Raw genomic sequence first — 221084 nt, 5'->3', positions numbered from 1 at the left:
TCAAGATTCTTCTTTTAAATGTGCTGACACATTATTTAATTCCATACAATTTATATACTACATTTTGAGTGTGTCCAAATACATGATCACAAATCTGGATTATCTGCAATTACAGAAGTTATTTTTCATATTTTTTTTTTACATCTCATCAAAGATGAAGAAGAATATGGAAGTCTGGGCATTTACGGGGCTGGCGACCGTCATAGTTTAAGTGATCACTTTATACACGTTAAACATTCACCTTTTTTTTTAAATTACCTACCTAACGTCCAAGTGGCTCTGAAATCTAGCTACGGCTTATGCAACACCGCTTATCATGACCCTACTCAGGCTTGAACCTTTTAAGTTTCATAGCCTATGCCTACTCGTGAGTGGATTTACTCTTTATGTTTTAAGTTACTATTGTATAATTTCATGTAATTCATGAGTGAAAATTCTGGCAAAAACACTCGCTATCTCGCTAGAGGCATACATTTCATTGATTCTAAGTTAGCAGTGAAGTTACTTAGGTGAACATTTTTAATTTTGATTGACAATAAATAATACTCAAATAACTTTTTTTACAGTTTCTCATACTAATTTTTCCATAGGTTACTCTGAGATTCACCCTGTTTTAATTCTTTTTTTACCTGTCCCATAATTGACTTCCACACATCACTGCTAACACTAGCACTCCACAGTTGTGGAGGTCCTCACCAAAACGTTACATATCCATTATAAATGATTTTTAGTAATCAGGAATACTAGCTTGTGAAATTGTTACGTTTTGGTGCAATTTAATGATTTCACATTGACTTTACAACATTTTGATTGTGTCCAAATACTTGCTCAAAAAGTCTAGATTAACTCAGATTACAGGAGTTATTTTCATATTATTTTTTGAGATCTCATCAAAGATGAAGAAGAATTTGTAAGTCTGGGCATTTACGGGGCTGACGACCGTCATAGGCAAGAATAATGTTTCAAAATTGGTTCATATAAATAGAACTTCCAATAATTTGAGTGGTTGTCAATAATGGGTAGAATTGGTGAATGTTACACGTGTGTAACGTGATCACTTAAACCGGCCTATGACGGTCGTCAGCCCCGTAAATGCCCAGACTTCCATATTCTTCTTCATCTTTGATGAGATGTCAAAAAAATGATTTCATATTGGTTTAACACAGGATTGGTCACGTTTTGTTGCAACTTTAATTAAGATTTCGATAGAATACAGTAGACAGAACAGATTTGCATTCAAAGGTTTTTGTGCTATATTGACAGTATCACTTATTTGTGAGAACCTCCACAGTTAGCTGTCAGTTCTAGGGACACACTTTTCCTCGCAGGCACCTTCCTTGCAATAGTTTGAGGATCTGTGCGGATCAGTACGTCAGATATTTCCAGCGTGGGATGTCGCGGCTCTATTAAGGGTGGTAGAGGAATCTATTACTCATTCTTTTATTCTTATACTCGTACTCGTATGAAGGATAAATGAAGCGTGTATTCATGGCTTTTATATTTGTGCTCTTATATATATTTATATATATTTATATATATATATATATATATATATATATATATATATATATATATATATATATATATATATATATATATATATATATATATATATATATATATATATATATATATATATATAAATATATATATATATATATATATATATATATATATATATATATATATATATATATATATATATATATATATATATATATATATATATATAATATACATGTATCCAAGCACAAGAGCAGACTCTTTTATGTAGAGGCACAGCGAATTGAAATATAAAAGTTCTCCATATGTATAAATGACTCAAATGTATTATGTTATAAATAAAAATGTAAATATATTAAATGAATAAAAAAAAAACAAAATAAAAAAAAAATAAAATAAAATAATATATATATATATATAAATATATATATATATATATATATATATATATATATATATATATATATATATATATATATATATATATATATATATATATATATATATATATATATATATATATATATATATATATATATATATATATATATATTTATGGAGATGTATGAATGTGGATTGGTGCATATTGGTTGCATAGACAGATATCGCTCACTCCTTTCAACAACGTCATAAATCAAAAAACTGATTTTCTGGAGATCGTTTTAAAAGTTTAAAAATAATATAAAATATATTAAAAATAAATATCAAGCCACTTATTGAACTTTTTACTGTGCAACAGATCTTTTTAGGTAAAACCTGAAGGTTTTTTCTCCATTTGAAAAATATTTAGTAAATTTAAAAAAAAATATTTAACTATACCTTTTCTTTAAAATGCAAAAACAACACTTTCTGCCCTGTAGCGGGTAAATATTAAGTTTAAAATATGCCGCTTTTGCTGGGATATAGTACATTTTCCGGGCATTCTAAAAACATGCACAACTGATAATTTACGATTTTTGATTTATGACGTTCTTGAAAGGAGTGAGCGATACAAGTGCGTCCCGGCGTTTTATTTTTTCAGCCTGCCCCTGCGGGGAAGTGACGTGATGGCTGGTTGGCTAGTTTTCTGTTGAAAACTTCATAAGAGAATAAAGAAATTACGAAATTCGATATCCTTTACTGTAAGTGCTCAGACCAGCAAAGACGTGCTTAATTTCTTGGCTCGCGAATTAACGCAGTAGTTTATTTCTTGTGTTGACACAAAAAATAAACTACTGCGGATTTAATTTGTATAGGCTCTAATTTCTTATTTTATTATGATTTATTATTATTATGAATTAATAAAAAAAACCAACTAACTAACTAACCATCACGCCAGTTCAGTTCGTTTCGAAAATTCCATGTAGATAGCGTTTTATACGCCTGAAAACTAGGCGTGATTTTTTTATATACATATTTTTTTTTGTTTATATTTGTCGATAACGGTCAGTTGATAAAATAAACCAAATATCTCAAAATTTACAAAAATGTAGTTAGAGCACTTTACGTAGGGCACGTCTATATTACTCAGTCCATTACAGCAGCGTTCCGCAAAATTTTTCTATACAAGGTACACCTAGCAAATTAAGAAATTTCAGAGGTGCATATTTACCATATTAACTAACCAACTAACTAACTAACCATCACGCCGCTTCCCCGCAGGGGTAGGCAGAGAGAATAGAGCGCCACACCACTCTGTCCTTGCAAACATTCTTCGCCTCTTCCGCGTTCGTGCATCTCCTCATACATACCCGCCGATCGTTACGACTCCCAACCTGACCACTTTCAAGTATTTGGCATACCTGATCGTGCCATGTTTTTCTCGGTCTTCCTCTGCTTCTTTTCCCGCTAACATTTGCCTCATAAATTTGTTTTACCGTTCTTTCCTCAGTCATTCGTTCTACATGTCCAAACCATCTCAACACACCCTTCTTAATGTTTTCGATAGTGAATTTATAAACGCGTTTAATTTTTTGAAGAACGTCTCTACTAGGGAGAACCCATGACGTTCATTTACGTTATAAAGAAAATATTATTTTAAGATTATAAATATGTACCTATAATAATAATAATAAAACCATTATCCGCACCCCAATGGTGCATAGGGCACTGCTTTATATAAACGCAGTGTTATCTTGATCGTTTACACGTGAAGGAAAGGTGATCAGCCCTCCGCTTCAGGTACCAGTCCAGGGTAATATTGAATAAATATTACAGTGAAAAAAATCACAAATATTCATTTGACCCCCCCTGGGAATCGAACCCGGGACCTCCGGAACGGTAGCCAAGCGTGCTGACCATTACACTACGGAGGCGAACATATGTACCTATACCAATAATAATTTGTTTTGCAGACAATAAATATATATATATATATATATATATATATATATATATATATATATATATATATATATATATATATATATATATATATATATATATATATATATATATATATATATATTTATATATGTGTGTGTTTTTCACAGACCACGCCCAAGTATTTGCAATACTTGATGATGCCAAGTTTTCCTCGTTCTTCTTCTGCTCACGTTTTCAACTAATATTGCATGAATTGCTGTTAAGTACAACAGATGTATACAATGGATGGAAATGTATTAAGACGGTATTTATGATATATACGTAAAAGAAATTAATATAAATATACATAAATTTATGTAAACATTCACTTATTTTTTGAAGCCGGAATTTGTGTAAAACGTCCGGCTTCAAGAAGCGACGGCGGCAGACGTGCCCAGTTCGGGTTTTCACAGCAACGCAATTTATCTCCTCTCCCTAGTGACCCATCCAGTCAATTTTATTCAATCTCTTCCCGAGAGCTCCCGTAGCGCAGTGGATAGGTCGCCAGACTGCCATTTCGTATAGAAATAAACCTAATTATAACCCACATTTAAACTGATACACTTTTTGAAAAAAATATATATTTATAATGTCTACAACATTTTGAGTGTGTCCAAATACTTGTTCACAAATCTGGATTATCTTCATTTATAAGAGTCATTTTTCATATTATTTTTTGACTTCTCAACAAAGATGCTAAGTGATCACTTTACACACGTGTAACATTCACCAATTCTACCCACGATTGACAACCACACTACTCAATCCTTGGAAGTCACCAATAGATGTCTCTAGTGAAAATTCTAGTGATTTAAGTACAATATTTCGAAATTGAAACATGTATGTATTATATATAGAATTTCCAAGGATTTGAGTAGTGTGGTTGTCAATCATGGGTAGAATTGGTGTATGTTACACGTGTGTACACTTTACACACTTTTTTCAGTTAAACCAGCCAATGACGGTCGTAAGCCCCGTAAATGCCTAGACTTCGGTATTCTTCTTCATCTTTGTCAAGGTGTAAAAAAATTAATGTAATATAAATAAGATACAATTATTATAAATCTACAAAGTAGACAAAATGTGTCATTAATATAGTTCTTGTGTAGGCTTCTAGTAGTCAAAATGTGTCATTAATATAGCTCTTGTGAAGGCTTCTAGTAGACAAAATTTGTCATTAATAGAGCTCTTGTTTAGGCTTCTAGTAGACAAAATGTGTTTAAAATATAGCTTTTGTGTTGGTTTCTAGTAGACAATATGTGTCATTAATAAAGCTCTTGTGTAGGCTTCTAGTAGACAAAATGTGTCATTAATATTACCCTTGTGTAGGGTTCTAGTCTATGCCTTCTAGTATTCAAAAAGTGTCATTAATGTAGCCCTTGTGTAGGCTTCTAGACTTTTAGTTAAAATAAAAGTAATATATTATAAATGTGTGAATATTTTCCATTTTTTTCGCGATGAAAAGTGGAGTTGGATCATTTTCTATCTAGGTCCGGTACCCGGCCACATTCAACAGTCCTCTTTAGAGTGTTTCTTCGTGTACATCTCCCCACCCTACTGCACCTTCTCCCCCCACTCTATCGCTCCTTTCATCACCAAGCCCCCCCCCCTCGACCCGAACTAATGTACTAAGCCGAGAAGGCGTATCTGATATGCGATCATTTATCCAACACCCATTGAAACTGAACACTGTTTAAATGTTAAATTTGAAATTGAAACACTTGTATAAGACCAGTTTTGAGTTTATTAATGTAAACACGACTAGTTTTGAGAACTACACGTGTTCTCATCAACAGGTGAAAGTACAAACTATATAACTTTCCTTACATATAAAATTGAAACACTTTTATAGGACCACTTTTGAGTTCAAGAATGTAAACATGACTAGTTTCCTGAACTACACACGTTCTTATCAACAGGTGAAAATACACACTTTACAAGGTTAAACCTTTAATATGACCAATTTTAAGTTTATTGTAAACACACTAGATTCGAGAAATATACATAATGTCGTCTACAAGTGAAAATACAAGTTTTAACCTTTAATATAAGATATAAGACCACTTTTGAGTTTATTAATGTAAACACGACTAGTTTCGAGAACTACACATGTTCTCATCGACAACTTTACAATGTTGAAACCTTAAATATACTAATAAAATATTTGTATAGGACCACTTTTAAGTTTATTAATGTAAACATGACTTGTTTTGAGAACTACACATGTTCTCATCAACAGGATTTATTAGAATAAACATTGAAAATGTTAAGTAACAATAGCTATGAAGAAGCACGCTGTCCACCAGGAACGATGTTTAGTATTTGTGTATTACTGTTACGTTCAACAGATGGCCCTGCCATTACGGTGAAGGGAAAGAGAAAAACCTTATATTTTATACGCTTTAAAAAAATGCAACGTATGCAACGTTCTGTCGAAAATTCAAAGCAATTGACTCATAATGAGATTTTGAATAAACTGAAATTTACATTTTACACAAAATTTACAGTGTGTCCAAATACTCGTTTACAAATCTGGATTTTATCAACTTTGTGTTATTTTTTAATTTTTGACATCTCAACATAGATGGAGAAGCATATAGAAGTCTGGGCATTTACAGGGCTTATGACCTGTCATACACTGGTTGAGTGATCACCTTACAGACGTGCAACATTCACCATTCTACCCATGATTGACAACCATACTACTCAAATTCTTGGAACTCCTATATATACTGTTCAAATTCGAAACAAAGTGCTTGAATCACTAGAGACATCTATGGTGAGATGAAAGTAGCTTTAAAATGGGTCTGTTTTAAATTCTTACCACATGTGGTGTAACCACACTACCAAAAAATTAGAAACTTACATATATAATGGACTAGTTAATAGACTTCTTCCTCTATGTTAAGAGGACGATGAACGGGAAATTCAAGATATTGGATATATTAAATAATAAATTATTTTTTTTTCTCTCGTATCTCTCTCTGGTCTGAGTTATACAACTACTTGTTGAACTTTGCGATTTCCACGAGTGTTTCAGAGTGGTGTTGGAGAGTCTGTGCGCGAGTGTGCGTTTTGTGGACTCTCACGAGAAAAGGGCTCTGAAATTTATTTTTTCTCGTAACCCTTATCCGCACACAACGAACGGTGCATAGGGTACTGCAAGAAGGGTGACCTTTATGTATGTATATATATATATATATATATATATATATATATATATATATATATATATATATATATATATATATATATATATATATATATATATATATATATATATATATATATATATATATATATATATATATATATATATATATATATATATATATATATATATATATATATATATATATATATATATATATATATATATATATATATATATATATATATATATATATATATATATATATATATATATATATATATATATATATATATATATATATATATTTATACAAGGTTGAAAACACAGTAATAAAATATTTGTATAGGACCACTTTTAAGTTTATTAATGTAAACATGACTAGTTTTGAGAACTACACATGTTCTCATCAACAAGTGAAAATATATAAACTATACGAGATGCAATCGAAAACATTAAAAATCCTAAATGACAACAGCTACCAAGAAGCTGCTGTCCGCCAAGACCAATGTTAAGTATTCGTGACAAAAAGAATACGAGTCCTCAGTATTTTTTTGTATTATTACATATTATATAATAATTTTTAAAAAAAAAATTTAAAACAAGTGTTAAGTCCCTCTCCAAGCACAAGAGCTCTGTCTCTTTTTTGGAGTGGATTGCGTTTTTCATTTTAAAATTTAAGATGTTAGAATGGTTGGTCCTGTGTATAGGAATGTGAAACAATCTATGCCGACGCTGTCTTAGGTAACTATCGGGAACATACAGACCGATGCTCCGGATAATTTCAGGATTATCCATCATACCACGCAAACAATGGATAGAAATGCCTCATCAAATACACATTCCTTCTAGTCTCTAGGCTTTTGTAGCCGAGCATACCCTGGAGGAACTGGGTCGGGTAGAGCCGAGGTTAATAGCCGTACTCTCTCATGTACAGATTTTGAAAGCTGTCCCACTGCATGCCCAGACCTGATACAGAAGCATCTAGGCTTCCTGACAGATCTGCTCTTGCTAAGCAATTTTTTTTTAACTAAGTTGCGAAATTGATTGAAAATGTGAAACAATATAAAATTGTATCCCGATTTTACTGTGAATTTACATTTAAAAGCTTTCAATATACCTGTCACTGCCAATCTAAATAAATACAAGATTGTACGTCCATCACCAAATTTTCTAGAAGTACCCCGGTGTAGGCAGTGAAAGGGATTAGTATTTAGTTCAATTAGTCAGCTAGATCCGATTCCGACTCGACGTAGGCCGGTACACAGACGCCCACAACCCCGACCAGCACAGCAGACAGACACGGTGCAAAGACGTTTACAGAAAATGGTCATGTAGAGATACCTCAAACACTTCATTTGAGATCCATTAGTCCGATTGAAGACGGACCTTTTCTGGTGGACTGCTTGTGTAAAGTTGCGCGCGCAGCCAGTCGGAGGAGTGCCTCAGTGTGCGTGAAAGAGCGTTGGAATAATTGGGTGATGCGAATAAAATAAAAGTACGAAATGTCCCAAGAATGCTGCCAGGCGCTCGATATTCTCCAACGTCTTCTTCTTCTGCCGTGTTCAACTATCTGACGCACGGCAGAGGTAGGCAGAGAGGATAGACAAACAGGGCTTCAAGGACATACAGAAATGTTTCAAGCGTTTAAAGACGTCATGTGGAGGTCCTCACCAAAAAGGTTACAATTCGATTAAGAAAATTTTCAAGCGTTTAAAGACGTCATGTGGAGGTCCTCACCAAAAGGTTACAATTCCATTAAGAATTTTTTCAAGCGTTTAAAGACGTCATGTGGAGGTCCTCACCAAAAGGTTACAATTCCATTAAGAAATTTTTCAAGCGTTTAAAGACGTTATGTGGAGGTCCTCACCAAAAGGTTACAATTCCATTAAGAAATTTTTCAAGCGTTTAAAGACGTCATGTGGAGGTCCTCACCAAAAGGTTACAATTCCATTATAAAAGGAACCTTTTTCTAACGTTAAATACTATTACATTGTATTATATTTGTTAACTTTAAAAACGTTCTCTTGAAAAATCAACTTTTTTCATTTATGACGTTCTTGAAAGGAGTAGGCGATATGTGTTGGCAAAAAGTATGATTTGACGTTAGCTATAAACTCCTTCATCTCAAAACTACTGTTTTTAACATGCGACTATTTGCCTTTGCACTTTACTTGTGAACTATCATACTGGAAAACTGCGCATTAAATATTAAATACAGAAAATAAATATTAAAAAAATATGTATATGTATATATATATATTTTTTAATAATTATTTTTCCGACCTGGCAACGTTTTCCTATTTCCACTTTCTCGAAGCACAAAGGAAAATGAGGGGGGAGGGGTTATTTGATGGTTCCCATGGCAACCATCTCCCTTCCTGTACATACTCAAATAAGTATATTAAAGGTTAAACTCTACATACAACTTCTACACCGTAGTAAAGTCAATCCAATGAAAGACATACATGTATATGTATATATATATATATATATATATATATATATATATATATATATATATATATATATATATATATATATATATATATATATATATATATATATATATATATATATATATATAATAAAACCCCCATCCGCACCCCAATGGTGCATAGGGCACTGCGTCAGGGCGCGTCAGTGTTATCTTAATCTTTTTACACATGAAGGAAAGGTGATCATCCCTCCGCTTCAGGTACCAGTCCAGGGTAATATATTTTTATTTATAGCATAATACATTTGAAACATTTGTACATGTGAAAAACTGTATATATAAAAAAATGTATATATATATATATATATATATATATATATATATATATATATATATATATATATATATATATATATATATATATATATATAAATATTCCTATTCTAACCCTTATCCGCACCCAATGGTGCATAGGTCACTGCATCAGGGCATAGTGTTATCTTAATCGTTTTACACATGAAGGAAAGGTGATCAGCCCTCCGCTTCAGGTACCAGTCTAGGGTAATATTAAAAAGTGTAAAATCACTAATATTTATTCTCACCCCTCCTGGGAATCGAACCTGAGACCTCCAGCACGGTAGCTAAACACGCTGACCATTACACCACGGAGGCGGACAATAAAATTCTAAATTCTAAAATGATACGTACATTAGTGATACTTGTTTAATAATGCGTACATAATGCGTACTTGTTTAATAATGCGTGATTTGTATTGTTTAGAAAATGCGTACATTAGTGACACTTATTATCTTAAAAAGCATAAACTAGTGATTTGTATTGTTTAGAAAATGCGTACATTAGTGACACTTATTATCTTAAAAAGCATAAACTAGTGATTTGTATTGTTTAGAAAATGCGTACATTAGTGACACTTATTATCTTAAAAAGCATAAACTAGTGATTTGTTTTGTTTAGAAAATGCGTACATTAGTGACACTTATTATCTTAAATAACCTAAACTAGTGATTTTTATTGTTTAGAAAATGCGCACATTAGTGACACTTATTATCTTAAATAGCATAACCTAGTGATTTGTATTGTTTAGAAAATGCGCACATTAGTGACACTTATTATCTTAAATAACCTAAACTAGTGATTTTTATTGTTTAGAAAATGCGCACATTAGTGACACTTATTATCTTAAATAGCATAACCTAGTGATTTGTATTGTTTAGAAAATGCGCACATTAGTGACACTTATTATCTTAAATAACCTAAACTAGTGATTTTTATTGTTTAGAAAATGCGCACATTAGTGACACTTATTATCTTAAATAGCATAACCTAGTGATTTGTATTGTTTAGAAAATGCGCACATTAGTGACACTTATTATCTTAAATAGCATAACCTAGTGATTTGTATTGTTTAGAAAATGGGTACATTAGTGACACTAATGTACGCATTTTAAGAGCTAAAATATATATTTTTACTTATTATTTTTACTTTTTTATACAAATATTATTTACGAGAATGACTAAGAAAATATATGTGGCGAATGTGAGAGGGAAAACAGAACGAGGACGACCGAAAAAGACTTGGCACGATCAGATCAATCAGAACCTAAAATCTGGCGGTGTCAAAAGTCTGCGCAATCGGAGGGCATGTATGACTTAGATGTATGGATGTGAAGGAGGCGAGGAGTGTATGTCAGGACAGAAGAGTGTGGCGTTCCATCCTCTCTGCCTACCCCTGCGGGGAAACGGCGTGATGGTAGTAGTAGTAGTAGTAGTAATATTATTTAAAAGTATATATATAGGATAAAAAAATATATATATTTATATATTTATGTGGTTTTTTAAAACATTTGCATTTTTCATAATTCATTTCTATCTTTGCTATATATTTAACTATGTGGAAATTTCATATCTAGCGTAGAAAAAAATGGAACATACGAAAGTAGGGAGAACATTACTATGCGAATATAGCATACGCTATTATTTTCTAGTGGCTAAAGCATCAGAACGCCGTACGTTACAATTTTAGTGAATGTAATTTTTATGGAATATTTTATTTCTTGACTAACAGATTATTCGTCCGCCTCCGTGGTGTAATGGTCAGCGTGTTTAGCTACCGTGCTGGAGGTGCCGGGTTCGATTCCCAGGGGCGGGGGGTGAAAATAAATATTAGTGATTTTACACTGTAATATTTATTTAATATTACCCTGGACTGGTTCCTGAAGCGCAAGAGTGATCACCTTGCCTTCATGTAAGTAATGATCAGGATAACACTGCGTCAAATCGATGCGGTGCCCTATGCACCATTGGGTGCGGATAAGGTTATAAGTAACAGATTATATGTACTTGTACGTTATTTTTTTTGAGGTGTACAAATTTAAATTTCCCGCAATAAATTGATGGCGGCACCCGCAGTGTGGCATGTTGCGCCATCTTGTTGAAACCGCAGCTCTGTCACATCAATGCCATTCAACTTATTTGTACATAAGTCAGTAATCATGGTTTTGTAGCGCTCTCCATTGGCCGTAACATTCTGGCCGGCATCGTCTTTAAAAAAATATGGGCCAATAATTCCACCTGCCCATAAAACACACCAAACAGTGACTTTTAATGGTTGTAAGGGCGTCTCGACAAAGGCTCCCGGGTTTTCTCCACTCCGAATTCGGCAATTCCGCGTATTGACATAACCACTTAACCAAAAATATGCCTCACAGATGGACTAAATTCTGCGTTGAAAAAGAGGATCAAGCTGAATATTGTTTTCGGCCCATTCACCGAACCTACGACGCGCATAACGGCCATTCAGTCTATTCATGGTGATATTGCAATATTATTTTCGACATCTCGACATACATAAAGAAGAATATAAATGTCTGAACATTGTCCGCCTCCGTAGTGTAATGGTCAGCACGCTCGGCTACCGCACTGGAGGTCCCGGGTTCGATTTCTAGAGGAGGGTCAAATAAATAAAAGTGATTTTTTCACTCCTATATTTATTCAATATTCCCTGGACTGGTATCTGAAGTGGAGGGCTGATCACCTTTCTTTCATGTTAATGATCGAGATAACACTGCGTTTATATGATGCAGTGCCCTATGCACCATTGGGGTGCGGACAAGGGTTTGAATGAACAAATATATATATATGTAATAAAATACCTATCTATATATTTTATTAAGTACCTACATATAGTACAAATCTACCACCAGATGTCGCATGCGTCGCACTGAATAAACAAGAGACATCAGATAGAAAAAATATAATATTGTGAACTGTCAGAATCAGATTAATTAAGAATAAACTTTTATTGTCGTTTCTTTAATTACAAAGCAACACATTGTTTATTTTATTATGATACACCCACTAATTTACAAAGAAGAATATTACCACGTTATATATATAAATATATACACAAATAATAATTTAATTTTTCTTCAGAAAAGTGCGCTTATACCGTTCTATCATTTCCCTAACCGTCGCGAAAAACCTGCGCGCATGCTCAAAACTAGACCGACCCCCTTCGAGACAGCACACCCCACTCCGGACGTGAATTCCTCGGCCCTAATCGAAAGGGTCCGATCCGGCGCTGGTTTCCCTCTCCGCAGCTCCCCGTCCGTCCCTGCCTTTCGCCGAGCGGTCGGCAGCATCCCGGGGCCGGACCAGCAAGGACTCAGGAGCCAGGAGATCCGAGTCAGTTCGGAAGAGCGCCTCTCCGCGCTCGCCCAGTAGCGCTTCGTCCACTTCCGGGCGCAGAATTGCCGAGAGAATCGCCACACAGAAGGTGAGTGGTGATTTATACTATTAACTGGACTCATATCTTTTGATTTCCAAAAAAAACGTTTAAAAAACACAATTTTTCGCTGTTTTATGGTTAAATTACGGTCAGGTAACGCAAATCGAGAATTCGACTCTATTTTTAAGGCAACTGTTAAGGTAACATTAGTAAAAACACTAGAAACAAACTTTGTTCTCCAAGAATTGAATACTAACTGTAATTTCCTTCGTTTCCAAAATAATTCGTTTAAAAATCATAATTTTTCGCTGTTTTATCGTTAAATTACGGTCAGGTAACGCAAATCGAGAATTTGACTCTATTTTTAAGGGAACTGTTAAGGTAACATTAGTAAAAATACGAGAAACAAACTTTATTTTCCATGAATTGTATACTTACTGTCATTTCATTCTATTTCCAAAATAATTCGTTTAAAAATCTTTTTTTTTCGCTGTTTTATCGTCAAATTACGCTCAAGTAACGCAAATCAAGAATTTGACTATATTTTTAAGGCAACTTTTAAGGTAACATCAGTAAAAATATGAGAAACAAACTTTATTTCTCCAAGAATTGCATACTAACTGTCATTTCCTGCGATTTAGTAAATAAATCGTTTAAAAATCACAATTTTTCGCTGTTGTATCGTTAAATTACGGTCAGGTAACGCAAATCGAGAATTTGACTATATTTTAAAGGCAACTCTTAAGGTAACATCAGTAAAAATACGAGAAACAAACTTTATTTCTCCAAGAATTGAATATTAACTATAATTTCCTTCGATTTCCAAAATAATTCGTTTAAAAACACAATTTTACCTAGTTGTATCGTTAAATTAGTCAGGTAACACAAATCGAGAAATTTACTCAGTCGTTAAGGTTACATCACTAAAAAACTAGAAACAAACTTTATATTTTCAATATTAAATTATGAGTATTTTTTAAGAATTTAAATATAATATTTGTTCTTCTTCTTCTTCTAATCCTTATCCGCATCTAATGGTGCATAGGGCACTGCATCGTATAGAAACAGTGCTATCTTGATCGTTAAATACACGAAGGAAAGGTGATCAGCCTTCCGCTTCAGGCACCAGTCCAGGGTCATATAAAATTAAATAAATATAAGACTGAAAAATCACCAATATTTATTATGACCCTCTTGGGAATCGAACGCGGGACCTCCAGTATGGTAGCCTAGCGCGCTTACCACTACACTGTGGAGGTGGACAATAATAATAGGTAATATTTAATTTTTAATAAATAACGCAAATCATAAATAAAGATCAAATAACGCAAATCGAGAATAAGACTCATTATTTTTGTTATCAAAAATACAAAACGCAACCTTAATTTTCGCAATGTTTAATTTTAAGTATTTTTAAGATAAGCTTAGAGCTTAAGTTTAAGCGGAGGGCTGATCACCTTTCCTTCATGTGTTTACGATCAAGATAAGACTGTGTGTATATAATGCAGTGCCCTATGCACCATCTGGGTGCGGCTAAGGGTTTGAATTGAATAATTTTTAAGAAAGTATTTTTTTATAAAGAATACTAGAAATATATGCGTTTACTGAATTAAATACCAAATTTACTTCATATTTCATTTAAAACATCATATTTTGTCTTGTATATAGAGCAATTTATATTCGTATATATCGCTCACTCCTTTCAACAACGTCATATATCAAAAATCGACAATTTTGGCGACATGTGTTGGCAAAAAGCATCATTTTAAGTCAACTATAGAAACTAGTTAAACTACTAACTTAAAACTACTGTTTTTAACTTGCGGCTTTTTGCCTTTGCACATTAGTAGTAAGGTAAGCTGGTACTACTTAGTAAGGTAAGGTAGGAACTGGTTGCGTTTTTATACGTCACGCGTGTAAGTTAGGATAGGCACTGCTTTTCTGCCTATATGGAAGCCACGCCCCTGCATACACCTAATATAAACACATAAGACATTAAAACACATTAAAATTTAAGAGTTTCTTCCATAAAATTATATATGACCGCCATATTTCGAAATAGGTAGACCATTTTTATACCTTGGCTCCATTATCTCGGAAGATTTTTATTATTATTTTTACTATCACCTCTTTATAGTATCGGTAAAATTCTCATTCCCCTTCTTCTGGTCCTCTCTCTTCCCCCAGTGATGCGCAGGGCACTGCATTTTATCTATATCAGAAATCCAAACTAATGGGTAAACTGAAATACATACGAATCGGCTTATGAATGGGTAAACTGGGTAGAAATACATACTAATCGGCTTATAAATGACTAAAATGGGTAAAGATGCATACTAATCGGCTTATAACTGGCTAAAATTGGTAAGAATGCTTACTAATTGGCGTATAACTAGCTAAAATGGGTAAAGATAGATACTAATCGGCTTATAACTGGCTAAAATTGGTAAGGATGCTTACTAATTGGCGTATAACTAGCTAAAATGGGTTAAGATAGATACTTATCGGCTTATAACTGGCTAAAATTGGTAAGGATGCTTACTAATTGGCGTATAACTAGCTAAAATTGGTAAAGATACATACTATTCAACTAATAAAACTGGCTATAATGGGTAGAGATAATTACAAAAAAGAAGAAGAAGAATACTTATGGTCATTTACAGGGATTACGACTTGTAATTGGCTGGTACTAGCTAATACGCTACGTAGTATTTATTCACCATTCTATCCGTGATTGACAGACACACTACTCGTTTATATACATATATAAAATACCCCGGACTGGTGCCTGAAGCGCAGACTGACTTGATGCAGTGCCCTGTGCACTATTCATTGTAGATAACGGGCAGAAGAAAAAGAATCATCTAAAATTGTCCAATGTTTTGTCCGCCACCGTAGTGTAATGGTCAGCACGCGTGGCTACCGTTCTGGAGGTCCTGGGTTCGATTCCCAAGGGGGGTAAAATAAATATAAGTGATTTTTTCACTGTCATATTTATTCAATATTACCCTGGACTAGTACCTGAAGCAGAGGGCTGATCACCTTTCCTTCATGTGTAAACGATCAAGATAACACTGCGTTTATATGAAGCAGTGCCCTATGCACCATTGGGGTACGGATAAGGGTTTTATTATTTATTATTATTATAATCTAAAATAAACGAATAAACGATAGATGATTCGTATAAAGAGACAATATGTAAAATTTGATCCTTTGACTCAAAGGGAAAGGATATGCTTCAAACTTTTAAGGACTAGTTCCTGTACTGTGGAGAGAATTTCTAGGGGGACGTTATATATACACAGCTACCTATTTGAACACAGATCTTACGTTTTGTAGGGTGAACTAGAGAACTGTTGGAATACCACAGTGACTGGCTGTGCCGAGATATATATATATCGTAGTCGTACAGGAGAAAGTGACCAACTGACAAATCATAAAATTTTCAGGCGGGCCATTTAAGTCACTTTTGCTTGGCAACAAAATAAACATCAATGCAGTTATTCATTTTTACCAAGTCAATATATTATACTTAACAGTTTAAAATACTTTGGGATGTTTTCAGGGCAATATTAAGCTAGTAAGATATCAAATAGTCAATGATAACGTTTTTGTAAAAAATGCACTTGGTCACTTTCTCCTGTATGAATACGATATATCACTCACTTTCAAGAACGTCATAAATCAAAAATCGTAAATTTTCAGTTGTGCATGTTTTCGGAATGCCAAGAAAATGTACTATATCCCAGCAAAAGTGGCAGATTTTTAACTTAATATTTACCCGCTACAGGGCAGAAAGTGTTGTTTTTGCATTTTTAAGAAAAGGTATTGTTTAATTATTTTTTTAAATATACTTAATATTTTTCAAATGTAGAAAAAACCTTCAGGTTTTACCTAAAAAGATCTGTTGCACAGTAAAAAGTTCAGTAAGTAGCTTGATATTTATTTTTAATACATTGTATTATATTTTTAAACTTTTAAAACGATCTCCTGAAAAATCAAGTTTTTTGATTTATGACGTTCTTGAAAGGAGTGAGCGATATGTGTGTATTTTATATATATATATATATATATATATATATATATATATATATATATATATATATATATATATATATATATAATATATATATATATAAATATATATATATATAAATATATATATATATATATATATATATATATATATATATATATATATATATATATATATATATATATATATATATATATATATATATATATATATATATATATATATATATATATATATATATATATATATATATATATATATATATATATATATATATATATATATATATATATATATATATATATATATATATATATATATATATATATATATATATATATATATATATATATATATATATATATATATATATATATATATATATATATATATATATATATATATATATATATATATATATATATATATATATATATATATATATATATATATATATGTAAAACAAGATATACACATGATTTTCTTTGTGTCGAATTTCTGTCGAAAAACCAATTATTATTTTTATGGCCTCTCAGGAAACCTTCAAAGGATCCTTCATTCACGGCTTTTATCTCGTTTCACGTCCACATATGTTGAGAATCACTCCATCTGCAACATATTAAATTGAATAATGAAAAAAATATAAAAATATATTTTCAAAATATTTCAAAAGTTTTATTTATTTTTATCTTCTTTTTTTTTATATTATTTTTGCATTTCACAATATAATATATCGCTCACTCCTTTTAACAACGTCATATGAGTATATCAAATAACTTGATTTTTCAGGAGATCGTTTTCAAAGTTTAAAAATATAATAGAATGTATTAAAAGTAAATATCAAGCCACTTATTGAACTTTTTACTGTGCAACAGATCTTTTTAGGTAAAACCTGAAGGTTTTTTTCTCCATTTGAAAAATATTTAATATATTTAAAAAAAATAATTAAGCAATACATTTTCTTCAAAATGCAAAAACAACACTTTCTGCCCTGTAGCGGGTAAATATTAAGTTAAAAATATGCCGCTTTTGCTGGGATATAGTACATTTTATTGGCATTCCGAAAACATGCACAACTGACGAATTTACGATTTTTGATATGTGACGTTGTTGAAAGGAGTGAACGATATATACGAGTATAAATTGCTCTATATACGAGATAAAATATGGTGTTTTATATTAAATATATGGTAAATTTGGTATTTAATTCAGTAAACGCATATATTTCTAGTATTGTGACGTTCTTGAAAGGAGTGAGCGATATGTTAACAAGTATTTGGACACACTCAAAATTTAAAGTCCACTCCGTAATAGGGACCTTTTACTAACGTTAATACTACAATCAGATATAGGATTTGATTCCCTCGGGAAATCGAGTCCTGAAGCAAAGCTCCTTTGATCCTGGATTAAAAAGAAATCTTTAAACGTAAGGAATTGATTATTTTATGTATTATATATAATAAATTTTCTATGGAGGTATATAGTATCTTCCTGCCTTCTTTATTCAGAGATCTCAATGGCGTTTCATTGCAGTGCCTTTTGCACCATTTAGGTGCGGACATGATACTAAAGATTTTATATATATATATATATATATATATATATATATATATATATATATATATATATATATATATATATATATATATATATATATATATATATATATATATAAATATATATATATATATATATATATATATATACAGTATCTACTCAATGAATTAGGGCCACGCAGAATTTTGCGCAATTTCTCAATTCAAACAGGAATAACTCAGAGAAAACCTTGAATAAAACAACATTGAATTTTATCTACACATGAACACTTTATTACGCTTCAATTATGCATATATTTTCATATAAATATAGTTAGTATTTAGTATTTCCACCTTTGGCAGAAATAACTGCCTCAATTCTTTTTGGCATACTTAAAATGCACTGTTTTATCATGTTTTTTATTTCTTCGTCTTCTGACCAAATTTTTTGAATATTTTTTTTAGACAGTCTACTGTCGGATTTGGAAATGAGTATACCTTATTTTTTAACATGCTCCATACGTTTTCTATAGGATTAAGGTCCGGAGAATTTCGAGGCCAGGGGAGCAAAGGCAGATTTTTGTTAGACAAAAATTTTATTATTGATTTAGCCCGGTGGCAAGGTGCCCCATCCTGCATGAAGGTGTATGGACCTTCTGTTGGGTCGAGTGTATGGTAGAAGGGCAATAAAATTCGTTCGAGGACCTGCTTATAGGAATTTTGGTTCATTGTTCCTTCCACGAAAAACAACGGCCCAGGTAAATTGTTAATAATACATGACCATATCATTGTTGCAGGGGGGTGTTTGATAACTTTTACCACACAGGCCTCATTGTAACGTTCCATTGGTGTTCTCCTGACGAATCGACGGCTCTCTGTCACGGCTTCTAACCGGCACTCATCACTAAAGATGACCTGATAAATAATGAAAATTTAAGTTTAATTCAAATATATAAGTTTATTTACTAAAATGATATGTTGAAAATTCAATTTAAATAAATACCTTTTTCCAATCATCTACCGAGTAATTTCGATGTAGCCTGGCCCATTTTAATCGATCCGCTTTCATTCGTGGTGTCAATTTTGGTACTTTTACGGGGCGCCTGCATTTCAGATTTACTTCGTAAAGACGTCGCCTCAGTGTTGATACCGATATATTTATACCCTCTTCTTCCAATTTTATTTTTAATGTTTTTGCTGATGCACTACGGTTTTCTAAGGCACTTTGAACGATTTTTCGATCAGTCCTCGGTGTTTTTTTTCTAATCCTACGACAGTTCTTTCGCCGATTGCTGGTGGCGGGTGACTGATTTTTTATTGATTTTGAAATTCTGTCCACTGTTTGACGAGAAACGTTTTCTTTTTTTGAAATTTCTCTATTAGATAGTATTCCTAATTTCAGTAGCACTATAACACTAGACTTTTTTTCCCTAGAAATGTCTTTGCTTTTTCCCATTTTGTCCTTTTCAAAAAAAACACTTGTGTTTACAAAAAAAAATTAAACTTTATGAACTAAAATTAAAAATTAAGTTTTTTTCACAAGACACGATAACTATATAATCTCTCTCAATAACCAGAACTCAAGAAACTTCACTAATAAATGAGATAGGACTATTTTTTGAACTTTCAACTATCTGTCTACCTGTGCTAATTAGGGACCTTTGTCAGAAAAAGGGTTTGAAATTTTGTAAAGGCTTAAATAATCCAGGTATATTTTACATATTATTGAAGGTAATATACATGATATTAGATGTCAATAGAAAACTTAAAGTATTTGTGTAAAATAAATATAATAATCCAAAAGATTTCAGAGTATTCAAAAAAATAATGGGTGGCCCTAATTCATTGAGTAGATACTGTATATATATATATATATATATATATATATATATATATATATAAATATATATATATATATATATATATATATATATATATATATATATATATATATATATATATATATATATATATATATATATATATATATATATATATATATATATATATATATATATATATATATATATCGCTCACTCCTTTCAAGAACGTCATAAATCAAAAAAATTGATTTTTCAGGAAAACGTTTTTAAAGTTTAAAAATATAATACAATGTATTAAAAATAAATATCAAGCCACTAATTGAACTTTTTACTGTGCAACAGATCTTTTTAGGTAAAACCTGAAGGTTATTTCTCCATTTGAAAAATATTTAGTATGTTTAAAAAAATAATTAATCAATACCTTTTCTTCAAAATGCAAAAACAACACTTTCTGCCCTGTAGCGGGTAAATATTAAGTTTAAAAAATGCCGCTTTTGCTGGGATAGAGTACATTTTCTGGGCATTCCAAAAACATGCACAATTCAAAATTGATTTTTGATATATGACGTTGTTGAAAGGAGTGAGCGATTTGTGGATTATCTTCAATTATAGGTCTTTTTTTTGACATCTCAACATAGATGAAGAAGAATATAGAAGTCTGGGCATTTACGGGGCTTACGACTTACACTTGCACTTTCTACACGTGTAACATTTACCAATTCCACCCATGATTGACAACCACACTACTCAAATTCTTGGAAGTTGTATAATATGTATGAACCAAATTTGAAACATTGTTCTTGAATCACTAGAACTTCACTAGAGACATCTATTTGTGAGATAAAAAGAAGTTTTTTTTGAGCAGAAACTCTTATATTAGTATGTGAGGTCCGAATCCTGGATTATAATCACACACATGAGAAACGCCAGAAAATACCATTTTCATTTTTATTATTTTAGCTTATAATTTGACCAGATAATTTATTTAAAACATTTTGAGTGTGTCCAAATACTTGTTCACAAATCTGGATTGTCTTCGATTAGGAGTTATTTATTAAGTATTAGAAGTCTAAAATAAATTTAAAAATAACCACTGATTGGAGATAATACAGATGTGTGAACAAGTATTTGGACACGCTCAAAATGTTGTGGGTTTTAATTCTGTTTCTACAATAGCTATAAGACGCAGATAAAATTGCCTCTAATTTATTACATAGTTCTAATATAATCTAATATATCACGAGTAACTTGCTCCGCGCGTGTTTCAGTATTGTAATGTGTTGACGGTAATGCCAACTCGCGTGTTTCAGTATTGTAATGTGTTGACGGTAATGTGTTGACGGTAATGTCAACTCGCGTGTTTCAGTATTATAATGTGTTGAAAGTAATGCCAACTCGCGTGTTTCAGTATTGTAATGTATTGACAGTAATGCCAATTCACGTGTTTCAGTATTGTAGTGTTGACGGTAATGCCAACTCGCTTGTTTCGTTCCAGGCATGGCAGTTGGAGAGCGGCTGCAGGCATGGCGAGAGAGCCGCAAGCTCGTCCTCGCTATAGTGGCCATCGCTCTTCTATTGGACAATATGCTGCTCACCACTGTCGGTAAGTGTCACTCTATCTATTGGTAATTACCGCTTTACTTTTTGTCAAAACTGTCGGTAAGTGTTTCTATCCTCTAATTCGTCGGTAATAACCGCTGTAGTGTTCGTCATAACTGTCGGAAGTGTCACTCTATCCTTCATTCATCGGTAATTACCGCTTTATTTTTGTCAAAACACTTAGTACGTGTCAATCTATCCTTCAATCGATCGGTGATCTCCGATTTAATTTTTGCCACAGCTGTTTAGTAAGTGTCACTCTCTCAATCTCTCAATCCATAGGTAATTACTGCTTTAATATTTTTGCCTCAGCTGTCGGTTAGTGTCATTCTATCCTTCTATCCATCGGTAATTACCGCTTTAATTTTTGTCTCGACTTTCGATAAGTGCACTCTGTCCTTCAATACATCTGTAATTAACGCATTAATTTTTGTCACAGCTGTCGGTAAGTGTCGCTCTATCCTTTAATTCATCGATAATTACCGCTCTAGTATTCATCACAACTGTCGGTAAGTGTTTCTCTATCCTTCAATCCATCGGTAATTACCGTTTTAAGTTTTGTCATAGCTGTCGGTGAGTGTCACTCTAACCTTCATTCCAAGGGTAATAACCGCTTTAATTTTTACTACACATTCCCTGTAACCCGTGGCTGCGGCTCAGTCTGGTTAAATGGAAAAGAAAGATAACAGAAAGCACTCATTTCAATATAAAGTGAAAATATTTAAAATCTTTTAAACAACAACGCTCCCCAAATAATTTTACTTACTAGGAGACGCCTGAAAATATCTTTTTACTTTTTATTGAACTTCTTCTTCTTCTTCTTATTCTGCTAGATGTAGGCCAAGTGGCCTGTTTTTAAGCGGAATCAGCCTTCTGCGACGTCGATCCATCTTTTTGGTGGTCTGCCCGGGAGTCGTCTACCTTGGGGTTGGCCGTACAGTCGGTGTTATTAAACTTATACGCATACATTTTTTATTTACTTCCACTTTGGAGTTATGCATTTACGATAAATCAATATGTTTTATTGACATCTCAACATAGATGAAGAAGACTATAGTCTGGGTTACAAATTGCTGTTCAAAACATAATTTGGATAATAATTCACTAGAGCAGGTAGTATCTTCGTTGTAAAGTACCAACTTCTAATTGATCGCGGTCTAAGAGGTTTCGCTTCAATAAATTGTGATCAAAATTAATTTATATTACATTGCGAATTTCGTATCTCAGCTAATATGAACTAAACGCGGTTCCCCTTAGGCTTTGCATTTAATTTCTAATTAAAATTCATCATTTATGTTAACAGTATTTAAAAAGTGCCCAAATTTATGTTCAGTATTTTAAGGGTGCCCAAATTTTTGTTCTTAATATTTTAAGTGTGCCCAAAATTTTCAGTAAAATATTTTAATATTCCCAAATTTACATTCTTAATATTTTGAATGTGACCAATTTTTCACTAAATATTTTAATTTGCTCAAATTTATGCTGCTTAAAATATTTTTGTATGACCAAATTTTTTCTCTCAGTATTTTAAGTGTGCCCAAAATTTTCATTCAAATTTTTTAATTTGCCCAAATTCGCATTCCCAATAAGTGTGTCCAAAACTTACTTTAAAATATTTAAATATGCCCAAATTTATACCTCTAATATTTTAACTATTCTAAAATTTTTCTTTGAAGTATTTTTTTAAGTGTCATTTTTTCCTCACAAAATTCTGAGTGTATCCAAAATTATGTTCAGTATTTTAAGTGTGCCCAAATTTATGTTAAGTATTTTAAGTGTGCCCAAATACATGTTCAGTATTTTGTGTGTGCCCAAACTTATGTTCAAAATAATATGAGTGTCCCCAAATTTATGTATTATGTAATTTTTTTAGTTGTGATAGTTTGCGAATGTGGAGTGAATGAGTGAAGAAGGAACGGTAAAACAAATTTACGAGGTGAATGTGGTTGGTAAAAGAAGCAGAAGAAGACCGAGGAAAATTTGGCACGTTCAAGTATTTCATAACACTTAGGCGTGGTAAGGTCAGAAGTCGGAATAATCAGCGGGTATGTATGAAAGGCCTCCGCCTCCGTAGTGTAAAGGTCAGCATGCTCGGCTACCATTCTGGAGGTCCCGGGTTCGATTCCCAGGGGGGTTTAATAAATATAAGTGATTTTTTCACTCTAATAATTATTCAATATTACACTGGACTGGTACCTGAAGTGGAGGGCTGATCACCTTTCCTTCATGTGTAAACGATCGAGATAACACTGCGTTTATATGAAGCAGTGCCCTATGCACCATTGGGGTGCGGTAAGGGTTTTATTATTATTATTATGTATGAAAGGATGCATGGAATGCAAAAGAGGCGAAATATGTTTGCAAAGTCAGATTGGTGTGGCGTTCTATTCTCTGTATCTACTCCTTCGGAGAAGCAGCGTGATGGATAATTAGTTAGTTGGTTTCTGTAAAATATATTATTATAAAACACCCTGTAGATGGAGCGTCGCTAGGTGAGAAGCCTCCGTTAATTTCCAACAGATGGCGCCGGTGTCGCAGGCATATATAATTGAATACTCGCCCTTAATGGCTTTTTGATAGGACTCCAAGTGACGAAGTTATCAAGGCCTTTAAATTGATGGGAAAATTAAACCCTATAACGCTTTACACACTAAAGGTGTGGACTAACGTGTAATTGGTAGTTTTTCGATAACCTGGTAGGGATAATATTCGATATTCGTCTAATAATAGGCTAAAATTGGTAGATACACATAATAACCACTTGATTTTTGGCTAAAATGGGTAGATATAAATACTAATCGGTTGATTACTGGCTAAAATGGGTAAAGATACATACTTATCCGTTGATTACTGGCTAAAATGGGTATATACACATATTAATCGGTTAATAACTGGCGGAAATGGGTAGATACACATACTAATTGGCTAATAACTGGTTTAAATGGGTAGATACACATACTAATCGTTGATTACTGGCTAAAATGGGTAGATACACATACTAATCGGCCAATAACTGGTTAAAATGGGTAGAAACACATACTAATCGGTTGATTACTGGCTAAAATGGGTAGAAACACATACTAATCGGTTGATTACTGGCTAAAATGGGTAGAAACACATACTAATCGGTTGATTACTGGCTAAAATGGGTAGAAACACATATTAATCGGTTGATTACTGGCTAAAATGGGTAGAAACACATACTAATCGGTTGATTACTGGCTAAAATGGGTAGATACACATACTCATCGGTTAATAACTGACGAAAATAAGTAGATACATATATAATTCGGCTAATAACTGGTTAAAATGAGTAGAGATACATACTAATCGGTTAATAACAGGTTAAAATGGGTAGAAGTACACATTTATCGTATAATAACAATAAAAAGGTATAAATACATACAGTCTGTTCACAGTTATTTTACCTATAGTTTTTATTGTATTTATTTTTTAAAATTATTTATACTGCTAAATATTTTTTTAAATGTTCACAGTTAATTTACCTCTAGTTTTTTTTTATTATTATTTATACTGCCAAATAAATAAATATAAATAAAAAGATAAAAAAAAAAACTAGAAGTAAAATAACTGTGAACAGACTGTACCCATGGGTTAGTAACAGGCTAAAAAAAGCGATACTTACTACTCATCTAATATGTATATATATATATATATATATATATATATATATATATATATATATATATATATATATATATATATATATGTATACCGTATAATTGATACGGTTTTCTAATTGATATACCATGTCGGGGTGACCAGCCTAGCAGCGAGCAGATAAGGGTCGACGCGCGGGTTGTGCGGCTGACAGCCCCTTCCGCTTCCCTCATCCCTCCACGTGACGTCACGGGCGGGCATTGTTCCTGTCCGCCGAGGCGGGAATATCGCGAGAGAGATCGCATAACCCTCCAGGCACTTATATACCAGGGCCATAGAAAAAAATGATAGGCCAAAAAAAAACTATGGTGACCCGTTACTAAGTCATAGCATATTTATATATTATATATATTTATATATATATATATATATATATATATATATATATATATATATATATATATATATATATATATATATATATATATATATATATATATATATATATATATATATATATATATATATATATATATATATATATATATATATATATATATATATATATATATATATATATATATATATATATATATATATATATATATATATATATATATATATATATATATATATATATATATATATATATATATATATATACTCTACTCTCATCCTTCCAAAACCATCCCAAGCCGCCTTCCTTAGTTTGCTGGATAGTGCTCATCTCAGCCTTGCACCCTTTCCTTATATCACCATTGGTACATCTGCCATACATGGTCTTGCCGCACTGAGAGATGGCATCCCGACTGCATCCAGTCTACTCTCATCCTTCCCAAACCATCCCGAGCCGCCTTCCTTAGTTTGCTGGATAGTGCTCATCTCAGCCTTGCACCATTTCCTTATATCACCATTGGTACATCTGCCATACATGGTCTTGCCGCACTGAGAGATGGCATCCCGACTGCATCCAGTCTACTCTCATCCTTCCCAAACCATCCCGAGCCGCCTTCCTTAGTTTGCTGGCTAGTGCTCATCTCAGCCTTGCACCCTTTCCTTATATCACCATTGGTACATCTACCATACATGGTCTTGCCGCACTAAGAGATGGCATCCCGACTGCATCCAGTCTACTCTCATCCTTCCCAAACCATCCCGAGCCGCCTTCCTTAGTTTGCTGGATAGTGCTCATCTCAGCCTTGCACCCTTTCCTTATATCACCATTGGAACATCTACCATACATGGTCTTGCCGCAATGAGAGATGACATCCCAACTGCATCCCCATGAGAACCATTTAATGAGCTTTTTTTTCTTCTTCTTCTAGTGCCAATCATCCCCGAGTTCCTGTACGACATCCGGCACCCGGACGCGCCCCTGTCCGGGCCCGCGTCGCCCGCGCGGCGCCCGGAGCCCACTCCGTGCCCGTGCGCGCCCCCCGGCTACAACGCCTCCGCGGGGGCCCTCGGGCCCCCGAGCAACGAGACCGCAGGTATTGTTTACCACTTCACTACCATTTGTGTTATACAAATACGAAGGTGGACCATAAACATCAACAAATAGAGTCGCCAATAATTTAGCAATGTTACCAATATTAAAATAATTCATCGTTTCTGTGACGTCATTCATTACCAACTTACGAAAACAGCGTATTTACGAAGGCGAATTTTCCGAAAGAAAATGATGAATGAAAATATTGATTATATCGGGTGTTATAAACACTTCACGAGTCTAATACAATCCTTTATAGGTTGAGTATGTTAAATTAGATATTCCTCCCGTCTGACAATGGTCCACTGTCTGAAATGCTGTATTTTTTTTCAGTGAACGCGACAGCGCTGGAAGAGACCCGTCACAAAGAGCTCGTCGGGGAGACTGTGGAGGTTGGAGTGATGTTCGCCTCTAAGGCATTCGTGCAGCTCCTAGCCAATCCGATCGTAGGACCGCTGACCCACAAGTAAAGTGTACCAATTCCATTTTTTTGGCGTGTCCAAATCCCTTACAAATGTGGCTATCACCACTTGAGAGCTGTTTGTATAGAAAACTTAACATAGATGATATCAAAGACATACAGGAGAAAGTGACCAAGTGCATTTCTTACAAAAACGTGATCATTGACTATTTGATATCTTACTAGCTTAATATTGCCCTGAAAAACATCCCAAAGGATTTTAAACTTGGAAGTATAATATATTGACTTGGTAAAAATGACTAACTGCATTGGTGTTATGTTGCCAAGCAAAAGTGACTTAAATGGCCCTCCTGAACATTTTACACTTTGTTAGTTAGTCATTTTCTCTTGTACGACTACGATATATAACTAAACTAACTTACTAACCATCACACCGCTTCCCGCAGGGGTAGGCAGAGAGAATAGAACGCCACGCCACTCTGTCTTTGCAAACATTCTTCGCCTCTTCTGTGCGGTTGTCAATCATGGGTAGAATTGGTGAATGTTACACGTGTGTAAAGTGATCACTTTGACCAGCCTATGACGGTTGTATTACGGATATCAGAATTTCTGCTCAGTAAAAAGCTTCTTTTCGTCTCACCAATAGATGTCTCTAGTGAAGTTCTAGTGATTCAAGAACAAGGTTTCTTATTTGGTTCATATACATAGAACTTCCAAGAATTTGAGTAGTGTGGTTGTCAATAATGGGTAGAATTGGTGAATGTTACACGCGTGTAAAGTGATCACTTTAACCAGCCTATGACGGTTGTAAGCCCCGTAAATGCCCAGACTTCCATATTCTTCTTCATCTCTGTTGAGATTGTAAAAAAATATATGTGTTTATATCATCTAAAAGATGGCACGATCGGGTAAGCCAAATACTTGGATGTGGTCAGGTTAGGAGTCCGTATAATTGTCGGGTATGTATGAGGAGATAGATGCATGAACGTGGAAGAGGCGAAGACTGTTTGCAAAACAGATTGATGCGGCTTTCTATCTTCTCTGCCTATCCCTGCGGGTAACGGCGTGATGGTTAGTTACCCTTGATTCTGCAGTCAACTATTGTCTCCTGTCTCTAAGCTAAAATTATCTGAAAAATGCTGTTTTTTTATTTTTTTATTTTTTATTTTTTTTATTTTTCAGAATCGGTTACAGCATCCCTATGTTTACCGGCTTCATCATCATGTTCCTCTCGACTTTGAGTAAGTTTATAAATACGTATATTCAAGTTTTGTGCGGGAAGGGTATTTCTACCCCCACACCCGACTGGCGCCATCTGCGGGACGGGTAGAGCTACCTTTTACGCCGACTGCACTTTGACCCTTCCCTTACGGTGCTGAAAACTTCCGCGTGAACCGGTGATATGTATTTTATACACCATATGAAAATGTGGTTTAAAAACGGGAAAAATGTGAATATTCCTAAATGTCGCTTTTATTGACCGTAGTTGAAGTCAAAATGTAAAAATTTTATAATGTTAGCTCTGGTAAGTATCTGAAAACGAGAAAAAAAATACATCGCAAGTAGCCGCAATAATTAACGTAGCGACACGACCGCCGCGTACGACAGCGACGACCGAGACAAACATATATACATATATTAAGTAATGATGCTATATAACTATTATTGTTAGTATAAAACCATAGAGAAATATATATATATATATATATATATATATATATATATATATATATATATATATATATATATATATATATATATATATCCGTTTTTGTTTTGTTCGCCTCCGTAGTGTAATGGTCAGCACGCTCGGCTACCGTTCTGGAGGTCCCGGGTTCGATTCCCAAGGGGGGTAAAATAAATATAAGTGATTTTTTCACTGTCATATTTATTCAATATAACCCTGGACTGGTACCTGAAGCGGAGGGCTGATCACCTTTCCTCCATGTGTAAACGATCAAGATAACACTGCGTTTAAATGACGCAGTGCCCTATGCACCATTGGGGTGCGGATAAGGGTTTAATAATAAATAATAATAATATGTTTGGAAATAAAAAAAATACATGGATGATACAGAAAGATAACATGATTCGAATGATCCAGGTGACGTGTATTAATTTTTTCTTTTCTTTTACAGTTTTCGCCTTCGGACGATCCTACAGCGTTCTCTTTATAGCTAGAGCCCTCCAAGGCATCGGCTCCTCATGTTCCTCGGTGTCTGGAATGGGCATGCTGGCCGAACGCTATCCTGACGACAAGGTAGGACTTGACTGGTCACCAATCAGGAAGCAGGCTGGTGACCAATCAAGACCAATCATTTATTTTTATTTTTTTATTTATACGGTACTATTTTACCATTTACATCATGGGTGGCCAACATTTTCACTAGCCGGGCCAGATTTTAGAAATGAGATTTCTTATCGGGCCGCAAGACAAAATTTATTTTATTACTCAAAGCAAACAATATATATATTTAAATATATATACTTAAATATATATATATATATATATATATATATATATATATATATATATATATATATATATATATATATATATATATATATATATATATATATATATATATATATATATATAAAACGTGGTAATATTTTTCTTTGTAAATTGGGTGTAAATAATATGTAAAGTGGGTGTATAATAATAAAATAAACAATGTGTTGCTTTGTAATTAAAGTTTATATTCAAAGTTTATTCTTAATTTATCATTATAATATTTTTCTATCTATCTATCTGATTCTGACAGTTCAGAATATTATATATTTTCTATCGGAAGTCCTTTGTTTTATTCAGTGCGACGCATGCGACATCTGGTGGTAGAACTGTTTTATGTAGGTAATATATGTAAGTACTTAATAAAATGTATAGGTAGGTACCTAGGTATATATATATATATATATATATATATATATATATATATATATATATATATATATATATATATATATATATATATAAAAAAAATATATATATATATATATATATATATATATATATATATATATATATATATATATATATATATATATATATATATATATATATGTATATATATATTTTTTTTGACATCTCATCAAAGATGAAGGAGAATATGGAAGTCTGGGTATTTACGGGGCTGACGACCGTCATAGGCTGGTTTAAGTGATCACTTTACACACGTGTAACATTCACCAATTCTACTTTGTGAACAAGTATTTGGACACACTCAAAATGTTGTTAATAAATTGTCTGGTCAAATTATAAGCTTAAATAATAAAAATGAAAATGGTATTTTCTGGCGTTTCTCATGTGTGTGATTATAATCCAGGATTCGGACCTCACATACTAATATAAGAGTTTCTGCTTAGTAAAAAGCTTCTTTACATCTCACCAATAGATGTCTCTAGTGAAGTTCTAGCGATTCAAGAACAAGGTTTCTAAATTGGTTCATATATATAGAGCTTCCAAGAATTTGAATAGTGTGGTTATCAATTATGGGTAGAATTGGTGAATGTTACACGTGTGTAAAGTGATAACATAAACCAGCCTATGACGGTTGTCAGCCCCGTAAATGCCCAGACTTCCATATTCTTCTTCATCTTTGATGAGATGTCAAAAAATGACGATTAGTTGGTTGGTTATAAGAAGAAGATAGCATGATGATAGTAGGTTGTATGTATACCTGAAAAGATAGTGTGTACGTCATCATGGTTGGTCCCAGGGTTTTTTTCAGTGAGATTCTTGAAGTCCATCTCACATAACGTATGTATGTCTGAAGTGATCCACGATTGATCTCCTGACCTGAGTGATTCTGACCTTCTGTTGTGTGTTGGCAGGAACGCGGTAACGCCATGGGCCTGGCTCTGGGGGGGCTCGCTCTGGGGGTGCTGATCGGACCTCTGACCTGAGTGATTCTGACCTTCTGTTGTGTGTTGTCAGGAACGCGGTAACGCCATGGGCCTGGCTCTGGGGGGGCTCGCTCTGGGGGTGCTGATCGGACCCCCGTTCGGAGGGGTCATGTATGAGTTCGTCGGGAAATCCGCCCCCTTCCTGATCCTCTCCGCGCTCGCTTTGGGGGATGGCCGTAAGTACAATGCTATAATTACAAATATGAAAAAGATAAATATTTAAAACATGCTGAAATGATCTAATACCTTCTTCTTTTTCCTTCTTATATAGATCCTCAGATCAAAAGGCTAGCCTTTGCTTTTGTATATTTATGATCGAGATAACGCTACGAGTATGTCTATGAACTTACACTATTTCTATGAAACTATGAATTTTTTATTAATTTCATGTATTTGTTTGATTTCAAAATTTTGTTCTAGTATTTTGACTTCATGATTAGTTCTAGTTTCTTTATTGACTTCAAGTTTTGATTCCAGTTGTTTGTTGATTTTAGATTTTTGTTTCACTTTTTTGGTTGATTTCATTTTTTCTTGCAGTTTTTGGTTGACTTCATCTCTTTCTTCCAGTTTTTGGTTGATTTTATATTTTTCTTCCAGTTTTTGGTTGACTTCATCTCTGTCTTCCAATTTTTGGTTGACTTCATATTTTTCTTGCAGTTTTTGGTTGACATCATATTATTCTTGCAGTTTTTGGTAGACATCATATTATTCTTGCAGTTTTTGGTTGACTTCATATTTTTCATCCAGTTTTTGGTTGATTTCATGTTTTAGTTCAAGTTTTTTGATTGACTTGATGTTTTTGTTACAAAAAATTATTGATTTCATGTTTTGTTCGAATTTTTTGATGGACTACATGTTTTTGTTCCAGTTTGGTTGATTTCATTTGCTTGTTCCAGTTTTTCGGTTGACTTAATCTTTTTGTTCAATTTTTTTTATTGTATCATGTTTTGTTTCAATTTATGTTTGACTACATGTTTTTGTTCCATGTTTTGTTACATGTTTGACTCCATGTTTTTGCTCCAATTTATGTTGGACTTCATTTTTTTGTTCCAATTTATGTTTGACTTCATGTTTTTGTTCCAATTTATGTTTGACTTGATGTTTTTGTTCCAGTTCTTCAACTTCTGATGCTGCAGCCGGCTGTGGTCCGCCAGGAGTCGGATCCTCCGTCCCTCAAGGCACTGATCATGGACCCTTACATCATCATAGCCGCCGGTAAGCCCATTATTTTCCTCCAGTTCCAACATCGTCACGGTTTTGCAGAAATTCAATTATTTGTATGTTTTAACGTACAAATAAAATCTTTCACTTTTTAAAGTGAAAGAGTATTTGCTAAATAAAAAAGCTTCTTTTCATCTCACCGATAGATGTCTCTAGTGAAATTTTAGTGATTCAAACACTGTGCTTCGTATTTGACATTATATATCTAGAACTTCAAAAAAAATAAGTACTGTGGTTCAATCATCAATATTAAATTATAAGCTAAAATAATAAAAATAAAAGGATATTTTCCTGCGTTTCTCATGTATGTGATTAAAATCCAGGATTCGGACCTCACATACATACAAATGTATGAGTTTCTGCTCAATATAAAAGCTTCTTCGTCTCACCAATAGATGTCACTAATGAAAATTCTAGTGATTCTTGTACAATGTTTCAAAATTGGATCATACATATAGAGCTTCCATGAATTTGCGTGGTATGGTTATCAATCATGGGTAGAACTGGTGAATATTAAACGTGTGTAAAGTGATCATTTAAACCAGCCTATGACGGTCGTAAGCCCCGTAAATGCCCAGACTTCCATATTCATGTTGAGATGTCAAAAAATAATATCACTTATCATCATACATCATTCATCACGGGTAGAATGGACCCAAAGAGCGCTTGTGCACTATACGGAATTTTACCGTCCGGCAGTCCGGTTTTGTAAAACAAAAGCGACTACGACAGTTTAGCGTGATGGGATTTACGCGCAACGTGTTCACGCACCGATCAAGAGCACCGAGCCGAAGAAAGACGGCCAAAAGCACAAGCCAATCCAAGTCAATCATCCGTTTTATCATGCTAACCGGACTGCCGGAAGGTAAAATTCCATGTAGTGCATGGGTGGCCAACATTTTTTGTAGAAGGGCTAGATTTTTGAAATGAGATATCCTACCGGGCTGTAAAATACAAAAAAACATTATGTTATTCAAAGCAAACAAGATATATATAATGATTAAAGAAAACACTTCGTTTTTTACCACTTGAGTTAAAAAACTTTAGTTTAAACTCAAGTGGTAAAAAAACGAAGTGTTTTCTTTAATCATTGTAACATGTCTTACCACAAAGTTCATGCCGAAACAATAAATAAATATATATATATATATATATATATATATATATATATATATATATATATATATATATATATATATATATATATATATATATATATATATATATATATATATATATATATATATATATATATATATATATATATATATATATATATATATATATATATATATATATATATATATATATATATATATATTTTTTAATATCATATAAACATATCTATTAGGTACTTACCAAACTTATTTGCATGTTTAGCCTCGTAATGCCAATTAATGTTTTACTTTTTGAAGATCGAAACAGAATCTAAACATGACATCTAAACAGATCGAAACAAAATCAGAAACATGTTGGCTTTGTTTTAAATTCCACGAAAAAATAGTTTACTGTCCATCTGTCTTAAAACCTTGTCAGGTTAGTGAAATACTCTCTTATATATGGGATATGATACGAACTACGCACGACGGAAATATTCTTTTGTTGGTTTTGTGTACATTAAAGGAAAAAATGTGTGATTTGCTCCGCGGGCCGCAAGTAGACACGCTGGTTGGCCACCCTTGGTGTAGTGCACAAGCGCTGAAACTGAGCACTGTAGTCTCATTGTTCCTGTAACTCATTCTTCTAGGGGCCATCACGTTCGCCAACATGGGAATAGCCATGCTGGAGCCCTCTCTACCCATCTGGATGATGGACACCATGGGTGCTGGTCGCTGGAAGCAAGGAGTCACCTTCCTACCCGCCAGCATCAGCTATCTGATAGGTAACGACCTTTTTGCACTGGAATACTATAAGATTTCAGGCCACGTGTTGCCGTGGCACAGTCTGGCCAAGAGGAAAAGGTTGTGGGTTCATGTAGTTCTTTAAATTTTATTTATTTATTATTAGTAATACGAGCTCTAAGTGAGGAGATTCCGATATGTCTAAAAAAAAATGTGTACGAATCCTGCATACTGCCAGTCCTTTCAACAACGTCATATATCAAAAAACTTAATTTTTCAGAAGATCGTTTTTAAAGTTTAAAAATATAATAAAATGTATTAAAAATAAATATCAAGCAACTTATTGAACTTTTTACTGTGCAACAGATCTTTTCAGGTAAAACCTGAATGTTTTTTTCTCCATTTGAAAAATATTTAGTATGTTTAAAAAAATAATTAAACAAAATCTCTTCTCTTCTCTTCCGAGGGAATCAAATCCTATATCATATTTTACTGTAGTATTAACGTTAGTAAAAGGTCCCTATTGTAGAGTGGACTTTAAATTTTGAGTGTGTCCAAATACTTATCAACATATCGCTCACTCCTTTCAACAAAGTCATACATCGAAAAACTGTATTTTTCAGGATATCGTTTTTAAAGATTAAAAATATAATAAAATGTATTAAAAATAAATATCAAGCAACTTATTGAACTTTTTACTGTGCAACAGATCTTTTTAGATAAGGCATTTTCTCCATTGGAAAAATATTTAGTATATTTGAAAAAATAATTAAACAACACCTTTTCTTCAAAATGCAAAAACAACACTTTCTGCCCTGTAGCGGGTAAATATTAAGTTAAAAATGTGACGCTTTTGCTGGGATATAGTACATTTTCTGGGCATTCCTAAAACATGCATAAGTGAAAATTGACGTTTTTTTATAAATGACGTTGTTAAAAGGAGTCAGCGATATGCACTGGAGACTATGGCTCAGACAAAGAGAAATGCAGAGAAGCTCAAGCGATCCATAGAAAGATCCATGCTTGGTTTTAGCCTGAGGGATAAAATAAAAAATGATGAAAAAGATACCAGGAAAAAAACCAAAGTAAAGGATATCATTTAGCAAAACACAAATGGCAAATGGCAGGACATGTTACAAGACAGGACCCGACATGATGGACCCCAAGAATTGTACGATGGAGACCTTGGGAGAACAAAATAGGTGTCGGAAGACCCCAAAAGAGATGGTCGGAAGACAAAGCCGCTGTGGAGGGTAGAAACTAGCTGCATTTATAAAAAAAATAGTTTTTTTAAAATATTTTATTTATTTATTTTTGTACATCAATTCTTTTTTTAGTTTGTTCAAAATAATACATATTTTTTAAATAAAAATAATAATAAAAATATAATAAATAAAACCCTTATCCGCACGCCAATGGTGCATAGGGCACTGCGTCATATAAACGCAGTGTTATCTTGATCGCTTACACATGAAGGAAAGGTGATCAGCCCTCCGCTTCAGGCACCAGTCCATGGTAATATTGAATAAGTATTACAGTGAAAAAATCACTTATATTTATTTTACCCCCCTTGGGAATCGAACCCGGGACCTCCAGAACGGTAGCCGAGCGTGCTGACCATTACACTACGGAGGCGGACCTTGTTTTTTTTGTTAATCAATATCAATTTTCATATACTTTTTTTTCACATGAAAAATAGTATTTTTCTGTATTTTTTAATGTTATAAAAAAATCTTCTTCTTCTTCTTCTTCTTCTTCTTTAGCTGGAACCGTGTCCTGTTATTCTCATGCCCGCTTCTGGGAAGTGGATGAACGGCTGTCTTTCCATCGTTTTCATCAATTTTTGTATTTTTAAATCCATTTCTTGACCCGGAGCGTCCATAAGTCAAGGTTCCAATACACAAATATTATTTGTTGACAGGGACAAACCTGTTCGGGCCACTGGGCCACAAGATGGGTCGTTGGCTGGCGGCCTGTCTGGGGCTGGTCATCATAGGAGTCTGTCTCATCATGGTACGTAACATTGGATCTTTGTCAGACGGGAGGAATATCTAATTTAACATACTCTACCTATAAATAATAATAAAATAATAAAACCCTTATCCGCACCCCAATGGTGCATAGGGCACTGCGTCATATAAACGCAGTGTTATCTTGATCGTTTACACATGAAGGAAAGGTGATTAGCCCTCCGCTTCAGGTACCAGCCCATGGTGATATTGAATAAATATTACAGTGAAAAAATCACTCGTATTCATTTTACTCCCCCTGGGAATCGAACCCGGATCCTCCAGAACGGTAGCCGAGCGTGCTGACCATTACACTACGGAGGCGGACAGAAAAACTCTACCTATAAAGGATTAATATCTAATTTAACATACTCAACCTATAGAGGATTGTATTAGACTCGTGAAGTGTTTATAACAGACGATATAATCAATATTTTCTTTTGCAAAATACGCCTTCAAAAAAAAACTTATTTTCGTAAGTTGGCATTGAATGACGTCACAAAAACGATAGTTATTTTAATATTGGTAACATTGCTAAATTATTGGCGGCTTAATTTGTTGATGTCTATGGTCCCCCCTCCCCTCATATAAGTATAACACAAATGGTAGTGTAGTGGTAAACAAACAATCCATACTACTTCTATTACAGCTCTATAAACCACAGACAATAAAACATATGACGTCATAAAAAGTTCGATGACGGAAATTTGATGACGTATGCGAACGCACGTTTTTCGTTTTATTAAAATATGTAAAGTTTAAACCTTCATATCTCCCTTAGTTCCCTACAGATGTCAATAAGAATGCTACCGATAGTCTTGTGATTTTTCATTTTAATTTATTTGCATGACAAAAGCCTATTCAATCATGTTTTTAATTGATAAAGAAAATATGTACCCACTCTAATGCCCTTGTTCTATGTATGTTCTATAGAATGCTTTGTGTAAGCTTAGGTTAGGGTGTGTCGAGAAAAATTAGCTCAGGATTCCGTGATGCATTGTGGGTGAAAAAATGGTTGAGAAACTTTTGTATAAAATGTCCAAAATTATTTTTAAAGCTGCCGATTTGATTTGTTAGTGTCCAATTTGATTTTTTAGTGTCCAATTTGTTTTTTAGGTCTAATTTTAGATGTTAGTGTCCTATTTGATTTGTTAGTGTCCAATTTAATTTCTGAAGTGTCCAATTTTTATGTGTTAATGTCCAAATTGATTTGTTTGTGTCCAATTTGATTTTTTAATGTCCAATTTGATTTATCATTGCCCAATTTGATTTATCTATGTCCAATTTGTTTTGAAAATGTCCAATCGGATTTGAAAGTGTCCAATTTGATCTTCCTGTGTCCAATTTGTTTTTATTTTTATTTTTTTTTAATTTTAATTTGATTTGTAGGGCGTCCAATTTGGTTGTAAAACGTCCAATTTGAATCGAAAAACCTGTAATATTAATTTTTAAAAAAAATCAGATTCAACAATTTTTATTTACTTATTTCAAACCATATCACATACATAAGTCATATAAATAAAACATTCGCGATGAGTAATTTTCATTTTTCATGTCGCAGATACCCATGGCTACTTCCATAAACCACCTGATCGTCCCGAACGCCGGGCTGGGATTCGCAATCGGGATGGTCGACTCGTCTATGATGCCGGAACTGGGATACCTAGTCGACATACGTCACAGCGCTGTCTATGGGTCCGTGTATGCCATAGGTGACATCGCCTTCTGCCTCGGATTTGCTGTTGGTAAGCCAAATGTCTTCATTAATCATCCGAAAATTCCACGGGGTCCCAAAATACCCCATATTTGTGTGGAAATCGTAGTACGCAGCTCGTAATTTGCAGCCAGGTGAGTCACAGATTCGGCGTCCTTTCCAGCGCGCCGCCGAGCGCCGACTGACGGCAGGCATCCGATAAGCGAGAGGTGATCAAACGAAAGACGACTAGTCTAGTTGTCTCGTTCTCTCTTATTGTGGTAATACCAAATATAGAGGAATATCTAATTTAACATACTCTACCTGTAAATAATAATAAAATAATAAAACCCTTATCCACACCCCAATGGTGCATAGGGTACTGCATTATACAAACACAGTATTATCTTGATCGTTAACACACAAAGGAAAGGTGATCAGCCCTCCACTTCAGGTACCAGTCCAGGGTAATATTGAATAAATATTACAGTGAAAAAACCACTTATTTGACCCCCCTGGGAATCGAACCCGGGACCTCCAGAACGGTAGCCGAGCGCGCTGACCATTACACTACGGAGGCGGACAGTCGTGAGTTGGTTAGTCATATTAAATGTGTGTTTTTATATCTACTAGGTCCTGCGATGTCCGGCACCCTTGTCAACACGATCGGCTTCGAGTGGATGCTGTTTGGGATAGCGATTCTCAACTTTTTGTACGCCCCTCTGCTGTTCCTTCTGAGGGCCCCTCCCACGAAGGAGGAAAAAAAGGTAAGATGCCCGCAAGCATTTTTTCTACTTCATAGAAAAGTTTCCCAAATTTGATTGCCAGTCACATTAGAATGGTCCATTCTACCCATAGATTCATGACCTACTGGTGAACATTCGCCATTCTACCCATAGATTCATGATCTACTGGTCAACATTCGCCATTCTACCCATAGATTCATGATCTACTGGTCAACATTCGCCATTCTACTCATAGATCTCATGACCTACTGGTCAACATTCGCCATTCTTCCCATAGATTTCATGACCTACTGGTCAACATTCACCATCTTATCCATAGATTAAATGACCTACTGGTAAACATTCGCCATTCTACCCATAGATCTCATGACCTACTGGGCAACATTCACCATTCTACCCATAGATCTCAAGACCTACTGGTCAACATTCGCCATCCTATCCATAGATTAAATGAGCTACTGGCCAACATTTGCCATTCTACCCATAGATTTCATAACCCACTGGGCAACATTCACCATTCTACCCATAGATCTCAAGACCTACTGGTCAACATTCGCCATTCTACCCATAGATCTCATGACCTACTGATCAACGTTCGCCATTCTACCCATAGATTTCATAACTTACTGGTCAACATTTGCCATTTTACCCATGACTGTCGTTCAAATTTGGGATCCTTTCATTCATCTTACAATATTAGCATCTTATATGGGGCATAAGCTGTAGCTAGTTTTTAGTCACTTTAGTAGAAGGTTAGGTAATTCAAAAATATTGCAAAAAGTAAATGTGTGTATTTACTAATAATGTTTTTAAAAATTTTGCACCCTTAAAAATAGGGGGTGCCAATAGTTTTCTCTCATCATAAATAATTAATTTTTAATAAATTTTTTCAATGTTTTTCTTGCAGTCGCTCATCATTGGTGACAAGTCATCCGTCCGTTATGTGAGCTACCAGAACGACGAAGAAGAATAGCCTAAACCACCTGCCATATTGATCTACTAAACGCGTCAACGTAACCACCAGTGTGTCAACTATCAGGGCTCGAACCGGTGCGGATCAAACCGGTGCGAACCGGATCGAACAGGTTCGAACCGGATCGAACCGGTGCGAACCTGAGCGAACCGGAACGATATTTTAAACAGCTCCGGTTCGTTGATTTTCCGCTTCGAGCCCTGACTACAACGGAACAAAAACCAACTTTTTAATTTACAATTTGAAATAATATTATTTGAAGCTCTTGAAGGTAGACTTGATGTGGGCTATGAATTTTACGTGTGATTTTCGTTTGAAACTGTTAGTACCGAACACATCACTCAATAAGTCGGTAGGATGACTTGCTCATTTCGCTCACTCCTTTCAACAACGTCATATATCAAAAATCGTACATTTTTCAGTTGTGCATGTTTTCAGAATGCCCAGAAAATGCACTATATCCCAGCAAAAGCGGCATATTTTTAACTTAACATTTACCCGCTACAGGGCAGAAAGTGGTGTTTTTGCATTTTGAAGAAAAGGTATATTTGAATTATTTTTTTAAACATACTTTATATTTTTCAAATGGAGAAAAAACATTCAGCTTTTACCTAAAAAGACTTGTTGCACAGTAAAAAGTTCAATAAGTGGCTTGATATTTATTTTTAATACATTTTATTATATTTTTAAACTTTAAAAACGATCTCTGAAAAATCAAGTTTTTAGATATATGACGTTGTTGAAAGGAGTGAGCGACATATTTATTCCATATTTACCAAATCGATTTCCAATATTACCAAAAAAAATATACTAAAATTACAAAATTTTCTATGTCATTTTTGGATTTCGATCGAATAATAATATTTCGCCTTTAAAAAGTCGTATATAATCTTCTTCTTGGCCTTGTGGCCTGTTTTTAAGAGGGATTAGCCTCTTGCGATGTGGATTACCAGCTATCAATCCATCTCTTTGATGGTCTACCTTGGAGCTGGCCGTGCAGTGTAATGTGGGGAGTCTGGATGGTTCCATTCTCCCCACACACGCATACCATTGTCTCCTTCGTTGCCTTCCCCACCTAACGATATCTTCCATCTCGCATATTTCCCTGATCCTGGCGTTTCTTATTCTATCTCGAAGACTCTTGCCAGATGTGCTCCTTAGAGTCCTCATTTCTGACACGTTTTAGCCCTTAAAAGGGCGTCTATATATATGTGTTAAAAAAAAACAATTAGCTTATAATATATGATATTACACAGTCCAAATTCCAAACCATAAATTGACACACGTTGAACGAATCAATATGGCATAATTTCAGAAAAGGGTGGGAGATTAAAAGTACTTTTTCTCGATTTTTGATTGGTGATCGAGAATAAAAAGTGTTATTTTCAACCAATCAGATATATTTACGGTTCTAAATGCTACGCTTCATTTTTTACAGTTAAAACCCCCAATTTTTATTTGAAAATAATCTAAATCATGGTCCTTTTTAAGGTGTTCTTGTATCAAAAGAATGGTCCTTTAAATATCTCATTTAAAGAATTGTCCTTTTAAGGTCCTTTTTCAATATAATCGTCCTTTTAAGGCCTCTTTTTTAAAAGAATGATCTTTTAAATGCTGTCGTATTTTTTACCACTTTTTAAAAATAGATAATTATCTTTTATATAGCCTCCTTTTTTTAATGAAAGGTATTTTTAAGACCTCTTATTTTAAATTAATTAAATGCCTTCTTATCAATCAATGGTATTTTTAAGGTCTTTTGTTTTAAATGAATAGTCTTTTTAAGGCCTTCTTTTTAATGAATTGTATTTTGAAGTCCTTTTATTTAAAATAAAAAATAATTTTAATGCATTTTTTAAATGAATGGTATTTTTAAAACCTTTCATTTTAAATGAGTAGTCCTTTTTATGACCTTCTTATCTTTGAAGAATGATTTACCATAATTGACCCCTGCTGCGTTAAAAACTCGGAATTTTTAATATTCAATGCAAATTTAAATTTGAACCATTTTTTACATTTAAAGTGTACCTTAAAAGGGACGTTATATTTTAATTCTGTAAACAAATCCTATAATTTTGTTAAAATTTTGCTTAAGTGATTGAATCTCGTGCCAAGCAAAAGTGAATTAATTTTAATGTTGAAAATGTTTCTTAAGAGCTATTTTAGAATTTTTTCGAGTTTGCCATATTTATATATACTAAATATTTTATTGTATATATATATTTATACAATATAATATGTTTGAGGCTTAATCATAGTATTTGAGCTTTTATAAATTGTATGAATGGTACCAATATTAATAACTTAAAAATGTATGGAAAAAATAATATCGGTGTATGGACAGAAATAATCCATCGAAAATAAAATAAACTACATCATACATTTACTATATCATGGTAACAGGTTTTTTTAAGTACCGAATTTTCCCAAAGAGGTGAAATTTTAACGGGATTTGTGAATACTCTTATTATCTTTCAAAATATATAACTTATTTCAATATTTTGATCATTTAAGGGCCTTTTAGGACCACTTTAATAAAAATAATAATCGTTAAGTCCATTAACATAAAAATAATGGTCTTATAAATCAAACCATGAATATAAAAAATTACATTTTTAGACCATTTCGAACATATGGTTGTACAAAAAGACCGTCAGCATAAAATGGTCGTTTTAAGTCCATTAACGTAAAAATAATGGTCTTTAAAGTAAGATGGTCAACCAAAATGGTCATTCAAAGTCCGTTAACATAAAATAAATGGTCTTAAAAATTAGACCGTTAATATAAAATGGTCATTCAAAGTCCATCAACATAAAAATAAACGGTTTTTAAAATAAAACCGTCAACATTGAAATACTGGTATTTTTAAAAGAAGGATAAAATAAGTAAAATAAAATGGTTTAAAATAAAATATCATTATTTTAAACCATTTTATATTCCTTCATAAATCATCCTTTTTCTAAAAATATTATTATTTTAATTTAAACGATTTTATTTTTAAGACCGTTTATTTTTATTTTACTGGACTTTAAATGACTATTTTATGCTGAAGGTCATATTTCTGCAAGTACCATATATATACGGTACTTGCAAAACTTACGAAACATTGTGAACTCTCGTGAACCATGCAAGTTACTGCGAATTGTTTCGAATTTAAAATAAAGTTTATAGTAAATGCTTCAAATATTATTATACATACAGTAAAACAACGCATAATAATAATAATAAAAATAGAAATAAGATATTTAAAAAAAAATATTTGACAACTTACATAAAGATATATTGCCCTATGGGAGTTGAAATAATATTTTTATATTAATGTAGTATATTATAGTATTCAATAAAAATAATTATATATTTATATATATATATATATATATATATATATATATATATATATATATATATATATATATATATATATATATATATATATATATATATATATGTATATATATATATATATATATATATATATATATATAATATATATATATATATATATATATTTAAAAAAAAATATTTGACAACTTACATAAAGATATATTGCCCTATGGGAGTTGAAATAATATTTTTATATTAATGTAGTATATTATAGTATTCAATAAAAATAATTATATATTTATATATATATATATATATATATATATATATATATATATATATATATATATATATATATATATATATATATATATATATATATATATATATATATATATATATATATATATATATATATATATATATATATATATTATATATATATATATATATATATATATATATACATATATATATATATATATATATATATATATACATATATTTATTTATATATATATATATATATATATATATATATATATATATATATATATATATATATATATATATATATATATATATATATATATATATATATATATATATATATATATATATATATATATATATATATATATATATATATATATATATATATATAAAATATATATATATATATATATATATATATATATATATATATATATATATATATATATATATATATATATCCACATCAAAAATGTTTAAAAATCATTTCAAATATATTAAAAAACTAAAAGATTTTATTGATTTTTAACTGAAAATTTTTAAATAAAATAACGTGTATTTCAAATGATTTTCAATACTATTTTTATCTTTTATATACTAGTACATCAATATCTAAAATTCAAACGAGCTTCGTTCACAGATTTTTGTAAGCACCTTTTAAAAAATATTTGACCAATAACATATAGACTTTTTAGAATATTTTTAGATATAATTTTACGCCAATACGTGTTTGGAAAGATAATAATTTTTAATATAAAATCATGTGAAGACGTCAAACAATAACTATTTTAAAATTAAACGAATAAATTCCGACAATATTGCCACGTTTTGTGGACTTTTCTACGATAATAATTGTACTGTTTTAAAATTAATGTCACTGTATAAAATATATTCACAAAAACACACAACTAGATATTAAAATTTGCACCGCACAATGCAATTTGTAATAATAAACGCGATAAGCAGGTGGCGCTAGCGAGATTTAAATGTCACGTGAAGCGGCCGTAAACTGCTGACTACAGCGTGCTAAGAGTATAAAACGCGGTCCTTTTTCCGTCCGCGCGTCAGTTGAGACCCGACCGCCACGGGAGACGGACTATGTCTAGGAACATTTTTTGGTTATTTTTTCAATTAGACTGATTATTTTTTCTTACAAACATATTGTAACAGTCTTATGCTTGTTTTTTAATGTAATATTTTCAATTATTTTTGTATTTAAATACCAAATTTTGTATGAAAACTCAATTTAAGTTAATTATGTCATATGTTGTAAATGAGTTATTTTTTGGTCGTATGGCTGCGATCGAAAAATTGCTCTAAATAATTATTTAAAGAAAAATTTAAGATATCTTTGGAGTTGGCAACTTTTCACTGTAAGCCGACGATGTTTTCTTCATATCCTGATATATTTCATACTGTATTTTTTTTTAAGTAGGCAGAGTGAACTGTGGTTGAATTCATGTATTGTTACATTGAAGATATTCATAATCAAATACATTTAAAAATGAATAACATTTGTCCGCCTCCGGAGTGTAATGGTCAGCACACTTGGCTACCGTTCTGGAGGTCCCGGGTTCGATTCCCAAGGGGGGTAAAATAAAAATAAGTGATTTTTTCACTGTCATATTTATTCAATATTACCCTGGACTGGTACCTGAAGCGGAGGGCTGATCACCCTTCCTTCATGTGTAAACGATCAAGATAACACTGCGTTTATATGACACAGTGCCCTATGCACCATTGGGGTGCGGATAAGGGTTTTATTATTATTATTATTAACATTAAATACGAAACTATCAAAAAATTCCGGCGAGGTAAATTTTCTACCAAGATTTCGAAAAAAATGTGTCTTTTCAAAGTAATCATTCTAAAACATCGTAGAAAGTAAAGGTCATACAATTTCACCTAGCGAATTCAGCCGCAATACATTTTGCATCAAAATTTGTATTTGAAATGAATTTTGAACAGCGTCCAAATTTGGACATTTTTAAAAATAATTTACTTTAAAAATTGACTAGACAAACTTCAAAATTCAAATACAACTAAAATACTCAAATATTCTCTGCATTTCGGTCATATGGCCTCTGCGACTATTTGAGCCGAAGATCAATAAAACGTAAATATTTGTGCTCTTGCCTTGTCGGGGGTGTAGTGCCTCGTACCCAATGGTGCATAGGGCACTGCATTGGCCGGATGCAGCGTTATATTTGTTGGCAATTTTATTTCAAAATAAGGTATTTAAAAAATGCCAGTTTAAGTCATGAAATATCACGTTAGACTCGTGAATTTTTGCGTTTTTTGGGAGGTTTTCGGTTATACGTTAAATACGTATAATCGGGACTCATTTGCTTGTCGATCGCGGTAAATTGAGAGCGGTGTATACGAAAAAACGCAAGGATTCACGATGGAATTAATTTTATATGTAAGAATACAAAATTATCGTAAAAGTTTTGTCTATATGTCATTAGTGTAGCAGCATTCTTCATGAGCGTATTTCCACAATGTATAGTACTTTTGTAAGCAGAAGGATATATGGTAGATGTTCCAATGGTCTTTGTAGGCTTTTGTAGGCAAGACCATGTATGGTAGATGTTCCAATGGTGATATATGGAAAGGGTGTAAGGCTGAGATGAGCACTATCCAGCAAACTAAGGAAGGCCGCTTGGGATGGTTTGGGAAGGATGAGAGTAGACTGGATGCAGTCGGGATGCCATCTCTCAGTGCGGCAAGACCATGTATGGTAGATGTTCCAATGGTGATATAAGGAAGGGTGCAAGGCTGAGATGAGCACTATCCAGCAAACTAAGGAAGGCGGCTTGGGATGGTTTGGGAAGGATGAGAGTAGACTGGATGCAGTCGGGATGCCATTTTTCAGTGCGGCAAGACCATGTATGGTAGATGTTCCAATGGTGATATAAGGAAAGGGTGCAAGGCTGAGATGAGCACTATCCAGCAAACTAAGGAAGGCGGCTTGGGATGGTTTGGGAAGGATGAGAGTAGACTGGATGCAGTCGGGATGCCATCTCTCAGTGCGGCAAGACCATGTATGGTAGATGTTCCAATGGTGATATAAGGAAAGGGTGCAAGGCTGAGATGAGCACTATCCAGCAAACTAAGGAAAGCGGGTCGGGATGGTTTGGGAAGCATGAGAGTAGACTGGATGCAGTCGGGATGCCATTTTTCAGTGCGGCAAGACCATGTATGGTAGATGTTCCAATGGTGATATAAGGAAAGGGTGCAAGGCTGAGATGAGCACTATCCAGCAAACTAAGGAAGGCGGCTTGGGATGGTTTGGGAAGGATGAGAGTAGACTGGATGCAGTCGGGATGCCATCTCTCAGTGCGGCAAGACCATGTATGGTAGATGTTCCAATGATGATATAAGGAAAGGGTGCAAGGCTGAGATGAGCACTATCCAGCAAACTAAGGAAGGCGGCTTGGGATGGTTTGGGAAGGATGAGAGTAGACTGGATGCCGTCGGGATGCCATCTCTCAGTGCGGCAAGACCATGTATGGTAGATGTTTCAATGGTGATATAAGGAAAGGGTGCAAGGCTGAGATGAGCACTATCCAGCAAACTAAGGAAGGCGGCTTGGGATGGTTTGGGAAGGATGAGAGTAGACTGGATTCAGTCGGAATGCCATCTCTCAGTGCGGCAAGACCATGTATGGTAGATGTTCCAACGGTGATATAAGGAAAGGGTGCAAGACTGAGATGAGCACTATCCAGCAAACTAAGGAAGGCGGCTTGGGATGGTTTGGGCATGCCCAAACCAATGAGTGAGGAGAGAACGGTTAAACAAATGTCGCTAGAAGAGAAAAACTTGGCACGATCAAGTACTTAAATAGTTGCATAGGTCAGGAGTCAGAATAATCGGAGGGTATGTATGAGGAAAGTGTGCATATGGAAAAGGTGACTCATGATTGCAAAGACATGGGCGTTCTATCCTCTCTGCCTACTCCTGCGGGGTAGGGGTATATGATGGGACAAGAGGACTAGCATAGCTTATTGAAACTGCTGACAAAATCATACAGAATGAAGTTTCGTACTTAGTTATAGAAAATCGCCAGTGAAGAATGCCACTACAAGGAAAAAATACAACTCTCCTTACTGTTTATGCTTTACAATACAACTCTCTATATTGTATAATACAACTCTCTACACTGTTTATACTAAATAATACAACTCTCCAAACTATTTATACTAACCAATGCAACTCTCTATATTATATAATACAACTCTCTAAACAGTTTATACTAAATAATACAAATCTCTATATTATATAATGCAACTCTCGTTACTATTTATACTAAACAATACAACTCTCTATACTATTTTTTCTAAACACTACAACTCTCTATACCAGGGATTTGGGGTGATCGATTTAAGAAGGGATTGAAATACTCTATACTATGCTATCAACTCTCTTTAGTATAAAATACAATTGCATTCTATAGTATAAAGAATTGATTTGCATAGCATAGAGAGTTGTATTATATATTATAGAGAGTTATATATGTTTTATCCTGTACAAAACAACTCTCCATACTATGTAAAACAACTCTCTACACTTTATAATAAACTCCCTATGCTATCAATACAACTCTCTTTATAATATAATAAAATTGGATTATATAGAGTTGTTTTGTATAGCATAGAGTTGTATTTTATGAAATAGAGAGTTGTATATGCTTTATCCTTTACAAAAAACTCTCTATACTATTTTAAAATACAACGAAATTTCTGAAATGTCGTATAGACTTTACTTTATCGAAATTTTAAAGCATTGAGAAATTTCTAGAATTTAGAATTTATACATAATCGACCAATACCATGCAAGGCAGTAGGATTAAAAATGTATATTTTACAAATAATCTACACATTTTAGTTTTTAATATTAAATATATATCAATATATAATCTTAAAATATATTAAAATATAAATAATATGTATTTACCAACAAAAATATATCTACATACTATATAAAATAGAATGATTTCATATATTAAAATAGGCTAATATTTCTACATTTAAGTAAAAGAGTATTGATATTTCAGCAACCAATTTTTAATTATGATAAAAATTATATTTAAGTATGTAAAATGCCATCACACGTTTCGTTCCTGCCTGGATTTTAATTTTTTTATTATTTAAAACCAAAAGCATGGAATAACTAACTTTAAAGTCACTTTAAACATGAAAAGGCCCCTTTTTATTAGAGGTTATGTTAAATGTCAAAATGTAAACTTGCTACAATAAATTGTGAAATTACATTTACCAACGCCATTGAATAATTAACTTTAAAAGTCACTTTGAACATGAAAAGGCCCTTATTTGACTAGAGGTTACGTCAAATTTCAAAATGTAAACTTGCTGCAATAAATTGTGAAATTACATTTACCAACGCCATTGAATAATTAACTTTAAAAGTCACTTTGAACATGAAAAGGCCCTTATTTGACTAGAGGTTACGTTAAATTTCAAAATGTAAACTTGCTGCAATAAATTGTGAAATAACATTTACCAACGCCATTGAATAATTAACTTTAAAAGTCACTTTAAACATGAAAAGGCCCCTTTTTATTAGAGGTTATGTTAAATGTCAAAATGTAAACTTGCTACAATAAATTGTGAAATTACATTTACCAAAACCATGACAAACTAACTTTAAAAGTCATTTTAAATATGAAAAGGCCCTTATTTTATTAGAGGTTATGTTAAATGTCAAAATTTATGGTTATAACTTGCTACAATGAATTGTGAAATTACATTGTAACCCTTTGATGCAGATGAATCCAGCTCGTTGGACCTAAAAAATGGAATAAATATATTTTAAAGTCACTTTAAACATGAAAAGGCCCTTATTTTATTAGAGGTTATGTTAAATGTCAAAATGTATGGTTATAACTTGCTACAATGAATTGTGAAATTACATTTACCCAAACCATGGAACAACTAACTTTTAAAGTCACTTTAAACCTGAAAAGGCCCTTATTTTCTAAGAACTAGAGAACATGATGATTTTATTTGGAATAGAGTCGTTTACAAGGGCTGAAGACCGGCCAATGAAAATATGCGTGTGTATGTTTTGAAGACCTCGATTTTAGGATCGATTCTCGAGAATTTTTTCTCGAATTTGAGAGCTTATGAGACACTTATGATCTCATTTTTGAGAACTATGATAATATTTTTGATGCGATTTTTTTTATCATAATTAAATTTGTTTGTGTTACTTTATAGTATTAATAATAATTCTTGTCCGCCTCCGTAGTGTAATGGTCAGCACGCTCGGCTACCGTTCCGGAGGTCCCGGGTTCGATTCCCAAGGGGGGTAAAAATAAATATAAGTAATTTTTTCACAGTAATATTTATTCAATATTACCATGGACTGGTACCTGAAGCGGAGGGCTGATCACCTTTCCTTCATGTGTAAAACGATCATGATAACACTGCGTTTATAAGACACAGTGCCCTATGCACCATTGGGGTGCGGATAGGGGTTTTATTATTATTAATAATAATAATTTTACATTACAAAGAGAATTGCTAAACAAATCAGTAATACATAACTTCTGGCCCCCTGTATATATAAAAAAAATGTATATATCATTTAAGATAAAAGTGTTTTAAGAATATGTTTAGAATGTGTATTTAATCAAATGTTTCTCTTGCGTCTCGCTCGCACTCGCGCTGTTTTATACGCGAAAGAATGAGACAAAAAATATATTAAGAGCATCAGCTGCCATCTGTGGACGAGTAGCCAAACTAAATGCTTCTCGTTATGAAATACATATTGTAATATAGTAATAAGTAAATATTATTGTATGGAATACGAATTAACAGTATTTAAATGAATATTTAGTTTCACCCTAGTTAAGTAGACTATATTCGTAGATGCACAGTAACTAAACATTCGTCAGGCGGACTACGCAATAAAAAACGTGAAAATTATCAAATTTATTTAAAAAAAAACTGGTTACATGGCACTTAAGTATGGTTTATTACGAATAAGAGACATTTAACAATATATCACTTTTCCGCAAACAAAGCCTGGCGGGTGCGGTGTGCAGGGAAGTAAGTGCACTTGACTTTTTCCCAGAAGGGCGTCGTCGCGTGGACGAATGTTTAGTTATCTAGGGTTAAGATTGAATTATTGAGTTTTCTTTGATTTTTTTTTGTTGGAAGATTTTTTTGGTCCATGGCTCCAAATGTGTGACTCGCTATCATGCCATCTTCCATATGAGTTTAGATCTCTGTTGTAGTAGCCATCCTGTTTATAGCTGAAGGGCCATTAGCTCTAAGCTTAAAAACTATCACTAGCTCCAGAGGGCGCTAACAAATAATCACTAGCTCCAAAGCCTCTCTTTTAAAACTATAACTAGCTCTAAAGGGGCTCTAACAAACCATCACTAGATCCAGAGGGGCGCTAACAGATCATCACTAACTCCAAAGCCTCTCTTTTAAACTATAACTAGCTCTAAAGGGGCTCTAACAAACCATCATTAGATTCAGAGGGGCGCTAACAGATCATCACTAACTCCAAAGCCTCTCTTTTAAGCTATAACTAGCTCTAAAGGGGCTCTAACAAACCATCATTAGATTCAGAGGGGCGCTAACAGATCATCACTAACTCCAAAGCCTCTCTTTTAAACTATAACTAGCTTTAAAGGGGCATCTTCAAACCATAACTATCGCTAGAAGGGCACAACAAATCATCACTGCTCCAAAGCCTCTCTTTTAAACTACAACTAGCACTAAAGGGGCTCTAACAAACCATCATTAGATTCAGAGGGGCGCTAACAGATCATCACTAACTCCAAAGCCTCTCTTTTAAAACTATAACTAGCTCTAAAGGGGCTCTAACAAACCATCACGAGATCCAAAGGGGCGCTAATAAATCATCACTAGCTCCAAAGCCTCTCTTTTAAACTATAACTAGCTTTAAAGGGGCAACTTCAAACCATTACTATCGCTTAAGGGGCACGAAAAATCATCACTAGCTCCAAAGCATCTCTTTTAAACTATAACTAGCTCTAAAGGGGCACTTTCAAACCATTACTATCGCTAGAGGGGCACTAATAAATCATCACTAGCTCCAAAGCCTCTCTTTTAAACTACAACTAGCACTAAAGGGGCTCTAACAAACCATCACTAGATCCAGAGGGGCGCTAACAGATCATCACTAGCTCCAAAGCCTCTCTTTTAAACTTTAACTAGCTTTAAAGGGGCACTTTTAACCATCACTAGCTTCAGAGGGGCGCTAATAAACCATTACTAGCTCCAAGGGGGCGATGGACCAAAAAAGTACTAACCCAACACATTTTTCTTTCATCATTTTTCTACTTTATATATGATTTATAAATATTAATAACCGTATTCTAATTGAATTGAAATATTATGACGTTATGGTCGATAAGTGTTTGAGTTCAAACTATATGTATTTAAAAAATATATGGTATGTAAAAAAAATCAAGCTGGATTGGGATCTCAATGTTCATAGTTGTATTATTATATTAAATTATATTCAAATTGTCATATATATCTTGCTATGCTTACGTAAAAAAATATTGTCAGCTTGCTACTATATATATATATATATATATATATATATATATATATATATATATATATATATATATATATATATATATGCAAGGTTGAAAATAATGACGTATTTAAAATTATTGGCATTAACATATCGTAGACATGCAGGAGAAAGTGACCAACTAACGAAACGTAAAATGTTCCGGGGGGCCATTTATGTCACATTTGCTTGCCATTTTTGCCAAGTCTACACCTAGTTATTTGGCTAACGCCTCTGACGTCACGAAAAGTCTAACCTGACAAGGTATTTCTCCCTCGGGGCATTATTTATCTCGGTCATCCTGACAAGCTAGCTCCGCGGGAATACCGCATCCGATGTACGATTGTTTTCTCCACATTTCATCATGCCTAACTGTAAAAATTTTCCATTTTTTTTTCTCCATACTTGTCAATATATTATACCTGTTAAGTTTAAAATCCTTTGGGATTTTTTCAGGGCAATATTAAGCTAGTAAGATATCAAATAGTCAATGATTACGTTCTTGTAAAAAAAATGCACTTGGTCACTTTCTCTTGTATGACTACGATATAAATGTTCCTTGTTTCTGCTTCTTAATGTCTAGTCATTAATTGTCTATGATACTTTGTAGTAGAATGTCTATGGCTTCGTGAGAGGAATTATCGCAAATGGCTGATCGACAATTGATAGATGTTTCGTTCAAATTTCAATAATGCTTTGAAAAATAAGAATATTCGTAACAGAACGAAATCGGTTGCGATCAATCAAATTTCTGGCAAATTTCAGCCTTTTAAATTTCAGGCGAAATATTTCCTGTGTTTTTGCAGTCTCACGTATATTAAAGTGGATAACAGAAAATAATGATTGTGTCGAATTGTGGTCCCGTGGTTAGTGTCGCCGACTCTAAAGTTTGAGTTTCTCTAGATACTGGTCACGTATCACCTTGCCTTCGTGTAGTAACGATCAAGATAACACTGCGTCAATACGATACAGTCATACGGTGCATCATTGGGAGTGAAAAATGATTAAAAACTAAGCAGGAAAGAAATATTAGTGATTGTCCTGAAGAAGAGACTGTGAATTTCAGTATTCATATACCAGTATAAATTTTGCTAACTTGAATGAAACTAAATTAATTGTTGATAATATTGCGATATTCCACTAATACATTGCTCATTTGCTGCAACGACACGTGACATAATCAGCATCATTCGGAAGAGACGTTTCCGTAATAGGAAATACGTCATCCGCCCTCGTAGCGCAGTGCCTAGCGCGTTTGGCTACCGTGCTGGAGGTGCCGCGGTCAATTCCCAGAGGGGTCGAATTGATACTGTCACTTTAGCGTTTCGTACTCAAAACGCAATAAAGGTAACGATAATGTTACTATTGCGTTTCGTAAAACGCAAAAGTGGTATATATATACACTGTGGTGTTTCGATACTCCCATTTTTGGGCTTTTTACATAAAAACCCAAATTTGGTAATGATAACGTCATATCTGCGTTTTGCACCTAAATCAAAATATAAGTAATATTAATGTTACTTTTGCATTCAGTAAAACGCCAAAGCGGTATTGAAATGTAACTTTCGTGTTTTGCACTTAAAACGCAAATATGGTATTAATGCCGTCATTTTTGTGTTTGGACAGTTTTACTTAAAAACGCTAAAGCGATAAAGATAATGTTACATTCGGGTTTCGTACTTTGAACTTAAAAGTGATATTGATAATGTAATATCCGTGTTTCGTAATTAAAACGCAAAAGGGTCAATGGTTATGTCACTTTTGCGTTTTGTACTAAAAAACGCAAAAATGGTATAGATAATGTCACTTTTGCGTTTTGTACTAAGACGCAAAATTGGTAATGATAATGTCACTTTTGCGATTCGTTCTTAAAACGCCATTTTGTATCATAGTTACGTCTTCGTTGCAACAGATAAGCGATGTTATATATCATGTAATTTTGTAAGATTTATTTGAAATGTTTTAATATTCTGCGTTTTAATCACAGAGGGCGCAACTGTCATCCTTATACCAACAGTATGAAAAAGGCGCTTTTAAGCGTTTCCCGCAAACAATGTGCTAAATGACTTGTCTTTATTTAAGTAAAATTAACATCTCAATCAAGTTACACATTGCTTCGATGAAAAAATTTAAAATGTCAAGTGACAGACGCCGTCAAGAAGCATGCTGTCCGCCATGAGTGATATTTAGTATTGAAACACGTGTATTAATGCTACGTAGTGTCAAATTTCAACCAGTGAATAACGTTAGGAGAACCAAGTAACCTTGACGCGCACACACACACACATATATATATATATATATATATATATATATATATATATATATATATATATATATATATATATATATATATATATATATATATATATATATATATATATATTCGGTCCTCTATACCAGGGCTGTCCAAACAAGGTAGCCGAACCAAACCAAAGAACTAAATAAAATGGATGGTCACAGAAACAAATACAACTGTCTGACAAATCGCTCACTCCTTTCAAGAACGTCATAAATCAAAATTAGCCAATTTTCAGAATACCCAGAAAATGTACTATATTCCAGCAAAAGAAGCATATTTTTAACTTAATGTTTACTCGCTACAGGGCAGAAAGTGTTGTTTTTGCATTTTGAAGAAAAGGGATTGTTTAATTATTTTTCTTAAATAAACTAAATATTTTTCAAATGGAGAAAAAACCTTCAGGTTTTACGTAAAAAGATCTGTTGCACAGTAAAAAGTTCAATAAAAGGCTTGATATTTATTTTTAATATATGGTATTATATTTTTAAACTTTAAAAACGTTCTACTGAAAAATCAAGTTTTTTGATTTATGACGTTCTTGAAAGGAGTGAGCGAAATGTCAAAACGCAAAGGAATGCACAGTTTGGAAATTCCCCTAGCAATAATAAAAGAAAACTTAATGCCATATATAGAAATATTTCATTCTTTATTAGGCATGCTTCTTCTTTTGCTTAGTGAAAATATACAAAACATGTGTTGGACCAATAGCCACTTATGGGATTGAGGCAAGAGCAGATACTTCCAGAACAAAATCTCGACTTGGTACCTCCGAGATGAAGACTCTCCGATCCATAACCGGAAACACATTGCGAGACCGAGTAAGGAATACCGACATCCGGAGCATGTGTAAGACGGAGGATATCGTGAGGTGGGGACGACAACGAAGGCGATACTGGAATGAACATATAAACAGAATGTCAGAAGACAGACTTCCACGTATCGCTCTTCAAGGTAACCCTGAAGGACGCAGACCACCAGGCAGACCTCCGAAAAGATGGAAAGACAGCTGGGAGTCGACATCCCAAGAGCTACATGCGGCACAAACAGATCCCTAGGATCTACAAAAAGAAGAAGAAGAGCTTAGTGTTGACCTTGTGGCCTGTTTTTAAGAGGGATTAGTCTCCTGCGATGTGGGTTCCCAGCTGTCAATCCATCTCTTTGGTGGTCTACCTTGAGTTGGCCGTGCAGTGCAATGTGGGGGAGTCTGGATGGTTCCATTCTCCTCGCACGCGCATACCATTGTCTCCTTCGTTGCTTTCCCCACCTAACGACATCTTCCATCTCGCATATTTCCCTGATCCTGGCGTTCCCTATTCCATCTCGTGGACTCTTGCCAGATATGCTCCATAGAGTCTTCATTTTCTTACACTCTGAGCGAGTTTTTTGTGCCAACAGTGTCCGCTCTACTTTAGATCCCATGCGTCATGATGGGTCGCACACAAATTTTGCAAATTTTAAAGACAAAATAAATTTTGCAAAAAGAAAATTATCATATTTGGACAGCCCTGGTCTAATCAACATGTCGGGGTCACCTACTTTGCAATCAACAGACAAGGGCCGACGTGTGAGTCGTGAAATTATGTTATATGTATTAAAAAATGGCTAAGCATTTCTTTTTAAATTAAATATTGAAAAACAATACACAAATTTTGTGTGTGTTATTCGTGTATCAAATTGTTTTTCATTTCACACAAATTGAGCTCATATATCACCAATAACAATTTGTACCAAGAAAGCAATTGTTTACCTGAATGTACAACAAACTGTCCTAAGTCACAAACAAGGCGTTTTGAGGTGTGTTGAATGTATCAACTTGTTCTAGTTACACATGAATTACAATGAAATTTCACCAAGAACATTCAATATCTACCAAGAAGTCGATGTAACTTTGTGTAAAATGAAAAACAATGCAATACCTAAGTATTACTTGTTTATTATGTTAAGAAAATGTGTTGAATGTTCTAGTTTTACATAAAATGGAATGAAATTTCACCAAGAATATTCATTGTCTACCAAGATTTGTGTGAAATTGACTAACAAAGCGAAAATTCACTTTTTTTGTTTATTATATTAAAAAGGTATGTTGAACGTTTCAACTTGTTCTAGTTTTACATAAAATGGAATGAAATTTCACCAAGAATATTCATTGTCTACCAAGATTTGTGTGAAATTGAATAACAAAGCGATAATTCACTTTTATTTGTTTATTATATTATGTAAGTGTGTTGAATGTATCAACTTGTTCTAATTTCACACAAAATATAAGGAAATTTCACGAAGAATATTCATTGTCTACCAAGATTTGTGTGAAATTGAATAACAAAGCGATAATTCACTTTTATTTGTTTATTATATGAAAAAGGTATGTTGAACGTATCAACTTGTTCTAATTTTACATAAAATGAAATGAAATTTCACCAAGAATATACATTGTCTACCAAGATTTGTGTGAAATTGAATAACAAAGCGATAATTCACTTTTATTTGTTTATTATATTATGTAAGTGTGTTGAATGTATCAACTTGTTCTAATTTCACACAAATTATAAGGAAAATTCACCAAGAATATTCATTGTCTACCAAGATTTGTGTGAAATTGAATAACAAAGCGATACTTCACTTTTATTTGTTTATTATATTAAGTAAGTGTGTTGAATGTCTCAACTTGTTCTAATTTCACACAAATTATAAGGAAATTTCACCAAGAATATTCATTGTCTACCAAGATTTGTGTGAAATTGAATAACAAAGCAATAATTCACTTTTATTTGTTTATTATATTATGTAAGTGTGTTGAATGTATCAACTTGTTCTAATTTCACACAAATTATAAGGAAAATTCACCAAGAATATTCATTGTCTACCAAGATTTGTCTGAAATTGAATAACAAAGCGATAATTCACTTTTATTTGTTTATTATATTATGTAAGTGTGTTGAATGTATCAACTTGTTCTAATTTCACACAAATTATAAGGAAATTTCACCAAGAATATTCATTGTCTACCAAGATTTGTGTGAAATTGAATAACAAAGCGATACTTTGCTCTTATTTGTTTATTATATTTTTAAAAAAGTATGTTGAATGTATTAACTTGTTCTAATTTCACACAAAATATAATGAAATTTCACCAAGAACATTCATTTGTAATTGTATATCAACTAATATTGAAAATACTGTATTATCGGGACAGGTTTACTGATAATAGCTGCTGGGAGGATGTAAAACTAGTGTCACGGCCTGTGTTTAATATAGAAAGCTGTGGATGGCATGATTCTACTGTAATATGATGAATTATTATAAAGAATAGTAATAATATATGGTGTGTAATATACTAACATGTCTTGTATTTGAAAAAAAAAACTATATTTATTGATGTTATTTTGAAATGGTGCAAATAAACATATATGTAGGTATATGAAAAATGGCTTTTATTACACTAATCTAATACTTTCTTTTATTGCACTAATCTTAAAATGCTTTTTATTGCACTAATCTCAAACTATCATTTATTGCACTAATCTAAAATGCTTTTTATTATGTATGTTTATCTAAAAATGCCTTTTATTACACTAACTTAAAACTGTCTTTTATATTTGTACACTAACCTACAACTGTTTTTCATTGCACTAGTCTAAAAATGCCTTTTATTACACTTATCCAAAAATTTGTCCGCCTCCGTAGTGTAATGGTCAGCACGCTCGGCTACCGTTCTGGAGGTCCCGGGTTCGATTCCCAGGGGGGGGTCAAATAAATACAAGTGATTTTTTCACACTAATATTTATTCAATATTACCCTGGACTGGTACCTGAAGCGGAAGGCTGATCACCTTTCCTTCGTGTGTTGACGATCAAGATAACACTGTGTTTATAATGCAGTGCCCTATGCACCATTGGGGTGCGGAAAAGGGTTTGAATGAAAAAATGAAAATCTTAAAATGCTTTTTATTGCACTAATCTCATACTATCATTTATTAAACTAATCTAAAAATGCTTTTTATTATGTATGTTTATCTAAAAATGCCTTTTATTACACTAACTTAAAACTGTCTTTTATATTTGTACACTAACCTACAACTGTTTTTCATTGCACTAGTCTAAAAATGCCTTTTATTACACTTATCCAAAAATTTGTCCGCCTCCGTAGTGTAATGGTCAGCACGCTCGGCTACCGTTCTGGAGGTCCCGGGTTCGATTCCCAGGGGGGGGGTCAAATAAATAGAAGTGATTTTTTCACACTAATATTTATTCAATATTACCCTGGACTGGTACCTGAAGCGGAAGGCTGATCACCTTTCCTTCGTGTGTTGACGATCAAGATAACACTGTGTTTATAATGCAGTGCCCTATGCACCATTGGGGTGCGGAAAAGGGTTTGAATGAAAAAATGAAAATCTTAAAATGCTTTTTATTGCACTAATCTCATACTATCATTTATTGCACTAATCTAAAAATGCTTTTTATTATGTATGTTTATCTAAAAATGCCTTTTATTACACTAATTTACAACTGTCTTTTATATTATGTACACTAACCTACAACTGTTTTTCATTGCACTAATCTAAAAATGCCTTTTATTGCACTTATCCGAAAATACCTTTTATCACACTAATTTAAAACTGTATTTTATTACACTAATCTTAAAATGCCTTTTGTTACACGAATCTAAAACTAGTTTTTATTATACTAATCTAAATGCCTTTTATAACACTAATATAAAACTGGTTTTTATTATACTAATCTAAATGCCTTTTATAACACTAATATAAAACTTGTTTTTATTATACTAATCTAAATGCCTTTTTTATAATACTAATATAAAACTGGTTTTTTATTATACTAATCTAAATACCTTTTCTTACACTAATCTAAAAATGCCTTTTTATTACACTAATCAAAAATGTATTTTATGACACATTAGTGTCACTAGTAGATCACTAAGCCTTTTATTACATTAGTGTATACGTTTTATTACACTAATCTAAAACTGCCTTTTATTACACTAATCTAAATATGCCTTTTATTACACTAAATATGTCAAATACAAGGTATGATCATGTCAGGAGTAGGAATAATCGACAGTTATGTATATAGGAGAGGCAAAGAATGTTTACAAAGACAGAGCAGTATGGCGTTCTATTCTCTGCGCCTACATACACACTCTACATACCATTCACTCTGTTCCCTGCATACTGTCCCTCCCATCCCTAGGGAACACACTTACCAGATACAGGAAACCATCTACCTGTTCCAGAATTTCTCCATTTTCTACGGGAATGTAGATAAGTGGCAATGGCTAGGCCACTCGGGGTTGCATACATAAATTTTAGAGAAAAAAAACATTTCTAACGAAACTATTTTTATTATGTAAAATAATACGGCTTATATAAAACACAATTTATAAAAGTCTCAACAGAGAAGAAGCATATTTTTATACAAAGGCAACGTGGAAGCTTATGATCTTGCATTGGCTGGCTTAGTAATTGGATAATGGAGGTGGACAGATGCGAAAAAAATCCTGACATTCGGCCGCCTCATCATCCACGATTCATGACTCATGACACAGTACATAGACAATTAATCTTCTGATAAAGAGCTATTGATAATTGTATAATAGAGGTGGATAGATGGCAAATACATTGTGTTATTCAGCCACATCATCATCCATGATTCGTGACTCATGACATGGTACATAGACAATTAACCTTTTGATAAAGAGCTATTTATATTAGATGATAGAAGTGGGTAGATGCAAAATACATCCTGTCATTCGGCCACCTCATCCATGATTTATGACTCATATCGCTCACCATTATCAGACAGCCATATTGTCGACATATTTCAACAGTTGTATATATGCAGTGTCGTAAGAATCGCATCCGTAAATTGACAGATGGCGCTGCCATCCTTTGAGAACTTTGTTGAGTAAATAGCATTGTAGGTCCTATGACAATATAATATACTAAAAAATGGAGTAATATTTTTTTTATAATTATTTGAAATCCATCTTTCCGTTTCTAATCAGCTCTACCAAAGTTCTTGTCGGCCTTCCGGACATTCCTGAAAAATACAAAAATATATTTATAATATATGTACACTAACTAACCATCATGCTGCTTCTCCGCAGGGGTAAGCAGAGAGAATAGAATGCCACACCACTCTTCAACGTCTTCACAGACATTCTACGCCACTTCCACATTTGTGCATCTCCTCATACATACTCGACGATTATTTCCACTCCTGTCCTGACCATACATTCACGCCAGGTTTTCCTCTGCTTCTATTACCAACTACATTCGCCTCGTAAATTTGTTACATCGTTCTTTCCTCACTAATTGGTTCCACACGCCCAAACCATCCCAAACCGCCTTCCTTAGTTTGCTGGATAGTGCTCATCTCAGCCTTGCACCCTTTCCTTATATCACCATTGGAACATCTACCATACATGGTCTTGCCGCACTGAGAGATGGCATCCCGACTGCATCCAGTCTACTCTCATCCTTCCCAAACCATCCCAAGCCGCCTTCCTTAGTTTGCTGGATAGTGCTCATCTCAGCCTTGCACCCTTTCCTTATATCACCATTGGAACATCTACCATACACGGTCTTGCCGCACTGAGAGATGGCATCCCGACTGCATCCAGTCTACTCTCATCCTTCCCAAACCATCCCAAGCCGCCTTCCTTAGTTTGCTGGATAGTGCTCATCTCAGCCTTGCACCCTTTCCTTATATCACCATTGGAACATCTACCATACATGGTCTTGCCGCACTGAGAGATGGCATCCCGACTGCATCCAGTCTACTCTCATCCTTCCCAAACCATCCCAAGCCGCCTTCCTTAGTTTGCTGGATAGTGCTCATCTCAGCCTTGCACCCTTTCCTTATATCACTATTGGAACATCTACCATACATGGTCTTGCCGCAATGAGAGATGGCATCCCGACTGCATCCAGTCTACTCTCATCCTTCCCAAACCATCCCAAGCCGCCTTTCTTAGTTTGCTGGATAGTGCTCATCTCAGCCTTGCACCCTTTCCTTATATCACTATTGGAACATCTACCATACATGGTCTTGCCGCACTGAGAGATGGCATCCCGACTGCATCCAGTCTACTCTCATCCTTCCAAAACCATCCCAAGCCGCCTTCCTTAGTTTGCTGGATAGTGCTCATCTCAGCCTTGCACCCTTTCCTTATATCACCATTGGAACATCTACCATACATGGTCTTGCCGCACTGAGAGATGGCATCCCGACTGCATCCAGTCTACTCTCATCCTTCCCAAACCATCCCAAGCCGCCTTCCTTAGTTTGCTGGATAGTGCTCATCTCAGCCTTGCACCCTTTCCTTATATCACCATTGGAACATCTACCATACATGGTCTTGCCGCACTGAGAGATGGCATCCCGACTGCATCCAGTCTACTCTCATCCTTCCCAAACCATCCCAAGCCGCCTTCCTTAGTTTGCTGGATAGTGCTCATCTCAGCCTTGCACCCTTTCCTTATATCACTATTGGTCCCGGGTTCGATTCCCAGGGGGGGGTGAAAATTAATATTAGTGATTTTACGCTCCAATATTTATTTTACTTTACTGGTCCTTGAAATGCAGGAGTGATGATCACCTTGCCTTCATGTAAGTAACAATCAAGATAACGCTGACTCAATGTAGTGCCCTATGCACCATTGGGTGCGGATAAGGGTTGTTGCGAGGATGTTTGACATCCTCATCGCCCCACGACTGGTCATCGGATATGTGAAGTGACCCACCTTTGTCTAGATAGGGCTGGTCATCCGTCTCGTCCATGACGCTAGCGATGTCCAGGTGCATCCAAGGAGTTCCCGGGGGAGCGAACTGAGCCAGGAACGCGGCGGCCGTGCACGAACCTCCTCCCTTCCCTTTCCCGACGTTGTGGACATCCACGTTCGGATAGTCTGAAAAATAGCACAACATGTAATCTGGTTAACCAACTCACTAACATATATAGAATAGAACGCCACACCACTCTGTCTTTGGAAACATTCTTCGCCTCATCCACGTTCATGCATCTCCTCATACTAGGAGACTCTGGATGCATTCGTTACCTGTGACCCGGGAGGCGTAGTGCCTCCAGAGCGGGAAGCGCCACAGGCGGTCGCCGGAGAGCGCCCCCGCCCGCCTGGCGGCCCCCCACAGCGCCTCGCTGGCCGTGAAGGCCCCCGCCGCGCAGCCCCCCAGCGCCACGCGCATGGCCCCCGTCAGCGTGGCCAGGTCCACCGCGTACAGCGGAGAGAAGCTGCAAAGGAAATGATAGAAATGAGATATTAATACTAACTAAACAAGTCTCTTCTGTATGCATGCACTCCTGATACATCAACTTCAAAATTTTTTTTTATTATAAAAATTATTTGTCCGCCTCCGTAGTGTAATGGTCAGCACGCTCGGCTACCGTTCTTGAGGTCCCGGGTTCGATTCCCAAGGGGGGTAAAAATAAATATAAATACAACATTTTGAGTGTGTCTATACTATATAAGAGTTTCTATAGAATACTAATACAAGAGTTTCTGCTTAATAAAAAGCTTCTTTACATCTCACCAGTAGATGTCTCTAGTGAAGTTCTAGTGATTCAAGAACAAGGTTTCTAAATTGGTTCATATATACGGAACTTCCAAGAATTTGAGCAGTGTGGTTGTCAATAATGGGTAGAATTGGTGAATGTTACACGTGTGTAAAGTGATCACTTAAACCAGCCTATGACGGTCGTCAGCCCCGTAAATGCCCAGACTTCCATATTCTTCTTCGTCTTTGATGAGATGTCAAAAATAATATAAATATAAGTAATTTTTTCACTGTAATATTTATTCAATATCACCATGGACTGGTACCTGAAGCGGAGGGCTGATCACCTTTCCTTCATGTGTAAAAACGATCATGATAACACTGCGTTTATAAGACACAGTGCCCTATGCACCATTGGGGTGCGGATAAGGGTTTTATTATTTTTCTATTATAAAAATTATTCAACAAAACCTTTTCTTCACTACGGTGAAAATCCTAAATTTTTACATTTAGGATTTTACAATGTTCAAGTAGCCCCGTTCTACGGTATATAAAAAAATATTTTGAAAACCACAGTCACAGTATAGATTTTAAGTGTATTTTTTCAACAGTAAAATACAACTTAGTTGATAAAAAAAAATTGTGTTTGATATAGAAATTAATACATAAATTCAAATGGAGTTCTACAAATTAAATGCCAGATCAATAATACAAAAATTTAAAAATGGGTAGAATTTTGAGCTTGAATTTAGACCTTGCGGAGTAGCAGAGAGCGTCGGCCAGGATGAGGCGCCCTTCAGCATCGGTGTTATCCACGAGGATGGACTTCCCGTTCATAGCGACCACAACGTCTCCGGGCTTCGTGGCCCTCCCGCCCGGCATGTTCTCCGTCAACGGTATCAGACCTGCAGGAAGCACACTTAAGTTCCGAGACGGACTTCCAGAGGAAATATTCAAGTTGCGGCTCAGTAAGGAAACAAGACTGGATGCAGTCGGAATGCCATCTCTCAGTGCGGCGAGACCATGTATGGTAGATGTTCCAATGGTGATATAAGGAAAGGGTGCAAGGCTGAGATGAGCACTATCCAGCAAACTAAGGAAGGCGGCTTGGGATGGTTTGGGAAGGATGAGAGTAGACTGGATGCAGTCGGGATGCCATCTCTCAGTGCGGCAAGACCATGTATGGTAGATGTTCCAATGGTGATATAAGGAAAGGGTGCAAGGCTGAGATGAGCACTATCCAGCAAACTAAGGAAGGCGGCTTGGGATGGTTTGGGAAGGATGAGAGTAGACTGGATGCAGTCGGGATGCCATCTCTCAGTGCGGCAAGACCATGTATGGTAGATGTTCCAATGGTGATATAAGGAAAGGGTGCAAGGCTGAGATGAGCACTATCCAGCAAACTAAGGAAGGCGGCTTGGGATGGTTTGGGAAGGATGAGAGTAGACTGGATGCAGTCGGGATGCCATCTCTCAGTGCGGCAAGACCATGTATGGTAGATGTTCCAATGGTGATATAAGGAAAGGGTGCAAGGCTGAGATGAGCACTATCCAGCAAACTAAGGAAGGCGGCTTGGGATGGTTTGGGAAGGATGAGAGTAGACTGGATGCAGTCGGGATGCCATCTCTCAGTGCAGCAAGACCATGTATGGTAGATGTTCCAATGGTGATATAAGGAAAGGAGATGTCAAAAAAATATTTATCACATTATTTTTTTTACATCTCAACATAGACGAAGAAGAATATGGTCATTTACAGAGCTTATGACCATCATATGATGGTTAAGTGATCACTTTACACAAGTGTAAGATTCACCAATTCATACATAGGATGTGAAGCCAAAATTACTGTACTGTAGAACGGGGCTACTTGAACTTTGTTGTGTTACTTGAGCCCAGTAAAAAAAAAATTAAATCTTTATTTGGTCTACAATAATGAACGTATGGACATGATTCATTGTTTCCCTGGCAGGTGACACTTATTGTCACCATACTTCGATCAATACCACGATCTAAATATATTTTTTGTACAGAGCTCAAGTAACACATCAATGTTCAAGTAGCCCCGTTCTACTGTACTTTTAGAAAGGCTAATATACAAAGTCGAAATGCGATCCATCAGACTAATGTGTGGCAAAACGATGTATGATAGATGTGCGAATAGTGAAATAAGGAAGGAATGCAAAGCTGAGATAAGCATTATCGATAAAATTAAGAAAGGTGTGTTGAGATGGTTTGGACATGTAGAACGAATGAATGAGGAAAGAACGGTAAAACAAATTTATGAGGCGAATGTTAGTGGGAAAAGAAGCAGAGGAAGACCGAGAAAAACATGGCAAGATCAGGTATGCCAAATACTTGAAAGTGGTCAGGTTAGGAGTCGTTACAATCGGCGGGTATGGTATGTATGAGAAGATGCATGAACGTGGAAGAGGCTAAGAATGTTTGCAAGGACAGAGTGATGTGGCGCTCTATTCTCTCTGCCTATCCCTGCGGAGAAGCGGCGTGATGGTTAGTTAGTTAGTTAGTTAGTTAGTAATATACAAAATATAATGACTTGTCAGTCATGAACCAAGACCTCTGGCTACTCACCGACGACGTTAACCGGGAGTCGTAGAGCCGCCACGGTCCTGACGGCCGCGACGACGCAGGCGGCCCCGCCCATGTCGCCCCGCATGGCCGCCATGTTGGCCGACGGCTTGATGCTGATGCCTCCTGAGTCGAAGGTCACCCCCTTGCCCACCAGCACCACCGGCTTGTCACCTAGCCGCAACACAAAGTCACATCGTTACACATCTGTAAACGTATCACAAGGACACATGCTTGCACGTTTGCAAACGTTTCACAAGGTCACATCCTTACACGTCTGTAAACATATCACAAGGTCACATCCTTGCACGTCCGCAAACGCATCACAAGGTCAATACAGCCTCGGTCTTCGTACTATGACAAATACCTTTATTGGGTGAATGGTTGTAGGCGACTTCTAAAAAGACCGGCGGCTCATCGGAGCCCCTGGAGACGGAGAGGAAGGAGTTCATCTTCATGTCCTGCGCCCACTGCTTCTCTCTGCAAAACAATGCAGACTTTATGGTGACGATAGTGGAAGAGAGCGTTATCGCAAAATACCTCCCAAATTCGTTAGACTGGACTTAGCTATGACCAAATGTGGTGTTAGCTATGACTTTTTTCTTTTTTTTTCAGATGGGAATTGCATTTATTATGTACCTTGTTTATTATGTACAAGGTTTATAGATCATTTAGTGGATTTTTGTTTCTTCTAGCTAATTAAATATGTTTTTATTTGAATCTGTGTTGGGAACAGGAGGGATTATCACTAGATTATCCCTCCTGCTCCTGGCTATGACTAAATGTGGTGTTAGCTATGACTAAATGTGGTATTAGCTATGACCAAATGTGGTGTTACCTATGACCAAATGTGGTGTTAGCTATGACTAAATGTGGTGTTCTGTCCGCCTCCGTAGTGTAATGGTCAGCACGCTCGTCTACCGTTCTGGAGGTCCCGGGTTCGACTCCCAGGGGGGGTCAAATAAATATAAGTGATTTTTTCACTGCAATATTTATTCAATATTACCCTGGACTGATACCTGAAGCAGAGGGCAGATCACCTTTCCTTCATGTGTAAACGACTAAGATAACTCAGCGTTTATATGACGCAGTACCCTTTGCACCATTGAGGTGCGGATAAGGGTTTTATTATTATTTTTATTAAATGTGGTGTTAGCTATGACTAATGTGGTGTTAGCTATATGGGCACCGCATCGTAGTGACGCAATGTTATCTTGATCATTAATTGCATGAAGGCAAGGTGATTAACCCTGTGCTTCTTGTACCAGTCCAGTGTGATATTAAATAAATGAGAGCGAAAATCACCCATATTTATTTTGACCCCCCTGGGAATCGAACCCGGGATCCCCAGCATGGTAGCCAAGCGCGATGACCATTACGCTGTTAGCTAGCTATGACCAAATGTGGTGTAAGCTATGAACAAACGTGGTGTTAGCTATGACCAAATATGGTGTTAGCTATGAGCAAACGTGGTGTTAGCTATCACTAAATTTGGTGTTAGCTATGACCAAATTTGGTGTTAGCTATGACCAGACGTGGTGTTACCTATGGCATAATTTTAAGTTGTATTTACCTGATTGTGACCTTGACTCCGAGCGGAGACAACACTTCTGCAGCCTGGTCTGCGAAGACCCTCGGGGTCATCAGGTTAGCGGGGGTCTCCATCAGCGTCCTGGCGTGGTTCTGACCTTCCGCTAGGGCTATGCCCTCCTTCCAGTGCTGCGAGGACCCTGCGCACAGATATTGATACTGAAATCTCAACATAGACGAAGAAGATACAAAAGGCTTTATGACCTACCATAGCCTGGTTAAAATCCAGACTTCCATTCTTCTTCATCTATGTTGATATATCAAATGGTAAAAATATCTCCCAAGTGGAGAAGTGTCCTTGAGATAGTATTTTAAGTAGCTTATGACCTGTCATAAGCTACATAAAATACTAAGTTTTGAAACTGGTTCAAATCTGGTTTCATTATGTAAATACCCAGACTTTTGTATTCTTCTTTGTCTATGTTGAGATGTCTAAAAAATTTATACCTTTTCCATCCGTTTTGAAGAGCTTGATTTTCGGGGTAGGCTTCCTGGACTTCTCAGCTTTATTGTTCTGATAGCGATAGAGCCCCAGGGCTGAGCCCTCTGCAGCGTGTACGGGGGCCCCCATGCCTTCCACGTGTATCTCCGTCATCCCCACGTCTCTTAGGGCCTTACATCCCGCTAGAACAGTCAACGGAATGGAGGTCAGACTACTCCCTGAATGGTAGAACAGTGTACGGTAGATGTACCCGCAGTCGGAATGGGTGCAGAGTGTAAGGGAGCACTGCCCGCAGAATGGAGGTCAGACTACTCCCTGAATGGTAGAACAGTGTACGGTAGATGTACCTGCAGTCGGAATGGGTGCAGAGTGTAAGGGAGCACTGCCCGCAGAATGGAGGTCAGACTACTCCCTGAATGGTAGAACAGTGTACGGTAGATGTACCTGCAGTCGGAATGGGTGCAGAGTGTAAGGGAGCACTGTCCGCAGAATGGAGGTCAGACTACTCCCTGAATGGTAGAACAGTGTACGGTAGATGTACCTGCAGTCGGAATGGGTGCAGAGTGTAAGGGAGCACTGCCCGCAGAATGGAGGTCAGACTACTCCCTGAATGGTAGAACAGTGTACGGTAGATGTACCTGCAGCCGCTATCCTGATGTTCTCCCGATCTTCGTGGATGTCCTCTTCCTCGTTGTAGGAAGCTCCGGACGAGCCCAGACCAGATACGGCTATGGCTGGAAAGTCCGGATGGAGTCCCCAGAATATTCTGGACTTCCCGGCCTTCAAAGCACTTCCCCTTAAATAAGAAATACAAATTATCATAAATGTTGTTCCCTTTATTCTGTGAGGTATTAAGACTGTAGACGCTTTTCCCCCATTTTAGCTTTCAAAGACTAAAAAGGAACTCTCACAAGAGGTGGTATCATACATGATAAAACTAGCCAAGGACATTGCTACCATACACCAAGCTAGGACCTAAAATGCCCAACTCTCTTCTAGTGGAACGGGAGGCCTGCTGAGGACAGTCAGCAGACTCTGAGCGGCTTTTCCTGAGCAGTTCTACGTGGTTTCCTCCCAGCAATGAGCAAATGCTGACAAGTTCCCGATTGGCCCACACTAGATTATCCCTCCTGTTCCCAACACAGATTCAAATAAAACATGTTTTGTACGTTAGAAGAAATAAAAATCGGCTTAGTAATCTATAAACCTCGTACATAATCTTCTTCTTCATCTTATTGTAGGTCTTGTGGCCTGTTTTTAAGAGGGATTAGCCTCTTGCGATATGGATTTTCAGCTACGAATCCATCTCTTTGATGGTCTACCTTGGAGCTGGCCGTGCAACGTGGGGGAGTCTGGATGGTTCCATTCTCCTCACACGCGCATACCATTGTCTCCTTCGTTGCCTTCCCCACCTAACGACATCTTCCATCTCGCATATTTCCCTGATCCCTGATCCTTGTACGTAATAATCAAGGTAAATAATAAATGAAACTTTAATTTTTTTTACTACAAAGTATTCTCCAGGTTCTCTGGACTCTCTGGGGCACATCCCGGATCTAATATGATGGGTTTTTTATTGGTCAATAGTACTCACAGTAAGATATTACTCAGAGGCGGTTAGTGACAAGAATTGACTGTATTATTTTTGACATCTCATCAAAGATGAAGAAGAATATGGAAGTCTGGGCATTTACGGGGCTTACGACCGTCATAGGCTGGTTTAAGTGATCACTTTACACACATGTGACGTACACCAATTCTACCCATTATTGACAACCCCACTACTCAAATTCTTGGAAGTTCTATATATATGAACCAATTTAGAAACCTTGTTCATGAATCACTAGAACTTCACTAGAGACATCTATTGGTGAGATGTAAAGAAGCTTTTTATTAAGCAGAAACTCTTATATTAGTATGTGAGATCCGAATCCTGGATTATAATCACACACATGAGAAACGCCAGAAAATACCATTTTCATTTTTATTATTAAGCTTATAATTTGACCAGATAATTTATTTACAACATTTTGAGTGTGTCCACTTAAACCAGCCTATGACGGTCGTAAGCCCCGTAAATGCCCAGACTTCCATATTCTTCTTCATCTTTGATGAGGTGTCAAAAAATAATATGAATAACTGTATGTTACAATACTTTCATGTAATACATGATTATATTACGGAGGAATATAAAAATTGTGAGCCCGTATCTATTATATTTTATATTGATATTCTCATTTTTAAAGTGGAGTTGTAGTAAATACATATCACCGGGAGGGGAAGGTTAAACACAGGTGCTGGTAGAAGTGTCACACGGAAATAATAACAGAAAAATGATGTTTTTCGTCTTTATTTACAAAATATAGATACTTCGATTATTACTACATTCGTCAGGAATTCTTTTTACTATGACTAATTATTTCAATAATACAATACGTTATATACAAGTTTCAATTTTAAAATAGAATCGTAAAATTTTTATATATATTTTTAGAGATCTATTTTAAATTTATTGCTGTGTTGATTTTTACATGTTATATATATATATATATATATATATATATATATATATATATATATATATATATATATATATATATATATATATATATTTATATATATATGAAATCTATGATATATCCAATCGCCTATATGTTAAAATACCACTATTTATTAGTAACGGAGACCTGGTTCCAACCCTAATGTATGGAAGTGAAGTATAGAAGGATGAGAGTAGACTGGATGCAGTCGGGATGCCATCTCTCAGTGCGGCAAGACCATGTATGGTAGATGTTCCAATGGTGATATAAGGAAAGGGTGCTAGGCTGAGATGAGCACTATCCAGCAAACTAAGGAAGGCGGCTTGGGATGGTTTGGGAAGGGTGAGAGTAGACTGGATGCAGTCGGGATGCCATCTCTCAGTGCGGCAAGACCATGTATGGTAGATGTTCCAATGGTGATATAAGGAAAGGGTGCAAGGCTGAGATGAGCACTATCCAGCAAACTAAGGAAGGCGGCTTGGGATGGTTTGGGAAGGATGAGAGTAGACTGGATGCAGTCGGGATGCCATCTCTCAGTGCGGCAAGACCATGTATGGTAGATGTTCCAATGGTGATATAAGGAAAGGGTGCAAGGCTGAGATGAGCACTATCCAGCAAACTAAGGAAGGCGGCTTGGGATGGTTTGGGAAGGATGAGAGTAGACTGGATGCAGTCGGGATGCCATCTCTCAGTGCGGCAAGACCATGTATGGTAGATGTTCCAATGGTGATATAAGGAAAGGGTGCAAGGCTGAGATGAGCACTATCCAGCAAACTAAGGAAGGCGGCTTGGGATGGTTTGGGAAGGATGAGAGTAGACTGGATGCAGTCGGGATGCCATCTCTCAGTGCGGCAAGACCATGTATGGTAGATGTTCCAATGGTGATATAAGGAAAGGGTGCAAGGCTGAGATGAGCACTATCCAGCAAACTAAGGAAGGCGGCTTGGGATGGTTTGGGAAGGATGAGAGTAGACTGGATGCAGTCGGGATGCCATCTCTCAGTGCGGCAAGACTATGTATGGTAGATGTTCCAATGGTGATATAAGGAAAAGGACCCTTATTATACTCTGGCAGTCTACTGCCCGACCCTCAGTATACTAATCACAAGTAGCCGCAACACCCAATTCCCATCTGTACAATGTTTGCAGGCGTCTCTCGCGCTCTACCTAAAGTAAGCAAATAGAACGCTCGCAAGCGTCTCCCGCTCTCTACCAACAGTATGCAAAATTCGCTTTTAATTTTACAATGAAAATGTAACTTTGTTTTAAAATCACTATAAATATTTTATTATAACTTAATTATAATGTCTCCCGGTTTCGAAGCTGATAGCTTCTTTTTCAAGACTGATTAATACTAGAATACATTGTCCCGCTGTATGTATGCTGCGGCACACTGGTGTACCGCGGTGATTAGTTGCTGTGCCGTGGAAAAAACGTCTAGTTTTATTACGCTACGGAGCGAAGAAGCTTTTTACCAAGCAGAAACTCTTATATTAGTATGTGAGGTCCGAATCCTGGATTGTAATTACACACAAATATTATATTATTTTATCGTGTTTTTGAGTGAATAATACTAGTTTAGAATTTCAGATAAAACCGTTAATTAATCAAAAAGAATACGTTGAAAAAATGTTCTAAGTTCGCTCCTGTAAAGTAACAGATTTGCAGATAGAGTACTTTACGTAGGGGCCGTCAATGTAAAGTATTGATCAGTCTTGATAAAGAAGCGGTTAGCTTCGAATCCGGTAGACATTATAATTAACTTATAATAAAATATTTATAGTGATTTTAAAACAAAGTTACATTTTAATTATAAAACGAAAAAATCACAAAGTTAGTGCTTCAAATATAAATTACATATCGCTCACTCCTTTCAACAACGTCATATATCAAAAAACTTGATTTTTCAGGAGATCGTTTTTAAAGTTTAAAAATATAATGAAATGTATTAAAAATAAATATCAAGCCACTTATTGAACTTTTTACTGTGCAACAGATCTTTTTAGGTAAAACCTGAATGTTTTTTTCTCCATTTGAAAAATATTTAGTATATTTAAAAAAATAATTGAACAATACCTTTTTTTCAAAATGCAAAAACAACACTTTCTGCCCTGTAGCGGGTAAATATTAAGTTAAAAATATGCCTCTTTTGCTGGGATATAGTACTTTTTCTGGGCATTCCAAAAACATGCACAACTGAAAATTGACGATTTTTGATTTGTGAAAGGAGTGAGTGATATGCATTTAATTGTTTCCCGCAAATAATGTGTCTAAATCAGCTCCAAGACTTTGATCGTTCCTTGGCTGTTGGCGGCGACCACGACGTTGCTGTTCTGTCGCCAGCAGACGGCAGAGACAAACTCGTTTTGCTCGTCGTTTTTCTTGTCGTGGTCTAGAAAGCTCCGCAGCGGGTCGAATTTGTAGCTGAAGAGCTGTCGCTTGAGTCCCTTGTAGTACACGTACAAGGCGTTGTTCTCCGAGCCGCAAGCGACGTAGTCTCCGTCCGTTGTCAGCCCAACGAAATTCTTCTCGTTGACGTGTCCGTCAAAAGACCGCAGGCACTGCGGCGAGTTTATATTCCACATCTTAAGCTGGCTGTCCGTCGAGGCGGAGACGATCTCTTCGGAGTTCAAGAACGTCACGTACGAGACGGCCTTCCGGTGGTCTTTGAATACGGACAGGGCTTCCTTCATGTTGCGGAGGTCGTAGTAATGGACGCAGTGGTCCGCGGAGCCAAAGGCCAGATGACACGAGCTCTTCGGGTTGAATCGAACGCAGCAGACGTTGAATTTCGCCTCGAGAGTCGCGATAGAATGATCCACGTTTAGTGACCACAGCTTGACGCGGGCGTCGTCAGACCCCGACGCTATCAGGCGTATGTCTACGGCGTTGAAATTGACGCTCCAGCAGCGTTTATCGTGTTCTTGAAACGCTTTAGTGCGCTGGCCTGTGTTGACGTCCCATACGGTGACTGTGCCTTCGTAGTCACTCGAAGCCAGGATGCCTTTGTGGTATGTGTTCCAGCTGACGCAGGATATTTTATGGCTAGAAGACATTTCTACGCAAGGGTAGTGGATATCGACCATGTCGCGTACGACAGAGTTATAATCGAACACCTTGATGCGTTTCGTAACGCCGGCGATCGCGAAAAACTCGTTGTCTTTGTCGAATTCTATCGTGGACACGATCGTGGAGTAGTTGATCACGTCGCTAGAGTAGGAGAGCGACGCTAGCGGCCGGAGACCTTTGAACCGCGAGAACTTGACGAGGTTCTCCCGGAAGACGTCGAGGCCGGAGCAGCTGCCCACGAGCGGGATGCGCTGGTCCCCGGGCGCCTCGGGCGCGGCCGGCTCCAGACTCTGCTCCGGGACGCCGTCGCGGAAGTACAGGTCCCGCGCGCGGCAGCCGAAGTAGCACTGCACAAAGTCGTCGAAGTGCGCGTGCATGCGGCGCTTGCGCACCGCCAGCGTGCTGTGCGGCGCCTCCTGCGGCGCGCCGAACGCGGCGTCGCCCTGCGCCGGCTCTGCGCCCGCCCGATGCAGCATGTTCGCGTCTATCGTGTCGATCAAGTCTACGATCTCTTGGCGTATAGCGCATACATTAGCGTCGGCGCTATCCGTCTTGACGATATCGTCTAGAGTCGGACACTTGTTATGGACATCCTCCAAGATACTCTCGACTTCCTTCATATCCCTTTTAATCAAGGCCACTTCCTTTACTAACTGATTCTTCTGATCTTCTTTCATTTGATGCAGGTGCTTTAAAAAATCGTAAAGCAGGCGGTTCTGGGCGGCGCAAGACTCCGCCTCTAGCAGCCGCTTCCGCTGCGTCAGTATCTCGAGCATCACGTCCACATCGGGCATCGTCAAGTTCTGCGATTCAGCCGCGATGAGGCTACGCAGTCCGTCGGCGCTCGTGGACGCTACGCTTAACGAATCCCCCGCGCCCTGCTGCCCGATGCTCTCAATACTCATCTTCAGCTTGTACTTCGAGATGAGATCGTTGAGCAAGAAGTTCGGGAAGATCTGATCGTGCCCTACGAGCGCGAATCCGCACTTGGGGCAACGCCGGTGGCTCTCTATAGACTTGAAAATGCAAGAGTGACAAAAGGTGTGTCCGCATCTCGTTATGTACGCCTCCTCTATCAGATCGAAGCACACGGGGCAGAGGAAGTCCGTGTTCTTGTCCTCCATGGACCCGCCCATTCCGTTGAGCACGGGCGGCCGGCTTCGGGAGCCCCGCGGGAGGCTGCCGGAGGCCGAGTGCGACGGAGAGGCGTTCCGGGCCTCGCGACTCCCCGACATGATCGAATCAAACACCCAAAACTACCACAACTCTCAAATTGTTTTTAAACATTTGCCTTATCGGAATCGCGAGGTAAACTATCACATTCGAAACACGACTGTCGGACGATATTAGATTTAGAATTTTATCGCAATCGTGCGGGCTAAAGGGGCCCTTGTGCGCCTTGCCCCAGGGTGCGTTCTACTCTAATAGAGGCTCCCGGAATTTCGCAGGAGCGCGTTCCGGTATCTGAAACAATTAGAATACTCCGTTTTAATACAAAATCTACAGATTTATTATTGAACTTAAACACAGGGCTTTATTTTTTTAAAAAAAAATATCCCAGAACTCACTTCATATCTAGATTTTAACCGCCCTATACTTACACGTTTTTCTTTTTATTAACCTTTTAACCGCGTTAACTTTGTTCCTGAGAGACGCCCGTACGCGGCGGTATTTCGCCGTTTTTTAAATGATTACTTTTATCATGTATTTAGTTAAGAAACGATTTATTTTCCTAAACAAAAACGTTCAATGGGATTCATTGTGCCTTTTCGGTACTCTATAATACACGTGTGTCACGTTATTCTTGAAATATATCGTAATATAAACAAATTAGATCGTAACATAGATAAATCAAAGCACGCATCGTGTATCATTCTTACCCGCTGGCGATGCGTAGCGTCGAGAGTGAGACAGATATAGGGCATGATTATGGCGCGGACTAATTACCGACCGAAAGAAAAATCAGGGATCTGTTCTTTTATTTATCCTTGTGATGTTACAAATTATTAGTCAGATATTTCAACAGATGTCATAAGGCCAAGGATTGACGTATTATTTTATCCAAAGTTCCACACCATGAAGAAATCCCTCCAAGTTGAACTGAGGTTGGAAAATTGGAGCAATGTAAAAACACATACGGTTATGTCAGCCACGTATGGGGCATGTTTTGTTAAAACACATACGGTTATGCGAGCCGCGTGGATCCGGTTAAAATATGTAAAGTTTAAACCTTCATATCTCCCTTAGTTCCCTACAGATGTCAATAAGAATGCTACCGATAGTCTTGTGATTTTTCATATTAATTTATTAGCCAATAAACTAACATCGTGATAAAAATCTATCATAAGAGTAAGACACCTGCTTTTAATTGAAGCAACATGTGCCGCCTCCGTAGTGTAATGGTCAGCACGCTCGGCCACCGTTCTGGAGGTCCCGGGTTCGATTCCCAGGGGTAAAATAAATATGAGTGATTTTTTCACTGTAATATTTATTCAATATTACTGGTACCTGAAGCGGAGGGCTGATCACCTTTCCTTCATGTGTAAAACGATCAAGATAACACTGCGTTTATATGACGCAGTGCCCTATGCACCATTGGGGTGCGAATAAGGGTTAAAAAAAAATTATATGTGCAACATAAAAAAAAAATTAAAATTTTACGATTTTGAACCGAAAAATAAACAACACGCGAAGGGGTAATTTGAGAAAGGGGCGTGATGAAATGCGGAGAAAACAATTGTACATCGGATGTGGTATTCCTGAGGAGCTAGCTTATCGGGATGACCGAGATTAACAAAGATGAATATAATTTTTTTGACATCTCATTAAAGATGAAGAAGAATATGGACGTCTGGGCATTTACGGGGCTGACGACGGCCATAGGCTGGCTCAAGTGATCACTTTACGCACGTGTAACATTCACCAATTCTACCCATTATCGACGTCTAGGCATTCACGGGGCTGATGACGGCCTCGAATGTTAGGGATCTGGGCGTTAGATTTGTGAGCACCCTGACATTTCACCATCACATAGAGGCAGTCAGTGGTAATGCATTGAAAATGCTAGGATTGGTTCTGCGTACTGCCAGGGTTTTCCAAAATACCCGCGTGCTGAGAACTCTTTATAACTCTGGTGCGAAGTAGACTCGAGAGTGGCTCCATGATCTGGGGGCCACACGAGCTTAAGTACTCTCTTATGGTAGAGAAAGTCCAAAAGAAGTTTCTGAGGTATCTCTACATGAGAGAGTACGGCTATTATCCTCGGCTCTACCCGACCCAGTTCCTCCAGGGTATGCTCGGCTACAACAGCCTAGAGACTAGAAGGAATGTGTATTTGATGAGGCATTTTTTTCGATTGTTGCGCGGTATGATGGATAATCCTGAAATTATCCGGAGCATTGGTCTGTATGTTCCCGATAGTTAGCTAAGACAGCGCCGGCATAGATTATTTCCCATTCCTATACACAGGACCAACCTGCCGATGGTTATGCCTGTAGGAAGAGCTACCGCTATGTTGAACACTATCACATTGGATATTGATCTGTTCCATGTGTCCGAAGGAGTTTTCCGAAGCGGGATTCTTCTACACCTTTAAGTCTTATTGCTTACTTTTAATATGTACGCCTTGAATATTGTTTGTTATGTATATATTATTTTTTTAATTTAATAAATTGAATTGAATTGAATTGAACATTTAAAACATAAATTACAAATTGATCATAATAAGGGAGGCAAAGGAAGAAGGGAGTTTAGGGAAGAAGGTAGAGGGAGGAGGTTTGATGGACAGTTAGGATTCTAAAGATAAATAGTAATGTCTAAAACGAGGTAAAATAACTGTTTAGTTGGTCGGAAGATATTGCTTCTAACCGGTCAACTGCCAAGAGCGTCTTAAGACGCATAATTTTCTGTGAACGGAGCGCCGCTCATACAAAAATTACATCTTAAGACGCGCCGTTTTAAATGGGCTTTTACTAAAGAAAATCAATTATTTAAAATGTACAAATATATTGAACGCAGAGTGACCTCTGTTGAGAATATCTTTGCATACTAAGAATTGAAACAGAATTTGTTTTTACCACTTTACCGCACCCCAATGGTACATAGGGCACTGCTTCATATAAACGCAGTGTTATCTCGATCGATTACACACGAAGGAAAGGTGATCAGCCCTCCACTTCAGGTACCAGTCCAGTGTAATATTGAATAAATATTAGAGTGAAAAAATCACTTATATTTATTAAACCCCCCCGGGAATCGAACCCGGGACCTCCAGAACGGTAGGCGAGCATGCTGACCATTACACTACGGAGGCGGACAATATGTTTAGGTTTTATTTTTGTGGTAAAATTCGCGGCGTGCTGGACACCGCCGTACGCGTACCTACCGCCGGTTAACCGGCTAAGCAATAAACCCGCCAATGAACTTATTTATTTTCTGTACATGAAGTAAAAATAAATGAATAAATATAAAAGAGTCATTTACAGCATTTTGAGTGTGTCCAAATACTTGTTCACAAAATCTGGATTATCTCCAATTACAGGATTTATTTTCATATTATTTTTTAACATCTCATCAAAGATGAAGATGAATATGGAAGTCTGGGCATTTACGGGGCTGACGACCGTCATAGGCTGGTTTAAGTGATCACTTTACACACGTGTAACATTCACCAATTCTACCCATTATTGACAACCACACTACTCAAATTCTTGGAAGTTCTATATATATGAACCAATTTAGAAACCTTGTTCTTGAATCACTAGAACTTCACTAGAGACATCTATTGGTGAGATGTAAAGAAGCTTTAATAAATAAAAAGCTTGAGTTTTTTAGCTTTTTTTTTAATAAAAATGAAAATGGTATTTTCTGGCGTTTCTCATGTGTGTGATTATAATCCAGGATTCTGACCTCACATACTAATATAAGAGTTTCTGCTTAGTAAAAAGCTTCTTTACATCTCACCAATAGATGTCTCTAGTGAAGTTCTAGTGATTCAAGAACAAGGTTTCTAAATTGGTTCATATATATAGAACTTCCAAGAATTTGAGTAGTGTAGTTGTCAATAATGGGTAGAATTGGTGAATGTTACATGTCGCTCACTCCTTTCAAGAACGTCATAAATCAAAAAACGTCAATATTCAGATGTGCATATTTTCATAATGCCCAAAAAATGTACTATATCCCAGAAAAAGAGGCTTTTTTTTAACTTAATATTTACCCGCTACAGGGCAGAAACTGTTGTTTTTGCATTTTGAAGAAAAGGTATTGTTTAATTATTTTTTTAAATAAACTAAATATTTTTCAAATGGAGAAAAAATCTTCAGGTTTTACCTAAAAAGATCTGTTGCATAGCAAAAATTTCAGTAAGTGGCTTGATATTTATTTTTAATACATTGTATGATATTTTCAAACTTTAAAAACGTTCTCCTGAAAAATCAAGTATTTTGATTTATGACGTTCTTGAAAGGAGTGAGCGATGTGTGTAAAGTGATCACTTAAACCAGCCTATGACGGTCGTCAGCCACGTAAATGCCCAGACTTCCATATTCATCTTCTTCTTTGATGAGATGTTAAAAAATAATATGAAAGAGTCATTCCTACATAGATAATGGAAGTGTTTCAACCGTAAGCGAAAGGGAACGCATTTTTATACTCACAGTTCCAACTGCTGCGATAGCTTGCCGGCAACTTGGTCATCAAACCGTTTCGTTTCCTCACTTAACGTAACCTTGTCGCCATCTTTCTCACAATATGCGCCCAAAACTAGACCCTTCTGAAACAAGGTACAACATCGTCAGTCGACGCGCCGTCAATCAGACAAATCGCTCACTCCTTTCAACAACGTCATACATCGAAAATCGGCAATTTTCAGTTGTGCACGTTTTCAGAATGCCCAGAAAATGTACTATATCCCAGCAAAAGCGGCATATTTTTAACTTAATACTTACCCGCTACAGGGCAGAAAGTGTTGTTTTTGCATTTCGAAGAAAATGTATTGTTTAATTATTTTTTTAAATATACTAAATATTTTTAAAATGCAGAAAAAACATTCAGGTTTTACCCAAAAAGATCTGTTGCACAGTAAAAAGTTCAATGAGTGGCTTGATATTTATTTTTAATACATTTTATTATAATTTTAAACTTTAAAAAACGATCTCCTGAAAAATCAAGTTTTTTGATATATGACGTTGTTGAAAGGAGTGGGCGAAATGTATGGTAGATGTTCCAATGGTGATATAAGGAAAGGGTGCAAGGCTGAGATGAGCACTATCCAGCAAACTAAGGAAGGCGGCTTGGGATGGTTTGGGAAGGATGAGAGTAGACTGGATGCAGTCGGGATGCCATCTCTCAGTGCGGCAAGACCATGTATGGTAGATGTTCCAATGGTGATATAAGGAAAGGGTGCAAGGCTGAGATGAGCACTATCCAGCAAACTAAGGAAGGCGGGTTGGGATGGTTTGGGAAGGATGAGAGTAGACTGGATGCAGTCGGGATGCCATCTCTCAGTGCGGCAAGACCATGTATGGTAGATGTTCCAATGGTGATATAAGGAAAGGGTGCAAGGCTGAGATGAGCACTATCCAGCAAACTAAGGAAGGCGGCTTGGGATGGTTTGGGAAGGATGAGAGTAGACTGGATGCAGTCGGGATGCCATCTCTCAGTGCGGCAAGACCATGTATGGTAGATGTTCCAATGGTGATATAAGGAAAGGGTGCAAGGCTGAGATGAGCACTATCCAGCAAACTAAGGAAGGCGGCTTGGGATGGTTTGGGAAGGATGAGAGTAGACTGGATGCAGTCGGGATGCCATCTCTCAGTGCGGCAAGACCATGTATGGTAGATGTTCCAATGGTGATATAAGGAAAGGGTGCAAGGCTGAGATGAGCACTATCCAGCAAACTAAGGAAGGCGGCTCGGGATGGTTTGGGAAGGATGAGAGTAGACTGGATGCAGTCGGGATGCCATCTCTCAGTGCGGCAAGACCATGTATGGTAGATGTTCCAATGGTGATATAAGGAAAGGGTGCAAGGCTGAGATGAGCACTATCCAGCAAACTAAGGAAGGCGGCTTGGGATGGTTTGGGAAGGATGAGAGTAGACTGGATGCAGTCGGGATGCCATCCCTCAGTGCGGCAAGACCATGTATGGTAGATGTGTAATAAAAAAATAAAACATTTAGTGGTGCATAGGGCATCGCATCGATATGACGTGATATCAATTGAATTTTCGATTATATGAAGGGAGGGTTTTCAGTCTTACATTAGATTTAGTAAATGAACAAGATTAGGAACAAAGACAGCGTCACTATGCGGGAAAGGAAATGGAGGATTAGTAGACGATAAAATAGAATGCCAGCAATGATTAAGACACTCTAAATGAACTGAAAATCGTGTGAAAGTCGAACAGGTTACAAATAAGGCGTACGACTCCCGTAGAGGGTAAAAAGAAACAATTAAAATACAGTAACATGAGCTTATCGCATGAATCGTGTTATTTTTAATCAAATTAACTTGATAAACACACACGTATGTGTCAAAAATTACAAAATAAATACCTTGGCGGAAGAAGTGCTGTACAATCTATAACCCAAATTTATATTCCGACATTTTTTCAATATAAGCGAGACAGAATAAGTCGAGGCTGCCATTTTATGCTTCTTTAAATGGAATCGTCGATATTGTTACACATAACAAGAGATGAATTATAACGCATAAGCCACAGAGTGCCAATTTTATGCATAAGCGGACAAGTCAAGCACAGACTAACTAATAAGTCAAGTCAGATCGAGCGAGAGAAATTAATAGAAATCCATAGAATTTCTAGTCCAAACGTCATAGATTATTTATTGTATAGATCGTAAACTTCGAACTAATAAAGAAATTAAGTACCTACCTTATTAAGTGAAATGGGGTTATTCGAATGATTGAAAATCGAGATATTTGAATAATCGGTATAAAATTGAGTATAAGCTAAATAATCGAACTAACTGATTTTAAAATAAGTAAGATAAATTGAAAACGATATCACGAGTATTTATGGCTAGAATTTTGTCTCATGAATTACATGAAATTATGGTAACTTTAAACATAAAGAGTAAATCCACACTCGAGTAGGTATGGGCTATAAAACTTAGTAGGGCCATGATAAGCGGTGCTGTATAAGCCGTAGCTAGAAAAGAAAAACAGAAAGCTAAAACCTTGATCATTTTTTCTAGTCTGTTTTTACTTAGTTGGACAATGTTACTTCATAGAAATAGTCCCGTAAATGTATCTGAATAATTTAATTTAAAAAAAATAGTACTTTTATTATTATGATATACAGTTGAATAAAAAATAGAATTGTAATTTTTTTGACACTGAAAAATTCATCATATTATTTTAAAATAATAAAATAAATCAGTGTTCGAATATTTCGATTATTTTCATTCGATTAAACCCTTTCAAAACGCCCTCTTCTTCGCAAGCGTCGCTTTGTCTCTTACATTCTATACACCTCAATACTGGAGAAATAAGGATAGAGCCATATTTATTTCTATTCAACTTTATTATGTCAAATACAATATGACTGGTTGTTCCTTTCTTTGTTCTTTAGAAAGACAAGGATATAATTTTAATATTACCTTACGCAAAGAAGTGAAACATGAATTCTTACATAACATAAAAATATATTTTCATGTAGCTTGGAGTGATTGAGTCTATGATAATACGAAATATTATGGTAGAATGTTTTGATTTTTTGTATTTTATTTTATAATTATGTATGTATGTGGTTTGAGTATATATAAAGGTTTTATGGAACGCATTTAAAGCTATCGTAGGGCGCATTTAAAGCTGTATCGAATGCATTTGTTGAAACCTCTTTTGAAATGCATTTAGCGATCGCATATTTTTGTACTCTTATGGGAGTTATATTCGACTCGTATGGATTCATTTTAGTACCGTTGTGGAGTCGTTTGAGGTTTTTAACCGGTTGCATTTAGTGATCTTATGAGATACATTTAATGCTCGTATGGCATGCATTAAGCATGCGTATGGGATGGATTTAGTGCTTTTTATAGGATACGTTTTGTGCTCGTTTTGCATACATGGCTTTTTGGGAGATATTTTGTGCTTGTATGGCATGCAGTAAATGTTCTGAAATGCATTAAGTGCTTGTATGCCATGCATTAAGTATTCGTATTTGTTTACAACATTTTGAGTGTGTCCAAATACTTGTTCACAAAATCTGGATTATCTCCAATTACAGGAGTTATTTTCATATTGGAGATAATCCAGATTTTGTGAACAAGTATTTGGACACACTCAAAATGTTGTAAATAAATTATCTGGTCAAATTATAAGCTTAATAATAAAAATGGTATTTTCTGGCGTTTCTCATGTGTATGATTATAATCCAGGATTCGGATCTCACATACTAATATAAGAGTTTCTGCTTAATAAAAAGCTTCTTTACATCTCACCAATAGATGTCTCTAGTGAAGTTCTAGTGATTCAAGAACAAGGTGTCTGAATTGGTTCATATATATAGAACTTCCAAGAATTTGAGTAGTGTGGTTGTCAATAATGGGTAGAATTGGTGAATGTTACACGTGTGTAAAGCGATCACTTAAACCAGCCTTTGACGGTCGTCAGCCCCGTAAAAATGCCCAGACTTCCATATTCTTCTTCATCTTTGATGAGATGTCAAAAAATAATATTCGTATTTGTATTCACATAGCATGCATTCAGTGCTCTTATGAAATACATCCAATGCTCGTATGGCATGCATTAAGTATTTATATGATATGCATTTAGTGCTCGTATACGATACATTTTGTGCTCGCTTACTCCATACTCAGATAACACCTTCCATAACTTCATTCTATCAACTCGGTCATACGCTTTTTGCAAATCCACAAAAGCTATTGGTCCTTTCCCAAAAACTTTTCTGTTATATCGCGCAAGGCAAAAATTTGATCCGTACATCCTCTCCCATTCATAAATCCACTCTGAACATCCCACACTTTATCCTTAGTTATGGTTCTTACCCTTTCTATGAGGATTCGTCCATATATTTTACCAACAGCACTCAATAGACTGATTGCTCTATAGTTTCCACATTCCACCCTAGATCCTTTTCCCCTGTAAAGAGGCATTATAACTGCCCTCAGACGAATGTGTGGCAAAACGATGTTTGATAGATATTCGAATGATGAAATAAGGAAAGAATGTAAGGCTGAGATAAGCATTATCGATAAAATTACGAAAGGTGTGTTGAGATGGTTTGGACATGTGGAGCGTATGAGTGAAGAAAGAACGGTTAAACAAATTTATGAGGCGAATGTAGTTGGAAAAAGAAGCAGAGGACGACCGAGGAAAACTTGGCACAATCAGGTATGTCAAATACTTGAAAGCGGCCGGGTCAGGAGTCGTAATAATTGTCGGGTATGTATGAGGAGATGCATGAACGTGGAAGAGGCAAAGAATGTTTGCAAAGACAGAGTGGTGTGGCGTTCGATTGTCTCTGCCTACCCCTGCTGGGAAGCGGCGTGATGGTTAGTTAGTTAGTTAGTTAGTTTTTTGTGATCGCATAGCATGCATTTAGTGCTCTTATAAAATACATTATGTGCTCGTAAAGCATGCATTAAGTATTCGTATTAGATACGTTTAGTGATCATATATCCCATATGGGATACGATTAGTGCTTGATTGGGATGCATGTTAGTTCTTTCGTTGAATGCTTTTTACAATTATTTGAGAGTGTGATGCATTTTCTATATATGGCTTTTTTTCAATCACTGGATTTGATCGATTTTTCATTAAAATATTATTTTTAATCTTATTTATTAAATTTTATTTATTTCAGAAATATTTCGGTATTTTCCCTTAAAAATTCAGTTTTTATTCAGTAGTAACATTAAAATTAACTCATTCTTTGATTGAATATTTAAATCTCGTAATTTAATTTTCGATCTCCCATTGGATTGCACAATTATTCTAGTACATTTATTTTACTTTTTTATTTTTATTTAAAAAAAAGCGTTTTAATTTTATTTGTTATCGTTCCTCACAGTTGGAGAATGCGCGGAGCCGAGCATTTATTTCTCCGTCAAGTTGGCTGCGGTGGACCGCGCCAACTTCGCGCAGATAGTTCCAAAACAAGCTCCCGTGACGGACAAAGCGCCTCGCAACTCGGCTGGTGATCAGTTCCGTCGGTGATCACTCGCAGCCCCTCCCAGTCCGGGGCTTGTACGTACCGAACCCGGGCTCCGTTTGCCCCCCGGTCGCCCCCGTTCCAAGCGCCCGGGGCCCGTCGCGAGGACTTTGAAATCTTCATGTGTGACCAACACCTACTCGATCAATACGGAGTAGAGAATACCAAGTAAAGTGATCGCACAATACCAGGAATACTGTAAAATGTTCTCCCAAGCCCGTTTTGTAACCCTAGATATGCACGACTCATCCGGGATCGATCGATTTCGCTTAAAATCCCATCGTCGATTTCGACGATGAATCGAGTAGAGTGAAATTAATTTATTGGTATGTCCGTCTTACGTACTCATCAAGGTTACATTACAAGGGCCTTATTACGCATCGGGTACCTCTTTATGTATTAAAACAAAGCAAATTACGCACGAACGCTATTTCCAATCGCCTGAAATACAATCTGACGTCGTGAACATTAATTTCCGAGAAAATTTCCTAAAGAAAGTGAATCTTATCAATTAGCTTCCTGACGTTGGCAACGAATTTCTTGACTTATTTTTTGTTTGTTTTGTTTTTGTGGTCGAAGATTATTTTTATCCTATCGTTTTGTTCTCAACTCGACTCGTCATATTACCATTATTCTAATAAGTTTCCTGTATAATTTTTAATTGATTCAATCTATTTAACCCTTTGCATCCGTTGACAGATAATAAATCATATTCTTTAGTGCGAAATATCGTGATATATGAAAATCTTAGCACTCACAAGGCTTGCGACCAAATATGCTTCGTACATCTAATACATCAATATCGCGTTCAAATCCAGTGTACCTTTTTTATGACGACTCCTAATAGGTTAGAATAAATTCGAAAGAATTATCACTAATGGCTAAAAAGCTATTTACTTCACAAAATTCTCAAAAGATGGCAGTTACGACTGAGTTACGAAAGCGGTTTAATAATCTATATATACAACTTCCAAAAATTGAGTAGAATCGTGAAAGTTACAGTGTATAAAGTGATCCAACTGAACCCAGTACGTAAGCCCTATAAATGACCGTATTTCCTTCGTGTATAGATGCCTCGTCTCTGTTTAGACGTCTAATATACCTAGATATTTACTTATGTGTTTATAAAAGTTTACTGTGAAGTGTATAGTGATGTGTTTGGCCACAAATCTTCCTATCCTTCGAGTGTAAAATGAAAAAGCGTGTTTTTTTTTATAAATATGTATTTTAAGATTTTTGAATTATCCCAGATTCATATGTAAACGCCAATAACTGCTTCCACAAATATCTTCAATTCTATTCTCATTATCGATCTACGAAAACAAACGAAACTTTCTCTTATAATTTTAAATATATGCATCTGCTATATAAAAAAAAAAATTGTCTGCCTCCGTAGTGTAATGGTCAGCACACTCGGCTACCGTTCTGGAGGTCCCGGGTTCGATTCCCAGGGGGGTCAAATAAATATAAGTGATTTTTTAACTCTAATATTTATTCCATATTACCCTGGACTGGTACCTGAAGCGAAAGGCTGATCACCTTTCTTTCATGTGTTAACGATCAAGATAACACTGCGTTTGTATGATGCAGTGCCCTATGCACCATTGGGGTGCGGATCCGCACCCTATGGTGCATAGAGCACTGCATCATATAAACGCAGTGTTATCTTGTCTTGATCATTAACACATGAAGGAAAGGTGATCGGCCCTCCGCTTCAGCTACCAGTCCAGGGTTATATTGAATAAATATTACAGTGAAAAAATCAATAATATTTATTTGACCCCCCCTGAGAATCGAACCCGGGACCTCCAGTATGGTAGCCGAGCATGCCGACCATAAAATGACCATGGCTATATAAAAATAAATTAATTAATCAATGTTAAAGAGATTGAAAAACAGTCTGGATGTTTCTAGGTTTTACGACCTATTATTGATTGGTTTAAGTGATCACTTTATTTACTGAGTAACACTCACCATTCTACCCACACCTGACAGGCATATTACTAGTTTTTTAATTAACTTATTTCCAAGTGACTGAAATATATCTACGACTTATGTAACACCGCTTATCATGGCCCTACCTAGGTTTTTTACTTTACTAGTGTTACAGTCTATTCTTACTCGTGAGTGGATTTACTCTTTATGTTTAAAGTTACTATAATTTTACGTAACTCATGAGTGAAAGCCCTGGGTAAAAAACACTCATCCATATTACAAATTTTTTGAAATTTGTATATATTCCGAGTGAGTTTTTCGATACGAACTTCAGTACAGCCATCTATTGTTGAAAATTCGAATTAAATTATTCGATTATTTATTGATTCGGCATTAACTTTGTGTAATGATATGTTGATTATTTAAAAAAAAAATTAAACACTTGAATATATCACTTGCTGAGTTTTATTTTTATATACGACTAGTTTCGAATCTTCTGGTGAAATTTTTAATTTTTACAAATTAAAAAACTAACTAACCATCACGCCGCTTCCCCGCAGGGGTAGGAAGAGAGAATAGAACGCCACACCACTCTGTCCTTGCAAACATTCTTCGCCTCTTCCACGTTCATGCATCTCCTCATACATATCCGCCGATTGTTTCGACTCCTAACCTGACCTTTTTTTTATTTGTACGAGAAGATGAAAACATCTGTCGTTTTCGAAACTAGTCGTATATAAAAATAAAACTGATTAAGTGGTATATTCAAGTGTTTAATAAAAGATTAAAGAAAACACTTCGTTTTTTACCACTTGAGCTTTATTATAGACTACATGTTTCAGAAGTTAAACTTCCATCATTCAGGTCTGTATAATAACTGTATTGAGTTATTATACAGACCTGAATGATAGAAGTTTAACTTCTGAAACATGTAGTCTATAATAAAACTCAAGTGGTAAAAAACAAGTGTTTTCTTTAATCATTGTAACATGTCTTACCACAAAGTTAATGCCGAAACAATAAATTTAATAAAAAAATAAGTTATTAGAGTCGAGGCCTTTATTACGCTTACTAGGAAACGTTTGTAAATTCATACCCATGTTTTTGATTTTGCTAAAAATATTTTTTTATATCACTCTTTTTTTCTCAAAAAGCAAACGTTTTGGATATAAAAAATTATAATAACGCGACTATTATTTAAGGTATCACTTTCAGTCTTGCGAATTTGGTAACTAAATTAATCTCATAGGTTACCGTTTGCTATAAAATAAGAAATCATTTTAAATAAAACGTTTAAAAAATTGTCTTCAGCCGACAAAGATGACTAAAGTTTTTTTTTAATCCATATAATCTGAAAAAATAGATTATTTTATTTTGTTGGCTGAAGGAGTTACATTATATATTGTCGTAATTATAAAAAAAATTAATATTTTTCTCTTTTTTTGTCCTAAAGAATTTTCTGTTCTATCTGTAATCTATTACTAAGTGATTTTTTTAATATATCGCTCACTCCTTTCAAGAACGTCATAAATCAAAAATCGTCAATTTTCAGTTGTGCATGTTTTCGGAATGCCCAGAAAATGTACTATATCCCAGCAAAAGAGGCATATTTTAAACTTAATATTTACCCGCTACAGGGCAGAAAGTGTTGTTTTTGCATTTTGAAGAAAAGGTATTGTTTAATAATTTTTTTAAATATACTAAATATTTTTCAAATGGAGAAAAAACCTTCAGGTTTTACCTAAAAAGATCTGTTGCACAGTATAAAAATCATTAAGTGGTTCGATATTTATTTTTAATACATTGTATTGTATTTATAAACTTTAAAAACGTTCTAAAAAATCAAGTATTTTGATTTATGACGTTCTTGAAAGGAGTGAGCGATATGTAAAACGTTAGTCTAATTTATTTTCCGTCGCGTAGTGTAGTGCTTAACGTGTCCGCTCTGGAGGCTCCCGATTCGATTCCCAGGGGGTTAAAATAAATACTTAAAAAAAGTGATATTTCACAGCGATATTTATTTAAAATCACCCTGGACTGGTACCTGAAACATAGAGCGGGTTATGTAGCCTTAATTAAATGTCAAGCGAACATCGCGTCGATCTGATGCAGTGCCCTATGCACCATCGTGTGCGCGCGCGGGTCGGGAGAACGATGCCGAGTGTCAACTTATGACCGTTACGTAGGTACTTTTTTCCGCGTCGACGCATCTGGCCGTAGGGGCGCCGAGTGTTAAGTGTTGATTTCTCTAGGTTGGCCGCCCTGCGTACAGCTGTTCTCAATTGTTTTCGAGATGCGAATTTTGTCAGACTTCCTTTGAGGGCGACGCGGGCGTGAGCGCCTCGTTAGCGGACTGCCAGTGTGATATTAGTGCAATATAAGTTAGCCATGAACTGCGGAGGAGGAGGGCACGGCTCCAGGCGGGGCTACGGGCGCCCCGGGGGCGGAGGCCGGCCGCCCCGGAGGCACGCCAGATACAAGGACTATTGGAATTTCAGGTGACTGATGACTTTTAACGACGATTTTGTCGGGAAAAATATAAGTTTTTTTCAATTGAAATAGTGCATTGTTGCAAGGCATTGAATAACAATATTTTCCAATGTTTATGAATTAAAAAATGTTCAAACTATGATGCTTTTCAACAACTTTTTAAACTGAATACACAAAGGCAAAGTATACATATAAAATAAAAACTAACTAACCATCACGCCGCTTCCCCGCAGAGGTAGGCAGAGAGAATAGAGCGCCACACCACTCTGTCCTAGCAAACATTCTTCGCCTCTTCCACGTTCATGCATCTCCTCATACATACCCGCCGATTGTTACGACTCCTAACCTGACCACTTTCAAGTATTTGGCATACCTGATCGTGCCATGTTTTTCTCGGTCTTCCTCTGCTTCTTTTCCCGCTAACATTCGCCTCATAAATTTGTTTTACCGTTCTTTCCTCACTCATTCGTTCTACATGTCCAAACCATCTCAACACACCTTTCTTAATTTGATGGATAATGCTTATCTCAGCTTTGCATTCCTTCCTTATTTCACTATTCGCACATCTATCATACATCGTTTTGTCGCACATTCTTCTGAGAGATCGCATTTCGACTGCATTCAGTCTACTTTCATCCTTCTTTTCATACTACTTGAAAATGTACAACTAAGTAGTATGAACTTTAAAAATGTTCATACTACTTAGTATGAACATTTATGAAGTATATATATCTTAGTATGAAGATCTTTCTCTAGATACACAAAGGCAAAGTACACCTCGCTCACTCCTTTCAAAAACGTCATAAATCAAAAATCACAATTTACAGTTGTGCACGTTTTCGGAATGCCCAGAAAATGTGCTATATCCCAGCAAAAGCGGCATATTTTTAACTTAATATTTACCCGCTACAGGGCAGAAAGTGTTGTTTTTACATTTTGAAGAAAAGGTATTGTTTAATTATTTTTTAAAAATATATTAAATATTTTTCAAATGGAGAAAACACCTTCAGGTTTTACCTAAAAAGATCTGTTGCACAGTAAAAAGTTCAATAAGTGGCTTGATATTTATTTTTAATATATTTTATTACATTCTTAAACTTTAAAAACTATCTCCCGAAAAATCAAGTTTTTTGATATATGACGTTGATAAAATCTTTTTCACTAGGTATTGTTTATCTCGCCTTTTGATTGGTAGGCAGAGAGAATGGAACGCCGCACCACTCTGTCTTTGCAAACATTCTTCACCTCTTCCACATTCACGCATCTCCTCATCCATACTCGCCATTATTTCGACTCCTGACTTGACCGCTTTCAACTCAATTTATGTTTTTTAAATGTTCAAGTACTATCTACCCTCTGATTGCAAACGGCTATATATGGTATCAAACGTTTTGACAAATGTCACTAGTCTGTTTTTGGTTGGTCGGAAGATATTGCTTTTAAGCAATAAGCCCGCCAGTGTACTTATTTCTTTTCTGTACGTGAAGTTTAAATAAATAATTGGTAACCTAAAATCTGGCGGTGTCAAAAGTCTGCGTAATCGGAGGGCATGTATGACTAGATGTATGGATGTGAAGGAGGCGAGGAGTGTATGCCAGGACAGAAGAGTGTGCCTTTCATCCTCTCTGCCTACCCCTGGCAATGGCGTGATGGTAGTAGTAGTTAAACTAAGAGAATTTTTAAAGCAATCTTAGATACACAAAGTCAAAGCGTACATATAAAATAACTTGTTCATTATTGTGTTGTGTTTTCAGCGATGGCAACGGCCGGGGCGAGGCCAGCGGGGGCCCCGGGGGCTACCAGGGGTACCCCAAGCCCTCCCTGGCCAGCGGGGCTCCGCACCAGAGACACCCCCACCCCGAGGAGTGCCTCCGGGACGACATGCCGCACCACAGATCGCAAGGTAATATATCGTCTGTCGGAGTTCTATAATATGTTGCCGTCATATAGGTTGATTTATTATGGCCTTTAAGCCATTGGCGCTGCGGCTAGGGGCGCTAGCCGCTAACCGGAGGAAGACTGAGAACAGTGAGCTTTGAGCCCCTCTCGCTTGCCTGTGCAAGTATGCGAGAGTGAGATGCGAATTATTGTCTGTCGGAGTTCTATAATATGTTGCCGTCAATAGGTTGATTTATTATGGCCTTTAGAGCCATTGGCGCTGCGGCTAGGGGCGCTAGCCGCTAACCGGAGGAAGACTGAGAACATTGAGCTTTGAGCCCCTCTCGCTTGCCTGTGCAAGTATGCGAGAGTGAGATGCGAATATGGTGTCGCGCTTCCTGAGCATGCTTCACGCGCTGTTTATACCCGAATTTGTTTCCGATATTCACAAAATACCTCCGATTTACCCGATAAATTGTGATTATTATCAATATTATTTGTTTAAATGAATGCGTAAATATGTTATGGAGGAATACCTAAAATGTTAGCCTTGTATTTATTATATATATAGAGATATTATGGTTATTAGAAGCAATGTGTACTAGGCACACAACACCGGGAAGGGAGGGTTAACCTTTTAACTGCGTCAACTTTGTTCCTGAGAGACGCCCGTACGCGGCGGTATTTAGCCGTTTTTAAAATGATTACTTTTATCATGTATTTAGTTAAGAAACGATTTATTTTCCTAAACAAAAACGTTCAATGGGATTCATTGTGCCTTTTTGGTACTCTATAATACACTTGTGTCACATTATTCTTGAAATATATCGTAATATAAACAAATAAGATCGTAACATAAATAAATCAAAGCACGCATCGTGTGTCACTCTTACCCACTGGCGATGCGTAGCGTCGAGAGTGAGACAGATATGGGGCATGATTATGGCGCGGACTAATTACCGACCGCAAGAAAAATCAGGGATCTGTTATTTTATTTATCCTTGCGATGTTACAAATTATTAGTCAGATATTTCAACAGATGTCATAAGGCCAAGGATTGACGTATTATTTTATCCAAAGTTCCACACCATGAAAAAATCCCTCCAAGTTGAACTGAGGTTCGAAACTTGGACCTAAGTGAAAACACATACGGTTATGTCAGCCGCGTGTGGGGAATGTTTTGTAAAAACACAAACGGTTATGCGAGCCGCGTGGATAGAGTTAATATTGTCACTTCTACAAACATTTTTTTGAAACTAGACACTTGTCCGAGGAAAACTTGGCACAATCAGGTATGTCAAATAATTGAATGCGGCCGGGTCAGGAGTCGTAATAATCGTCGGGTATGTATGAGGAGACGCATGAATGTAGAAGAGGCAAAGAATGTTTGCAAGGACAGAGTGGTGTGGCGTTCGATTCTCTCTGCCTACCCCTGCGGGGAAGCGGCGTGACGGTTAGTAGTAGACATTTGTCCACCTCCGTAGCGCAGTGGTCAGCGCGTTTGGCTACCGTGCCGGAGGTCCCGGGTTCGATTCCGAGGAGGTTCAAAATAAATATGGCCGATTTTCACTCACATATTTATTTAATAACTACGCTTGGATGGCTTGTCTCTGGCCAATATCTGTACCCGACAGATTCTCCAGTTCTTTGGACACGTTGCGCGTGGCAACGAGGATAGCCTGGAACGCCTAGTTGTGATCGGTAGCCTGGAGGGAAAGAGAGGGAGAGGAAGATCCCCCACACGATGGACCGATCAAATTAAGGCAGCAGCAGGCACCTCAGTGGTTGGAGCGCTACGTGCAGCGCAGTCAAGGGATAACTGGAGAAGAGTCATTGCTTCTGCAAGGGTCACAACCCTCAGCAATGAGGATTAAGACGGAGAAGAATTTATTTAATATCACCCTGGACCGGTACAAGAAGCGCAGGGCTGATCTCACCTTGCCTTCATGCAATCTACGATCAAGATAACACTGCGTCGCTACGATGCAGTGCCCTATGCACCATTGGGTGCGGATAAGGGTAAGAAGAAGACATTTTAAAGGTCTTTTTGCCGTATCTTAGATCTGATGATTTCCTGGTATTATAATAATGCTTCGTAAGGTAACTTTAGACAAAATTACGACTGCCGTATGTTTGGAACAAACTATACACACGGTATTTATAAACACACACATATTTTGCTCGTTTTATACTGTGTGACCTTGCTTTGTGTTCATTGTGCATCGCTGTGCGATACGTGGAGAGAATGGTTGGAGCAGTCTATATGGGAGAGTAGGTCCGAGAGTCTACATAGCGTGTATGGCTAGAAGCTAGGACTGTATGCCAGGGTCAAGAGTGGAGGAATCGGAAGGTATATATGTGCAGCTGAGGCAGGTGTAGTTGGGAAGATCGAGGGTGTATTAGATGGTGTGATCATGTATAGAGAATGGTTGGAGCAGTATATATGGGAGAGTAGGCCCGAGAGTCTACATAGCATGTATGGCTAGTAGCTAGGGCTGTATGCCAGGGTCAGGAGTGGAGGAATCAGAAGGTATATATGTACAGCTGAGGCAGGTATAGTTGGGAAGATCAAGGGTGTATTAGATGGTGTGATCATGTATAATGGTTAGAGCAGTATATATGGGAGAGTAGGGCCGAGAGTCTACATAGCATGTATGGCTAGAAGCTAGGACTGTATGCCAGGGTCAGGAGTGCAGAAGTCAGATGGTATATATGTGCAGCTGAGGCAGGTATAGTTGGGAAGGTCGAGGGTATCCGAGATGGTTTGGAGTGATTCAGCAATAGCCACTTTACTGACATTTCAACCGTCTTTGTTTCCAGAGCTCCGGGGAGTCGGCCTCATGGACCAGGCTGCGTCGGGCAGCGCCCTGGAGACCTCGGGATCCGGCCACCATCATCATCATCACCTCGTGAGTACACCGACAAATTACCAATCGTATTCCCAGGACTGCCATCTGTGCTCAGAAGCGGAAAGCTGTTTGCTTTCTACAATTGAATATTGAAAAATGATCTAATCTTCTTCTTCTGCCTTGTGCCCTGTTTTTAAGAGACACACAAGCTTTGTATTATTTGATATTTTATCACTCCGTAGTGTAATGGTCAGCACGCTCAGCTACCGTTCTGGAGGTCACGGGTTCGATTCCCAAGGGCGGTAAAATAAATATAAGTGATTTTTTCACTGTAATATTTATTTAATATTAACATGGACTGGTACCTGAAGCGGAGGGCTGATCACCTTTCCTTCACGTGAAAACGATCAAGATAACTTTGCGTTTATATGACACAGTGGCCTATGCACCATTGGGGTGCGGATAAGGGTTTTATTATTATTATTATCTTCAATAAACTTTTCTTTTCAAAACCATATATTTATGTCAGAGGGCGATGATAAACTTGACGGGATGTGATGACAAACTAACAGACCATGATGTTAAAAACATGACAGTGTGATGATAAATGTAACAGAGTGTGATGATAGACATGTCAGAGGGCGATTATAAACGTGACCGAGTGTAATGACAAACATGACAGAATGTGATGTCAAACATGTTAGGGTGTGATGACAAATGTGACAGTGTGATGATAAACGTGACAGAGTGTAATGACAAATGTGACAGAGCATGATGATAGATGTGACAGAGTGTAATGACAAACATGACAGAATGTGATGTCAAACATGTTAAGGTGTGATGACAAATGTGACAGTGTGTAATGACAAACGTGACAGAATGTGATGATAAACATGACAGAGTGTGATGATAAATATGATAGAGTGATGATAAACGTGACAGCATGATGATAAACATGACAGAGTGTGATGATAAACATGACAGAGTGTGATGATAAACATGATAGGGTGATGATAAACGTGACAGCATGATGATAAACATGACAGAGTGTGATGATAAACATGACAGAGTGTGATGATAAACATGATAGGGTGATGATAAACGTGACAGCATGATGATAAACATGACAGAGTGTGATGACAAGCGTGACAGAATGTGATGACAACCTGTCAGAGTGTGATAAGCGTTGTAACGGACCAGATGAAAATGAGGTCCACAAAAGGACCACATTTGTAAAATAGTTATATAATTATTATAAATGTACCGACTTGTAAGCGAGAGGCTGTTCCTAAATAAATGATTTGCATTGCCACAGAGGAACAGCCCTCGCAATAAACATGATTTAGTTTTTAAGATAGATATAGAGACTATTTATATTTGTATGGAATATAATACGGAGCGACTCCGTCCGAGCAGCTGTCCCCATATTGAAACCCGCCAGACTGAGCGGGGAAAGGGGGCGTGGCTCCCACTACTTACGCTGTGGCCAACGGGAACCCAGCAGAAAAGTGGTGGGGGCCGCGCACGTAGGCAATAGGGGGACCAGCCCGGCGGATTGGCTCCGTATGGATATAAATATGTGTGTCATCTTGAAATAAATCATTCCATCCTGGACGACCGAACTTGGTGTTATTATTTCTCCGCTCGCTCTACTCTTCGCTACTCTACTGGATTCTCCCCCTGGACTTGACCATCGCCACGACCACGGACTACGAACCAGTATACACCTCGACCTACGCATCGGAACCGGACTCGAGAGATATTTATTATAAATATTCTCTACCTTTCGCCGCAGGACATCAGAACTTCTGGGATTTACGCCCCCAGAAGCGAAGCGCTGCAGAAGACACACCGCACCTATCTACAGTTCAAAGTGTGAGGTTTGGTGCCCCACAAGCGTGAATGAATGTAATAAATGTGACAGAGTGTGACTCTTGACTTGACCCTTGCAGATGATGCAGGAGTCGGGGGCGGGCCCGTCGCGGTCGCGCGTGCGCAAGACGGAGAGCCCCTCGCGCAAGCGCCGCCGCATCTCCCGGCACCGGGAGCCCCCCTCGGCGCTGCCGGAGCCCTCGCCGCCGCGCCTGCTGCACCCGCCGCTGCACCACCAGCAGAACAGGTGAGCGCTGCCAAGCCGCCAGGTTGCCATTACCGATTCCCGGAAACGACTCCCATATTCTTCTTCGCCTTTTTTATTTACTGTTTCGGCATTCAATTTATGGTAAGACATTATGACATTGTAAAAGAAAAACACTTGTTTTTTTATCACTTCAGTTTATTTTACTATACAGGGTCTTTCATTTTTCGGTTTCGAAAGAAACACAGCGATACATTTTTTATTTCATTATAAAGCTTGGACCATTTAGTATAAAAAACAATACAATTCATGTTTTGAATATTGAAAGCATTAACTTTGTGGATCATATTGATATATTATTTTGAGAAATAAATGCGATCTCTCAGAAGAATGTGCGACAAAACGGTGTATGACAGATGTGCGAATAGTGAAATAAGGAAGGAATGCAAAGCTGAGATAAGCATTATCGATAAAATTAAGAAAGGTGTGTTGAGATGGTTTGGACATGTGGAACGAATGAGTGAGGAAAGAACGGTAAAACAAATTTATGAGGCGAATGTTAGCGGGAAAAGAAGCAGAGGAAGACCGAGAAAAACATGGCACGATCAGGTATGCCAAATACTTGAAAGTGGTCAGGTTAGGAGTCGTAACAATCGGCGGGTATGTACGAGGAGATGCATGAACGTGGAAGAGGCGAAGAATGTTTGCAAGGACAGAGTGGTGCGGCGCTCTATTCTCTCTGCCTACCCCTGCGGGGAAGCGGCGTGATGGTTATTTAGTTAGTTAGTTATTTTGAGAAATAAAAAGACATTGTGTTTTGATCCACTCACATTTTTGCTAACCAACCAGTTTCGGCAACAACCTGTCGCCCTCTTCAGGGTTTAATTTATGACATAAAGTCATAAATTAAACCCTGAAGAGGGCAACAGGTTGTTGCCGAAACTAGTTGGTTAATAAAAATGTGAGTGGATCAAAACACAGTCTTTTTATTTCTCAAAATAATATATCAATTCAATTCAAATGGCACCTTGGGAAGATTCCATGCATGCGTCTTGTAGTCCAGTAGAGGCACTTCAATAAAACTGCACTGTATGCCTAGAAGACCCGAGTTTCCGGCTCAATCCTTCAATCCTTTGGTTTGAAGTGCCTCTACTGCACTTTGCTAGACCATATTAGCATGTGAAGCTGCGGAATGGGAGAGAACATGGCATAGTTTGCATTATGTACAAATACCGGGAGTACAGATTTTTGCCTAGTACCTCTTTGACGCACGCCAAGCTTTATTCGATTTAGGAGATCAGGGCTGTCCAAAAATTTTTTAAGAATTTTATATAACGGGACCATATCAGTAATGTTTGTCTCTGTCGTTACAGCCCGCCCGTGAGGTACATGGAGCGGTGGGGCGCGGAGGGCGCGTACGGGGGCGTGCACCACGCGCCCCCGCCGCACTTCCTGCCCTCGCCGCCGCCCCCGCCGCCCCCGCAGCCCCTCATGCTGGACATGAACCACCAGGTGAGTGGGAGCTCCGCCGCCCAGCTGCCTACATTTTCGCCTGCTTTTTTTTTCCTGCTTTACCGCGCTCCTACAATTTCGGCATCCCAACATGGATGAAGGAGTATGTGCAAGTCTGGGCATTTGCAGGACCCTGGCATGGGCTTGTCTGCCTCTGTGGTGTGATGGTCAGCACGCTCGGCTACCGTTCTGGTTCAATATATCTAGAGGAAGTCATTTTTTCACTCAAATGTTTATTCAATATTACCCTGGACTGGTGCCTGAGGCGGAGGGCTGATCACCTTTCCTTCGTGTGTTAACGATCAAGATAAAAGTCCGCCTCTGTGGTGTTATGGTTAGCGTGTTTAGCTACCGTGTCGGAGGTCCCGGGTTCTATTCCCAGAGGGTGGGATCGAATAAATGTAAGTGATTTTTTCACTCTAATATTTATTCAATATCATCCTGGACTGGTGCCTGAAGCGGAGGGCTGATCGCCTTTCCTTCACAAGTAAACGATCAAGATAACACAGCGTTTATATGATGCAGTGCCCTATGCACCATTGGGGTGCGGATGAAGGTTCGAAGAAGACTCTCAAAATGATATAAATAAATCGTTATTTTGTATTTCAGCTCTTATTTACATGGTTAATATGGTTCAATTTCCGTTGCAGGTGGCCGTGAGCGTGCCTATTGGCCGAGCTCGCGACGTGTGGCCTTACCCCCCCCTCTGCACTCCCGCGCCCCCCCTCTCCTGTCAGGTAAGCAATACTTTATAATGATAATTTTAAAAAAAAGTAATATCATGTTGTAATATCATGGAACTAATGGAAACTGGTTGCAGGTCCACGGAGTTTATACGCACGGGGGCGCCCAGCTAGCCCTGGGCGGCTTCGGGGGCGGATTCCCGGCGCCCCGCGGCTTCCCCTCGCCACACCATCACTACATGCACCATCCGCAGGTGAGGATGCAAGCATCGCCATGTCTTAGCCACCGTTCACGGGAGTCAAGCGGGGGTCCGTCCTAGGTGGTGGAAGCTTGATGCCTTGTAGAAGAGGCAAGCTTGGTCGGGTCTATCGAGAGGCATGGTCAGGTCTTTGGAAGCCTCGTAGAAGAGGCGAGCTTGATCAGGGCTCTTGGGAGGCATGATCAAGCTCTCGGGAGGCATGATGGCGGAAGCCTGATGCTTCGTAGAAGGGGCAAGATTGATCAAAGCTCTTGGGAGGCATGATTATGCTCGGGAGGCATGACGGTGGAAGTCTGATGCATATTAGAAGGGGCAAGCTTGATCAGGGCTCTCGGGAGGCGTGATCAAGCTGTCGGGAGGCATGATGGCGGGAGCCTGATGCCTCGTAGTAAAGGCGAGCTTGATCGGGGCTCTCGGGAGGCATGGTCAAGTACTCGGGAGGCATGATGGCTTACGCAGCACTTGATCATGCCTCCAGACAAAATGGCTGCCGAAAAAACATGATTAAAAAATAATTCATTCGATAAATCATATGTATAATTGTGTTTATGTGTACATATATATATGACTGATTTTTCCCAATCCGCAGAGAAACGAAGGTCCGGACATGGGCATGGGGATGGGATCGGCCAGCTCCGGAAGCGACTCCCCCCTCCTGCCATCGCCCCTCACCCCGCCCATCCTGCTGGGACCCGAGGTATGTAGACAGGCGCCGTGGCATAGTCGGGTAGACGTCGCGGGTGTGACAGAGACGGACTGATTCCGCCACCTGCTGTGTGACAGAGACGGACTGATTCCGCCACCTGTTGTGTGACAGAGACGGAATGATTTCGACATATGTGGTGTGTTTATGGGTATCAGGACTGTCGGGGCGCTGCCCAAGGCAAGGACAATTACTCTCAAGTGATAGTCGATGTCAGGTGTACCTGACATCGACTATAACTTGACAGAAGAAGAAAAAGTGCGACAAAGACGGACCTGATTCTGCCACCTGTTGTGTGACAGAGACAGACTGATTCTGCCACCTGTTGTGTGACAGAGACAGACTGATTCCGCCACCTGCTAATAACTCCTGTCCTGAATTGTACCGAAATTTTCGCATAGACCTGTCTGATCCTCCTATTTGACCGTGATTTCCAGTTCCAGGCGCGCGGCGAGCGTCGCAGCGGCGTGCGGCGCGCGCGGCGCTGGGTGCCCGGGCACCAGCAGGCGCCCCCGCCGCCGCTCGCGCCGCCCCCGCCGCCCTCCTCCACGCAGCAGGCCTCCTCGCTGCTGCACCTGCAGCCGCTGCACCACCACCACCACCACCACCACCACGGTGAGACCACACACACACACTCTACACTCACACACACATTTGTAGTTGGCATGACAAGGATGAATGTAGACTGGATGCAGTCGGGATGCCATCTCTCAGTGCGGCAAGACCATGTATGGTAGATGTTCCAATGGTGATATAAGGAAAGGGTGCAAGGCTGAGATGAGCACTATCCAGCAAACTAAGGAAGGCGGCTTGGGATGGTTTGGGAAGGATGAGAGTAGACTGGATGCAGTCGGGATGCCATCTCTCAGTGCGGCAAGACCATGTATGGTAGATGTTCCAATGGTGATATAAGGAAAGGGTGCAAGGCTGAGATGAGCACTATCCAGCAAACTAAGGAAGGCGGCTTGGGATGGTTTGGGAAGGATGAGAGTAGACTGGATGCAGTCGGGATGCCATCTCTCAGTGCGGCAAGACCATGTATGGTAGATGTTCCAATGGTGATATAAGGAAAGGGTGCAAGGCTGAGATGAGCACTATCCAGCAAACTAAGGAAGGCGGCTTGGGATGGTTTGGGAAGGATGAGAGTAGACTGGATGCAGTCGGGATGCCATCTCTCAGTGCGGCAAGACCATGTATGGTAGATGTTCCAATGGTGATATAAGGAAAGGGTGCAAGGCTGAGATGAGCACTATCCAGCAAACTAAGGAAGGCGGCTTGGGATGGTTTGGGAAGGATGAGAGTAGACTGGATGCAGTCGGGATGCCATCTCTCAGTGCGGCAAGACCATGTATGGTAGATGTTCCAATGGTGATATAAGGAAAGGGTGCAAGGCTGAGATGAGCACTATCCAGCAAACTAAGGAAGGCGGCTTGGGATGGTTTGGGAAGGATGAGAGTAGACTGGATGCAGTCGGGATGCCATCTCTCAGTGCGGCAAGACCATGTATGGTAGATGTTCCAATGGTGATATAAGGAAAGGGTGCAAGGCTGAGATGAGCACTATCCAGCAAACTAAGGAAGGCGGCTTGGGATGGTTTGGGAAGGATGAGAGTAGACTGGATGCAGTCGGGATGCCATCTCTCAGTGCGGCAAGACCATGTATGGTAGATGTTCCAATGGTGATATAAGGAAAGGGTGCAAGGCTGAGATGAGCACTATCCAGCAAACTAAGGAAGGCGGCTTGGGATGGTTTGGGAAGGATGAGAGTAGACTGGATGCAGTCGGGATGCCATCTCTCAGTGCGGCAAGACCATGTATGGTAGATGTTCCAATGGTGATATAAGGAAAGGGTGCAAGGCTGAGATGAGCACTATCCAGCAAACTAAGGAAGGCGGCTTGGGATGGTTTGGGAAGGATGAGAGTAGACTGGATGCAGTCGGGATGCCATCTCTCAGTGCGGCAAGACCATGTATGGTAGATGTTCCAATGGTGATATAAGGAAAGGGTGCAAGGCTGAGATGAGCACTATCCAGCAAACTAAGGAAGGCGGCTTGGGATGGTTTGGGAAGGATGAGAGTAGACTGGATGCAGTCGGGATGCCATCTCTCAGTGCGGCAAGACCATGTATGGTAGATGTTCCAATGGTGATATAAGGAAAGGGTGCAAGGCTGAGATGAGCACTATCCAGCAAACTAAGGAAGGCGGCTTGGGATGGTTTGGGAAGGATGAGAGTAGACTGGATGCAGTCGGGATGCCATCTCTCAGTGCGGCAAGACCATGTATGGTAGATGTTCCAATGGTGATATAAGGAAAGGGTGCAAGGCTGAGATGAGCACTATCCAGCAAACTAAGGAAGGCGGCTTGGGATGGTTTGGGAAGGATGAGAGTAGACTGGATGCAGTCGGGATGCCATCTCTCAGTGCGGCAAGACCATGTATGGTAGATGTTCCAATGGTGATATAAGGAAAGGGTGCAAGGCTGAGATGAGCACTATCCAGCAAACTAAGGAAGGCGGCTTGGGATGGTTTGGGAAGGATGAGAGTAGACTGGATGCAGTCGGGATGCCATCTCTCAGTGCGGCAAGACCATGTATGTTAGATGCGGTGATATAAGGAAAGAATGCAAGGTTGAAATGAACATTTTCCAGCAAACTAAGGAAGGTGGGTTGTGATGGTTTGGGCACGTGGAACCAATGAGTGAGGAAAGAATGGTAATACAAATTTATGAGGCGTATATATATTTGGAAATAGAAGCAGAGTAAGACCGAGGGTAGCTTCCACACTGAATTGTGGAAGGGACGAAAATTGTTTGGAGACAGATTTGTGTAGCGTTCTATTCTCCGTGATCCCCGGATCCGGAGCCGACTGCTCAAGACTGAGTGAGCGCGCCTGGCGTTGCCGACGACCGAGCCTAACTGTGTTGTGTCTGTGTTGCAGGGCTGCTGGCCAACCTGAGCGGGGGGCCCGTGCCGATGCCGCCCGGATTCTTCCTCAACTTCCTGTGAGTCGCATTCAATTTGTCGTCATTCTCGTCACCACTCTATATACTCATGTGCACAATGTATACGTTATGTGCTGACTGCATACATTACAGTATTTTGGTTTGTCCGCCTCCATAGTGTAGTGGGTTAGCGCGCTAGGCTACCATGCTGGAGATCCCGGGTTTGATTCCCAAGAAGGTCAAAATAAATATCAGTGATTTTTCAATCTAATATTTATTTAATATGACCCTGGACTGGTACCCGAAGCGGAAGGCTGATCACCTTTCCTTCATGTATTTAACGATCAAGATAACACTGCTTCTATATGATGCAGTGTCCTATGCACCATTGGGGTGCGGATAAGGGTTATAAGAGAAGAAGCATTCATCAAGTGGTGTATCATGTGCTTACTGTGTATACATCCCGCTATGTACCGCACACTGACTGCGTGCCTTCTGTGCAGCGCCATGTTCCCGCTGTCGCCGTACGGGGGCGCGGAGGCGGGCGGGGCGGAGCCGGCGGAGACGGAGAACTACGAGGCGCTGCTGTCGCTGGCCGAGAGGCTCGGGGAGGCCAAGCCGCGGGGGCTCTCCAAGCCGGAGATCGACCAGCTGCCCAGCTACAAGTACGAGGCGGCCACGCACCAAGGTACGCACCGTGCCACCAGACTATTCAATGTTACGCTTCGTACCAGTACTTGCTAATGTGTAGAATGATATATTTTATACCAGTACTTGGTAGTATGTTACCATTTATACAACTATTGAATGATACATTTTATACCAATACTCACAATACATTTATACAACTATTGAGGCTGATCACCTTTCCTTCATGTGTTAACCATCAAAATAACACTGCGTTTATATGATGCAGTGCCCTATGCACCATTGGGGTGCGGGTAAGGGTTTGATTGGTTGATTTATACAACTATTGAATGATACATTTTATACCAGTACTTGGTATTATGTTAACATTTATATAACCATTCAATGTTACATTTTACACCAATACTTGGTATTATGTCACCATTTATACAACTATTGAATGATACATTTTATACCAGCACTTGGTATTATGTCAACATTTATACAACTATTCAATGTACATTTTATACCAGTGCTTTGTAATGTATTACCATTTATACGACTATTGAATGATACATTTTATACCAGTACTATACATTTTATTCAATATTACGTTTCATACCAGAACTTTATGATATGTCACCATTTATACAAGTTTTCAATGATACATTTAAAATTACAATGCTATTTTGGAATTGCTAACTTTTATACATTGTGATCACTTTATGCATTGTATAACATTCACCTCTCCACCCATTATCGTACATCCATACCGCCTCGAGTTGCGTACATGTGCAGTTCTCACTCTCCTTTGATATGTTTGAGTGCTAAACAGCCTTCCGTGTGTGTCCGCAGGTGACCAGAGCTCGTGCGTGGTGTGCATGTGCGAGTGGGAGGCCCGCCAGCTGCTGCGCGTGCTGCCGTGCTCCCACGAGTTCCACGCCAAGTGCGTCGACAAGTGGCTGCGGGTGAGTTGCGGTGCCGAATCGGGAGTTGTTTCGCCACTTTTGTCTCCTACCTTCCCTCCTTCCTGGATCGCCCCTGCATTTCCTCTCCCACATGGCAGCAATGCCCCTCACAGTCAGCCCCTTCACTCGCAAGACAGGAACCGTCCAGAGGCGCGCCGTCCGCCACAAGCAATGTTTGGTATTGCGCGAGTTGATATAAAGTTCAACAGATGGCGCTGCCATTATGTTCTAAGGAGCTTTTTTTAAAAAAAACATTTTTTTTATACAAATGAACATTTACATTTTTATATTATTTTTTGACATCTCATCAAAGATGAAGAAGAATATGGAAGTCTGGGCATTTACGGGGCTGACGACCGTCATAGGCTGGTTTAAGTGATCACTTTGCACACGTGTAACATTCACCAATTCTGCCCATTATTGACAACCACACTACTCAAATTCTTGGAAGTTATATTTATATGCCAAAAAATAACTCCTGTAATTGGAGATAATCCAGATTTTGTGAACAAGTATTTGGACACATTTTTATTTATTATATCGGTTCGGAAGCGTTGTGATCTCTCCGTTTGATTCCAGACGAATCGCACGTGCCCGATATGCCGCGGCAACGCGTCCGAGTACCTGTCCCCGGGGGGCGACTAGGGGGCGAGGGGCGCGGGCCGGCCGCCCCCGCGCCCGCCCCCGCCCCCCCCGCCGCTCCTGCGCCCCCTACTCGTGCCCTGCCTGCTGCGCGCGCTGCCCTTCCCGCTGCTCGTGCGCTGAGCTGCTGAGGCCCGCCGGGCGGGACACAGACTATACCCTGCGAACGGGAACAGAGTTCGCAAAGCAATCGGGAAAATGTTCGTGAAGCAAATGAAATCAGTTCGCGAAGCAAATGGGAAAATGTTCGTGAAGCAAATGGGAAAATGTTCGTGAAGCAATTGAAATAAGTTCGTGAAGCAAATGGGAAAATGTTCGTGAAGCAAACGAAATTAGTTTGTGAAGAAAATGGGAAAATGTTCGTGAAGCAAATGGGAAAAATGTTCGTGAAGCAAATTTTAAGAGTTCGAGTAAGTTTAAGAGTATAAACGACGGGGGACGTTTGCAGTACGTACCGGACTATATCTGTGGACACTTTTTGGTGAATATATACGCAATCGCTAGTTGTTAGGTTTTTGCGTACGGCGGTTGTTGCGGTTTTTAGAGTCGCGTATGTGTGTGTGTGAAATTGGACCGTCTGATGTTTGAGGCTAGACGGCGGCTGGAAGCTAGACGGAGACTGGAAGCTAGACGGTGACTGGAAGCTAGACAGTGGCTGTGTAAGCTAGACAGTGGTTTGAAGCTATACAGTAGCTGGAAGCTAGACAGTGGCTGGAAGCTAGACAGTGGCTGGAAGCTAGACAGTGGCTGTGTAAGCTAGACAGTGGTTTGAAGCTAGACAGTAGCTGGAAGCTAGACAGTGGCTGGAAGCTAGACAGTGGCTGTGTAAGCTAGACGGAGACTGGAAGCTAGACAGTGGCTGTGTAAGCTAGACAGTGACTGGAAGCTAGACAGTGGCTGGAAGCTAGACAGTGGCTGTGTAAGCTAGATAGTGGTTTGAAGCTAGACAGTAGCTGGAAGCTAGACAGTGGCTGGAAGCTAGACAGTGGCTGTGTAAGCTAGACAGTGGCTGTGTAAGCTAGACAGTGGTTTGAAGCTAGACAGTAGCTGGAAGCTAGACAGTAGCTGGAAGCTAGACAGTGGCTGGAAGCTAGACAGTGGCTGGAAGCTAGACAGTGGTTTGAAGCTAGACAGTAGCTGGAAGCTAGACAGTGGCTGTTAGCTAGAGAGTCTAGGTATACTGCCGTACTTATCACAGGGTTTTTGTAAAAATTACGCACATAGCTACCAAATACCTTGTAGAGAACTTCAAGTACCTCTCTGTACACATTTCGGGAGAGAACGCTTTCATTCCTCCACGTAACGCATCAGGCGACCATATTAGGTCTATTGTGACCTCCCTGAATTGACGGCAGTATGTCTAGACGGCGTCTGCGGCGACCGGCCGTCGGAAATATCGGGCAATGTCTCTGTCCAATTGCCATTGGCGATTCGTCACGTCTCTTCGGCCGGCACGAGGTGACCGTAGTACGCCAATTTAAAAAATATCCTGTTACGAATAGGTTATATTGATTTATTAAAAAATCCACATTTTGATATGACGACATGGATGAAGGAGAATATGGAAGTCATTCTACCCATGATTGACGATCACACTACTCTAATTTTTGAAACTCATACGTATATTTTCGTGATGCTGTATGTGTGAGTTCACTAGAGCCATCTATGGTTGGATTGAGAAAGCTTTTATTTGTATATATATGATTCAAATTCATACATCGTTTAATGTGCGAGTTCGCAGCAGCGTCTATGGTCGATTTGAGTAAGCTTACTCATATCTATCCTTTATACAGTGACAGGAGAATTATGTGATATATGTATGAGTTCAACATAGATGAAGAAGAATACGGAAATCTGGGTATTTGCAAGGCTCATGACCCGTCAAAACATGGTTTTAGTGATCACTTGTGAAATATTCACCTATTCTACCCATGATTGACAACTACACTAATGAAATTTTTGGAACTTGTGTATATATATATATATATATATATATATATATATATATATATATATATATATATATATATATATATATATATATATATATATATATATCCCATAATTGACAGATTCTTTCACTAGCGAGTTCTCGCCCCCATCTATGGTCGCCTTGAGTATTTTTTTTTTTTAATTACGTATATCATTTAGCAGAGACTTCCACAGAATGTAAATGAGATTCTTCCCGAATTTATTTTACATACTGGAAAACACCCGAAAACTCAAATTTTTTTTTGTATTAAAATTATATTTTGACCATTTTATTTGCAATATTTTGAGTGCGTCCAAATCTCTGTTCACAAATCTGGGTTTATTTCTGTATTGATCTCTCGCCTTGTGGATATTTTGATATCGTTTTGTCCGTAATGAAGTTATATTTGGCGTATTACGAAGTCCCTCTTACGATAGTGTTGGTTAGGCGTCGTCGTAAGGTAACACGTATGTAATTAAAATTAAGAACGCATTGGGTATTTTTGTATCGCTTTTAAAGTTAAAATTTACGGTAAGCGGTGAGGGAGTAGTCGGTTAGTGTTCGGTGTGTTGATTGTCCGCATTACGCTCGGTTGTAACGCATAGTATTACGTGTAATGAGACTGTCCGCTTTGCTGTCGTCTGTCCCGCGCAATGTCCGGGAAGACGCGCCGACCAGACGGGATGTAATTGGGAGAAGAAAACGGGTCCCGGATTCGTCTGCGCGAAAGAGAGATGCCACGGCCGACCGGTGCGGTGTTATCTTGATGGTTAATACGTGCGTGAGATGAAGGAAGCACGAGCTAAACTGGCAGTACACAATGGAGTCTTCCCTAATGTTAATTTATTTTTTTTATTTTTTTTTATGGGAAAACCAACGGAATATTTCACAAAAATAACATAATCTGATAAAATACACTAAAAATAACTATTCCAATTACAGGTTTCCACCTAAGTAATAAAAATAATGATAATAAATCCCTTATCCGCACCCCAATGGTGCATAGGGCACTGCTTCATATAAACGCAGTGTTATCTTGATCGTTTACACATGAAGGAAAGGTGACAGGCCTCCGCTTCAGGTACCAGTCCAGGGTAGTATTGAATAAATATTACAGTGAAAAAATCACTTATATTTATTTTACCCCCCTTGGGAATCGAACCTGGGACCTCCAGAACGGTAGTTCCGGAGGTCCCGTGTTCGATTCCCAGAGGAAAGAAGAAGAAGAATGGTATTTCGAATTTAGCAAAATGTGTTTTCTTGAATTGAAACCTCTTCACTTATACAGAGTATGTATATTATTTTAACTCTTCCTCTGCGTGCATTACGATCAACGCAACACCGCATCGATTCATCATATCCGTCATCATATCTGAGAATTCATAGTTCTCCGGGCTGACGAAGAATTGTCAAAGAGGCGAGCTCAATGGCTGACCGCGCAGTCCGTATACGTGGCCCGGCCAACCAATCCGCCCTTCTTTGACGTCGGTTACGACCACGCGTCGTATGAATCCAAAATTACATCACCCCGTTTTTTTCTACGTTATATACCGTCTGGTCGAAAAGATGTGAATATAAATATGTGTAAAAATATGAATAAGTCTGTTTTGATTGTCCATCGGAGAAATGGAGTGTCAACGACACGCTGAACTCCCTTTTCGCACGATTTATAAATTACGCAGTGCAAAAAAATGATTAAAAAAAATGTGAATATGATTGACCGTGTGTATATTAGTCTTGAGTAGGTCGCTACATCCTTCATATGTGCTTACTGCTCAGTACTATGTGCAGGGTGGTATGAGGGAAGGGGCTAATTCAATCATAGCCGTTACCTTTCATTATTAAAAATATTTTTAATCTTTCCCTTCCGGTGCTAAAATAAAATGTGCGTCCCGGTGTTGGGTGATGTCACTACACAATAAAAAATTAGCCATTTTAAATCGGAAAAATACGGACATTCATAGCTAATCCCCTCAATTAATCATAAATGAAGTCAAAAATTATAATATTTTAGATTTATTTGCTGAAAATATTAAAAAACCATCTGGCAACGCTCACGGAACAAGCATAGGTCCACTCTTGTCGGGAGCCCAAAAGCTACTGCCGCTCTGGCCAGAGAACATTGAGCTTTGAGCTCCTTACGCTGGCATATGCAAGTATGCAAGTGTGAGATGCGAATATAGTGTCGCGGTTCCCGCACACTCTTCACGCGCTGTTTATACGCGAATTTGTTTCCGATATTCACAAAATACCTCTGATGTACCCGATAAATTCTGATTATTATCAATATTATTTTTTAAATGAATGCGTAAATATGTTATGGAGGAATACCTAAAATCTTAGCCTTGTATTTACTGTATTTATAGAGATATTATAGTTATTAGAAGCAATGTGTACAAGGTACACAACACCGGGATGGGAAGGTTAAATAAAATTTAACACATTGATGTCTGGGGCGGGTCTGCAATCTAATCCGAAAATGGGCATTTTTTTACCTAATGGAGCACTGGAAATCCAAAAAATAAATATCAAGCCACTTATTGAACTTTTTACTGTGCAACAGATCTTTTTAGGTAAAACCTGAAGGGTTTTTCTCCATTTGAAAAATATTAAGTATATTTAAAAAAAAATAATTAAACAATACCTTTTCTTCAAAATGCGAAAACAACACTTTCTGCCCTGTAGCGGGTAAATATTAAGTTTAAATATGCCGCTTTTGCTGGGATATAGGACATTTTCTGGGCGTTCCGAAAACATGCATAACTGAACATTGTCAATTTTAGATTTATGACGCTCTTGAAAGGAGTGAGCGATGTGTCCCGATAACAATGTGTTAATAATATACAGTAAGCAGTACTGTATATTACTTTTTAATATTTTGGATTGATCTTTATTCAAGGAAAACTATCCTAGTTTGTTTTATTTTAGTATACTGTTTTTTATTACGCGGTATAGCGTGAAACACATCTAACGTGCGTATGGGGAGTTTAGCGTGTGGTACCGCGGGGGCTTGTAGCGGTGTAGTTAAGGCGTTTGTAGCTGGCGGAAGACGTGACGGATCTGACGAAACGCTACGATAAATCATCGCGTTATTCATAGACGTATATCAACCATCTAAAGATGTTTTTTATTTTACCATAAGTAGTTTACTTTTTAATATTTTTAAAGATATATCTGAACCATGTTTTTTCCCGTGTAATCCGCTTCGTATGTGCTTTCCGATGTTTATTTGTACGAAGATTTGTTATCGTTTGTTTGTTATTTTACCCTGCCCATCCACTCTGGAGGTTGGCAATCGTGATCAATCAGCGCCCCAGTGCTGCAGAGGAGCCAGGATATACGCGGAGTTGCCGAGCCAGGATATACGCCTTCTTCCTACGCTGCGTTTACCTTCCACGCCGCCTTGTAATATAATACCTATTACTCGCTATTTCTCTCCCCTCATACAACGGCCCGAGTACTCCACGCTGAAGGTTGGCAATCATCGTGTCAGTCTGCAGCCGCTCTGAGCAGCGCCCCAGTGCTGCAGCGGAGCCAGGATATACGCCTTCTTCCTACGCTGCGTTTACCTTCCACGCCGCCTTGTAATATAATACCTATTACTCGCTATTTCTCTCCCCTCATACAACGGCCCGAGTACTCCACGCTGAAGGTTGGCAATCATCGTGTCAGTCTGCAGCCGCTCTGAGCAGCGCCCCAGTGCTGCAGCGGAGCCAGGATATACGCCTTCTTCCTACGCTGCGTTTACCTTCCACGCCGCCTTGTAATATAATACCTATTACTCGCTATTTCTCTCCCCTCATACAACGGCCCGAGTACTCGACGCTGAAGGTTGGCAATCATCGTGTCAGTCTGCAGCCGCTCTGAGCAGCGCCCCAGTGCTGCAGCGGAGCCAGGATATACGCGGAGTTGCCGAGCCAGGATATACGCCTTCTTCCTACGCTGCGTTTACCTTCCAATACAATACCTTTCAGCACAAGAGAGATGGCATCCCGACTGCACCCAGTCTACTCTCATACCATACTAAGTACTATTACACAAAGTAAACGGTGAATGATAAGGAGAGTGTTATATTGCCATACCACAAAGTCAATAATGCTTTCAAAATACTAAATATAATTGCTCTACATTCCCCTCCCCTCGTAAAATGGCCAATTCATACCTTTATTTTATATATATTTTTTCTTCTTCTACCTTCTTACTTAATATGTTTAAAAACACTTTATCGTCACGATCAAAAACTGTTACATTCGCAATCTTTTATCTTATATATATATATATATATATATATATATATATATATATATATATATATATATAACATCCTCGTGCAATCTTTGTTATATATCAGTTAGAAGTTATATTTTTTGGGGTCTTTTTACGCATTCATTACACTTCACATCTGTTGACCAATACGGGCTTGAATGTAACATATATATATATATATATACATATATATATATATATATATATATATATATATATATATATATATATATATATGTGTGTGTGTGATCGTTCACTCCAACACCGCCTTGTCTTCATGTATTCAACAATGAAGACAACACTGTTTCCAAACGATGCAGTGCCCTTTGCGCCATTGGGTGTGTAAAAAGGGTCAGAGAAGAATATACATTTATATAAAAATCGCATCTTTTTGTATGGGCTATTGGTCCGACACTGGCTGGCTTGAGTGATCACTGTACGGTGTTTAAATCGCATCACAATTTGGGGCGAATGGGCGTTCAACAACAGGTGTACCTGTTGTTGAACGCCCATTTGCCCCAAATTTTCTCTGCATACTGAATTTTGTATATTTTTACTAGTTTTTTAAAAAATTTTTGATGTAAAATTATGTATTTGTTTAAAGAGGCCCCAAATCATGTACCGTTTTCTTTATTTTTAATCTGTTTTTTTTTTGTTAGTGTTGATATTTTTACCCTTTATACAGTGGTCCTTTTTAGGGCCACCGGATTCAAATGTTGTGTTTTCACTGTCCGCCCGTAACGTGGGCTCTTTCTTTCTAAAACATGTGCTCCAAATGTGAACTTTATACCGGAAATAACGGCCCTTCTCTTGCCCGCGCGACGTCCGACCCGATTCGGCTCTGAAATTGAAACGAAGGCATTCAAGGCCGATATTTACCGATTCCTCTCTGGATTAGTGTCCGGTCAGTGCGCACGGTGCCGCGCGGCATGGGAGGGCGTTACTTTTGGTCGTTTTTTAACGTGCATAAATGTGTTAGTATTGTAAACGATAAAATATATATAACTGTGATTTTTGCAACTATTTCTCTAAAACGGCAATACGTCGTGACTTGTTGACCTGAGTGTAGATCGTTTTCTAAGGCGGAATGTCCTGTAAGTTTAGCAATACCTTTTCAAAGCATAACTTTCTATATTAGTCTATTGAAGTAAATAAAGCGATACCTTTTCGTAGCGGAACGTTGTATTAAAGTCCATTCAAGCAAAACTTTTTTAAGTATCGCTTTGTATATGTTATGTTACGTCGGAGTCCTGTACATCAAAGTAATGCCTTTTTACAGCAGAATGTTATATTAAAGTCGTTAAATTAAAGCAATGCCTTTTTACAGCAGAATATTACATTAAATTTCTTTAAATCAAAGCAATGTCTTTTCACAGCAGAATGTAATATTAAAGCAATGCCTTTATACAGCAGAATGTTATATTAAAGCAATTCCTTTTTAGCAGAATATTACATTAAATTTCTTTAAATCAAATCAATTCCTTTTCACAGCAGAATATTACATTAAATTTCTTTGAATCAAAGCAATGCCTTTTCACAGCAGAATGTTATATTAGAGCAATGCCTTTACACAGCATAATGTTATATTAAAGTCATTTAAACAAAGCAATGCCTTTACACAGCAGAATGTTATATTAAATCAATGCCTTTTTACAGCAAAATATTACATTAAATTTCTTTCAATCAAAGCAATGCCTTTACACAACAGATTGTTCTATCAAAGTGTCCTTTAAATACCATTAAAACAATACCTTGTCACAGCAGAATGTTATATTAAAGTCCTTTAAATTAAACCAATGCCTTTACACAGCAGAATGTTATATTAAAGTGTCCTTTAAATATGTACTACTAAAGCAATAAATTTTCACACCAGAATTTAATATTAAATTCCTTTAAATGAAAGCACATGTACACTGCAGAATATTATAAAGTCCTTTAAAATATAGCAAAACCTTTTCACAGCAGAATGTTATATTTAAGTCCTATGAATCAAAGCAATACCTTTTCAAAACAGAATGTTCTATCAAAGTGTCCATTAAATACCATTAAAGCAATAGCTTTTCACAGCAGAATGTTATATTAAAGTCCTATAAATTAAATCAATACCTTTTCACAGCAAAATGTTCTTTCAAAGTGTCTATTAAATACCATCAAAGCAATAGCTTTTCACAGCAGAATGTTATATTAAAGTCCTATAAATTAAAGCAATACATTTTTCACAGCAGAATGTTATATTAAATTCCTATAAATTAAAGCAATACCTTTTCACAGCAGAATGTTATATTAAAGTCCTATAAATTAAAGCAATACCTTTTCACAGCAGAATGTTATATTAAAGTCCTATGAAAGCAATACCTTTTCACTGCAGAATGTTATATTAAAGTCTTATAAATTAACTCAATGCCTTTTCACAGCAGAATGTTATATTAAAGTCCTATAAATTGTAGCAATACTTTTTCACGGCAGAATGTTATATTAAAGTCCTATGAATAGAAGCAATGCCTTTTCACAGCAGAATGTTATATTAAAGTCCTGTAAAACAATGCAATACTTGTAATTTTCTACATGTATCGGTGGTGGAAGACGTAACTGCCTACAGTGGGGACTTACAGAGCCCGATTGATGACTTTATAGGTGTAAATTTAATCCATATATCGCGCATCCTCGCAATTTAAAAGCGGCCACATCCAAAGGGCGGATCGGGAAATTGCGGATTTTGTACAATGTGTGTTTGCGGATGCACACGGCGGATCTGATGCAGTGCCCTATGCACCATTCGATGCTGATAAGCCTCAGAAGAAGAATATATATAAGAATATATATATATATATTCAGATGGAAACTTCGAATGTCTGCTTGCGTCAACGGCCCGTTGTACAATCTCCGCTGATGTGGCCGATTTTGAAATGAAATGACGCGCGCCCCGTACACATAATGTAACCTTACGAAATGGAATATGTAACCATGTGCACTGTGATTTTTTTTGGATTTTTTTTCACGTTTGATGTTTTTAGTGGCTAAGTCTTTATTTGATTGGTTGAAAAATATATATATGTATGTGTACACGTTTACTTTGCGAGCGCGTCGTTCGTGAGCGACGGCCCATACGTCTGATAACGCCATCTCGCGGTCAAACTGGCCAAAAGACGGCTATGGTGACCTTTCGGCAAGACCCCGTTTAAAGCTGTTTCGATAAACGCGGTTTTTGATATTGACCTTTTGGCAAGACCTTGTTTAACACTGTTCCGTTAACCTTTTGGTAAGAGATCGTTTATTAGTGTTACGGTTAATAGTATTACGGCCGCTTTCAAGTATTTGACATACCTGATTGTGCCAAGTTTTCCTCGGTCGTCCTTTTCTTCAAAATGCAAAAACAACTGGTGCCTTGAGGCACCAGTTGTTTTTGCGCTTGAGCGGAGGGCTGATCACCTTTCCTTCGTGTGTTGACGATCGAGATGACACCGCGTTTATACGATGCAGTGCCCTATGCACCATCTTTTGAAATGCTCTCTTTCTCTTCATTTTGCAATGGGAAAGGTCACCATAGTTTGGGTCAAACGTAAGAAAAGCCGTCAATATTTCACATTTTTCGAGTATGTATTTTGAAAAAAAATACTCAAAACTGTACAGTCATCCAATGACGCTTATTCCGTATTGAACTACGTTCTGGGCAGCTCGAAATTTGGCCCCTCTGAAGCCCTGTGTAAAACATCTCCTTTTTGGCCAGAGGGATACGAAGGGCCGACCCAAAAGTAACAATAAAAAGTAAATTTTACACACTTAATTAAATGGTTTTTTTTTATTATTTTTTGATATCTCATCAAAGATGAAGAAGAATATGGAAGTCTGGGCATTTACGGGGCTTACGACCGTCATAGGCTGGTTTAAGTGATCACTTTACACACGTGTAACATTCACCAATTCTACCCATTATTGACAACCACACTACTCAAATTCTTGGAAGTTCTACATATATATATATGAACCAATTTAGAAACCTTGTTCATGAATCACTAGAACTTCACTAGAGACATCTATTGGTGAGATGTAAAGAAGCTTTTTACTAAGCAGAAACTCTTATATTAGTATGTGAGTAACTGTATTAGTATGGTTTTTTTTTGAAAATTTACACACTTATGTACCATGTTATGAGCCGAAAAATAAAAAAAATTGGTTAAAAACGGTAATGTTTGGAAGTTTTTTTGACGTTTTTAGTCTCCCGATTTTTTTTACTTGTTTTGGGCAGTGGGAAAAACGCTGGAACAAGTGCATTGCGTGTAATGGACAGTATTTTGAGGGTCAGTAAAGGTTTTAATAATTTTTTTTTTTTGTCTAAAAAAAGTTGTTTATAAAAAATCGCTGAAACGTAAAAATCGGGAGACTAAAAACGTCAAAAAAACTTCCAAACATTACCGTTTTTAACCAATTTTTTTTTATTTTTCGGCTCATAACATGGTACATAAGTGTGTAAATTTTCAAAAAAAAATCATTTAATTAAGTGTGTAAAATTGACTTTTTATTGTTACTTTTGGGTCGGCCCTCGTATGTCAGAATTAAATTACCAACTGCGTAAGGGCGCGTTTTTCGATTTTGATGTTGTAACGTTGTATGTTATGTAATATGAATAATACCTCCGAAGCAATAATCAAGACTTGCGTAAAATTTTACGATTTTTCTTTTTAAAATTTTTGAAATGAATAAAAATTTTAATATCGTCTAGGGCTTTTCATCTAATAATAGGAATTATTGAATTGTCTATTTAAAAAAAAAAAAAAAAATTATATTAAAAATCGTCTTTCAATTATTTAATAGTATTTTTTTAATATGTATTTTTGAGATAAAAATATTTTTAAAAATGCTAAACTATACAACTTGTAATTATGAAAATACGACGGCATTTTTCGTATGATTTTTTTCTTTTGAATGTAATTTTACGATGGCTCGCACTATACTGTTGAATTTGGTCTAAATTTTACGACGGCTCGCAGTTTACTGTCAAAATTGGTCCAAAATTTACGATGGCTCGCGGTATACTGTCAAAGTTGGTCAATTTTATATATTTACTGACAATATATTGTTGAAATTGGTAAAAAAATTATAACCCGCAGTAAACTGCCGAAATTTTATGATAAGCCGCAGAATAGAGGTGTCGGGTTGTGGTCCCGTGGTTAGTGTCGCGGACTCTTAAGTCAGAGTTTCTCGGTTCGACCCACTCTGCCACAATTTGATACCTATTTCTAATAATGAGCCGCTTAGGCTAACAGAAATAGTATGAAATTGAAATATTTGTGTTAATAATAAAAACACAAATATTTCTCTTTTTTTTTAAAAAATAAAAATTAAATAATGTCAAAATTGGTCAAATTTTTACATTGATTCACAGTATACTGTTAAAATTGGTTTAAAAAAATGATAACTCGCAGTATACTGTAAAAATTGGTAAAAATTTTACATTGGTTCAAAGTATGTTTTTAAAATTGGTTAAAACATGATAACTCGCAGTATACTGTCAAAATTGGTAAAAAATTTACAATAACTCAATGCTATCTGAATTGGTCCAAAGTTTTTGATAACTCGCAGTATATTGTCGAAATTGCTCAAAATATTACAAGCTGTCGAAATTGGTTAAAAAATCATCGTAACTCGCGGTATACTGTCAAAATTGGTCAAAATTTTACGATAGCTCGCAAGCAATTTGTTTTCCGTTGCGAATTTGTTTCATGGAAAAGTGCTGTCATATCGGATGTATTTTTAGCGCCGCCTTCAAATGTGTAGAATTTTGAAAAAAAAATGTTTGAAATCTTTTTCTATCCGCACTATTTTTGACGATAATCGCTCTATATTACCACAGACCACCACTTGCGGACATTTTCATATAGTTCAAGTCCAATTTTAGCGTTGCGAGAGATATCACAAGCCTTTTTCCTTGAATTTGTGTCACTAAATATATCAAATGTAATTTGACACTTTATGAAATCAATATACAGTGCCAGCTCGATAATCCGAACGCAAATTGTGCAGGGGTCAGTTCGGATCAGGGAATCGTTCGGATTACATTACAGAGTGTTTTGATAAATATGAGAGAAAAGGGAAATTTCGGTTTATGAAGATTCTCTCTGTATGTATTACGTTTTTATTTAGGTACTGAATGAAAAATTTTAAATGATTTGCATTTTAATTTTAAAATAGCTTGAATAGTGATATATTTCAAAAAAATGCTTGGTATTTTGTGGCACAATTTTAATAAAATCAATGATTACACATTCTTATAAAATTTGTGACACTATTTTCATAAATTTAAATAATAATAATAATCCCTTTCCGCACCCCAATGGTGCATAGGGCACTGCTTCATATAAAGGCAGTGTTATCTCGATCGATTACACATGAAGGAAAGGTGATCAGCCCTCCACTTCAGGTACCAGTCCAGTGTAATATTGAATAAATATTAGAGTGAAAAAATCACTTACATTTATTCAACCCCCCTGGGAATCGAACCCGGGACCTCCAGAACGGTAGGCGAGCATGCTGACCATTACACTACGGAGGCGGACAAAGAAATTTCATAAATTTAATGACACATTATTATAAAATTTGTGGTACTTTTCACGATTCAGTTACAATTTTATATAATTTGATACTTTTCACAATTCAGTGACTATTTTATATAATTTTAATGTCACATTTTTATAAAATATGTGACGCTATTTTCATAATTTTAGTGAAACATTTTTATAAAATTTGCGGCACCATTTTCACAATTCAGTGACACATTTTTGTCATAATATTTGGTGACACATTTTCCCGTGTCCCTAATCCCGCAAGTGCTGGTCTGTGGGTAAACCAATGCAATAGTTTGTATGATATGTAAAGACGGTATTTGTGTGGCGAGATTTGCATAGATAGAAATGTGATGTCCTTTATACATATCGCTCACTCCTTTCAAGAACGTCATAAATCAAAAAACTTGATTTTTCATTAGAACGTTTTTAAAGTGTAAAAATAAAACACAATTTATTAAAAATAAATATCAAGCCACTTATTGAACTTTTAACTGTGCAACAGATCTTTTTAGGTACAACCTGAAGGTTTTTTTTCCATTTAAATAATATTTAGTATATTTAAAAAAATAATTAAACAATACATTTTCTTCAAAATGCAAAAACAACACTTTCTGCCCTGTAGCGGGTAAATATTAAGTTAAAAATATGCCTCTTTTGCTGGGATATAGTACATTTTCTGGGCATTCCGAAAACATGCACAATTGAAAACTGACGATTTTTGATTTATGACGTTCTTGAAAGGAGTGAGCGATATATAATATATATATATATATATATATATATATATATATATATATATATATATATATATATATATATATATATATATATATATATATATATATATATAGTAAAATGTATAGGTGGTACCTAGGTATTTTATTACAATTATTTTTTCTCCAAGGGGGGAGATGTAATAAAATACCTAGGTACCTAACCTACCTATATATTTTATTATATATATATAAACTTATTGAATGTCCGAACCAAATTGTGTGAACTTTGTGAAGTAACGGGTGACGGGAGTAGCTGTAAAGTGGGAATATGTGTATAAATTGTTGTAATAGAAGCGTCGCCGGTTATAAAACAAAGTAACACGAGAACTATATAGATGAACGCAAATAACTTGTTCTTACTAAACTAGTTTGTAAAGTAAATAAAAAGCTTTTTGAAGTAACCTTTTGTTTTATTTTAAATTTTATTCTTTTTAAGCGTCTGATGCTCATCTGTAGGTCGGAGAGAGAGAGGAGGGGAATGGATGTAAGGTATGATATTTGTACACACACGTAACGATGCTCTAGGAGGCACTGAGTGCTCCTATATCGTGTCCATAGAATGTCAGTAGTACAGTGGCGTGCACAGTTTTTAAAAATCAGGTTAGTAAATTGACTTTTTGTCCGCCTCCGTAGTGTAATGGTCAGCACGCTCGGCTACCGTTCTGGAGGTCCCGGGTTCGATTCCCAGGGGGGTCAAATAAATATAAATGATTTTTTCACTCTAATATTTATTCAATATTACCCTGGACTGGTACCTGAGGCGAAGGGCTGGTCATCTTTCCTTCATGTGTTAACGACGAAGATAACACTGCGTTTATATGATGCAGTGCCCTATGCACCATCGGGTGTGGATGAGGGTTTTCAACGATCAAGATAACACTGTTTATAACTGTAACTCACACATGTCTTGGTGGTAGGAGCTTCACCTTCTCGGAGTCCAGTAGAGGTCCCCCAAGGATATGACTTTGTTTGCGAGTGAGTGCTTCACAATTACAGAGAATGTGGATTGGTGTTTCGTTATCCTCCATACAAAATCTGCATACTGGGGAGTCATGTAGTCCAGTTTTTGTCATGTGTTTCCTCAGTCTGCAGTGTCCTGTCAAGGTCCTGGTTAGGATCCTTATTTGGTAATTCACAGGACGTAAAATACAATCAATCATTGGAGTTATATTTAATTCACGCAACCTCTTGACCAAACACAGAGCGAGTTAAATATAGCTCACATGGCATTCAACGTGTTTAGACACTTCTTTTGTTATATTAATAAACAAGACATTTTTGAAAGAGGAATAGAGTTTATTGTTTGTCTAACACTGCGGCTGTCCAAACTAAAAACACAGTAAGGGACATTTTTTTTGCAGTACGCTTTTTTGCATTTTTGGACTATGTAAAGTCCAAAAATGCAAAAAAACCTACTACAAAAAAAAAAGTCCCTTACTGTGTTTTTAGTTTGGACAGCCGATTGGTTTGCGGGGCTATTTTCTCTTGCTTGGCTTCACCGGACCCTCCTTGATCTCCCAGGGCAGCTTGTGCGAAGTTAGCGTGTATCGCTTCTTCTTGGCGACCTTCAGCGTGTGCGGGGCCGATACGGGGGCTATGCCCCGGCGCTGCAGCGACACAAAGTGCTCCGTGAGCCCCCCGCCTGGAACAGAACAGGTGTATTGTGCATTATGCAAAGCGAAGTGTATTGTGGACCTATCCTAATACAGTCAAAACCCCCATTTCAACTTTCAAAGGCAACAGAAGGCGCGTTGCAGGAGTCTGGGTGAGGACCGATGGTAGTTTATAAAGAACTCTCACGAGAGGTGGTATCAAAAATCGCTCACTCCTTTCAAGAACGTCATAAATCAAAAATCGTCAATTTTCAGTTGTGCATGTTTTTTGAATGCCCAGAAAAATGTACTATATCCCAGCAAAAGAGGCATATTTTTATATAATATTTACCCGCTATAGGACTGAAAGTGTTGTTTATGCATTTTGAATAAAAGGTATTGTTTAATTATTTTTTTAAATAAACTAAATATTTTTCAAATGGAGAAAAAAACTTCAGGTTTCACCTAAAAAGATCTGTTGCACAGTAAAAAGTTCAATAAGTGGCTTGATATTTATTTTTAATACATTGTATTCTATTTTTAAACTTTAAAAACATTGTGAAATATCAAGTTTTTTGAATTATGACGTTCTTGAAAGGAGTGAGCGAAATGATAAAACTAGCTAAGGACATTGCTACCATACACCAAGCTAGGACACAACGTGCCCAACCCGCTTCTAGTGGAACGGGAGGCCTGCTGAGGACAGTCAGCAGACTCTGAGCGGCTTCTCCTGAGCAGTTCTACGTGGTTTCCTCCCAGCAATGAGCAAATGCTGACAAGTTCCTGATTGGCCCACACTAGATTATCCCTCCTGTTCCCAACACAGATTTAAATAAAACACGTTTTTAGCTAGGAGAAATAAAAATCAGGTTAGTAATCTATAAACCTTGTACATAATAAGCAAGGTAAAGAATAAATGCAGCTATATATTTTTTTTAAAGACTACAAAGTACTCCCTGAATGGTACGCTTGTATTATTTGAAGAACTCAACAGCCCCTCATACTGGAAGTCCTGAAGAGGAGAAGGTGGACATGGTTGGGACATGTCCTTAGAATGCCAACTGAGGGCATCAACCCCTCGTGTCTCTTCTTCCAACCCTGAGGATTCCCCGGAAGGCCACTGACGACTATTATACACAATAAGCGAGGTGAATAAGAGATGCAACTCCCATCTAACAAAAAAAAACCAGTATAATCAGGTTTTGCCAGGTCGTAAGCCCTGGGATGCTAAGATTTCCAGACACTTTTAGGTAGGTTACCAAAGCATTCTGGGTAAGAATGCTGATGCAGTATTGTCTCGATAGCTATAGCATTGTACGGAGAGCCCGTTTGGGCGCAGATCACAAGGCGGACACCTCTCTCTGTCTCCTACCTTTGGGCACGAGGTTGCGCAGGTTCCCGCTGAGCTCGGCGGCCTCCAGGAACACGGGGGCCGGCTCCTTGTACCCGACGGCCTTCAGGCGCGGGGCAGGCGGGTTGTCGGAGCGCCGCTTCACCCGCGCCGCCCGCTGCTCCGAGAGCCTCTTCTCCCTCTCGCCCACGGACTTCTGGATGAAGCGCAATCTGAAAATTGCAAAGCGTCGCGGTGAATGTCCCGCGCGTTTACGAACGTAGCAGTGTTTTTTTTTTAATTACCTAACGTCCAAGTGACTCTGAAATCTAGCTACGGCTTATGCAACACCGTTTATCATGTCCCTACTCGGGCTTCAACTTTATAAGTATCATAGCCTGTGCCTACTCGTGAGTGGATTTACTCTTTATGTTTAAAGTTACTATAATTTCATGTGATGCATGAGTGAAAATTCTAGGCAAAAACACTCGCAACATAGCAGTGTGACGTCACCAAGCCCTTATAAGCGAGAACTAGCCGAGTACACTCTCTCTTCAGTCACCGAAACTGCACTTGAAATGTCGCTACATCCTACACCTCGCTCACTCCTTTCAAGAACGTCATAAATCAAAAATTGTCAATTTTCAGTTGTGCATGCTTTCGGAATGCCCAGAAAATGTACTATATCCCAGCAAAAGCGGCATATTTTTAACTTAATATTTACCCGCTACAGGGCAGAAAGTATTGTTCTTGCATTTTGAAGAAAAGGTATTGTATAATAAGTTTTTTAAATATACTAAATATTTTTCAAATGGAGAAAAAACCTTCAGGTTTTAACTAAAAAGATCTGTTGCACAGTAAAAAGTTAAAACACGACGCAAAGTAGAAGACTCTCTCTCTCTCTCTCTCGTCATCTCACCGGCAGCTTCTCTCAGCGGATGTCTCCTTCATTCATCCCACCTAACGACATCTTCCGTCTCGCATATTAGCACACTATCTGCGGGAAGGGTAATTTTACCTTATCACTCGACTCGTCGTAAATTGCGTGTAAGTTATTTTCCGCTGTAAGTTATGTCCGCCTCCGTAGTGTAATGGTCAGCACGCTCGGCTACCGTTCTGGAGGACCCGGGTTCGATTCCCAGGGGGGGTTAGAATAAATATGAGTGATTTTTTCACTGTAATATTTATTCAATATTACCCTGGGCTGGTACTTGAAGCGGAGGGCTGATCACCTTTCCTTCATGTGTAAACGATCAAGATAACACTGCGTTTATATGACGCAGTGCCCTATGCACCATTGGGGTGCGGATAAGGGTTTTATTATTATTATTATTATAAGTTATTTTTACGCAAGACATTTGCGGCATCTTTTGATTTCATATCATTATGTATATTCTTCTTCTCCGTCTTATTCCTCATTGCTGAGGGTTGTGACCCTTGCAGAAGCAATGACTCTTCTCCAGTTATCCCTTGACTGCGCTGCACGTAGCGCTCCAACCAGCGAGGTGCCTGCTGCTGCCTTAATTTGATCGGTCCATCGTGTGGGGGATCTTCCTCTCCCTCTCTTTCCCTCCAGGTTACCGATCACAACTAGTCGTTCCAGGCTATCCTTGTTGCCACGCGCAAAGAACTGGAGAATCCGTCGGGTACAGATCGATGTATACAGTATGGTTAAATGTTATCACTTCTTTCCAGAGATATTTATCTCTATTATAAGCGGGAATCTGCCCGCAGATAGTGTGTCAAGGCGGAGACTGACCTCCGCATTTGGTCGTAACGTAACATGTTTTTTTTTCAATTCAATTCAATTCAATTTAATAAATAATTAATATATACATTACAAACAAACATTTAAGGCGTATACATTAAAAAAACAAATTACGCAAGAAGACTCTTGTTAAATGTTATTTTTTGATATCTTATCAAAGATGAAGAAGAATATGGAAGTCTGGGCATTTACGGGGCTTACAACCGTCATAGGCTGGTTTAAGTGATCACTTTACACACGTGTAACATTCACCAATTCTACCCATTATTGACAACCACACTACTCAAATTCTTGGAAGTTCTATATATGTGAACCAATTTAGAAACCTTGTTCATGAATCACTAGAACTTCACTAGAGACATCTATTGGTGAGATGTAAAGAAGCTTTTTATTAAGCAGAAACTCTTATATTAAACTCTTGTTAAATGTGTAGAAGAATCTCGCTTCGGAAAACTCCTTCGGACACATGGAACAGATCTATATCCAATGTGATATTGTTCAACATAGCGGTAGCTCTTCCTACAGGCATAACCATCGGCAGGTAGGTCCTGTGTATAGGAATGTGAAACAATCTATGCCGACGCTGTCTTAGGTAACTATCGGGAACATACAGACCGATGCTCCGGATAATGTTAGGATGCGAGCATTCAGGCAGTCAGTACAGCGAGCCGAGCGCCCCATCCGTAGTTTCGGATGCTTGCTGACGCTCGCCGCAAGCGATGTTACCACGTTATGTTACGACGAAATGCTCCGGTCAGTCTCCACCTTTGCTCTCATCCTGGTGTTCCTAGCCTACACCTCACTTGTATATGTCGGCGATCTTCTTCTTCTCCCTTGCGAGCTCGCGGGCCGCTGCCTGGGCCTGGCGCTCCTCGCGGACGTGCCTCTTCTTCCTCAGGTCCTTCTTGCGGTTGCGGACGGCCGGGTTGACGGCGCGGTACTCGTCCCCGCTGCCCTCCGAGGGGGCCTTGGACGGCTCCGGCAGCCCCTGGCGCAGCTCCCTCAGGTCGTCTTCCTGGAGAACAAATAACAATTTCTGTATTTTTAACTTTTGGAATTTACACATGTGTATTTTTAATTTTGTTGAGGGATAAATATTGTATCCATCTGTGTGCACAATTTTCGGTAAATTTTCAGTTGCTGTATATTCATTCAAACCCTTTTCCGCACCCCAATGGTGCATAGGGCACTGCATTATATACACAGTGTTACCTTGATCGTCAGCACGCGAAGGAAAGGTGATCAGCCCTCCGCTTCAGGTACCAGTCCAGGGTAATATTGAATAAATATTATTATTATTTTTTTTAAAACCCTTATCCGCACCCCAATGGTGCATAGGGCAGTGTGTCATATAAACGCAGTGTTATCTTGATCGTTTGCACATGAAGGAAAGGTGATCAGCCCTCCGCTTCAGGTACCAGTCCATGGTAATATTGAATAAATATTACAGTGAAAAAATCACTTATATTTATTTGACCCCCTCTGGGAATCGAACCCGGGACCTGCAGAACGGTAGCCGAGCGTGCTGACCATTACACTAAGGAGGCGGACAAATGCTGTATATGCTTATCTATAAATAATTTCTAGAAATAAAAATGTTTTGAGTAAATTTTTTTTTTATTCTGCCCCTAAAGGGTTAACTATAACGATCAATTTCCTTTGAATCGCTTAAAACCAGACTATGATGGTCGTAAGCCCTGTAAATGCCCTGGTGATAATCCAGACTTGTGAACAAGTATTTGGACACACTCGAAACGTTATTTAACTCTTACCACTCTGTAGGCCAGACATTCTGGCCCGTATGATTCTAGTAGGCAGCTCCGCGGGCCACAATGTCTGGCCCGGCGCAGGTATAACTTTAATCACTGATCTCTCTATCACCCGAGTATATTCTACCAACAAATATTTCAGATAAATACAGTTAATCTTAATTAACATGGTCATACGAATTGCCAGACAGAGTGTCCCAAAATAAGGGGTCAAATAAATATAAGTGATTTTTTCACTCTAATATTTATTCAATATCACCCTGGACTGGTACCTGAAGCGGAGGGCTGATCACCTTTCCTTCATATGTAAACGATCAAGATAACACTGCGTTTATATGACACAGTGCCCTATGCACCATTGGGGTGCGGATAAGGGTTTGAATGAGTGAATGAACGAATACACACAAAAAATAAAGAAAAAATTCAAATAGAAACTATTTTTTAAATTTCATATACATACCATTTTCTGTTTGATGGAAACCTTTTTAAACATGGCTGATGTCACTCTGTTCAAATGCCGTTCTTCCTTCATGATTTTCTCCTCCTGCGTGACCACTTCCCGGAGCAACTCCTGGTGATCCTGATAAAGAGAAAAAACATACGTTAAATAATCCATAGGGTATTTATTTAATATATCGCTCACTCCTTTCAACAACGTCATATTTATCAAAACACTTGATTTTTCAGGAGATTGTTTTTAAACTTAAAAATATAATAAAATGTATTAAAAATAAATATCAAGCCACTTATTGAACTTTTTACTGTGCAACAGAATTTTTTAGGTAAAACCTGAAGGTTTTTTCTCCATTTGAAAAATATTTAGTATATTTCGTCCGCCTCCGTAGTGTAATGGTCAGTATGCTCGGCTACCGTTCTGGAGGTCCCGGGTTCGATTCCCAAGGGGGGTAAAATAAATACAAGTGATTTTTTTTCACTGTAATATTTATTCAATATTACCCTGGACTGAAACCTGAAGCGGAGGGCTGATCACCTTTCCTTCATGTGTAAACGATCAAGATAACACTGCGTTTATAAGACACAGTGCCCTATGCACCATTGGGGTGCGGATAAGGGTTTTATTATTATACTAAATTATATTGTATACCCACCAGGCCATGCCTTTGTGGGATCTTTTTTTGTATTCATTTTTATATTTTATTAATATTTTTTTCATATTTGAATTTATGTTATGTAATGCAAAAGAATTTAAAATAAAGAAAAAAAAATAATTCACCTGGAAGTTGGGATTGTAGCTGGCCCCCGGGTGGGGTGCCACCACGGCCTTGGCCCGCGCGGCCTTCCTGGCGGGGCGCTTGGGGCGTATCCGCGGCTCGTTGCAGTCCCGCGTGTCCCGGGACAGCCACTCCGACGGGGGCGCCGGGGCCTCCGGCGTCACGGCTGCGGTCAATTTCAATTATTATGAAAAATAACTAGCCAAGTATTTAGACGTGTCAGAGTACCTACCTTATATTTTATCTTTTGCACAGGTTTATAAAAAATTAATTCCCTATTGGATTACACTCATTTATTACTAACTAACCATCACGCCGCTTCCCCGCAGGGGTAGGCAGAGAGAATAGAGCGCCACACCACTCATCATTATCACCAATCATCAATCAAAACTTCTCTTCCAGCACTCTTAAACGCACTCAGTCGGTGCATCGGGCACCGTATCAAGGTTACACAAGATTATCAATAACTAACTAACCATCACGCCGCTTCCCCGAAGGGGTAGGCAGAGAGGATAGAACGCCACACCACTCTGTCCTTGCAAACAGTCTTCGCCTCTTCCACGTTCATGCATCTCCTCGTGCATACCCGCCGATTGTAACGGCTACTAACCTGACCGCTTTCAAGTATTTGGCATACCTGATCGTGCCATGTTTTTCTCGGTCTTCCTCTGCTCACATAAATTCTTTTGCATTTCACAATAAATTGTAATTGATAATAGGGATAATCTAGTGTGGGCAAGTCGGGAACTTCTCAGAATTTGCTCATTGCTGGGAGGAAACCACTTAGGAATACCCAAATTATTCTTCATCTATGTTGAGACACCCAGATTTGTGAACAAGGATTCAGACACACTCTAAATATTATGAAGATCAAAATTCACGAGTGATTTTTCACTATCATCCACACTCTTCTTCGTCTTTGTTGAGACACCCAGATTTGTGAACAAGGATTTTGATACGCCCTAAATACTGTGAAGATCAAAATACACGAGTGATTTTTCAGTCTCATTTATTAATTTTACTATCATCCACACTCTTCTTCGTCTATGTTGAGACACCCAGATTTGTGAACAAGGATTTTGAAACGCCCTAAATACTGTGAAGATCAAAATACATGAGTGATTTTTCATTCTCATTTATTAATTTTACCATCATCCACACTCTTCATCGTCTATGTTGAGACACCCAGATTTGTGAACAAGGATTTTGATACGCCCTAAATACTGTGAAGATCAAAATACATGAGTGATTTTTCACTCTCATTTATTAATTTTACTATCATCCACAATCTTCTTCGTCTATGTTGAGACACCCAGATTTGTGAACAAGGATTTTGATACGCCCTAAATACTGTGAAGACCAAAATACACGAATGATTTTTCACTCTCATTTATTAATTTTACTATCATCCACACTCTTCATCGTCTATGTTGAGACACCGACACAATCACGTACCTTCGTCCCCCCACAGGTCCTTGGTGATGTTGGTGCGGCACTCCTTGACCTCCCGCTTCCTCTGCCTGTCCAGCGCACGGTTCTTCTCGGCCATCTCAAACTTCTTCTTGTAGACGCCCTTCCTCATCTTCTTCGTCTCTGTCTTCTTGCTCAGGGTCACCGGGCGGACGTGGTTGCGCTTGCCGCTCGGGTCTCCCACCTGCGTCATCGATGATATCGTTCGTAAGTGAATACAGCACCAATATCGTTCGTTAATGGATACAGCACCAAGATCGTTCGTAAATAGACACAGTACCAATATCATTCGTTAATGGATACAATATCAATATCATTCGTAAATGGATACAGCACTAAAATTATACGTAAATGGATGCAGCACTAAAATTATACATAAATGGATACAGCACTAAAATTATATGCAAATGGATACAGCACTAAAATTATATGTAAATGGATACAGCACCAATTTCATTCGTAAATGGATACAGCACCAATATCAGTCGTAAATGGATACAGCACCAAGATCATTCGTAAATGGATACAGCGCCCATCTCATTTGTAAATGGATACAGCACTAAAATCATTTGTTAATGGATACAGCACCAAGATCATTCGTAAATGGATACAGCACCCATATTATTTGTAAATGGATACAGCACCAAGATCATTCGTAAATGGATACAGCGCCCATCTCATTTGTAAATGGATACAGCACTAAAATCATTTGTTAATGGATACAGCACCAAGATCATTCGTAAATGGATACAGCACCCATATTATTTGTAAATGGATACAGCACCAAGATCATTCGTAAATGGATACAGCACCCATATTATTTGTAAATGGATACAGCTCCAAAATCATTTATAAATGGATATAACACCAATATCATTAGTAAATGGATACAGCACCTATTTCATTATCAGTATACTTCGCAAATGGATACAGCACCTATATCATCATAAATACCATTCATAAATGGATACAGCACCTATATCATCATAAATACCATTCATAAATGGATACAGCACCTATATCATCATAAATACCATTCATAAATGGATACAGCACCTATATCATCATAAATACCATTCATAAATGGATACAGCACCTATATCATCATAAATACCATTCATAAATGGATACAGCACCTATATCATCATAAATACCATTCATAAATGGATACAGCACCTATATCATCATAAATACCATTCATAAATGGATACAGCACCTATATCATCATAAATACCATTCATAAATGGATACAGCACCTATATCATCATAAATACCATTCATAAATGGATACAGCACCTAAATCATTAATGCTGGGAACAGAGTGAATGGTGCACTAAAATTAGTTTTAGCAAATAAAAATCTATCAGCGGAAGCTAAACTGGCAGTACACAATGGAGTTCTGGTTCCAACCCTTATGTATGGAAGCGAAGCATGGAGTTGGCAAAAGAAGGATGAAAGCAGACTGAATGCAGTCGAAATGCGATCGCTCAGACGAATGTGTGGCAAAACGATGTTTGATAGATGTTCGAATGATGAAATAAGGAAAGAATGTAAGGCTGAGATAAGCATTATCGATAAAATTAAGAAAGGTGTTTTGAGATGGTTTGGACATGTGGAGCGTATGAGTGAAGAAAGAACGGTTAAACAAATTTATGAGGCGAATGTAGTTGGAAAAAGAAGCAGAGGACGACCGAGGAAAACTTGGCACAATCAGGTATGTCAAATACTTGAAAGCGGCCGGGTCAGGAGTCGTAATAATCTTCGGGTATGTATGAGGAGATGCATGAATGTAGAAGAGGCAAAGAATGTTTGCAAAGACAGAGTGGTGTGGCGTTCGATTCTCTCTGCCTACCCCTGCGGAGAAGCGGCGTGATGGTTAGTTAGTTAGTTAGTTAGTTAATCATTAATAATATCATTCATGAATGGATACAGTACTAATAGCATTATCAACATCATTCGTAAATTAATACAGCACCTATATAATTATAAATATCTTTCGTAAATGGATACAGCAACTCAAGTAATACACTAAACTCCCCGTTCACACGGTAGACGCGTTCCACGCTATAAGAGAGGCATCGGAAGACCCTAAAAGAGATGGTCCGACGACATTTAGCGACGGTAGATTTATAAATATATATATATATATATATATATATATATATATATATATATATATATATATATATATATATAAATATATATAATATATATATATATATATATATATATATATATATATATATATATATATATATATATATATATATATGTAATAAAATACCTAGGTACCTAGCATTTTATTAAGTACTTACATATAGTACCTACATAAAACAGATCTACCACCAGATGTCGCATGCGTCGCACTGAATAAAACAAAAGACGTCAGATAGAAAAAATACAATATTCTGAACTGTCAGAATCAGATAGATAGATAGAAAAATATTATAAAGATAAATTAAGAATAAACATTAATAACAAAGCAACACATTGTTTATTTTATATATTATATATATATATATATATATATATATATATATATATATATATATATATATATATATATATATATATATAATAAATTATCGTTTTACGGCCCGGTAAGAAATCTCATTTCTCAAATCTGGCCCGGCTACTGAAAACGTTGGCCACCCATGTTTTAGCCCCAGACACTTTTGGACCAAGTAGATTCTACTTGGTCCAAAAATGCAAAAAACGTACTACAAAAAAAAATGTCCCTTGGGGTGTTTTAAGTTTGGACAGCCAACAACGCAGTGAACTGTTTAGTAGAACAGCCAGGCGAAGGAGAAGAAAGTAGAAGAAGCATCAGTCTTACTTTTGAAGTGTTGACGAGTGCCTGGAGACATTTGGGCACTTCCGGCAGTTCCAGGAGCTTCCTTTGCCGCGCCGTTAGACTCCTTGTGGCTTTGACCTTAGCTTTAGTGCTTCTGGTGGAAGGCTCCGTGTCTATGATGAACAGCTCCGCGTCGGGCTTCTCCGCGAATGGAGTGCTGAAGCAAAACAATAACATCGATGATAAAATTAATTTATTAACTAACTAACTAACTAACCATCACGCCGCTTCCCCGCAGGGGTGAGCAGAGAGAATAGAGCGCCACACCACTCTGTCCTTGCAAACATTCTTCGCCTCTTCCACGTTCATGCATCTCCTCATACATACCCGCCGATTGTTACGACTCCTAACCTGACCACTTTCAAGTATTTGGCATACCTGATCGTGCCATGTTTTTCTCGGTCTTCCTCTGCTTTTTTTCCCGCTAACATTCGCCTCGTAAATTTGTTTTACCGTTTTTTCCTCACTCATTCGTTCCACATGTCCAAACCATCTCAACACACCTTTCTTAATTTTATAGATAATGCTTATCTCAGCTTTGCATTCCTTCCTTATTTCACTATTCGCGCATCTATCATACATCGTTTTGTCGCACATTCTTCTGAGAGATCGCATTTCGACTGCATTCTGTCTACTTTCATCCTTCGTTTGCCAACTCCACGTTTCACTATACATTAGAGTTGGAACCGGGACTCCATTGTGCACTGCCAGTTTAGCTTCCGCTGATAGGTTTTTATTTGCTATAACTGATTTCAGTGCACCATTCACTTTGTTCCCAGCATTCACTCTCCTTTGTAAGTCTTTATCAATATTTCCATCCCTAGAAAACATACTACCCAAATACACGAAATCATCTACCTGTTCCAGAATCTCTCCGTTTACCAATATTTCACATTCAGATCTGCGTTCTTCTCTTTCAAAAACCGTAATCTTGGATTTGCTAACATTCATCAATAAATCGCTTTCCTTGCACACATTATACTTTATAATTATTTTTAATTATAGATTTACTTAATACAGTGAAACCTATATCTATCGTTCCGCGAATAATCGTTTTCCCGGATGTGTCCTTTATTTCTTCTACCCCGAATTTATTTCATACAAAAATAGATCGCAACATTTCGAGCGTGTCCAAATACTTACATCTCACCAATAGATGTCTCTAGTGAAGTTCTAGTGATTCAAGAACAAGGTTTCTAAATTGGTTCATATATATATATATATATATATATATATATATATATATATATATATGTATATATATATATATATATATATATGTATGTATATATGTCATATTTATATGTCCGCCTCCGTAGTGTAATGGTCAGCACGCTCGGCTACCGTTCTGGAGGTCCCGGGTTCGATTCCCAAGGGGGGTAAAATAAATAAAAGTGATTTTTTCACTGTAATATTTATTCAATATTACCATGAACTGGTACCTGAAGCGGAGGGCTGATCACCTTTCCTTCATGTGTAAACAATCAAGATAACACTGCGTTTATATGACACAGTGCCCTATGCACCATTGGGGTGCGGATAAGGGTTTTATTATTATTATTATATATAGAACTTCCAAGAATTTGAGTAGTGTGGTTGTCAATAATGGGTAGAATTGGTGAATGTTACACATGTGTAAAGTGATCACTTAAACCAGCCTATGACGGTCGTCAGCCCCGTGAATGCCCAGACTTCCATATTCTTCTTCATCTTTGATGAGATGTCAAAAAATAGTATGAAAAGAAAATTAACTAAATCATTTGGCAAACAAATGCGTTTTTAAATTTTTTTCTTGCTACATACCATTACACGCTCACTGTTTCTAACTACTGGTGGAAGAGCATTCCATGCCATCGCACCCACAACGGCAAAGACACATTCGCCAAATATTCTGGTAAGATAGCATTCCACGAACGGTTCAGTAATAGTATGATATGTACAAAAGGAAAGAAAAATTCATTTAAAAAGCAAATTATTTTCCCTAGATCATTGCCATACTTTTTTTTTTATTCCAGAAATTATTAAAGCCCCCTTCAGAGTGTATTTTTTCACGTAAATGGCGGTATATAAGGTATTTAGCCAAAACAAAAACATAACCTATAAAACGATGTTTTTATTCTCACCCAAGACGCTCCTCTAGCCTTTGATCCTCCAGGAAATCCTCCACATCCTGTATGTCGACATTTTTGCGCCAGGAAATTTTATTTTTCTTAGACACATGACGCTTTTTCTTAGTTTTTTCGACTTTTTCTGAAGCGACCATTTTGACACTTGACGGCACGTGTACGTCAAAATAAAAAGATTGCCACGCGGAAAAATATACTACTACTTTAATATGAATGCTATGCTGCCAGCTAGAAAATATATCAATTTAAAACTCACTGAATGAGGTGAATAGAAACGTTTTCCAAGAAATTTATTTCATAATCTGCGAATATATTCCATTTATATTTTTCAAAAAAAAAAAAAAAAAACGATGTGAATGGTGCACTAAAATCAGTTTTAGCAAATAAAAATCTATCAGCGGAAGCTAAACTGGCAGTACACAATGGAGTTCTGGTTCCAACCCTTATGTATGGAAGCGAAGCATGGAGTTGGCAAAAGAAGGATGAAAGCAGACTGAATGCAGTCGAAATGCGATCCCTCAGACGAATGTGTGGCAAAACGATGTTTGATAGATATTCGAATGATGAAATAATGAAAGAATGTAAGGCTGAGATAAGCATTATCGATAAAATTAAGAAAGGTGTGTTGAGATGGTTTGGACATGTGGAGCGTATGAGTGAAGAAAGAACGGTTAAACAAATTTATGGGGCGAATGTAGTTGGAAAAAGAAGCAGAGTACGACCGAGGAAAACTTGGCACAATCAGGTATGTCAAATACTTGAAAGCGGCCGGATCAAGAGTCGTAATAATCGTCGGGTATATATGAGGAGATGCATGAATGTAGAAGAGACGAAGAATGTTTACAAAGACAGAGTGGCAGGCGTGGCATTCGATTCTCTCTGCCTACCTTTGCGGTGAAGCGGCGTGATGGTTAATTAGTTTTTAAAAAACTTGTGCAAAAAAAAAATACAATTTAAGGTAGGTACTCTAAAACGTCTAAATACTTGGCTAGTTATATTACACGATAATTGCCATAAATCATAATGACAGTATATACGTTTGCCCGTTGACAGCTGAGCGTATACAAACGAACCAATTCGGAAATTTAGGCGGTTAGTTGAGTCTTTTCATTGAGTTTAATTGAATTCGCCGGCGGAAGAGCGTAAAGGCAGTTCAATATCGTCGCCGCATCGAAGCAGAGTGGCTCGCAACACGCCGGCCATGTTCGTAAGTGCTGTTAATTATTGAATTGTAGATGTATTTATAGATTTTCTTACAAATACAGCCGGCTTCCATTCGCCAGAAATAGTATATTTAATAAGATCCTTCGGAATTTGTCCATACCACCATTGGGTCGTTACAAATTGAATTCTGTCAATATCTTGCTTGTATTTTCGTAAATATGTGGCGTACCTGACATTTAAACCTGCATGACTTTATTTTTATTTTAACCCCCCTTCCCGGTGGTGTGTACCTAGTACACATTGCTTCTAATAACCATTATATCTTTATAAATATAATAAATACAAGGCTAAGATTTTAGTTATTCCTCCATAACATATTAACGCATTCATTTAAAAAATAATATTGATAATAATCACAATTTATCGGGTACATCGGAGGCATTTTGCGAATATCGGAAACAGATTCGCGTACAAACAGCGCGTGAAGAGTTTGCGGGAACCGCGACACTATATTCGCATCTCACTCTTGCATACTTGCACTGTGCAAGCGTGAGGAGCTCAAAGCTCAATGTTCTCTGGCTAGCAACTAGCGGGATAGCGGCAGTAGCTTTTGGGCTTCCGACAAGAGCGGACCTATGCTTGTTCCGTGAGCGTTGCCAGATGTTTTTTTAAAAAATGTTTTTATCAAATAAATCAAATATATATTATAATTTTTGAATAATTAAACATGAATAATAATAATAATTTTATTAATTGTCCGCCTCCGTAGTGTAATGGTCAGCACGCTCGGCTACCGTTCTGGAGGTTCCGGGTTCGATTCCCAAGGGGGGTAAAATAAATATTAGTAATTTTTTCACTGTAATATTTATTCAAAATTACCCTGGACTGGTACCTGAAGCGGAGGGCTGATCACCTTTCCTTCATGTATAAACGATCAAGATAACACTGCGTTTATATGACAGTGCCCTATGCACCATTGGGGTGCGGATAGGGGCTTTATTATTATAATTTCATGTAATTCATGAGTGAAAATTCTAGGCAAAAACTCTCGCTATTGTTGATAAAACCAAATAAATTTGTGCTTTTTATAAACCTGTGCAAAAGATAAAATATAAGGTAGGTACTATAGCACGTCAAATTTTTTAATTTTTTAACTTAATATTTACCCGCTACAGTACAGAAAGTGTTGTTTTTGCATTTGGAATCACCTTTCCTTCATGTATAAACGATCAAGGTAACACTGCGTTTATATGACAGTGCACCATGCACCATTTGGGTGCGGATAAGGGTTTTTTTAAAAATAATAATAATAATAAATTTGGATAACTTATATAGCGCCATTATCGTAAAATAATACCTCAAGGGCGCTTCACTGTGAATGAATTGGGGAAAATATTATGGTGGAAATGATTTAGCAAACAAATGTGTTTTTAGTCTTTTTCTAAAGATCATCTCACTCTTAGGAGTCGGTGAGTTTATCTTCTCTGCCTACCCCTGCAGGTAAACGGCGTGATGATAGTATTACTAAAATTGATGATATTAGCAAACGTACATGCTTGAATTTTCATTTGTTTGCGATTGATATCGGCACGAAGTGTGTGCCGGGGGTGGGGGGTTCCATCGGCGACGACACAGACTGTGTGCCGACTTCGGGTAAAGAGTTGATGACGTCGCTTTGTTCCAGGAGTTGGTTACGCTGTTCGGACTGCTGGCGGCGACCGCCGGCACCAGCTTCCAGCGCGACCTGACGGTCAACGTGGCCGCGGGCAAGTCGGACTGCTTCTATCAGGCCGCGACCCAGGGGCAACTCATCGACATCGAATACCAGGCGAGTTTCTTCTTCGAACCCTTGTCCATAGCTGGTGACAGGTCGCAAGCCCTGTAAATACCCAGACGTCCATAATCTTACAACGTTTTGAGTGTGTCCAAATGCTTGTTCACAAATCTGGTTTACCTCGCTTGGGAATTGTTTTTAACATTTATTTTACATCTCTACATAGATAAAGAAGAATATGGCATCTGTCATAGGCTTGGTTAAGTGATCACTGTGCACGCGTGTAACATTCACCAATTCTATCCATGATTGACGACCACACTACTCAAATTCTCGGAAGTATATAAATGAAGCAATTTATATATCGCTCACTCCTTTCAAGAACGTCATAAATCAAAAAACTTGATTTTTTAGGAGAATGTTTTTAATGTTTAAAAATATAATACAAAGTATTAAAAATAAATATCAAACCACTTATTAAACTTTTTTCTGTGCAACAGATCTTTTTAGGTAAAACCTGAAAGTTTTTTCTCCATTTGAAAAATATTTAGTATATTTAAAAAAAATAATGAAATAATACCTTTTCATCAAAATGCAAAAACAACACTTTCTGCCCTGTATCGGGTAAATATTAAGTTAAAAATATGCCTCTTTTGCTGTGATACAGTACATTTTCTGGGCATTCCGAAACATGCACAGCTGAAAATTGACGATTTTTGATTTATGATGTTCTTGAAAGGAGTGAACGATATATGATGCAATTTTGAAACATTGTGCTTTAATCACTAGAACTTCACTAGAGACATCTATTGGTGAGATGAAAAGGAGCTTTTTATTAAGCAGAAAAATCGTTAAATTGTATGTGAAGTCCGAATCCTGGATTATAATCACATACATGAGTAATCATTTAACTGGTCAAATTATAAGTTAAAAAATGATAAAAACACACTCAAAATGTTGTAAAAAAATATATATTGAAGAATCTACTCAAACGTTCACATGTCTCCCTTTCAGGTGATTGACGGTCGTCTCGGGTCCCTGGACATTGGGTTCGTGCTGCTGGCGCCCGGCGGGCGGGTGCTGCAGGCCCCCGGGCGGCGCCAGGCGGGCGCCTACAAGGACAAGGCCCCCGAGAGCGGGGACTACCGCTTCTGTTTCGACAACACGCACAGCTCTTTCAACTACAAGACGGTAGGTGGAGATCATAGTCAACTGAGCTGGGCTGTGGGTCTTGCAAGCTAAGTGTGTCTGGCGAGCGAGTTCTTGTGAGCGTAGTGTGTGGACGAGTGAGTTCTAGTGAAGTGAGTTGTATGTGAGGAGTGAGTTCTTGTGAGTTGAACTGTATGTGAGGAGTGAGTGAGCTGTATGTGAGAAGTGAGCTCTTGCGAATGAAATTGTGTCTGACGAGCGAGTTCTTGTAAGCGAAGTGTGTCGAGGAGTGAGTCTCGTGATCTGAGCTGTGTCTGAGGAGTGAGTTCTTGTGAAGTGAGCTGTGTCTGAGGAGTGAGTTCTTGTGAAGTTAGCTGCGTCTGAGAAGTGAATTCTTGTGAAATAAACTGTGTCTGAGAAGTGAGTTCTTGTGAAGTTAGCTGCGTCTGAGAAGTGAGTTCTTGTGAAGATATCTGCGTCTGAGAAGTGAGTTCTTGTGAAGTTAGCTGCGTCTGAGAAGTGAGTTCTTGTGAAGATATCTGCGTCTGAGAAGTGAGTTCTTGTGAAGATATCTGCGTCTGAGAAGTGAGTTCTTGTGAAGTTAGCTGCGTCTGAGAAGTGAGTTCTTGTGAAGATATCTGCGTCTGAGAAGTGAGTTCTTGTGAAGATATCTGCGTCTGAGAAGTGAGTTCTTGTGAAGTTAGCTGCGTCTGAGAAGTGAATTCTTGTGAAGTAAACTGTGTCTGAGAAATGAGTTCTTGTGAAGTTAGCTGCGTCTGAGGAGTGAGTTCTTGTGAAGATATCTGCGTCTGAGAAGTGAGTTCTTGTGAAGTTAGCTGCGTCTGAGAAGTGAATTCTTGTGAAGTAAACTGTGTCTGAGAAATGAGTTCTTGTGAAGTTAGCTGCGTCTGAGGAGTGAGTTCTTGTGAAGATATCTGCGTCTGAGAAGTGAGTTCTTGTGAAGTTAGCTGCGTCTGTCGAGTGAGTTCTTGTGAGCGAAGTGTGTCTGGCGAGCAGGTTCTTGTGAGCGAAGTGCATCTGGCGAGTGAGTTCTTGTGAAGTGAACTGTGTCTGAGGAGTAAGTTCTTGCGATCTTTAGAACCTTGATGTTGGACAAGAGTTCTCTGTGAGATCCAGCTCTTCTGAGAACTTCTTCACCTGTGACCCTATCCACCCAGTGTGGATGAAGCATTCTGCGGTGAAACCATGCTTCTATTCAATTCATTGTATTCACCTTGAGGGTCCAGGATTGGAGTTGTATAATATCGCTCACTCCTTTCAAGAACGTCATAAATCAAAAATTGTCAATCTTCAGTTGTGCATGTTTTCAGAATGCCCAGAAAATGTACTATATCCCAGCAAAAGTGTCATATTTTTAACTTAATATTTACCCGCTACAGGGCAGAAAGTGTTGTTTTAGCATTTTGAAGAAAAGGTATTGTTTAATTATTTTTTTGAATAAACTAAATATTTTTCAAATGGAGAAAAAATATTCAGGTTTTACCTAAAAAGATCTGTTGCACAGTTTAAAGTTTAGTAAGTGGCTTGATATTTATTTTTAATACATTGTATTATATTTTTAAACTTTTAAAACGTTCTACTGAGAAATCAAGTTTTTTGATTTATGACGTTCTTGAAAGGAGTGAGCAATATGGTTATATATAATATTATAGCTCTGTGCGTCTGTAGGTGTACTTTGACGTAATGATCGACAACCAATCCGCCGAGGACCCGGAGTCGCCCGAGGAGGAGGACGACCTCCCGGGCGAGTCGCACGCGCGGCTGCTGGCGCTGGCGGCGCGCCTGCACGGCCTGCTAGCCCATGCGCGCCGCCTGCAGGAGGCGGGCGCCGCGGCCAGCGCGCGCGACTCGCACTACGCCGAGGGCGCGCGCTCCCGCGTGCAGCTGTGCTCCCTCGGGCACGCGGTGGCGCTCCTGGCTGTGGGGGCCCTGCAGGTGCTGACCTAATTATACTCTGGCAGTCTGCCGCCCGACCCTCAGTATACTAATCACAAGTAGCCGCAACACCCAATTCCCATCTGTACAATGTTTGCAGGCGTCTCTCGCGCTCTACCTAAAGTAAGCAAATAGAACGCTCGCAAGCGTCTCCCGCTCTCTACCGACAGTATGGAAAAGGACCCTAATTATACTCTGGCAGTCTGCCGCCCGACCCTCAGTATACTAATCACAAGTAGCCGCAACACCCAATTCCCATCTGTACAATGTTTGCAGGCGTCTCTCGCGCTCTACCTAAAGTAAGCAAATAGAACGCTCGCAAGCGTCTCCCGCTCTCTACCGACAGTATGGAAAAGGACCCTAATTATACTCTGGCAGTCTGCCGCCCGACCCTCAGTATACTAATCACAAGTAGCCGCAACACCCAATTCCCATCTGTACAATGTTTGCAGGCGTCTCTCGCGCTCTACCTAAAGTAAGCAAATAGAACGCTCGCAAGCGTCTCCCGCTCTCTACCGACAGTATGGAAAAGGACCCTAATTATACTCTGGCAGTCTGCCGCCCGACCCTCAGTATGCTAATCACAAGTAGCCGCAACACCCAATTCCCATCTGTACAATGTTTGCAGGCGTCTCTCGCGCTCTACCTAAAGTAAGCAAATAGAACGCTCGCAAGCGTCTCCCGCTCTCTACCGACAGTATGGAAAAGGACCCTAATTATACTCTGGCAGTCTGCCGCCCGACCCTCAGTATACTAATCACAAGTAGCCGCAACACCCAATTCCCATCTGTACAATGTTTGCAGGCGTCTCTCGCGCTCTACCTAAAGTAAGCAAATAGAACGCTCGCAAGCGTCTCCCGCTCTCTACCGACAGTATGGAAAAGGACCCTAATTATACTCTGGCAGTCTGCCGCCCGACCCTCAGTATGCTAATCACAAGTAGCCGCAACACCCAATTCCCATCTGTACAATGTTTGCAGGCGTCTCTCGCGCTCTACCTAAAGTAAGCAAATAGAACGCTCGCAAGCGTCTCCCGCTCTCTACCGACAGTATGGAAAAGGACCCTAATTATACTCTGGCAGTCTGCCGCCCGACCCTCAGTATACTAATCACAAGTAGCCGCAACACCCAATTCCCATCTGTACAATGTTTGCAGGCGTCTCTCGCGCTCTACCTAAAGTAAGCAAATAGAACGCTCGCAAGCGTCTCCCGCTCTCTACCGACAGTATGGAAAAGGACCCTAATTATACTCCGGCAGTCTGCCGCCCGACCCTCAGTATACTAATTACAAGTAGTACTAATGAACCTCACCTATGTTCAAATGGAGTAAACTATGTATACTTCACACAGATGGCGCCGCAATCAGCTATACGCCCAAATCTATTAAATAACTACTCGCGTGTGAAAGGGATCCAAGACCCTTGGATATATACAAGTTCTAAAAGCTAATGCAATATGGATACCTAATAACATCTACCATACATGGTTTTGGTTTTCATAAGAAAAACTATATGTATGTTTATATATTTTTTTGCAGGTCATTCTAGTTCGAAGCCTGTTTGATGACAGATCTCGCTTACACAACGTGATGAAGAAAATTCCCATTGGAAAATCATAAACTGACTGAATTCTTCCTTCCAAGCCATCATTTTTATATCGGATACGATTTTTTAAATTTTTTTTTTTTATAAGATGTGATAGAGAAATCAATTTAATTTTAATATTATATAATTTAAACTCACGGTGAGTGAGTTCATGTAGATACATGAATGAGCTATTGTAAACTAATCTGTATCTGAGGCATGAGTTATTGTAAACTAAACTGTATCTGAGGCTGAGTAATTGTAAACTAAACTGTATTTGAGGAATGAGTTTTTGAAAACTAATCTGTGTCTGAAGCGCGAGTTATTGTAAACTAAACTGTATTTGAGGAATGAGTTATTGTACAGTTTAGTGTTTGAATACAAGCATAGATGGCAGTAGCAGTCCCATTGTAGAAATAAATGTCCCCGAGCTTTGGTTATAAGCGCGGGCGTTCATGTACCACCAAACTTCCTTATAGGTCGATAAATTTAATCTAAATTGTGAATAATTTACCAAAGAAAGGTTGTGTTTTTTTGAGAAAATAAAATGTGTAATAAATAATGTGTTTTATTTATATTTCTTTAAAAAAAATCTTCCCTTACGGTGCTAAAAACTTCCGCATGCTCCGGTTATATGTATTTTATACACCATATGAAAATCTGATTTCGCCACGGACAAACGGCCCTTTTCAGGGCCACTGAATCAATTTGTACTGGTCACAAGAAAGTCCTTCTTCGGGCCACTAAATCAATTTGTACTAGTCATAAGAAAGTCCTTCTTAGGGCCACTAAATCAATTTGTACTGGTCACAAGAAAGTCCTTCTTAGGGCCACTAAATCAATTTGTACTAGTCACAAGAAATCCTTCTTAGGGCTACTAAATCAATTTGTACTAGTCACAAAAAATCCTTCTTAGGGCTACTAATTTTTAAAAAAACTAACTAACCATCACGCCGCTTCTCCGCAGGGGTAGGCAGAGAGAATAGAGCGCCACACCACTCTGTCCTTGCAAACATTCTTCGCCTCTTCCACGTTCATGCATCTCCTCATACATACTTGCCGATTGTTACGACTCCTAACCTGACCACTTTCAAGTATTTGGCATACCTGATCGTGCCATGTTTTTCTCGGTCTTCCTCTGCTTCTTTTCCCGCTAACATTCGCCTCATAAATTTGTTTTACCGTTCTTTCCTCACTCATTCGCTCCACATGTCCAAACCATCTCAACACACCTTTCTTAATTTGATGGATAATGCTTATCTCAGCTTTGCATTCCTTCCTTATTTCACCGTTCGTACATCTATCGTACATCGTTTTGTCTACTAATTACTTTTTAATTTAAGTTTTACTTGGTAAAAATCAATATTTCTTAAAATCAACACGTGTTTCAATGCACTCCGCATCTTTTCAAATACTCTATGATTGTTAAAAATAATGCGGAATCGTCGAAAGACGGCCACAATAGATTTTATGAAAAATATGGCTATCTTTACCAAGTAAAACATGAATTAAAATGGATAGTTATTACCACAAAGTGACTGCGGAATCAATGAATAAAACTACTAATCACTGTTTAACTGGATCCACGCGGCTCGCACAAGCGTATGTGTTTTAACAAGACATGCCCCATACGTGGCTGACATAAGCGTTTGTGTTTTCACTTTGCTCCAAGTTTCCAACCTCAGTTCAACTTGGAGGGATTTTTTCATGGTGTGGAACTTTGGATAAAATAATACGTCAATCCTTGGCCTTATGACATCTGTTGAAATATCTGACTAATAATTTGTAACATCACAAGGATAAATAAAACAACAGATCCCTGATTTTTCTTGCGGTCGGTAATTAGTCCGCGCCATAATCATGCCCTATATCTGTCTCACTCTCGACGCTACGCATCGCCAGTGGGTAAGAGTGACACACGATGCGTGCTTTGATTTATTTATGTTACGATCTAATTTGTTTATATTACGATATATTTCAAGAATAATGTGACACACGTGTATTATAGAGTACCAAAAAGGCACAATGAATCCCATTGAACGTTTTTGTTTAGGAAAATAAATCGTTTCATAACTAAATACATGATAAAAGTAATCATTTAAAAAACGGCGAAATACAGCCGCGCACGAGCGTCTCTTAGGAACAAAGTTAACGCGTTTAAAAGGTTAACGTTGTTTGTAATTACTGCAGCTTCCACACATCAGTGTAGGTACCAGCACTCCGTCCTTCTCCGGGCATCAGGGAAAAAGGGATTCAAGCAATAAAACATGTATTATAATTTTTTTTTTTGACATCTCATCATAGACGAAGAAGAATATGGAAGTCTGGGCATTTACGCAGCTTACGACCGTCATAGGCTGGTTTAAGTGATCACTTTACACACGTGTAACATTCACCAATTCTACCCGTTATTGACAACCACACTATTCAAATTCTTGGAAGTTCTATATATATGAACCAATTTTGAAACATTGTTCTTGAATCACTAGAACTTCACTAGAGACATCTATTGGTGAGATGTAAATAAGCTTTTTATTAAGCAGAAACTCTTTTACTAGTGTGTGAGGTCCTGGATTATGAGAAACGCCAGAAAATATCATTTTCACCTTTATAATTTAAGCTTATAATTTAATTTTTGTAAATAAAATGTGTTTTTTAGTGTTACCGTAGACAGAATAAGGACCATTTTCAGGGCTGTTAAACAAATTTGTATTATTCATAAAAAAGTCCTTCTTAAGGCTGCTAATAATTGTTTATCTTACGACCCCGCTGCAGCTCCTGGACATCAGGGTGCGTGCCAGCACTCTATCTTTCTTCGGGCATTAGGAAAAAAGGGATTCAAATATTAAATCAAGTGTTTTGAGTTTTCCCATAGGCCCTTTTCAGGGCTGTTATACAAATTTGTACTATTCACAAAAAAGTCCTTCTTAGGGCTGCTAATAACTGTTTTTCCTTATGACGCCGCTGCAGCTTTTGGACATCAGGGTGGGTGCCAGCACTCCGTCCTGTCAGAAAAAAGGGGATTCAAGCAATAAAACAACCATTTCGAGCGTCACCACGGACAAAATAATATATTAATAGTATATTTACATTTTTAAATAAAATAAAAATAAATTTATCACTAAGAGACATCGAATACATGATAGGGAAACGGTAGTGTTTATTTTTTCGTAGGCCGAAATACAATGACATACTACGCAAGACGAATCACCGTCGGCTCGGGCTTCAGACCCGCCACATATGGAGCTGGCGAGTTTGCCCCCCGAGCCATCGCTGCTTTCCTCAGAGAGGGTTCATTAAATTATTCTAATACTTGACACACCCGGCGGATAAGGCCACATCTGGAAAAATCTAAATCTAGTCTTATATTCAATATATATATATATATTGCATGACTGCAGATATGACATTATTCATCGGGCGTGTCCAACTTACAAAACTAACTGTATACAAATTGTTTTACTAATATTTTTAAATGATTTTTTTACAATTCAACAAGTTAGCCGGCAAATACGTATATATACCTATGTATATATATATATATATATATATATATATATATATATATATATATATATATATATATATATATATATATATATATGCACACACATGTACGTATATCGCTCACTCCTTTCAACAACGTCATATCGTCAATTTTCAGTTGTGCATGTTTTCGGAATGCCCAGAAAATGTACTATATCCCAGCAAAGGCGGCATATTTTTAAGTTAATATTTACCCGCTACAGGGCAGAAAGTGTTGCTTTTGCATTTTGAAGAAAAGGTATCGTTTAATTATTTTTTTAAATATAAAAAATATTTTTCAAATGGAGAAAAAACCTTCAGGTTTTACCTAAAAAGATCTGTTGCACAGTAAAAAGTTCAATAAGTGGCTTGATATTTATTTTTAATACATTTCATTATATTTTTAAACATTAAAAACGATCTCCTGAAAAATCAAGTTTTTTGATATATGACGTTGTTGAAAGGAGTGAGCGATATATACACACATATACATATATATACACCCATATATATTTATGTGTATATAACCGGCTACTCGATATGAAGTATTGGCAACTAAGCTATCGCGCCGAGACCTAACACTAACACAAGAACCCGGTCAGACAACCGTAATACAGATAACCGTGACTCGGTTAATCACAGAAAAAAAAACAACAGAACGTTCATTCGATTTCTTGCACGGAATATATGTACGCCGGCGGGCACGTTGCCGGGCAGCGATACCTTCCAACCGACCTGGCTTGTACATGAGTGGGAAGGACAAAAGAAATCCAAGAGATCTTATTTATGTAATTGTAGAGTCAAGAATGAAAATGGAGAAGAGCAGGGAGCAGGATCGGGTAAGGAGTTGACGGGGAGAACCAATTCATGCAACTGTAAAATTAAAGAATATGAGAAAAAAAGGAGTTCAGGATCAGGTAAGCAGTTGATGGGGAGGTCCAATTCACGCAGCTGTAAATTCGACGCAAACGAGGAAAACAATGGAGTGATTTTGGGTAAAGGAGCTGAGGGAGAGACCAATTCATGGGACTGTAAAATTGATGTGTGAGGATCAGGTGAGGAGTTGAGGGGGACATCCGAAAATGGGGCATTTCAATATAACTTATATACAGTACAATTAAGTGTATAATTTCTCGGACCCCCAAAATTTACCTAAATCATAATAAAGCGTCTTCCGGCCAAAAAATGTATATATATATATATATATATATATATATATATATATATATATATATATATATATATATATATATATATATATATATATGTATATCAAACCCTTATCCGCAACTCAATGGTGCATAGGGCACTGCATCATATAAACGCAGTGTTATCTTGATCGTTAACACACGAAGGAAAGGTGATCAGCCCTCCGCTTCAGGTGCCAGTCCAGGGTAATATTGAATAAATATAAGAGTGAAAAAATCGCTTATATTTATTTGACCCCCCTGGGAATCGAACCCGGGACCTCCAGAACGGTAGCTGAGCGTGCTGACCATTACACTACGTAGGCGGATATATATATATATATATATATATATATATATATATATATATAAATATATATATATATATATATATATATATATAAATATATATATATATATATATATATATATATATATATATATATATATATATATATATATATATATATATATATATATATATATATTTTTATATATATATATATATATATCGTAGTCATACAGGAGATAGTGACCAACTTACAAAACGTAAAATGTTCAGGAGGGCCATTTAAGTCACTTTTGCTTGGCAACAAAATAAACACCAATGCAGTTAGTCATTTTTACCAAGTCAATATATTATACTTACAAGTTTAAAATCCTTTGGGATGTTTTCAGGGCAATATTAAGCTAGTAAGATATCAAATAGTCAACGATCACGTTTTTGTATGAAATGCACCTGGTCACTTTCTCCTGTATGACTGCGATATACACATTAACTCTCCCCCTCAGCCCTAAACAAAAAGGCGATTCGCGATATCCTCCCTCACACACGGTTGGTCGCCAGGTTCTAAGACATTGGCTATTTACTAGACGTTGATTACACATGGGGCGTGCGGTGGCGCGGGCCTGGCTACGCGGGCAGCACCGTCGGCTCCACCGGGATGTACTGGTGCTGCTCCGACGAGCTGCTCGAAGTGCAATACACCACCTGAAAATATCAACAACAAAATATATATAATTATTTTATTTTTTTAATTATTTATTTAATATAGTTACATTTTTAAGTACAACATAAAACAATTCCTAACCATTTAAGCATATCGTAGTCATGCAGGAGAAAGTGACCAAGTGCATTGTTTTACAAAAACGTGATCATTGACTATTTGGTATCTTACTAGCTTAATATTGCCCTGAAAACATCCCAAAGGATTTTAAACTTGGAAGTATAATATATTGACTTGGTAAAAATGACTAACTGCATTGGTGTTTATTTTGTTGCCAAGCAAAAGTGACTTAAATGGCCCTCCTGGACATTTTACTTTTTGGTAGTTGGTCACTTTCTCCTGTACGACTACGATACGGCAAGCTTATGGTTTTAGATTCGCCGTGCCTCTCCAAAAAAGAGACTGAGCTCTTGTGCTTGGAGAGGGACTTAGGAAAAGTAAATAATGGATCATTGTCAGACAGGAGGAATATCTAATTTAACATACTCAACCTATAAAGGATTGTATTAGACTCGTGAAGTGTTTATAACACCCGATATAATCAATATTTTCATTTGGAAAATTCGCCTTCATAAATATGTTGTTTTTCTAAGTCGGTAATGAATGACATCACCGAAACGATGGACTTATTTTAATGTTGGTGTCATTGCTAAATTATTGGCGGCTCTATTTGTTGATGTCTATGGTCCCCCCTCCCCTCATATTTGTATAAAACAAATGGTAGTGTAGTGGTAAACAAACAATCCACACTACTACTATTACAGCGCTATAAACCATAGACTATAAACCATATGACGTCATTAAACGTTCGATGACGGAAATTTGATGACGTATGCGAATGCACGTTTTTAGTTTTATTAACTTTTTAACCGCGTTAACTTTGTTCCTAAGAGACGCCCATGCGCGGCGGTAGTTTGCCGTTTTTTAAATGATTACTTTTATCATGTATTTAGTTTAGAAACTATTTATTTTCCTAAACAAAAACGTTCAATGGGATTCATTGTGCCTTTTTGGTACTCTATAATACACGCGTGTCACATTATCTTGAAATATATCGTAATATAAACAAATAAGATCGTAACATAAATAAATCAAAGCACGCATCGTGTGTCACTCTTACCCACTGGCGATGCGTAGCGTCGAGAGTGAGACGGATATAGGGTATGATTATGGCGCGGAACAATTACCGACCGCAAGAAAAATCAGGGATCTGTTCTTTTATTTATCCTTGTGATGTTACAAATTATTAGTCAGATATTTCAACAGATGTCATAAGGCCAAGGATTGACATATTATTTTATCCAAAGTTCCACACCATGAAAAAATCCCTCCAAGTTGAACTGAGGTTCGAAACTTGGAGTAAAGTAAAAACACAAACGGTTATGTCAGCCGCGTACAGGGAATGTTTTATGAAAACACATACGATTATGCGAGCCGCGTGGATCCGGTTAAAATATGTAAAGTTTAAACCTTCATATCTCCCTTAGTTCCCTACAGATGTCAATAAGAATGCTACCGATAGTCTTGTGATTTTTCATATTAATTTATTAGCCAATAAGCCAACATCGTGACAAATATCTATTCATATATTGAACGGGCGAGCTTGCTACTCACCGTGTTGTTCTGGCCGGCGTTGGATCCCATCATGTACTGGTGTTTGATGCTGTCTGAACTTCCATCTAGTTGAAAAAAAATATACTAGTTTTAAAAAAAATACACATTGAATAAATATTACAGGGGAAAAGTCACTTTTCCATATTTTTATTTAATTAATTTTATTTGAAAAATAAAAAAGTTTTTTTTTTTTTTTATTCTTTTTTTTTTTTTTTTTTTTTTTTTTCATAATACATAGATACATTCAATACACATATTCATTTCATATATACATTTACTATACGTATTACGGCTCTTTAGGCATGGCCTGTGTTGAGCCGAATACTAACATGGTAATACAAAATTTAAACTAACTAACTAACTAACCATCACGCCGCTTCCCCGCAGGGGTAGGCAGAGAGAATCGAACGCCACACCACTCTGTCTTTGCAAACATTCTTTGCCTCTTCTACATTCATGCATCTCCTCGTACATACCCGACGATTATTACGACTCCTGACCCGGCCGCTTTCAAGTATTTGACATACCTAATTGTGCCAAGTTTTCCTCGGTCGTCCTCTGCTTCTTTTTCCAACTACATTCGCTCCATAAATTTATGTTTTTATTTTTTTAATATTTTAATAATATTTTTTTTTAATGATTAGATTATAAACATAACATACAGGAGATCCAAAAATAATTTATAGTTTATATTAATTAGACCCTCCCTGGGAATCGAACCCGGGACCTCCAGCACGGTAGCCAAGCGTGCTGACCATTACACTACGGAGGTGGAATGATACACGTTTTTGAACCAAACTGTTGTACGGAGGTATACTTATATATATAATTATTATTTATTTCAAACTAGCTATATCGAGACACGCAGTGCTGTGGCTCAGTCCAGTCAAAAGGAAAATGAAGAAAAAAAAACACATAATTCCAATATGTTTTAATTTAGATTGGCTGTAGGTAAACAATATTTTAGCAGTTGTAGAGAAACAGCTTGTCCGCCAAATTTGTCCGCCTCCGTAGTGTAATGGTCAGCACGCTCGGCTACCGTTCTGGAGGTCCCGGGTTCGATTCCCAGGGGGGGTCAAATAAATATAAGTGATTTTTTCACTGTAATATTTATTCAATATTACCCTGGACTGGTACCTGAAGCGTAAGGCTGATCACCTTTCCTTCATGTGTAAACGATCAAGATAACACTGCGTTTATATAAAGCAGTGCCCTATGCACCATTGGGGTGCGGATAAGGGTTTTATTATTATTATTATTATTATATAGAGAAACAGACTGTCCGTCATAAACAATTTTTACATTTGATTATGTTCTTCTTTACATTCAATAGGTGGCACCGCCATTGCGGTAAAAATGTGCTAAAATAGATAAAATATTTTAACCTATCATAGGTAAACCATATATGCCTGTGTTTTATTGAAATTTCAATTATATATATATATATGTAATAAAATAACTAGGTACCTACCTATACATTTTATTAAGTACTTACAAAAAGTACCTACATAAAACAGTTCTACCACCAGATGCCGCATGCGTCGCTCAGAATTAAACAAAAGACTTCCGATAATATTATTGACTGTCAGAATCAGATAGATAGATAGATAGATAGATATAAAAATTATTATAAAGATAAATTAAGAATAAACTTTAATTACAAAGCAACACATTGTTTATTTTATTATTATACACCCACTTTACATATTATTTACACTTAATTTTCAAAAGGAAAATATTACCACGTTATAAAACGACAATTTTGTTAATTGGAAATGGATTATGAAACATTAGATGTATTAAAACAATTACTACAATATGTTCGGAGTGAGAGAGAAAAATTAGAAGATGATCAAAGAAAACGATTAGAAGATAATCAAAGAAGACGTGGAAATCTAAGAACTAGTGATAAAATTAAAGATAAAAGTCCATGTAAGATTTGTGAAAAATTAAATAAGGGAACTCGATATCACCCTGAAGCAACATGCTGGTTTAAAACAAAGGACGATGATAAGATTAATAATAAAAATGAAGATTTACAAATCACACAGAAACAGTGCTTGAAGAATGAAAATAAAAATAATGTGGAAAAAATTTCTACAAAATATAAAATAAAATATACTCCAGAAAAGAAGAATTTCGAAGCAGATTGTATGAGCAGGAATCCAGTATTAGAATCGAAGGAAAATGCAAATGAACAATTAAAAGTTGTAAATTTGGTTAAATTAGAAGATATTTTAAAAGATCAGAATAAAAATGAAGACATACAAATAACACAGAAACAGTGCTTGAAAAATGAAAATAAAAATAAAGTAGAAAAAGCTTCTACGAAAGATAAAATAAAATATACTCCAGGAAAGAAGAATTTAGAAGTAGATTGTCTAAGCAGGAATCCAGTATTAAAATCGAATGAAAATGCAGATGAACAATTAAAAGTTGTAAATTTGGTTAAATTAGAAGATATTTCAAAAGATCAGAATAAAAATGAAGACATACAAATAACACAGAAACAGTGCTTGAAAAATGAAAATAAAAATAAAGTAGAAAAAACTTCTACGAAAGATGAAATAAAATATACTCCAGGAAAGAAGAATTTAGAAGTAGATTGTCTAAGCCGGAATCCAGTTTTAGAATCGAATAAAAATGCAGATGAACAATTAAAAGTTGTACATTTGGTTATATTAGAAGATACTTTAAGAGATCTGAATAAAAATGAAGGAATTCAAAAGAAAAAAACAAATGGATTGAGAAAAACTGTGTCTACTTTAAAAGGGTCAAGAAGAAAAAAAAAATACAAAAAAAAAAAGAAAAAAAAAGAATGAAAAAAAAGGAAAAAAAAGGAAGAAAGAAAAAAAACAAGAAAGAAAAAAAAGAAGGAAAAAAGAAAGAAAGAAAAAAAAAAAAAAAAACTTTATCATATCACTAAACTTATACAAGAAGATGATCCGGAGGACGAGTGAAAATTTTACTATGAATTTTCATCCCCAAGGGGGGAGATGTAATAAAATAACTAGGTACCTACCTATACATTTTATTAAGTACTTACAAAAAGTACCTACATAAAACAGTTCTACCACCAGATGCCGCATGCGTCGCTCAGAATTAAACAAAAGACTTCCGATAATATTATTGACTGTCAGAATCAGATAGATAGATAGATAGATAGATATAAAAATTATTATAAAGATAAATTAAGAATAAACTTTAATTACAAAGCAACACATTGTTTATTTTATTATTATACACCCACTTTACATATTATTTACACTTAATTTTCAAAAGGAAAATATTACCACGTTATATATATATATATATATATATATATATATATATATATATATATATATATATATATATATATACTTATACATATACATATACATATACATATACATATACATATACATATACATATACATATACATATACATATACATATACATATACATATACATATACATATACATATACATATACATATACATATACATATACATATACATATACATATACATATACATATATATATATATATATATATATATATATATATATATATATATATATTTATATATATATATGTAATCAATCTGCTTCGCAAATAGATCATAATGAATATTAATATTTGCCCACAGCTGCGGGGAAGCTGTGTGACGATCAGTCAGCCAGATAAATCTCATGACACGGTAACGTCGGACGTCCCCGGTACAAGCGCGGGCAGGCGTCACTGACCCAAATAGAGGCGGTAGGTACTACTAACCGGCCTGCTGGGAGTTTGGTGACGCGGATCTGTTCTCCAGCTCGCAGCCGAAGAGGCAGTGGTGGACGGTCCAGCGCGGCTCAAAGGGTATGTGCGTCTTCACCTGCCAAACAAAAAAAATATATTTATTGATATGTAAAATTCCATTTTAATTTATGTATTAATTTAACATAAAACACAGATTTTTTGAGTATACTAACACACTATCTGCGGGCGCATTTAACCATACTATAACATATAATAACATTTTACCCGACGGATTCTCCAGTTCTTTGGACACGTTGCGCGTGGCAACGAGGATAGCCTGGAACGACTAGTTGTGATCGGTAGCCTGGAGGGAAAGAGAGGGAGAGGAAGATCCCCCACACGATGGACCGATCAAATTAAGGCAGCAGCAGGCACCTCGGTGGTTGGAGCGCTACGTGCAGCGCAGGCAAGGGATAACTGGAGAAGAGTCATTGCTTCTGCAAGGGTCACAACCCTCAGCGATGAGGAATAAGACGGAGAAGAAGAATATACATTGATATGAAATCAAAAGATGCCGCAAAAGTCATGCGTAAAAATAACTGACACGCAAGTTACGAGTCGTGTGAAACGGTGAAATTACCCTTCCCGCAGATAGTGTGCTAAGTTGTATTTTACTAACAAAAACACATAAAAAATTAATATTCTGACAATTGTTTCGCCTTGTTAGGGCATTATCAAACGAAACAATTGTCACAATATTATTTTTTTATGTGTTTTTGTTAATAAAATACAACTTAGTAGACTCGAAAAATTTATTGAATTTTTTTTTCATTTTAAATTAATACATATTTTTTTTTTTAAAATCCTTATCCGCACCCAATGGTGCATAGGGCACTGCGTCATATAAACGCAGTGTTGTCTTGATCGTTTGCACATGAAGGAAACGTGATCAGCCTTCCGCTTCAGGGTAATATTGAATAAATATTACAGTGAAAAAATCACTTGTATTTATTTTACCCCCCTTGGGAATCGAACCCGAGACCTCCAGAACGGTAGCCGAGCGTGCTGACCATTACACTACGGAGGCGGACATTAATACATAAACATAGATAACTCATATCGCTCACTCCTTTCAAGAACATCATAAATCAAAAATTGTCAATTTTCAGTTGTGCATGTTTTCCGAATGTCCAAAAAATGTACTATATCCCAGCAAAAGTGGCATATTTTCAACTTAATATTTACCCGCTACAGGGCAAAAAGTGTTGTTTTTGCATTTTGAAGAAAAGGTATTGTTTAATGATTTTTTTAAATATACTAAATATTTTTCAAATGGAGAAAAAACCTTCAGGTTTTACCTAAAAAGATCTGTTGCACAGTAAAAAGTACAATAAGTGGCTTGATATTTATTTTTAATACATTTTATTATATTCTTAAACTTTAAAAACGATCTCCTGAAATATTAAGTTTTTTGATATATGACGTTGTTGAAAGGAGTGAGCGAAGTGTGCGCCGGGTTAATGAAAGTCTCCGATATGTGGTTTCGGAGACTCGCTGGCCCGGCTGCGTAATATGGCAACACTGCAAAGATCCTTCAGACATGTAGATCATAGGACCGATCGGTGTTGCGACACGTGTGGGGGTTAGGGAAGCAAAGACAATATTTTTCAAACGGAGAAAAAACCTTCAGGTTTTACCTAAAACAAATTTATGAGGCGAATGTTATTGGGAAAAGAAGCAGAGGAAGACCGAGAAAAACATGGCACGATCAGGTATGCCAAGTACTTGAAAGTGGTCAGGTTAGGAGACGTAACAATCGGCGGGTATTTATGAGGAGATGCATGAACGTGGAAGAGGCGAAGAATGTTTGCAAGGACACAGTGGTGTGGCGCTCTATTCTCTCTGCCTACCCCTGCGGTGAAGCAGCGTGACGGTTAGTTAGTTAGTTTTGTTAGGTTTTACCTAAAAAGATCTTTTGCCCAGTAAAAAGTTCAATAAGTGGCTTGATATTTATTTTTAATACATTGTATTACATTTTTAAACATTAAAAACGTTCTCCTGAAAAATCAAGTTTTTTGATATATGACGTTGTTGAAAGGAGTGAGCGATTTAGCAACATATTGAGATCTGGATTATCTCCAATTATAGGAGTTATTTACCACATTATTTTTTGACATCTCAACACAGATGCAGAAGAAAAAGGAGGTCTGGGCATTTACGGGGCTTACGACCGTCATATGCTAGTCTAAGTGTCGGGTTGTGGTCCCGTGGTTAGGTTAGGTTAGGTTAGATGAAGAAGAAAATGGAAGTCTGGGCATTTACGGGGCTTACGACCGTCATATGCTAGTCTAAGTGTCGGGTCGTGGTCCCGCGGTTAGTGTCGCGACCTATACCTTTCTTATCCTTAAGGATCAATCCACCCAACGGGTACAAACGTCCCTCCCGTCCACGGTGTGTTAGTCATCATCTAGCGTTACAAGAGTTCCGAGCGGGGACTCACCTTGAGCTCCGTGGTCAGCATGAGGATGTGCCGGCACGGCAGCCGGAAGACGCGGCTGAAGAGGCAGGAGCACTCCTGCGTGGAGGTGCCGTACTTGCTGATGGAGTTGGCGCTCTCCTTGTTGCTGCAAGCAAAACCCCAGTCAGACACGAGACAAAGTAATTTTTTTTTAATTTTTTAATTTTTTTTGACATCTCATCAAAGATGAAGAAGAATATGGCGTCGTAAGATAAGCAGTTATCAGCAGCCCTAAGAAGGACTTTTTTGTGAATACTACAAATTTGTTTAACAGCCCTGAAAAGGGCCTTTAATCTGTCTATGGTAACACTAAAAAATGTGTGTTTTATTGCTTGAATCCCTTTTTGCCTGATGGCCCGGAGAAGGACGGAGCGCTGGTACCTACACTGATGTGTGGAAGCTACAGTAATCACAAACAACGTTAAACAGTGATTGGTAGTTTTCATATTATTTTTAGACATCTCATCAAAGATGAAGAAGATTATGGAAGTCTGGGCACTTACGGGGCCGACGACCGTCATAGGCTGGTTTAAGTGATCACTTTACACACGTGTAACATTCGCCGATTCTACCCATTATTGACAACCACACTACTCAAATTCTTGGAAGTTCTATATATATATGAACCAATTTAGAAACCTTGTTCTTGAATCACTAGAACTTCACTAGAGACATCTATTGGTTAGATGTAAAGAAGCCCCGTAAATGCCCAGACTCCCATATTCTTCTTCATCTTTGATGAGATGTCAAAAAAAAAAAATAAAATAAAATAAATAAAATATATATATATATATATATATATATATATATATATATATATATATATATATAAATTGGAGCACTGCTTACCCGGTTTGGTTTTGCTGGTTGAGTGCTCTCTGAGCGAGGATGGTCTGCTGGTGGATGAGGAAGTAGGCGTACTGGGTGATGGTGTCCGTCGGTGACTGCTTGGAATTTATGGTGTCCTGAAATTGTACGGTGTAAATCAGACGGTGAATAACTGAAGAGCGATATATCAAGACATATATTCTCATGTAACCTTTGGTGGTTGCTATAAATAGTTTATGTCCGAATCACTCCACACAATTTAATTATTTATCTGCATTTTTTGTTTACATTTCAAGCTCACTCCTTTCAAGACGCTCACTCCTTTCAAGAACGTCATAAATCAAAAATTGTCAATATTCAGCTGTGCATGTTTTCGGAATGCCCAGAAAATGTACCATATCCCAGCAAAAGAGACATATTTTTAACTTAATATTTACCCGCTACAGGGCAGAAAATGTTGTTTTTGCATTTTGAGGAAAAGGTATTGTTTAATAATTTTTTTAAATATATTAAATATTTTTCAAATGGAGAAAAAACCTTCAGGTTTTACCTAAAAAGATCTGTTGCCCAGTAAAAAGTTCAATTAGTGGCTTGATATTTATTTTGAATACATTGTGTTATATTTTTAAACATTAAAAACGTTCTCCTGAAAAATCAAGTTTTTTGGTTTATGACGTTCTTGAAAGGAGTGAGCGATTTGGGTCCATGCATTTATATTACAGGGTGTGAGTTTTTCCCAATCGGGCCAGTAAATGTGTGAGTGATTCCCAACCGAGCCAGTGAGAGTAATTCCCAACCGAGCCAGTGAGAGTGAGAATGATTCCCAACCGAACCAGTTAGAGTGATTCCCAACTAGACGGGTGAGAGTGCGAGTAATTTCTAACCAAGCCAGAGAGAGTGCGAGTAATTCCCAACCGAGCCGGTTCAAGTGCGAGTATAACCCAACCGAGCCGATTTGAGTGCGAGTATTACCCAACCGGGCTAGCTCGAGTTTGAGTGATTCCCGAGTAATCAAGTAATGTGAGAGGATGACTACCTGCAGCCTGGAGAGGGCGTAGACCCGCCGGCTGTCCTCCACGGTGCGCACCACCTGGAAGAAGAAGGCCACGAACTCCTCGGGCTGCAGGCCCGCCGAGGACGACAGCGGCAAGAAGTGCTCCACCACTTTCTCCACACCCTGATAAAAAAAATATAATATAAATATTAGTTTTTTCTCCTCTCCAAGTTTGGCAATTCCACTTATTGACATTTTACCAAAAAACGTGCCTCATCAATGAACCAAATTTTGCATTGAAAAATGAGGACGGTTTGGTCACGTGGATTGAGTGAAGAAAGAACGGTGAAAAAAATTTACGAGGCGAATGCAGTAAATGTAGAAAACCGAGGAAAATTTGGCATTATAAAGTATCTCAAATACTTGGGTGTGGTCCAATCAGGAGCCGAAATAATCGGCAGGTATGTATGAGGAGATGCGGGTCACAATAGACCTAATATGGTCGCAGTGACATAAAGGATGCAAGATCCCTTGACCTAAAAAAAAATAAATATAAATGAGAAGATGAATGGTGAAAAAAAATTACGAGGCGTATGCAGTAAATGTAGAAAACCGAGGAAAATTTGGCAAGATAAAGTGTCTCCAATACTTGGGTGTGGTCGAATCGGGAGCGGAAATAATCGGCAGGTATGTATGAGGAGATGCGGGTCACAATAGACCTAATATGGTCGCAGTGACATAAGGGATGCAAGATCCCTTGACCTAAAAAAAAATTAATATAAATGAGGAGATGCACAAATGTGGAACGGGCGAAGATTGCTTGCAGAGGCGGATCGGTGTAGTGCTCTGCCCTCTCTGCCTACCCCTGCGGAGAGCCGCGTGACGGTCGGTTATAAACATAACATAAATTGTGTACATTTTTATAAAGATCAATTTTAAACATATTTAAAAAATTTTAAAAATTGCATAGACCCACCAAGACACCTTGTGTGTCTTGTCGGTAGAGTTCTTTTTACGCACATTTTTTAATGTTTAATCGTTTTAACCTAATATACACACAAAAAAGAGAGAGAAAATTAAGAATATAAACTATTTTACAATTTTCATACAATTAACTCTTGATCATTTCCCCATTCCTTTATTTTGCCTTTGTTCCATATTTTATTTTGACCTCTAACCTCCGTCGGCAACAAATAGAAAATGTTTGTAACGATATATTGCTGTGTTGGACTCCCATACTTACTGTTAATTCTTGGGACTATCAAACCTGCGTTGTGGGTAAATCGTGTATCATGGCTGTGTACTAGAAGGTTTCTATATTTTTGTCTAGTAGATACAAAGAATATTATGAAACCTTGCCAAATATATACACCGTGTGGCGTTTGAGCTGCCGCTTACTCAGAAAACACACAGTTTAAATATTCAGGGCTGTCTTGGGACTATCAAACCTTGGTTGTGTGTAAATGGTGTATCATGGTTGTGTACTAGAAGATGTGGATACTTTTTTCTAATTTTTGTTAAACTATGATACTCATCCACAATATTCCACGTACCGGAAGTAACTTTAAATGTTTATAAACCAAGATTGGATTGTCCCTTTGATTATATGTATGACTGGGTACATTTTTTTTTATTATGGAGTTCATTGGTTAGCTAGTTACCTTATGCAGTACGTTGGTGAAGTTGTCACCCTCCAGCAGCCTCGGGATGCGGTTGGCCGCACTGCCCAGCAAACGTCGCAACTGTAAAACAGGAAACAATCGTTTATTTTCAATGTCCGCCTCCGTGGTGTAATGGTCAGCGTGTTTAGCCACCGTGCCGGAGGTCCCGGGTTCGATTCCCAGGGGAGGGAGGTGAAAATAAATATTAGTGATTTAACTCTGTAATATTTATTTAATATTACCCTGGACTTGCTCCTGAAGCGCAAGAGTGATCACCTTGCCTTCGTGTAAGTAATGATCAAGAAAACACTGCGTCAATTTGATGCAGTGCCCTATGATTATATAATTTTTTAAACCCTTCTCGTCCCAAGTGTGTTGACTTTTTTTCTTGGGGTCAAATAAATCCATATGCTTCTCGATCTATGTTGAGATGATATCGCTTACTCCTTTCAACGTCATATATCAAAAATCGTCAAATTTCAGTTCTGCATGTTTTCGGAATGCCCAGAAAATGTACTATATCCCAGCAAAAGCGGCATATGTTTAACTTAATATTTACCCGCTACAGGGCAGAAAGTGATGTTTTTGCATTTTGATGAAAAGGTAGTGTTTAATTATTTTTTTTAAATATACTAAATATTTTTCAAATGGAGAAAAAACCCTCAAGTTTTACCTAAAAAGATCTGTTGCACAGTAAAAAGTTCAATAAGTGGCTTGATATTTTTTTTTAATACATTTTATTTTGTTTTTAAACTTTAAAAACGATGAAAGGAGTGAGCGATCTGAAGTATAAAATATGTTGAAAAATATTAAAGAAATAACAGTATGCTAAAAAAACCAAGAGAAAAGTCAAAATTTAGCTAAAAAAACATATAAATATATAAAATAGTAAAAACGATCTAGTTTTTCGATATGTGACGTTGTTGAAAGGGGTGAGCTCTATGTGAGACGTGTTGAAAGGAGTGAGCTCTATGTGAGACGTGTTAAAAGGAGTGAGCTCTATGTGAGACGTGTTGAAAGGAGTGAGCTCTGTGTGAGACGTGTTGAAAGGAGTGAGCTCTATGTGAGACATGTTGAAAGGAGTGAGCTCTATGTGAGAGACGTGTGACTCACCCTGCCGAGCTCCGAGTCCTGCCCCTTGAGCAGCGTCTCCACCAGCGGCTTGAGGGCCGCCACGCTGGGCGTGGGCGTCACGAGGCGCGCGGACCAGCGCGCTATCTGGAACACGTTGTGGCACAGGTGCGCGCTCGGGAAGCACCACTTGATGGCCTGCAAACGCACAAATCATTCACGGTTCTAACCGCTTGACGCTCGGTTGTTCTTTCTCACAAAAATACTTATAACCAACAACTAAACTAAAAATATCAAAAACTAACTAACTAACTAACTAACCATCACACCGCTTCCCACAGGGGTAGGCAGAGAGAATAGAACGCCACACCACTCTGCTTTGCAAACATTCTTCGCCTCTTCCACGTTCATGCATCTCCTCATACATACCATAAAAATATCAGATTTATTTAAAGAGATTTCTACTGCTATAATAAATTCATAGTGATTTTTTCACTGTAACATTTATTCAATATTACCCTGGACTGGTACCTGAAGCGGAGGGCTGATCACCTTTCCTTCATGTGTTAACGATCAAGATAACACTGCGTTTATACGACACAGTGCCCTATGCACCATTGGAGTGCAGATAGGGAGTTCAATAATTAATATATACATTACAAACTAACATTTAAGGCGTATACATCAAAAAAACAAATAGAAAATAAGCAAGAAGACTCTTGTTAAATGTGTAGAAGAATCCCGCTTCGGAAGACTCCTTCGGACACATGGAACAGATCAATATCCAATGTGATATTGTTCAACATAGCGGTAGCTCTTCCTATAGGCATAACCATCGGCAGGTTGGTTCTGTGTATAGGAATGTGAAACAGTCTATGCCGACGCTGTCTTAGGTAACTATCGGGAACATACAGACCAATGCTCCGGAAATTTCAGGATTATCGATCATACCGCGCAACAATCGATAAAAATGCCTCATCAAATACACATTCCTTCTAGTCTCTAAACTATTGTAGCCGAGCATACCCTGGAGGAACTGGGTCGGGTAGAGCCGAGGATAATAGCCGTACTCTCTCATGTAGAGATACCTCAGAAACTTTTGGACTTTTTCTACCATAAGAGAGTACTATCACATTGCCGCCCGCACTGGACTCCGGGGAGTCTTGCCTCCGGGAAGCGCTGCCTCTAGGCGTCGCGAGCAGTTACCTCGGTGTTCTGCTCCGGATCGGCCACGATGCAGCGCACCTGCCGCCAGGCCGGGTTGCAGGACTTGAAGGTCTCCAGCAGCCAGCGCACGTTGTCCCCGAGCGTGGAGATGCCGGCGCTGACCATCACCGACCTCCCGTTGCCGTCCTCCGTGAGCAGCAGCGTCAGCACCTGCCGCACGTAGTCCGGGCTGCCCGACACCGCGCTGCGGAACTCTATACCTGCGACCGGAGACAAGACCTCGATAAGTATTATTATTAATCCCTAGGTGGAGCATACGGAGTCCACAAACTGTCTCCAGGCTTTTCTGTCGGCTGCCAGCTCCCTCGCATCCTCCCAAGTCAGATCCGCGTCCCGAAGTTCTGACGAGAACTGCCGACGAATTGTCTACAATCTACGAGCTGTATGCTAGTTTTTTTTTTTAAATATTTTTATTTGTATACATTTATTGAAATCACAATTTATACATACTTAGATTTTTTTTTTTGCAGAGACCCACCAAGCCACCTTGTGCGTCTTGTCGGTGCAGTTCTTATTTAATACAATTTTTTATTGTTTTTAACCATTTTAACCTAATATACACACAAAAAAGAGAAAAAAAATTAAGAATATAAACATTTTACAATTTTCATAGAATTAACTCTTGATCATTCACCCATTCCTTTATTTTGCCTTTGTTCTATATTTCATTTTGACCTCTAACCTCCGTCGGCAACAAATTAAAAATTAGAAATTAAATGACAGAATTAAATTAAATGACAAATTAAATTAAATGACAAATTAAATTAAATGACAAAATTAGAAATTAAATGACAAAATTAAATTAAATGACAAATTAAATTAAATGACAGAATTAAATTAAATGACAAATTAAATTAAATGACAAAATTAGAAATTAAATGACAGAATTAAATTAAATGACAAATTAAATTAAATGACAAAATTAGAAATTAAATGACAGAATTAAATTAAATGACAAATTAAATTAAATGACAAAATTAGAAATTAAATGACAAAATTAAATTAAATGACAAATTAAATTAAATGACAGAATTAAATTAAATGACAAATTAAATTAAATGACAAAATTAGAAATTGAATGACAGAATTAAAAACGACGATATAAGAAAGGAACGTAAGGCTGAACGAGGAATAATTGAGTAGATTAGGAAGAGTTCTTTGCGGCGGTATGGACATGTGGAGCGAATGGATAGCGAGAGAATGACTAAGAAAATATATGTGGCGAATTTTAGAGGGAAAACAGAACGTGGACGACCGAAAAAGACTTGGCACGATCAGATCAATCAGAACCTAAAATCTGGCAGTGTCAAAAGTCTGCGTAATCGGAGGGCATGTATGACTAGATGTATGGATGTGAAGGAGGCGAGGAGTGTATGTCAGGACAGAAGAGTGTGGCGTTCCATCCTCTCTGCCTACCCCTGCGGGGAAACGGCGTGATGGTAGTAGTAGTAGAAATAAATTTAAAATTAATTAAGCTAGAGAGAGGGGGTGGTGTGGTCTCACCGCTCTCGATGCACAGGAACTGCGGTATGGAGTTGAACGCAAGCTGCATGGACGGCGTGGTCAGGTAGACGCACTTCAGCACGCCTCCCTGCGAGTGCAGGAGCTTCACGCCCGCGTCGTGCTCCAGCTGCAGCTTGCGCACCACAAACTCGTATTTAGCGTTCAGCCATCGCGCGGCCGCTTCGCTTGGCGCCGTCTCTTCCGCGCCCTCTCCGTCGGCCGCGCCCGCCAGCTCGTACTCCTGCTGCCGCTGCTGCTGCTGGTGATGCTGCTGCTGCTGCTGCTGCTGCTGCTGCTGGACGACTGCGTGCTGCGGGGGCTGGGGCTCCCGGGACACCTCGTAGCACTCCTCGGTGGACTCGTCCACCTGGGGAGAGAACATACTCGTATCAAAGGCCCCGATACCTTCGTGCAAAGGCAGCAATGTTTATGTAGGCGATGTGACTACACCGTCGAGTTGGCAGCGCTGACAGGCGTAACGAGACAAATGAGAACGGAGATTGCCGAGCGAAACCAATGCCGGAACGGGCCGAGCTCAAACGCGTTGATGTCATCGGACGGTTTTATTGAGACTTTCATTTTGCTTCTTTAATTTATAGAGTATTAAGTAATTTTGTCCGCCTCCGTAGTGTAATGGTCAGCATGCTCGCCTACCGTGGAGGTCCCGGGTTCGATTCCCAGGGGGGTTTAATAAATATAAGTGATTTTTTCACTCTAATATTTATTCAATACTACACTGGACTGGTACCTGAAGCGGAGGGCTGATCACCTTTCCTTCATGTGTAATCGATCGAGATAACACTGCGTTTATATAAAGCAGTGCCCTATGCACCATTGGTGTGCGGTAAGGGTTTTAAAAAAATACCTAAAGAAATTTTTGAAAAATATTGTAACTCCGCAGTTACTGTTTTGACACGGTATTTAGGGAACGCATCTACCGCGAACCTGAATGGGGAAATTTCAATATAGTTACCTTTATCGCATACTGCATCAGCTCTCCTTCGATATCGCCCTCCGGTTTCTCCGTAATCACGCTGCCGCCCTAAAAATACAAATTTTAAGTTGACACTTTTTACAGGGCTTCCATAGGCTGGTCAAGATTCTACCCATGATGGACAATCACACTGCACAATTTCTTGAAACTTCTATATATATATATATCGATCAAACTCGAAACACAGCGTTTGAATTCACCAGAAATAGAGACATCTACAATCTTTTTTCAGAATACCTGTCCTTGGAACTAATTATGAGCAGAGTTCACCTATGTTTCCAATGGCTAGTGAGTACAACTCATGTTTTACCCAGGTTGACATTTTTAATTGCGGAAAATCTGTGTTGATAAGTCGAATGGTGAGCATATTGTCCTCTCAGGATCTTTAAAAACCATGCTTCTCTGCATTGTATGTATGTCCCTACTAGAATCAACATCACACACACACACACACACAGCGACTACGACAGTTTAGCGTAATGGAATTCACGCGCAACGTGTTCACGCACCGATCAAGAGCTCCGATCCGAAGAAAGATGGACAAAAGCGCGAGCCAATCTAAGCGAATCATTGTTTTAAAACGCTAACTGAAGTGCCGGATGGTAAAATTCCGAGTAGTGCACAAACGCCCTATGGGCGATTATCTTTAGCGTGATGGAATTCACGCGCAACGTGTTCACGCGCCGATCAAGAGCTCCGATCCGAAGAAAGATGGACAAAAGCATATGGTTTCTAGTTGAATACCAATTTAATTTAACAGAAGGGAAGCAAGATGAAAGCGGATTACTTTTAACACAAATTTATTCAGTTCTAGAAAATTACAATCAAGAAAATACTTAAGAATAATCGCGTGATTCTAATATGAGAACAGTTGAAATACGTGTCGATCGGAGGACGGGCGGTGACGAAGTGTGACGGGCTAGTTTCCGCTCGTTGCGGGCTCCGTAGGGTGTTCGGTTATTCACTCGATTCGAGTTGCCCTAGTAGATGTGTGGGTTGCCACAAGCACAAGCCAATCTAAGCAAATCATTGTTTTAAAACGCTAACTGAAGTGCCGGACGGTAACATTCCGTGTGATACCGTGTAGTGGACAAACACCCTAAGTGGGTAAAAACCCTGATTTGTGAACAAAATGTTATCAATAAACTTCAGTGGAACCTCCATTTACACATCCAACTAAATTTTATACGTGTCCCGTATTGTGTCCCAGTCGTTGTCCCGTGGTTATGTCGCAAACTCTTAAGTCTTTAAGAATTTGCAAATCACATAATAGATACCTACTGATCACTCATTTCACTCTCATAAATTAAAATTATTACACCTTGTTCCATATAAAGGCCAAATTATGAATTATCTTGAAAATTTAGAAATACAAAAAAACCTGAATTCTAATAATAATTTATCAAATATATTGTTTCAAAATTCTTCACCATTGCTTTCCATTTTTCCTTTGTTTTCAAACTCCGTCCCTTGACTAACCCCTTCCCCTTACTTTCCCCTCTCCTTATTTATAGAACAATTTTATATTTGAGTTATTATACAGACCTGAATGATGGAAGTTTAACTTCTGAAACATGTAGTCTATAATAAAACTCAAGTGGTAAAAAACGAAGTGTTTTCTTTAATCATTGACTCTTAAGTCAGTTTCTCGGTGCGAACCCACTCTACCACAATTTGATACCTATTTCTAATAATGAGCTGCTTAGACTCACAGAAATAATATGAAATTGTAATATTTGTGTAAATAATAAAAACACAGTTAATTCTCTTCTTAAAAAAAAAATTCTAATGGTTTTGGAAACGTTTACAAAATTCATATCCTCATCGTCTTACTCTTATCGGCACCGAATAGTGCATAGGGCACTGCATTTTATATAAGCGGCGCTATCTTAAAAGTTATATGCATGAGTGAAAGGTGATCAGCCCTACGCTTCAAGTGAAAGGTAAACCTGAGTGAATAATTGAATTTTAATTTATTATGACCATCCTGGGAAACAAACCTGAGATCTCCGACATGGTAGCCAAACTTGCAAAACTAAATTATCAGTGCCCTTACCGGTTTAGTCCGCCTCCGTAGTGTAGTGGTCAGGACACTCGGCTACCGTTTTGGAGGTCCCGGGTTCGATTCCCAGGGGGGGTCAAATAAATGTAATTTTTCCGCTCTAATATTTATTCAATATTACCCTGGACTTTTACCTGAAGCGGAGGTGTGATCACCTTTCCTTCGTGTGTTAACGATCAAGATAACACTGCGTTTATATGATGCAGTGCCCTATGCACCATCGGGTGCAGATGAGGGTTTGAAGAAGAATAAGAATTAGATTTTTTCACTCTTATATTCAATATTACCCTGGACTGTTACCTGAAGCGGAGGGCTGATCACCTTTCCTTCGTGTGTTAACGATCAAGATAACACTGTTTTTATGTGATGCAGTCCCCTATGCACCATTGGGGTGCGGATAAGGGTTTGAAGATGTATATACACTGTTAAAATTTGTGTATTATGTATAGTATAGTATAATAAAAATGTAGTCTGTTGAATTTTTTGTATCAGGAGCACAGCACCTGCAGGAGGTATGCGATATGCATTTTGCGCAATATTTTGAATGAATGGGGGCTTTGTATGGGTCTTACCTCTCCGGCAGCGTTGACATATTGTTCCTCTTGTCCGTCTTCTTTCACATCGTAGATAGTTTCCGCCATGACGATCCTCCCCGCCGAATCCATGACGAGGTTGCCCCCGAACGCGAAGTTCCCGGAATGCCCCCCTTGCTCGTAGACTATCACAGTGTTGGGCCCAAGATGCACTGGCTCTCCCTTCATGTTTAAGAACACCGGCTGTTCGTAATTCCCGTCCATTTGCCCGTGGATGATCTGCTGATTGGGGTTCACCGTGAATTCGACCGCCTGGGGAGCTATAACTTCGACCTTTTGAACGGTCGACTTCGGCTCGTCAGCCTTCGACCGACTCCCCCGCTTCTTGGCGTCAGCCTCGGAATTTTCATCGCCACTCTTGCGCTTTATCACCGTTTTTTTAACCTTCTTCTTATCCATGTCGAAAGAACAGACTTTCAGCTACAAATCTACCTTAAAATCGTAAACATTACGTGGCTGTTTATTGAAATACGACGACAATTTCGCGAGTCGATTCTGAAATTTTCGAAATAAACAAACACATATTTCACAGAGCGCTTTGGTGATGCGGCCGCCTTAGAGTCACTTTCCACATTTTGAACGCGCTATTTACGATTCCTAAGTGTCTCACTCGCGACTTTCTTTGTTAAAAAACGAGTAAAACTGTCAAAAATCAAAATAGTATTTTACGAGAGCTTAGCGCAAAACCGAAACGGCGGCCATCTTTGCTTTGTGTCTCTTTTCATTGCGCAGTGGCTTGTTTCTGCGCTCGCGCATGTTCAAATAATGGCTCCAAAACTTTCGCCATTCGTTTTCATTTTCCACATAAAATGTACATTTTTCGACTTTTGAAAATCATATTAATCTCACTGGGATAAAAAAATTATGACTAAATTTCATACTTTTACAAAATCACAATAAAAGTTAATTTCAATTGATTTTTTCAAATCCACCTAAGTACTTACTTCTACGATATTATCTTGTTATGTTGGTGTCCGTGTAATCACTCATACATTGTAAGTAAGCCTGGTCTGCTTATATACGTATGTCCTTACTCAAGTATTACGTCATAAATCACCATATCCCTTCTTCATTCAAGCGTTTTCAATGCAATCATTCCACTCATAAACTAAAATTTTTACACATTGTACCACATAAAGGCCAAATTATGAATTATGTAGAAAATTAAAAAAAACCTAAATTCTGATAATAATTTAATAAATGATATATTGTTTCAAAATTCTTCACGTTTGCATTCCATTTTTCCATTATTTTCTAACTCCGCCCCCTTGACTAACCCCCTCTCCCCCTAACGTACCCCTCTCCTTATTGATAAATCAGTTTATTGTTAATTTCATTTAGACCTGAGGATGGAAGCTTAGCTTCCGAAACTAGAAGTCATAAATAAACTCGAGTGGTATAAAAACAAGTGCTTTCTTTCAATTTTCAAATGTACTTCATTTCTTCTACAGACCTACATAAACACATTTATTATGGCACCGCATTGGTTCAACGCCGTGTAAACATTATCACATCACACGAAGGCAACGTTTTCAGTTATGTGCTCCATATTCTTGGATAAAGAAGTGAAATATATTTTATAGGACACAGATGGCGTAAGATAAGACTGAAAGACATCACAACTACATGGAAATAGAGAAAGAATGTAACAGGGTAGGATGGACAACCAGCAATGGCTAGGACACTCGGGGTTTATTATTTGTATTTAAACTATCTCGTGTATCTTGAACACTGTTAATTTCTTAGTAAAAAAACTCCCTGACCATTCTTAATCATCGATAAATTTTACTTAACATTAATTCGATGAAAATAATAAGCGTATGTCCGAGGTCAATGATAATTATGGTGCTGGGGGTAGAAAAAATGCGAGAACCTCTATTAAAAAAACTAATGGTAAGACTATTACAAAACTATTGCCATTTTAGTTCATTCATTTAGTTGGTTAGTGTTTTAATAAAGAGGTGAAGAATGATACAAATATAAAAAAATAGTGTTTCATCAACTCGTTAGTATATTATTCTAAAGATAGATGTCTCTTACGCATGATCTGCGTATAATCATACCATAAAGTTTATGCCACGGTTTGACAATCTTGTGCAATTTGTAAACAACTTCAGATCAGTGACTTTTTTTGTTTCCCAAGTTTCCCTTGATTCTGTGTAGGATTTGAAAAAATATATAAAAATGGTAAGTAATCTATCGAAATAAATGTCATCCTTTCGTATATAAACCATTTTATATATTTAAAACCTTTTTAAATAAAATTCTAGCGATGTTACCACATTATTTTCAAGATACGCCTTTTCAAAATTTAAATCTGTGTGCCGCAAACTTTTGTGTTATTTTTGCCGAAGTTTACAAAATCATGTCGTATTTCCAAAATAACAATTGTTCTTGAATATTTTAAACATATTTTACGATACTGTAATGAAGTAATCACGCATTAGTTTGGTTTTCATTTTAAAATATCATTTTCCAGAACCTTCTGTCACCTGACTAATCGACATAACCTCAATCGAATGTTTATGTAGGCGTGAAGTATGTAATTATTTTAGCTTTTTTTGGTTTCAAATATGATAAAAGCTACTTGTATTGACTTAAAATAGCGTTCAAAGAGTTAAAATGACTACATAGTTCAATTGTTTTAAGCGTTTACCCCGAAAAATGCGTGTTAAATTCGGCTTGATGCCTTGAGCGATGACGAACTTTCTGTAAAATTTGAATTAGATATCAAATTGTCAATTGTTTGAGTCCAAGAAACGTTATTTCATATTTTAAATAAGTTTTATGATGTATTTGGATGTGTGTCAGTTATTTTTTGGCGTTTTATACTATTATTTTTTTTTTTAAATAATTAAACAAGGAACTTTTTACGAGTCGTTTTTCAAGTGTTGGAACACGAATGGGGGTAAAATGTCATGCGAGATACATATAAAGGGTCCGCCAAATAACTTTATTTTTTTGAAAATGCTATAAAAAAAAAACTAAAAAACTTCGGCTGTGTGGCACGTAGCGCCGTCCTGTTGAAACCAAATGTTGCCAATATCCTCCTCTTCAATTTTTGTGAACAAAAATCCGTTCAACATGGCCCGATAACGATCGCCATTGACTGTAACGGCCACTCCTTGCTCATTTTCAAAGAAAAATGGCCCAATTATGCCTCTGGACCAAAATCCGCACCAAACAGTGACTCGTTTTGGGTGTACCGGCTTTTCAATGTATGCGTGCGGGTTTTCTGTGCCCCAAATACGACAATTTTGCTTGTTTACATACCCGCCAAGATCAAAATGAGCTTCATCCGAAAAGATGATTTTTTTGGCAAAATCGGCATCTTCTGTAAGTCGATCGCAGGCCCACTCAGCGAAGCGAAAACGCATTGGATGGTCAGTTGGCTTCAACTCCTGAACCAATTGGACTTTGTATGGCGTCATACCAAGGTCTTTATGCAAAATTCGTCTCAATGATGTCTCCGAAATGTTCAATTGTTGAGAACGACGGTGAATTGATGTTGATGGCGCTTCACGCACACTTTCTGCCACAACATCGATATTCTCGGGTGTACGCACTGTTTTTGGCTTTTCACGCTTTGGTTTATCGATGAGGATGCCAGTTTCTTTCACTTTTTTCACAAGATAACGAACATACGGAGCTGACGGTGCTTCTCTTCTTCCAAAAACCGTACGCAATTTTCGCACACATTCTGCAACATTACCATGATTTTCAAAGTAATGTCGCAATATTTCCCAGCGTTGTTCAAGCGTATACACAACCATATTCGCTCAGCGGAAGGATAAAACTAATTATCTGTCAAATCAGACATGAGCTAAGTGTTACCATTCACGAAATAAGCACTAGTTGAAAAAAAAAACTTTAGATGGCGGACCCTATATATCAATATAAAAAAAAACTAACTAACTAACCGAAGAATAGAACGCCACACCACAAAGATATTATTTACGCAAGCTAATATTCATATTTTGAATACTATTGTCATATCGCTCAGTTTTTAAAAAAAAAATTCACGTACATATTACTAGAAATAAGGATAAAATAAAAGTGCCATTTTTTAAAAAAACCGAGTCACAAAATTGTTTAATGTATAAGAGTTTTCCGCAGGGGTAGGCAGAGAGAATAGAGCGCCACACCACTCTGTCCTTGCAAACATTCTTCGCCTCTTCCACGTTCATGCATCTCCTCATACATACCCGCCGATTGTTACGACTCCTAACCTGACAACTTTCAAGTATTTGGCATACCTGATCGTGCCATGTTTTTCTCGGTCTTCCTCTGCTTCTTTTCCCACTAACATTCGCCTCATAAATTTGTTTTACCGTTCTTTCCTCACTCATTCGTTCTACATGTCCAAACCATCTCAACACACCTTTCTTAATTTTATGGATAATGCTTGTCTCAGCTTTGCATTCCTTCCTTATTTCACTATTCGAACATCTATCATACATCGTTTTGACACACATTCGTCTGAGGGATCGCATTTTGACTGCATTCAGTCTGCTTTCATCCTTCTTTTGCCAACTCCATGCTATATAATGCGGATAATGCATGCGAGATTAGCATTATCGATAAAATTAAGAAAGGTGTGTTGAGATGGTTTGGACACGTGGAACGTATTAGTGAGGAAAGAACGGTTAAACAAATTTATGAGGCTAATGTAGTTGGAAAAACAAGCAGAGGAAGACCTAAGAAAACTTGGCACAATCAGGTATGTCAAATACTTGAAAGCGGCCGGGTCAGGAGTCGTAATAATCGTTGGGTATGTATGAGGAGATGCATGAATGTAGGAGAGGCGAAGAATGTTTGCAAAGACAGAGTGGTGTGGCGTTGGGTTCTCTCTGCGTACCCATGCGGGGAAGCGGCGTGATGGTCAGTTAATTAGTTGGTAATAAATGAGTGTAATCCAATAGGGAAATGCATATTATTTTTTGACATCTCATCAAAGATGAAGAAGAATATGGAAGTCTGGGCATTTACGGGGCTGACGACCGTCATAGGCTGGTTTAAGTGATCACTTTACACACGTGTAACATTCACCAATTCTACCCATTATTGACAACCGCACTACTCAAATTCTTGGAAGTTCTATATATATATATGAACCAATTTAGAAACCTTGTTCTTGAATCGCTAGAACTTCACTAGAGACATCTATTGGTGAGATGTAAAGAAGCTTTTTACTAAGCAGAAACTCTTATATTAGTATGTGAGGTCCGAATCCCGGATTATAATCACACACATGAGAAACGCCAGAAAATACCATTTTCATTTTTATTATTAAGCTTATAATTTGACCAGATAATTTATTTACAACATTTTGACACTGAGTATTTGGACACACTCAAAATGTTGGGAGATGCATCGCAATCAGTGGTCCTGTATGTCCCGTACACCGTCGACTAGTCCCTAGTCGGTGAACATTGAACCACGCGAATCCGCGCTACCGCAAGGGACCACTAAAGGCTAAAGGTTTATCAATATGCTGTTTGAATTTCAGCAACCTCAAATTGTAGTACTTCGCGAGGGCACCGACACCTCTCAAGGGAAACCGCAGCTGCTCTCCAACATCAATGCCTGCCAACTGGTCGTGGATTCGGTAAGTCTCATTCGCATTCGTCTTCTTCTCGGAGCATCTAACGATATAGTCATATCGCTCACTCCTTTCAAGAACGTCATAAATCAAAAAACTAGATTTTTCAGGAGAACGTTTTAAAAGTTTAAAAACATAATACAATGTATTAAAAATGAATATCAAGCCACTCGTTGGACTTTTTACTGTGCAACAGATCTTTTTAGACAAAACCTGAAGGTTTTTTCTTCATTTGAAAAATATTCGATATATTTAAAAAAATAATTAAACAATACCTTTTCTTCAAAATGCAAAAACAACACTTTCTGTCCTGTAGCGGGTAAATATTATGTTAAAAATATGTCGCTTTTGCTGGGATATAGTACATTTTCTGGGCATTCCAAAAAACATGCACAACTGAAAATTGACGGTTTTTGATTTATGACGTTCTTGAAAGGAGTGAGCGATATAACTATTGTAGAAACAGAATTATAGTCATATTATTTTTTAACATCTCATCAAAGATGAAGAAGAATAATAAGGCAGACTAAAATCTGTATCTACTACTGCTACTACAACTACCATCACGCCGTTTCACCGCAGGGGTAGGCAGAGAGGATAGAACGCCACACTCTTCTGTCCTGACATACACTCCTCGCCTCCTTCACATCCATACATCTAGTCATATCTAGTCATGCCCTCCGATTACGCAGACTTTTGACACCGCCAGATTTTAGGTTCTGATTGATCTGATCGTGCCAAGTCTTTTTCGGTCGTCCACGTTCTGTTTTCCCTCTCACATTCGCCACATATATTTTCTTAGTCATTCTCTCGCTATCCATTCGCTCCACATGTCCATACCACCGCAAAGAACTCTTCCTAATCTTTTCAATTATTCCTCGTTCAGCCTTACATTCCTTTCTTATATCTTCGTTTTTAATTCTGTCATACAATTATTTTCCGCACATTCGTCTGAGGGAGCGCATTTCAACAGCGTTCACTCTGCTTTCATCCTTCCCTTGCCAGTTCCATGTTTCGCTTCCATACATTAGAGTCGGTACCTGCACGCCATTGTGCTGTATCTGTACAAAATCTGTATGAATGCAGATAAATCTCAGTGGCGTGCCTAGGGTTTACCAGTTAGGCAAGCCCATTATTTTTCACATTCGTGAATACATGATGTACCTATAATTTCTTCACCTCATATCATTCCCAGTATAGTAAGCACCCAGAAAGTATTATAAATATAAACAATGTATTGTAATCATTGTAAAAATATACTAACATGTAACTTTTGTAAGGTATAGCCATCACCTTAAAATAAAGAAAATGTTCACTACAATAAAATATCTTCTTCAGATATTAACCATAACCAATAAGTACCATCACCATATAATGGCATGCATAGTGTTTAATAATCATGTAAGCGCGTGATGATTTAAAAATAGTCATACATTAATTATGTATTTTTAATCATTTGGTCTAGATTTAGTAATATTTATTTGGAGTTGTTAGGCAAGCCGGGCTTTTGGGCTTCTAGGGAAGTACCGCCACTGATAAATCTGTATATATGGCAACACTGTAATCACAACCTTGACAAAGTTCCCGATTGGTCCACACTAGATTATATGGTCCACCTGATCCCAACACAGTTTTAATATAAAAACAGATGGCCAGAAGAAAAAAATTAATACTTCTGTTTTTTTTACAACATTTTGAGTGTGTCCAAATACTTGTTCGCAAAATCTGGATTATCTCCAATTGCAGGAGTTATTTTCATATTATTTTTTAACATCTCATCAAAGATGAAGAAGAATATGGAAGTCTGGGCATTTACGGGGCTGACGACCGTCATAGGCTGGTATAACTCCTGTATTTGGAGATAATCCGGATTTTGTGAACAAGTATTTGGACACACTCAAAATGTTGTAAGCAGAATTATAATCATTTAAAGTCCTCCGATTTCACTCTAAAATAGGGACCTTTTTCTAACGTTAAATACTACAATACAGTGAATACGCGCGGAGCAGGTTACTCGTGAAACTATGCAATAAATTAGAGTACAATATTATCTGTGTTCCTATGTCTTATAACTATTGTAGAAACAGAATTATAATCATTTAAAGTCCTCCAATTTCACTCTAAAATAGGGACCTTTTTCTAACGTTAAATACTACAATACAGTGAATACGCGCGGAGCAGGTTACTCGTGAAACTATGCAATAAATTAGAGTACAATATTATCTGTGTTCCTATGTCTTATAACTATTGTAGAAACAGAATTATAATCATTTAAAGTCCTCCAATTTCACTCTAAAATAGGGACCTTTTTCTAACTTTAAATACTACAATACAGTGAATACGCGCGGAGCAGGTTACTCGTGAAACTATGCAATAAATTAGAGTACAATATTATCTGTGTTCCTATGTCTTATAACTATTGTAGAAACAGAATTATAATCATTTAAAGTCCTCCAATTTCACTCTAAAATAGGGACCTTTTTCTAACGTTAAATACTACAATACAGTGAATACGCGCGGAGCAGGTTACTCGTGAAACTATGCAATAAATTAGAGTACAATATTATCTGTGTTCCTATGTCTTATAACTATTGTAGAAACAGAATTATAATCATTTAAAGTCCTCCAATTTCACTCTAAAATAGGGACCTTTTTCTAACGTTAAATACTACAATACAGTGAATACGCGCGGAGCAGGTTACTCGTGAAACTATGCAATAAATTAGAGTACAATATTATCTGTGTTCCTATGTCTTATAACTATTGTAGAAACAGAATTATAATCATTTAAAGTCCTCCAATTTCACTCTAAAATAGGGACCTTTTTCTAACGTTAAATACTACAATACAGTGAATACGCGCGGAGCAGGTTACTCGTGAAACTATGCAATAAATTAGAGTACAATATTATCTGTGTTCCTATGTCTTATAACTATTGTAGAAACAGAATTATAATCATTTAAAGTCCTCCAATTTCACTCTAAATAGGGACCTTTTTCTAACGTTAAATACTACAATACAGTGAATACGCGCGGAGCAGGTTACTCGTGAAACTATGCAATAAATTAGAGTACAATATTATCTGTGTTCCTATGTCTTATAACTATTGTAGAAACAGAATTATAATCATTTAAAGTCCTCCAATTTCACTCTAAAATAGGGACCTTTTTCTAACGTTAAATACTACAATACAGTGAATACGCGCGGAGCAGGTTACTCGTGAAACTATGCAATAAATTAGAGTACAATATTATCTGTGTTCCTATGTCTTATAACTATTGTAGAAACAGAATTATAATCATTTAAAGTCCTCCAATTTCACTCTAAAATAGGGACCTTTTTCTAACGTTAAATACTACAATACAGTGAATACGCGCGGAGCAGGTTACTCGTGAAACTATGCAATAAATTAGAGTACAATATTATCTGTGTTCCTATGTCTTATAACTATTGTAGAAACAGAATTATAATCATTTAAAGTCCTCCAATTTCACTCTAAAATAGGGACCTTTTTCTAACTTTAAATACTACAATACAGTGAATACGCGCGGAGCAGGTTACTCGTGAAACTATGCAATAAATTAGAGTACAATATTATCTGTGTTCCTATGTCTTATAACTATTGTAGAAACAGAATTATAATCATTTAAAGTCCTCCAATTTCACTCTAAAATAGGGACCTTTTTCTAACGTTAAATACTACAATACAGTGAATACGCGCGGAGCAGGTTACTCGTGAAACTATGCAATAAATTAGAGTACAATATTATCTGTGTTCCTATGTCTTATAACTATTGTAGAAACAGAATTATAATCATTTAAAGTCCTCCAATTTCACTCTAAAATAGGGACCTTTTTCTAACGTTAAATACTACAATACAGTGAATACGCGCGGAGCAGGTTACTCGTGAAACTATGCAATAAATTAGAGTACAATATTATCTGTGTTCCTATGTCTTATAACTATTGTAGAAACAGAATTATAATCATTTAAAGTCCTCCAATTTCACTCTAAAATAGGGACCTTTTTCTAACGTTAAATACTACAATACAGTGAATACGCGCGGAGCAGGTTACTCGTGAAACTATGCAATAAATTAGAGTACAATATTATCTGTGTTCCTATGTCTTATAACTATTGTAGAAACAGAATTATAATCATTTAAAGTCCTCCAATTTCACTCTAAATAGGGACCTTTTTCTAACGTTAAATACTACAATACAGTGAATACGCGCGGAGCAGGTTACTCGTGAAACTATGCAATAAATTAGAGTACAATATTATCTGTGTTCCTATGTCTTATAACTATTGTAGAAACAGAATTATAATCATTTAAAGTCCTCCAATTTCACTCTAAAATAGGGACCTTTTTCTAACGTTAAATACTACAATACAGTGAATACGCGCGGAGCAGGTTACTCGTGAAACTATGCAATAAATTAGAGTACAATATTATCTGTGTTCCTATGTCTTATAACTATTGTAGAAACAGAATTATAATCATTTAAAGTCCTCCAATTTCACTCTAAAATAGGGACCTTTTTCTAACGTTAAATACCACGATACAGCGAATAGCTAAATAGATCTTTCTCCCTCGCTCAGGTGAGGACCACCCTGGGCCCGCGCGGCATGGACAAGCTGATCGTGGACGGCAGCGGCAAGGCGACCATCTCCAACGACGGAGCCACCATCCTCAAGATGCTGGACATCGTGCACCCGGCCGCCAAGACCCTGGTCGACATCGCCAAGTCTCAGGACGCGGAGGTCAGAATCTCACATTTGCATACCCCGATTGCTATTAAGACATTTCACTCACTCCTTTCAACAACGTCATATCGCTCACTCCTTTCAAGAACGTCATAAATCAAAAAACTTGTTTTTTCAGGAGAACGTTTTTAAAGTTTAAAAATATAACACAATATATTTAAAATAAATATCAAGCCACTTATTGAACTTTTTACTGTGCAACAGATCTTTTTAGGTAAAACCTGAATGTTTTTTCTCCATTTGAAAAATATTTAGTATATTTAAAAAAAAGTAATTAAACAATACCTTTTCTTCAAAATGCAAAAACAACACTTTCTGCCCTGTAGCGGGTAAATATTAAGTTTAAAACATGCCTCTTTTGCTGGGATATAGTACATTTTCTGGGCATTCCGAAAACATGCACAACTGAAAATTGGAGATTTTTGATTTGTGACGTTCTTGAAAGGAGTGAGCGATATATATAAATTGTTTTTTAAATAAATTTAACCGGATCCATGCGGCTCGCATAACCGTATGTGTTTTAACAAAACATGCCCCATACGCGGCGTATGTGTTTTTACATTGCTCCAAGTTTCCAACCTCAGTTCAACTTAGAGGGATTTTTTTCATGGTGTGGAACTTTGGATAAAATAATACGTCAATCCTTGGCCTTATGACATCTGTTGAAATATCTGACTAATAATTTGTAACATCACAAGGATAAATAAAAGAACAGATCCCTGATTTTTCTTGAGGTCGGTAATTAGTCTGCGCCATAATCATGCCCTATATCTGTCTCACTCTCGACGCTACGCATCGCCAGTGGGTAAGAGTGACACACGATGCGTGCTTTGATTTATTTATGTTACGATCTTATTTGTTTATATTACGATATATGAATAATGTGAAACACGTGTATTATAGAGTACCAAAAAGGCACAATGAATCCCATTGAACGTTTTTGTTTAGGAAAATAAATCGTTTCTTAACTAAATACATGATAAAAGCAATCGTTTAAAAAACAGTGAAATACCGCCGCGCACGGGCGTCTCTCAGGAACAAAGTTAACGCGGTTAAAAGGATAATTAAATGTATACAAAAAAAAATTCTTGATCACCTGATCTGATCATGTTTGTCCGCTAGGTCGGTGACGGTACCACGACCGTGGTAATCCTGGCCGGGGAGCTGCTGCAACGGCTGCGGCCGCTGGTGGAGGACGGGGTGCACCCTCGCATCATCATCCGGGCCGTGCAGACGGCCGCCGCGCTCACCACCGCCCGCCTCAAGGAGCTGGCCGTCAAGGTGGACTGCTCCGACAGGTCAGTCTGACGCCTTGGCACGCTCCAAATCAAGGGTGGCCAACCCGCGGCCCACCGGGTGTCTACCTGCGGCCCGCGGAGCATATCACGCATTTTTCCTTTAGTCTTCACAAAACTAGCAAAAGAACGTTCCATCGTGCGTAGTTTGTATCATATCCCATATAGTATATCATTATCGTGACTGTTTCTTATACATACTTGCTACATTTCACAATAGTAACAAGTATGTTAATAAAACCCTTATCCGCACCCAATGGTGCATAGGGCACTGCGTCATATAAACGCAGTGTTATCTTGATCGTTTACACATGAAGGAAAGGTGATCAGCCCTCCGCTTCAGGTACCAGTCCAGGGTAATATTGAATAAATATTACAGTGAAAAAATCACTCATATTTATTTTACCCCCCTTGGGAATCGAACCCGGGACCTCCAGAACGGTAGCCGAGCGTGCTGACCATAACACTACGGAGGTGGACAATGTTACTCTTGTGAAATGTGTAGTAACAAGTATGTTTATTTATTTTTAATGTTTTACTTAGTAAATATGTACCACTATTTCTTAAAATGTATTGTTAAATCTTTTATTAAAATCTATTTACTAAGTAAAACATTAATTAAAAATGGATAGATTTTACCACAAAGTGACTGCCGAATCAATTAATGAAACAAGTATGTTTCTCTATCAACTGTGTAGTAACAAGTCTGTTACTCTATCAACTGTGTAGTAACAAGTCTGTTACTCTATAAACTGTGTAGTAACAAGTCTGTTTCTCTATCAACCGTGTAGTAACAAGTGTGTTACTCTATCAACTGTGTAGTAACGAGTTGTTAATCTATCAACTGTGTAGTAACAAGTCTGTTACTCTAGTCAGCTTTGTAGTAACAAGTCTGTTACTCTATAAACTGTGTAGTAACAAGACTGTTACTCTATAAACTGTGTAGTAACAAGTCTGTTAGTCTATAAACTGTGTAGTAACAAGTCTGTTAGTCTATAAACTGTGTAGTAACAAGTCTGTTACTCTATCTACTGTGTAGTAACAAGTCTGTTACTCTATAAACTGTGTAGTAACAAGTCTGTTAGTCTATAAACTGTGTAGTAACAAGTCTGTTACTCTATCTACTGTGTAGTAACAAGTCTGTTACTCTATAAACTGTGTAGTAACAAGTCTGTTACTCTATCTACTGTGTAGTAACAAGTCTGTTACTCTATCTACTGTGTAGTAACAAGTCTGTTACTCTATAAACTGTGTAGTAACAAGTCTGTTACTCTATCAACTGTGTAGTAACAAGTCTGTTACTCTATAAACTGTGTAGTAACAAGTCTGTTTCTCTATCAACCGTGTAGTAACAAGTGTGTTACTCTATCAACTGTGTAGTAACGAGTTGTTAATCTATCAACTGTGTAGTAACAAGTCTGTTACTCTAGTCAGCTTTGTAGTAACAAGTCTGTTACTCTATAAACTGTGTAGTAACAAGACTGTTACTCTATAAACTGTGTAGTAACAAGTCTGTTAGTCTATAAACTGTGTAGTAACAAGTCTGTTAGTCTATAAACTGTGTAGTAACAAGTCTGTTACTCTATCTACTGTGTAGTAACAAGTCTGTTACTCTATAAACTGTGTAGTAACAAGTCTGTTAGTCTATAAACTGTGTAGTAACAAGTCTGTTACTCTATCTACTGTGTAGTAACAAGTCTGTTACTCTATAAACTGTGTAGTAACAAGTCTGTTACTCTATCAACTGTGTAGTAACAAGTCTGTTACTCTATCTACTGTGTAGTAACAAGTCTGTTACTCTATAAACTGTGTAGTAACAAGTCTGTTACTCTATAAACTGTGTAGTAACAAGTCTGTTACTCTATAAACTGTGTAGTAACAAGTCTGTTAGTCTATAAACTGTGTAGTAACAAGTCTGTTAGTCTATAAACTGTAGTAACAAGTCTGTTACTATAAACTGTGTAGTAACAAGTATGTTTCTCTATCAATTGTGTAGTAACAAGTCTGTTACTCTATCAACTGTGTAATAACTAGTCTGTTACTTCAACTAGAAGCAACTGTCTTACCCCGACGATTCGCAATAAGCCGGCATCATCTCGTGCAAAGACACTTTACCCAAATGGCGTTCCGTTCCTTCCAGGAGCGTGCTGGAGAAGTGCGCCAACACGGCCCTCAGCAGCAAGCTGGTGAACCAGCAGAAGGCCTTCTTCGCGCGCATGGCCGTGGACGCCGTGCTCTCCCTGGACGGCCTGCTGCCGCTCGACATGATCGGCGTCAAGAAGGTGCCCGGCGGCTCGCTCGAGGAGTCCTTCCTCGTCGACGGTACGCCAGCCCCGCCGCGCCCGCAGTCCTTCTGACCCTTGTCCGCACCCGATGGTGCACACTAACCTAACCTAACCTAACCTTACCCAACCTAACCTAAACTAACCCAACCTAACCCCTATCCGCACCCAACGGTGCATAGGGCACTGCATCATATTAACGCAGCGTTATCTTGGTCTTGTCCTTCCCCGTTGACTGTATGCTAGCCCCGCTGCGCCCACGTGCCGCCCGCAGATTGTGTCCCTCTGACCCTTGTCACACTAACGTAAACTAACATAACCTAACCCTTATCCGCACCCAACGGTGCATAGGGCACTGCATCATATTAACTCGGCATTATATTGGTCTAGTCCTTGCCCGTCGACGGTACGCTAGCCCCGCTACGCCCGCGCGTCGCCCGCAGATTGCGTCTTATCCTTCTGTCTCTTGTCCGCGCCCAATGGTCCACACTTACCTAACCTAACCTACTCGTATCAACGTAGAGTTATCTCGGTCGTTGCTTACACGAAGGCAAGGTGATCACTCGGTTGATGGTCGGTTGAAGCTAGATTCCCGAAGCGGAGGGCTGATCACCTTTCTTTCGTGTGTTAATGGCGACACTCGCGTTTATATGATGCAGTGCCCTATGCACCATTGAAGAAAAAGTGAAGTGTGGAGTTGGCAAAGGAAAGATGAATGTAGAGTGAACGCGGTCGGAATGCCATCTCTCCAATGGTGTTCCAGATGTCTACTACTACCATCACGTCATTTCTCCGCAGGGGTGGGCAGAGAGGATGGAACGCCACACTCTTCTGTCCTGGCATATACCCCTCACTTCCCTCACGACAATACATCTAGTCATACGTGCCCTCCGATTGCGCAGACTTTTGACGTTACCAGATTTTAGGTTCTGATTGATCTGTGCCTGAAGTCTTTTCAAATGAGCGATGAAAGAACGATAAAACAAATTTATGAGGCGAACGTATTGTAGTTGCAAAAGGGAGCAGAGGAAGATCGAGAAAAACTTGGCGCGATCAGGTGTGTCAAATACTTGAAAGCGGTCGTGTCAGGAATTGAAATAATCGGCGTGCGTGTATGAGGAGATGCATGAACGTGGAAGAGGCGAAGAATGTTTGCAAGACAGAGTGGTGTGGCTTTCTATTCTCTCTGTCTACCCCTGCGGATAAGCGGCGTGATGGCTAGTTAGTTAGTTACCCGCATGGATAGTTTTGTTCTTCATGTTAAACCAGTTTAAAATTTTCATTATCACACACTGTTTTTATTGCTTCCGATATCACTCACTCCTTTCAAGAACGTCATAAATCAAAAATCATCAATTTTCAGTTGTGCGTGTTTTCGGAATGCCCAGAAAATGTACTATATCCCAGCAAAAGCGGCATTTTTAACTTAATATTTACCCGCTACAGGGCAGAAAGTGTTGTTTTTGCATTTTGAAGAAAAGGTATCGTTTAATTATTTTTTTTAAACATATTAAATATTTTTAAAATGGAGAAAAAACATTCAGGTTTTACCGAAAAAGATCTGTTGCACAGTAAAAAGTTCAATAACTGGCTTGATATTAATTTTTAATACATTGTATTATATTTTTAAACTTTAAAAACGTTCTCCTGAAAAATCAAGTTTTTTGATTTGTGACGTTCTTGAAAGGAGCGAGTGATATGTCTCTGTGTTTTGAATATTGAAAGCATTAACTTTGTGGATCATATTGATATATTATTTTGAAAAATAAAAATACTTTGTTTTTTGATCCACTCACATTTTTATGAACCAACTAGTTTCGGCAACAACCTGTTGCCCTCTTCAGGGTTTAATTTATGACTAAAAAAGTTGTTTTTTTAGTCATAAATTAAATCCCGAAGAGGGCAACAGGTTGTTGCCGAAACTAGTTGGTTCATAAAAATGTGAGTGGATCAAAAAACAAAGTCTTTTAATTTCTCAAAATAAGATATCGCTCACTCCTTTCAAGAACGTCATAAATCAAAAAACTTGATTTTTCGGGAGAACGTTTTTAAAGTTTAAAAATATAATACAATGTATTAAAAATAAATATCAAGCCACTTATTTAACTTTTTACTGTGTAACAGATCTTTTTAGGTAAAACCTGAAGGTTTTTTCTCCCTTTGAAAAATATTTAGTATATTTAAAAAAATAATTAAACAATACATTTTCTTCAAAATGCAAAAACAACACTTTCTGCCCTGTAGCGGGTAAATATTAAATTAAAAATATGCCTCTTTTGCTGGGATATAGTACATTTTTTTGGCATCTTGAAAACATGCACAACTGAAAATTGGCGATTTTTGTTTTATGACGTTCTTGAAAGGAGTGAGCGATATGTCTCTACTCTGGCAACCGTCTGGTTAAAATGGCCGCCTTCGCCGCCCATCTTCCTGATTGCTTGTATCATTTTTCCTCAGGCGTGGCGTTCAAAAAGACATTCTCGTACGCCGGATTCGAAATGCAGCCGAAGAATTACACCGACTGCAAGATAGCCCTCCTCAACATCGAGCTGGAGCTCAAGGCGGAGAGGGACAACGCGGAGGTTGGTGCCTTTCACTCCCTTCTTTTCATTTTTTTTGCGGCCAGGGAAAAAATCTTCAGAAAGACGCCACAGGGCGCCGACGTCACAGAAACGAAGGAGTTATTTTAATTTATTTTATTTAACACTTGATTTAACACTTTATTTAACACTTTATTTAACACACGTCCGCCTCTGTAGTGTTTTGTCCGCCTCTGTAGTGTAATGGTCAGCACGCTCGGCTACCGTTCTGGAGGTCCCGGGTTCGATTCCCAGGGGGGTCAAATAAATATAAGTGATTTTTTCACTGTAATATTTATTCAATATTACACTGGACTGGTACCTGAAGCGGAGGGCTGATCACCTTTCCTTCGTGTGTAAACGATCAAGATAACACTGTGTTCATATGAAGCAGTGCCCTATGCACCATTGGGGTGCGGATAAGGGTTTTATTATTATTAACACTTGAATATACCACTTTAATGAGTTTTATTTATATTAACGACTAGTTTCGAAAACGACAGATGTTTTCATCTTCTGGTACAAATTAAAACTAACGAACAAAAATATATTTAGGTGTATATATAGGTTGATAAATATAGGGAGGGGGGTTAAGGAACAACATTTTTTGTAAAAGAAAACATAGATAATAATGGTGACGTATTTTGAAACAGTATATTATTAATCAATGTTTTTTTTTAGTTATTTTAATGTTGGTGTCATTGCTATATTGTTGGCGGCTCTATTTGTTGATGTCTACGGTATGTGCTTCATATATCGCTCACTCCTTTCAAGAACGTCACAAATAAAAAATCGTCAATTTTCAGTTGTGCATGTTTTCGGAATGCCCAGAAAATGTACTATATCCCAGCAAAAGCGGCATATTTTTAGCTTAATATTTACCCGCTACAGGGCAGAAAGTGTTGTTTTTGCATTTTGAAGAAATAATAATATAATAATAAAACCCTTATCCGCACCCCAATGGTGCATAGGGCACTGCGTCATATAAACGCAGTGTTATATTGATCGTTTACACATGAAGGAAAGGTGATCAGCCCTCAGCTTCAGGTACCAGTCCAGGGTAATATGGAATAAATATGACAGTGAAAAAAATCACTTCTATTTATTTTACCCCCTCGGGAATCGAACCCGGGACCTCCAGAACGGTAGCCGAGCGTGCTGACCATTACACTACGGAGGCGGACGAAGAAAGGTATCGTTTAATTATTTTTTAAATATTTTTCAAATGGAGAAAGAACCTTCAGGTTTTACCTAAAAAGATCTGTTGCACAGTAAAAAGTTCAATAAGTGGCTTGATATTTATTTTTAATACATTGTATTATATTTTTAAACTTTAAAAACGTTCTCCTGAAAAATCAAGTTCTTTGATTTATGACGTTCTTGAAAGGAGTGAGCGACATGTATAACACATATGGTAGTGTAGTGGTAAATCCCACTGTAAAGGATTGTATTAGACTCGTGAAGTGTTAGTAGCAGCCGATATAATTAATATTTTCATTCATCATTTTCCTTTTGGAAAATTCGCCTTCGAAAAAACGTTATTTTCGTAAGTTGGCAATGAACGACGGCACAGAAACGATGGAGTTATTTTAATATTGGTAACATTGCTAAATTATTGGCTGCTCTATTTGTTGATGTCTATGGTCCCCCCTCCCCTCATATTTGTATAACACAAATGGTAGTGTAGCCGAAAAACAAACAATCCGCACTACTACTATTACAAGCTCTATAAACCATAGACTATAAACCATATGACGGCATAAAACGTCCGATGACGGAAATTTGATGACGTATGCGAACGCACGTTTTTCGTTTTATTGAAATATGTAACGTTTAAACCTTCATATCTCCCTTAGTTCCCTACAGATGTCAATAAGAATGCCACCGATAGTCTTGTGATTTTTCATATTAATTTTTTAGCCAATAAACCAACATCGTGACAAAAATCTATTCATATATTGAACGGGCGAGCTTGCTACTCACCGTGTTGTTCTGGCCGGCGTCGGATCCCATCATGTACTAGTGTTTGATGTTGTCTGAACTTCCATCTAGTTTAGTTTTGATATTAATTTATTGACAACATTTTGAGTGTGTCCAAATACTTGTTCACAAAATCTGGATTATCTCCAATTACAGGAGTCATTTTCATATTATTTTTTGACATCTCATCAAAGATGAAGAAGAATATGGATGTCTGGGAATTTACGGGGCTGACGACCGTCATAGGCCGGTTTAAGCGATCACTTTACACACGTGTAACATTCACCAATTCTACCCATTATTGACAACCACACCACTCAAATTCTTGGAAGTTCTATATACATGAACCAATTTAGAAACCTTGTTCCTGAATCACTAGAACTTCACTAGAGACATCTATTGGTGAGATGTAAAGAAGCCTTCTAATTGGTTCTAATTATAGAATTATAGAATTGGTGAATGTTACACGTATGTAAAGTGATCGCTTAAACCAGCCTATGACGGTCGTCAGCCCCGTAAATGCCCAGACTTCCATATTCTTCTTCGTCTTTGATGAGATGTCATAAAATAATTAATTTATTAGCCAATAATCACACATCATCCACTCCCGGAGTAGTAACTCAGTTTCTGAACACCCCCTAACGAGTGCGGTGTGGCAATTGGTCCACAGATCCGGGTGGAGAAGGTGTCGGAGTACCAGAAGGTGGTGGACGCGGAGTGGTCCATCCTGTACGAGAAGCTGCGCCAGATCCACGAGTCGGGCGCCAGCGTCGTGCTCAGCAAGCTGCCCATCGGGGACGTGGCCACGCAGTACTTTGCCGACAGGTGCGTACGCGGCCAGAGACCCGCCATGTTGCGTATTGACCATTAATAGGCAAATACGACCCAACTTTAATGTATTTTTTATTATTTATGCCAAATACTTGGTCAGTAGTCAGGTTAGGAGTCGTAACAATCGGCGGGTATGTATGAGGAGATGCACGAACTTGGAAGAGGTGAAGAATGTTTGCAAGGACAGAGTGGTATGGCATTCTATTCTCTCTGCCTACCCCTGCGGAACCGGCGTGATGGTTAGTTAGTTAGTTATTATTGTTTACACTTAATTGACATCATATATCTTAGTCATACGGGAGAAAGTAACCAAGTGCATTTTTTACAAAAACGTGATCATTGACTATTTGATATCTTACTAGCTTAATATTGTCCTGAAAAAAATCCCAAAAGATTTTAAACTTTGAAGTATAATATATTGACTTGGTAAAAATGACTAACTGCATTGATGTTTATTTTGTTGCCAAGCAAAAGTGACTTAAATGGCCCTCCTGAACATTTTACCTTTTGTTAGTTGGTCACTTTCTCCTGTACGACTATGATATGTATAGTTAAATCTGGAAACGCTGGTTGAGGACCTCTGCTACTGCTCATTAGTACTGGAAAGTCCTGTATTCCCTGAAACATATTTTTCCTCTACCTCTCTATCGATGCCTGTGGATCTCACCCTGCCTTGTTCTGCCCGCACAGGGACATGTTCTGCGCGGGCCGCGTGACCGAGGAGGACCTGAAGCGCACGCAGCGCGCTTGCGGCGGCGCGGTCGCGACCAGCACGCGAGACCTCGGCCCGGAGACGCTCGGCTCGGCCGCCGCTTTCGAGGAGCGCCAGGTCGGAGCCGACCGCTTCAACGTCTTCACTGGTGAGACTTGCAGACCTCGAGGATCCAAAGTGGGGCTTTTGTGGTCCTCAATTGTACCCCTTTAGGTTCCATTAAAGTGTGTCTTTTTAGATCCTCAAGTATACACTTTTGATACCATTAAAGTGTGCCTTTTTAGATCCTCAAGTATACACTTTAGATACCATTAAAGTGTGCCTTTTTAGATCCAACAAGTATACACTTTAGATACCATTAAAGTGTGCCTTTTTAGATCCAACAAGTATACACTTTAGATAGCATTAAAGTGTGCCTTTTTAGATCCTCAAGTATACGCTTTAGATACTATTAAAGTGTGCCTTTTTAGATCCTCAAGTATACACTTAGATACCACTAAAATGTGCCTTTTTAGATCCTCAAGTATACACTTTAGATACTATTAAAGTATGCCTTTTTAGATCCTCAAGTACTCACTTTAAAAACTATTAATGTATGCTTTTTTAGATCTTAAAATGTACACTTAAGGATCCGTTGAATTTGCCTTTTACATCCTCAAATTTACCCCTTTAGCTCCCATCAAAGTGTGCCTTACATCCTCAAGTGTACCCTTGTAGGTTCTATCAAAGTGTCCCTCTGTATTTATCTGTACTACCCCACAAATCCCCAAGTGCGACTCTTACGACCGATCCACCTTTGTGATATCCGGAGTGTGACGGACTGTCTGCATTCCAGGGTGCCCCAACGCCAAGACGTGCACCATCATACTCCGCGGCGGCGCCGAGCAGTTCCTGGAGGAGACGGAGCGCTCTCTGCACGACGCCATCATGATCGTCCGCAGGGCCATCCAGAACGACTCCGTGGTGGCCGGTAAGGATTTCCTCTCTAGCGCCACGCATTCAATTTGTTACTGTAACTGAATTTAGCTGGATACCGGTTGTATCATCAGTCTGGTTCACAAGCTGGATTTCCGTTTATTTTCAATTTAATTTATTGTTTGCAATCAATAAACAGTCTAAATTTGTCGCATTTTCATTCATTTGACACATATTCATTAACCTTTTAACCGCGTTAACTTTGTTCCTGAGAGACTCCCGTGCGCGGCGGTATTTCACCGTTTTTTAAATGATTACTTTTATCATGTATTTAGTTAAGAAACGATTTATTTTCCTAAACAAAAACGTTCAATGGGATTCATTGTGCCTTTTTGGTACTCTATAATACACATGTGTCACATTATTCTTGAAATATATCGTAATATAAACAAATTAGATCGTAACATAAATAAATCAAAGCACGCATCGTGTGTCACTCTTACCCACTGGCGATGCGTAGCGTCGAGAGTGAGACAGATATAGGGCATGATTATGGCGCTGACTAATTACCGACCGCAAGAAAAATCAGGGATCTGTTCGTTTATTTATCCTTGTGATGTTACAAATTATAAGTCAGATATTTCAACAGCTGTCATAAGGCCAAGGATTGACGTATTATTTTATCCAAAGTTCCACACCATGAACAAAATCCCTCCAAGTTGAACTGAGGTTGGAAACTTGGAGCAATGTAAAAACACAAACGCTTATGTCAGCCGCGTATGGGGCATGTTTTGTTAAAACACATACGGTTATGCGAGCCGCGTGGATCCGGTTAATGAATATGTGTCAAATGAATGAAATATATATCATCATATCTAATAAAGAGAGTAGCGATTTTTTGCATTAATTTAATTATAACTTGAAATCTTCAACCCTCCAGTGTCTGGTCGGATATTAACATATTATCCGATATCTGGTTGGATATTCTCATATTATCCGGTTTCATTAATTGATTCGGCAGTCACTTTGTGGTAAAATCTATCCGTTTTTAATTAATGTTTTACTTAGTAAATACCACTATTTCTTAAAATCCACCGTGACACGTGTTTCGATGCATTCCGCATCATTTTCAAACACCGTATGTGATTGTGATTGATATACCGTGTTTGAAAATGATGCGGAATACATCGAAACACGTGTCACAGTAGATTTTAAGTAAAACATTAACTAAAAATATTATCCGGTATCTGGTTGGATAGTAACATGGTATCCGGTCTGATATTCTCATATTCGGTGTGATATTGACATATTATCCGGTATCTGGTCAGATATTAACATATTACCCGGTATCCGGTTGGATAGTAAATCAACCCCAGATACCATATGGTTACCGGATATCCGCGTCATCTCTAATATAGATTGACTGTCAAGAAAATATAAAATGGCTCCTGCCCGGTGTTGCCCTCGTCCCTCACTTGTCCTTCCTTCTTCACTCTATGTATAGAAAGTAAGTGGCTCCCTTTCATCTGGGTTCTGCATCCCAGCAGAGGCGCTGAACAGGGTTGCGCGATATCACTAATGATGTCTCTTGATACGCAGGTGTAAGTGGCTCAATATTTCGTCCCTAGAGGCGCTGAACAGGGTCGCGCGATGTCACTAATGGCTTCTCTTGATAGGCGGCGGCGCCATCGAGATGGAGCTGTCCAAGGGGCTGCGGGAGCACTCGCGCTCGGTGGCGGGCAAGCAGCAGCTGGTGCTGGCGGCCGTGGCGCGCGCGCTTGAGGCCGTGCCGCGCCAGCTGTGCGACAACGCCGGCCTGGACGCCACCAACACGCTCAACAAGCTGCGCCAGCGGCACCACCAGCCCGGTAGGCCAGCAAACACTAACTCACAACCTGACCGCAACCACCCAGACTTGTATACTCTACCTACATAGATATATTTTTTAAAGTCATTACAACATACAGTTTCCATAGATATTTTTAAAATGCATAGAAAAAGTCATTTCAATGTACCATTTCCATAGCTGTTTCCAACCCATCGGCCTACCTGCCGCCAAACGTTGGCGGTAGGTATGTTTTTTTTGTCTGCCTCCGTAGTGCAATGGTCGGCACGCTCGGCTGCCGTTCTGGAGGTCCCGGGTTCAATTCCCAGGGGGGGGTTAAATAAATATAAGTGATTTTTTCACTGTAATATTTATTCAATATTACCCTGGACTGGTACCTTTCCTTCATGTGTTAACAATCAAGATAACACTGCGTTTATATGAAGCAGTGCCCTATGCACCATTGGGGTGCGGATAAGGGTTTGAATGAATCTTATTTCTTTAATGTTTTCCAACATATTTTGTACGTCATATGACCTTAGAGCCTTACACACATATTCCTCAAGACTTGGGAAAAAGGCGAAATGAGTAGCTGTGCCTACGCAACATTTACATCTCCTGTCTTCTTCTTCTTCTCCTTCTTCTTCTTCTTCTTCCTTTGGCGCTGACAGAATCCTTTGTGTCTCTCAGGCGGCGAATGGTTTGGCGTCGACATTGAGAGAGAGGACATCTCCGACAACATGAAGGAGTGCGTCTGGGAGCCGGTGGCCATAAAACTGAACGTCCTCACCTCCGCTTGCGAAGCCGCCTGTCTGGTGAGTGCCTAGATTCAAAATCACCCAACTCCCACTTTTAAAAATTTTTTTTTTGCTTATAAATACAATTTGTCCGCCTCCGTAGTGTAATGGTCAGCACGCTCGGCTACCGTTCTGGAGGTCCCGGGTTCGATTCCCAGGGGGGTAAAATAAATATTAGTGATTTTTTCACTGTCATATTTATTCAATATTACCCTGAACTGGTACCTGAAGCGGAGGGCTGATCACCTTTCCTTTATGTGCAAACGATCAAGATAACACTGCGTTTATATGACGCAGTGCCCTATGCACCATTGGGGTGCGGATAAGGGTTTTATTATTATTATTATAAATACAGGGGTATGGGATTTGTACACAATCACTGTAGTGCTTTCAAATACATATATATTATGTGTGAGAAAAGAAATAGGTTTGAGCAGCGTTCAGCCGCTATACATACTAATATAAAACAGTTTCTGCTCAATACAAAGCTTCTTTTCATCTCACCAATAGATGTCTCTAGTGAGGTTCTAGTGATTCAAGAACAATGTTTCTAAATTGGTTCATATATATATAGAACTTCCAAGAATTTGAGTGGCGTGGTTGTCAATAATGGGTAGAATTGGTGAATGTTACGCGTGTGAAAAATATTAAGTATATTTAAAAAAATAATCAAACAATACATTTTCTTCAAAATGCAAAAACAACGCTTTCTGCCCTGTAGCGGGTAAATATTAAGTTAAAAATATGCCGCTTTTGCTGGGATATATGTAGTACGTTTTCTGGGCATTCCGAAAACATGCTTGGCTGAAAATTGACGATTTTTGATTTATGACGTTCTTGAAAGGAGTGAGCGATATATATAAATTTTTTTGTAGAATTTAATTCCTTCATTTTCGCGTTCCGTCGATAAAACAGAGTGCGACAGAAAAAAATCAAGATGGCTGCTACGCCATTTTTGAGAATGACTCAATAAAGCTGTGTTATTTCCTTGTTTTACATAGAAACAAAAAAATTTTGAGTCTTATATTAAAACGCATATTAATGTTTGTATTTTTTCTCTCCTCCAGATCCTTTCCGTCGACGAGACCGTCAAAAACGTGAAAGCTGAGGGCGGCGGCCCTCCGCAGATGCCCGGCCGCGGCATGGGCAGGCCCATGATGGGCTAGGCAGCCCTAACCTTACCACACATAGACGTTATCCAACCAATCACGTCGCTTCATTATTCCTGCGCTTTATTATCCCCGTCTAGACGACCAAACCCCCGGGGAAAATGATGAATGTCATTTTTTATATCACGCTTTGTTTATCGAATAAACCTTCTTCTTTTAACCCTTATCCGCACCTGATGGTGCATAGGGCACTGCATCGTATTGACTGATGAATAATGAATGTAATTTTTTATCATGCTTTGTTTATCAAATATATCTTCTTCTTTTAACCCTTATCCGCACCCGATGTTGCATAGGGCACTGCATCGTATTGACGCAGTGCTGTCCCGATTGATTGCTTACATGAAGGCGAGGTGATCACTCCTGCGCTCCAGGGTGATATTAAATAAATATATAAGTATAAAATCACTAATATTTGTTTTCATCCCCTTCCACCCCTCGGGAATCGAACCCGGGACCTCCAGCACGGTAGCTAGACACGCTTACCATGGCACCACGGAGGCGGACAAATATGTATATATATATATATATATATATATATATATATATATATATATATATATATATATATATATATATATATATTGTTTTCACATCACTCATCTAATTTAATTTTTAGTATTATTTTAGTATTTTTTTTTAATTATTACGATAGACAAAATTGTATAACTGTCCTATCCATTGCTTAGTTATGCCCTTACCTCTTTGGCAAGTTTTAGGTATATATAGCTAGCTATATATATTTATATATATATATATATATATATATATATATATATATATATATATATATATATTTAAATTTTGGTTTGATTTCACACTAGTCAGACAGTGCTACATCAAAATTCACACTCCTCGTGTTAAAATATGTATTTTTTTATATTATGTCACAATCTCATATGTATTCATATATGTGTAATACTAAAAATGTAATAAATTTATTATTAAACTAATTTGTCTGTTGTTATTTCTTATACATTTACTTCTTTGTGTTAATTTCTTATACATTTACTTCTTTGTGTTAATTTCTTATACATTTCCTCCTTTGTGTTAATTTGATATATTTACTTCTTTATGTTTGCTTCTTGGACATTTACTTCTTTGTGTTTATTTTTTATACATTCAATTTTATTCATTAATTTTTCATAATTTTCCTTCGTTGTTTTCATTCTTGTATATTTATTTATAATTTCTTGTACATTTGCTTCATTACGTTAATTTCTTGTACATTTACTGCTTTGATTTCATTTCTTATACATTTACTTCATTGTTTAATTTCTTATACATTTACTTCTTTGTGTTAAATTTTTTGTACATTTAATTCTTTGTGTTAATTTCTTATACATTTACTTCTTTGTGTTAATTTTTTGTACATTTACTTTGTGTTAATTTCTTATACATTTACTTCTTTGAATTAATTTCTTATACATTTGCTTCTTTGAATTAATTTCTTATACATTTAATTTTTTGTCTCAATTTCTTATATTTTAATTTCTTATACATTTACCTCTTTGTATTAATTTCTTGTACATTTACTTTTTTGTATTAATTTCTTATATATTTACTTATTTGTGTTTATTTCTTGCAATACATGGCAAAGAACACCACTGCCACATGGAAAAGCAAATGGAGGAGAAAAGATGGCAGGAATGGCTAAGGCACTCGGATTTGCACATTCCTTGCATGTACAATCTTGTACAAGGAGCATTATTACGAAAATTGTAATAAAAACACATTAGGCAGTTCTCGCAATTTCTGGGCTTTGCTCAATTAAAATAACATGTTAGCTTGATTCGGAATGAGCCGTAAAAATATATACTTCTTTGCTTTTAGGATACTGGTGATCAAGATTACACCGCATCGATTTGATGCCGTGCCTTGTGCACCTATTTTGCATTGCATTTATTATTTACCTTGTTTATTATATTCAAGGCTTATAGGTCATTTGGTGGATTTTTTGTTTCTTCTAGCTAAAAACGTGTTTTTATTTATTGTAACTGCAGACAGTTGGTAGAATTCCATATTGAATTGTTGGGTAATGTATCCAAAATTATACAAGGTTTATTGGATTAAATTCTACATTTATTTATGTATATGTTAATACGTGACGCGTTTGCTCTTACTAAGACATTATCAAACACTCTGTTTGTGTTTGATAATGTCTTAATAAGAGGAAACGCGTCACGTATTAACTTTTTAACCGCGTTAACTTTGTTCCTAAGACACGCCCGTGCGCGGCGGTATTTCGCCGTTTTTTAAATGATTACTTTTATCATGTATTTAGTTAAGAAACGATTTATTTTCCTAAACAAAAACGTTCAATGGGATTCATTGTGCCTTTTTGGTACTCTATAGTACACGTGTGTCACATTATTCTTGAAATATATCGTAATATAAACAAATAAGATCGTAACATAAATAAATCAAAGCACGCATCGTGTGTCACTCTTACCCACTGGCGATGCGTAGCGTCGAGAGTGAGACAGATATAGGGCATGATTATGGCGCGGACTAATTACCGACCGCAAGAAAAATCAGGGATCTGTTCTTTTATTTATCCTTGTGATGTTACAAATTATTAGTCAGATATTTCAACAGATGTCATAAGGCCAAGGATTGACGTATTATTTTATCCAAAGTTCCACACCATGAAGAAATCCCTCTAAGGTAAACTGAGGTTGGAAACTTGGAGCAATGTAAAAACACAAACGCTTATGTCAGCCGCGTATGAGGCATGTTTTGTTAAAATACATACGGTTATGCGAGCCGCGTGGATCCGGTTAATTTTGGATATATTACCCAACAATTCAACATGTTTTTATTTGAAACTGTGTTGGGACAGGAGGGATAATCTAGTGTGGGCCAGTCGGGAACTTGTCAGCATTTGCTCATTGCTGGGAGGAAACCACAAAGAACTGCTCAGGAGAAGCCGTTCACAGAGACTGCTGACTGTCCTCAGCAGGCCTCCCGTTCCACTAGAAGAGGGTTGGGCAATTTGTGTCCTAGCTTGGTTTATGGTAGCAATGTCCTTAGCTAGTTTTATCATGTCGCTCACTCCTTTCAAGAACATCATAAATCAAAAAACTCGATTTTTCAGGAGATCGTTTTTAAAGTTAAAGAATATAGTAAAATGTATTAAAAATAAATATCAAGCCACTTATTGAACTTTTTACTGCGCTACAGATCTTTTTAGGTATAACCTGAATGTATTTTCTCCATTTGAAAAATATTTACTATATTTAAAAAAATAATTAAACAATACCATTTCTTCAAAATGCGAAAACAACACTTTCTGCCCTGTAGCGGGTAAATATTAAGTTAAAAATACGCCGCTTTCGCCGGGATATAGTACATTTTCTGGGAATTACGAAAATATGCACAACTGAAAATTGACGATTTTTGATATATGTACGTTGTTGAAAGGAGTGAGCGATATGCTACCACCTCTTGAACTAATACAGATAGGTCATAGGTCAAATACTGTTGTATTTGACATTAGGAAGACGTACAGAGTCACGTTCAGCGTTCTATTCATCGCATTACTGCTCGATAACTGTTATAAATGGATGGCTTCCAAAATCAGGTATGGAATAAAACACTAGTTTAAAAAAAACATTTATTTTTAATAAAAATCTTACATTATTGGTACATAAAGAAAATTTGATGGGAAATTTATTTTTATAATTTATATTTGAAGCACTAACTTTGTGATTTTCCATTTTTTTATTAAAATGTAACTTTGTTTTAAACTCACTATAAATATTTTATTATAACTTAATTATAATGTCTACCGGCTTCCAAGCTAACCGGTAGACATTATAATCAAGTTATAATAAAATATTTATAGTGATTTTACATTTTAGTTACATTTTAACTATAATTTATTTTTAAATGAAAATTATTTTTTAGCAGGTCTATTATATAAAGTACAGCAAAAATTCAATATTTAACAAACTTTGGATAAAATGGAAAAAAATCTGAAAAATGTAAAAAAAAAAAAAAAATTAAATAAACATGTATACAGTTCGTAAATTGTAAGAAAAAATATCTATGAAAATAGTATACGATGACCTTTAATTTTTTTTTAAATCTTTGAAAATAGCATATTGAAATGACTTTTCTTTGCGTTAAAAAGATACCTTTGAAAATAGTACGTTTCAATGACTTTTTTCTATGCTTTTAAAAAATACCTATGAAAATAGTATGTTCCAATGACTTTTTTCTATGCTTTAACAAAATACCTATGAAAATAGTACGTTTCAATGACTTTTTTCTATGCTTTAAAAAAATACGTACGAAAATAGTACGTTCCAATGACCTTTTTATATGCTTTAACAAAATACCTATGAAAATAGTACGTTTTAATGACTTTTTTCTATGCTTTAACAAAATACCTATGAAAATAGTATGTTCCAATGACTTTTTTCTATGCTTTAACAAAATACCTATGAAAATAGTATGTTCCAATGACTTTTCTATGCTTTAACAAAATACCTTTGAAAATAGTATGTTCCAATGACCTTTTTCTATGCTTTAACAAAATACCTTTGAAAATAATATGTTCCAATGACTTTTTTCTATGCTTTAAAAAAATACCTATGAAAATAGTACGTTTCAATGACTTTTTTCTATGCATTAAAAAAACACTTAATTACTTTAAAACTAATTAATTTCTATTTCGTACGAAAGTGAACTTAAAATCTATAAACGAATAACAAAATTTGGAAATTATATCTAACTGCTATATATTTTTTACCAAATTTGAAATTTTGGAACAGGTATATATATGGATGGAAAGGAGAGCGACTGCTTGGTACAGAGTATATGGCGCACTGAAATTGCTTGAGGCAAACTAAAGAAATCTAATTTAGGTGTGCACAACGGAGTCCTGGTGCCAACTCTAATACATGGAGTAGGATGAAGGTATATATTGACTTAGTAAAAATGACAATCGTCCGCCTCTGTAGTGTAATGGTCAGCACGCTCGGCCGCCGTTCTGGAGGTCCCGGGTTCGATTCCCAGGGGGGTCAAATAAATATAAGTGATTTTTTCACTCTAATATTTATTCCATATTACCCTGGACCGGAGCGGAGGGCTGATCACCTTTCCTTCGTGTGTAAACGATCAATATAACACTGTGTTCATATGTATGAAGCAGTGCCCTATGCACCATTGGGGTGCGGATAAGGGTTTTATTATTATTATTATTATTAAAAATGACAAACTGCATTGACGTTTATTTTGTTCCCAAGCAAAAGTGACTTAAATGGTCCTCCTGAACATTTAACGTTTTGTTAGTTGGTCACTTTCTCCTGTACGACTACGATATATTCTTTATAAAAATGGGCGTGTAAAGACGTGCGGCTCCTAGCGTTGCCGGACGCTGACTGACTTCTGTGTTTGCGAGTAAGGCCTTAAGAGATGTGTATTATAACCGTGCGGGCATGTGGAACGGATGAGTATGGAGAGAACTTAGTTGGAAATGGAAGCAGAGGAAGACCGAGGAAAGTTTGGCATGATACACTGTGCTGGCTACTGAACACTAGAACGACAGAGCTTTTGCAATAATAAACATGAAAACGGTAGCCAACGCTGGCACTAATGGTTTGATGCTGCTGGATCCTGAACAGGAGTCTGTGTGCTTGTGCAGTTCTATGTAGTTCTTGACGTATTCATTCTCCGACGACTTGGTGGCCACCCCGATAGTAGAATCCTGAAACAGATCAAAATATGAACAAGGATTTTGACACACTAACAATATTGTGATTGATGACAGTTCTGAGACCATTGCATATATCGCTCACTCCTTTCAACAACGTCATATATCAAAAAAACTTGATTTTCAGGAGATCGTTTTTAATGTTTAAAAATAGAATAAAATGTATTAAAAATAAACATCAAGCCACTTATTGAACTTTTTACTGTGCAACAGATCTTTTAACACACTGTAGGCGGGCGCTTTGAACAATAGACTCTAGCCTATAGCGGACGTTTTTCGCGATTAGCGCAAAAATATATCGCTTTCTTAAAATTGACAATTTCTAAACCAAATAATATTTTCGATTGAAATTTTCAAAGAAATCATTTATAAGATTTGATCATCAAAAATAAATTATAATCATAATTTTTAATTAAGTATTCCGTATTTCACAATGTTAGAAGCATTGTAAACTCTAAAAATAGTATTCCCCTCCGAGGTATCATTCCCTCATCATCATCTTCTAAAGGCAGCGCCTTGTTGTGTCAGCCACTTGTCTCTGTCAGTCGCCATCCTCTTGAGCTGCGAATAGCAGGAGACGTCCATGAGCCGCTTCAAATCCTGGAAGTATGAAGTTCTTGGGCGGCCTCTTGTTCGTTTTCCCAAGATTCTTCCTTCGAAGATGTTGCTAAGAAAGGTGCTATGTCTAATTGAGTGCCCTATTAGCTTGGCCTTCCTCTTCAAAATATGATTTATAAGCTCTCTTCTTTCTTTTACGTCCTGCAACACCTTTTCGTTGGACTTCCTTACGACCCATGATGTCTTGGTCATCTTCCTCCAAACCCACATCTCAAATGCTTCAAGCCGGTCTTTTTCGTACTTTTGGATGGTCCAGGTTTCACACCCATACAACAAAACACTCCAAACAAAAGCCATTCCCTATACAATGCTAATATATTCAAATAATAAAATACCAAACAGTAAACAAAACAGTGCGAGCGGCATACCGCTTTCATAAAAAATAGTTTAATACGTGAAATGACTCAAACTAAACTGGAGATTGAGATCGCATAAAAACTCTTGATTTCTGGCGATGCCTTTACAAGCGACACACTAGCCAATCCGGACAAGGCATCTCAAATAACGTCAGCAGACTGTCGCCTAGCACCCGGGTAGCAGATTACCCTTCAACGCGTTTTATTTCACGCTGATAACAAACCCGTATATTGCCGTTTCCCGCCGATAACCGACAGTCGACAAAAACGGCATTTGCCGTGTCCCGCAGTTGACCGACAGTTCGCGAAAAACGGCAAATGCCGTGTCCCGCCGACTACGTGTTAAGGTAAAACCTGAATATTTTTTCTCTATTTGAAAAATATTTAGTATAATTAAAAAAATAATTAAACAATACCTTTCTTTCAAAATGCAAAAACAATACGGGTAAATATTAAGTTAAAAATATGCCGCTTTTGCTGGGATAAAGTACATTTTCTGGGCATTCATAAAACATGCACATGTAATACAAGAAAGTATTGGATAGTTTTTATCTGGTTGAGTCGGAAGTCGCAAGTGGTGTTAGTCTAGATCCTTGGTCGTCAAACTGCGGCCCGCGGGCCGCATGCGGCCTGCGGCTGATATTTTGATAGATTAAATATAATTTTATAAACTACGTATAAAAATTACATAAAAAATATGTTTGTAGTTCTAATAAAAATCTTGAATAATTAACTGTTTTTTCTTTCTTTTTTTTATCAGGGACGATACAGATATCTTTATCCATATCCAAATCTTTCGGATATCCGAAATAAATAAAAAATATCCGTATCCGAATTCGATATAAAAAATGATTCGGATAATTGCGGATGTTACTCCAAATTACATATTCAATTGACATGACCCGATATTAATATTTGTTTTGAGTTAACCGGATCCACGCAGCTCGCATAAGCGTATGTGTTTTAACAAGACATGCCCCATACGCGGCTGACATAAGCGTTTGTGTTTTCACTTTGCTCCAAGTTTCCAACCTCAGTTCAACTTGGAGGGATTTTTTCATGGTGTGGAACTTTGGATAAAATAATACGTCAATCCTCGGCCTTATGACATCTGTTGAAATATCTGACTAATAATTTGTAACATCACAAGGATAAATAAAACAACAGATCCCTGATTTTTCTTGCGGTCGGTAATTAGTCCGCGCCATAATCATGCCCTATATCTGTCTCACTCTCGACGCTACGCATCGCCAGTGGGTAAGAGTGACACACGATGCGTGCTTTGATTTATTTATGTTACGATCTAATTTGTTTATATTACGATATATTTCAAGAATAATGTGACACACGTGTATTATAGAGTACCAAAAAGGCACAATGAATCCCATTGAACGTTTTTGTTTAGGAAAATAAATCGTTTCATAACTAAATACATGATAAAAGTAATCATTTAAAAAACGGCGAAATACAGCCGCGCACGAGCGTCTCTTAGGAACAAAATTAACACGTTTAAAAGGTTAAGGCAGAGATTATCTTTGACTGTTTTAGCACTGCGACTAACTTTATTTTTACAATATTTTAAGTAATTAAAATCTCGATAGAGACAAAGAATATTTTAAATTGATTTCAGGGAATAGCATCAAGTGGCCACTTAAACCAGCCAATGACAGGTCATAAGCCCTGTAAATGCCTAGGTAGGGGTAGGGGTTAGCTAGGAGTATGTATAGGAGCTTCGAGCTGGAAGCTAGCGTGTAACAGTCGGCTATCGTACATAATACCCAATTCATAAGTGTGCGGCCCGCAGTGATACCTCACATTGTCCCATGTGGCCCTTGACCAGAAAAGTGTGACGACTGCTAGTCTAGATGGATCTAGGAAATGGTCTCCATACCTTGAAGAGTAGATCCTTGGTCCCGTTGAACGGAGAGAAGATCTGGAAGTTGATGAGGGAGACGGTTCCGGCGTTGTAGCCGAACCAGGTGTCCAGCTCCTGGATGAGCAGCTGAAGGCTCAGCATGTCGGCATAGTCCCTAGGGGTAAATAGGATAAAAATTTATAAAAATAGTACGTTGCATGACTTTTTTCTATGCTTTGATTAAGTATCTATGATAACAGTACGTTGCAATGACTTTTTCTATTCTCTCTAACGCTTATCCGCACCCAATGGTGCATAGGGCACTGCATCATATAAACGCAGTGTTATCTTGATCGATGAAGGAAAGGTGATCAGCTCTCTGCTTCAGGCACCAGTCCAGGGTAATAATGAATAAATATAAGAGTGAAAAAAATATATATGTATATATATATATATATATATATATATATATATATATATATATTAAATAATAATAATAAAACCCTTATCCGCACCCCAATGGTGCATAGGGCACTGCGTCATATAAACGCAGTGTTATCTTGATGGTTTACACATGAAGGAAAGGTGATCAGCCCTCCGCTTCAGGTACCAGTCCAGGGTAATATTGAATAAATATGACAGTGAAAAAATCACTTATATTTATTTTACCCCCCTTGGGAATCGAACCCGGGACCTCCAGAACGGTAGCCGATATATATATATATATATATATATATATATATATATATATATATATATATATATATATATATATATATATATATATATATATATATTTATATTTGTCCGCCTCCGTAGTGTAATGGTCAGCACGCTCGGCTGCCGTTCTGGAGGTCCCGGGCTCGATTCCCAGGGGGGGTCAAATAAATATAAGTGATTTTTTCACTGTAATATTTATTCAATATTACCCTGGACTGGTACCTGAAGCGGAGGGCTGATCACCTTTCCTTCATGTGTAAACGATCAAGATAACACTGCGTTATATGACGCAGTGCCCTATGCACCATTGGGGTGCGGATAAGGGTTTTATTATTATATATATATATTATTATTATATATATATATATATATATATATATATATATATATATATATATATATATATATATAAACTAGTCGTGTATTTTCAAATGAAACTCACTAAGGGTTAGTTTCTGGTCGCCCAAAATTAAAAAAGAAAAATCTAGGTAGACAGTTACAATCCAATTGGAAAAAAAATGATTTGTACTCTGTTCCACATACTGTTGTAATAGATACGAGTGACAAAAATGTAAGCTTGCATTTTAAATAAATAATACTAATGATGAAAAAAATGTGGAATAACATCCGGGACCTAAGAGGAAAAAATGTCCAATGGGATTCCACATTTCATCAGTAAGGGTTAAATGGTTTATTACGAGTGAAAAAAAAATCTTTGTTTTGTCTCTAAGGGCATCACCAATTAACACTGTGTGGATGAGGCGCAGTGCCCTTTGCGCCATTGGGTCAGAAGAAGTATAGATGAATGAATATGGAATACCTCCGAGCTACCACTTCTCCATCTATAGTCACGGACAGAGCGCAGTTCTCGTCCACATCGAAGCCCGGGTTGACGGCCAGAGAGTTGTTCCTGCACAACACCCGGAAGTCGTTAGGATTCAGATTGAGAGCTAGCGCCTTTTCTAAAAAGAGACAATAACGACTGTAAATTGCGGGTCGGTGAGTTGACAGGACGATTGATCGATAAAAGTTTCATTCATAATATTTTAAGTGTGCCCAAATCATGGATTATAATCACATACTTGAGAAACGCTAGAAAATATCATTTATTTATTACAAATCGCTCACTCCTTTCAAGAACGTCATAAATAAAAAATTGTCAATTTTCAGTTGTGCATGTTTTCGGAATGCCCAGAAAATGTACTATATCTCAGCAAAAGCGGCATATTTTTAACTTAATATTCACCCGCTACAGGGCAGAAAATGTTGTTTTTGCATTTTGAAGAAAAGGCATTGTTTACTTTTTTTTTTACATATATTAAATATTTTTCAAATGGAGAAAAAACCTTCAGGTTTGACCTAAAAATATCTGTTGCACAGTAAAAAGTTCAATAAGTGGCTTGATATTTATTTTTAATACATTGTATTATATTTTTAAACTTTAAAAACGTTCTCCTGAAAAATCAAGATATGACGTTCTTGAAAGGAGTGAGCGATATGTACTTTTAATTTATTATTATTAAAATAACATTTATTTGTTATTATTCTTCTTCGTCTATGTCTTGAAATATAAAAAAAAAATAATTGGAGATAATCCAGATTTGTAGTTGATTTGTATTTGGACACACTCAAAATGTTGTAAAAGTCCAGTGTAGGAACAGCAAGTTCGGGTCAAGTGATGAGGAAAGCAGCAGACAGAAGAGGTAACAGGCCCCCAGGAAGACCACCTAAACGATGGAGAGACAGCTGGACTTCCACCTCCCAGGAGCAGATGAAGTCCAGTCTGAAGGAGAAGAAGTCCAGTCTACATACCTTTAAGATATTGTCCTTCGAGGAAGGCAGCATGAGAATCAAACTGTGCCAGACATCGGAGAGCTCCGGTAGTTCCATAATACTGGTTGGATGGGTCTGCTGGACATTCTAGAATGATAGACAAGGAAAAGTATGTTAAAATACAGTTGGCAATCATCGTGTCCCTGCAGCGGAGCCAGGATATACGCGGAGTTGCCGAGCCAGGATATACGCCTTCTTCCTACGCTGCGTTTACCTTCCACGCCGCCTTGTAATATAATACCTATTACTCGCTATTTCTCTCCCCTCATACAACGGCCCGAGTACTCCACGGTTGGCAATCATCGTGTCAGTCTGCAGCCGCTCTGAGCAGCGCCCCAGTGCTGCAGCGGAGCCAGGATATACGCGGAGTTGCCGAGCCAGGATATACGCCTTCTTCCTACGCTGCGTTTACCTTCCACGCCGCCTTGTAATATAATACCTATTACTTGCTATTTCTCTCCCCTCATACAACGGCCCGAGTACTCCACGCTGAAGGTTGGCAATCATCGTGTCAGTCTGCAGCCGCTCTGAGCAGCGCCCCAGTGCTGCAGCGGAGCCAGGATATACGCGGAGTTGCCGAGCCAGGATATACGCCTTCTTCCTACGCTGCGTTTACCTTCCACGCCGCCTTGTAATATAATACCTATTACTTGCTATTTCTCTCCCCTCATACAACGGCCCGAGTACTCCACGCTGAAGGTTGGCAATCATCGTGTCAGTCTGCAGCCGCTCTGAGCAGCGCCCCAGTGCTGCAGCGGAGTCAGGATATACGCCTTCTTCCTACGCTGCGTTTACGTTCCACGCCGCCTTGTAATATAATACCTATTACTCGCTATTTCTCTCCCCTCATACAACGGCCCGAGTACTCCACGCTGAAGGTTGGCAATCATCGTGTCAGTCTGCAGCCGCTCTGAGCAGCGCCCCAGTGCTGCAGCGGAGTCAGGATATACGCCTTCTTCCTACGCTGCGTTTACGTTCCACGCCGCCTTGTAATATAATACCTACTTCTCGCTACTTCTTTCCCCTCATACAACAATCTTGAAGAATGTGTTGTTACCGTCTTCCAAGATGGCGCTGACGACGCCTTGCTCGTTGCCCCCGCGGGGGGTGAAGCCCCGGCAGCCGTCGCAGAGGCGCGCGGGGTCCACCACCTTGGAGGGGAAGTGCGCTGGGTCGTTGGCCCCCGGAGCGCAGGCGCCCCCGAAGAACAGGGCGACCTCGTTGGCATAGTCGCACTCCTTGGAGTCAATCACCTTCCGGTCGCGGGCCGCGCGGACGAACGCTGCCCAGGCTGAAAACGATGAATAATCCTTAATTTTATTGTATTATTTATTATTATTCTTCTTCTTCCTCTAACCCTTATCCGCACCCCATGGTGCATAGGGCACTGCATCATATAAACACAGTTTTATCTTGATCGTGTACCCATGAAGGAAAGGTGATCAGCCCTCCGCTTCAGGTACCAGTCCAGGGTAATATTTAATAATTATTTTACTGAAAAAAATCACTTATATTTATTTGCCCCCCCCCCCACTGAAAATCGAACCCAGGACCTCCAGTACGGCAGTTCAGCGTGCTGACCATCGCACTACGGAGGCGGACAGCATTATTCATCAAGTTCCAATTCAAATTGAGAAGTGCAAATTTAAAAAATTAAAAATGATCAGAATCGACACTAAAATCACTGTCATCAGATTCGGCAGTGACGGCAACTCGGGGATTATTGGACAACCCTGAGCGCCATCAGTTGTTCCGACGACAAAGCTCTCTTTAATTTACGTTTAAAGTGGTAAAAACAAATTCTGTTTCAATTCTAAGTATGCAAAAATATTCTCAATAGATGTCACTATGCGTTTTATTTGTACATTTTAAATAATTGATTTTTTTTAGTAAAGCCCGTTTAAGACGGCGCGTCTTAAAACGTAATTTTTGTATGATTGGCGCTCCGTTCACAGAAAATTATGCTTCTTAAAACGCTTTTGGCAGTTAACCGGTTAAGTACGTGTGGGACCTATATAGGACACAGCATTAGGGAATGATCATCTCACCTATTCCGCCATACTCCGGGAAGCAGGCGTTCTTGTCCCTCAAGTTCTCGAAGCGCGTCACGTCCTTGCCTTCCTTCACCAGTCCCAGCACGCGCGACGTAAGAGCGCGAGTCGTCTGCGTGTACACCACCGCGCTCACCTCATAGTATCTGCAAGAGTAGTCACAGATGAGCTCTATGGAGTCAGTCCCTATTCCTGACAGATCCTATACCTAATAGTCCCTATATAGATCTCCATGGGTCTGATTGGAAACCAAGAGTTTCTATAGCGGACCTGGGAATGCAGCGGGAGCATTCATAGCCTCTACCCCTCGCACTTCCTATTCCCGATATCTCTATCCCTGGCGGATAGTCCAGGACTTCTTCCAGTTGATTCCCGTCCATTTGATAGGGATTGTCAGCAATAGGGACTGTCAGGGATAGAAACTGTCAGAGATAGGGACTAGCAGAGATGGAAACTGTCAGAAATAGGGACTATCAAGGATTTGAACTGTCAAAGGTAGTGACTATCACGGGTGAGGTGTGTCAAGATAGGGAGTATCAGCGATAGGGTCTGTCAGGAATAGGGACCTAAAGGATAGGTCTCTCTAGGGATTACCAGGGATAGTGACTATCGTTTTTTCGTGTATCGGTTTCGAAGCGTACCCGTCTCTTCATCAGGACAAACACTACCACAGCATGCAAACAATACTAGCCATCACAACCACAACACTATTTACTCTATTAACCTGTTAACCGGGCGGGTCGCATAAATACGTCAAACGTAAACAATATCGGGTACGGGAAGGACATATGAATACGTCCTTGAAATATATGTTTATTATATTATATATATGGACGTATATTTTTGGAACAAAAAAGTTATTAGTCATCCATACATGTCTCGACATGAATTTAAGACTTGGAGTGAATCAGTATTCGCGCCCGTTACAAGTTGCGGAATTGGACAGCGGACCACCCGGTTAACAGGTTAATTCAATTCAATTAAATTCAATTCTTTTTAATAGATTTATATTATCCACTGACACTTGGTGATGGAATTGCATTTTTAATTTATTATTAGATTAAAACCAATATTTTTAGCTTTTCTACTTTTTTATTTGACCAGCGACCGGGTTTCGTCGTTACCGACATCATCAGACCAGTCTGATGATGTCGGTAACGACGAAACCCGGTCGCTGGTCAAATAAAAAAGTGGAAAAGCTAAAAATATTGGTTTTAATCTAATAATAAATTAAATTCAATTCAATTTATTCAACAACAAAAAAATAATATATACATAATTCAGGGCGTATATATTAAAAGTAAGCAAGAAGACTTAAAGGTGTAGAAGAATCCCGCTTCGGAAAACTCCTTCGGACACATGGAACAGGTCAATATCCAATGTGATATTGTTCAACATAGTGGTGGCTCTTCCTACAGGCATAACCATCGGCAGGTTGGTCCTGTGTATAGGAATGGGAAACAATCTATGTCGACGCTGTCTTAGGTAACTATCGGGAACATACATACGGGAATAATATTGAGAGTACTAAGGTCAGGTTACCTGCGCGCCAGGTAGCCCAGGTTGGTGTCTATGCCTACGAAGTCGGCGCGCTTGTCCTTGACCTGCTTGAGGCAGTCGAGGTGCGACGAGCCCGCCACGCAGGCCAGCTCGGGCGTGAGCCCCGCCGAGAGCGCGGCGCGGCGCACCCACTCGCACTTGCGGCCCTCCTCCGCGCTCACCACGCACCAGCGCGACGCCTTGCGGCACGCCGTGCTGTCGCTCGCAGGCAGCGGGCGACCTGGAACATTCATTTATTGATATGATTCGCTTAAAGGGGAGGTCATCTAGGTTTGTCCGACGGGGAGTCCGACGCATGAATGAACTTCTCAAAGAATTGGTTAAGAATAATGTCAATTCTTCTAACTCTTATTCGCACCCAATGGTGCATAGGGCTCTGCATCGCATTGTCGCAAATGAATCTTTTTGTAAAGGTGATTGTTTTACAAGGAGGGTCATCGAGGTTTCTCCCACGGGTAGTCCGACGTATGAATGAAGTTCTTGAAGAAATTATTAAAAATCATGTCAATTTTTCTTCTTACCCTTGCCCCCACCCATTGGTACAAACGGCACTATGTCTTACCCACGCAGTGTTATTTTGTGATTGATAACTCATGTTATGTTAGTGCTTTCATAAGCATGATCACCGTGGATCTTCCTCTAAAGGCCAAAGAAAGAGGAAGACCAAAGAATTCGTGGATGCTGCAGAAAAATAGCATGATCCCAAGGCATTCAATTCAATTCAATTCAATTCAATTTATTTAATAAAAAAATAATATGTACATTACAAACAATATTCAAGGCGTATATATTATAATAAAAGTAAGCAATAAGACTTAAAGGTGTAGAAGAATCCCGCTTCGGAAAACTCCTTCGGACACATGGAACAGATCAATATCCAATGTGATATTGTTCAACATAGCGGTAGCTCTTCCTACAGGCATAACCATCGGCAGGTTGGTCCTGTGTATAGGAATGTGAAACAATCTATGCCGACGCTGTCTTAGGTAACTATCGGGAACATACAGACCAATGCTCCGGATAATTTCAGGATTATCGATCATACCGCGCAACAATCGATAAAAATGCGTAATCAAATACACATTCCTTCTAGTCTCTAAACTATTGTAGCCAAGCATACCCTGGAGAAACTGGGCATGGCCTAGGTGACGTTGTCTAGGATAGAAGGACCTACAGCCTGAGGACGAGGAGAGCTGACCTCAACAGTCTACAAAGACGATGAGTGATATAGACAGAGCAGAGACAACAAGAAGACCAGCATCACCCCCCGCCATCTGCAGTTGACTATCCACAATGACGGGAGCTCAACAAGTTGCTCTCCAGCGCTACCATCACTCAGAGAGGCATCCTGCCCAACATCTTGGCCATGCTCCAGCCCAAGAAGACCGAGAAGAAGGCGCAATAATACGGCGGCTTCACTTTCCCCTCTTCAGACTCCGATTGACGACGTTTTTCATTATCATTTTCATATTATGTAAACAACAAAATCGTTGAACAGGTGATGAAATTCAATTATCTTGGAGTTGACATTTCGTCCGCCTTCGTAGTGTAATGGTCAGCACGCTCGGCTACCGTTCTGGAGGTCCCGGGTTCGATTCCCAAGGGGGGTAAAATAAATACAAGTGATTTTTTCACTGTAATATTTATTCAATATTACCATGGACTGGTACCTGAAGCGGAGGGCTGATCACCTTTCCTTCATGTGCAAACGATCAAGATAACAATGCGTTTATATGACACAGTGCCCTGTGCACCATTGGGGTGCGGATAAGGGTTTTATTTTTATAAATGACATTAGTAGCTACGGTGATTTATATGGTGAGAAAACAAGTCTGCAGTTATATACGGATGCCTCAGAAACTCGGTGTGGAGGAAACAAACACAAGAGAATAGAAAGTAAAATGAAAATATACAAAACATGTGTCGGACCAATAGCCACTTGTGGGATTGAGGCAAGAGCAGATACTTCCAGAACAAAATCTCCACTTGGAACTTCCGAGATGAAGACTCTCCGATCCATAACCGGAAACACATTGCGAGACCGAGTAAGGAATACCGACATCCGGAGCATGTGTAAGATGGAGGATATCGTGAGGTGGGGACGACAACGAAGGCGATACTGGAATGATCATGTAAACAGAATGTCAGACGACAGACTTCCACGTATCCCTGAAGGACGCAGACCCCCAGGCAGACCTCTGAAAAGATGGAAAGACAGGTGGGAGTCGACATCTCAAGAGCGAGATGCGGAGGCACAAACAGATCTCTAGGGTCTACAAAAAGAAGAAGAAGATTTTGATATTTTAATCTATATCTGTATAAGCGCCCTTGCGATAGTATTTTACGAAAATGGCGCTATGCCAATTATCCAAGATTAGTATTATTATGCCAGACAGTCCATAATAATACTAATCTTGGATAAATGTCCGTCTCCGTAGTGTAATAGTCAGCACGCTCGACTACTGTTCTGGAGGTCCCGGGTTCGATTCCCAGGGGGAGTAAAATAAAAATGAGTGATTTTTTCACTGTAATATTTATTCAATATTACCCTGGACTGGTACCTGAAGCGGAGGGCTGATCACCTTTCCTTCATGTGTGTTTACAAGGTCGTTTGATCAAGATAACACTGTGTTTATATGACGCAGTGCCCTATGCACCATTGGGATGCGGATAAGGGTTTTATTATTTTTATTATTAGTATTATTATTATATTATCAGGGAAATGGTAAACAAAGCATCTAAAATCTTGGTTTTGTGATTGGGGCAACAAGGGATTTTAAATCTATTGATGCATTGAAGTCCCTGTACGTTGACCTAATCAGAAGTCAGTTGGAACACGGCTCCACAGTCTGGTCTCCTCATTACGCTATACACGCTGACAGCGTACAGAGAGTACAACACAAGTTCCTTAGATACATTCATTTTACAACTAAATACATATACCCATTGTTGAGCTAGAATCTAACTGTTAGATTATAATTGCACAATGAAGAGGCTAAAATTGATAAAACCTTAGTGATAGAAGGGTAATTACTGATCTGGTCCTGTTATATAAAATCCTTACCAGCCCTGATCTCCTAAATTAAATAAAGCTTAGCGTGCGTCCAAGAGGAACTAGGCAAAAATCTGTATTGGCAGTATTAGTACAAAATGCAAACCGTGCCATGTTCTCTCCCATTCCGCAGCTTCACGCGTTAGCCAATGCTTTAGAAAGTATTATATATAAAGCCCTTATCCGCACCCCAATGGTGCATAGGGCACTGTGTCATATTAACGCAGTGTTATTTTGATCGTTTACACATGAAAGAAAGGTGATCAGCCCTCCGCTTCCGGTACCAGCCCTGGTAATATTGAATAAATATTACAGTGAAAAAATCACTTATATTTATTTTACCCCCCTTGGGAATCGAACCCGGGACCTCCAGAACGGTAGCCGAGCGTGCTGACCATTACACTACGGAGGCGGACTAAAAGAAAGTATAGATTTATTTAATATATTGTTATCCACCTTGAAGTGTGTACTTTCTCAGCATTTCTTCTCCATGTTATAATGGATAAATGTAAACGCTGTGTTTCAATCTCTCTCGCTGCTCGCTGATGGTGTGTGAAGGAGACGTGTATTGACCAGTGCTTACTATTTGTTATTTTATTATTATTTTATGTTTTATGACTACTTACTCTGTATGTATTATGTTAAAGGCTTTAGCCGTTCAATAAATAAATAAGTGTCTTTGTGTACCTGCTGTGACGTATTCGGTGAGAGGCTTCGGAGACGTCTGGTAGACCAAGATGTCGGAAATGTCTGAGAACATAATGGCGTCTAAGTTCTCGACCCAGGCACCCTTTATGTTGACACGGCCATTGGGCATCCAAGTTCTCAAATTAGCCAGTAGAGGTGCTGCGATCGAACTAAAAGGCAAACAAGTATTAACTCTAACCACTCTGTAGGCCAGACATTCTGGCCCGTATGATTCTAGTAGGCAGCTCCGTGGGCCACAATGTCTGGCCCGGCGCAGGTATAACTCTAATCACTGATTTTTCTGTCACCCGAGTATATTCTACCAACAAATATTTCAGATAAATACAGTTAATCTTAATTAACATGGTCATACGAATTGCCAGACAGGGTGTCCCAAAATTAGGGAACCAAAATATTTATTTTAATGGTTGAAAAACATCACATTTTTTTGATCGGAGTAGCTGATCAGTTATGAGAAAAAATGGTCAGAGTGGAAAAGGTTAACTTTAAACCTTTCCCGTTAGTATAATTTGTATTGCACTATATTCCATTTCTTGTAATATGTTTTTCATTGTTTGTGAACCATAAATTTAATTTTTTTAAAGTTACATATCCCTGATACTTTAAGTGCGTCCAATTTTTTTTTTTTTTAACTTCTCATCAAAGATGAAGAAGAATATGGAAGTCTGGGCATTTACGGGGCTGACGACCGTCATAGGCTGGTTTAAGTGATCACTTTACACACGTGTAACATTCGCCAATTCTACCCATTATTGACAACCACACTACTCAAATTCTACTTAATAAAAAGCTTCTTTACATCTCACCAATAGATGTCTCTAGTGAAGTTCTAGTGATTCAAGAACAAGGTTTCTAAATTGGTTCATATATATAGAACTTGAGTAGTGTGGTTATCAATAATGGGTAGAATTGGTGAATGTTACACGTGTGTAAAGTGATCACTTAAACCAGCCTATGACGGTCGTCAGCCCCGTAAATGCCCAGACTTCCATATTCTTCTTCATCTTTGATGCGATGTTAAAAAATAATATGAAAATAACTCCTGTAATATATCCTGGATATAATCCAGATTTTGTGAACAAGTATTTGGACACACTCAAAATGTTCCAAATTTTTGTTTACGGTGCTGGGTTTGTTCACATAGGAGATATTTATGTATTGATGCTACGTATCAATATATTGATACCACACAGTTGTAGCGCGCAGTTGTTAGAGTGGAATAAATAAAATGTCAAAATTAAGCATAAATAACACACGGTGACTTACTTTCTTGCAATGACTGCGGCCCACGGCTGGCGTACCCACGCGCAGGGCGCGCTGGAGGGGGGAGCATTACCGGTGAACGGAATCGTTGTACCATTTTCACACAGCAAGGCATAGTCGTATATCTCAGTCGCGTTATTCTAGGTCAAAAAACCAAAAGTTAGTTCAGTATACCTGCAGTCGGAATGGGTGCAGAGTGTAAGGGAGCACTGCCCGCAGAATGGAGGTCAGACTACTCCCTGAATGGTAGAACAGTGTACGGTAGATGTACCCGCAGTCGGAATGGGTGCAGAGTGTAAGGGAGCACTGCCCGCAGAATGGAGGTCAGACTACTCCCTGAATGGTAGAACAGTGTACGGTAGATGTACCCGCAGTCGGAATGGGTGCACAGTGTAAGGGAGCACTGCCCGCAGAATGGAGGTCAGACTACTCCCTGAATGGTAGAACAGTGTACGGTAGATGTACCCGCAGTCGGAATGGGTGCAGAGTGTAAGGGAGCACTGCCCGCAGAATGGAGGTCAGACTACTCCCCGAATGGTAGAACAGTGTACGGTAGATGTACCCGCAGTCGGAATGGGTGCAGAGTGTAAGGGAGCACTGCCCGCAGAATGGAGGTCAGACTACTCCCTGAATGGTAGAACAGTGTACGGTAGATGTACCCGCAGTCGGAATGGGTGCACAGTGTAAGGGAGCACTGCCCGCAGAATGGAGGTCAGACTACTCCCTGAATGGTAGAACAGTGTACGGTAGATGTACCCGCAGTCGGAATGGGTGCACAGTGTAAGGGAGCACTGCCCGCAGAATGGAGGTCAGACTACTCCCTGAATGGTAGAACAGTGTACGGTAGATGTACCTGCAGTCGGAATGGGTGCAGAGTGTAAGGGAGCACTGCCCGCAGAATGGAGGTCAGACTACTCCCTGAATGGTAGAACAGTGTACGGTAGATATACCCGCAGTCGGAATGGGTGCAGAGTGTAAGGGAGCACTGCCCGCAGAATGGAGGTCAGACTACTCCCTGAATGGTAGAACAGTGTACGGTAGATGTACCTGCAGTCGGAATGGGTGCAGAGTGTAAGGGAGCACTGCCCGCAGAATGGAGGTCAGACTACTCCCTGAATGGTAGAACAGTGTAGAATTACCTTGAATGCTTCCTCGAGGTGCTTGTATGCCACATAAGCCACTGAGCCTCTTCCAGTCTTGAGGCAAGTCATAGCTTGCAGATGAGAGTTGGTCTGAGCTCCTGGGTATATGCGAGGTTCGATGAACTGGTATGCATCGCAATTTGAACTTGCATCCATGGTACATAGGGAGCACAGCTTCGGATATTTCATTTCTATATTAAAACCAAAATTAAATTAGTCCATTAAAATGAAAATCATCATCCACTCACGTTCCCAACAACCCACTGAATTGATGACCAAACATTGACCAAAAAAAAAAAACTAACTAACCATCACGCCGCTTCCCCGCAGGGGTAGGCAGAGAGAATAGAGCGCCACACCACTCCGTCCTTGCAAACATTCTTCGCCTCTTCCACGTTCATGCATCTCCTCATACATACCCGCCGATTATTACGACTCCTAACCTGACCACTTTCAAGTATTTGGCATACCTGATCTTGTCATGTTTTTCTCGGTCTTCCTCTGCTTCTTTTCCCACTATCACATTCGCCTCATAAATTTGTTTTACCGTTCTATCCTCAATCATTCGTTCCACATGTCCAAGCCATCTCAACACACCTTTCTTAATTTTATCGATAATGCTTATCTCAGCTTTGCATTCCTTCCTTATTTCACTATTCGCACATCTATCATACATCGTTTTGTCACACATTCTTCTGAGAGATCGCATTTCGACCAACATAACTTTCATAAGAATAGCATTATCGGAATATTTTTTTTAATTGGTCATAGTTTTGTTAATTAATGCTGTATAATATATTGTTTTGGCTGTAAAAATCCCAAATAAAATAAAAATTAAATTAAATAAAAAATAAAATATCAACGGAATGGTCTTGATAGCGTCGAGAACCGCTTACTCAAGTTTCGGTCTTCCTCAGGGTCCAGCAGCCAGGGTCCGGGTCTGCAGGCAGCATTGAAGAACTCTCCCAGAGCTGCCGCTTCGTCTTCTGCAGCGGATTTAGAGTTGGACGAACACTTTTGAGATCCAGCCACGATCTGAATTAAAAGATGAAGAAAATTGGATTAATTTTCGAGATAATAATAATAATAATAATAATAAATTTGGATAACTTATATGGCGCCATTTTCGTAAAAAATATACCTCAAGGGCGCTTAACGGTGAATGAATTGGGGAAAATATTGTGGTGGAAATGATTTAGCAAACAAATGTGTTTTTAGTCTTTTTCTAAAGATCATCTCACTCTCACTGTTTCTAACCATTGGTGGAAGAGCATTCCACGCCGTCGGTCCTGCAACAGCAAAGGCACGCTCGCCAAATTTAGTGCGTTGGTTGCGAGCTGGTAAGATAACTTTGCCCATTGCAGATGTTGTAGCCGATGGAAGCGTGAGACGTCTATCAACCAATTCATCTGGAATACACAGCTCCTTAAGATACTCTGGAGCCATATTGTGTATTGATTTATACATGAGTAGGCAGAGTTCATACTGAACCCTTTCGGGAAAGCGTAACCGGTGGAGTTTGCGAAGTAGTGGGGTGATGTGACTGAATTTAGAAATTCCAAAAATTAGTCTCGCTGCTGCGTTTAACACTGATTGCAGTCGAGTCATTTTATTGTTTGGTAGACCCGTGTATATACCGTTACAATAATCTACTCTCGATAGTACAAACGTAAAAAAAATGTAAATGATTGCCAGCGAGACCAAAAAATTGGTATTATTTTTTGACATCTCATCAAAGATGAAGAAGAACAATAGATGTCTCTAGTGAAGTTCTAGTGATTCATGAACAAGGTTTCTAAATTGGTTCATATATATAGAACTTCCAAGAATTTCAGTAGTGTGGTTGTCAATAATGGGTAGAATTGGTGAATGTTACACGTGTGTAAAGTGATCACTTAAACCAGCCTATGACGGTCGTAAGCCCCGTAAATGCCCAGACTTCCATGTTCTTCTTCATCTTTGATGAGATGACAAACAATAATATGAAAATAACTCCTGTAATTGGAGATAATCCAGATTTTGTGAACAAGTATTTGGACACACTCAAAATGTTGTAAACAATTGGTAGTTGAGTCGACTGTGGACTCGCCCAGATGGGAGCATTCTAAATATGGAGCCATAGAAGGATGCTCAGACTATCATGGGCTGGGAGAGGCACACTTCGCTCACTCCTTTCAAGAACGCCATAAATAAAATAAAAAAGTATCAAAAATAAATATCAAGCCACTTATTGAACTTTTTACTGTGCAACAGATCTTTTTAGGTAAAACCTGAAGGTTTTTTCTCCATTTGAAAATATTTAGTACATTAAAAAATTATTAAACAATACCTTTTCTTCAAAATGCAAAAACAACACATTCTGCCCTGTAGCGGGTAAATATTAAGTTAAAAATATGCCGCTTTTGCTGGGATATAGTAAATTTTCTGAGCATTCCGAAAACATGCACAACTGAAAATTGTCGATTTTTGATTAATGACTGTTACTGCTAACGGTACTGGAACACTTTAGATTAGGAAGACGGAAACGCGCAAATGAAGACAATTTATTTATTAAAAAAACACAAAGTTATAAGAACATAGGGTCACAAATATATCGAAAATTACAAACTTATTAAGGCGAGAAGAACAAAGCGACACCAATATAAAAACAGAGCGAGTGCGGCGTATACACGTTTTGAATATTATTTAATCTGAGCACACAAAATTTTGTCCGCCACCCCTTATATACGATTTTAAAGGAGCTACATGTGTTGGGGACAAAATTATAAACTAAATAGAAGTCGATGAACTGCGTCTCTTTGTTCTTCTCGCGTTCATTTTTTAATACTATTTTAATACATAAATTATTCTGAAAAATACACAGATTTTGGCCGAAACAATGACGTTGTTGAAAGGAGTGAGCGATATGTAGAAGTTCCACACCCAAACTAGATTGCAGCATTCCAAATGTGATGCCAATACCTTTACCTTCTTTTCGAAGTATTCCAGAACTCTATCGGACCACATCTGCTCCCGGCTCTTCCCGTATCCCGGATGACACAGTCCTCCCTTGGAGAGGCCGTTGAGTCCTCCCGCGTGTCCTGCTTTTACGACGGCTACAGACTCAAACGCGAAGTTCACTGAAAACAGAAAAAATTAACAGAATTAGCCATGAAGATGGACGCTGATCAATACATTATCACTAACCTTTCATATTATTTTTTGACATCTCAACATAGATGAAGATTTTCAGATGTGCATGTTTTCGGAATGCCCAGAAAATATACTATATCCCAGCAAAAGCGGCATATTTTTAACTTAATATTTACCCGCTACAGGGCAGAAAGTGTTGTTTTTGCATTTTAAAGAAAAGGTATTGATTAAGTATTTTTTTAAATATACTAAATATTTTTCAAATGGAGAAAAAACATTCAGGTGTTACCTAAAAAGATCTGTTGCACAATAAAAAGTTCAATGAGTGGCTTGATATTTATTTTTAATATCATATTTTTAAACTTTTAAAACGATCTCCTGAAAAATCAAGTTTTTTGATATATGACGTTGTTGAAAGGAGTGAGCGATATGTGAAGGCACAAAGTACAGAGGACGATTCTTTTTAACCTACATGGACCAAATTATCTCCGACATGCGCTGTAGCGGATACGCCGAGTTGAAGAGACGGGTGGAGGATAGAGGCTGACCATGAAAGAAGCAAACCAATTATCATACAGATGAAGGAGATGAACTTACTGTATGTCCTGTCTTGATGCTTGACGCTCGCCACGACGCTGTATTGTTCCGGCTGAGCTGCAGCAGCTAAGAGAGCCTCTTCAGCTGTCAGGACTACGAAATCAGCTTCCCCCTTATCCATCTTCAATAAACAATCCACGCTGCAAAAAAGAACATCAATTTTAATGACATCACATGTCGCTCACTCCTTTCAAGAACGTCATAAATCAAAAATCGTCAATTTTCAGTTGTGCGTGTTTTCGGAATACCCAGAAAATGTACTATATCCCAGCAAAAGAGGCATATTTTTAACTTAATATTTACCCGCTGCAGGGCAGAAAGTGTTGTTTTCACATTTTGAAGAAAAGGTATTGTTTAATTATTTTTTTAAACATATTAAATATTTTTCAAATGGAGAAAAAACCTTCAGGTTTTTCCTAAAAAGATCTGTTGCACAGTAAAAAGTTCAATAAGTGGCTTAATACATTGTGTTATATTTTTAAACTTTAAAAACGTTCTCCTGAAAATCAAGTTGTTTGATTTATGACGTTCTTGAAAGGAGTGAGTGATATGTTCCCGAGGCTTTTGCGGCAGTTCTTTGAGACTTTTTACTATTTGTTAAGGTCCTCATTACAAAGTTACATTTCCAATATTGCACAAAAAAAACCCTTTGAATGCAAATCTGTTCTGTGTACTGTGTGCTATCGAAATTTTAATTAAAGTGGTGACAAAACGTGATCAATCCTGTGTTAAACCAATATGAAATCATAAAATCGTACCAAAACGTAAAAAAAATTCAAGCTAGAATTCCTAATTACTTACTACTGCTACCCTTACACCATTTCACCACAGGGGTAGGCAAAAAGGATGGAACCATACTCTTCTGTCCTGACATATACACCTCGCCTCCTTCACATCCATACATCTAGTCATACATACCCTCCGATTGCGCAGACTTTTGACACCACCAGATTTTAGGTTCTGATTGATCTGATCGTGCCAAGTCTTTTTCGGTCGTCCACGTTCTGTTTTCCCTCTCACATTCGCCACATATATTTTCTTAGTCATTCTCTCGCTATCCATTCGCTCCACATGTCCATACCACCGCAAAGAGCTCTTTCTAATCTTTTCAATTATTCCTCGTTCAGCCTTACATTCCTTTCTTATATCTTCGTTTTTAATTCTGTCATACAATGATTTTCCACACATTCGTCTGAGGGAGCGCATTTCAACAGCATTCACTCTGCTTTCACTCTCATTCACTCTGCAATCAAGTTTCTGTGCTGGAAGCACAGAAACTTGATTGCTTTTAATTAAAGACATTCAAATTTTACAGGCCCTCGATTTTATAATATGCTCCCACAAGAAATATTATGTTCAGTTGGAAATAAATTCAAAATGCACACAAAAGAATGGCTCCTAAAAGTTGGAAGACCCCAGCTGGAGCAGCAAATAAAAGTTTGTGTGTGATTAATCTATGTGTCAGTGTTTTATAATTATATAATCCTATTTTCTAATTTTATATTATATATATATATATATATATATATATATATATATATATATATATATATATATATATATATATATATATATATATATATATACTATACACATATTTACTGGTTACTAGGATACTTTTCATACTTATTTTCATTGTTTCATACTTATTTTCATTGTTTCATACTTATTTGCATGTTTAGCCTCGTAATGCCGTTTAATGTTATACTTTTTCAAGTTAGAAACAGAATCATTGCATATCAGGCATGTTGGCTTTGTTTTAAATTCCACGAAAAAATAGTTTATAGTCCATCTGTCTTAAAAACTTGTCAGTTCTTCTGTTACTCTTCTCTTCTTCAGGCCGACGTCTTTACTACTTGACGCCATTATGGGGCTTGAAATTGTCAGGATAGTGAGATACTCCCATATACGGGATATGATACGAACTACGCACGACGGAATGTTCTTTTGGTGGTTTTGTATACACTAAAGGAAAAAATGAGTGAATTGCTTCGCGGGCCGCGGGTTGGCCACCCTTGCTGTCATATTTCCAAGTGGACTTACGTATCGGAAACGGTAACACACGAGACAGAGTCGCCGGCTTCCATCGCCTGGCAGGCCGCTACGTTGGCAGGACTGGCGCATATTTTATCTGGAAAACAACGACAAATAAAAATACATTTTTTTTAAATATTATTTTCAATTCTTTTGCATTTCACAGTGTATTATAATTCATTCATTCATTCAAACCCTTATCCGCACCCCAATGGTGCATAGGGCACTGCATCATATAAATGCAGTGTTATCTTGATCGTTTAACACATGAAGGAAAGGTGATCAGCCCTCCGCTTCAGGTACCAGTCCAGGGTGATATTGATTTAATATAAGAGTGAAAAAATCACTTTTATTTGTTTGACCCACCTGGGAATCGAACCCGGGACCATCAGTACGGTAGCCGAGCGTGCTGACCATAACAATACGGATGCGGACAATTATAATTACTAGTACAATTTATATATAAATATATTATATACAATTTATATACTAGTACAATTTATATATAAATATATAGTACAATTTATATATAAAAAAAATATATATATATATATATATATATATATATATATATATATATATATATATATATATATATATATATATATATACATATATATATATATATATATATATATATATATATATATATATATATATATATATATATATATATATATATATATATATATATATATATATATATATATATATATATATATATATATATATATATATATATATATATATATATATATATATATATATATATATATATATATATATATATATATATATATATATATATATATATATATATATATATATATATATATATATATATATATATAATTGAGTGTCTCCAAATAATTGTTCATAAATCTGGATTATCTTCAATTATAGGAGTAATTATTCATATTATTTTTTGACATCTCATCAAAGATGAAGAAGAGTATGGAAGTCTGGACATTTACGGGGCTGACGACCGTCATAGGCTGGTTTAAGTGATCACTTTACACACGTGTAACATTCACCAATTCTACCCATTATTGACAACCACACTACTCAAATTCTTGGATGTTCTATTTATATATATGAACCAATTTAGAAACCTTGTTCTTGAATCACTAGAACTTCACTAGAGACATCTATTGGTGAGATTAAAAGAAGCTTTTTACAAAGCAGAAACTCTTATATTATTATCTTAAGTATTTGGGCACACTCAAAATATCTGACATATCGACCATGCCAAGTTTTCCTCGGTCTTTCTCTGCTTCTATTACCTACTGCATTCGCCTCATAAACTTTGTTTTACAGTTCTTTCCTCACTCATTGGTTCCACACGCCCAAACCATCCCAACACACCTTCCTTAGTTTTATCGATAATGCTTATCTCAGCCTTGCATTTTTAATATACTAAAATTCTAGGAAAATTGTCTCGTTCAATACAGTCATTCTTGTGTATTTATTTATTAAATTTCTTGTATAAACATGCTGATTACGTAGAAGCAATATTGAAATAGGATCAGGTAAGGAGTTGAAGGGGAAAGGTAGAAGAAAGCAAAGTAAGGATTATGTGATGGACAGTTTCTTCAAACCCTTATCCGCACCCCAATGGTGCATAGGGCACTGCGTCATATAAACGCAGAGTGTTATCTTGATCGTTTTCACATGAAGGAAAGGTGATCAGCCCTCCGCTTCAGGTACCGGGGTTATATTAGAGTTTGAAAAATTATTTGTGTTTATTTGACCCCTCCATGGGAATCGAACCCGGGACTTACAGAACAGTAGCTGGGCGTGCTGACCACTGCACTATGGAGGTGGACAGTTAGAGTCCCAAAATATTTGAAGTAATGTTTCAGACGTTTTGCATTTTTTCATATCAAAACAGATATGTACTTCAATATTACTTCCTTATACATACTCGCCAATCATTCCTACTCTTGACCTGTCCACGCCTAGTTTTCCTCGGTCTTCCTCTGCTGCTATTTACAACTAGATTACCTCATGGCCCACGCCTAAACCATCCCAAGCCGCCCTCCTTAGTTTGCTGGATAGTACTCATCTCAGCCTTGCACCCTTTCCTTATATCACCATTGGAACATCTACCATACACGGTCTTGCCGCACTGAGAGATGGCATCCCGACTGCATCCAGTCTACTCTCATCCTTCCCAAACCATCCCAAGCCGCCTTCCTTAGTTTGCTGGATAGTACTCATCTCAGCCTTGCACCCTTTCCTTATATCACCATTGGAACATCTACCATACACGGTCTTGCCGCACTGAGAGATGGCATCCCGACTGCATCCAGTCTACTCTCATCCTTCCCAAACCATCCCAAGCCGCCTTCCTTAGTTTGCTGGATGGTGCTCATCTCAGCCTTGCACCCTTTCCTTATATCACCATTGGAACATCTACCATACATGGTCTTGCCGCACTGAGAGATGGCATCCCGACTGCATCCAGTCTACTCTCATCCTTCCCAAACCATCCCAAGCCGCCTTCCTTAGTTTGCTGGATAGTGCCCATCTCAGCCTTGCACCCTTTCCTTATATCACCATTGGAACATCTACCATACATGGTCTTGCCGCACTGAGAGATGGCATCCCGACTGCATCCAGTCTACTCTCATCCTTCCCAAACCATCCCAAGCCGCCTTCCTTAGTTTTATAATGCTTATCTCAGCCTTGCATTCTTTATGTACTAAAATTCTAGGAAAAATGTCTCTATCATTGCAGTCTGCATCCATTCATAAAAAAGCCTAGCTAATACCGGGATTGGCAGAAAGAATAGACTTCCTTCCACACATCTTCACCCTTTCCACATTCATGCATCTCCTCACACATACCCGCCCATTTTTCAACTCTTGACTTGTTCACGCCCAAGTATTTCAAGTACTTGATCGCCCTAAGTATTCCTCGGTCTACCCCTGCTCCAATTACCAACCACATTCACCTCATAAATTACTTTTACAGCCTCTCTCTTGACATGTTCACGCCCAAATCTCTCAAGTACTTGATCATGCCAAGCATTCCTCGGTCTTCCCCTGCTTCAATTACCAACCACATTCACCTCATGAATTACTTTTACTGCCTCATCTCTTGACTTGTCCACGCCCAAGTATTTCAAGTTCATGCCAAGTATTCCTAGGTCTTCCCCTGTCCCTATTTCCAACTACATTCGCCTCATAACTGATTTTACCATTCTTCCCTCATTCTCACAGTTCAGACACACCAATTTTCTTCTTCTAATATCTTCAAATACTTACATAACGGATCTAGAGCTCCGGCGTGTTGAAAACACGCCAAAATCGCCAGCAGGACGAAAACGGTTGCGCGTCTGGCGGCCATCTTGTTACGATTCTAACGGCGGAAGTCGAAATGTGCCAAAATCACTGGAACATCGCTGCAAAGCCACGCCCGAAATTTGAAAAACTGTCACTTGGAACGCGGAACGGGACGAATTCGAATTTAAATTGAAACTCTGGCGTTTCCGGTAGCGGCTGCGTTCAGAATTCGAGAGGAATCGTTAGAATTTGGAATTTTGAATTTTGAAAATGCAGCGGACCTGTTCCAACGCCGTTGGGACTCAAAATGGCGGCTGCGCGCCGGTGGCGAAGGGTTGCCTATCTTATCTTATCTTTACAGATACTTAAGATAAGAAAATATGAGTATTTTCCACGAATGGACGCCGTACATCGATCAATCTGACGATTGTTCATTCAAATACCGAGTAAAACTATGAGTCTGAATGAGTTAGCACACCTCTTTGAAGTAAATCATAAGGAAAATGGATTGAATAGTGATTCATGAACAAGGTTTCTAAATTGGTTCATATATATAGAACTTCCAAGAATTTGAGTAGTGTGGTTGTCAATAATGGGTAGAATTGGTGAATGTTACACGTGTGTAAAGTGATCACTTAAACCAGCCTATGACGGTCGTCAGCCCGTAAATGCCCAGACTTCCATATTCTTCTTCATCTTTGATGAGATGTCAAAAACTAATAGGAAAATGGATATTTGCCAGACGGGAGTAATATCTAATTTAACATACTCAACCTATAAAGGATTGTATTAGACTCGTGAAGTGTTTATAACACCCGATATAATCAATATTTTCATTCATCATTTTCTTTCGGAAAATTAGCTTTCGAAAAAAACGTAATTTTCGTAAGTTGGCAATGAATGACGTCACAAAAACGATGTAGTTATTTTAATGTTGGTATCATTGCTAAATATATAATTCAAACTTTTATCCGCGCACCCCAATGGTGCATAGGGCACTGCACCATATAAACGCAGTGTTATCTTGCTCGTTAACACATGAAGGAAAGGTCATCAGCCCTCCGCTTCCGGTATCAGTACAGGATAATATTGAATAAATATAAGCGTGAAAAAATCAGTTATATTTATTTGACCCCCCCTGGGAATCGAACACGGGACCTCAAGAACGGTAGCCGAGCGTGCTGACCATAACACTTCGAATATATATATATATATATATATATATATATATATATATATATATATATATATATAATATATATATATATATATATATATATATATATATATATATATATATATATATATATATATATATATATATATATATATATATATATATATATATATATATATATATATATATATATATATATACATATATATATATATATATATATATATATATATATATATATATATATATATCATATATATATAGACCTTAAAAAACAGTGCGTTTATCACTGACCTTTGACATTTTTATACTTTCATGATTCAATTTTAATCTTATATTTAAAAAAAACAAAAAATTTTATTAACTTGTCATACGAAATTTCGAAGGCTCCAAGTCCGCGTGCTTCGCAAGCTTCGGGAAGAGAAATGCCTTTTTTGTGAACAAGTTCACATCTTCAGTTTCCGAAACTGGTCTTGTTTACATTTATTTATATATATATAAATATATATATATAATATATATATATATATATATATATATATATATATATATATATATATATATATATATATATATATATATATATATATATATATATATGTTTTTATATATATATATATATATATATATATATATATATATATATAATAAAACCCTTATCCGCATCCCAATGGTGCATAGGGCACTGGGTCATATAAACGCAGTGTTATCTTGATCGTTTACACATGAAGGAAAGATGATCAGCCCTCCGCTTCAGGTACCAGTCCAGGGTAATATTGAATAAATATTACAGTGAAAACATCACTCATATTTATTTTACCCCCCCTGGGAATCGAACCCGGGACCTCCAGAACGGTACCTTTTTAACTTTAACTTTTGTCCGCCTCCATAGTGTAATGGTCAGCACGCTCTGCTACCGTTCTGTAGGTCCCGGGTTCGATTCTCAAGGGGGGTAAAATAAATATAAGTGATTTTTTCACTGTTATATTTATTCAATATTACCCGGGACTAGTATCCGAAGCGGAGGGCTGATCACCCTTCCTTCATGCGTAAACGATCAAGATAACACTGCGTTTATATGACGCAGTGCCCTATGCACCATTGGGGTGCGGATAAAGGTTTTATTATTATTATTTAACTTTAAAAACAATCTCCTGAAAAATCACGTTTTTTTATATATGACGTTGATGAAAGGAGTGAGCGATATATCATCAATTTCGTGATATTGGGTCGTGATACATTTGGGGTCATCTGAGCCATCTATGTTGGATTGGGAAAGCT

The 221084-nt window shown here is 37.7% G+C and overlaps 9 protein-coding genes and 1 long non-coding RNA gene across 11 annotated transcripts; 4 read left to right on the top strand and 6 right to left on the bottom strand.

The window, feature by feature from the left end:
- The first annotated feature begins 13142 nt into the window (after positions 1-13142).
- Positions 13143-40901, top strand: Vmat (Vesicular monoamine transporter). Its single transcript, XM_088256268.1, has 13 exons — positions 13143-13230; positions 22072-22179; positions 27122-27286; positions 27619-27751; positions 28889-28947; positions 29845-29966; positions 31644-31788; positions 32726-32827; positions 34581-34715; positions 36596-36687; positions 38245-38428; positions 39010-39143; positions 40030-40901. Exons 2-13 carry the CDS (start codon positions 22074-22076, stop codon positions 40093-40095), a joined length of 1443 nt encoding a protein of 480 aa, XP_088112394.1. The 5' UTR covers positions 13143-13230; positions 22072-22073; the 3' UTR covers positions 40096-40901.
- A 7716-nt stretch (positions 40902-48617) lies between these two features.
- On the top strand, positions 48618-189111 carry CCT7 (chaperonin containing TCP1 subunit 7). Of its 2 annotated transcripts, none has more exons than XM_088256227.1 (12): positions 48618-48626; positions 169453-169552; positions 174150-174311; positions 175437-175612; positions 177750-177931; positions 180349-180473; positions 183121-183275; positions 183972-184141; positions 184829-184963; positions 186585-186776; positions 187424-187548; positions 188598-188829. In XM_088256227.1, coding segments are annotated over exons 1-12 (1623 nt in total). In that variant the 5' UTR covers positions 48618-48624; the 3' UTR covers positions 188697-188829. The 2 variants fall into 2 exon arrangements, with proteins under 2 accessions (XP_088112353.1, XP_088112352.1); XM_088256226.1 differs by lacking the exon at positions 48618-48626 and adding an exon at positions 166051-166131 and having other exon boundaries at positions 169454-169552; positions 188598-189111.
- On the bottom strand, positions 59916-81144 carry LOC148311724 (cytosol aminopeptidase-like). Its single transcript, XM_088256190.1, has 11 exons — positions 80889-81144; positions 78993-79108; positions 68366-68523; positions 67733-67909; positions 67269-67425; positions 66063-66175; positions 65699-65869; positions 63863-64013; positions 62655-62845; positions 62340-62504; positions 59916-60633 (listed from the first exon to the last, which is right to left on the bottom strand). The coding sequence occupies exons 1-11, from the start codon at positions 80979-80981 to the stop codon at positions 60566-60568; spliced, it is 1560 nt and encodes a 519-aa protein (XP_088112316.1). The 5' UTR covers positions 80982-81144; the 3' UTR covers positions 59916-60565.
- Positions 72477-81144, bottom strand: LOC148311723 (E3 ubiquitin-protein ligase COP1-like). The gene is made up of 3 exons (XM_088256189.1): positions 80889-81144; positions 78993-79108; positions 72477-74799 (listed from the first exon to the last, which is right to left on the bottom strand). The coding sequence occupies exon 3, from the start codon at positions 74568-74570 to the stop codon at positions 72537-72539; it is 2034 nt and encodes a 677-aa protein (XP_088112315.1). The 5' UTR covers positions 74571-74799; positions 78993-79108; positions 80889-81144; the 3' UTR covers positions 72477-72536.
- Positions 84462-104393, top strand: LOC148311722 (uncharacterized). Its single transcript, XM_088256230.1, has 14 exons — positions 84462-84694; positions 88714-88959; positions 90706-90854; positions 93650-93738; positions 95631-95797; positions 97129-97267; positions 97918-98004; positions 98088-98204; positions 98800-98907; positions 99351-99528; positions 101849-101912; positions 102356-102540; positions 103335-103447; positions 104027-104393. The coding sequence occupies exons 2-14, from the start codon at positions 88850-88852 to the stop codon at positions 104090-104092; spliced, it is 1572 nt and encodes a 523-aa protein (XP_088112356.1). The 5' UTR covers positions 84462-84694; positions 88714-88849; the 3' UTR covers positions 104093-104393.
- LOC148311721 (uncharacterized) lies at positions 107275-110304 on the bottom strand. The gene is made up of 2 exons (XR_015837211.1): positions 110029-110304; positions 107275-109836 (listed from the first exon to the last, which is right to left on the bottom strand). It is a non-coding gene; the product is annotated as an uncharacterized LOC148311721 (long non-coding RNA).
- LOC148311720 (ribosome biogenesis factor Nop53) lies at positions 118942-131982 on the bottom strand. The gene is made up of 8 exons (XM_088256232.1): positions 131805-131982; positions 129664-129838; positions 126813-127011; positions 125360-125523; positions 124586-124705; positions 123160-123371; positions 120631-120821; positions 118942-119308 (listed from the first exon to the last, which is right to left on the bottom strand). Exons 1-8 carry the CDS (start codon positions 131942-131944, stop codon positions 119142-119144), a joined length of 1368 nt encoding a protein of 455 aa, XP_088112358.1. The 5' UTR covers positions 131945-131982; the 3' UTR covers positions 118942-119141.
- On the top strand, positions 132821-139992 carry LOC148311719 (transmembrane emp24 domain-containing protein 5-like). The gene is made up of 5 exons (XM_088256245.1): positions 132821-133014; positions 134656-134799; positions 135760-135936; positions 137584-137850; positions 139388-139992. Exons 1-5 carry the CDS (start codon positions 133009-133011, stop codon positions 139466-139468), a joined length of 675 nt encoding a protein of 224 aa, XP_088112371.1. The 5' UTR covers positions 132821-133008; the 3' UTR covers positions 139469-139992.
- On the bottom strand, positions 144867-164669 carry LOC148311718 (uncharacterized). The gene is made up of 12 exons (XM_088256223.1): positions 163924-164669; positions 161269-161337; positions 160296-160662; positions 158772-158992; positions 157608-157763; positions 156495-156575; positions 154876-155016; positions 153861-153976; positions 152994-153117; positions 150527-150629; positions 146767-146831; positions 144867-145136 (listed from the first exon to the last, which is right to left on the bottom strand). Exons 1-12 carry the CDS (start codon positions 164341-164343, stop codon positions 145059-145061), a joined length of 1941 nt encoding a protein of 646 aa, XP_088112349.1. The 5' UTR covers positions 164344-164669; the 3' UTR covers positions 144867-145058.
- A 5000-nt stretch (positions 189112-194111) lies between the features above and the next one.
- Positions 194112-218830, bottom strand: LOC148311716 (transferrin-like). The gene is made up of 15 exons (XM_088256214.1): positions 218609-218830; positions 215349-215436; positions 213306-213445; positions 212544-212695; positions 210473-210611; positions 209574-209767; positions 208438-208574; positions 207151-207320; positions 203394-203631; positions 201849-201997; positions 200858-201091; positions 199780-199887; positions 198788-198929; positions 197284-197422; positions 194112-194412 (listed from the first exon to the last, which is right to left on the bottom strand). The coding sequence occupies exons 1-15, from the start codon at positions 218688-218690 to the stop codon at positions 194242-194244; spliced, it is 2283 nt and encodes a 760-aa protein (XP_088112340.1). The 5' UTR covers positions 218691-218830; the 3' UTR covers positions 194112-194241.
- Between the last annotated feature and the right edge of the window lie 2254 nt (positions 218831-221084).

This window comes from Brachycentrus maculatus, unplaced genomic scaffold (genome assembly GCF_059751285.1).
Source record: "Brachycentrus maculatus isolate JH-2025_06_01 unplaced genomic scaffold, ASM5975128v1 h1tg000059l, whole genome shotgun sequence".
In the NCBI taxonomy this organism is placed as follows: Eukaryota; Metazoa; Arthropoda; class Insecta; order Trichoptera; family Brachycentridae; genus Brachycentrus; species Brachycentrus maculatus.
The sequence above is the reverse complement of the archived record's forward strand: the minus strand, read 5'-3'. Positions and strand labels throughout refer to the sequence as shown.

Bases quoted from the DNA above. Each gene is read 5' to 3' on its own strand.
- Vmat (XM_088256268.1), top strand. From the start codon at position 22,074: ATGGCAGTTGGAGAGCGGCTGCAGGCATGGCGAGAGAGCCGCAAGCTC. The intron at 28,948-29,844 runs GTAAGTTTATAA...TTTCTTTTACAG, and splicing joins CATGTTCCTCTCGACTTTGA to TTTTCGCCTTCGGACGATCC. The intron at 38,429-39,009 runs GTAAGCCAAATG...TATATCTACTAG, and splicing joins CTGCCTCGGATTTGCTGTTG to GTCCTGCGATGTCCGGCACC.
- LOC148311723 (XM_088256189.1), bottom strand. From the start codon at position 74,570: ATGTCGGGGAGTCGCGAGGCCCGGAACGCCTCTCCGTCGCACTCGGCC.
- LOC148311724 (XM_088256190.1), bottom strand. From the start codon at position 80,981: ATGGCAGCCTCGACTTATTCTGTCTCGCTTATATTGAAAAAATGTCGG. The intron at 67,426-67,732 runs GTATAAATTTTT...ATCTGTGCGCAG, and splicing joins CTTCAAAACGGATGGAAAAG to GGTCCTCGCAGCACTGGAAG. The intron at 65,870-66,062 runs GTATTTGTCATA...TGTTGCGGCTAG, and splicing joins CAACCATTCACCCAATAAAG to GTGACAAGCCGGTGGTGCTG.
- LOC148311722 (XM_088256230.1), top strand. From the start codon at position 88,850: ATGAACTGCGGAGGAGGAGGGCACGGCTCCAGGCGGGGCTACGGGCGC. The intron at 90,855-93,649 runs GTAATATATCGT...CTTTGTTTCCAG, and splicing joins GCCGCACCACAGATCGCAAG to AGCTCCGGGGAGTCGGCCTC. The intron at 97,268-97,917 runs GTGAGTGGGAGC...TTTCCGTTGCAG, and splicing joins TGCTGGACATGAACCACCAG to GTGGCCGTGAGCGTGCCTAT.
- LOC148311720 (XM_088256232.1), bottom strand. From the start codon at position 131,944: ATGGTCGCTTCAGAAAAAGTCGAAAAAACTAAGAAAAAGCGTCATGTG. The intron at 120,822-123,159 runs GTGAGGTGTAGG...TGCAATTTTCAG, and splicing joins AAGATCGCCGACATATACAA to ATTGCGCTTCATCCAGAAGT. The intron at 119,309-120,630 runs GTAGGAGACAGA...GTTCTGTTCCAG, and splicing joins GCGCAACCTCGTGCCCAAAG to GCGGGGGGCTCACGGAGCAC.
- LOC148311719 (XM_088256245.1), top strand. The intron at 134,800-135,759 runs GCGAGTTTCTTC...TCTCCCTTTCAG, and splicing joins TCATCGACATCGAATACCAG to GTGATTGACGGTCGTCTCGG. The intron at 135,937-137,583 runs GTAGGTGGAGAT...GTGCGTCTGTAG, and splicing joins GCTCTTTCAACTACAAGACG to GTGTACTTTGACGTAATGAT.
- LOC148311718 (XM_088256223.1), bottom strand. From the start codon at position 164,343: ATGGATAAGAAGAAGGTTAAAAAAACGGTGATAAAGCGCAAGAGTGGC. The intron at 157,764-158,771 runs GTAACTGCTCGC...GTGCGTTTGCAG, and splicing joins ATCCGGAGCAGAACACCGAG to GCCATCAAGTGGTGCTTCCC. The intron at 150,630-152,993 runs GTGAGTCCCCGC...TTTGTTTGGCAG, and splicing joins TGCTGACCACGGAGCTCAAG to GTGAAGACGCACATACCCTT.
- CCT7 (XM_088256226.1), top strand. The intron at 169,553-174,149 runs GTAAGTCTCATT...TCCCTCGCTCAG, and splicing joins GCCAACTGGTCGTGGATTCG to GTGAGGACCACCCTGGGCCC. The intron at 175,613-177,749 runs GTCAGTCTGACG...CGTTCCTTCCAG, and splicing joins AAGGTGGACTGCTCCGACAG to GAGCGTGCTGGAGAAGTGCG.
- LOC148311716 (XM_088256214.1), bottom strand. From the start codon at position 218,690: ATGGCCGCCAGACGCGCAACCGTTTTCGTCCTGCTGGCGATTTTGGCG. The intron at 212,696-213,305 runs GTAAGTTCATCT...TTCTGTTTTCAG, and splicing joins GCATCAAGACAGGACATACA to TGAACTTCGCGTTTGAGTCT. The intron at 208,575-209,573 runs GTAATTCTACAC...TTTTTGACCTAG, and splicing joins ACCTCGAGGAAGCATTCAAG to AATAACGCGACTGAGATATA.